The sequence below is a fragment of the Pithys albifrons genome, chromosome 3 (genome assembly GCF_047495875.1).
Source record: "Pithys albifrons albifrons isolate INPA30051 chromosome 3, PitAlb_v1, whole genome shotgun sequence".
NCBI classification, from domain to species: Eukaryota; Metazoa; Chordata; class Aves; order Passeriformes; family Thamnophilidae; genus Pithys; species Pithys albifrons.
In genome coordinates, this window is record NC_092460.1 from 54,898,315 (window position 1) to 55,142,107 (window position 243,793).

Sequence of the window (243,793 nt, forward strand, 5' to 3'; positions counted from 1 at the left end):
CCTGCACCAACAGGTTTTTCTTTTCCTTTTGCTCTGGACTTGGGGGAGCCACAGGGGTCTCAGCACAAGGGCAAACAAACCCCCTTGGGTTTGTGCCCCAGGACACTGGGTTATACTGCTGGGGTATTGTGAGTTGAAAGCAATTTCCCTTGTGTGTCAGTGTTGTTATAATAATATTATTATTAAATTTTAGCTCTGACTTATAATCTCTCGTGGTGAGTTCATTTTCCCTTGCTGGTTCACCTTCAAACCAGCACAAGTGCCAAACTCTAAAGATGAAATGTGAGCTTTCAAGGTTCTAATATAACAGTAATTTATTTTTTTTCCTGTGAATGTGAAAGCTCACAAAAAGGTTTTCTCAATTTCCTTTCATCATTAGGGCAATATTCTTAGGCATAGAGTTGAATCTCAGCTGACTTGCAGAAAATGTGTTATCTGGGAGAAGCAATCTTGTTCAGTTGAATCCCCACACATGCACACAAAGAAAGTGTAGGAGTGTGTAATATTTGTGTGAACAATCTGTGAGATTTGACTCACCCACTCGGGTTGTATTGTAATGCATTGAGTGGGTTAACCAGTCACCGCGGAGGGAGATGCAGCAGGATTTTTATATAGCTGCCTGAGTTTGTCAGAGATTTAAACTGAAACATAACAGATTCACAGATCTGCTTTATGGACTTAAGTACCAAAGGTAGCAGTTGGATATATCAAAGTTCATTAGTGACTTTCCAAAAATGGAAATATTTCTTCAATGAGAGAGCTTGCCTACAGTTTATGTTATTTTCTGTATTTGTTTAAGATACACTTTATTCCAGTTTATGAGTAAATTTTACTCAAGTACACATCAATTAATATAGTTTCTTTTGTAAAGACTTCCAGGAACTTGCAAATATCTTGTCTAAGGATGCACTAATTTCAGTTCACTAGACAGACCATGGAGGAAAGTTCTTGTCTCATTCAAAGATCTTGCCTTAAATCTCAGGAAACTGTAGGCGTTCTTCTAATGAAAAAGCTATGCCTAAAGTTAGTTAGAGCAATAGTAAAGAAGTCTTGTGCAAAACCCCTTCCAATAGTGACAAAGGTGAAAGTCTGAACAAGATTTTTATTGATGTGCATGGAAGCTGCATCTTAGAAAACCAGGAAAATAGTGGAACACAGCTATCTGTAGACAAACCTAGAGAGAAGCCTGAGCTAAAGACAACATCCAATTTATTGAGCACAGAGACAGGCAAGATAATTTCTATGGAATGTGAACAAAGAAGTAGCAGAGATGGACAGTGGAAATTATTTCTATTTTAAGCTAGGTAGGTATCCACTAGTTAGATTAGATTTTGGAAAAAATGTGGTGATATGTTTTGTTTAAAATGAATTTTCCTCATTTCATAAATATTCTAAAGACAGACTTTAAATGAGAAGAAGTAGAGCCTATTGCAAGAAATAAATTAGTTCTAAAGATCTTCTCAAATTCTCTTGAAGCCAAGTATGACTGTGCATTTTTATTCATGTTCTCCTGACGCACATTTGCTGTTTATAATTCTGAGCTCTAAATGCTGTAGATAAAAATCATCTTGGGAAATAACACTTATTGTTTGTGTATATAACTCCTGAGTAGCCAAATGCATCCTTATCATAACACTTTCTCTGTTGTGCATTTGGTCTGGGAGCATTCACAGGATCAAAATAGACTCTTCTAGGAATTATCTATTGGCAACAAACAAAGGGTCACCTAAAATAACCTGGTGATGCCCTCCACTATTTTTAGATCAACACGTTTCTGTTTAGGCCATTTCTTACTGTGTCACAGTATGAATTTTGAAACTTTTTGTCATCATTGCTTCCATTTTCCATTCTTACTAGTTTTGCACTCACTTGCAAGAATATTTCACTCCAAGGTCAAAGTATCTGCTGATTGAGGATTTTTCAAGCAGCTGACAGAAATTGTTTGGGGCAATAGACTGACCTTGAACTAGGAGATTTAGCAGCCTGGAAGTCAGCAGTAGAAAATGACACAAAGTGGAAGAGTAGCTATTTGTTGATTATTAAGCATTGCTTATTTGAGGAAGTAGAAAAAATACCTTTGTTTTCACATAGTTATTTTGTATTTTTCAATAATACTTCATTTTTGTAATATTCTATGTAATTATATTTTCTAGTTTGTTCTTTCTAGTAATATAAACCATTCTGAGCTTTTGATATATATTATTTCTAATAATTATATATGTAATTACATAATTGTGAGCTTTTATCTTAATATTTTAGAATTTTAGAAAATAAATGTTTAAGAACAAGTAATTGTTTTGCATTCTACATACAAGTGAAAAGATTAAATAAAAATGAAATTGTAAGCTTTACCCTTTTCTCCCTCAAATTTCAAATTAGCAAAATTGAACTATTGCCTTTTCTCTACATGATGACACTTCAGGAAAAACAGAAATTGCTATCAGCACTTCACCATGTTTAATTGAAGCAATAATAAAAAGTAGTTAGACATTGGCCTCACAAATATAAATTTTGGTAGCCAGTTTTGAAAATTTTGCTAAAATGCTTGACATATGGCTCTTTCTCTATTAGATATGGATATATTGATTTTTTTTAACTCAGTAGATCTACTTCATATACTCCAGCATAGTTATTACATTTAGAGACAAAATCACGGTATTTACCTTTGTAGAATCCAAGAAATTGAGCTTCTTCTGTATTGTTAGCAATGGAATTGCTTAATAAATTATCCTTAAAGAAGTAAATTTTGTTATGTTGTACCTGTGCAATTCCATTATAAGACTGACAGAATGGTTCCTTAAAGATGGCAGACAGAGCTTCCCTGAAGTAAAGTATTATACATCCATCCGAGTTAGCATAAAGGTAAATTAAGGATAATTTTTACATCAGAAACATAATCAGTAGGTATCAAACATGAATTAAAAAATCCATGATAATTTGTGAGTCTGAGATTGCACCTACATTAGCAATTTGGTTGGGATCAGGAGTGTACTTTAGAAGTATCCCCAGTTCTGCATTTATATGTTGCAGAATGATCTTGACTGCAGGAGTTGGAGTCCCTCTGAGTGGACCTAAGCCAAAATGTGCACTCCATGAGCACATCCAATATCCCCTAACAGGTACTGGAGATTCAGTCTCTAGGAACAGACTGAAATAAGTTCAAAGTAAAACCCCAAAAATGTGCATTATGTGAACATTTGGTTGCTGAGACTAGTTGTTTCACAGTACAGATCTGCTCTGAATACACTGTTTTCCTTGTTAATATAGCCTTAGACTACTTTGCTAGACTACTTTGAGAAACAAAATTTTTTTGAAGCAGGATGAAAAACCATCATGCCATTTTGGGAGAGTTGTTTTTAAAAATATCTCTACTTGAAAACAGCCGTCTAAGACACCACTGCTACCTCCACTTTTCTTTGCAGAGAGTAGAGGGGAATGCTTACAAACTTTATGACACAAGTTAAGCATTTTGTACTTGTCACAGACCTACATCTTCTATCTGTCTTAAAGAGGTAAAGAGAAGATTTTCAGGGTCTTCTCAGTGCCATTAACACAGAGGACAACACTACAGTGATTATAAATACCTAACTAAACATGTCAGTGCATTGTGTATGGTATCGTATCAGTTTCAAGGTTAAAGTTTACAAATAGGGCCTATGTCCCTGGTCTGTAGATGGTTTTTGACTTAGTTAAGAAAAAAGGATCATTTCATGAAACTCTGCTACAGAAAGTGCTCTCCCAGCTCCTTTTCTTTATATCTTTGGTTTATTTCCTTAAAATACCACACAATGCATCATGCCCTTTCCTAGGAGCCTCCATTTTCTCCAGGCTACTCTCCATAGGCCATCTACATACAAATGCTGTCCATAAGCCAGAGACTACTGTGTCTGGGCAGCTCAGAGGGTAGGCAGCAGATCAGTCTCAGACTGTAAGACTCAGTGTGACAGCTCTGTTTTGCTACTATCATTTGCGGGGACTGAGAGAATAGAGAGCCTGCCCTTACCATGCTGCAGGTATGCATGGTTCCTCCAGAGAACCCATAATAATTTCCTTAAAACACTTACTAAGAAGCATGTCTGAGGATAATGTTTATTCTACTGTAATAGTGCTCCTGCTGTTGATTCAGCTATCCCAACAATACGCACTCAGCCACATGCACACTCCAAGGAATGTGCTTCTCCTCTGTGATTTTCAGCATTTATAGTTTGCAGGAGCCTAATCATTCAGAGTGAAAATTGGCATGTTTTCAGGCAAGTGTAAGAAGGAAATGAGGGGACCAGTGCCATAATGCCAAATCCCCATTTCTGTGAGAGGTCAGATGACTCTGTTGCCAGTTCAGATCTGACATCACATGCAGTATCTGAGCCAGCTCTAATCAGGCTTAGCCACTTGGCATAGTGCTGAACTGTGTGGAAATACCAAAACAATGTAATTACAGCAGAAGGACATACCAGAACAGTCTGTCTCTGAAGTCAGTGTAGCTGGGATCATGTTGTGTAGTTCTGCTGGAGTGCTACTTTGCATAGTTTGGGTGCATATTTAATGGCCAGTATTCATAGTACCACAGGTGCACAAAGTGACGGATCTGATAACATAAAAGTATGGAGACGACAAGATGGGAGAGGCCTGATAATGGGATGCAGAAACTGTGATTTGACTTGGAAAACTCAAGGCCTCTGTAAGGTGCAGCATCTGGCATACAGGGAGAAGTGCAGTAGATGGTAGTACAATTTCTGTTATAGTTTTACAGGATGGAAAAGAGCATGTCAGTGGTAGTCTCTTTTGAGGGAGAAGAGGAGAGAGCCCAGAGGGAATATAGGTATTCACAGAAAGCACTGGACAAGAACACAAAACAAAGGGATGAAGGGGAGAAATCATAAGGAACAGTAGAGGAAAGGAAAATGGTCTGCAGCACCCTAAGTGCCTATGATGTTTAAGAGCAGGGACCCCAGGAGGACAGTCTTCCATTAAGAGAAAAGAAATCATGCCTTGAACACTGCTGGAAGTATGTCTCTCAACTACAGCTCCAGAGGCTGCTCAGGAGAATAGTGAGAGACAGTCTGGACAGAAGAATTACATGAAAAAGAAAAAAATACCTTCTTCAGAATCCTTCCTGAAAGAGATACTTTCACTTTCATCTATGTTTGCTGTGGTCAGGGGTTTGGGCAAAGAACAGGATGAATTTAGCTGTGGCAGTCCCTAGCCTCTATTTCTCAGATCTAAAACTGGGCAAACTTCCCTTTGATAACAGCAACACTGGCTACTATCTAGCTTCAGCTCCATGTGTGACAGTGATGCTGGCTACCTTCAGGCATTAAAAGGGGAAAAGGGGAAGTTCCATGCACATTTTATGGGGGAAAGGATCTTAATTTCTGAGGCGGGTTTGGGGTTTTTTGTTTGCCTTTCTTTTTGATTGGTTCATTTGTTGAGGTTTTTCATTTATTTTGGTTTGGGTTTGGGGTTTTTTTGTTGTTGTGTTTATTTGTTTTTTAAAGCTTTTGCACTGTTTAAAAATAAAAATTAAGATTTCTAGCAGAGGCAAAGCTGAGGCCTACAGTTTCCATTATCTGAGGTGTTCTTTGGAGAATCAGCTGGAGTAGAAGTCAGAAAGTGGGAGTGCTGAATGGGAAGATGAGGGGGTCTGGCAGATCCCCAAAGAACCGGTAGAGCTCCCTCAAGCCTCTGACTTACATTTTGAGAGTCAGAAAATTCAGGGTTGATGGTGCCAATTATGTATGCTGGATACAGCAGAGATCTGAGATAAAAAGATAATGGTCTTTATAGCAAGAGAAAGGCTGTGGCTGAGAGCAATAGAAGAAGAAAGCAGGAAGAAAGGAAAAACATTTAGTGGGAGTAGGTCAAGGCATATGTTTTAGCAATGGTGATGGAACTTCAGGTCTTTAAACCTCTTCAACAGGTGATACTTCCTCTCTAGGGCTCTGTAGCTATGAATATGGAAGCGAGACATGAAAATGTAGAGAGACAGTCTGGCGCTTAGTCCCTGGGAAGTTTGCAGACAGGGAGCCAGCTGTGGGAAATGTCCTCAAGGAAACATGTTTTGCCCTGAGGTTACAAATGGTGGAACATAATTTCAGCATTGCCTAGGTCTGAACCTAGGGAGATCCTCTCTCCATCAGTGAGCTGTAAGAGGTCCCACTGTGTTTGGGAGAGCTTGAAGATGTTGCTGTTCATAAGTGTCATGAGATGACTTTTCAGGTTTACCCTGTTGTAGCCTGAATGATTTCATAATGCCTACACTACATGTCCCTTACAGTCTGGGGATGTCAGGATGTCTCTGTACTTCATTAACTGTCTTGGTAATACATTTGTTACCCAGCTTTGGTCTGGTGACTGCATTTTGTATCCTTTATTTATTTAATTTCATTTTATTTTACTCTTTTTTTTTAATATTTCCATCTAGTGTAAGGTGATTACTGCACTTTAATAACTGAAATTACTGCAGCATTTTGGAAGTAAACAGTTGATCAGTAGTTAGGCTGAATCCAATTCTCTTTAAAAGGAGAGTTAACCAATGACAGGTCACCTCTGAAGTTAAGAGTATCAACAGCAGCCTGAAGCTATTCTATACTCTACTATTCACTGAGTAGATAAATTTGTTAGATTTCAATACTAATAGTTCCTCAGGCATCATTACTATATATGAATTTATCCCTCTTTCTTTTTTTTCTTCTGTTCTGTGCATTTCTATAGCACTTCTATTATCATACATTAGTACATCTCTATCATTTCTTTTGACTGTTATTTTCAATAGATAATACCTCAAAAGTAGACACAATTAGATTACTGAATAATGCAAACCACAAGAGACATTTACAGAGAGAAAAAAGAAAATGCAAGCTAATGGCTAGCTCAACTCTCATTTAATACAAAATGTAACATTTATGGTAAGGTTTCCAAATTCGTTAAGAGCCCTATATAGCCTAAGGCCTTTGTTTCAACCCTAGACCTGTGCAGCCCTTCCATTTAATGTGCACAATAACTGTTCAGGGGAAAGGAGATTTTTGCATTTGCAGATGCACATGCATTCAGTAAAACAGTCTTCAGCAATTGGTGAGTACAGTTCTCCAGATCATTTCTACCTCAGTAGGACCTGCAGGACTTAGAAACACACTGATTTCTGAGTCCTCGTCTGAAAGTCACTCTGATGGCAGAGACGTTTTTATTTTATCCTAACTCAGTTTATCCTGGTCAGCACCTCAGGCATCTTCTCTGTTGCAGTTATTTGACATCCATCATCCGTGCACACTACCAGGATGTTCAATTGCAAAACAGTAAAATCATCATGGTGAATGCTTGTCTCCCCCTCTGGAAGACATTATAATTTAAAAAAACTCACAGTGCAAGCCACATGAGTATGTTTTAACAGGATAAATTGAAGCAAAACAAATATCTTAATTTTACTTCTCTAGTTTTTGAGAGAAACAGGAAATACAAAAGGAAATTAATACATCCAGCACCCTTGGGTAATAATTATAGGCATTTGAAAAGCAGTCACACAGAGAAGAATATGTGCAGAGTCAGAGATTGCAGTGACCTCCCACACTGCAAAGTTCTTTAGAATTACTGAAATTATAAACAAAGAAAAAGCTCTTCTTTCCAAACAGCCGCCTCGATGTCACTCGTTTCCACATTCCTGCTTCTGTTGCTGCATCCCACACTCTCTCTGTTGCTAAGTGCTTTAGGCTTCTGCAATATGTTCCAGCAGCTCCCTGTTTCTCTCAGATCTCAAAATGTGCTATCATCTGAGACCAGAATGTCTAGGTTTATCTGACATGGTAAGAAAAAAAGATTAAACTGTACCAATTACAGTTTCCTAAAGAATACTAGATTTTTCCATATGAAAAATGTCTTTGTAATCTTGCATGTCCTTTCATAACATTTTGTTAGAACATGTTTTCAATTCAGAGTAGGATCTGTGAGGGACTGGAGCATGTTATGGCTCCTGGGAGTAGCTGTAACTAAATATTTACAGTGACAATAGCAGCACAGAGCACCAGGTACACACAGAAGCTTAGATTAGTGCTGCCACTGAGCTAGGCAAGTAAGATAGCTCACAAATAAATGAAAATAATGGGAAAAGTGAAAAAAAGAAAAATACAACAGTTAAGAATTTACATAATTTTGTAATAGTAAATACAGACTGTTACATCTATTCATCATCCTGACTTAACCAATTGTTTGGTTCCTTCTGCCCTCGTAGCAGGCACAATAGTAGCTTCCATGTAAGAGAATGTTGCCCCAGTTATTCACCCAGCTATGTCTGCCTATTTTTTCTTGGTGAGTAGGCATCTTACCCAGTGCAGTTTTCAGCCTGTATCCCATCCTGGGGTACAATTCACAGCTCTCCTTGTATCCTTTGTGACAGCACCAGCATATCTACTATTGTGATTGCTGGCAGGTTTTGCTGTATCTTTTCTATTCAATTAAAGATGAGCAACATCAGCTCTTTAATACTGATTAAAGAGCTGGTTTTAGTGATTAAAGAGCCTACATATGTAATTAAACTGTGTGGGCATCCCACCATCAGATATAAGAAACATTTTAGGTACATTTTTAGGTTAGACTTGGCATTTCCCAAAGCCATCTCAAGGTACAGGCAAAGTAGGAAACATTTTCACGAGAAAGTAATTAAGCACATAAGGAATGGATAGGTAGAACAAAACAGTTGATACTAAGGCACCTCATTTTCCATGATATGTGTTTTGGGGCTTTATTCTGGATTATATTTAGCCTGGTCACCAGAGCCAAACACCTCCACTACATGTGTTTCAAAGCTTTCTGAGAAGAAGTGTTAGGTATGTGCTAGAGGACCTTGTGATGATGCAGCTCACATGCTATTTTGGAGCCTCTTGTCCCCATTAGCACTAGGGTGCATGTGAAGCAGATTTGAAGCAGAGTTTCTCTTTTCATTTCCTCCTTAAAGAATTTAGTTTGTATGCACCAAACCCACTTTGAGAAGTGAAACACCACATGGCAAGTTAAGACAATGCACTATTGCTTTGAAACAATTGCTAATGTAGACTTAACCTTTCACAGCTGCTGAGGGAGCAATCTGCTGGTTCTGCTAGGGCCTAGTAGAGGAGATCAGCTGCTTTAGGCTGAATCTCTTCTCTCTGTATAGACCACCTTTAAAAATCACTGCAGGCTTTCCTGTTCTTCTGTTGGTGCTCTGCCTTATTCCTTTTCCCACATCCATTCTCACTGCCTGCCCCATCTGAGTGGAAGGTAAAGGAAGAGAACTGTGGCTGCTGAAAGGTGGTGCAGGCTGTAGACTGAGGACCAACAGCTGCATGAGACCTAAGCATAAGAAATGCCACAGCCAAAGAGAACTAAGAGAAGAGTGTCTCTTATTCTGAAATAGCTCAGTCGCTATTGCTGCAAATTTAGATTAAGTACACAAATACAAAATTTTTTAAACCATGTTTCAGCAAGATACTTTCTCTCTTCCTCTTTCTCCCTACATGACTGATAAGAAAATTTCTTGTTAAATCTGTCTAGTTTCTCCTGGTTCCTGAGCCTCTTCTTTGCCTCCAGATATGTTCTTTTAATAACTGTGTGCTGAGATTAGACATATTTTGCCTCTGTCTTCATTCCTGCAGTTAGCCTGAGTCTGAGACCAAAGCTCACTCTTTCCTTAATCAAAACCCATGATGAGATGTTCTGTTGCTTGACATCTTAAAAGCTTCTGTGGAGGGCTAGGATTGGCACCCTCTGCCTTACCCTAGTGTTAAACAGCCTGGGCTATTCTGAAGCAGAGAAGAATACCAGCCAAGGCAGGCAATATGCATCAAATAACAACTACAATGCAGTGTAAGAATCAGCTGAAAAGCATGTTTCATCCCTTTCTACCTGGACAAAGTAACGGCATGGTACATATAAGAGGGACATGTAAGGGATACATATGCCCTGCACCACTCTACTTTCTGCTTCTTCTCCCTTGAAGCACTGGTTAACCTAAGTAGATTTTACAGTGTAGACATATGCCCAACTTGCTAATAATCAGTTGAGTGTAAATATCGACACAGTGCTACAGAGAAGCCCAAATGTCATTGTAACCATTCCCTTGGATCACTTCAGTGTGGGGAGGAACAGAGAGAACAAAGATGCCAGAGAACAAACAGGATTTCTACAGCAAGCATGAAAAAGCAAAGAGGAGAGAGGCCAAGCTGTGACAGAGCTGGTAAAGCTAGGGTCATCTGGAGTCACCCAGCTGGATATGGTGGAAAAGTAATGCCCTACAGAGCAACTACAGATCTGCAAGAGGTGACAGCAGCAACACAATTTTCAAGATTTTCTAAGTAGAAAGATTGGGATAAAAAAAAATCAGGGGCATAGTCAAAACAGTTTTTAATTCAGCAGACAAGGGCCAAAAGCAGTAAGTGTTTATGTAGTTCACCAGCTTGCACCCTTAAAATAAAACTAAAAAATAAAATGCCAGCTGTAAGGGACAGCAATTTCACATCTTTGCTGATATGCTCCTGTGAAGGGCAAGGAATAATGTGTGTAGAATGGCACGTATCTCATGCATAAGATCAACTTAAGAAGCACTGTGACATTGTATTGCAGTGCTGTGCCTGCTACAATTGCAGAAAGACAACTCTCCTATTCTCTTATAACAACTATAAATGTCTCTTTTAGGGCAGTATACACAAACACAGTGTATTCCCTGAACTCTATCTTGGTATGTTACTAAGATACGCCTGTTTCTATGGAGTGCTTATTGGTGGGCAAAATAAACTGTTTTGATGAATTATGAAAAAGGTAAATTAATTTTTCAAAGGAAAATATTGCATGAGAATGCTAATGATATGAAATCACACTAATACAGAATTTCACACACATAGTTGCCTCCTCTACTATTTTTCTTTTTAATTTCTAGTAGACATTTATCCCAAATTCTGTATAGTCTATAAACTGATATAAATTACTATCTGTCCTGCAAAATAGCTAACTAACTGTAAGAGCCACCTACGTAGTGGCTACAAAAGCTCCAACTGAATATTTCTTTGTTTTTAAAAGGTAAGTATAGTTGTACAGCAATTTACTGTGGATTATAAGTATCTGCACAACCATGAATATGCCATGTTAAGAAGTGAAAAAAAAAGAGCTTTGAAATATGAACTGTAAAAGCAAAGAAGGAGAGTACAAATAACTATGTTAAATAAAGCTCAGCATTTAATTTTAACATGCTTCTCTGGTAACAGCTAGACTCTGCAGATGACAAGTAATAGATACGTGGGGGTTTGTGGCATTCCTGCTTCGTTTTTGTTTATAGCTCTAATTATTTTATTCTGTCCTGAAACAGACCTTGAAAGACGCTTTTCTTGACTTAAAGCACAGTTTAGTTGATCTATCAACAACTTGGCAGAGTAAGAAGCTACATAAAAAGAAATCAGTGAGAAATTTCACAATTAAATCAATTGAATTTTATGAGTGACCTCTTTATTATCTTTATATCGGTAGAAATTATTCATCTCATTTTAAGGTGCACTTTGGTATTTTCAGTGTCAGAAACATTCTATAGATTACATATTAGTTTAATCAATTGTCTTATTCAACCTTAAATGCATATGTAGATATGTAATTTATCACTGGCACCTAAGAAGAAGCATTTCTTTCCATAAGCAGATAGAAGCTGCCATCTATATCCTTCTGGTTTTATGCCAATCTTTTTTCTCTCTCACTTGGTTGGAGTCTTCCAAATCTAGCACCAACACATGAATATACACATGGCTGCCTAAAGCAGCAGGATTTATAAGACAGTAAAAATTAGTTAAGAGAAGCCTGACTGATCTGGCTGTGCTGATTTAAAAAAATTACAGACCTCACTGCTTTGTCCCTCCCATGTGCCAGAGGGTACCATCCCTGTAGGGGGTGTGGCAGAAGAAACTACAGGCATCTGACTCACCTGCCTCAGTGTCCTCATCGGTGGTTAAAGCTAATTGCCACACTACACAGGGAAATAGGTTCGGCTCTGTCTCCGCTCCCTGAGGGTGTAACAGCTGGCAGCAGAAGGGTAGGGCAACTAGTTGGGGCAGTAACACATTAAAAAGTAACATCTTAGTTCTGCCTATCTCCCCTGCATAACCAGTGTTTGTAAGACAGTAAAAGCCTTTGGCCTGGAATGCCAGATGAAGCCCTACATCTACTTACCTCCTAATTTCCTGCATCCCTTTGCCATATTTTCTCTCTTGCATTCTGTTTCATCCATCTCACCTCTCTTCCTATTCCCCTTCTCTTACCTTAGTGCTTGTTTTGCAAAGGCTATTTCCCACTGACATCTCAAAAGCTACCGTTATAAATTTGAAAGCAGTCTGACAGCCAGCTGCCCGTGCACAAAAAACTCCAAAATGTAGTTGATTTGAGAATGCACAGGGATCTCTAGACTATATAAGGAATTCTCTGCACATCTACAATATATTGTATACCCTTGACTTGTGGCACACAAAACAATGTGCAGTACTCAGTCCTCAGTGAATTAGCCTGTGTTTCCCTCAGCCCTCTTCATTCTGTCCCAAGATTTTTCTGCACCTCGTTTTATCTCCAACATTTACTATGCACACTGGTTCCATTTTCATGTACCTTTTTCATATTCTTCATGTTCTCTCCATCATATTTTAGTTCCAGTCCCACTTCTTTTTCTTCCATGTCTCTCTACACCCTTCTGTCCAGCCTAAAAAAGATAAATCTGAGAATGATCTGGTTTCATCTTTGCTGGAACAGATACCATCTTTGCTTCAACAAACAGGTTTTATGTCGCAGCATTACAGGGAATTAACCAGCTGTCATGACTGAAAGCAATTTCACTTAACTCCTAAAACGCTCTGGACAGAACAACCATTACAATAAGGAAAAACCAAGAAGTTTCACACGTATAGTCTTGTAACTGCAAGAGTCTCTGTGTATTTTGTACTTTAATTTCAAATTCACTAGGTACTTTGAATTGGCAATGGTACAAATGTTCTGAGACTCACTGATGCCATTTCTAATCAATTCAGTGAATAATGACTGCAAATTTCTATGAAGCAATTTACTTGCAATGAAGAAGAAAAAGAGATGCTTGCTATTCTGTCTAAGACACTGAACCTGCATAGAGGACCAGAGGAGAATAGGAGTCTCTTCCCCTGCCATTTCAGATTTCTGTTTCATAAAGGGAAAAGTGTATCCATGAATGGTACTTGAAAAAGAGAAGCAGCAAAGGTGTGCATTCACAAGTGACCAGTTTTCATTACCTACAGATCTTCATTGCTTTGCTCAAATTCTTTCACCAGTTTTAGTCTGCAACACAAAATGTAAACAAAATACATATTAAAAAATCTTCTTTCACTAAGCTAGAGTTTTACAATGACCTACCGTCTGTTGCACAAACCTCATTTACAGACAATCTACAGAAAGTACTAAACCACTTCCTGTCTGAGTATGATAATTGCACTGGGTTGAGGTAGGACTAATACCTTTTGTTTTGAAAAGCAGGATGTCCTGCCTTTCAGAGCAGTAGTAGAGAAAAAAAGGAGTGCCTAGTGTTTGTTTGCAAACCCAGGTAGAACTGTACAAGAAGTCTCTCTCCGTGCTATTAACTTCCTTCTACAAGGATTAAGCTGACTCTTGCTGAATTCAATAGAAAGACTTCATTTGCATTAGCTGGAGGAATCTCAAACTGGAGAAAAAAATAATCAAGAAAAAGCAAGAAATGAAACTAGACTTTCCACTAAAGCAATGCTCCAGATCCAAAAAATATGCACAACTGGTAAACATTTTGTAAGTTCAAGTCCCAGAAATGCCAGATATAAATAAAAGCATCCAGTCAGTTATTGTAAAGATTATTATCTACAAGATTGATAAATACTCTTCAAAATTTAAAGATACAAGGTATAAAGAAATGAGAAACAATATTTAAGAAGCATTCTGATAGGATAGTGTGAAGTTACATATGGGAGCTAAAGGTTAAGTAACATAAAGGAAGAAAACAGTGACAACGATAAGTTCTATGTATGTCATGTCATGGATTACAAATATTTCTATGCTAATAAATGACAAAATAGAGATGGGTATAAGCATAGGATGACACAGACCTTCCAATAACAGTAATTTCTCCAGCAGATGATCAGTCTCCAAACACCTGTATTGCTACATAAATTAAAATCTCAAGTGTAGATAAAGAATACCCCACCATTTGCACTTTAAGAACTCTTTCCTGCTTGCCCAAAAGCAAGGTTTACAACAACAAATAGTAACTTTCCCTGTTTCTATGTGAAATATACAGTGCAACTAAGTTAAAGTCCTAATAAGAGTTATCAGTTACTGAAATCATGGTAGAAATGGTTACAGCTCTTGTTAACAGAAGAAATATACCTCTTTTTTTCTTGCAAGGGTGACCTTCTTCTTGTGGCTACTGCCTGCTTCCATTCAATCAAAGGGAAAGGGGTTTGGTCTTCCACTGAGGAAGAGAATTTTACTTTTTTTAGCCTAGAGGTTCTGTACCAAACTCAACCTGGAAAACTCTGTATGAATACCAACTTGCTATAAGAAAGCAAGAAACTATCTTAATTTGATTATTTTAAATGGATTGGAGTTTTGTGTAGGTGGAAGACAATCATTACAGAAAGGAGTGCTATACTAATATAAAAATAGCTCCTGCTGTGAGGAGAACAATAGCTCTGTTTCTTTTCTCAGAGAACAGACACAATTAGTTAGAGGATATTGCATTTTTCAGAAATTTTTGGCATCCAATAGAAAAAAACAATTGCATTTCAAAACAGAATACTGTATTTGACAATCATTTCCTCTTTTAATAACCTGCCAAGACTTTCAGTTTTTCCCCTGCAAATTAACACATCCCTTGTAGTTTGGCACAATGCTTTCCCACACTGCTTGCTGATTGCGAGGTTCCTGACTCCTGATGCTGTGACACAGAATCCTGAGCTTGGCTCTTGGCAGGAAAGTAGCTGCTTTCCACATAGATTGTGTTAAAGATGCATACGTTTCTCTAAGATTTCCATCTACCACTATGTGAACTCCCCTGATTTAACTCCTATGCTTTTACTGACACAGAAAAATTATGTACTTTTGTTCAATAAACGCAGAGGCAAAGCCAGTATGTTCATTTTCAAAGCAGGAAATCTCAGTCCCCTGACAACACTGTATTCCTACTGCTGGATTTATATTCTAATGGCTGATGTAGATTTCATCAGATTGTCCAGTGGCAATAATTCATTCCATGGAACCTGGGTGTATTCCATTCTTGCTGGCTTAGAGAGCAGACCTATTGCACTCACCAGCCAATCCATCTTAAAACTACTTTAAAATATTAATAATCTTGGTTAGCTAGATGGAAATATGATTGATTGCTACATAATCCACTAAATAATAAAACAAATCAATAGATATAGTTATAAAACCAGACCCATGAGAAAAATGAATCAAAATCAGTGCCTACATTTCAAATTTATGTCTGTCACTCTGTCTCGCTTTTGTACTGTCTTTTGCCCAGATGTGAAAATCTTTGTCTGAGGGCATGAAGCAGTGGCAGATACAATGGCCAAATGTATATCCAGTGTTATGCTGTTACAAACTCTTCCCTCTTAACAACTCACTGTTCTCCCCGTTACAAGTGGAAAACCTTAAAATACTCTTGTTACACTGCAATCAGTGTTGACCCCTTATTTGTCGGGTGACTCATCCTAACTGCTCATTTTTTTGGTTTCTTCTTTTGTTTGCCATAATTACTTTTCCTGTCATAACAGAAGTATCAACAGCAGACATGAATATGTATCAAGTAAAGCAAGCATATTTTACTGATATTTTTGACACTTAAAAACATGGCTTCATAAACTTCCAGCTTCTCTTTGTACCTCATATATGGAACAGCATTTACTTGGATGTGCTGCAATAAATGCACTCATTGCTGTGCCGTCTCAAGAACTTGTTTAACAAATCATGTATATACTAACAAACTTGAACACTATGATTTACATTACTTACCCAAAATAGCCTTCAAATTGAATAAGATAAAACAAAACACACATCATGTTAGCATTCAAAGATTAAGAGAACTGGTAGGTCTGGCTAGAACTGGTAGGTCCTGCACTTTAAAGGAGCTCCAGAAGTGGTATCTTTGCATTACCAGGAAGTTCAAAGCTTTAAGTGTCTGCTTTCCCTGTGTTATTACAAATCCCACAAGTTTTGCAAATGTAAGGTAGCTATCCAGCATTTTGAAAACATTCAAAAATACCTCAGTAATCAAGTTTTGTCTGTATAAACAGCAAGTCATGTTTACTATTTTATTATTCTAAACCAACTTCACTAGAGGTCTACATCAGTATGAGCAAAGCGAATTTCTGTGCATGTGAAAAGTGGTTTCATGCTTGCACTCCTTTTTTAGGCAAGGGCAAATGACTTCTGTCTACTGGGAAACATATTCATCTGTGTTCTGGTTTGCTTGTGCTACGGGAAGGGTCAGTGGAGCTGGAAGCAGGGGAATTTTCAGTTGGCACTGCTTCTGTAAAGGCAGCTCCCACTTGGCCCTATTGTGGAGAAGGACTGGCTAGAATAAGCTGCACATGAAGTTTCTTTAGATCAGGAGCTTGTTAGTGCTGCTGCAAATTAATATATCTGCTGTTCTCCACCCAGACACAATGTAGTGCAGATCTGCCTGCAAAATGAAGGAGCTTTGGCCTCCCTCAGCATTCACAGCAGTGTGGTGAAGCAAAGACCTGTAAGAGCTGTGAGTTCAGAATCTGTGACAGGACCTGGCATATTGAGTGTATTCAGCATATTCAGTCAGTAACGCTGCTCTGCACTAGGGTGGCAAAGGCCCTGGGACACTCAGCTTGAGCTGACAGAAGGCAGGCAGCAAGGATCAGCAGATTTCCAAATGGAAAAAAAAATTGCCAAATTCTAGCCCAAATGTAATTCAAGTGCAAACCCAAGTCACTGAAATCCCTTCAGAATTGGCCTAACAGATCTTGCTCTTTGTGTGGTGGGAATGTGAAAACAACATATAGTGCAGAATAGCTGGCTCTCAAGAATAGCTTTTAGGTGTTGTTCTCTCTGTTGACAGAGCCGAAGAAATTTAGGGGTGAAAAGGGATGAGAAGTGAGGAAATACAAATTGGATCACTGTGAGAGGAAAAAGATTCTAAGCATAGGAAGACAGCACGGTTGGTGCTGGCACAGCCATCATCAGGATAAGAGGGAGGGTATGGGGACCGTACATGCAGGAGACAAAGGAAAGAAATTACAAGAATAAATATGGAAAATACGAGTTAGAAATGCATTTAAAAAGCCACAGCTTCCCTTAACTTCAGTTACTGGTGTGTGAGCCGTGGGGAGGGTGGAGCAGGGGGATGCCTCAGAGATGAGCTAAATCGCCCCATAAAACCAAGAGGAAACGCTGCCAGACACCGGAAAAATTGAAGTGAGCAAAGGCCTCTTTCCCACCCTGCTCTCCTTGGAACCGCTCGGGGGGACCCCTCGGAAGGCCAGCAGCGGGCAGGGCCTCGGGGAGCCTCCCGGGCGCCAGCGCCGAGGAGCCCCATTTCCTGCCGCAGAGCCGCTGAGAGCAGGGAGCAGCAGCAGCGCCCCCCTCGGCTCGGCTCTGCCCGGCCCGGCTGGGCTCGCCTAGGCTCGGCTCGGCTCGGCTCGGCTCAGCCCGGCCCCGCTCGGCTCGGCCGGGCTAACCCGCAGCGAGGGACGGCCCCCGGCAGCTCTGCGGCTGCAGCAGCCCCCGCTCTGCGCTCCCGCCCGCGGCGCTCCCCGCGCTCCGCCCCGTCCCCGCCGCTCCCCGCCCCGCGCCGGCCCAGCCGGGGCCGCCGCCGCCGCCTTCGCCGCCAGGTGTCGCCGGCGCCCGGGCGTCCCCGCGGCCCCTCCTGCGCCCGGAGCCGGCGGGGCTGGCTCAGAGCGAGCGGGCGGAGGCGTCAGCCCGCAGCGGGGACGCGCAGCCCAGCCCGGCTCGGCTCGCCCTTTCCTCGCACACCCCCGCGGCCCGGCGCTGCTGACGCTCTCGGCACAGGCAGGGCCGGCCGAGCGGCTCCCGAGCACGGCCTGCGGCCGCTTTCCGGCGGCGGGGGAGCCGCGGCGAGGCGAAGGCGCTGCGGCGGCGGGGGGAGCAGCCATGTTGGAGCGGGGAATAAAGTGACTTTCCTCGGGGAAGGAGCGCGGCCGGCGCAGGCGAAGGCTCTCGGGGCAGGCAGGGGACGGAGGGGCTCGGCTCCCGGCGGCCAGATACCGCTTGGGCGGAGAGGAACCGCCCCCGGACCCGCGGAGCTCCGGCGCTGCTGGTGAGTTGTGGCCGCTCATTGTCTCCCGGCCCCGGGGTGCGGGTCCGGCTCGGGGGGTGTCGGCTTTGGGCCTGCGGTGCGTGGGACGTGGCGCGGGGCGAGGTGACAGCGCGGCCCCGCAGGAGGGGGCGGCGGCGGGGTTGGTGGGGCAGCGCCCCGCGGGAGGGCCGGGGGCGGCCCGGGGAGCCCCCGGGGCCGGGCAGGGCCGCTCGGCTCCCCCGGGCAGCGTCGGGCCGGGCCGTGGGGGATTTCCGTTGCTGGGAGCGGCTCCGCGGGGCTGCGGGGCGGCCGGAGCGCTCGGAGAGGGGAGCCCAGAGGGGCCTGGCCGGAGGGTGAGCAGGGGCTGCCGGCCCTTGAGCACCGCCGGGATTTTTTGGTGAGCCTGCGTTCGTCACCGTCCTTTCTCCACCGCCTCCACCTCTTCAAGCGAGGCAGCGCTCTCCTGACAGCTCTACTTCTCGCAGCCTCCGCACGTATGACACATTCGCTCCTATTGCAGGTCTTCCCCCCACACGCACACCCAAAATATGTAGGTTTCAGTGCGTGGTATAGGAGCTTTTGTGCCCAGAGCTTTGAGTTCGAAAATGACAGGATACGTGAACACTGGCTGACCCTGAACTTCTGTGGACTCCTCCCTCCCCTTCCTCTCTCAGATATGTCGTGGGTTGAGACCAGTGAGAGCAAAATGGTTCTCTCGAAAGGACGGGGGAAAATTAGGTGGAATTATGTGTATTTTATAATTCATGGAAATTTTTTACGCCCGCCAATGCCCGTGCCATATTCGTAGGAATGGATTAGCTGTTGCGTTAGAAGAATGCTGACCTTGATCCCCTTCGTCTCTCCTGCAACAATTTTGGTAGCTGGCTGGAGTTGTGTTAAACTCATTGCCGTATTTGGCACTTTACTGGTGGTGGTTAACAGTGGTACGGTGTTAGAAGCAAAATGGGGATGAGTTCCATTATAATTCAAAGTCAGTAATTTAAAAAGAATCCATTTCCTTTTTTTTAAGTTTTGGTGAATAATTTATATTCTTTTTGTAATTTAATAGAAGATCAGTAGCAACTTTCTTGTAGCTATCATGGCATGGATATGAGGAGAAGCCTGATTGAAGGTTCTTCCATTTCTTCTCTCCACCTCCCTCTCCACTTAATTGTATTAATTGAACTGGAAACTAGATCACCAAAGGTTAAATTCTGGGAAGATGCGGGGCAGAAAAAAATATATATGAAATTAGACTTAGTACCAAAGTCAGGTTTGTTCTGTTAATAAAACAGAGTAAAAGTGAAATAGGGGATTGGTTATTTTTTGTACTTGCGATGTTAAAGGAATTGTCATATTGCTTTGTTGTAACAATTCTGTATGCTGATACACAGGTCTTGTTATTTATATCTGCCCTTCAGTAAGTGACATGAGAAAGGCTCGTTTTGTATAATTAACACAAAAGTAACAGATATGAAAACATAAAATGGCATATTTGAAATGCATACTGAAAAATTTCCTTAAAAATCACTTGTGCTTGAAAAAAAGAATTGAATTTACTTCTGCAAGATAGATAAGCCATTATAATGTTAACTTGGCATTAAAGGGGACACAAAAATTGGAAAGATGAAGCTTTTTTTATTTGTTGGCATTATTTAAATACTGCTTTGACAACAGTGAGTCTGACTTAGAAAAATCTTTAGGAAGGATAACAGAGTGAGGGTCATACCTTGTATTTTTGCATATTGTGTGTTGTAATCCTATGTTTACCCAGGATAGAGCTCTACACAAATCAGGAGATGGGTTCTGCCTACATCCATACCAAAGAGTTTGCAAATTAGAGCCCATGTTGTCTGAAGCAAATTATGGTTTGAAAGTGGCGAGTCATTTAGTTTAAGCTTGGCTAAGGATGTGCATTAATTGATCTTTTTAATATGTAAAATGCCACTAACATGTAGTGAAATATTTTTGATCTGTAATTCCAAATATAATTCAGATTGAGAAACAGATCAGGGCTGTGTATTTCCCCTGAATTACTCTGGCTTCAATTTTTGCCTGACACTGCAGTGTGAAAATAGGATACAGCTTGTGACAGAGATGTTAAGATGTTCTGTGTGCCTGTGTTGCTGGTACGATGTGGAGCTCTTACAGTAAGACTCTGCAGAATTTTCTGAACGGCCTACTAACATAGAAAATCTTCAGATTTCTCAAGTGACTGCCTGCTGCTAGGGGGAAAAGCAGAATGCTTCACTCCTCCTAATAAGTATTGGTTCAGGACAGTATCTTTGAGTAAGTACACCTAAAAAGTACAATCGGGAAAGGCTTTGTTGGAGTCCAGTGAACAGTGTGAATTTTCTCTTTACTGTCTTTTCATGTTTAATGGTAGCTGTTGATATTTCACCTACTAAACAGGTTTTATTTGCTATCCAAGAAAGCTAATCAGCTGTATTTAAAAAGTGCATATATACTACTTGTGTCCTGAATGAATTCATTATCTGGTATGATGTGAAAACAGACGAGATCATGTCTAACAATCAAGCTCAATAATAATAAAGCTTTTCTAGCATAAATTCACTAAATGTTGCTTACAGTTCTTAAGTTAGGGATATCTTGTTAGCTACATGCTTTTTAGTCCTTACTTTTTTTTAATTTTTGCCACAAGCTCTGAATAGCTGTTGAGGCAGCTGGACAGCGCTGTGATCAGTGGCACATCAGAATTTGATGTAATACAATACTCCACACCTTAAGCATGTAAAAATGCTTTTAAAATGCCAAATATTTACTCTGCAGTTATGCTTCACATCTAAAGATCAAACTAAGCCAGTCATTTGCCAGCAATCACTGTCTTGTTTTGCAATGCACATAATCATAGCAGTGGCTTTTTCCTTCTGAGAACTGGATTTTATTTTGTGCCTGTTCACATATTGATACAGAGACTTGGATGTTAGAGCATTTTGTATTTCAATATTTTGATCACTGGACAGTCATTTTACTTTTAAAAAAATAGGTCTAGGCCTAGGGGGCTTTTTAATAAACTTTCTATGTATTTTACATCCTCTATGTATACCTTTTGGGTCTTTGTAACATTTTTCACCATGAAGCAAGAAAGGCTGCCTCCAGAAATACCTGCTAATGGTGGGGGATATTTTCTTCTGTATATTTAGTGAAGAGTCATGATGCACTTCTGACAGGTTACATCTGACGAATTTCAGGACAATTTTCTGCTAGCTTATTTCAGTAATACCTTGAAAATGCAGTAAGCTGAAAGGCAGTTGTATTCTAGGTTTTGGGTTGGACCATTTTTCCTTATTTTTTTATTTATCTTCTCTGGAGCAACTTGTGCATGTATTAGGGCGATTCAGGGCTATGTTACTGTACCAGAACAAAGAAATGGTGTGTCTTCCAGTTGCACTCTTAGCTACAGTTCTTGCCTGTCTTTGATTTTAGATTGCACTTGTTAGATATCTTGCATAAATGAATGTTACTCTGTGCCCTTTCATCATATTTCATTTAATTATAATCTGTACCTTGTAACTGTACTCCTTTCTCTGTCTCCTCTTGTTTTCAAAGGTTTGGTACAATTGCATGATAGTCTGATTTTTGACATGTGCATTTTGTTAGCTTCACAAAGGATACTTGCATGCTTTCAGTTTGTGTTAAAGTTGTCAGAATCATGGCATTTTCTTCTTTGCTTGGTATATTGGAGCATTTTGCAGGCATGTAGCTGTGCTGATACAGAAATATTGCAGTCAACTGCCATAACCTGCATAGTCTTGCAGAAATTTCTCTTCTCAAGTATTTCTGACTTCCTATTCTTAACTTACTGATATGGAAGTATCTTTGCATGTTGTTCAGGTACGTGCAAGATGTCTTTATACAGCAGTCATTAAAGTTAACATTTAATGGGATTTACAGTAGTGAGTATTAATTAATGTTCACTGAAATAAATAGCTTTGTGAAATATGAGTAACTGAGAATTATCAAAGAACATTCATCATCAGCAAAGCCATTGTCCTGTAATTGAGAGAAAGGTGTTTCAGTTGAAAGGTGACAGTGGCCTATAGGTTAGTTTACAAAAAACGTAAAGAAGCCAGTTTACAAAAATGTGAAGAAGTCGATATCAATTAATATGATTGATAAGAGAGCCCAAAGGCTGCGATGAGGAAAACCCATGCTATTGCCAGTTATGATAATAAGACAAGGTGAATTTTAGGAGGAAATTGAATTCTAGCACAGCCATTAGTCTTTTAGAAATGCTAAAGAAAATGTTAGCATTTGTTGTTCTTAGAATAAGTTGATGTTCATTAAATACTGCTGTATTCATAAGTAAACCAGCTGATAGTCATACGCAATTTTCTGAGACTTCCTTAGAGAACCTGAAGGTTTTAAACAGCTGTTACTGAAATTGTGTGATAAGAATTGTAAAAGTTGATAAGATGCTTTCTGGAATGGTACAGCTTGTCACATTTTTCAGTATGTCTCAGAGCACAGAGAAATTATGTCATTTTAGCACAAAGTAAGATTTCTTTCAGTGGGTTTAGAAGTTAGTAATATGCATAGTAATGGATATTGACAGAGCAGGAGTTCAAGTAAAGAAAATAGCTGTTGCTCAACATTTGTAGAGGACCAATCCTGTGACGTTAACTTCTGGTTCTCTTGATAAGATTAAAAAATTTGTGTGGTATGTTGTTGATATGGCAGCCAGACTTCTCTGAAACTTCTGACTTGGCTGTTAAATGGCATTTGGAGTATAAGGAACTCAAATGATATATCGAGTGACTACATAGGAAATGGTTTAAAACCTGGTGGATAATGTGAATCAAGTGGTTAACTATAAATAGTTGCTGTTACATAACTGCGTGTGATGAGGGCTCCTCTTCACCAAAGTACGTTCATGAAGGAGCGCTGGGAAACGTTCAGTGCTGGCTGTTGGGCATTGCCACTGGAAAGGAAAGCCAGTGAAAATTGCTGATGGTTTTTGTAGGTCGCAGAAAACTGAGAAAACAAAAGATACTGCAGGACGGGTCATTAGCGCAGGGTGGCTGCTTGGAAAAATGGCAGTTTCCTGATTGGTTACTTGATGTGGTATTTTATATCAGGCTTTAAGAGACTGAATGTAGCCTGTTAACTTTTAAAGTAAGTTAGTTATATTTTGTGATTGAATCATATATAAGCAGTTACTAATATCAGCTTTAGTTTGAGAATTTATTTTTTAAAGGTTTAGAATAGTTTCTCATGTATAATACAGAACAGATATTAGGTGTTGATATGCCTTCAGTATGTGGGTTTAAGGGAAAGTTTTCTATTTTGAAAATATGGTAATAATATAATTAATTATTTGCAAGAGGAGGAAAAACAGTTATTAAATAATAGATTATGTTTCATATTTCCATCAGTTTTCTGTATGACTTGGAGCAAAGTTAAATTTTGAATGTAGAATTTGTAAATGTTCTGCATAGGCCAGAAAAGATGTGGCCCTATATATGTTTAACTGGGGAAAATTAAAAGCCTTTTTTTTCAGTCTGCCCATAGTTTATTGCCAGTGCAGCTTCCTCTGTTCTTTCTCTCTTTGTCAGAATCTGATTGTCATAAACACCAGTAGAGTATTTACATATGGAGGGGCTCGTTTCCTTCGTAACCACTATTCAGTCTTAAAACTGTGTCATAAATACGTTATTGAGTTGTTTAAGCTTCTGCTTGTGAAGCGTGAAACTGTTTGATAATTCACTTTATTTATGTTTGCTCTGAAAGCAAAATGTAAAACTAAAGTCTTTGTATATGATTATTGGAGACTGAGCTTGGTCTGTGAATGACTTTCTTGCTCCAGGAACAGTTCAGCCTGAAATAACTTGGGCCCTGTTGCTCGAAGCCGCGGTGGTTTCCCCCTTCGCTGGCTCCTGCTCTCATCACCGCTCTCCTGCTTTGGTACCAGCAGGTGTCTTGTGACTCTCAGCAATGATGGAGATTACAATAAGTATTCGGGTTCAACTTTACTTTTATCTTTACATGTAAATAATAGTCACTTTCTGCAGTATCAATGGAAAAACAGCAGTTTGTAGTTATTTATTTTTTAAATATCCTGAGCAGATGGGAGGGGAAACTTCCTGTGTACAGAGAGGAAAGGAGGTGCTCAGCTGCTAAATATATCATATGTGCTGTACTAAAGTCTTTTAAAAATTATGTGTAATACAGCAGCTCCAAAACTTACTTTGGTAATGATAAGGGACAGTGGGGAAATAATTGCTGATAAATCTTACAAGATATTCTTTTTTTTTAATGTGAGTGCATCTTTGAGGTGAAAGTTATGAAAGAAAATACAATTTCTGGTGTGCAAATAGTTAAGAGTTGGTGGTAAGAAATCTAAGGGATTTCTAAATTATATTTAGAATTCTTTCTAATAATTTTATGTAATAATTTCTAAATAATGTAGAAATCTAAGGGATTTCTGAATTATATTTATTCTTGCAAACAATATTTTAAAACTGAGTTGCATAAATTGAAATTGAGCTACAGAAGGAGTTTGAAAAATTTTGGAACACGCAACAATAAAAACAATAACTATAGTATTCATATTTTAAAGGGGCCCAGTAGTAGAGCTGTGCAAGGTCCTTGGTTTTTTTCCTGAAGTATTGATCACCTCTGGAGAGACCATATGAGGTCTTTAGCTTCATTGAAGCTACAGTTTGGATTTAGATCACTGAAATTTGAATGGATGTTCTTAAATAATGTCCTATACAATACTAAGCTAAAGCTATTTCAGAGGAAATTCCAAAAATGTAGGATTCTCCATAATGTTTCATCACTTTTGTCTATGTGATTCAGTAGGTTATGGCAAAGAAACAAAATATTTTGAAGCTTATGGTATTTACCTTCGGGATTAAACAAGCTAAACAGCTTAGAGTGTTCCCATTTGCACAAGTCACAGTATTTTTAAACCTGCTGCTTGTAATTCTGGGTTGTTTATCAGGGAATACAGTTAACCTAAATGTTTTTGGAGGCTTGGTTCTGATACATCTCAGTATAATTCTCCAAAACAAAGTGCTTGATCCATAAGCCAAAACAAAAAGCTTTAAAATGTATTTAGGCAAAAGGCAGTCTTTGGTCATTTAGTAATTTAGGAGCAATAGAAACTAGATTGTGAGTTCTGAAGGTATGAATTTGCTGTGCTTTCGGAGTGAGCTGAGTTACTGCATTTTAAAACAGTTTGGGTTAGTTTGTATATCAAGTATGAAATGTTGAGTGCCGTTAACTAAGGGTTCTGAACCTTCTTCCTTTAAAATGGGCTTCTTTTTTTTTTTTCCTGGGAGTTTTACACAATATGAGTTTTGGTTTCCTGTATTTGTGAATGTTTCTGGTAGTGGAAGAGGTAGACATTACTTGAAGGATTTAAATCGTTAGTTGTTTGTGGTTGTTATTTTGGGGATAGGCAGTGATCATTTTCACCTGTAGCTGCATTTTAACAGAACACCTGTACCTGTATTCTTCTTAATCATCTGTTCCTAGGAGTGGGTAGATATAACCTGGATTTTTTTTTACATGTATATCTCTATAATCACTAGAGAGAAATGGATTCAGAGGGTAAACCAAAGATCTTAATATAAAGCTGCCTCTCTTTCCACATTTACTTGTGAGGGAGCCCATCACAGCCATTGTTTTTGTATTATAGCATTAAAGTTTGACCTGAATTATGTGCTTACTTCAGAATAATTTTTGTTGCATCAGTAAATGGAAGAGGTTTCCACTACTATCTGCGAAGTACTGGAGGGAAGAGAGAGGGCAGGCATTGCACAGTGGATGGGGAAGGAGGAAGAGGGGGTGACTGGGGAATGGAGCCAGGCATTTTCTTTCTAGTGGTGGGAAACTGTAAACTGATTCCAGAAATGGTATGAAACTTTGTCCTAAGTGCCTCAGGTGCCTAATGATGAATAGTGTCCCACTGCCCTGCAATTTATGCATTTTTGTCTTCTAACATGTAAGCAATAAAACATGTAGATTTTCTTTCTTCTTTACATCCGCTTGCAAGTACTTAGCATGAATTAAAATTCTAGTCATGTGAGTAGCAGTGATTAGTATATTTTAATATATAGGTTCCTGAATGATTTGTGTTTGTTTTATGTCTTGTGGCAGTTTCAAAAACCAGGGCTGCAAAATAAAAATTACCTGTTTTTTTGTAGTATGAGAACCTGATTCTTAGAGTATTTGTGCTCTGTGATGAAGGAAGCCTAGTGAAGATTTGAGTGTATCCCCTGCAGTTGATGTTAGTTACTGACTTTTTAACAATATTGTGCTGCGTTAAGATAATGGTAAATTTATATCTTTAGATTATTAGATGGTCTTATCTGCTCTTGGTAACTGAAATTTTATCTTAATTCAGAGGGTTTTTTTTGGTTTTGCTTGGATGATAGGATGTGAAATCCGTATTTTACTTGTATATTGAGAGTTACTTTCTTGAGTTGGTTGACATTATTTGCCAGGTTCTATGCTAGTTTAGGTAACCTGTTGAAGATGTTATTTCAGGATATAACTGCAGCAGGTTTTGTGTAGGGACATTGGCCAGTTCTTATGAAAAGAAGTATATCACTACCTAAAGAAGTACGTAGGAGTGGATTATGTCAATTTTTGGTGGCTTAACTTGAGGCTTTTTTAGGATATTGATCTTAAGGGTGCGAGCATTGAGGATGTTTTGAAAACCAGCCCAAACAGGGTTGTCTGCAGAGGCCTGTCAGCAGAAATGATACCCTGACAGTGTCTGAGAACTTTGTCAATTCCAATAAATATTTATAAGAAACAACTGAAGGAGAAGCAAAGATTGTGTATTTATAAAATACTCATGAGCCACCTTTATACTAACAAAATAGACTGGCTTTTCCTTTTTCTGTGACTAGGTGTTGTTTTGCTCTGTCTTTTTATACCAATGTAAATGAATCTAACGTGGATTATTCAATCTACGTTAATGGTTTGTGTCTCAGTGTAATTAATTGCACAGGATCTCTTCAGTTGTATGTCAGATAGAACTAACACATCTGTAACTTCACTGCTTCCATCCAGTCCGAAATACTGGCCTGGAAAGCAGCCTTGTTGAGTGTCCTCTATAGGGAGTATTCTGTCTTAACAGCATTAGGTATACAGAGCTTCCAGTGGTAGACTGGTAAAAAAACCTCCACAAAGGTCTTTGTCACTGAAGGAGGAAAAAGGCCTCAAACGTCTGAGAAAGCACAGGAAGCAAAATTGTTGACAGAGAAAATTCCTTTTCTGTATAGTCACTTTTATGAGAAAAGCCACACCCCAAAGGTAATATCCACTGTTAGTGGATCCTCGTGGCATAAAATATTTTTTCTCTTCTATTCAGAGGTTTAAAGGGGATAAAGAAAATTTTGTGGCTTAATACCCTTGCAAAATTATTTGTGATAGTTGCCACATTATTTGTGATATGATCTAATTTATAGATGTTCACCTCTCTATGATTGTAAGAGGCTTTAGAAAAATAGCATGTTCTGTTTAGTGCAGAAGTGAGAGACCTTTATGATGGTCCTTTCATCTCGTTTAACTCCTGTTAAAGCTCCTTCCACAGTGTGTACGTGCCTTGCTTTTTCTGCTGAGTATTAATATTCCAATTGGATTGAGTTATCGTGGCTCTTGATCATAAAGTCTAGGAAGCTTTTTGATCAAGCAGTCTGAAATACAGAGAAGCTGCACTCTTATTTACAGCATAGAGATGCATTTTTATTTTTAATAATGGCCCTTTCTCCTCTTTGTATGAGCAGCTCTGCTGTGTTTTTGAACCAAACCTTTGGGTCAGCAGTGGTTTTATTGGGTAACAGGGGACAGATCGGTGTCAGAAACGAGAAGAGGGTGCATAACCAGGGGCAAACGAGAGCTCTACAGGTAGGGCATGGTGTTCCTGCACACTCACCCAGAACTGGATATTACTGGAGCATGTTCTTGGGAAATGCTGGGAATCTCCTCGGGTGAGGGCTTGGCGGGCAGGGAGGGGCTGGTAAGTTTTGGGGGGGGGGGAGTTGTTGTTTCTTGGAGCAGGAGGTTGGGGTTTTTTTGAGGTGGTGGGCTGGTGGTTGTTGATCTTGTTTTTAAGGCAGAGGAAGACCTAGGGGTTGTCTAAAGCTTTGCTGTCTGTGTTATCAACAGTATTTAGATCTAAAAAGACAGGTATCGATGTGTATCTAGTGAAACACAACATATGTAAATCTACCCTTGGATCCTTGCAGGTTTTCTTTGAGAGGTGATGCATACAGTGTTGATCAGGCCAATTATATATTCTAAGGATAATTAAATGTTTTGAACTCTAGTAGGCCATAGGGATGTATCCAGATGTTCCTTTTTCTTTTTTTTTTTTAATTCCAGTCATGAAACCCTGTAAATTGAATAATACAATGTTGTAAAAAAGCTAGAAATTATTACTGAATGGTGGCATTGATTGATGTCAAACCCATGCTCTGCTGCATCTAAATTTTTATGACAGAAAGATTGAATTGAGAGCTAAGAAATGTTTTACATGTCCTAATGCATTGTCTTGTAGTGATACCAGTTTAATCTCATCCATGGTTCTGCCACAATTTTTCATTGACCAACCCTTTAGCTGTTCACTTCTGCACCTCTGTACCCATGAATGGAGTGCTGGACTCACAACTCTCCTATGAAATGCCTTGTACTGCTTTTCTTTTTAGTTCCTTGAAGCTTTAAGTGTATGAAAGTTAAATTCTGAGAATTCTGTTAGTAAAGTTTAAACTTCTACAACATAAAAAGCCTTTCTCCTTAATTTCTAGTATAGTTTTTTAATCTTTTTTCTATGCATTAGTATTTTGGGAAATGCTGTGCCTCATTAAAATGTCACTTGGGAACATCAGAATAGGCATGCTGTGCTGTTGTGGAGACTTTTTCATACCTAAATCTTTGTAGCTTATTCTTTTTTAACATTGTCTTTTTTTAGTAATTCAGCTGCTATTTGAAATTACTAATATTTGAATTTGAATTTTAGATGTTTGATTTTAGATGTTTTTAAGAGCACATAGAATATTTTTTGTCTGCTGTGTTGATCAGGTGTCAAATCTGAAATTTTTGGTGTTACTTCAAGCATCTAAGACCACTGAGAGGCAAAGTTATTCACAGAATCTTATTCTCAGCCCAGGTTTTTCCTGTTCTCTTCTGGTTTTTTCCTACATATGTTATGCTGAAATTTATTTACTCAAATAGTTCCATGAGATTAGCTGTAAAAATTTGTATTGTAGTAGAGATGGAAACTTGTAGCTTCAGATCTGGAAAAGCTATGTTTGAAAACAGTGGAAGATTGTAGAATTAGTTAGTTCTTTGTGATTTTGAGGCACTGCTTAGAGACTGCCTTTCTATTACATTGTAGGAATTTTTTATGTTGAATTTTTGTTTTAAAAATCGTGTGCCATTTAACTCTTAAATTCAAACAGGTAAAAAGAGAAAAAATGATCTATATTAAATAAATTAATGGAAAAGAGAAAAGCAGCTGATGGATAGAAGGACATTCTGACCTTACAGAGAACAGAGGGTATTTAGGATTATAATAAGCATTTAGTAGGCCTTTGTATATTTTGCTTAAGGGGTCTGAAAGTAGATTCAACAAATGTGACCGACCTCTTTTTAGATTTTGGTCTTTTGAAAATCCTGCTTATGATGTATTTGGAACTGTTTCTTCTTGAAAGACGCAACAAAAGTTTCAAGTATTTATATAGTGAAACATTTACATATATTGAGAGAAGGAGATTAAAACTGAAATTTTATGCCTGGGTGAAATTCGTATAGAGCAGGTGAGATGTAAAGAAAGGCAGCCACAGTTTTGTTGCACACTTCATGATTAGTTAATGCACATTGGGCATGTTATAAATGCATGTCTGGCATATCAGAATATGATTTATACTGTGTAAATCATAAATACTTTATTCAGTATTTTCACTGCTCATTACACAGAATTGTCAAGCAGCACTTGGGAGAGTAAATGAATTCTCTTAAGACCTAAACGCTGTCATCAGCAATATCTACGTGTTTACATTCCCAACTGCATGGACTGCTCTTTGAAATAATCCACTGTGTGAATAAAGACTATTTGAGTCTTTGTCATTCAAATCTGGAAGTTTGATACAAGCACTAAATAAATTAAATAAAATACTGTTCTTTTTTGATTGTGAAACTGTCTCAAATTTAGACATCTAATCTCAAAACAGCAGTATTAGTCATTTAGTTGGGTTAAAGAGATAGTTGCTTTTAAATACTTCTTTGTAATTATTCAAAGCTAATTGTTTATTTTAGAAGGGGAGGTGAACTTTCTTTTCTAAAATTAACCTGATCTGTGCCATGTTATGTACTGTTTATCATAATGATGCACTGTAACTTAGGATTGTTTAATGAAAATAGCAGTGTCTTCAAGGTGGTTTTTTTGATATCCAATAAGATCAACATAAATATTACGAATTTTAAAAAAAATTTAAGTTGTTTTTTTCTGTTAGTCATTATGCCTCTGTCGGTGTTCAGGTATCTGGGAGTGAATGGCATTCCTGTCTGGGAAGGTGTTAGGCTGAGTGGGGGTCAGGGCATGGTGGGAAACAGACTCCTCGTAGCCTGGCTGTGCCATGGAGAATAACATGGACACCATCACTTTCCTCTGGGGGCTTTGGTGGGTGCATTCTTTAATTATAAAACCAGCTTGCTACTTTAAAGCTCAGAAGAGCATTTAAATTGTTGCACCAGTCTTTTCTACCAGTGATATTTGGTAATTTCCTGAGTTCTTGTTCTGTCAGTATTCTCACTAACTTTGTCATTTGGTCTTCCCAGCTGGCAGACAACCTTGAAGTTAAAACTTAATGTTGGTACCAAGGTTTCTGTCTCTAGGAAAGAGACTGGGCTGAGAGTAGCGTGAGCTACAGGGGAATGAACATCCATTTGCAGGATATTCACCTGTTTGCATCATACTTGTTTTGAGGATAGGTTGAAGAGTAGAAAAGCTTTGAAATGAGTATTTACTGTCACCTCCAAAAATCTTTACTGACAGGATTATACCAATATGAACAGGATCCTGTTATGGTAAAATACTTTCTTAGTTAACTCTATCTGTCCATACAAAAGCTAGTAATCTGTGTGTTTCTCTGATTTATGGATTTAGTTCATAAAGCTGTAATGTGAGGCACAAACAAAACTTTGCTGGGATACTGTAAAAGAGCTCTTGAACTGAGGATTTGTGCCTGGCATTATTCTCTGCTGTTCTACAGATCCAGCAGAAAAAGTAGTTGTAAGCCTGCTTTGGTGGCACTAGTAAATGTCTTTATATATAATAAAGTCTGGATGGGAAGAGGTGTGTGTTTGTTTCTTAGTACGAGGCTGAACTAAGTTAATTCTTTTTTTCCCCTGCTGTGCTGTGCATGAGATTGAAAATAAAGGTGAAGGAAGTGTTGAAGAAGTTAATTGTTAATGGCCACAGATGGCCATAACTCCTCTTGCTTTAGCCGTGTCCCCACACTGTTTTCCATGATTGTGATGGTCATAAGACTGGAGTAGAAAGATGGCCTTTTCCATTGTTTGATGCTCCAGGGCAGCTTTCCTGCCCTGCAGACTTCCCCCAAGGAAGGATTCCCGTGACAGTGTGGTAAATACACAGTGGTTTTCTCTCCCTGGGTGGCAGCTTAATTTAATGCCATGTAGAGGAGTTCATGGTTACCCATCTCTTAGGTCAGTTATTTGCTGTGAAGCTCCCTGCTGTACATGCTCATTGACCTGAGCATTCGTGTGATAACTGCTGTTAATCAGACATGTACATTCCAAAATGTGCACATTTGCAATTTGTCCTCCGAGATGCTCTGCAAAGTGTTTGTAGTGTCCTACATGGTGGAGGGAAATGGTTGGGTCTTTCAGATTAGGTAATTCTCACAGAGGATACTTTTGACACTGGTCATAAATCAAGTGGTCACATGAAACCACATTATAAGCCTAATTAATGAGAAACATTTATTCTATACTTACACCTCCTGCATAACCTCATCTTGTTTTACTAAATGTCACCTAATATAATACATAGTTAAAATATTTTGAACCATTTCTCAAGTATCATAATAAATTGTGAAAGAAATTTTGTCCATGCTGTCAGTCATATCAAAGCAAGATGCTTTATGAGCTTATTGTGCTGTCACAGTGAGAATTTTTGCTTGTGGTTTGCAAAACATGAACTGCAGTGGAAAATAAGTTTCAGAAGTATGTTGAGCTGTAGATACAATAAATCTCTTTTGATAGTAGTAGAAAGACTCTGATCTTTGTTCTAGCTTTTTATTGTGACTACTCAGTGTTTGAGTAAAAGGGGTTCAGCATGGTATTTACAACTGGATGTGTGTTTGTTGTTCCTGAGAATGAAAAGTTTAGGTGTCTTGCTGGTGTGAAAGTCAGTGTGTGTTTCAATTCTTTGCCCTCCCTACCTTTTTCTTTGTTTTGTTTTTTTAAATGTTCACTTTGCTATGTGTTGCTGTGAAGAAAATACAATAACATGTGTTTTAAAGAGTTGATACAAGATGCAGAGTGTATTTGAAGTGTTTATAAAACATCAGATTTGGCTTAAAAATGTACTTGGTCTCTGTGTGTACCAACTGTGTTGGAATGCCATGTGTATGCAGCTTAGTTTAATGATCTTTATATTCCAGGTTGAGATTTTTTACCTAAAAAGTTGTGTTGCATTTACCAAGTGTTTAGTTTGTCCTACTGTATTTTCATGTTGTCTATCTTACTGGGATACCCGTGAGCCCTCAAAATTTTAGTTTTCTTTATGTTGGACTATCTAATCAACTGGAAGTGTTTTCTGCTGGACTTTTGTACTGGTCTCTGACTCTTGTCATGTTTCAATGGTAAGCAAGAGATAATCTAGTCTGGAAAGAAGCAGGATACCTGGTTTATGTAGCTCTGATGTAACAGATTTCCACAACATGAAGAGTATGTGTAGCAAGATTAGGCTTAAAAAGAGTTGGTCCCAGTCTTTCTTTGCTTTATAAATAAGATTTGAATGTTTAACATGCAAATTTAATGATTAACATACATTTGAAAAACAAATCAGTGGTAATTTTATTAACCCTGTAGATGGGAGATTCTTTACTGGAATGTTACAGATTTTTATTTTGAAGTCTTGTTAGAGCGATCAGGGAGTGTGGAACATCGATGAGGAAGAAAGGGCAGCTCTTACAGGTTAGTCAGTCTCATTCCAAGGGAACCCAGACTGCATGTGTGTACCTTGCTGACATTCACCAGGTAAGCTCTGCAGTTTATTTTCCTCTGATGTCTAGTTTGGGACAAGTAGTAAATTTCATGCTAATTTTCAGTTCTTCCAAATTCAGAATTTAGAGCTTTTTCAGACAGGGTGTCAGATAGTTGTGTGTTTAGTTACTTCAGCTCAGAAGTTACCTGTGCAAATACGTTCATTTGTTCCCTGTTGAAGGGAGAAGGTGCTCTTCGGGCATTGTTTTATCAGGTGCAGTAGAACTGTATCGGCACGAGTCCTGCTCTCTATGTGAGTGTAAGATTTTGTCTCTGTGTAGGCACGCCAGCTGCAGACTTCGGTTTGCATGTTTGGGAGGGGGATTTCCTAGTCCCTAATTCTTAATGAAGTTCTTCACGCTTGTTACAGGTACATATTAATTCTTTGGAAGCTACTTGATCTGTACCTACTGAATTTATCTGTACCTACTGAATTCATGTGGGAAGCATATTATCCTTATTAAGAACCTGATCAGAGTTCATGGAAGCATGTAATGGGGAATTAGGTGTTGGGGAAAGAGTTACCTCTATGCTTGGTTTGTCTCAGATTTGCATTGGCAATGTTTGACTGTATTTACTTTTTGCTGTCAGAATGTCATTATTTGGATCTTTCCCAATGTTTTTATTCAAGTGATAGGAAACAGAAGGGAAGGAACTAATTGGTATGAGTCTGGAAAACATGCTCTGAATACACGTACACCATTTGTGCTTTCTTACCCAGATTTCCAGCCTGTGAGAGATGTGATGGCAGAAGCATCACTGAAAATGTAGTTACAGCTCATGGGGAGTCCAGAATGTATTTTTATCCTTCCTGCCACTAAAGCAAAGTGTATTTCTCTCCTTATTGAGGTTCTCCTAAATTCTTGCTTTATAATGAGAAGCTAATCTTGCTAGTTCATTAGTAATGGCTGTGTCCTACCATCTCTTTTGTCAGCGGGGGTAGGAATTCTTCCTACACCCAGGAAAAAAAGAGAAAATCAGATCGTGATAGAAGCTAAAATTAAAATGAATGGGAGTAGAAATAGGCCACATTAATCACTCATTCTGTAAGACAGCAGTTTGTTCTTTAGATTGTAGATAAGTGATATCTTTAGGGGGCCAGGCAACACAGATGTTGCTGTACAAAGGATATTTCCCCTTAGGTCATCTGGACTTGGGCTCGCTTGCGTGTGTTGATGTTACACATTTGATTAAGGCATAGTGGAAAGCTGCGTGCAATTGGGAAGCACCTGGTACCTTGATTGCTTCACCACAAGAGGCCAAGGCACTTCTAAAACTCACTGAAATCCTAAACTGTGAAGTTTATAATTGTTTGTGCTTCAGCATATTGTGAGGGCAGTGTGGGTGGCAACGCTAAACAGAAGCATGAGAGGAAATAGTTTGTGGTGGTGTCTTCTGTCTGTGCTGCAGCCACAGCAGCAGCAATGTCTGAGCTGGCTATAAGGTAATCAGTTTGCATATTGCTGCTGATGGGAGCCTTTTATTGGAATGGGTTGCAAAAAATGTCATAAAACTTTCTATGAAGTCACCTCCCTCCAAAACTTGAAGGTTTTTATTCCCTGCAGGTTAAAAAACGTTTCCATGTTCCATTTAGCTTCAGCATTTGGGAACCAGAGTCAGTGTTGTTTGAAAGTTAATCTTTTTCTGGATCTGGGACAGCAAGTGATCAGTGAATATTTATTTCCCCCTCACCCTAAGAATTTGCTATACAGTTTGAAAGTACAATCTATTATGACATGTCGTGGTGAAGTTGAGATGTTTGCTGAGGCTATGCAAAGCAAGAGCATGTTTGGAAACTGTGTATTTTTGTGGATCATCATCACCTGCTGTCATATTATAGATCTTTGAATCTAAAAGGAAACTGTTCCGCTGTTGGTACTGAAATACGCAATATCAAAATGTTACATGAGAAATCATATTTGACAATCCTTCTGATATTCTTTTCCCTCTGTTGTTGTCATGTTGTTAGTTTTTTTTTCTTGTGGGGATAGACAGCTTAAAACATCCTTTTGTGTTCAGAGAAGTGTGTAAGTGGCCATGAGCTTAAATGGTCATGATCTCCACTTGAATCATCAATATGAGTTATGTCACAAAACAGGTTGTGTGACATTGCTGACACTTTATTCTACTGAATGAGAAAATGGCCTTTAACTTCTTACCTGTAGACCAAGCCTTCTTTTTTCCTTTCCACATCTGGAATGTCAGGTAATTGGTTTCCAGGAAGTCACTTTTGCCTTTTTTCTCCTTATTTGTTTAATACCTTGATTATTTTTCCTTTCTCTGGACAACAGATGTCCACAAGCATAATGTCTGTCAGCATTATTTGACTTTCATATTGTCAGTCTGATGGCAAAACTGAGATACAAGTTCATACAGAAAAGACAAATAATACTTATCAAAAAGAGAGAGGGAAGAAAAAGTAATCTGTTTTTAAGTGTGAAGAGTATGCAGTGTATCTTTTCAAATTCAGAGGACTCTTACTATTTTTAAGGCTATGGTGTAACATTTCTGTTGATTTTCCAGTTTATAGGATGAATAATTATTGGTTGTTGGGGATCAGTACTTGGGCTGAATATTTTAATGGCTGATAAAACATTTGATTCAGTATTTCAGATTTGTTGGCAGTGTGCAAGTTACAGATTTTAGCCAGAAAAGCTAAACCAAATGTCATCTTTATTTTTTTTAAAGGACTTGACTGCATATATCTTTACTGTGTTCCCTGTTCATTTCTTCAGCTTTTCTTCACAATAACTTCCTTGACTCAAGTGGGGAAACTGGGAATAATGGTGTGATTTCTTATGTATTTCTTACATACCCTGAAAAGGGTAGGATTTCCAACGTAATTCACTTGGCATCTCTCAACATTAAAAATAGATCTGTGAAATTCTTTCCATTTTTTGGCAATTTCTCATTGTAATGTGCAATTTGGAATATTTTTATTTATAGGAAAAGCTGTAGCTGATGTTTAAACAAACTTTAGGCTAGCTTGAAAGTGAAATTTTTTAAAATCAGATCTAGAAAAGGGAAAAAAATCACTATGAGAACTATTTGTCAAGATTTTAGCCTTAGAGTAGCTCATTTCTGACAGGTTCAGTAGAAGCCTCTGTCACAGATTACTGTTTTGTTCTTCAGATTCCGAATCTTCATTGTAGCTTTATTTGAATACATTTATTTCATTACATCCAGAAAAGTTACCTGCAGCAGTACAGGGAAATTTAATCCCTCATCTGCCTGGTGCAATCAGAAATAAGCTTTGACACACAAGAAGGAGTAAGGTGAAGAGCAGAAAAGCATAATAAAGTACTCTTACATAAGGAGTGTATTTTTAAGTGATGCTGGCTTGGTGGTGTGGATTTGGTAAAGGCACTCTCATGGTCTTGTAAACACATGTAGTTAAAAAGCAAGACTGTCTTAAGCATGAGAATTTTGATTCTGTAGAGATCTTGAAGGGTTGAAAGAGGGCTAAATCCATTATCAGTGTTCTTTCTCGTTTCACTTGAAGGGTTTGAGGGTCATTTACTGGGGGGTTTTGTTGTAGTTTTTCCTTCAGAGCCAGGTTCAACTTGCATGCAGTTCATAAGAGCCTTCACAATTTCCTTTTTTAATGCTTTTATTAAACAAGATAAAAAAGGAGAGAAAAAGATAAACACACAAGAAAATTCTCCTACCTCCAGGGCATACTCGGGATTCTGAAAATGCTTTTCCAAGTGGTGTCCATCATAATGGAATCTGGATCAGACCGGAAGCAACTGTAAAATGCATTTACTTTCTTCCATTGTTAGAACAGCAAGATGTGAATGTCAGCCATACCCTGGACTGCATCAGAGCAGTGTGGGCAGCAGGTCAAGGGAGGTGGCTCTGCCCCACTCTGGTGAGACCCCACCTGCAGTGCTGCATCCAGCTCTGGGGGCCCCAGCACAGGAAGGACATTGACCTGTTGGAGCAACTCCAGAGTAGGGCCACCAAGATGATCAGAGGGATGGAGCACCTCTGCAGTGAGGAGAGGCTAGGAAATTGGAATTGTTCAGCCTGGAAAAAGTGAGGCTTCATGGTGACCTAATTGTGACCTTCCAGTACCTGAAGGGAGAGGAAATGGAAGGTGGAAAGAGACTTTTTACAGGGGCATGTAGTGACAGGACAAGGGGGAATGGATTCAAACTGAAAGAGTAGGTTTGGATTAGGTATTAGGAAGAAATTCTTTACAGTGAGGATGGTGAGGCACCGGAACAGGTTGCTCAGAAAAGTGGCTGCCCCATCTCTGGAAGCGTCCAAGGCCAGGTTGGAAGGAGTTGTGAGCAGACTGGTGTAGTGGAAGGCTCCCTGCCCACTGCAGAGGGTGTGGAAGTAGCTTATCTTTAAGGTCCCTTCTCACCCAAGCCATTGTATGATTCACTGAATCATAGAATGGCCTGTTCTCTAATTCTAAATATGGTTTTAATATTTGTTTATGCTATGACATAAGATAAAATAATCATAGCTACCATAATGAGGGGAAACATGGAAAAATGTATTCTAAAACAACATTCGTATTTTAGGCTTTGATACCAGGCTAGTAGCTGAACTTGTAGCAAGGTGAACAGTCCTGAAATTTGTCAGGAAAAATGGAGATGTTTCTGTAGTATTGACTTACTGACCACTTTATACTATTCTTTGTTTGACTTTGATGCACAACTATTCTGAACATGTTTCAGTTCCTTGAAAACTTCATCCTAACATTGAGTCTCAGTTTGTGTACTGTGTGACTTAAATGAGCCCTGTGGAAAACTGAAGATTGCTACATAGATTTGTCTAGAGCACATCTTTCTTTGAAGATTAGTATGTAGATTCATTGTTTATATTATTTTCTTTCCAGAAATGCTGGTTTTGGTTGCATAAGTGGCCATGCAACTACAGTTAAAGAAGTTACGATTTTTTTTTGTGTGTTTTCCTTGTTAAATTAATTCACATGTGGCAGAATGGTGAGACTATTCACTTCCAGTGAGGAAAGCATCAAGTAGTTGTTTAAGTGTCTGTATTGTCGTGTATTTTTTCCTTCTGTTGTTTGGCCATACCCTGCTCTTACATATATCAAACACTGCAAGTGTTTTGAGTAACTTTTCCTTCAGTAATGATGCATTTCCAAGCAGTCTTGTTGCTGTTTGCTGAAGTTAGAATAGTTTTATAAAATGTGAAGCATTGAAAAAATGAACAGAGAAATCAACAGTGATGGCCATATAGCCTTTAGCTGTACTGTGTTACTTTTCATAGGCAAGGAGAATCTTTTCTGCTCCCAAGAAATCAATTCCATCATTAGTATTTAGGTGTAAATAATGTGCTATTGTACAACTGTTAGTGTAGCCATCCTATTTTATGGATTCAAACAAAAATTTATTGCTGGTTAACAGCTTATAGTGTTGGAGATTTGAATTGTAATTGCTTCAAAACCAGATAAAAATATGTATGGTGACAATGCTGAATTATGTAAGATATCAAACATTTCTGTCAAATTGGCTGAGTCACATACATTTCTCTGAACGTCTTCAAATTTAAGGAACTGTTGTGCAGGGTACAAGATAATTAGAAGTAATAACACACTTCAGTATTTTTACTTGAATAGTTTCAGCTGAATAAAATTTAAATTGGCCATATATCTAAGGGGCTGAACACAGATGGCAGAGTAATGGCTGACTAGTGAGCTGCTTCATAGTTGAAAGAAGTGCTTTAGTTTTACAGACAAGAAAGTCTAGTCTTAAAAACCAACTACAACAATTATTTTTTTGGAGCAAACAATTTAAGAGCAGTAGAATACATGCTATTAGAGCTGAATAACTTATAAGTGCTTTGCCTTTACTTTAAAATAAATCTGATTTAACAAACCAATAAATTTATTTGCAGCACACGCTGAAAATTTTATCTAGACACCGAAGTAAGAGGTTTGTGTGCTGCTCTGTTTCTTATTCTGTGTAAGAGTTGTCAATTGTTCTTGTTCTACCATCCTCACATAAATCACAGAATCTGTTTCTCTGAAAAAGGAAGAAGTTCTTACTGGTTTACCTGGAAGGGTATGAGTTACAATTCTGTTAAAGAGCCATTTTCAATATTACCTTATTTCTGAATAAAACAAAATTCCTTTTTGTGTTTTGAGGACTTTTGATAAATTTATTCTGAGACTTTATTCTTTACTTCTTTTTCTTGTGGCCTGACTTCTGATTTCATCACTTTTTTGGTCTTTCCACCATTTTTGAGGATGGGTAAGTGAAGAGGGTACCAAAATAGAGCTTGCATAATACATTTGTGTCTCGGAGGAATAAATCAATTTTTGTGGTATCAGTGGTCATTGTGCTTTTGAATAAATGTTCAAATGATTTTTAGACAGTAACACTACGTTGACTTGAGGCTTTCTGCGTACAGTAAAGGAAACCAGAGATCTTTGAAGCTCTGGAGATCTTGTGTCTCATTCTCTTTTTAAGATTAAAACCTGCCATAGGCACTTAAGGGTTCAGTAACTGCATGTGGCAAATCATTGACATATGTTGTAATAAAATAAGAGTCATGATCTGTCTTCAACCTTGCTTGCATTATTTTTGTAAGATGACTGCACAACTACAAAGTAGCCCAAACTTTGTCCTTTTTTTGTGTGTGCGCTCCTGAGGAGTATTTCTGAAGGAACAACCCCTTGAGACAAGACACTTTATAGATATCTGACTAATTTGCAGAGTTAAGTAAAAAGTAAAAATCATGACCTTGAGCAAAGAGGAGAATGGTGTCTTAACACCTCGATTCTTGTTCCTGTGCAAGATAGAGCCTTGGTTTCAAGGTGGTCTTGACAGTTAAACACAGAAGCAGTTCTTGAACTTTTTTCTTGAAAACATGTAAGAATTGGGAAAGTGAAGGTTTGGAAAACAGAAAATGTCATACTTTGCTGTAAACCTTCTTCAGCTGACATAAATTTTTGAAAACTTCCATGCACAAATGAAATCTAAATCAAGGCTTTTAGTCTCTGATGTGTCTTATGTTGGCCTAATGGTTCTTCTGGATGGTGGTAGGAGTTCTGATGTCTTCAGTGGCAGAGTAATTAGATCAATGACAGGAAAAAAAAAAGAGGAAAATTTTACTCGACAAAGTAATGGTGGAAAAGATTTTTTTTTAATAAAATATTAGGTAAGAAGGGCAGCCTGTGGTTTAAAGGAGAGCACTCTTGGCTCTGAATCCCAAGGTCCTGAGTTCGACTCTCAGTGGGGACTGTCCTCTGGCAGTTCAATGCCTCCGTGCCGTGCCATCCCATCCCATCAGATCTTGGATGCTCAGCAGGGTCAGCCCCGGTTAGTACCGGGTGCTGTGACAGTCCCGAGGACTTCCCTGTCACTGTCCAAGCTCGCTCGGCCGTGGCAGATGGACCTTGGGACTGAAACGGCGGGACCGGTTCTGCAAATGCTGTGCCTCACCTAAAAAATCCACTGTGCAGGCTCGAAGGGCACACCCACATGGGGAGAGCCCTGCCCAAATCTGTGTTTGCGAAGTCTGGCCATACTAGCTAAGAACATTAACCTGTAATTGGACTTCTTGGAAACCCTTGTTTCTTGCTGTTTGGAATAGGATTGCTGAGGGGGATGTTTTGATTGCTGTTCTGCTCTGGAAAACTGTCAGTACAGCTGTCTCTGTGCAGGTTCCTGTACCTCAGATCACAGCTGCACCTTTAGCAATAGTGAATTTGTTCATTACTCTCACTGCAGGATCACCCATCAGTACAAACTTGATCCAGATCAAGTGTAAGCAAATAATAACACTTCTGTTGACTTGATCAAAACATTTAACAATGCTGCTTTTCAGCTTTCTGCTGGCTGTGGTAGGACAGTTGATCCTCTGTTCATTGTGGGTTTGGAATAGTTATACTTACAGTGTTTTGAATAGGTTTGTACAGAAAAGCTGGAGAACTCTGCTGCTCTGCATTGTGTGAATGTGTGGGCTTTTGATCTAGTAATGAGGTAGCATGATATTCAGTTTAGTGTCTTGAAATCTAGCTCAAATCTCTGTCATAGTCTTCCCTTTTTATTGGTGAGACAACTGGTTGCATACACCTTACTCCAGTCCTTTCTCTCACTTCTTTTCAATGCCTTGTGAGTCTCCTCTCTTCTTCAGTTTCTCCCCTCTTGTAATACCATAGATTGTGCCTGTCATTCATTGTCCATTGCAGTTTCTTACTCAAGCTTCATTCTCTAGTGGCTCTAGTTTCTTTCTCATGGAATACATTTTCTATGTGTGTTTAACCTAAAAACTTGTTTTGTGGCACCTTTTTAAATTGTAGATTCCAGTGTAACTGGGCTAACAAGAGTAAACTTGTATGTATGCTTCACAATCTTTTTGTAACAGATACTTAAATATTGGTAGGACACTAACAATTAAAATAGCTGATTCTTGGTTCTTTTCCCTAAAACTGCATGGTGATTGGATATACTTTTTCTTCGGTAGCTTATATGGTTTTGTGTAATTGAAGACTGATAAGCTGAACAGTCAGTTGAAATAGCTTTTATATAAATTACAAGTAGACAGCAAAGTAGAGGTTGAGCTATTAAAGTGAAGATCACAGCAAGGTTATGAATGTGTTTTGATCATAATCTATGCAGTTCTTGTATGTTTACCTGGTTGGTTGCCACCCTCAAAGATTTTTCTGTGAGGTTTTGCTTTCAGTTTCTTCTGTCTGGTTTCAGTAATTGTATACCAAGATAATACACAATTTCACCTGTTATTTCTCCGATTTTTTTTTAAACAAACTCTCTTTAACTTACCAAATTTAGTCTTGATTCTTGGAAACCACCTTTGCTTTCATTAACTTGAGTATGTTTTATATTTTTTGCATAAAGGAAAAGTGAGTATGCTTCTACTACAGTATTAGTCAGACGGAAACACTTCATGCCTACTGCTTTTGCTTCCATCACCAAGTTTCTCCAACAGCTCTTTTTTCAATAATGATAGTCAATTCAGAAGGGAAACATTTCATAACCACATAACAATTTGTTTCTGGTTTATCTTTCCTCATGATAAATAGCTCCATTTTGGACCATAAATAGCTCGATTTTGGACCCTGCTTCCAGCAGTAGAGATAGCTGTGCTGTGAAGATCCAAAGCTATAGGATCATAAAATAGTATGAGTTGGAAGGGACCTTAAAGATTGTCTCATTCCAATGCCCCTGCCATGGTCAGGAACACCTTCCACTTGACCAGATTGCTCAGGACCCATCCACCCTGGCCTTAAACCCTTCCTGGAGTGGGAGTCTGCAGCTCCTCTGGGCAACCTGTTCCAGTGCCTCACCACCCTCATAGTAAAGAATTGCTTCCTAATACCTGATCTAGATCTACCTTCCTTCAGCTGTAAGGCCATTTCCCCTTGTCCTATTGCTACCTGCCTTTGTAAAAAGCTCTCTTGTGGGCCCACTTTATGTACTTGGAAGGTGCTGTAAGGACTTCTTGGAGCCTTCTCTTCTCCAGACTGAACAGCTGTCTTTGTAGGAGAGTTGCTCCAGCCCTCTGATCATCTTGGTGGCCTCCTTTGAACTTGTTCCAACATGTCCACATATTTCTTGTGCTGGGACCCCCGGGGCTGGATGCAGCACTCCAGGTGGGGTCTCACAAGAGCAGAGCAGAGGGGAAAAATTCCCTCCCTTGGACCTGCTGCCAGGCTGCTTTGGGTGCATCTCAGCACACACTCTGGGCTGCAAGTGCACATTGATGAGTCCCTCTCCTCAGGGCTGCTCTCAAAATAATTTTTCTGAATTTCTGAAACTATTTTGGTAAACATTCATTATCTTATGGTGTTTACATTATTTTAGTTACGTGGTGGGTTGTGCTTTCAACTGAATTGGGAAAACCTGAAAGAAATGTCCGGAGCAATTCATGTGCACATTATGCAGAAGGCAAGTTTATGCATACCTGTCCAGGTAAAGGAAAGAGTGTCAACCTATAGTCCTTCTTTGTCAAGGAATCTTACAGTCTGTGGTCACTGTAGCATTATAGTGAAAGAACCTGAACTGTAGAGACAACAAAATAATTTTGAAGACCTGGGAACTCCGCAACTTATATCAACAGTGCTTATTTAAATACCCTGGTAAAAATCCCTTCAAAAAGTGCTCCTTTTAACCTCTGCTGGGGACATGCAGGGTTCAGAGCTGGACAGCAGAGTAACTTTGTCATAAGTTTCACCAACTGTGTAGAATAAAAGATACAAATATCCAAAAAACCTGTTGGAGCAGTTAGATGGTCCCAAATGTTGGAAGTGACAATAATGTAAAAAAGTCTGTGAGATTAATCCAGTCAACTGATACCTACTGTAGTATTTTTTTGGTGAAATATCTAATATTTTTTAAAATAGAAAGATCTGGAAATAGGACCTCAGATATGCTCTCAATTCTAGTAAATTTAGTCTAATGGTATGGATTGTTGTAGTTACTCAATTCTGATGCAAGACATGGTAATACCTAGAGGATCGCTGTTAGTAGCGATATAACATGTATCATGTTGGGAAGGAAAAGCTACAAGTTTATTTTGCTATATGAGTATACAATATACCTTTAGATGGGATGTCGGCTGAACTGCACTCTGTATTTCATATGATTAAAATCAGAAGTGGCAGAAATGAGAGTGCATGTCAACAGTTCAGCAGAAGGAAGCAAGCACAGTTCAGTAGACAAGCATGGCTGTTGTAACCAGGCCTTCTTTAAAACTACTGTTTCTTTTTAACTAGCAATGTTTGCTTATTGTTACTGAACACAGGCATAAAGTTATCTAATTGGGTATATGTATCTTGTCTCTGTGTCAAGTAAACCTATAGTTTACTGCAGTAGGTAGTAATAGTGAAAGCCTCTGCCATTCTGGTTTACTATTTAGCTGATGAGAAATTTAATCCTCAAGTCTTGTTATAAAGCTGTACTAAAAACACAGAGACCAGGGAGATAAAAACCACGGCAACAGTCTGGCAGGTTCTTATTCTGAAATTTTCATAGCAATGTAAGAGTGAAATAGTTGTGTACGGATAATCTTAAAAATAGTTTGGGGTTGTAAGGTATCTTATTTTAAAAAAACTTTCTCTAAAAACTGGTGTATTTTGTTTTTCATACTAAAAGCAATCTATCAGCTCATTTTTTTTTTTACTTCAAAAATAGATCCGGTTATGAGAGTTGTGCTGAAACTACATTCAAGATGCACAACGTAAATTTCAGTGTAGTAGTACTTGATTATTTTGTGCTTCTATAAATTACTGATGAGACATAGATGTCTGGTCCTTTTGAAGGTATTCTCTTGAGTTCTCTTATTCAACCAAACTGTAGACTAATTTTAAAGAAAGGCAAGCTACAAATCTGAATTACAAATAATGCAAGTGAAAACTAGAAGCTTTGTGGACCGCTTAGTTTCAGGCTTATGGATCCTCGTTACCAAAAGGAAATAAACTGCAGTGGGAGGATTCTTATGGTTACTCTTCAGCATACTTGGGTGTGTCAAAAGGCAGCATACCTGGGTGGTAAAACAAATACAAACTTCCCTTAGAGTGTATGTAATATTATTTTAAAGAATATTTTGGCAAAAGGATACTGTTTTTCAAGGCTGTTGAGCTGTGTAATTCAAGATCAGCTGAAGTATTTGACATAGAAACAGTTTGGTGAAAGAGTAGCATACTCTAAAATTTTAAGGAAATATGCCTTGTGTTATATCAGTCAAACAGTTTACTCTGTGAGGTGACACATGACATCAGTTGGACTTTGTAAATCAAAGGTTGAATACAGGGAAGAAAAACAACGAAGGTTTTCCAAAGGAGGTCAAGAAACAAAGAACCAAATAGCTGAGAAAAAAAAATTATTTACTAAGATAACATCTTAGTAGTTGCCCTTAAACTTGGCATATGAGTTTTGAATGTTAGTGCTGCTTTATCACAAATTTTTTTCCATGTGTCTCTTCATCCCAGCACACAGATTCCGGAAGAAAAAAGCACTATGGGAACAAAGTTACCAAAAGAATGCAGTAGAGGAGGAAGGAAGCATGAGAATAGAGGAGTTTGGGTGTCTCCTGTTTTAGAAGAACAGCAGTCCCACATGTCCTTGAGCAATTCAGTTTGGCCTCCTGCAATAAGACAAGGGGTAATAGTTCTAAGCTAAAAACAAGTAGATTCAGACTAGATAAAAGGAAGAAATTCTTTACTGAGACTGATAAAACGCTGGAACAGTTTGCCCAGGGAGGAGGTAGATGCCTCATGCCTGGAAACATGGACAGTCAGACTGGACAGGACTCTGAGCAGCCTGGTCTGGTTGAAGATGGCTATTGCAGGGAGGTTGGACTGGATGACCTTTGAGAGCCCTCTCCAGCCCACACCATTCCATGATTCTAGCTCAGCTTGACTATTTTGAGAGTTACCTCATCTGGTGACATTACAGTAATAGGGAGGGAGGGCTCTTGTTTTTCTCCCCTGGAGTTTTAAGGCAAAACTGCTTTCAGTACTTCTCCAAGTGCAAAACTTGTGATCTAATACACATCTGTATTGAAAATTGCATTAAATGGTACTGAAGTAAGAGTCTCTAGAGAATTTGAGTCTCTGTAGAGGCAGCAGTTTAAATTTACCTTTTCATAAAGCATTTTCTGTTTATTAAACCAATCTTACAGTTTTGCAACTTTGTCCAAGTCATTGACAGGAATTAGCAATATCAGCTGTGGAATGGGTATCTGTTTGCTTTGGAAGGGTTTGGCCCACTGTTAGCTCTTGCCAGGATGAGACTTTGTAAGCATTAGGCTTGAACAGCAGAAGAATGGTGGTGTTTATAAATCAGAAGAAATTCTTTTGAAGACAAATACAAAATGTCACTGCTTTTCTTCTTGGTCAAAGAACAAGAGAAAGCAAATGAGTCTGCCCAGCACAAATACATATTTGGAACCAGTACTCCGTACATACTGTGTGATCCTTTCACTGCTTTTTTACAGAGATTTTGTAATAAAATGTCTGGCTGTCCTTACTGAGTCTTTACACTGTAGATTACAGGATCCTAGAGAAATTCTGCCTTGCCATGTGTGGGGCCCCGCTTTTGTTGACAGTGTCAGTGTTGATTGCCTGGTATTAGTCACAGTTCTTTTACCTTTTTAACATTCTGTTAAAAAGAAATCTAGAGACTGCTTGTCCTTCAGGTTTTGTTTGCCAATTCTTCCTGTCTGGTTTAATGTTATTGACTGATGTTAGCAGTTGCTACTTTCTGAGGTTTTCTATATACTAATTCTGTCTTACTGATCTGACATTTGCTTACAGATAGATATTTTTCCATTTTTTACTCGTTCCCATTTGTCTCCTCTTTACTGAGTCAAGCTGAAGTCTTGTCACTATCTCAGTTCCGTATAACCTGTTGTTGTTTTTTCTTAGTCTTAACTCTGTTCAAGGTCTGGAAAACTTGCTTGGATACCTTCAGGTGGAGAATTGTTTACAGTCAAAGAAGGTAAGGTGAAGTTTGAGTGAGTGTCCTTTGATGTGCTTAGACTGTTTGCTCAGTCTGGGAGGGAAGTGGCCTCTCAAACTGATTAACCGGAGTTGCCCAGATTACGTAGTTGTAATTTAGTTGTTCTGCTTGGTTTCAGAATCTGGGAACCCTTGTCTGACTGGCCTCAGTTCCCTGAAGGGAGACCACTATGTAAGATTGTGTGTGAAAGACACACAGAGAAGAATTATCTGCACAGCCAAGGAGCATCAAGTGATACAAAAAGATCTTTAGTCTCTCTGTCTGTTAGTCTACATGTAGGTTTCTTGTTTTTGAGTCAGCAGTGATAGTTGTGACAGCTTGGTGCATGGCAGTTGCCTTATTTTGTATGTGTAAATGAAGATGCAATTTTTTTTTCCTTCTGGCTCCTTGAACCCTGAGAAACATCTGTTGGGAGTCTGTCACCTGTTGAGACTTAATTTGAGAGCAGGATGTTGAGGCAGGAGATGTATAGAGACAGAAAAAGAGGTGTTTTGCATGTAGTTATTGTGTGGTGGGCATCATACTGGGCTGAACCTGTTTCGGAGGATAAAAGCACTTGTGCTTTACTCTATTTCATACCCGTTTGTCCTTGTTTTCCCATGTCATCTTTCCTTAACAGCATTTGCTGTTGTCCTTTATTTTGTTCACAGCTTGGTTTTATTTCAGATCTCAGTTTTTGCTTAGCTAAGCTAAATAAGCTTAAGGCAAAACTGCTCTCCTGGTACACAGCAGTTCTGCCATTAATGCTCCCTGTAAGAACAGTCCTACCTTGGATCTGGTGGGTGCTGGCGTTCAGTGCTCTGCTTCATGGAGGTATTAAAATGGCTTAAGCAGGTTCGCACTTTCCTCTGCCTTGTAGGGCATATTGCTGCCACCTTTTTGTTGCCAGCATAGCTGCTTGCAAAGCCACTTGGTAAGCATATGTTAAAACTCTTCTTTCTTTCCCAGGTTGTCAGTTAGATAATAATTTGCATTAGGAATAGTGTCTTACGTGTTTAGTATCCTTGGCAGTGGATGCTGAAATGATTCATGTGTGCATATTCAGTTGACCATTAAATGGCAGCGTGAACACTTCAGACAGATGTAGCAACATTCTGTCTGAATGTTGTAACAGAATAAATTGGTGCCATGCTGGGATATCTTTGTTATGTAAAAATTAATACACAAAAAAAATTGTAATTGACTTACTGTTCAGAGATTTTCTGTTACTGAGGAATCTCTGGAGTTGTACCTATTACTGAATTGGATAAGGGAAGAAAAGACAATAATTTGCAATATTAAATCAGAACAGTTCATGAGCTTTTAGATAAAAGGTATTCATGAATTTGAACAAATTTTTGAACCACAGTTCAAAGATTGTTTATTGCAAGAATGAGTTTACTGCTTCTTTGGAACTACCTTTGAATTATCTCAGTTGGAGGTATTAAACATGCTCAGCCTGACTGTAAGAAACTTTTCTAGGCTGTGGTTTCTGTCAGCAGTTGCTTTCTCTTAATAGTAACCAAGGTATTCTGTCTATCTGTTATTTCAGGAATAGTAATTGTACCATGGACAATATTGTTATAATCAGAAATGTCTGGAAAAAATTGAGAAGACAGAAGAGACTGATACATCTTACACATTAAATGTCTCCCAAGTGTCAGTTTTACCGTGCCATTTTTTTCGTAATATCTTGTTTTGTGTCTCTGTGTAATGCCTTCAGTGCATCAGATCTTGCATGTGGCCTGTTATTTGTTTGATAAATATACATATACATCATCAGTACTGCAGAACACGATCTGTACCGTGCTGCTTATTGGTCTCTTAAGTCAGTAATTGAAAATTCTTCCAGTCTTGTTATATTGTCTATTCAAAAAAAAAAAATCTGTCAATTACTGTGAGACAACTTTGTTTCTCCTGGTTTTTTTTGTTGAAGTTTTTTGTATCTTCTGCATGTAAATAGAAGTGTAATAGAAATGCATCCAAAGCTGTCTGTTTGTAAACCATTCATGGCTCTTTGATGTTGCTCCTGGGCACAGACATGTGCATACAATGATTACAGAAGGGTTTGGTTTTACATTTGCTTTGTGGGCTTCAATGTCAGGCCTTTCAAAAAAGCTTGATGGGGCTTTCGTGTTCACACCTTACAGAATATGTATGGAGGTTGAACAAGTAATAAACCCAAAAAATTGACATTGGGAGAAAAAATTGTGAGCTATAATTTACAATGGTTGTACCCATTAACCACAGAAAACTAATTTTTATGACTGTCTTCATTTGGTCTGCAGTCTTTACAGTTACAAAGCTTTTTTTCCTGGGATGAGCTCTCACTTGGTCCTTAATTTTCAGGCAGGCCATCATACAGTCTCCTGAGCAGCTTCTCCACTGGCATTAATTTCTCTTTTAAGAGAAAAAGGTCAAGCTTGTTTTTAATCTTGTTTAGAAATTTGTGCCCCTGTTCTTTGTTTATCCACATTAGGCGTGTCGTTAGTTTTTACCTTGGTTTATATTGCTCTGATGTCTTTGTTGTGTCTCTTGGTGATTGATTCAAGAATATTGAAGTAAGCTGAAAGCTTTCAGTGGCTGAGGGTTTCACGTTCTATATAAAACTTACTTGTTAGCACAAAAAGAAGCAAATGTTGAAGACTCTGATTATGGGAGTTCAGGTGCTTGTGGGGGCGGGTGGTGCTGGGCTGAGAGCTACTGGAGTTTGGGAGAGGGTTCTTTGTAATGAGATTCTTCGATTTGGTGCCTGAATTGTGATGGGGAAAAAAAGCAAGCCTTGAAAACCATACCTTTTATTGACAAAATTGCTTAGCCTCACAAGAGATTGCAGATGCTTTTCAGTCTTAGAACCAACACTGTTTTCTAGAACCTAGAAGAGCTTTTCCAAGAACTTGCTCATTTGCACTACTAGGGAAAATTGTCCCAGAAGTTATGACTGCAACATTGTAAATCTGTTACTGAAATAATCTCAGTATTAGGGAGCAGCAAGCTTTGTGTGCAGAACTTTTTTTTTTAATGTTGTTTTCCGGAATGGTGTAGTAAGGCTTTATATTTATTAGTCAAAGCTCATAAAGTTACAGACATTGCTTTTGGTTTCCATCGCTCATTATATCTTCTGACATCTAAAGTTCTGTGGCTCTCTCATGCAACATCCATGTAACCTTTTAGTTTTGCTGTTCCCTTAAGAGAAAAAAGACTTTCAGTTTATGGGTCTGACAGCAAGTGCAAGAAGCTTTGCCAGTCATCTCATTTGTTTTGTTGGCTTAAATGTCAGCCAATTTAACCAGACTCATACAGTTTTTTCACTTGGCAGTTGAGAGAATGGAGCCTTTGATAATTAGCATGGAGTTATTAATCAGTACAATCTATCTTACCTAGGGAGATCTATCAGATAGTGTGTTTCTGTTGATTTTGCTATTTGATATTGCTTGAACCCATATGGGAGAGAACACATGTCTGCATTGTGAAGAATGTACACTCGATATGATTACCTGAGTAAAGTTTTTGGAATCCAGAGAAAGAAGCATTTGATGTGAAAAAAGGACTGCAAGATTTAACCCTTTCGGCAGAGTTGGTGTTTCTGGTGATTTTTTTCACTCTCTTAAATTCTGTAGCAGTAGAGTAATTAAATATGCCTGTGGTCATGAGAAGTATGTTTTTTAGCTTAAAGGATTAAATCTATTATTTTCTGTCCTTCATTGCTCTTTAAAGGCAAAGGGGTTGAGTGGGGGGATGAAGATAAGGAAAAGTATTCACAGTCTAAATTAAATTAGAACAGGGTGGTTTCCATATATTTCCTCCATTTGCAGTGGTTCTTCCAGTTGATGATCTAGATCAAGAGCTGAATATAGATGCTCTCATTCACTTTGGGAGGAGCCTCTTTACCTACATTAACTAGTAAACTGTCCTCAGATAAGAAGTTATCCTTTGTGAGTACCTTTCTACCTCCAGTTTTGAGTAAGTGTTTGGCTATGATTCTACAGGTACATAAAAAGGGGCTTCACCTCAAAAGTTTGGTTCCATTTAGCATATTGTTTTATTCATAAGGAAAGGGCTCTGAGGGTCCTTTTGCCCATTTTGCTCTTGGAAAGTCAAACTTAGCTGTGGTATTTGACTTCACAGTTGTTATTCTTTCATCAGTAACAAAGGCCTTGTTTGTTGGATGTTACTCAGATCTGTACAGTGTCAGTTCTTTGACCCAATGCAGCATAAAGCTAAAAACTTTTTAAGTAGGTGTGTTCCTGACAAGAGAGTCTGGTTGGTGAGTCTCATGTTGTTTCTAAAGACCAAGCTTGGAAAAATGCAGTAGAAAATTTTTTTTACTAATGTGAACAAATAGGAGTTGAAACAAATACAAAGAACAGATGGAATGACTAAGATGCTGTATTTATAATCCATTCTTGTAGAGCAGAATTGTGATTGTAAGGAAGTGCATTTGTACTATATGTAAATTTTATGAGTGCTTAAACTGATGGTTTGTGATCTTGGGTAAATTATTTATATACTTCTCGTTAGTTTAATTAATAGTTTGGTCTGTATTTGATGTGCAACATGTTGATGTGATCAATAGTGTTGTATTTTTAATTCAGGTCAATTGAGAACAGTTTAAGAAATAGAAACATGATGGAAAGCTGATTTTCTTAGGATAAGGAGGCAATATTCTTGACAGGTGTTTCCTGTTTCTGTTTTTAATTAATATGGTTTTCAACACTCTTAAGCCTTTCAGACCTCTCTTTCTGACACAAGGAGATCCTGTGGAGTGCTGTTACTTGCTTTGCTGCGTCGCGCTTGTGGCTTTAGTTTGTTAACCTGTCCTTAAGGGCCGTGCTGTGTCCCTGCTATTGCTCGTGCTGTCAGGCAGCGTTTCTGATCCTCTCCTTTCCTCCCACTGTAGCTCTGTCCTACAGGTGAGTTTTCCAGAACAAGAACTGCTTTTAGATGTTTGGAAAGTATCTATTGCCTTGTAAAGCAGCTTGCAAAAACAGTGAAATAGCAACTTCAGTAAATATCTAAATGGAAAAATAATTTTAAAATGCTTAATCTTCATGTAGCTGGATCTTAATGCAATATAACTTCTGGAAACAGAAGAGTCAGCACTTAGACTGATCCAAAGCTTATTGAAGTTGAAGGACAGGTTCCCTTTGGCTTCAGAGGGCTTTGAATCAGCAAAACCATAGTAAGCTTTTGGTACTTATTACCCTCCCAAAATAAACTGACTAAAATTTAAGCTTTTAAATAGCTTAATTAATTTTGAGAATTTTATCTGGGCTTTTTTTTAAACTTACAAGGGTTAAGCACATGTGTTAATTGCATATGGAGATCTTACGTGTTCTTTTTTCACTCTCAAGGTACCAAAGGACTGAGAGAAGTGGTGGGGTTTTTTTTAGAATTTTAGCCCTCGGCAGTGTACGACCTCTGATTTTTTTGTGACTATGTGAGTGCAGAATCTGGTTGAGTTACTGCTTCTGGAATCAAAATGATGTCTGACTGGCATATAGCCTGGGTGTTGTGAACATGAGATTAGCTCAGCTGGTTAAAACTTGGTTGTAATAATGCCAAGATCATGGGTTCAATCCCCTGTGTGGGCCATTGACTTGAGCTGGACTCGGTGATCCTTGTGGGTCCCTTCCAGCTCACAATGTTCTGGATTCTGGGATTCTGTGTCCTAAATCATAGAATCATAGAATCGATTGGGTTGGAAAAGACCTCCCAAGATCATCAAGTTCAACCCTTGGTCCAACTCCAGTCCATTTACCAGATCATGGCACTCAGTGCCACGGCCAATCTCAGTTTAAAAATCTCCAGGGATGAGAAATCCACCACTTCTCCTGGCAGCCCATTCCAATGCCTGATTACTCTCTCTGGAAAGAATTTTTTTCTGATCTCCAGCTTAAATTTCCCCTGGCAGAGCTTGAGCCTGTGCCTCTTTGTCCTATTGCTGAGTGCCTGGGAGAAGAGACCAGCCTCCACCTGGCTATAACTTCCCTTCAGGTAGTTCTAGACAGTGATGAGGTCACCTCTGAGCCTTCTCTTCTCCAGGCTAAACACCCCCAGCTCCCTCAGCCTCTCCCCATAGGACTTGTGCTCCAGTCCCTTCACCAGCCTTGTTGCTCTTCTCTGGACCCGCTTCAGCCCCTCAATATCTTTCCTGAACTGAGGGGCCCAGAACTGAACACAATACTCAAGGTGTGGCCTCACCAGTGCAGAGTACAGGGGAAGGATCACTGCCCTGGTCCTGCTGGCCAGACTATTTTTGATACAGATGAAGTGCTGCACTATAGACATTGTGGGAAGGTTTGGTCTGATTTAGAGAAAGTGAGCCAGAACTCACTTGTTTAAATCTGATTCTACCTGAATGCTTTGAAAACTGGAGTTTGTTTTCAGAACTGTATTGTAAAGATCACTTGTTAAAGACTCTGAGGTCAAGACAGGGGTTTAGGACTATTGAAGGAACTGAGTTAGTGACAGTGTTGGAAAACAGAAAAGGTAAATTTTAGCATTGTTTTAACTTATGTTGCTTTTAAAGACCAGAAAGACCAATTTTTCAGGGTGAAACTGCCGATGGTTTGTAAGAAGCAGCAGTTCCTTTAGTACATTGTCTGTCCTTTATTTCATACCAGCATGAGGATTGAACAGGGATGTCTCTGCCAGCTTTTGTGGGTTGTATTAGATAGTGTCCTATCAGGTTGCTTGTCCTCATTCTGTCTGCAGAAGATTAAAATTTGCATTAGTTGCATTCAAGTGTATACACCTATCAGCTGTGACATTTAAAATATTTGATTTGGGTATGATTTATTCCGAGTAGATAAATATACAGAACAGAATAGTCAAGTGGTGAGTTGTGTTTTAGAACTAAATATAAAAATAACTATATTCTTCTCACAATTTTTAAGAATTTGGGGAAACATTGAGTCTTACTACATTTAATCATTGCTATTACATGTCTATTAATAATCAAGTGACTCCATTTTGGATTTAAATTAGGTTTACTGTTAAAAGCAGATAAATATTCATATGCTATGAATTGGTGAAAATGAGTGTCAGAAAATTTCCCTTCAGTTTGGTAAATTCAATTAAAATGGTCTTTTCTGTGAAATCGCTGTTATTTTAGAGAACCAATGCCAGATTTGGATTGGATAGATGATATTTTCACAGCTCTGTTCACTGATGTCTTGTCTCAAACTACCACGATTTAGCAAGTTCTGCAACTTTGGCCATGGGAATAAAGAAATGAAAGATAGGGCATTTCCAAGTGCTAGATACTAGTCACTCCTTTTTTGTTTGTTTTGTTTTCTCTTCTTTACAAATCTGAACTAGCAAGAAAAATGGTGCTTTAAGGGAGGAAATTTTGATTTCATGTCAATGAGCCTCTTTAACAAAAAAGAATTACATTTTAATAGAAGAGTGCATTTCCTCACATATACATTCTCACTCCTCATTTCTTTTTGCTGTTAAATTCTTGGAAAATGAAGACATGAACTTAATTTAGAATCTTAGGAAAAATGTTACTTCATTGTTCCATGAAACCTTCCTTTAAACAGGAGAAATGTTGTAACTGTAGTTAACAAAACACTTGCTTTTATATTAGCTTGAGATTTAGAATGCCACTTGGATTTTTTAATCTGTTAATTTATATGTAATATTCTTCAATAATAGACATTGTTTTTGATTAAAAAATTGTATAAGCTTAAATATTTGCAGGATCCAAAGCCAGGAACAGCCTGTTTCCCATAAAGGCACCTGATTTTTCAGTTACTGCCCAAATGGAAAATTGGAAAGAAATTGTGCTGTCGTGTAGCTTTAGGGCATTACATAGGTAAGAATTGCGTGTATCCTTTTTGAGAATAATATACGTAGGAAGATGCAGGTTTCAAAGACCGTTTGGAAGAATTGGGAAAACTACACATAAATGATGTGTCCTTTCAATTTTTTTGCTAAATTGGGCTTTTAAGAGAAACAGGGGCCATTGTTTTGGAAAAGTTAAATGCAGAAATAAAATGGTTTCAAGTCAAGTCTTTAAAGCTGGTCCTGAACAGGAGAAGTAAATGTTACCCTTGGAATGTTTTCTGAATGCAGTTTCTTAACAATAACAATATCCTCCTTTGGAGCGAGAGAGGGCAAAATTATTTATATTAAGGTGTGGCTTTATTGCACATACAGCAATGCTTTTAAAGGGCACTTTAGAAACTGCTGATTTAACTGTATCTCCAGCAGTGTACTTTTTTTCCTATGTGCACCCAGCTATGGTTGTTACCCTGTTCTGTAATCCACCTCTTTCCCCTGGATGCAGCTGTTGCTTTGCCAGTGATTTTACTGTTCATCTCAGACATCCCAAAGGTTTTCTTTTATCCATCCCTAACGTGTTACTTGCTGTTCTGAGCAATCTGGTCCGTGCATGCATTCTCCTGCCACCAGCAGCCAGTTCCAGGTTTGTTCCACCAATTTGTTCTCCTTTTTATTATGGAGCATCTAAACAAAGAAAAAGTTCCGCAGTTGAAATGTGTACACTTAAGGGGATGTTGTCAATATAATAAATGTAGTTTTTCAGTCTACTGCTTCTTGCATTTCTCTGTTTAAAGAGGACATTGAGGAAAATATGATTTTTGTATGTGAATTCTGCATTTTGGAGTGCAAAGGAGCTGAAGGGGTGGAAAAATATTTGAGCAGCTCAGACTTAAAAGTATGTTGTACTTGTGTTGGACGCTGCATATGTGATTGTTGGAGGCTGTGAGCAGATGAGTAAGTCACTGTGAAATAACATTAAGCCTGAATTGTCCATGTGGACTAAGGAAAGCCTCGTGCCTCTTGTCATGCAAGGGCAAACATACAGCACACCACAGAGTTCATTTACCAGCCTAGACTTGTGGCAACGTGTTTATTGCCCTGGACTTTTGTTACTACAGCTTGTTTGCTTACTGCTTTTCTGTGGAGAAAAGTGCTGTCTGCTTTGTGCCCAGTTCAGTCTTACTGCTCAGCCCTAGAGAAACACCTGTTTTAGTCACTATTATCAGGCCGTGGCTATCTTATTTCCCGAGGTGGTACTGGTTTTGACAATTGCTTTTGTGTTTAAGGCTTTCAGTGTTGTCTTTCCTTCTTTTGTGATAAAGGACAAAATACAGAGCAGTTCAGTAAATTATCATCATGAACAAATGGGCTGAAAAAGAAGGTTAAGCCTCCTCCTGCTCACCGGGTTTGGTGAAGGGGACTGTGGAGAAGGCCCCAGAGGTCACGCTCACCAATTGTTCAGATGGCTGTTTGTTTTATTATCAGATTGTAATATTAGCAATCAAATTAGCTGGCTTTTGTTGTTTTTTTTCCCAAAAAACTCAAAGATTCTCATTTTTCCAAGGAGAAATAAAAATTGCAAAAGTGTGTGGGCATCTACCTCTCAAGACATTCTTCTTCCGTCCAATAGACCTACCTTGCTTTAAGGGTATCATTTTAAGGATAATTTGCATATTGCATAAATTTTCTGTAAGCCTTTCTGCAATGTCAGTCAATTAAATTTCATTTTCTGCTTAACTAATTTTTTCTCACTTTTTGTTGTTTACTTTTGGTTTTAGGCTTCCTTAAGCCAGACTTAATATCAATAGAATGAAAAAATTTAAGAGGAGACTTTCCTTAACCTTGCGAGGAAGCCAGACCATTGATGAGTCACTGTCTGAGCTGGCAGAACAAATGACAATTGAAGAAAACAGCAGCAAAGATAATGGTAAGTGTATCTTTCACTTTGTGGAAAATGTAAGAATTTTGTCAGGCCCCACTCAAGTGAGCATTACTGGGGGTTTATTTCACTTTTCACAGCTGCAGGTGCTTCCTCACTAACATTTTCTTTTGATTTATCTAATATTCAATGGCCCTGATTATTTCAACAGTTGAGATGCTGTTATATATTGGTTTGCTTTGCTTTAGTATTGAACTGTTATACAGCTATTTATCAAAAGCAACCTAAATTTGTCTTTTAATGTCTTATGCAGCAACGCTCATAATGCTCTTTCAGTAAATAAACCCATTGTATGAATTTAGTTGGTCTCACATCAGCTTCATATGGCTTCAAATTGAGTCTTTTCTCAAAATCACTATATAGTAACATGATTGATACTAATTACTTAAGTATTATAAATGAAACTGTTTACCTTCCCATTGGTGAATGCAGTGCACTAGTCTGAATTCTGACATCTCTTCATGTCTCTCAGTAATATGTCTTTTCATCAATTTGAAGGTGACTAGAGACATTGAGGATAACCAGCTTGCCTGTGTATTCTTACATAAGTCTTTGGCTGATCCCATAAACATACTGACTGCTGTAAAGTCCACATTAATGATGATGCAGCTTTTGAGTGCAATCTGCAGTATTAATGACTGGAAGTGGTTTTGTTGCTTGTTCTGTTTCTTGGGCTGAAGCATTAAGTCATATTTCATCTTCAATGCTGATTAATGTTATTTTTCACTCTGCTGATGTCTAAGTTTTTTCTCAGTTATGAAGTGATCTGAATTTTATTTTTCCCCCTCTTCACACCAATAAATAATTCTGAATTTTCCCCCTGAAAACTGACAGGAAAATTTGAGCAGAGGTCGAGGCAGTGGAATTTGCCTTGCAGACTTTTAAAACTCCATTCAAGATAAGTTGCATACCCAGGTTTTGGAAGCTGAATTTACCTTCGGCAAAACAAAGCTATTGATGTTTTTCATTTTTAGCCTTAATCCCTGGTATATTCATTGCTATTGTCCTATTTTTGTCATGGGCCATGCCCAGTATTTTGGGAAACAAGGTGTATTACAACTTGTTACGTGTTGATACATCACGTCTGCTCTGAAGCCACAATTGTAGTATTTTTCCACTGTCAGAAGTCCTTTCTGAGACAAGAGTTGTCCCACGTGATTTCACTTGTATTCACCATTGTTACTGATGCATATTCTCTTCAGACCTGTATATACTTCTGTAAGATCGATTTAATTATGTAAATATTATTTTCCACTAACAAATGAGCATGAAAAATTGTTACCAGCATCAGAGAATGTAGTGGACTGGGTTGCTGAGTTGATTCATTGGAGAACTGAATCCAGGAAGAATAGAAGCATTTTGCTTCACGCTAGACCATGTCCTGGCTGCCAGCTCAAGGGCAGAGAATACAATAACTTGTTTACAGAAGCATATTCTTATGCCATCTTAAACCATGTGTGAATCCATTTGCGACTTGTCATATTTATCTGAGTATTACCCCAACTGTACTTAGATGTCTTCTGCATGTTTGTCGCCAAACCGTGACAAGCTGAACTTCTCAGTAGATACTTAAAGTGATAAAAATACAATTCAAGACAAGATTTCTAATTGCAAGATTGCAAGTTTATTTAGCTTTTAGTGCACCTTTTATTTTGCCTTCCATGTTATTTCATTGGCCAGAAGGAACCTCGACTGCTAATACTATGATACATTATATGCTATGCTTATACATACAGAGTGTTATTGGTGCCTTAGTAGGGTCTTTTTGGATGCATTTGTGCTGGTGTTGGTCCTCTTGAAAAAAGAGGAAAAGAAATATAAACTGCACTTTTGCTATGTGTAATCTTTACTCATCATTTTCTGTCATTAAAAGAAGCTTTACTGGCACTTGCTACCTTTTTCAGATTTTTCCAGAATGCAGTTATTAGTATCTGTCCTATCTTTGATCTTGCAGAGATGAACAGGATACTACATTGTAGATTTTTATTTTGTTTTTCCTTTCCAACTCTACCTTTCTAAGAAAGTACGGTTGGAAAATGCTTGCTAGTCCTGCTTTTCTAGAGAAAGCTTCAACTCTCCCACAGATGAAGATATTCTGGAAAGAGTAGTTTTTAGACAGACCATAGGAATCAGGGTTTGGGCAACAAGAATTTCTGAAAAAAACAGCAAGGTAATGAGTTCTCTCTTCTGGTGAAAGGCAGATTTGGTAGAGAACATGGCCTGGAAAAAATCCTTCCATGGGCATTTAAAAAAATTGCTTACAAAGGAGTGCTTAAATGAGAAAGGTTTGCATTGGCATCTTATAAAATCAGAGTGCTAAGAAGCCTTTACTAACTGTAAATATCCAGCTGGGACACATGAGAGAATGTGGTCTCTTGAAGAGTATTTTATAAAGTGATAACTGCATTAACATCTTGAAAGCAGATCCTTTACTGCGACAGTGCTGATCTCAGGAGGCAGAAGTAACCGTCCCCTTAGTTCTGCTCTTAGAACAAACAGCGCCTTTACCCTGTGGAACAGAGAAACACAAATGTGCCCAGTTTACAGGCTTTGACTCTGTTCTTAAAGAAACTTAAAAAGCACAGTCTAGTAAATCAAAGGCATGTCAATATCTTGATCTACAGAGAATCAAAGTCAGGGATGCAAATAACCTCCAGAAAGTGGTTCTTGATATATGCTTTATGTTGAAGCATTAGTGCATCATCATCTTGAGAATGAGAGCTGAAGGACATTGCAAATGTCCATTTCATGGCGGAAGTCAAGGCTAGACCCCTGAACACTGAAGGCCTTTACAGCAGCATTTTCTTCCCAGTGTTGCTGTCCAATTGTTTTGTTTCATTTTTAATTTCTATCAGATTGCTCATCTTGTCTCCTGTCATTCCATGCTGATGGCTGTGTTCACTGAAGGTTATAATTTCATACATGGTAGCTTTTTAGCTTTGTAGGAAACAGCTATGTTAATGGACTGTGGAGATTGTAGACACTATGCCCATTCAAAACCACATCAGTGCTGACATAAAATCCACACTCATCTCCATGTCCTGTAAAATGTTTGTAGTAACGTCCTAATACAGTGCTGCCATTACAGGCGGAGATCACTTGTACATAGTACTGGCGACCTTTCCTCATAATCACCCTTTTGCAATAGCCTGTGTTGTTCAGCCCACTGTCAAATGTTTCTTCTCCAAGAACAACTGCTTGTGATTTCAAATAACTGTTGCTCCCGTCCAGAGGCCCACCTTGTCATTAGCTCCAGCTTTGAGTGGGTTGTTTCAAGATTGAAAGAACAGTACTGATAATGCAGAACAAATTGTCCCATTTGTAGTTCGCAGACATAAAAATAGATACATAACTTTTGATTTCTTTGCAGTGCATTGATACCACTGAATCAGCTAACCTTTTATATGCAATCTCATTTCATACACAGCCTGCTTCATCTGTGAAGTCAGTACAATCTCAGTATGCATCACTCATCTGTGAGCAGCAAAATGGGATTAGCTGGGATCAATCCATATGGTTCAGTGCAGTAGCACTGAATGTAGAATAACCATTTGGTTTGGTTTTCTTGGAACACCAGCAAATTATTTAATGACCATAAACCTGTATATAATTAAATCTTCCATACAAATCACGTTGAGGAAGCATTGCCAAATCAGATGCATAAACCATAAAAACAGAGTGACCGGTGAAATGCCTAATGGTACATCTGAAGCCTTATGAACTGTGGACTGTTTGAAGTGTACTTTGGGCTAGTCTTTTATCTAAGTACAAGCTTTTCGTGGTCTCTGATATTTCAACATATAAAATAAATTAGGTGGATTTGTCGTTTATTTTCCATTCTGCCATATTTTCATTTGGCATACTAATAACGTGCCTGCTTGCCTTTTTAATTCTAGGCTCTACCTTAATGTATGTGCTCAGATTAATATTAACAATATTAAATGGTAATTTGTAGGAGTTGATGACTAAATTTGCTCATGAAATTTTTCTTTGCCAGTGACATACTAATGAAATTTGTCTAGAAGTAACATCCAAGTGATGCATATTTTAAGCCCACTTAAATGTAAAATTTACGTGATTACTTTAAATACATATGTTCTCTAATGAAAGCAAAAAACGTGGCTGTATTGTCTAATATTATGAAATGCATTATCGTGGGCTCCAAGCATGCTTTTAATAATAATTGCAAGACGTGTTCCAAAATATATCCACAGCTCTTACATTAATACATAAGTAACTTAGAAAGCATTCTATTTTGTCAAGTTTTGGTTTTATATATAGATAAATATACACACACATAGTAACCCGAAACAGGTGGGGTTCAGATAGGAGTGGCTACATGAATTTGTAGAATAATATTTATCTCCATTTAGTCTGTTTTAGCTCAGTGATGTGATCATAAGATCCAGTCTCTTGAACAGTTGCATAATTTTTTTGTAATTTTACAGGTGTGAGTAATAATGGAAGGATCAGCTACGGTAAAGTGCGTAAGTGTTTTTTAGGTTTAAGGCATTAATTACTAGTTTATACTCTCATAAGAGGGGTGAATGTTTGTGAAAATTGACACATTGCAATACTGTCCCAGAACATCCAAATGCCTCTGTAGCTGTAATCATGTCATATCATCTGTAACAGAGCTGAGAAACTCCCATTCCATCTGCTTTGTGTGATTCCTTGAGTGTGGAAGGAAAACAGTGTGTTGCATTTTCAAGGCAATGTTCTTGAATTGGAAATATGAACACAGAAATGCTTACTGGTAATAAATCCGTAAAATTTCTCTGTTGGTGTTGAAGGAAAGTATCAGTATAAAAATGTATGGAGAGAAGGGGAAGAAATCCCCAGAATTGCTCGAGCTCACTCTAGAGCTGCAGATTACTGTAGGTCACTGGCAGTTGTCACAGCTAAACACTGTACCTTGTACTGTCCCTTACAGCATACTGACAGTGGTTTTAGTACAGTCTATGTACCCTTCTGTGCTGTGGTGTACATCCATTTTTATTACTACTATTCAGTAGAGTTTCTCCATCCCATGTGCGTGGCATAACACAGTGTTATTTCTTCCCTTGTGTTTTAATTTGTGTCTTCCCACAAAACGTAAAGGCTCTGTTTATATGTGGAAGTGCCTGTAAAGTGAAAAGAGCAGGAAAATTCAGTGCCTGAAAGCAGCTGCAGAGACCCTTAATCTTGGAGAGCTGCGTGGGGATCTTGTCCACTCATAAGTGTTTTCCTTCATGAGTAGAATACAGGTTTGGCAGGAGAACACAATGCTTAGATGCAGAAGTGGACTCCCTGAATACACCAAATTTCTGTTAGCATAGGCTCACTAATGGGTATGTAGAGATTTGTTCTCAAATGATGTTCAGATGAAGTTGAAAAGTACAGAAGAGTAAAATACACGGAACTAGCCAACACAATTTATTTCTGAAAGCAGGGCAGAAAGGAGCCAGATCCTCTTTTTTCCTTGTTTGATTGGCAGTGTCATCTCACAGATGTTTGTGTAGGGATGCAAGGATAGAGGCCAGGGACACTTGTGTCTTGGCTATGATGTTGACTCATATTAATTTAAATTGTAGATAAAACAGTTTTCTGAAGGATTTGATGTAGTGTGATGCCTTTCTACAGTTATGATTTTAAACTGATGGTTTGTTATTCTTACATGATTGAGGTTCAGAACTACCATGCCTGTGTTGCAGTGCAGATTCTGATGACCAAAAATGCTGTCTGAGAATTATCGTCTAAACACAATGAAATACCTATCTCAAAGGCAGGATTTTTACTTTGAGTATATTTCACTCAATGGGGTTTTTTTGTCTTGGTATCCAGACTGAAGGCAAAACCTCACTACATGTGAAGTCAACTTTGACAGACTTTTTTAGTGTTTTTTAATTGTCTTGATTTCGTTCTTTGCCTTGTGTATCCTCCCTTGTTTTTGTAGTTTAAACGGATGCCTTGGAAAAATTTCTTTTTTGTCGCAAATTAAAAAAAAAGTGTACAGGACATTACAGTACCATTTTAATAATTGAGGTACTTAATTTCTCAGAGAATGTTGAAGACTATGTTTCTGTAGATTTCTGTCAGCATATTTCTTCAAATATGCTGCCAATATTTCTTGCCCTGTGTCATCCAAGTGAAGAACATTTGCTCTGGCAAGACTGCTGTACTCAAATGGATTAATTTGAGCAATGGGAGGACTCCCTTGAGGTTCTGCTAAGTTTTTAATACTGTAATAGTCAATAGTTTGGTGGTTACAACTTACTGTTTAATGAATAAGTACTGTTTTAAGTGGTATTGAGTGGTTTGTCTGTTTTTAAAGTTTCCTCGGTATCACATAATGGAGTCCAAGGAAACAACCCCATGAAATAATGTACAAATACAAAATGTTTTGTAGTGTTACTCATCCAGCTCCTTGAGAGTTCATATATAGGAAACATATTGCTGCTTTGGGTTATTTAAATCTATCTCCCAGGGGAGCTGTCACCTGCAATGAACTAACTTTACTGAGTGGGTCTGACTGCCTTACAGCAGTGTGATTAAATGTTGTGCACCACAACATGCCAGATCTAAAATGTTAGAAATTCACCTGCTCACGTTCTACACTTTATGAAGAAATAAAGAGCTTCTTGACAACAGCTTCTTCAGCAGTCTGTTCAAAATACTTTGTATTTCAAGTTTAAAAAATCAGGGTTTTTTGCCAATAGACTTGTAAAAACTGAGTAATTATTAACAGAGCATACATTCAGATCAGTTAAATGAATGCATAGCAGATGATGCCACAATATGATTAAGCTGTATGATAGTGGCATTTGAGAAGCCTAAGTAAATAATCTTAAAAGGTTGTCACGATGCATCATAAGCTTCATGAATGGAAGGCTGTTTAGAGAATGAATATTTGGTTTCACAAATGCAGATTTTTGACACTTTCATTCTTTATTAAAATGGAAAATTAAAAAAAAATAACCTTGGAAGTTTTCTGGAGCAAGGATGAGGGGAAGGCGGGTGGAAAAGAAACTACATCGAATCCTCTCCTATAAAAACTGGTAGTGAATTCTTGGGACATTTAGTCAGATTCAGTTATAGTCGAGCCTGTTGAAAGTCAAGTTGCAGCTAAAAGTGGTGACTGAGGTTCTGCCTCCCCCCTTCCGCCAGCAGCCACTCTGTGTACCCCCTGGTAATCTAGTTCTAAAACGTAAATCAAAATTACACTTCTTTTCTGTGGAGGAGGACCTTGAGCAACAGTTTTGGTAGCAGCAGTGAATTGTGGCAGGCTTGCTGTTGCACAAAAGTTTATTTTTACTTAGAATATGGAACATGCCTGGGTTCATTTCTATACCCAGATCAGCAATCATAAATTCCATGTCTCCAGTATCTCTTATTTTGATTAGAAAAATCTCCACTTGTGTATTTTATTTGTGTGAAGTTAAAATACATACTTACGTGCTTTTATGGCTTCCATGTCCAGAATGGATAACTTTTATGAAATAATAACATTTTTTTGCAGACTTATTCAACTCTGTCAGAGAGGTTTGATTTAGGGGAAAATTTCACACTGTATGGCAGGTGATTTTGATTCTTTATTAAAGCTAGCTGAAGCAATTATCATTCCAAAATTTAGGCAGAGAATCTGAAAACCAGCTTGTTCTTTTTGTCACATAATAGAGTTGCTCATGGGACATAAAAAAAGAAAGAGGTAATTGAGTATGTGATACTATATATTCATAAAATGTGTTTTAAAATGCATTTACATTACTAATGAAAGCACTTTCTTTCTTTAATCCACCGTCTGACTGATGTGTGACAGTATGTTAGTTGCTGAGGCCTTGCAAAGAAATGCCAGGCAATTCTTCAGGCTCTCTGGAGCTCAGATTAAGTAAATCCAGTTAAGTAAATCCAGCAAAGGAAAGAAAGTGGTAGTGTAGGTCTTTGTTATTATGGATGGACAAGAAAAAGAATAGAATGGATTGATTGAAAAATTGCTTAACTCAGGAGTAATTTCAGGTCAGGGTTTGTGGTGAATTTAAATGGCAGTTAAAGGGAAAATTTTTATAAAATAATTGGGTTTAGCTGATACCTCAGACAGGCTTCTTGGTTATATACACCAATATTTTACTTAACTCTGGCAGTTCTCATAATTATGAAGTGAAAGAAAAAGCAGTTCCACTTAACATTTTAACATAAATTCATGTAACTTCACAATTGAAAGATTCCAGTGTGTCTCATTTGAGTTGTTGTCTAGTTTTGTATGTTTGTGAGCATTAGTGTTGGCATTATTTCAAACCTAGGAAAGCATCAGTGCCTTACTGGATACTGTATTTTTGGAAAGTATGTGTATGTATTCTAAAACAGATCAGTAACATGGTCTAACAACTCTTACAGCCTTAGTAAGCCAGGCTGGTTGTATTTTAAACAGTGTTTTCTTTGAGTAGTGCTGTTGTATTTATTTTGGGTCATACCAATAGTAATGGAATTTGAGTGACAGAATGTGAGAAATACAAGAAAATTATCCAAATTAAATAAATAGTCACATCAGCATTTGCCAGACTTGAAAACTGAGTGATACAACAGTACACAGTGACCATGCATTGCCCAATCCTAAAACTTGCTGAAGATGCACACTTAGACTGGGTACAACACGGATGTGGCATTAAAAAAGGGGGGTGGTGTATATATCTGTTTCTGTAGATATAAAATTAATGTGTTTGTATAGATGTAAAATACTTTTATTAAAAGTACATCTATTGCAAAAGTGTTTATGGACTTTTAAAAGAAATCTGTATGGTCATCCTGTACATCACTATAGTATTTATGATTTATGTTCTCACTGAGAATGTTAGTTAACTTCTTTCGCACTTAAAGACTAGATTTGCATGATAGCTTAATTGGCTGCATAACAAATGTAAGAGTTGAAATGGCATTCCTTGAAGGAGGAGGCAAAGATTGCAATGATGTTTTAGCCAAACTAAGAAGAGACTACAATGGCAATTGACAAAATACAGTTTACAGAGAACCACTGGGAAGTCACTGCTTCAGCTTGGTTTTCACATCAGTTTGGAATTACAGATTACAGGGCAGGGTGAGGAAGGAGACCTAGAGATAAATAATTAACAAGACCCTTGCTGAAATGGTTGTGCCAGCATGAGCCAACATGAGTGAACTGCCCAAGTGCTGCAGAAGTCTTGTGCTGTAAGGACATCTGGAGTTCTGCCTGTTGTTCTCCAGTCTCTGAGGATGATATTTGAGGGCAAATCTAAGATTATATCCCAAAATATAACATCATTTCCCCAGAGAACTGTACTGGTTTCTAGTTCAGGACTTCCTGAACTAGGCAAGTCTCTGTGCGGTTAGTAACTGTGAGCAGATTCCTCATTCAGTCTCCCCTTGAGCCTTGTGGGTTCTAATAGTTGTAGCATCCTGTGGTGAGGAGGCGCTTAGTGCTCCATGTGCAGCCTGCCATGGGAGACTCTCACTGACCAGCCCTCTTGTGCTGCAGGAGGTGGGGGGTGCAGCTGATTCTGAGGTGCCTCTGCAGCCCCTCCGCCAAGTCTGTGGGTTGTGTCATACTTCGCTGGTTTAATCTGTGTGACAGAGGAATACCAGAACCGTGCATGATATTAAAATGCAGTAGATCCATACACTTCCATTGTGAATTTTCTGGTGGTTTCTTTACTCCCCTTTTAATGTCCATCATTCATTTTGGCTGTGGCTGAATATTAAACTGATAGCAGCATGAAAATACCTACAGTGCTCCTGGAGGCACCTCCATGATGTCAGCTGAGCCTTTGAGTGGTTACTAAGTTGTGTTTACCAAGGACACTGACACTAAGGACAGGAATGTTGGTGAGTTGTATATAGGGAAACATTTTTTTAAAGACAAATCAAACCTAGAATCACAGAGATAAAAGTATAAGAAGCAGTTTATAGATATATGGAGTAAAGACATTTAACTGTCACAGTTAAGGCTCATTTTATTCAAGACTAGACAGTGTCACTAAATTCACATCTTAAAAACTGCAATGTTATACCTTAAATGTAGTGATTTCAACATATTAATAATCCTGAATAAAATGAAGTGATTAAATGAAACTATAACTTCAAAGAAGTATTTGAGGGGCCTTGGACAGAGAGAGTCAAGTAGTTTTTTCAAAAGCAATCTCTTTAACCCTTGTATCTCATAAATGCATGAAAATACTAAATTAGTTGTAAGCTAATTTCCAGCAAGAGTTTGCTTGATCATTTTCAATATTTGGTTCAGCTCTTGGCTGTTCTTGTCGCATTTGCAGGGAGGAGGCAACAGAGTACAGAATTCATGCAACCATTTCTTTAGAAGCTTCTAGCATGCAACAATGCAAACTTAATTGTATAGAACAAAATACTTTTCCAGCCCATAAGCCTGCATGTTATACCGTCATATGCCATATGATCTCTCCTTTTTTTGTAAATTAATGTATATTAGGATTTTAAACCCCCATTTGTAAGGAAGTAGTATTAATACTTAGAATTAGTGTTGTGTTACCGTTCTTGTAACCTTCACTTCATTGTAGTTAAGCATGTCCTACTACATGACCTAAATTATTGTTGCTAAATTTTATGATGGGCTGCACAGTACATAGGCAGCAGGAAAGTAAAAGCTGCCTATGATGACAAAAGTTATTTCTGTATAATTGAAAGTTACTACATCAACCATTTGCCTTTTATGTTTATGTAAATTTATTGTGTGCTTATTAATATGATCAGTCTTTATCCTTGTATTTGAGCTCAACTTTAAATATGTTAGGGTATTTCAGTAATTTTGTTTTAAATTGTTAAATACAGACAAATTTACCAGTGCCATGAGGTAAACAAATTTTTTTAAACAGTCATCTCTCTCATCACACTGTTGTTTTAGTAGTGAACATAAAACTGCGTCTCTGTGCAGCCATTCAGTGTATTCATAAATTTTGGCCTCTTTTACATGCTGCAGAGTTCCTAGAGATAGATGACTTTTAGCATGAGTAGACAAGGGAAATTATTGCCTCTGTGCTCTGTGAATGCACCTACAGCCCACACTCTGGTGTGGCTAATGGAACTAGAATCCTCAGCAACTGTGATTGAATAGAGGAGTGTATGGGTGGCCAGGATGGCTGAAGAATGAACTGTCACATTCAGTTTTGCTTCAGCTGCAGGGCCCCTGTTCTCTCTTGTGCTGCCTTTGGTGCTTCTCCGGTCTTTGTTGAGATGTATCCTAGCATCTTCAGTTTCTCATTAGGGTGAGAAAGGTAATGTTTACTTCAGTCCAAAAGTTAACATTTCTGTGAGACAGTCATCACGGAGATACACTGTCAACTACAGGGCATCGGTCTGTCTCAACAGTTTGGTCAGGGTTTAAGTGAGTTTCCAAAGTGTAAGGCTATTGACACTAGTGGCAGAGCTAAAGGACCTGAGTGATTTTTAGCAGTACACTTCCATACTGACAACAAAAATCTGTTCATTTTCTTTCCAGGTTAATTGTTAGGGCTTTAAAATAAAACAAAATTAAATTTTAGGTACTTGGTTGAAGGGAGAAGGGTTTTGTTTCCCAGAGCTTTCCAGAAAAGATTCATCTCTGAGTTGTCTCTCTTATTTTCATAGAAACTTAGTTTTAGAAACAATGAAAATTAAGAAGTACATGCTTAATATGTAGAATTTATTGCTTATATGAGGAGTAGAAATGAAGAAAGTAACTTTGAACTTACGCAAACTAACTGCTTAAACCCACTGAGCATCCAAATTATAACTGATGTTGACTGTCTCAGCAAAACAAACAGCAGATGTTTGGGTTTTCAGTGTTACCATTCATTTGTTCACCACTACGTGTAACTCCGTGTGACATTTTTAGACTTGATCAAATTCAAATCATATTGGTAAGAAAGTTGGTAAGCAGCAAGCAAATTTTAATTTATCCAAAGCAGTATATGAGCTGCAATGCATTTCATTAAAATATTGGTAAGGAATTTGCTGCCTGCTGCACTAGCATAAGTCTGCTGTTGAAGGCATACAAGGAAGTTGGTACCACTCAAGTCAAAAGGGATGATGCAAAGTATTAGAAACAGAAATAAGCATTTCAGACAGAGATGTGCAGAGTTTTGAAGACCCTGATAACATTTCATGAACATATACATGGATGTAAGGTGAATTTGTCCTTATGTTCACCCACTTTGAAGTTGTGTTTATGAAGGATGCTAACTGAAGGATGCAGGCAGGTTTGTGACAGTGCTGACATGACCTTTCACATTCTGTTTTCTGCCTGCAGCATAGTTTTTTCCCAGGATTTTTTTTTCTGCAGCAACTGAGTTAAAGTATTTTCTTGTTTTTTCAGTGTTTTTGGTTTTTTGGTGTTTTTTTGGTTGTCTCACCATGTTATTTGTGTTTATAAGCAAAAATTCCTTACATAATTTCTTCAAGTCACTGACCTGTCCTTGAGTAGTTCTGTGTACTGCTGTCTCTGTGCCTCAGACTAGTCATAGTAATATATCCAGAACGTTTTTGTGTATGTGGCAAGGGAGTGGGTTCCTGCCAGGATCCTGTTTTCCTTAGGTTATTAGGTATTTCTTGCTGTTATTTTCCGTCACCATTGAAATTCTGCTTTTCATACAGTATTTTCTCCTCGCTCTATTATTATTCTGCTTACCTTATTTTGGAAGGGAAGGCGAAATTTTGGGGGTCCTGCATGTGGGAATATAAGGTGGGGTGATGAAATGGCATCCCAGACCGTTCCTTGTGCCAGCAGGCATGAGTGGAGCCCTGGGCAGATCCTGTCTGTGCTACACCCTGGGAGCAGTGGCTCCAGGAACACTTTGGTGGGTGCTGCTCCATTCAGTAGCACTCGCACTGTGGTTGCTCAGTGTGTGACTGCTGCCTTTTCTGTTTCCCGAATAATACCAAACACCAGTCTGTAATGTTAATAAGAATCAAACGATGGAAAAGTAAAATTACTTGAATCTCAAGTATTCTTTGAGTGTATCTTCTGGTCTTTTTTCCTAGTACAGGAACAGTGCTTGCATGTAGCTGCCAAATGACTCTGATCTTGTTTTCTGAAGTGAGAGTATTTCTTCTTTATTTTCTTACATGATTGACTTCACTGTCAGTTCTGATAAGCCCAATTTTGTGACAGTCAGTGCAAGCTGACATCTGTTCTGCTTCTTCTTGGGGTCTTTTTAAAGTTAGCCAGCTTCTAGTACCACATCCGTCCTGTGAGTGCGAGTCCATGTGTGCAGTCGGGTTGCTGAGAGAACATGAACACTCATTTTCTGTGCACACTTGTAAATAGGATTTAAAATTTATAACATTTGATCTTTTTTAAAACTGTTTATCAATAATAATAACAACAACAACTTGTTTTAAAAAAGTCTCAGAGTCCTGTTTTTAACTCTTATATACTGTGAACTGTCTGAAACACAATCCAGCAGAAAGCCAAAATAACAAATCACACACTTAATTTTTCTGATACCCTGTAAGTTAATAAGCTTAATTATGATAGGACAGCTGTAGTAGGTATAGACAGGTATGTTTACTTCTAAGGATGCCCAATAGCAAGACCTTACTACTAGTGGCCCACAAGAATTTTCAGAGGGAGAATTTTTCAAAGGCATAATTTGAATTTGCTCATCATAGTTGATCTAACAGCTGTTCTGTTTAAATTTTATAGTAAAGATGAAACATTGTGTGATAAGACAGAAGAAAATAATTACAGTATTCTCATTTTATCAAAGTTCTAAGACTATATATTTAGATCATTTACTCATCCAGCAGCAGAGTGACAGAATTTAATAAAATTAAATTTGGGTAATACTTAATTCCATGTTTTGTACTCATTTGTTTATTAATAGAGAAATGGCAATAGTACAATGGTCTACTGTTAGCATAAAAGATAATCTTACCAGACTGGTGATTTCCTGTTTAATAACTGGTTTTTCTCTTTTTCTTTTTGTTCTGACATGTTCCTGACACTCCTATTTGCTTGTGGCAATGAATATTTCGATCCTTGCAAACTGTAGAGCCCATTGTGAAGAATGGCAGGCCTCCCACGTCTCACAGCATGCATTCCTTTCTCCATCAGTACACGGGATCCTTCAAGAAGCCCCCTTTGCGGAGACCGCACAGCGTCATAGGGGGCAGCCTCGGCTCTTTCATGGCAATGCCCAGAAATGGGAGCAGACTAGGTAATTTCCTACTTTGTTGAAATTATTTTTTCTGTGAAAAATAATGTTTATTTGATTCTTAACAAGAGACCTGGTTATTCAAATGCTTTACTAAATCTCAGGATATGCAGAAGTTTTTTCTGGAGTTTTCTGAGAATTTTGGTTTTGAGGCACTGAATGTCTTCTAAGATTTTCAGGAAGAAAGCAATTAGAATAATGCACAGAAATGACCCATAAAGTGGGTTGCAACTTGCAACATTACAAAAGATACAAAATATTATTTTTAAATACTTTTCCAGGAACCTATGTGTCTGTCTCAGTTATTAAGCATTGGCGAGAAGTAAAAGAAACGTAATGTGATACAAACAGAGAATAATCACCCTATATGTGGAATTTTAAAAGAACTGGTGTATTACTTATCATTATTAGAAGAACAAAAATGTGTTTTTTCAGTGACAAATTAAGGCCATTCAACCATAATTATCTTTTTGTTGTGGTCCTGGGCTATATTTGTGCTTCTGTGAAGCCACTGAGTTATGAAATATTTTTTCTTCTACAAGTAACTTGTCATGTTGCTGCCTCCAGCCACCATTAATATTTTACTCTGCTTTTATGTTATTTTAAATTATGCTTAATTGATACTAGAAAATGAGAGCAAGTCACAGATTAATTAGAATTTTGTGATTTTTTCAATCTTCTGCCCTCCTTTAGAAGTGTGTGATAAACCGATCTTCAAGATTAAGCTACAAACCTTCAAAATAATAGTCAAAGCACTTATATCCTCGTGTGCTGTCATATCACTCATCATGTTCAAAACAATGTCTTTTTACTGCTTGTACTGCCAGTCAAACTGAAAAAAGACTGATGTCCCCTTGAATTGTCTATATCAGCTGTTGTTATCACAGAAGAAAATGGGGTTTAGTGTGCATGGTTTGACTACTGTATCAATTCCTGATTTCACTCAGGTCTTGTACACAGTATTTGTTTTTTCATTTTTGCCAAGCCAATCTTTAGTTAAGTTGCCAAGAGTCTGAACAGGAAGACCAAGTTTAAAAAAATTAGTGTGTACTTAAAGAAATCTGTGTTCAGAAATATTTAGTCTCTTATAGGTTATTTGTTAAACTAGATAGATGTAAACTGCAGACGTGTTCTTGAGTGCAGAGATGCCTGTGCTCTTGTACTTGCATATTGACTTTAACAACATTCTATAGCATTTTGAAATGTTAATTTGCCAGTGACTTTACTCCTCTTCAGAATCTCACTATGAACTTGAAAATGAGTTTTGCAAAAGGAAAAATCACACACAGAGGATCACAGAATGTTCTGATTTTGAAGAGACCCACAAGCATCACCACCAAGTCCAGCTCTTAAGTGAATGGCCCATAACACAGTTGTTATTTTCTTTTAATGATTCTTCAGTTTTCTCAAAAGCTTTATTTTTCACCTGAAAAATACACTACTGTGTAAGTAATGTGGAAGAATGCCATTAGTTTTATTATTCTCAGGTGATCACATTTTAAGGGTGGCCCATTGTTTAAATAGCATGCACCATTTGAATATGTTCATTTGTACAAAGTGTTATAATAACATGTTTTAAATAGCTACAGATTCCTGTACAATTTGTAATTTTGTTGAAGTAGTATGTAATAGATACACAGAGTATACCAGAGAATCACTGAATGGTTTGGGTTGGAAGGGGCCTCAAAGATCATCTAATTCCAGCCTCCCTGGAGGTTGCCATGGGCAGGGACACCTTCCACTGCACCAGGTTGCTCTGTGTGGGTAGGTTAAACACCTCTTCTTGTTTTGGATATGATGATGCTGTTTTTTCACTCCTTATTTGATGAAAATGTAAGCTATTTGAACATGTTTTCTAGGGGTAGAAAACACAAGTACGAATACACACAAACATGATTGCTCTTTCTGCTCCCTCTTCCCGTCATTCCTGCTTTTGTTCCTGCTATGTGAGAACGGTTATTACTCAGCAGGAAGCTGAGGTGTGTGGGACAATCACATCAGAAATGAAACAGTCAAATATGCTACACTACATGAGACTTTTATTTTATTGGTTTACTTCATCCATCCCCTTTTCATTACAGTTTTTCCTCTATTTCATAGGTAGTAAAATGTGATCAGAGAGGTATCCTTGAAATATCACAAAATTCTGGCAGTTAAAGGATGATTATTTGGTTAAAAAAAACAGATGAAACTGAGACCTGCCACAAGTGCATCTTCATGCTGCTTGTTTTCAAATGAGATTATTGACATTAAAATTCATTGAGAAATTAGGGAGGGGTTTGGAGTTTTGTTTGCCTTTTGAGCACTGTACTTGAGTTCCTGCAGTTGTGGTAACATGTAAAATCCCAAAATAGGTTAAAAATAATTTCTTCTTTGAAATGCTCTGTTTGTTAGCTTTAGGTTTTGTAAAATGCTGTGTGAAGTAAAAAATTTTGAACTGTACCTTTGTTCGAAATTTCTTAGTGTTTTTTTAATTTAGTATTCGGTTATCGGGATGATTTTAGATAACATAGATGATTCTCAGGCCAAATTGTGAAACCAGTGAATGAGGGTCTAACTGAGAGATTTCTTTAGTTCACTTGTATCACTACATCTTCTACAGTCTTGTACTTTTAAAAATGTTTAAATGCTGCAGTCCATGATGAAGCTAGATCTAATAAACCCTTTTTGGTCCAGACCTGGCTGAAGGCAGAGCAAACCTAATTATCCTTGTTCCATACTTATATTAATGGCACCTCTGGAGAGGCTCCTGGAATGTGCAGAGCCACCTGAAGCTGACCCTCCAGGTGAACTGTAGTAACAGCCAGGAGAGAGTTTATCCCTGGTTTGCCAGTTGTGTTGATATAGTTAGGGAAATGGGTTTTTTCATTGTCATAATTATTAATTGAAAGGAATGATGTTTCGATACAGCTTTCATAGAATCATAGATGTTAACAGCAAAGGCAGTTTCTTGTTATGGTCTTCCTTAATTTGAATCATATTATTACTGAAACTAATCATAAAATGCAGCCACTTCGTAGAAAAGTAAGCTTTGGAAAAGTGTGCCTTGGAAGGAATCCACTATGCAAGTCATGTGATTATTTTTGTAATAATTTGCAGAAAGGTGAAGAGATCGTGCTCAGTACTGACTCAGTACTAAGTAGCAGCTTTGCTGATGGCTCACCTGGAGGAGTTCTCATTTGCTGCACTGTAGGTTCCCTGGATCAGTTCTGTGGTGTGTTCCTCAGAGCTGAAATGAGGATAGCCCTTTCCTTTAAAAGTACTTCCATAGTTTATCTGTTACGTTGTAGTCATCTACAGCTCTTCATGACATGGCCATACTGGACATGTAGAGTACATTGAAATAAACATCTAAGTCAGAGAATGGCTTGGGTGGGTATTCAGAGAAAGCAAGTCAATACATTATTGAACATTTACAATGTCAGAAGGCCATGCAAGCAGACTTTGATGCACGTGGACTTGTCTTTAGGAAAGCTTAGTGAAATTAAAGAAATACTTGCATGATTGTCATTATTGCTTAATCAAATGTCATCATACACCTGTATAAAAAATTATGAAAGTGTCTAGATTGATGCCTTAGTCTGGGGTTTATGCTATTAAAGTCATGAACACAGGGCTCTGCTAATGCCTTTTTAATTCAATAAAATAAAAGGGTGCATTTATATTGGATGATAGCACAGTCAAGATATTTTTAAAAAGCTTAAAATTATATCTATTTAGAAAATAATTAAAACATCTGCAAACCCTTGTAGATAGGAGCAGTTGGCTATTTAGCCCATTGGAAATTCAGATATGTGGTTAATGATTCATTTTTGGATGCTACAACCAGTATCCTGCTTAAACCCTCTTGGTTATGGGTATGTAGCTTATCCAGACGTACCAGAATTAATCAAATGGCAGCAGTATTTAAAATCATCATCTTATGTAAGTCTGAAATTTTGCATTTTTAGACTTGTGTGGTACAGGCCACTTTGTCGTCACATGCCCAATTTATAGAGAACAGAATCTCCTTGCAGCTACATTATATGTCCCAAATGTATGGATTTGTGTTACTGCATCTTCAAATAGTCCTTAGTTGTGTGTCATTACATAGCTAATCTTCTTAGAAGAAGAATTACCTTTTTCAAATAGTGTTCTTTGTAGTTCTGAGCATTGTGTTTCAAACTGTCTGGTTTTTATACTAGTGACTTCATAATACAGGTGGTTTTGTGAACTAAACATGAAAAGCATGACAGTATCAATCCCATAATTAATAAGTGTCAGTCTTTTTAAAAAAGAAATTATGTAATTGCTCCATGGCTTAAATTACAGTACTTCTTTAATTTTGTTATTTTTATTTTGTGAGATTGCTGAGTTAACTGTGTCTTACCTACCTTCCATGAACAAAATAGACTTTGGGGCCCAGTCAATGAGCTTGTACTAACACGAGGATAATTAATTGGGAAACAACTGTCAGTAGCTGTTACACTTCATTTTACAAACAGAATCTCGAGAGCTGTAATTGCTACCACAGATTACATGACCTCTCAGAAAAGTATTTTAAAAGGGCATCTTTATTAGGTAACTGATTCCATGAATGTGCTATTTACCAGGTACAACAGCGCTGTAGTGTTTTCAGTAATAATTGTATATTACTGAAAATAATACCCCACAGTTTGTTTGATACTTTTAAAAAGACAGCTGTCAAGTCACTACAGAGGATGAGAGATATCTTAGACATTTAGCAAAAGAGAGTCACATTTTGTCTGCTTAGCTTAAAGTTAAGGCTGATTGTCAGGAACCACTTTCTGAAAATCTTTTCCTGTGGTTCAAACTACAATGCCTTTATAGAGGCATTGATGAGTATTTACCTTGTTTGAAACCAGAAAATTCCTTCATATTATGTAAGGAGTGCAGGTTAATTTTTCATACTCATGTCAAATCTGAGCATGACTTGCATGGAAAATTCTAATGCACTGTGGGTTTTTAATCAAAATCCAGTATAAATCCACATCACTGCTGGAAAATATGCTTTGTGCTTAGTTTTGTGTTTAATTACAGTATTTTGAGTTTAAATTCATGCTGCCATTAGCTCGTGAGTTAATTTTTTTATTTCTATTTTCAATAAAAGGAAATTCTTTGTACTGAAGAAGAATTTGTTTCTTTGAAGTCTACGTGATTCTGTGTGAGACAAACTAGACAAATACTTAGAAGATAACAAAATGTTGGCCTAATGGCGCTTTTTTCCCCTAGAAAATCCATTTTTCTTGCTTATTGATAGTGAAAAAATGGGCAGTTTATCTTTTGGGTTGTTTGGGGGTTTTTTTAATGCTTTGCAAATGTTAAATATTTCCAGGTGTGTTGGTGGTAAAGGCTGAATCGATCTCTGCGTGTTTTGCCAATACTGGCATTTTTGAGGGATAGAGTTTTGAGACTTTTAGTTCCTCACGTTCTCTTTTACCTTGTACAAGGTAATGCTTCATATCAAGGATCAGGAGAGGGCAGGGAAATTTGTGGGTTTTGAAGCACTTAGTATTTAATCACTAGAGTAATTTGGAGTTCAAGTATTTCAGAAGCAATAATGGAGCATTACTCATAGTGAGTTACTTGTATGACCAATTTCCCACGTATGTCCTTTTGCAGTCATTTGGGTCTTTATGCTATTAATGACACCACCTTGATTTTCTCTTGTTAGTTACAGAGTATTCCAAAGTCTGGAAAATTATTTGGTGCTTAAAAATAATGTATATGTATATACATAATACGCATAAATTCTTGTGGATCAATCTAAAGGATTGTTTAAAAAGTACTTGTTTCAACTGCAACATCATGTAACTCAGGTATCACATAAATTCCTCCATAAGGTCACTTAATTGCTCTTAAATGTCAGGTCCTCCACTGAAAGCACTTGTACATTGTGGGCCTCTGTTTAGATGATCATAATATATCCCATTCCTGTACCCGTGGACACCAGAGCATTTTATATCTGAAGTTTCCGTATTTGTAGTTTCTGAAAAGGCAGTTAAATGCCTCCCTGACACCCGATCCTGTCAGATCTCAGAAGCTCAGCAGGGTCAGCCCCGGTTAGTACTTGAATGGGAGACCTCCTGGCAATACCGGGGGCTGTAGGTTCTAGTCCTGAGGACTTCACTGTCACTGTCCAAGCTCGCTTGGCCGTGGCAGATGAACCTCAGGAGTTAACGTGTGGGGCCAGTTCTGTGCACGCTGAGCCTCACCTAAAAAATCCACTGTGCAGGCTGGAAGGGCACACCCATGTGGGGAGAGCCCTGCCCAAATCTTAGCATTGCGAAGCCTAGCCATACAGTTTCTGAAAGTAATACTTACATGTCTCCACTTTGGGTTTTTTTAAGCTTTCTGAAGATACATTTAGGTTATTAACATCAGGTATTCTGATTTGAAAATGTTAAATATTCTCAGTAATGGTGTGTATCCAAGAGCAGCTAAAACAGAAGAGGTACTGAATCATAGAATCATGGAATCGATTGGGTTGTAAAAGACCTCCAAGATTATCAAGTCCAACCCTTGGTCCAACTCCAGTCCATTTACTAGATCATGGCACTCAGTGCCACGTCCAATCTCAGTTTAAAAACCTCCAGGGATGGTGAATCCACCACCTCTCTGGGCAGCCCATTCCAATTCCTGATTACTCTCTCTGGAAAGAATTTTTTTTCTGATTTCCAACTTCCATTTCCCCTGGCAGAGCTTAAGCCTGTGCCCCCTTGTCCTATTGCTGAGTGCCTGGGAGAAGAGACCAACCCCCACCTGGCTAGAACTTCCCTTCAGGTAGTTCTAGACAGTGATGAGGTCACCTCTGAGCCTCCTCTTCTCCAGACTAAACAACCCCAGCTCCCTCAGCCTCTCCTACTGAGGGAGTCTAGCTGCAAGGGGAAGGTGGCTTTTGGAAATTAAAATTGGGATTGCAATATTTGTCTTTTGTTTGGAAAAACTAGTTGTGCTGCAATCCAAGTAAGAGAAAGAATTATAAAGTCTGCATATCGATCCCGTGAAGTATTCTTGTTTGTTTTGTGGTTATTCCTGAGCCATATAAAGTATTTATGAAGGCTGCCATGGCTGTGATAAGTCTTTGACTCTGCCGTGTAACCCAATGCACAGTAGTGATAGATTTGTTTCCATCTGTCCAAAAGGGCTGATTAACTGTTTTCAATTCTTTGGATTATTTTTAAGATATTGTTCATGAAAATCTGAAAATGGGGTCAGATGGGGAAAGTGACCAGGCTTCTGGAACGTCATCTGATGAAGTTCAGTCTCCCACAGGTGTTTGTCTCAGAAACCGGATACACAGACGAATCTCAATGGAGGTAATTTACTTTTCATATAAGGATCATTTAAATTGACAAGAGAGTTGGGGGTTGCTTTAATTGTTTGTTACAACTGGTTGTCTTCTCAATTAACTGTAATTGTTCTGACATATATTTCGTGCATAATTTAGACCACTTAAATTTGGCTCCATTTGTCGCACAGAAAAATGCTTACATTGCACTGTTTATGAGCTGTTAATTTTGAAAGTCTGAATACGTTTTGAAACTTGGATTTCTGGGAGGACTTCCTTAAGTGTAGCATTTGAATAGCTTTCTATCACATTCTGTGCAATTCACTGAATGTATTCAAGAAGATACAGATTTTTTTTACTTACCATGGATTTCTAGTCCTTGCAAAACAAATGCTACAGCAGCGATAGTCTTGACTGCTTCAGCCTTTTCCTCTCTTCCTGTTTTTTTTCATGAACGGAATTTTACAGGATGGTAAACAAAAGGAGGAAAAGTACCTTATGAATAACTGTGCACATAATTTCCTTTATTTATGAGTCTCATTATGAATACTAGCCACCCTTGTGCTTGCTTTGTTGTCATTTCCTTTTGCAGACTAAAACAGAACACTTCCTTTTTTTCAGTGTATAAAAGTTACGCTTATAATGATGTCTTTGTTACAGAAGCATGTAAAATTTTCTAGTTGCTGCTTTATAGCATACAAAGCAATAGGCATAGTTTGTAAGATTTTAAATCTTCGTTCAAAGCCTCATATCAAATACTGGATTGGGAAACAGATTTCAGTAAGTTACAGTAGGGTGTACATGCCAAATTTTTTTTTATTTGTGGGATGTTCTGTTATGTTTGGAATTCCAAGACTCCAAGCATGTAATGCAGTTATGAATCCAAGAATGTGTGCATTAGCTGTATTGATTGTTTATATCATTTCTTTCACCTGAAAGGTTTTGTCTTCAAAATCCTAAATTTGCATGTTAATCTCGGGTTTGATGTAAAGGCTTCATTCTCCTAAATTTGCTTGCTGGAGTTTTCTTGGGAGAACTAAGACAGATCCATTGGTTTATGCAGGATACTTAAATTAAGGAAAAAAAGTCATTGTAAAAACTTGCTTATCAAAATGTATCCTGGAGAAACTAAAAATCAAGGAAATTATTTAAAAGCATTATTTGCTTTTTGTTCATTGTCTGTTTCCTCTACATTTTGAAATGCACATTTAGAACAGGAAAGAAATAAGGAAATTAATGGTACATAATGAAATTAGCAAACTGAAATGGAAATCTGCCAATTCTTGCAGAGAGGGCTAAGAACCATTTAAAGGATTCTCTTTTATATTAGAATTCAAGAACTCTAAAAAGAAAATACAAAATAACTCTGAAATAGTAAAGTGCAGGAATTTTTTCTGTGGTTTTTCATAAGGTGTCTAATAAAAGCCTGTTTTCACTGGCCTCCTTGATTGTAATAATAATTTAATTGTAATAATAACTCCTGTTTAATGGAAGCTTTGGGGTTTTGTTTATGCAATGCTAATTTTCTCATTTTCCTCCAAATTCCAAATGCTTGTTTCTGACTCTTGAAGTTAACATTACGAATTTTTCTGGGGAACTATTCATGTATATTCTGTGAGAATTGTAATGTTTCCCTTATTTCATATCACTTAAGTATTGATATGGTGACTTTTCCCATGAGATTTCACGCTAATGTCTGCCAACAGACTCAGTTCTGAATTTTTAGAATGTTGCCATTGAAAGATATTTTTGGTGGACTTAGGTTTGCATCTTAGAAGTGCTTTGTAGGAGAGTAGGTGGGACTTTTACCTGTTCGTGCATTCAGAGGTAGAAAACCATAACAATCTTTGTGGCTTTGGTTAAAATACTTCTCTAATTATAATCTTTTCAGTCAACTTTTTCATTTCCTAAGTGAAAAGGCCTTAAGTGATTACGTTGTCTGCCTGTCTTTCCCTCCTCCTATTTATCCCATGGGTCATTTTCTGTCAGCTTTGATAGATGGATAGAAATCTTAGATGCTAATTTTCTGTTAATTTCTGTTAAAAGAAAGCTCTGCGTCGGGAGACATTGCTCATGTATCCACTGCTAGCAAAGATGCAGACTTTATTAATAAACACCACAATATCCACATACGAGTCGGGTTTCACGATACAAGTCCATAGAAAACCTTGATTTTCTGTTTGTGGAATGGGAGCACTTGCATCCTTAGCCTTTGAGGGAACCAGAGAGAAGTTATCTTGCAAAAAGTCATACATGCATGCCTTGTGTGATTTGTGCCACGGAGCTGGCTGGTTCAGTAGTAGCAATGTGATTATATAGAGAAAGAAAGAAATAACCTTTGCTGTGAGGTAAGTTTCTATTATTTCACTGTTATCTTCAGGGCTTGTGGGGATCTGTCATCTCTAGACATCACTGGTTAGCCTGAGAACACGCTCCCTTTATAGCCATTTAGGATGAGTTACAGCTGTATGGATACATACAGGTTGGAATAAACTAGGATATATGTGATAGTATGTTTTTGCTGTAGTCTGCTGAAATCATTAGTTCCACTTGAAACACATTGTAGAATATATTTGATTAAATACACCCAGTTGGGTAAAACCTTGATAAAGCAGTATACCTTATCCCTACATGTTTAGATGAATGTGCCTGTTCACACTGTGGTTGGGTGCTTATTTTTGTGTTTGGTTTTCCAATATTCACTGTATTTATAACATTTTAGTACATAATTTCTTTGTTATATATGTTTGTTTCTCTCTGCTGATTTGACAGAAGTCCTGATTTGTTTTAAAGGTAGCTCATCAGGTACAGTGGAAGCCTTAGAACAGTCCTTTTTACTTGTAAGAACTTTGTGTATGTAACCACATATTTCTTGCTTAGCTTGACCTTCCTACAGAATTCTGAAAATTATCAACCCATCAAAGAAAAACTCAACCAGTTCTTTTAAAATGCTGGCTAAAAACATGCATACTGTACTCAGAGTGCCAATTAGCAAAACTGAATATTAATATTCCTGACATGTTTTGTCCATTAGAATACACATTTGGATTTTTAGTGCCCATCCCCACTGCAATTAAATAATGCAGAGTTACAAATAAAAAGCTGTTGAAGATCAGACATATGCTCTGCTGCCGAGTATGTGAAAGATTCTGTTGGGAAATAAAACTTGATCTTTCTAAAATTTTCATACAGAGATATCTTGAAAGATAGAGAAATGCAAAATAGACAGTGAAGAGAGAAACGGAAAATGTGTTTGTTTTAACAGAATCTCCTTCACGATAAAAAGCTGAAATTTCATAACCTTAAATTGCCCTCCTTTAGACAGGAAATCATCATATTGCAATGTAACCTATATATGAAACATTTAGGTAGAAGTGGTGATAGTGCAGTTAAGAATCCTGCTCTGCAGTGAGAGATTTGCTGGGGTGAACACTTTCCATCCCTGGAGACAGCAACTTCCAATCTGCCCTGCCCGCCCCCTGCCCCTCTGTGATGCAGAGCCCAGGCCAGTGTGACAGAGAGTCAACCACGTTTGCTTCTGAATTGGACAGCGCTGCAATTGTGGTTCTAGATTTTTATTTTTATTTTAATGATCCGTTTCTTGATGCCATGTGCTTAGAAAACAAAGAGAACATTCCAGAATCCCTTTGTGTTGCCTAGATAAAGTTTATTTTGCCTGTAATCCACAGGCTACAAATTGTCAGGATAGCAGCTGCCTTTTTTTTTTCTCCTTCCTTCCACTCATTCAAGCAGGAACCATGCTGACAGTAGGTGAGAGCATATATTGTGTGAGGAGGTTGGCTTCTAACAGCTGTTAGGTTTCAATTAAAATGTCTACTATTCTCATGCTAATATTAATGTTTACATCAGTAAAATTGTTTATCAAAATCGTTGTATGGAATAATTTTTTCAAGTGTCAGAAGCAATGCAGTTTAAGAATGACTACATGTGTATCTCTATTTTAAGTGCACATGCATTCATCATGTAAAGAGAATCACTGCTCTAGATCATGGAGCCATTACTTAAAGCATTTTTCACTTTGATTTTGCTGAAAACGAAGATATGGGTAGTAATGCATTAGTATAAATTCATGTTTCAAGCTGTGAGTGTTCACTGGGGGCCCTGTGCCCATGCACTGGATAGTGAGTACATCATTAAGAGCTGTGGTGGATAAAAAATAAGGAGAAACAGTCTGTGCAAATTGAAACATCTGTTTCCCTTTCCCAGAAGTCCAAGGTCTGTAAGCTATCTTAGCATGTGAACTGGCGGAGGGCCATAACCCACTGTTCACCAGCCTGTTTCCCAGATATTTTATCCTCAGAAACAGTTCTTATCCATCCAACTGTCACATTAGTGCCAGAAGTGTGTTGCAGATCAGACTGCTCCTACCACACTGCTATAGGGTGTAATTCTCCCCTGGGAGGATTAGCTGCAGGATTAGTGCTTTTAGCTGAACAGAAAGAAATGCAGAGGCTGTGAATTGATGCTGTAAACAGGTGTGCATTGTGCTGGTCACCTTCTGAAAGAAGGCACGTAGATGAGAAATAAGGTTTTGGTGAGCTTCACTCTTTACCAGTGGTGTGAGTGGTTCGGGAGTCTTTGACATGGAGTACTCAATCTGGTGTTGGTCGAGCTGGGCAAGTGTACCTTCTCCTGAGGAAAAACCCACACAATTAACTGGTGTTTCAGCTGACATGGTGTTAAGATTCTGTTTGTAGGCTTCAGGTTAGAATGTGGTTTGTAGGTCCCCATTCAGTGCTAATAGGGCACTCTTGGCTCTGCTCAGTGGTTTCAGTGCTCGAACAGCAGACTGGAGGCAGCTCTGACACAGCCTTTTTGGTCGGGTGCAGCACGGTATTTTCTCCTTCCATTAGTTTTGGAAGCAGGAAAGCACTGTATCCAAGACAGCCTGAGCACTCAACCCTACACACCTTGCCACTCAGGAGACTCCCTTGGATCCTGTGTATACTACATGGTGCCTTCTCTGATCAAAGTTTCTTCCTTCCTTCTGTGCCTGGGAGCTGCAGAACTCTTTCTGCTTTATGTACTGAGCTATATCTGATTTCCTTCCCTCCACCCCCCTGAGAATGCATTGCAGTTTCTCCAGTCATCTCTTCTGTGAATCTAAGCATGTGATCACCTATCAGAAGATTTCCGAACTAGACAGAAAAAACCTGAAGCTGAATATAATCAAGACTTTTTTTGATTTCCAATAGTCATTGTATTATGTCCATTTGGTCATACTTGGCATCTGTTTCAGCCTTTTTCAAGGTTACACTAGTAATTGTGTTACCATTTTTGTAAACTCCTGCTTTCAAGTTCACATGAATCTTGGTGATTTCAAAATTCCTCTTCTAAAAACACGCATGTATGTTCTAAATTACTAGTATGGTTTTGTTGAAACTGATAGGCCTCCTTTTGATCTGTTTGATTAGCAGACTTTCTTCTGCAAAAGAAAACTGACACTGCAACAAGGAAACTAATTCCAGCTTGGGTAACTGGACTATAAACTGGCTTTTGCTAGTTATTTTTAGAGAGTAACTGTCTTAGTTGTAAGCAATTGATGCTTTTTTGCCCTTCTGTTAGGAACCCTTGTAATCCTGGTGCTGAAGTTCTTGCATTTCACTTGGAAATGCTCCTTCCTTTAGAAAAACTACTGCATTAGGCAGTACTCTTTTTTTTAAAGAGGGAATATGTGCTTTTTTGGTTTTGCATTTTCATAACTTGGATTTCCTTTAAAGTAAGTTCCATTCAGGACTAGCCTGGTATCACATTGGATGTGTTCAACCATCTAAGAAACACATGTCTAGTAATCCCTGGAATGCATCAGGTGAGAAGTCAGTAATTGGTTGCAGTTTCATACCCTGCACTCCAGCCACACTTCTGTCCAGGAAGGTCAGATTTCCCATTTGCTTATTCTAGAAGTTGGTTTATTTTGAATTAGCTGCTTTCTTCATAGGACTTCCCATTTGGTACTTGAAACTTTGTTGACGATGTGAATGTTGTTGGTGGTAATTAATATTACACAGATTTGTTTTAAAGGTCCAAGTTTGCATTTTTGCAGTGGTATTTTCTGTTTTCTTTCCCATGGTATTTTTGGTTCCTCTTTACATTGTTTATCTTGTAAGCTAATAAACATGTACTGCCTTTTTTCTTTTGGGACAGTTTTTCCTACTACTGTGTTAGGGACTCTGATGGAAACATACAGAAATCTATGTTTAAAAATCAGGAGGATGTAGTAATAAATGAGGCAGAGATTGCTTTATTGGCTTCTGGTACTGCCCAACACCTGCTACTGAGTCAGCCAACCATCAGACCCTGGATTTGAGCAAGGTTTGTGTTGGAGTTAATGCCGCAAGAGTGGTATCTTGATAGGTGATAATTTAGCCAAACAAACAAAATCAGACATGATCTTTTCATGGGTTTTACTATGATTTTTCATATTCTTCCTTACATTCTCTAAGTTCACTTCTGTACAAGCCCTCTGAGATGCAATAAAATAATAACAAAACAAAATTTAAAAAAAAGAACAAGAATTTTTAAGTGTTTCTTGCATAATCTGTCACAAATTTCCTTTGTAATTAGACGCTTGATGAAAAGAAAGTTAATGTCTCACATTTCAGTTTCATTTCTCCCCTCTCAGATTTTTCAAAACTGGTTTTACCACATATGTGTTTGCTTTGGTTTGGTTTCATTGGTTGTGAATAGAAGCTCCCAGAGTGCCATTTCTGAATACTGAGTATGTGCTGAAAAGTTTGTGCCTTTCCCTCTAAAACTGCTGGGAGATACGAAGTAAATAAAAAAACAGGCTGTGTTTTTTTAAAAAAAATAAGAAAAGAGTAGGTTTTATTCAGCTAGTCATTAGTCCAAGAAGCATATCCATGAAATGAAAAGTCCCGCTAAAAGTATTTTGAAAAAGCAAGTGTTTGGAGTTTGTATTTTTGACTGGTGGCAAAACAGCCTATTTTGTGACTTCAGAAGTACTAATTGTTGCAAATACTACTAAAAAGATACTTAGCACATTTCATAAGTGTTTCAAAAGTAAATGAAAACAAAGATAGCTGCTTATAATTTTGGTTTCTGTAATTTTTAAATTATTGATACTTATTTTATATTTTTGATAGGCCATAGCTACTGCAGATATTGGCAATAACTTTATTCTACAACTGGCAGTAAAGTCCTTGCTTTGTTGGTGATAGTAGGTGTGCTGGGACAATCTAGTCACAAAATAGAGATTAAACCTTAGAATTTCTAATAATAATGTTTCACTGATTACACTTGGCTGCTTCTCTTTTCTGGCACCTCAACATCAAATCTGACAAACTGTGTTTATGTTGGGGAGGAGGCAGAGAAAGCACATGCATTGTCTGTGGTCAGTGGTATTTCTTCTGAGTCTGAAATAGCCTGTGGATTCAATCTCGTGACAAAATACTGGAAAAAAATTATTGATTCATGAATGAATTCCATATTTGGGTCAATTCTGTCCCAAATATAAAAAGCCACTTGATTTAGTGCTCAGAATTGGTCCTTTCTTAAATTGTGTCGCATTTCAATAGACTGGCTCAAAACCAGCATGGATTTATGGTGTGAGAAGTAGCAGTGATCCTTTGTAGGTGGAATTCAAGATTTTATTTTCATTATTGCTGCTAACAGAAGAAAAGATGACCCTTTCCTCAAATTTAACAGAATGGCAATGGTAACTGATCAATTGTGACTTACTGTTTTCAGTGAAATAATGACAACAACATTTAAGTATAAAGAAAAAATACGGTATTCAGATATTAATCACTCTGCTGAGGGCAGGAAAAAAAATGCGCTTCACGCATCCAATGACATTACAGCTAAACCTGTCTGTTGCATAGGGGAATGATGATGGGTTTATACGCATATGAGGAAAACCAGTGTAGATAACTCATCCTGGCTGTTAAAATAGTTTTTCTGGTTACAGTAATCGAGGCCTATTTATAAAGATGTTAAAATAACATGCTGCAAGGATAAGCTGTACGTTTCTTTTGATGTGTGTGTATACTGGTGCTTTGCTTCAAGACTTTAGAGGTCTACAGAGCTGTAACCAAGCAACACAGTTCTTAACAAATATGTTCTGTGATTCAAGGTTGGGTTTTTTTCTATTTACTTTCACCTCTAGCAGTCTTGTTGTATGTCATAATTTTGTAGAGAATCCAGTTGGCCTCAACTGTGCTGTCGTTTGACAAAAATGCACTGTAATTTGATAAGGCAACTTTCAGAAAAAACTCCACATGCAATATTTGATGCTAAAGTATTGCAATAAGTACATCCTTATAAGGCTGTGTATTAGAATGTTTAAATTCTCACTGGTGTAAGCAAATGTCCTAAAATTAATTTGTTTGCTTTATGTATCATGAAGTAGCACATAATACACATTTTTAGTTAAAACAAGCAAGGAAAGAATAGAGAGGAAAAGTTTGATGTTCGGGTTTTTGTACAGTAAGCATGTCACAGAGTTGAACTGCTTTGCTTAGAGGGTTATATGATGCAGCACTGTAGATGTCATTAAGCATTCTCCAGTGAACAAAAGCCCTGTGACTTGCTACTGAACGGCGTGTGGTTGCTGCTGACACATCTCGCTGGTCCTCACTGAAACTGGTGAGACGGCTGATTCAGACCGATGCTCACACAAGAGAGCATTTTCATTTGACCCACAGTGTATTGTTTGCGCTGTCACACTGATGTCTGTATACTTAGAAGAATAAGTTTTTTTCTTTGTGAGGCTGTAACAAAATTTTACAGATTATATTTAGCAATATTAACTCTTAAACTAAAATTTAAGGGAGAGGTGGGCAGCAAGTTGTCTGCTGCCTTATAGTAAGTGATGACTGATCTGGAAATGTAACTTATCAATGAACTGAAGAGCCAAAGCAATAAGGATTGGTACATAATGATGTTGCTTGGCAATACGGGTTGTCATCCACTGGCAGAGACAGCTTCCTTATCCTCCTGGCTACTAAACTCGTATCAGTGGGTAATTACTCACTCTGTTTCGAAGGGGTGGTTATCTGACAGGTGAGTGTCTTACATCACCTTAGAGCCCTTTCTCCTCCAAAACCATCTGGCCATAGACAATGAAATACTGGGTTTGGAGGTACTCACTCAGCTGTTAAGTTTGCTAATTGAGACATTCAAGTAAGTCAATTGTGGCTGATGTTACCATGCCTTTCCCTTCCAGTTTTTCTGACAAGTCGTTCAGTACTATAGAATTGCCTTTCTTTTTTTTTTATTTTTCTTTTTTTTTTATCCTACTTCACTGGCAGAGACAGGAATCTTTCTTCTCTTGCTGCAGTTGCAGTTGTGAGTTCAGTGGCATTTGTACCCCAGTAGATTTAAGAGAGACTTACTATTGCAGCAAGGAAGAAGTAATCTGCAAAGTGACACATTTGTGAACAGATAAAAATTAAAATAACCTCAGGTTTTCTGCTTTTTCTAGTGTTGTAAAAACTAGGCTCAGGAAGACCTCAAAGAATCCTTCCCTGAGGCAATTTTCTGGTTATGTATTTTATTTTTGATTAGTTTTTCTGTTTTGTGAATCATATTAGTGTTTATTTTGGAAATGTGCTATATAAGTCAAAGACGTAATGAACCCTATTGGCTCAAGTTGTCAGAAGACAGACTAAAGAGTGTGAATGTTTCAAATTACTTCTTTTTATAGCAGTTTTAACATGTAGAGTTCAGACATCCTTTATACTGAGGTAGAATCATCTTTCACTTCAGTGAAATGTAGTGAAGGGAGTAGCACATCTTGGCAAAAAAAAATAGTCAAGGAAATCCAGAAGTTTTTCATTATAATATCTTATTTAAAGTGAGAAAAGTTAACAGTGTTCTTTTCACAAATAAAAATAGGTTTATCCTGTGGGAAAATGTGCTTTTTTAACAGGGTTTAAGATAAGTGAAAATTGATCTCTTGATCTCAAATGAGACTTTCTGAAAAGTCACACTGTGACACTAAAGAATATTATATGAGTCATGTCATAAAACTATGAAGAGGAATAGTTGGTAAGTTTGTATTCTGGAGAACAGGAGATGAGAAGAGGGATAGGTAGAAAAGGAAAAGTTTGACGTCAGGTTTGAAAAGCAGAATGTGATAACAAAATTCTAGTACGTAACTTTTGTGAATGGTTTACTATGGATGGCAAGTCAAGAAACTGTTATTTGCGTGAGTACTTTAGACTGTCCAAAGAGGACCATAAGTAATGAAATAAAATAATGTTAGGAGTTTTTTTTTTACTCTAAAAGTATGTGTGAAAAGCAGGCTAAATTTGTGGGAGGGGGTGTTGGTTTTTGGTTTGTTTTTAATTTAGAAGACATGTTTGTTTTCTTTATAATGTTAAATTCCGCAGCTCATGGGACTTGTGGGGTTTAAGTTGAAATACCTGCCTCCTTTTCTTGTGCCCAAGTGTAAGTAGTCAGTGATAGACAGAACATGCACATCAAGTTACAGCAGCACAGTTGGATTCTAGCCAGGTGAAAGAAAAGGCTTGAGAATGTGTAGCTCTTCTCAGAGCATTTGCTGTAGCGGCATTAGAAATAGATGGTAAAGATAAGCACGAGTAAGAGTAGTTATCTCCACAGAAAACAAAGTGATGTTGGTGTCACAAGTGCTTGCATGTTTGTCTGCCATCAGGCAGAGTAGGACAAATGTGATTCTCATTTCAGACAAATTATAAAAATAGATTGCATTTCTCTGCCAGTAATACCAGTAGTAAAGCAAAACTGAGAATAAGCATTGCATATGAGGATAGAAAATGTGTTTTTAAGTTGTAGAAGGAGTGGGAAAATGCCACAAGCATTCTGGTTTCCCTAGCAAATCAAACGATGCCTGAATATGTTCTCCAGAGTATAGTCTGGAACTGGATCAAAAAATAGCTCATTAAGTAACATGCAGTTAACCGTAGGCATTTGGGCATTTACAGTACCACATTTATTAAACACTGATATATTTTGTTGTAAGTTGACCCTTAAGATAACTATAAAAGAATTAACTAGAAAATGCTATGAATTAGCAAAAGCTTTTTCATAAATGTAAGGCGTCATTTTGAAAAATATATCTCAAGCAACATGCAAGAAAGTAATATTTTAACTTTTTAAAGGTTAGTTTGTTTTCCCTGACATGCTTTGTTGTCACTAAAAGCTAAGGTTCTGCATTCCAGTAAACTTTTGCTTCTTTAGAGTTAGAAAAGAATGTACCCACATTTCCTCTGCATAGTTGAGGGTCTGTGTACACCATTAACGCACCCGTTATGTTTACGAAAGGATATATAAAATAACATGGGGAATTGCTCTATTTTACTAACTTTAAAAATTAAAAATTTAGAATATTTATATAGGTATGCAAAATTAGTGTTAAAAATGGACATGTAACTCTGTAGTGTTGACAGTTTCAAAATCTTAAGTATCTAAAGTTAAGAAGCATAGGAAAATTCAGCCCAGACATTAATTTTTCATGCTTCCTTATTACTTCTTTAAACAGCATTGTGGCAAGATCATCTAATGACCTGCATTTTAAACTGCCTGCTAGTAGTTTCCACTATAAAAGCTTTCTTGGTTTTAGTTTGGTTTATTTTCTTCTTTTTAAAAAATGCTAACAGATAAGTGCATTCAGTTGGTCCTTGAAATCAGTGTGGATAAAGTCCTCTGTCCAGAAAGTCTCTTTTTCATTGTTTAACGGAATTCCACAGAGATTTAAAGAGAATTAGAAATTCTTACAAGTCATTGTTTCCTACTGTTGCTGGCACTCCAGCCTGGTGAAGCACCAAAAAAGCAGCAAGCTGTGGGGTTTGCAAGGGCAGGTTTTGCTGCTGGCACAGCACAGGATTGCAGTGGGATGGCTGCCCAAGCAGTGGGAGGGAGCAGAGGTGCAGATTTGCATCCAATGTGCAGCTCCGGGCTTCATAAGCCAAGGCCAACCTCTCCATAAAGGCTGTTCAGCACCCCTGGGCTCCGCAGCCAACCCAAACTGACCAAAGGGTTTCCATGTGGCATGGTCCTTGGCAATGGAAGCTGGGAATAGGAGGGAGGAAGGGGGGACATTTGCAGCTATGGCATTTGTCTTCCACTTTGCAAGCCACTGCTGTGCATGCTGAGGCCCAGCTTTCTGGGAAGCAGATGGACACCTGTATGCTGGTGGGAGGCTGTGAGTCAGTGCCTTTTTCCACACTGCTTAGGGACACACAGCTTTTGCTTCCCTGATGAGCTGTCATTACCTACACCCACAAGCTCCTCACCATCCTTCTGTTCTCTGAATGGGAGCAGGGAGTGAGTGCCCTCCCAGTGCAAGCTTGAATGTTCACCAGGGGTAGCTCACAGTGGGGCTTGTGCTGCCATCAAATGACCAGGTTGCCCAAGTGTCAGCAGCCTGCCTGGTCTTGAACACTTAGGGCTCAAAATCAGTACGTGTGTGGTTGGATTCTTGCTCTTCTTTCAACATTATCTCAGTTAAATTAACTGGGTTTTTCAACTGTGTCAGACTGATGTGATTTCAGTTTCCAGTTGTTCTATTTAGCCGCTAGGAAACGTTGTGCTTATTTCTGTCATGCACATCTAATGAATTCCCTTTCATGTTACTGTAGAGCATTTAATTATAATTGCTTGCTTTTCCCAAGAGGTGGTTGCTTCAATTATTGCAAACACTGGGAGGAATTGAGGTGGTACAGGCAAACAAGACACAGTAATTTCCATTTTTCAGATATTTGGGGTTGTAGTCTAAAGTACTTTCTTTAATTTTGTCTATTTCAGGCAGTTAGGTAAAGGATAATTGTAATACAAAGAAGACTTCTTATATATGACTCTGTGGTCGTTCGGATATTGGTGTCATAAAAGGTTTCTGGCTGTGGCTGGTAGGTAACAATTCTAATATATGGTTTTTAAAAAAGAAGTTCAGACTTGGTTGACATTTCAACACAGCCAAATATGCGTGAGTGTTGCAAGTAAAGTAGTATTGAAAATCGTTAGGAGGAAAAAATCTGGGAAGTACCTGCTGCAGTTTCCATGAAATTGTTATGGATATGTCACAGAAAAGAAACCTTTCTTCAGCTCAAAGGAGTTAAGGAGAAAAAATAGTGTTTTGATTTTATTTACAACATGAGAAAAATTTAGGCTTCCAGCACTCAATACTCTTTTTTTCGAAGGGAAAAATAATTGGACTGCTTACACTTCTCCAGTATACTACAAGTGTAAGTAGAGAAATTTTATTAAAATCATGTATTGCAATTCTGAAAAAAAATTCCTTTTTCCCTCACTTTGCGGTGTGTTTGGTTTTTTTTTTTAAAGACAGACATTGCAGGGGCTGGGGATGAGGGTGGTGGTTGTGTGGTTAAAGTAAGTAGTCTGTTGTTTGTGGGGGTTTTACCCAAATCGGAATAGATTTTGGCCTTTGCAGTAGTCAGTATTTACATTCAGACAGTATTACCTGCTGTGGAGCACCAAATAAAAGTTTAAGCTTAAGCTCAGTTCAGAACTGAGAGTGTCACATGGATCTCTGAAGTAGGTCATGGGGGCTTTTGCAATTACCTGTTGCAAAAATGGCATAGGCAGAGGTTTTGGGAATGAAGGAATGGGAATTATGGAATAGGTTTACAAATACCTCCGATTGTAGTATTTTCTGGTACCTTAAATATTGTTCTCTCCAGGTCTTTTTTTATGGTAGCTGGGCTTAAAAGTGATGCATTCTTAGCACCTGTAAAGAATCTTAGACTTGTTTTGTTACCCTTCCTCTCCATCTGAAAAGTCATGTGTTGTTTACTGATGGCAGGTGCTGTGCATAGTTACTGGCACAGTTTTCAGTTGGCTGTCACAGCTTAAAGGTTACCTTTGCTTACTTCTTCCTGTATACCCATCAACTCTCTATGCTTGGAAATGCTTCCTGGAGGCTGTGGAGCTGGGTTTGAAGCACCGCTTTGGCTGCACCAAGGATTAGTGCAGTGAGAGGAGAGAACATGCTCTTGGAAAGCTTTGGGGTACAATCAACTCTATTTCATGAGGCCTTTGAGTTGTGGTCCATGATTTCAGTATCCCTATAAGCATTCTCTGTTAAAATCCCTGTAAACAAACTGTTTAAATACATATTGTCACTCAGACACTATGGGACAGTGACAAGAGAACACTACAGCAGGTTTCTGTGCCAGAAGAGGTAATAGGTAAGAGTAGGAGAAAGCTATTTTGCCACAGGGGATATAGGATAATGTTGATACCTACTCTCTTCAGGGAGTTTTGTTGAAAAACTCACCTCAGCGCTCTTTTCTTCTGCTGTCTTGGTATTTGTCAAGTTGTTCTTGAGTCCTCAGAAAACCAAGATATTGGCCCAGTGGTGATCTGGGATTACAGTAGGAATGTGGAGTAGAGACTGATGCTGGTTCTTTTCCTACCATCCCTGTCTTGTTCCAGCAATTTTATGGTTTTGCTCTGCAGTGAGGTGTCAGAGCTGCTTGCTTTAAGTCAACATGGTACGCCTTCCTTTGTGCTTAACTGTTTTGAAGAGCTACTAGAATTTTCTGAAAAATGCAGTAAATTCTAGGGTGAAATTATGTATTTTTCATGATCTGAAGCCCTCCTTAGTAGGAGAGAGACATTTCTCTTTTCAGGTGACTCTTCAGCTTCGCTGAATTTTAGTTGCCTATTACAAAAATGGCATTAGCAGAGCCTGGCAGAAAGAAAGAAAATACTGTAGTGGAAAATACAAAATACCAGTTTTCTGCAGGGAATACTTCTAGCTCTTGTTACAGTTCGCTAGTTCCAGCACTCTTCCGAAAACCACACAGCAAGTTTTACAATTGCCAGTGTTCTGAAAACTTTGATATACCTAAGCTGAAAATGAGTTAATAAACTTAAACTAGAAGCTACCAAAGCTGAGCCATACTTCTTGTTTTTTTTAATTTCAAAATGTTGGTCAAAGCCGTAATTCTATAAACAGCACTGTTATATTTAAAGTAAATTAAAGTATTCTGTACCAAATGAGAAATAGATACTGATTTCTTTAAATTGTGCAAAGAAGCTGGTGTTGGGCAGCAGTGCAGAAGCTGACAGACTTTGTGCACTGTACCTAAGGAGGTATGAGAAGTGAAAGGAAAAAAAGAGGATCAGCTGCCAGAAGATGGAACTTTGCTGGCATCTCTAAAAATTTCTGCCTGTATCCAGTGGCCATAGTGAATAGCATGTGTAAATCATCCAGAGGGTATATATTAGCACTTCAGTCTTACCTGAGAATCAACTAACTGCCAAATTATATAGGTTTTTTTCAAACTATATACCTTTAATTGATTTTTTTTTTTTGCTTAGCTTTTGCTCCAGGTAGGTGCACAGGTCATGCATATACATGGTTGAAATACGCTGTCATCACTGAAAGCTTAGCAAGGTTCTTCTCCAAGATCTCAAGTCTTGAACAGTCTGATGATCCAGTTCTTTGTCAGCCTAAGCCAATTTGGCTGCTGGCTTCGCAGGCTTGCCCTGCTGTGCCTCTCCTGCCCTGTGTTCAGGCTGTGAGCTTGTGTGACCTTACACTGAACCTGTTTGGAGCTGGCAGGAAGCTTTTGCTCTTCGCCTGAGATAGTTTCTCGATGATTTAGCATGCTGAAATAGTTCAAAGCTGCTGCAAAGACATGAGTAAAAGCACATGGTCAAGCCTGAGGGGAACTGAACTGAGATGTAGCTGCCAATGTTTAGGTTGGCGCTCAGGATGCCCATCTGGAGGTGAGAGGTAAGATAGAACAGGGTAACTTCCAGAACACCTTACTGCCCTGAGGTCAGTGCTGATTAAATCTGAGCTCCACCTGAAATCTGCAGTTCATCTCATGTGCTGGAGGAAAGCATAAAAGCAGTGGTGGTTCCAGAAATGCCATCTTAATTTCAGGGTAGAATTTCTGAGAGTGGATTGTATACTTGTGATGTTGAGCATGATTTTCTTTACTTGGATAAACTACCTTCACCAGTAAACAATTCCTGCTGGTTTGGGAATTACTTCCTGCTTTTTCTGAGTCTGGATATGCTGCCTTCTTAACTCTGTGATGGTGACTGGCCATTTTAAGACAATATTTGATATTTTGTTTTCTGGCATGTTGGAAATTAAAGCCAAACTACAAATAAAAACAGTAAGAATGTGCAGTCACCTAAAGAAATCTTCCCCTGCCTCCCATTTGCTGAATGGTGAAGTGATTTTGTTTCCCTCTTGTTTTAGAAATAATACATGTTGTTGTTGAAAAAATTTACTGGTGAAAACCAGAACCTGATTCAGGGAAAATAATGGCATTTTCATTTTCTACAGATCCTATATTAAAGAGTTTTAAAATAGAAAAAAATGTAATAATACTTGTAATATTTGGTTCTAATAATGAAGTGATTCTGTTTTATAAGACTGGAAAAACTGGAGTGAAGGTATAACTTTCAGTAGTGAAGAGAAAGAGAGGGTGATACATTTTGAATCGTGGAGATCTCTTGTTATTCAAATGTAATTGCTATATGAAAAGAAATGTATTTACAAGTCTGTGACTTCTCAGTCTCTGGTATTCAAGGTATGTGTAAGTATCCAAGTAAACTCAATACATTTATCCACAATGTAATTAACTGTATTTTAATATTTCATTCCTTCTGTTAGAGTAATGAGTTTGCACAGTGTTTTTTAACCTGTTACCTAAGCAAGTTGAACTATTGTTAGAAGAGAATATGTTCTTAAAGCAATTTCTGTGAGATTACTTTTCGTTGTATAAATATTTCAGTTTTAAATAGTAACAATGGAAAAACAGTAACACTACAAGTGTTAAAAGATGTTTTTTAGAAAATGCTGAATTGTTTTTGACCCTTCTTTTTTCAACATTCTTTGCTGCAGGATTTGAACAAGCGCTTGTCCCTGCCCGCCGACATCAGGATACCCGATGTCTATCTTGAAAAGTTGCAGATTAACAGCCCACCCTTTGATCAGCCAATGAGTCGACGTTCTCGTAGAGCATCACTAGTAAGTGTATTGCATCTGCCATTCTAAACCAGCCCTTCAGGTCTTCAGAATCCACTTAAAGCACATGCTTGTATTCCATGAGTATGTTTCAGCTTCATTTGTAACTTGGCTTTTATGTCCTGAACATCAGCATGCACATGTCAAATTCCAAGCAAGAACTTCACCCTTTCTTTGATTTTTCTCCTGCAAACTCTGTCCTGTCATTTCTCATGGGAGGTCTTGGACCCATGGAAATCAGTGGCTAAACTCAACTCCCGGAGTATGTAGTTAAACCGTTTTGCTTTTTAGAGCAGGGGTGATCTGTTTGAGCAAATAGGCCACACAGTCTTAGGTCAAGGCTGGGGCCCTCACGTGACTTAGTAGGAAGGCCCTAAAGCAGCACAGTATGAAGGCAGGTCCTCCTCATTGTTCTTTCTGTATTTGATAACAATTTTCTTAGAATCGCTGTTGAGATGATAGTGGGTGTTTTAGGTTTGTGTTGTTATTGTTGTTTTAAAGCACCTGTGATTTCCTAAAGAAACAAATGAATAAATTCATATATGCCTTTTTAGACTATTGGGTTACTTTAAAAAATAAGTTTTTTCCTTGGAGGTGGCAGAATGAGTATTCCTATATTGTAATTTGAGTATAAGTCCTAGAAATATTGGATACTTGTGCATATAAAATATGTACATGCCTGAAACAATAAAAACCCACCATTATTGCATTATTTTTATAAAAATTTCTACATTTCACTTATAATTTGATCTGTCAGTTTTCTTAATGTTAATTGAGGTTTCAAAGAGTTGTTAAACTATTACTGACTTCCTGAGCAAATTCTTTGGTGAGAAATTCTTCACAGAGAAAAACTGAATAGGTTTATGATATGCACATTGCCATTTTCGTGATTTAATGGCTTATTGCTGAAAAATACTTATAAAAGTATGTGTAGTGAAATAGTCTTATTAACTGTTAAAATATCTTTATTCATAATGAATAATATCTATAACAAAGCAGTGGTTGAGATTTACCATGTATTTTTGCCCTAAAAAACATACAATTTAGTGTACTAGACTAATAAAACTCAATTTGCTTGTCACCTTTTACAAGAAAAATATTGGAAGAAAAAAAGATTGGAGTAGTAGCTCTGGAAGTAGTAATAAATAGCAAGCTTAAATATTTTTGCCAAAATTTTGTAGCCCATTCAACCCCTTTGTTACTAATGCGACATTGAACTGAGGATCAGACTTCCCCAAAACCTCTCTTCAGATGCTGGCAAAATACCTTTTCAGTAGAACCTTTTCAGTGAAATCCACTATTTGGGGGCTAGGGGAATTCTCCTGTGTGTTGAAGTCCCCTTGTTCATTTAACATTGAGCCCTGAGAGCAGCTCAAGTGCTCTTTGCCTCCTGGAAGGCTGACAGAAAAACAGTGCCCTCTAATGAACATGGTGTATGTGTGGAATCAAGGTCTTGTCACAAGGTTGTTTGGTTTCATCTTTTAAAAATACTTTCATTCTTAAAGGGCTTAAAAGTCCAAAATGAAACCTTGCCAGCAGTGGTGTGGAATGCAGGCAGGCATTTGCTGCATTGTCCTGTCATGATTTCAAACTAAGCTTTAAGAAAGAGAAATTCAAAGACTCATTATTCCAAAATTGTCATTGAAAGCTGCTAGCAGACTGTTAATTACAATATATCATCAGTGTTGTACTCAGCTTCAAAGGCATTTCTCTTTTCAAGACTTAATAGGAATCAAAGGAAAAAGGCTATAAAAAGTACCAAGTGAGGCCTTATTATACTTTAGGTCTGGTGTTTTTCTTTGAAATATAAGAAGAAAATCTAGATATTACAGTAGCTGCGTTTTGTGTACACATGTGCATTATGTATTGCACAGTGGCATAGGTGTAACTTCTGCACCAGTCATTGGAAGTACAAGACCATAAGTACAGTGCATCAGTGTTTCTGTGCTAAGTCAAGGTAGATTAATATTTCAGAAAAAATGAAATAGTTTGGAAATTATTTTGAAGGAAAAATGAAATTGATCTTAGTTTGAGGAACGTAAAACTTTGTTTTCCTTAGGAGTGACAAGCAACCAAAATGTGATCAAAAATTTAAATACATAGAAAAGCAGGTCAAGAAGAATATCTGTTTCCCTTAGTGGGAAATATTGTATGATTTTATTGTATAAAAAAGAGACTAAGTTTATTTACTCTTGATGAAATCATTGAGATTCCTTAGAAATTAAGCTTTTAAACTGCATTTCAGGCTGTCTGATGGTAACAAGACCACATCGGTTCTCCTTTGGTTTCTCCTGTAAACTAAGGAGCCTATCTTTTTAATTCTAATACCATCTACTACTCATTTCAAGATATGTTTGTTTAAGTAGGTCAAAATGCACTTTGGAAACACAATATTTATTTTGCTAACATTGTACCTGTATCAGTGGTATGTTATAAATCTCACTGGAGCTATAATCGCTCTGGAGTTACAAGGATTGCCAAATAATAACTTTGCTTGTATTTTGAGATAAACAGCTTGTCTTTGACAAGCTCCTAAATATGTGTGATGCTAAAGTATCACTGCTTAGGCAGTTCTGAAATATTTAATTTCTAACACTAATTTAATAAAGCAGAATTACTCTTAATGCTATATAAACATAATTACATGCCCATTCTTTGTCTTAGATATATCAAATACGTTTACATACAAGATCTTACACTTACTTCATATGTATTTTCATGCGTATGTTCTGAAAATTAATCGCTTTTCTTACCTTCATATTATATTGTTGTCAAATCTTAATTCAGTCAGCAGTATTTATGTTACACTGTGTTACCATGGACTAATATAAAACTTTAATATCCATCAGATTTTTAGGAGCAAATCAGTGTGTTCTGATACGTGGATGTAGGTGCTGAAGCCAGTCCAGGGTCAAAGGATTGTTCCTTGGAAATAAATAGCAGTGCAGGGTTATGTTTGGAAGTGAAAGGAGGAGGTGATGCTAGGGGAGAAAACTTGTCTTCTTTTTTATCTTAGTGTATGTTCTGTTGTCAGTAAAGCATGAAGGTGCTGCATTTTGGGTTTTGACAGGGCTAGATGCATTTTGTAAATTGGCTTAAAAATGTACATCGGTACATGTTTATTTTCAGCATTCTTTACGCTGCAAGAACAATAAAAAGCTTTGGTGTAATTGATCGTGGTCTTACATGAAAATAACCGTTGGAGACAACCCCATTAAATGTGAGAGTAGCAGTGAATTTGAACAGGAAAAGATAAATGATCTTAGAGGCTTCAAAATACAGGTCGTGTATAGGTAGGCAAAGCCTTCTGGCTTGCATTGTAGAGCTAAGCTGGTGAAAAAAAAAAGAGAAGGTGAATAGATCCAAGTAAAATATACAAAGATTTGGAGTTATGAGGTAAGAAATGTAAATTGTTGAGACAAAGCTGAAGCTTGTGGAGGAATTATGTTTAGGGATTTTTTCCTAGCAAAGTTTTAGTCTGAAAAGTATTGAGAGGTCAGAATGGGAGAGGAAATTTGGAGCTGAGATCTTGAACATAGCAAATAAATCAAGTTAGTTGAAAGAAGCAGCAGCATATGGTTATGCTGAGCAAGAGAAAGGATGGACTAGTTCGAGGTGCCTTCTGTGCTTTGAGCTATAACAACCTCATTAGTAGTAATCAGATCAGAAGACTTAAGTAGGAGGCAAAAAGAAGTGAGGTTTTGGTCTAATTGTAACTCAGTAGATAGTCCTTCCAGGATACACTGTAGACTGGTCAACAAGCTGAGCATTACTTGGATTCTGGGATTCATTTATATCATAACATGCTTAATTGTTTTTAAAATACTGGAGTTGTGTGGTGTTCAGTCACCAGTTTAATATCAGGTGATTTTCTGAAATGAAGTTTAGCTTGCTCGTTAAATGATATATAAATGAAGTGTTCAGTTTTAGTCATTAATTTTCCATATATTTCATTGCAGTCAGAAATTGGATTTGGAAAAATGGAAACTTATATCAAGTTAGAAAAGCTTGGAGAGGTATGTATAACTTTATTTTGGAATGGTTACTGCTTTGATGACAATGTTGTATGTAAAATTTTACAGAAATATTACCTGAACTACTTCATATCCCTCAGAATAGCCATTGAATTTATCTTCTCAATAAATCAAACATATGCAACACACATAACAATGCCACAACCACACAAATGTTCTATGCATATATAATAAGCAATAAAGGAAGGGGGAAAAAGCAGGAAAACTGTCATAGAGCTGAGGAAGAGCAAGACTCCATTAGCAAACGAGCTGTGACCTTCTTACATAGGCTGGCTTTTGGAGCAGAAAAAATTGCTTGCAAGGAGCAGGCAGTAGCTATGCATGCTCTGGTAAAGAAGCCTGCATACCTTAGCTGGGCAGCCCTCCAGGTGCTGCCAAGTGGAGCACATTACACTTTGATTTTGCCTTTCCAACAGTACAGCTTTGCACTTCCACTCAACGTCTGACTTCCAGAGAAACTATAGAATTTGGGTGGGGCAAAGTGTCAGTCCTGTACCAATGGGATCAAAAATGGGCAAGGTGTGCTGGAAAGGGATGCACTGAACACTGCAGGAGGAGGCAGGGCAGGTCAGCATCTCTGCTGTGAATGTTGCAGTCAGTCCTCCATTTGCAACATTCTAATTTCCAAGCATTTATTTTGCTATTTTGCCTCTAGTACATGTTAGATGGATCACTAGAGATGACGTAACAATGCTCATCTCTGGAGGAACATTAATTTAGCAGTGATCCAGTTATAGTTGTGGGTGTACATAGTCTCACTTGCTAAAAAATATAATGGATAGCAGTTTTGTAGAATCATAGAATTGTTTAGGTTGGAAAAGTCCTTTACGATCATCAAGTCCACCTGTTAACCAGCACTGCCAAGTTAACCAGTAAACCAGGTCCCCAAGTCTTTTATCTGTAATCTGCACATCATTTAAATAACTGTAGGTGTGGTGACTTAGCCACTTCTCTGGGCAGCCTGTTCAATGCTTGACAAGCCTTTCAGTGAAGAAACTTTTCCTGTTTTCCAATCTAAACCACCCCCTCACCCTCCTTTTCTCCAGGCTAAACAATGCCAGCTCGCCCAGTTCCTCCTCATCAGACTTTTGCTCCAGACCCTTCACCATCTCTGTTGCCTTTTCTGGACACGCTCCAGACCCTCAGTATCTTTCTTGTAGTGAATGGCCCAGAACCGGACACAGCACTTGAGGTGTGGCCTCACCAGTGCCGAGTACGGGGGGACAATCTAGTCCTGCTGGCCACACTATTTCTGATACAAGCCAGGACACCTTTGGCCTTCTTGGCCACCTGGCCACACTGCTGGCCTATGCTCTACCAGCACCCCCAGGTCCTTTTCCAGGGGTCAGTGTTCCAGCCACTGTGCCCCCAGCCTGTAGCACTGTCTGGGCTTGGTACCCAAGTGCAGGACCTCGCGCTTTGCTTTGTTGAGTCACCTCATAAAATTGTCCTTAGCCCATGGATCCAGCTTGTCCAAATCTCTCTTCACAGGAACATATTGTAATCTAGACAGTGTCTGTAACTTTTTTTGCAGCTTCTATGCATTTATGGGGATTAGTTTTGCCTACTTGTTTTGTCAGAATTTTTTGTCTTCATGTAACATGCCTTGAGAATTTTGAATCTCTTGCTATCTAAAAATACATAACAAAAACAAGAAGCTATTGTTCATTTAGGTTGTGGAAGAGTATGGAGTCATAACTGCAGCACAGTACAGAGATACCTGAGCTAGGTATTAGTAGTGAAATAGAGACTTTCAGGTGTGTAAATGAGCCCAGCAGTGAACTTAGTGAACTTAATGCTACCTGATCTGTCTTCTTTGGTAGCTCTGTGTTATATAGGTTTCCATGTAATTTCCAGAGCTGTTAAGCACACATCCCTTGGGTCTTCTGTGAGTTCAGTGCATTGCTTAAAACATACTTCTTTTACATGTGTCAAAAGAATATAATGTAAAAGCTATCCATATCCAAAACGAAACCTCTTAGAACCTCAGACAGAAGTTTATATTTTTTTATTTAACTAATGTTTCAATGAAGGAACAACTTGTAAAAGTTTCCTTCTTTCTCCTTTTTATAGGGTACTTATGCAACAGTTTATAAAGGGAGAAGTAAATTGACAGAGAACCTGGTAGCTCTCAAAGAAATTCGCCTGGAACATGAAGAGGGAGCACCATGCACAGCCATAAGAGAAGGTGGTAACTTTAATTCTTTGAATATCAGATACTTCTGGATTTGTGTTTTGACCAAACTATCATCAGTACTTGGAAATGCATAGGCTGTGTGGGAGATTAGTGAAATTGGTATTAGTATTGATGAGGAAGATCTTAGTCCAAATATCTAAGAGTTTCTGTTTCAAATTTTTACCGTATGGAGTGTGATTGTGGTCTCAAATGTAGTGTTATGAGTGGGTGATTTGATACTAAGTTAGACTGCTATTACTGAGTAACTTTTAGGGACTCGGAATACATTTTTAACAAATGACTTCTGTCTGAAATTTAGGAAAAACTTACAGTTTGTTATTCAAGCGTGTGTTTGGTGCTTTGATTAAATATACTTCTTATCAGCTTAATCTGTGAGAGTACTATGTTCCTAAAAATAGCTTTTTAAGTAAAAAATCCCAATAGCTATGTGAAAGAACTTGCTAGAAATGCGTTTACTGCTCATGTGTTCTGCGCTGACTTATTTTTTACTTACTGTTGTCTCTTGCAGTGTCATTATTAAAAGATCTGAAGCATGCAAATATTGTTACATTACACGATATTGTGCATACAGACAAGTCTTTGACTCTTGTTTTTGAATACCTGGTAAGTGCTTAAAACAATTATCAAGCTTTCCTTTCAATTTAGTATTTCAAAGAAACAAAAACATAACAAAATTCTGTACTCATTTTAAAAATACTGGTACTATTCTAGTTTTCTCCTGCATCATTCAGCTGAAAATGATAAAAGTATTCAGTTCTTAAATTGCTGTAAATTACTAAATACTGTTGTGATCATTTCAGAGTTTCACTAATAGCAGGTAGTGTTGGTCTATCTGAGCAAACAGTCTACTTGTCCAAAATCATTAACTGTATAAAAGGTTAATCACACTGCTATGATATCCTATGATATTTTTGTGTTATGATGTACCTTACTTCCAGTGTAATTGGATAATATACCACTTTTATAAAATACTGTGCCACGCATAGATGGAGGAGAAGGCAGTAGCAAATAATGTTGCCTGAGCAGATGCAGCTTGCTGAAAAACATGGATGTTTATATTCTGTGGAAAGCTAGAGTTTTCTGTGACCAGGCTTTTGGGTTTTTTATCATTGAATATCTTTTGCAGAAAACTCATTTTTCTGATGAATTAATTCAGTTCTAACAACCAATAATATTCATGCAATCTGTTTTCCACAACTTTACTGAACAATGATGATGGTTTTTTGATAGGACAAGGATCTGAAGCAGTACATGGATGACTGTGGTAACATCATGAGTATGCACAATGTAAAGGTGAGTGTCTCCAGTGAGTGACTTCAGGAGCTATGTGGTTTAGGCTTCTTAAAAATAAAATAAAGAAACAACTTTTTGACCTTTTGGCCTGGCTTAGCTACATTTGACATCAGATGAAGTCTTTTTGGTTTTGATGGCTTTTAAGTTTTTAAAGCATTAAAAAGAGAGATTATGAAAATCCTTATGTTTTCACTCTCTTTGAAGTTATATATCTAAAATTTTAAAATTCCTAAAAAATAATACATTCATAACTCTTGACCTCTTCTTGTCCTTCCATTATTTTACACTCATTTATTAATACTGTAGTGTGATATATCCTCAAATAAAATTTAGATATGCACACTGAGAAAAATGTAGCCTCGATTGTGAATGTGGTTTTGGGTGCCACTGCCTTCAACACAAATAAGAAATTAAGAATACATATTTCAGAACAAGTGATGTTCATCCTTCCGTTAGTCAGAAAATGGAAGTAATTTTCTTCAAGGCTTAATGTCTGTTTCTTTTAACTCTGGCTGTGGCCAGGTCAGGTGACTCAGTTTCGAATCTGACCTGCTGAAGTTAATTCAAGTTCCAACTGTTACCTCTGTCGTAACAAGCAGGTTTTGTATCGGAAGACTCAAATACCTCTGTGTGTTCTTTAATACTCTGGGCTTTATAAACAAGGTTACAAACAGAGAGCAGTGCTATCTTGAAAGGAGTGAAGTGAGTTGCCATTCAGTCTAGATAAGGGTTACTCTTTAGTTAGCATTCTCTTTTATTCTATTGTCACATTACAGTATCCCTGTGGAAGGACCTTTACCTATTCTGTTGCTTCCTTCAAGAGTCTGCAAAGAGAAATTCTTTCTGTTGTTTCTACTTCAGAGAGACAACAAAACCCCATAACTACATTTGTGTTTTTAATTATCTGCAAGTTAATAAGCTTAAAAAATAAGGGAAAGCTCTAAGTGGGAACCTGACTCCTATAATAAGGGCAGTTAAAGAAGAAGCAGAATCTGCTTGTGGTAATCCAAGCTAAGCAGAGGAACTGTTTTTCCTTGTTTGCCTATGGTTTAAGCTGTGTTCGAAGAGCACATTTATATGGTCACTACCTTTGGCACTGGGAAAACAAAACAGCGGCTTAACTGTGGTAGCTGTAGGTGCTTGCCCTGCAATAACTGCAGGGGTTAGAGTCATCATTAACATTTGAGAGACCTCCTTGTTGTCACTCCCCTCACGTTCCTCAGCTAAGTTTAGTGGTTTGTGTTTTGACAACATGAAGATAATGTAAGATCTCTGCAGGTATTAGTTTCAACCAAAATTTTGAGCTAATACATGGCGTTCCAAAAGGATCCCTGCCAATTTCTGTAGAACAATCTGCTTTGCATTCTTTACTAACCCTTGCAGTCCCAGTGTACACTAGAGATGGCGACTGATTTCCACAGCAGTCCTGCTCATATAGCTTGGGACTGACTACCCCTGCAACAGTATGGACATGAGTAGATGGAACAAAACTTGTTGCCCTCATCTGCTGTTAAAGAAAACAAAAAAAGAAATCAATCTCAATTCCTATTTTTCTAGAACAGATAAATCCCACATCAGCAGACGGAGAACAGATGGATATAACTACACCTGCTGTGTATTTGTCCAGTTTATTAAAAGGAATTTGATAGTGTCACTTGGTACAAAAAAACCCTGATGTGTTAGAAAACAGTCATATAAAAGTATTCCAGTGTTTTCCTTCCAAGGTGCTGTTACATGATGAATTTGTCACATTGGTTAACGTTGCTTTCAGTAATGCTCTGTATTTTTTCTTTCTGTATTTGATCACTTATGCTGACTGAGGGCTGTGCTGTGGTAAATGACAGTACAATGGTTACCCAGAAGTTACATTCAGGATCAGATCCTTTATATAGAGAGAAACTGCAGAGTAATAGCTCTTAATGTAATGATATCGTAAATTTGCTTGGCTGGCAAGCCTTTTCACCCCTTACTACTTTTATATCTGTGAATGTGCAGTATTAATAGCCATGACTGAAGTTGCTTGCTCGACTTGCTGTTGCAAAGGACTAAAATAAACCTGTGTGTCTCAAGGTGAGGGGATGAATGTAAATGACTGAGGCAGTTGGGCTGTGTTAGTAATCCTCATTTCCCCATCTCTCCATGAGCTTGTGAATCTAAGTGTATTTTTCCAGTCGCACCAAAATGTTCTTTACATAGTTTAGCACAGTTGGATAAAAAGGATGCTGAGCTGCATTTTCAAAAGGGATTTTGTGACAGAAGGGAACTTGAGTATAGTCAGAGACTTTAAAGACATTACTGTGTGGAAGAGCAGTAGTAAATGCTTACTTTAAACAGGCCTGTGGTTCTCTTCAGTTAAACAGAACAAATTGCTCTTAAAAGACATTGTTGTAAAGTATGGTGCTAAAGCACTGCATTAGCATAAAAGGATTTTAAACTCTGAATAATAATGATGGTGTTCAGAATGTGTTAATATGGAAGAGTAACTCACTTTTTGAAAAGTGTTTTTGTCCTACTTACAGTAAGTACAGAGTCTTAACTCTCCAGTACCCAGATGGGCTGTTACAGTCATGTAATCTGTAGACTAATAGTCTAGTTCTTTGTCTAATTTATATAAATGTTGTCTTTTGTAGCTATTTTTATATCAGATTCTTCGTGGTTTGGCATACTGTCATAGGAGGAAGGTGTTACATCGAGATTTGAAGCCGCAAAATCTACTAATTAACGAGAAAGGAGAACTGAAGCTTGCAGACTTTGGTATGGCCTCAAATTACTCTGTAACAAATATTTTTTTCTCTCAGCAAAAGAAACAGTTTTTTCCTTGTAAAGAAGAAATGTGTACATTGGGACTGTTGTGGATGTGGGTGTTCTCAAATGGAAAATGAAAGTCAGTCTTCTGGAGGAGATTAGTAATCAAAGTAATACCTGTGTAGGTAGTACTGTTGTTTGACTTGTGGTTTGAAAGTAGTCTTACAGCTTCCTTTGAAACTGATACTTAGGCAAATCCTTAAGGCAGAGCTCAAGTCCCCAGTCAACTCTAAAGCAGGGTAACCATGAGGTGAGAGAGAAGGGGTTTGTTCATATGCTAAACTGTCAGGTGTTGCTCCATCACTTGAAACACCAAGGTCCTTGGGGATTTACAGAACATGAGGCAGTCACATTTTCCTGTTACCTTCCCTGTCTGGAAGATCCTTCAAAAGTTATGGTACCACTGATTGTTTCCCTTGTGTATGAATGAAAGTTGCTCAGAAGATGCACCTAACGTGATAGATAGGAATTTTATTGAAGATATTACTGACAAATTGACAATGCTAGGATGGAAGTACCTTGCTGATCCAACGCTGTTTTGCTCTCTGTTTCTACCACTTCATTCTTTGTTTGTTGCCTTCTGCCTTTTGCAGTGTAATTTTCAAACAGAAATAGTGCAAAAGGGTTTTTGCAGTGGGGAGGTGTCATATTGATCTAATGCTTTGTTGATTTACTGAAATGTATAGGATTAGTCCAGGATTTGATCTGTTTACCTGTCTTCTGTGCTTAAAAATGCTGACCCATGAGAATACCAAAAAGCAAATCACAAGTTGTAGAAATGTATTTATTAGGGCCTTTAAACAAACATTGAGGGAAGGTATTTAGCAAGTATAATAAGGATGATTAAGCTCTTAAAAAATACTTTGTCAATTTCATGCAAAAAGGATTTCAGCAAGCTGCATATGACTCTTCATTTCTCTTTTTTATCAAGGATTGGCAAGAGCAAAGTCTGTTCCTACAAAGACCTATTCCAATGAAGTTGTCACATTATGGTACAGACCACCCGATGTTCTCCTCGGATCTTCAGAGTACTCAACTCAAATCGACATGTGGTTTGTATAGCTTTGTCTAATTTAAATTTTTGTTCTAAGTGAAGTTGAAAAAATGTGAACTCTGCTATTGTATAGTAACATTCAAATACTCATCCTTTGAATTTTTGTAGGCTACAACTGAATTAGATGCGTAGAGAAAGGATTGGTAGACTAGGAAGACACTACTGTTTCTCTCTGAAAATGCAGAGTACCTGCTCAGCTCAGAGTAAGCAAGCATTAGGCCTACAGGGAAAAACCAAACCTTGTTCTCCTAATGACATGATAACATGGTATTTTACTGTGAACTTCAATACAGTTGATTAACTTGACATCTGAAGGAAGAGGATATAATATAGCAATGACACAGGGTTTGTTTAGTCTTTGACAGCTCTTCTGTTGCTACACATCTTTCTGAACAATATTTTTAATAGAAATGTGTGGCCAACAACTAATTTAATAATTTTTTTTTAATTGAAGAGGAAATTGCAGAAGTCTTTAAGAGCTGAAATTTTAGGATAATTTCTGCTTTATCTTTTTTCTGTTTTTATAAAGGGGCGTCGGATGCATATTTTTTGAAATGGCATCAGGAAGGCCTCTTTTTCCTGGTTCGACTGTTGAAGATGAACTGCACTTAATTTTCAGACTTCTTGGTAAATGGATAGTTTTAGCAGTATTGTTGATGCTTTATGTTTGAATGTGAACTGTGGATCTTTATAGACAACGATATTTTATATTGCATTGTAATCAAGGTGATGAAAAATGATTCAGCTGAGTGTACAGCTGAGTTTGCAGAACACAGACTTATTGAATGATTTTTTCTTTATTTTTTTTCAATTGCAAGATAAATGCTTATTTACGTCAAAGCTGTTTGTTTACATTTTTAAGCTGAATTTGTTGGTGCTCTTAAATGCAGGAACTCCATGTCAAGAAACATGGCCAGGAATTTCTTCCAGTGATGAATTTAGAAACTACAACTTTCCCAAGTATAAACCACAACCTCTCATCAATCATGCACCAAGGTACTTTGTGTTCTATTAACAGAAAATATGCATCCCTGTGGCTTTCCATATTCATAAATAGGAACATGTTTACAAGTACAGTCTGCCACTGAATTCTGTAAAAGTACACATCACTTGTGTTATTGTGGGCAGTTGCTAATGTAAAGCAGAATCCTGGTACTATGTCATTACTTTGTCTGATTTCGTTTTAGGAACCACAGTTCCTTAATGACCTATAGAACTATAAACCCCAATTAATAGTGTCTTTATAGTAGGAGTATTGACACAGCATTCCCAAATTCTCTGATGGTAAATATTATTACAGCCCAGGGCATTTGTTAAAATGGCCATGTTTCCTTGGGCAGTTCCTTGAGGTCATTTTAAAACCATAATGAGGGAGTTGAAGGGTCTGTACAGTTAATGCAAATAAACTTCATAATAGAGAAATAAACTTCATAATAGGGACTACTACATTTTTTGTTGACTTTGAAGAAAAATATTATGTCCTTCTAAGTAAGTGAGTAGTATTAAGCTTTAAAAAATAATAAAAAATTTTCAAACAAATAATCCAGGTCAACCTAATGAATCACAGCCAAGGCTTGGGATTTATCTATCTCCAGTGTTCTTCAAATAGTCTTGTTCTGACATATTAGTACTCATATGCATACACATTAACATACATAAATGTTGTTTTGGTGAAAGCATTTCCATGTTTAAATTTAATTTTCAGGTTTTATACAATTTAATTTAGTTCCTCAGCAGTTTTACTTTTGTAAATATAGTTCCATAACTATTTTAATTTTTTACAATATTTTTATTTCTAGGCTAGACACGGAAGGAATTGAATTGATAGCGAAGTTCCTTCAAGTAAGATGTGTTTTGTGGCTTTATAAAAGTGCAAGTTTAGAGTTTTAATATATTATTTGCAAAATGTATTAGAAGCAATAGTATCTGGTAGATTTACCTGAATATGGTATGTGTAGCTTAGTCTGTAGTGGATGACAGATGTGAGAAGAATGAGTTTTGGGCAGCCAGTGTACTATGAGAATTAAAAACCTGATACTTACTTTTTTTTTCCTCAGAACTATTTTTTTCTTCTACTACTTTTTGTAAGAATAGAATTTTCTAAGTTAACAATACCCTGCAAAAGCTGCATCTCCTGTGAAATACGGCATTAAACCAGAACTTTTTAAATACAAATACTAAATTTCCATAATGATGAACTGAGTTTATTACTAGAGGAGTTGCTAAGGTGTAACACTACTCTTTGATTTGCAAACTGTATTCAAATGGTGAAGTGGCATGTGGATTTAATCTTTTAATCTGTATTAAGAATGAGCCAGAAGCAAGACAGAAGACCATTCCTAAGTCTTTGAGTAGATGCAGCACTGTGACTTCACAATGTTAAAAATTCTTATTTCTTAAGGTGGAGTGCACTTACTCTGCTTTGCTGCAGCCTGTGATTTAAATTCTCCATCAGGTCATCTTCTATTTACACATTGTGTCAGAACAGCACTCGCAGTCCAAACCAGGACTTTGTTCTTATTTGTATACAGGCTTTTAAGTGTCTGCATTGTTGTCCAGCATTGCATGTATGCCAAGCAGGTGATACCTAAGCATTGTAACATCTGTAAATAAAGATGAAGTATATTTTTTCCTTGCATCCATTTACAGAAATTATTTTGACTGTTTTAGCAATCTTGTTATCTGTTGGCAGTACTGATTCAGATAACGTTAGATTTTCATGTGTAAAATATTAGTAATGAAAACAAATTTGTCCTACTGAGTTATGGGAAATACTGAGCAAATTGAACTCTGTTTCTCCCTTTGATTAAATCACTTGATGCAAAGATATTTTTAATGGAAACCAACTCACTTCTACACTTTTATATTAATAGTATGAATCAAAGAAGAGAATTTCAGCAGAAGAGGCCATGAAACACGCATATTTCAGAAGTCTTGGAACAAGAGTGCACACTCTGCCTGAAAGTAAGAGGAATAGTAAAGAAGCAGAGTATTGTTAAGATAGTACATTAAAGCTAAGTATGTTGCAATAAGGAAAAACTCTATTAAAAAAGTCTGATTTATATTGACTTAAATATTTGTTAATAGGAAGCTCTTTTTATCTAAACTATATAATTAAAAATTTAATTTTGTTTACTAAAACATAGTTATGTTTGAAAATTAATTAATTTCTTCATTATGTTCCAGGTGTTTCAATATTCAGTCTAAAAGAGATTCAATTGCAAAAAGACCCTGGCTTTCGAAATTCCACTTACCCAGAGACAGGTACAGAAAGCTTGGTATTTTTCAAATCTCTTAAAAGAATGCTGTGCCAGAGGCATTTGTAATGGAAAAATGCTTTGATAAATTTATTTGTGTGAATGTACTCAAGTACATATCCAGAATGTTCTGCTGAGATTCCTGTGGAGACATATAAGCTAAAGGCACAGAAAAAAGTGAGTTATACCTAGGGGTGGACTGAGGGACTTGTTAATCTGATGCGTTTCAAAGCATTGGTGTGAATGTGGCAAAGTGGGGGGAAAAATGCAGTAAGTGCAGTTAAAAGGAAGATGCTGATAGTGGTTTAAGCACAAAGGATGTTCTCTTGAAACAGAATGAAGATCTTGATAAGAACTTAGTACTGTCCTGTGCAAATGCCTCCATTTCTCACCACGTTCATGTTGTGTTGCAGGACATGGGAAGAACAGAAGGCAGAGCATGCTTTTCTAAAGCGGGCAGTGCAGAGTCGAGCCCCTGCCTACCCATCCTGTTGATCGAGGGCTGGGATCCGAAGGCAGTGCTTTCTCTTGGTGGACTTGGAATCGCAGTTTGTCTACACTGTCCTCTTCACAGTGGAGTCTTTTTATTTCCAACCTGCAAATTATGTTTTTATATTTGTTGTCACAGTGTGACAATTTTTTGTACAGTTGGTTTTAAGGTCTCCTCTGCCACTAGAGCCAGTAGGTTACAGCTGTTGATGTAACTGTAGCTGCAATTTTTGTGCAGGACTGAGAAACACAGTGCATTATTTATTGCGGAATCATTGCTGCTAAATAACTACTGTCTGTATAGTTAACACAACAGTTCCATGCCTGAAGAAGTTGCAATGGCTTTATAATATGTGAATGCATCTGTTTCTCTTGATAAAATGTTCTACTGCTGCGGGGTTTTTTTTGTATTTCTTAAACTGCAGTGTTTCCTGGAATGTAAACATAGCTTTGCTTGGCTATAGGTGAGCCATCTTTAATGCTCTGAGTTCTTGGCACTTAATTCCTTATTTAACATTGGAAGTATGTGTTGAAATAGTTGAAAAATTATAATGCATATTATGTTTTTGAAAAGCATATGGTGTGAAAATTGATTCCAACAAGTGAACAGTAACTATGACTTGCTCTCAGATCCTGTGTTAGTTCTTGATAAATTAAAGCATGGAGGCTGGATGATAAATTTTGTCAAGCTGACTCCAGCATAAAATATTTGCACATTGTTGTGCATATGGGGCCTGCAGAAACAATGACTTTTTTACCTTGTTTTTAACTTAAAAATACAGGTAGTAAAAAGACAATTCATATGCATTGGACCCTGGCTTACTTTTTATTACAGAGGAACAGGACAACTAATTACAAGAACATGGGAATAATGTCACACTTTTCCCACCTTGTTGCTCTGCCACTTGTGCATTATTCAATTGAAACCAATTGGAAAGATGCAAGTTTGTACTTGATAAGAACTCACTATGCTAAAGAGCTTTTACAGTGGGAACTTGGAGAGTTTTTCAGATCTTAGATGTTACCTGTTTTCCAGAGATAGTAAACATATTACTCCTATGCTTATGCATCTCAGTGAGTATCATAAGTACACCTTGGTGATGGTTACAGTATTTTTAAGCATTTGTGTTCACCTTTATGAACTTATTTGTTTAGTGCATCTTAAAGAGACTGTAAATCTTTATTGGTATATTTTGAAATGTTCATGTAAATCTTTGGCTGATATATCATGAAAATAGTCATAGGTAACTTAATTTTTCCTGACATTCACTGTAAAACGTTCAGGGGTCCTACCATTTCTGTTCAGGAAATCTTGTAGTTTATTGTTATTTAACAGTATTAAGTGAATTTTTGTATATTTCATTTTAACTTTATTTGTGAATAGTGATTGTGGCATGTTTGGGGGTGTTTTATTAATATTTCATTGATACTGGTAAATTTGAATTGGGATTTTTTTTTTTATTTTCTGGAAGAGAGAAATTCATGTGTAATGGTGACTATTGGACCACTACTGCTTTTCAGCATTTGTAAACCGGTTTTACGTTAAATCTTGTAGACCTAACAAACTGCTGTTATTTCTAACTGACCGAATTGTATTAATATTGTACTTTTGAAAGTATAAATATTATGTGGAATTCTTCGGTTTTGCTTTGAAATTTATAATAACAAAACCCCTGTGTTGTTAAAAATGCAGACTAAGTGAAATTGCGTTTCTTGGGGCATTGTTGGAAATGGTTAGCTAGATCCAGATCCCTGTGTTGTGGGAACCACCAGCTTTAGCTTTGGCTGCTTCTTTAATTCATGCAGTGCAGAAATAGCGGCAGTGAAAAGTAACATGGCTCATCCATGACTGAGGCCATTCAGGATGTTTCCAGAAGCATGGCCCACAGTCTAATTATTGGGGAGAAGTCCTGCATGTCCCACGGTAGCAGAAGTCTTGCCTAGGTCTGGGAGCATAATCTGTGTCTTGGATACGTGCATGGGGCTCTCCCACTGATTCAAGTGGGAGTGTTATGTGTGTGTCAGAGGCAGATGTGGCACTGATGAAAAACCTTGTCCTGAAATAGTTGTTATATATTTTTTTATAGTTGCTATGGATCTGATCTAGATTTTATACTGATTAACTTTGTAGGAAATACATTGTAGACGTGATGGTGTTGAAGAAAGAAGTATCAGAAAAACATCTCCTTTTTTTACAAAAGTGGTGAAGATAGAGAGTAAATGTTCACTGTGGATAAATGTGGGATTTAGCATTCTAGAACAGTAATATTTTATAGATCATGAAAGAACAAGTAATAATGTGACACTAATGAGTAAAGGACTTAAAGGTTTAACTGGTAAAATGAAGTGCATTAATAAATTTAGAAAGGGATCAGTTGCAGCTAACAAAAGGATATTCCATTTTAAGTAGGCATTCAGGTTTTGTTACAGATGAAAAGATCTTCTGTGAAATTAAAGCACTCTGTTTATAAAAGAGATTTTTTTGAAGGACCTACAAGTGAATCTGTTTTCTTCATTAGGAGGTAGCTTTAAGGAATGTATTTCTTAAAAAAACTTGGCATCTGTGGTCAAGCCAGTTTGGTTTGGGCTTTTTTAATTCTATAATTGAAATTCCTGCATGAGCAGAGACAGTTCTGTGGCAGCTGCCTGTCTGGGGCAGTAGTCAGCAAGTCTGAGGTTGCTGGGCACTTCTCTGACATCCTTTTTGTGCAGTTCAGTGTTCTGCCTCCTGTCTGGCAGAATCAGGTACTACAGGCTTGGTTTCACTGGCCCAAGAACTGTAGGGAGTGCTGGCCTTTGAGATAAAAGCCCATGCATAACAAAAAACAAGCAGAGAGTTACTAGAAGCTTTCGGTATTTGGTATGACTGCCTTTGCTGGAGGACAAGTGATCAGTTCATGAGAAATGGCCAGCAAGCCATGGCTGATTGTAAGTAGTTCTCAGAAGGTCCCTGGTGTGTCCCACCTGCCCCAGGGTAGGAATGCCAGGGAGCCAGGTGCAGGTGCGTGCCAGAGTGAGGTGGGCTCAGAGACAGGACAGAGGCAGGTGGTGGTGATGGGGGTGGGTGCACACGCAGGTGGAGCTTGAAGGGGAGAGAGGGTGGGTGAAGGCTGGGGATTGACAGGGCAGGGGGGGGGAGATGGAAGGGGCAAACCAGCTGCTCAGCAATGCTCTAGTGGAACATGCATCTCAACATGGCTGTGTTGTTTTTGTGCTGCTTTACCACAGCGTTAAGTAGCCAGAGTGTATCCCTAAATTGGGCAATAAAGGTTAAAATAAACAATTATTAAAGAATCAACATACTTTGTATTTGCAAATCATTTGAAAAAACTGTGAGGTAGCATTCTTTGCACTGCTTGCTGGTTGGTTGTGCATGAGTTTGTTCAGTGTAATAAAGGTACATTGTTTTTGTTTTGCAATGTTAAGATGGAATTAAGGTTAGGAATACATTCAGTTATTGAGGACAAAATATATGAAAGGTACGTTGTACATATCCCCAAGCTAAGTATTATAAACTCAGGAAATACTTGGAATTAAGGTCAGATTTGAAAGAAATCCAAACAAATCAGGGTATGGAGATGCGCAGCTGTAGCACATGGTGACACTGAACAAAAATCAGAACTTGTCTTGTTTGTGACGACATGATCATTTTGTCTGGTCACTAATGAGCAGAGGTGAAGTGATACATGCACCTTACTAGCACATTTCAGTACCCTTTTTTACTTCAAGAAATTCTGGGTTTAAAATGAATGTAACATTTCTATGAAATGCCTTGATTTTGGGAAGAAACTTGAATGCTTACTTTATACAGTTTGTGGGTTTTATTTATTTTCAGAGATTGGACTGTTAAGAGATTCAGTGCTCCTCCCATTTTGTCTTTGTGTTGTTCAGCAACATCTGTGTACCTCACCAGCATCCATGTCACACCAATTTAGGAGACAGGCAAGATAACAAGTACAAATTATAAAACATAAAGGAAGCACCATGAAAATGTGTAGCATTGTAAATAAGCTCTGGCTGTACAGGTGGGATGATTATGAAGAATATAAAAACCAAGCAGATACATGGGCTTTGTAATTCCTACCATGCACCCATTTCATCTTTGGAGTTCAGTTGCACAAAACTGAAATCGGTGTTTTCAGAACTGGGGTGAGAGTTCAGGTATTCTAGATTGGTTTTTTAATCTTTTGTGTGTGATTTTCAGTGGGCAGTACTGTGCTGCTTTTGTTAACTGACAGAAAAAGATTCATGTCAGTGGAAAACATGTACAATTTTCTATTATTTTGCATGTTTTCAAAAATCCTTTAACTCATTTAAGTTCTGTAATTTTTGAGCCAACCTAAACTGTGAATGCACACATGCACATGCTGCTGTGGTAAATGACTTCTTAATTTATTGTCCTGGCTGCATCCTCCAAACTCACTCAAGACGCAGACCTGCCTGAGCGTATTGCTTTTATGGTCTTCCTAATGAAATGTGAGTCTTCCTTGGCTCAGTTGCCCTGCCTTGAAACACGTTCTTCCCCAGAGAGCTATGAAGCTCCTTCATTTCTTGCAGTGCGATCTTTTTGCTGATGGAATTACCATTGCTGCAGATTGCAAACCAGGGAGAGAGAATGCTCTTCCCTGTCTTCTCTCTGACATGCTCTTGCGGAACACCTCCCTCCAGGCCCTGCGTCTGCACTGCCACCTGCCCCTCCTCTTTCACACCCTGAGCTTGTTTTTCAAAGGCTGTTTTTCTTCCCCATCTTTTTACTTAATTTGCAGGAGGAGGTAGCTGGCCTGGAGCCATGTTAGGAATAATTAAGGTTACATTTATCCATTTGTGCTTCTTGCTGAGTGAACATGAGCTAATGGGAATCTTTCATGGAAAAAATCAACATATCCTAAAATCTCTGTTCTAGGATGCTTTTTTTATAAATACCACCCCCCACCCAAGGCAGGCCATGATACTGATTACTCCAGAGTCCTTGCTTGACCTTCATTCTTTTCATTTAAATAAATTTATACTGCTCCTCACTAGTGCTGTCAATCTCTGCCCTCAAGAAATAGGTTTGCACTCCCATCTGTGTTGGCAGAGTGCTCACACATTAATTGGTAAGAGCAGCTACAGTTTGGGGCTAAGGGATTTCAGAAGTTGTTTTCTGAGGGTTCTGTAGGGGTATGCTAAAATCTGAGGGACCTGTTTGTGTGTCCTACAGCAAACAGAGACAGTTTCAAGATCAGAACAGAACAGTGATGCTCTTATATAAAAGACTACCTGTACTTATTGTGCCTTTTCTAAATTTGTTTTCATGTCTTGATGGCCTCTGAGGATTCTTCCTGTAGGCATGAGATCACACAGCCTCTTAATGCAGAGAATTGTTCTGTTAAAATTAAATGCTATAGTCTGTTTTAAAGGACCATCTCCCCTTTAAACAGTCATCTTGTTGACATTTCTTCACTTCTTTGGTAGATATTTCCAGATGGGTACCTGCCTGTCTGATGAGACTAATTTTATTCAGATAAAACAAAATGTTCTTTGTTGACATAATGGATTTGTGTCAGATCTTTTTCTATAGTTTGTTATCATCCATTACTGTTTTCCTCACCTTTACAGTTTTTTTTAGAACTGAAGCCACTTACCCGTGCCAGGGCAGAAGATGTGCAGAGTCTCTTGGCAAAGCTCCATTGTAGCCATGGCCCTACTGCTGGAGATTTGGCTTTTCTGAAAAAACAATGTACAGGTAAGCCAAAACCAGCCTAATCATGCACCCAGCCTATGTAACACTGAACATTTTGTGTATTCATGAAGCATGAATAAAGTGTAAACCTTAAAACGAATCCCTCAAGTCTGATCAAATGGCAATTACTAGCAAGAATACTGAAGAGAGAAAAACTCCCTTTTTGTTCTGCAGGATTGTTGGCTTGGAGCTTTCCATGACACTAGAAATACTTGACACTTTCACAGTATTTATTTTAAAAACATTTATTTGATTTTTCTCTACAGTTAAAAAGATACCTGCTAATAAAATTCAGTAGAAGATTACCAAGAGAGTATTTTCTTCAAAGCATAAGGCATAACCATTTAGTGTTTTATGTAAGTGTTAGACTTGAGAGGCTGGACTTTATTTGTATGAATTCTTCTCAATAGAAAATTTTTTTCCACATTATTGACCAGTTTAGGAAGCAGAAGCAGATTTCATTTTGACAACTTGTTTTATTGAATTGAAAAGTCTATTAGCAGAAGATGTGTTCTTTTCTTATTTTTATTCTCTCAAAGATGAGAAGACAGCACTGCTTCCCAGTTTCTGCCATGAAGTTTTACTGGATTCTCTTACATCCTTTAATTTGTTTCAATAGGATTTTGTCCCAGAACTGCTGTTACTTGCTATATTTTAAAAAAATCCAAAAGCACTCAACGGGCAGGAGAGTAGGAGGGAAGGTGTGGGTGTGTTGAGCCTTTTGAAAAGAATCTGCCTTCTTAATAGTAAAACCTTAGAAGAAATAAAATCATGAGAATCTTTTAATAATCTTTTTTGTCACATACTCCCTCCTCTCCTGTTTATCTGGTATTTTTTGCAGGGTGATACTCAGTTTTTAAGACTATATTGTCAGGAGTATCTACCTTTACTTTTTAAACTTCATGTCTGTGCCATGTTCTCCCATTGGCTGTATTGGCGGGTACAAGACAGGACTCCACTGCTGCTCAAGCCTTAGAGGTATAACTAGCTATTCATGCTTCTTTAAAAGTGAGGTGAGAGCTGGCTCTAGAGTGTGAAGTACTTGTCTCCCTGTAACTTGGTTATTGCAAAATATTCCGTGTACCTGGGAGGAATGCATTGGAAGAGAAATGTTTGATCTGTGAGCCGTAGTGATTTATCTCCACCAGCCTAGTCAATCCCATCAGTTTCATTCTGCGCTTTCTTCAACCTCTTCTGATTTTACTTAGTGTAAAATTTGCCTCTGCTCATGAACTTTGCACAGGTTCATCTCCTGGTTTTACCCTGTGGTTTGGTACATTGTGGAGCTCTTAAAACGCTGCATCAAGTAAACGACTTCCCAAGTGTTTCATTTGTTCTCCTCATGTCTTGTATCTAATTGTTCTGTTTATCAGCTGCTACTTTGTCGAGATACAGCAGGTTTTTATCCTGTTTAATTACTCCAGGTGGAACTGAGGAGTCATTTTTGGTTGTGCAATCCAGGAGCCTGAGGAAAATTCCTGCTGTCTTTTGTCAGACCACCTCTGCCCCAAAAATGGCTTTTCAACATCAGAACTGCATTACTGAAATGTTTATTTAGCACCTTTCAGGCTGAAGGATCCAAAAGCACTTTACAAATAACTACACACATCATCACTGAAATGCATCCAAGCAGAAAATCGGCAGACAACTCACTGCATACATTTCAAAAAGAACGGACTTTTGGCCAGAAAGCAAAGTCAAGGCTCTAATGACCTGTTGTAAACAGGATTCTGATTTTGGTTTGGTTTTTGAAGGTCTCATCTGAAAAACCTAGAGGGTAAAGCTGCATTCAACCCAATTTAGCCACCTCTGAAAAACGGAGATTTGCATCAACCCTGCCAAGATTAGAATCTGTGGTGCCAGGGAGTCTGGCCTAATCCTAACCTGACATTTAGATGACTAAACCATCACCTCAAGGCAGAGAACATACCCAGTAAGTTCAAGTTGCCAGTATATAGTAATACAGTGCTGGTTTTTCATCCAGAATTCAGCTGTTTATACATAAACATCCCACATACACAGTCTCTGCCTCTCTGCAAGCACCAGGCATTAATCTCCAAACCTGTAACTTTTCCAGTTTCAGGGGAAGGGGAAATGGGACCTTCTGAGCTTGAGTAGCTGCTATAGTCTTTCCAGGGAAGTAGTAGAAGGCACTTGGCATGGCTGAACAAAGCATCTGGAAATTCTCTATCAGGAATGATCCTCATGCCCTGGAAGGACAGGGATTACCTGCAGTCTTTCCAGCTGTAATGTTGACAGTTCGTAAGATGTACAGACCACATAAATTTCTTTTCAACAGAAGTATTCTCAAATACTGGAAATGTCTCCGCCACACACAGCTCAGTTCCTCCCTGTGCAACTCACCAGAAGAACTTGGGCACACATGTGTATATGTGGCTTTGTCACTCCTAACTACATCTCCTGACTGTAACATGGATTACGTTTTTCATGTCTTCAGCAAACAAAAATTACAAGGCTATTTTTATACAATTTGAAAGCACTTAATACAAAGTTACATTAATACACTGCATCATATGGCCTATCCCTGGAGAAAATACTGCAATACTACCATCGGGTTGTTCAATACTAGTCTTTTTTCTTTCAACTTTTTGTCTTAATACTAGAAAATATATAAATCATTTACATGACTTTATGCAAAAGAAGGCACAGCCGGTTATAGTTTACACAAGCACAATGCATAATACGCAGAAAAAGGGATTAAGAAGAAGCTTCACATCCCTATTAGATACATTGTTGCAAACCATTAAGAAAAGGACTTCATCAACAACAGAAGTGTTCAACACTTGAGAGCTATGATATAAAAAAATTATAATTCATTTAATGCATAACAGATTTATATATACTTTTATATATAAACACTGTTGAAAAATGCTAACATAATAAAAGTAGACTATCCATGTAATGAAAAGTGCAAACCAAAGTAATAAAGGGTTTTCACAATGTCCTTCTCATAACACAGGAAAAACTAGCCCATAGGAATGAAGTGTTATATCCACCAATACATCCTTGGCATGATGAGGCATCATCAGGATTTCTGAGCGTTTGGAGAAAGCAGTACTGGTGAGGAGGCTCTGTCCAGACTGGGCAGTGGCACTGGTATGTGACCATTTAGCAGAGTTGGAAACTGTAAGAGGCCAAAAGGTAAAAATTACTCTTTATCTCAAAACATTCAGCCCAGAAGCACATGGATGTAGCATTAGCAGCTGGCTCCAGATGGTTTCAAGACCTGTGATGTCTCTACAATAAAATACATACCAAATGACTGCATCATCCATTAGGAATGCAAAATAGAGGACAAAACCCAGATAATCTGTAAATGTACAGGGCTATAAAAATCCACTATTGGCTATATTTTATATAAAAGTTCACATAATACATTTATCATCACCCTGGGGAAGTGAACACTAGAGAAATCTTTGCCATCCATACTGTTTCCAAAAATGTTTTTCAGCCTACCATCTATCAATTACAATACATCCTTTTTGTCTCCCCTTGATTAAAGCTATACAGAAAAGAGCTTTGCAAAAGTCTAAGTCGATGCAGTTTTAGGGCAGAAAAAGTACAGTTGGGAATACAAAGTATGGGGAAAATTACTCCCAAGTAATTACAATTTCTCTTTGTATTCACTAAGAAACTATAGCTATGCCAAATGAAGCAGAATATATTATTATATTAACCTGCTGCTTCTGAAATACCATGCACAAAATACTTACTCAACACAGAAGCCATATATTCCTAGTTCATGACAGCATCCTGACTATAATTTGCCTGCAGTGATGTGTATTGACTAGTTCTTAATATCTGACCTGAGAAAAAGTAAGGCAAGTAGGTGGAAAAAACTTGCTGCAGCAGGAGGCAACAATTATCCCAGTGAGAGATACTGATCTGGCCTCAAGGCCCAGCTCCATGAGCTGCACTGTTGGCTTGAGAGAGGCAGAGCTGAACAACAGAGCTCTCAGCCTCAAACATCTGGTATATTTTCACCCCTTACAAGATGAGTCCTTCGAGAGCCAGCTCTGGTGTAATCATTTTCTGTGCATGCACATAATCTGCTTGTAACAAGTTTCCTCTTCCACTAAGATGTCAGCTAATGATCCCTGTCTTCCACCATTCCATTGAAAATCAGGCCAAGCAGTGCACGCTCAGCAGCAAGTGAGAAGGGGCTGGCACCACCCTCCTGGTGTGCCCAGGACTGCCCGATCCCTTTCTTAACCAAACTTCAGGAAATGTTTCCCTGACTGCTGCCAAGATTCACTAAAACAGATCTTGATTACAAGCTCTTCGCTGACTAGTTGGTTGGAGTGTGGGCTGGCTTGTGCAGGCAGCCTGAGGAGAGCTCTGCCCTGACGCCCACACTGGCTGACCCATCAGTTCTCAGTGGGGTTGGCCAGGCTTCAGGCTGTGGTTTTCATTTCCTATTTGCTGTTAAAATAAAGCTCTGTGCTCTACAACTTGTCTGTGTGGACTTTGCCTGAATCAAACATCATTTATAAGGCCCTTTGGGTCTCTCAGAAGGGAAAGCCAAGGCCACTCCTCACTTCAGTTCCCACAGGAGATGGCCAGCGTGTGTCCATACAAGCTCATTTCAGGCCTTGCCACAGGCATTTCTCTCTCAGATGAAATGTTTGGCTCTTCTTAACACATGCAAAACTAATGTCCAATAGGAATTAATGAGTTTATCTGAAACACAAATAAGGAGCCCTGAGCTCCATGTGCAGCTGTCCCACTGGAGGCAGAAGGGCTTACCACCCCAAAGAGGCTGTACCTGAGCAGGGCACTTGAGCTGAAGCCCAGCCTTGGATCTGGGCTGTCAGTTTCCCTAGAGGTTCAGAGACTAACACAGGGTCCCTGTCTTAACAGTAGACTCCTCTGTTAGTGCTGCCCGCCCCACCCCAGCAGCCAAGGTGTTCATTCCAGAGGTGTCCCTGCATTCTTTAGCTGGACAGATGGCCTTTGGGTTCCTGTGCTTCTTGACCATCAGCAGAACATGATTTCTTCTGTGACTTAATGAATCAGCTGTTTGGCAGCAGCTACAGCTGGAGCTGCTAATACCTTCCCCACCATCTTCTTCCTAAGCCTCAAGCAAATGGTGCAGCCAAGTGCTGTGGCCATCACGGGTCAATTAATAACTTTTGTATTTACCACATCTTTATAAAACCTTGAGATTTTTACTCTGTCAATACCTCAGACAGTGGACACAATGCTGCCTTTCAGCTGGTACAGAGAGGTCATGCTCAGAGGTATGTCCTCAGTTAAGGACTCATGGATAACTTGCAGAACTGGAAACGGAGCCTTCAGGTTCAGAGTGTCCTTATTGTAAATACAACTGCGTCTTTCTGAGTGAGAAGTGGCTCATTAAGACAAAAGGATAAACCTACACCCACCTTACTGTGTGAAACCCAAACTGCTCTTGGTTTTCCCAGAGCCATGTTCCACCCCTCTCCTGGCTGGTCCCTGACTGGTTTGCACTCTCTAAGAGAAGCTCTGAGAGCTCAGTTACCTGCTCTTTCTGGGGTCCAGCATGTATTTCTGTTTCCTTCACACAGAATGTGTGTGCTTGCTGCAGTGGACTCTGCCCTGTAGGTTTTGACTGCGCTGCCAAGGATTTAAAGAAGGTAAAAGTAAGTAAGCCTCTCTATAAATAAAGTGCCTGTTAACTCCTGTACTTTCTTCATCAGTTTGAAAGGCTCCAGACCCAAGTGAGGAGATGTTCCCCTGATGTCTCTTCCACATATACACCTTTACCAATGAAACCTGTGCATTGGAAAGACCTACCTGGAACAGAGTGTTTGGTCCCTGCAGCCTGGCAGGACTCAGAGGAGCAACAGGACTGAGGCTGCTCCAGAAATGAATGCTAGACAGCAGCGGGCTGGGGGTCAGCAATAATCCACTGGGGGTCTGCAAGACAAAAAGCCACTCCATGACACACGGCTCAGGAGTTACAGCTCCATACAGCAGTCACCACCCCTACAGTCCTACACATTGTCTACTGGCTCTATTTCCCCGTAAATTCAGACATACAGCATGGTTGGCAGCAGCGGCCCATCCAGCCCTGCCACCTGACTCTCCACTGGTCAACACTGGATACCTGCATATGTAATATTCCTTCATATGCAAATTGATTTATGTTTGCTTAAGGAAAAGTAGTTATTGTTTATGTGAACCATGCTCATGCAACTGTGTAGAATAATACCGTATGTGCCCCAATGTCTGCCAACTCTGCCCAGTCTCCTTCAGAATCAGTTTTTACCTTTTGAAGGGCAGCAATTGCTTAACCTGACTGCAGATGTTGAGCTATTAATGTAATCGTGTGTGGAGCCAGAAGAGTCACTCTGAAGTTCACTCCCTGATGGCACCTTGTCATACTGGAAGAGGCTTCAGGAAACTGGCAGTGCACAGGTTGACACGAGGAGAGACAGGTGACGGGCTGGGTGCCCAGAGGGACAGCAGAGAGCAAAGCTGATTGTTTGAAAAGAACCAAAACATCCAGAACCAAGAATCCAAGGCCCTTCCTAAATCAGAGGTGTCTCCTTCCAGTGCCATGGTGCGCAAAAATTGCTAGGAATGCTCTTAGCATTTCTAAAGCACAACTGGATGAGAGGTAGACTTAAAGCACATGCAAATCTTGATTCAAATGAAGAATCACTGGAATTATTCTGTACCCAGAAGTAACTTCTATTGTTTCAAAAAGGAACACAGAAGTGATGTGACAGTTTTGAATAAAGTATTTGGCAGGAGTTAATCTCACCAGTAATCTTCATGCCATTTATCAAAAGCAGTTCTGTTTCCCAAAGCACTTAATGCATTTGAGTATACAGTGAGCAAGTAAGCATGTGCTTTGCTGTATAAGACAAGTGCCTCAGAGCTCTGTTGAACTGGGATATCCATTTGTTCACACTTTAAAGTATGTAAAGAGAAGACGGAAGATAGGGAGTACTTCAGTACATACTGGTCCCTGCTAGATTCCCACCAGGACAGAAATATATGCTCCACATGTGGCAATTGCAACTGGGGGTTTCACTTACCAGCTGCCCACACTGCCATTCACACCCCGTTGCCAGGACTCTGCAGTGAGCAGGCTCATACAGGCAGGCACCACAGGTCATGTGGATTTCCAAATACAACAGACATGAATTGCAAAAGCAGTACCTGAGGGATCAGCTGTGGTGTTTGAGGCTTTGTGCAAACACACAGGAATACAGACCTGCTGTGACCTGCTTGCGCTGGAGTTCACAACAGGGTCAAACAATTAGTTTAACGCCAGCAGAAGAGATGGGATAGAGAAGAAACAGCAAACATTGAAGTCCTCCCAGTGACTCAGGTGTTTGATAGGCTGTTTAATACAAAGAGCTTAGCTGTTCTTGAAAGGATGGTTTATCTAAGGACTCTCAGAAGAAGCAAGGTTTGTGGAGAAATGTACAGGGAAAGGACACTGCCACCTTCCTTATGCTGAAGGTGGTGGATCAGAAATACCAAACCACCACAATGATGTCCCAAGGACTAATAAACCTGTGGTATCACTGGGAAAGCAGAAGGTGTTGAAAAAATCAGTAGTAAATCGGCAGTAAATCAACAGGTGTGATGGTCACAGGAGTACCAGTGAAGTCAGGATTAGGACATATTTGCGTGACAACAAAAGAGGGGCTGGCAAGGAGAAGACTTCTGTCTTGATGTCACCAAATGACAGCTCTTGTCAAGAAAGCTGAAAAAACAAACCTGACCAGCAGGCACTTGCGAACAGCTCCCTTAAAAACACTCTCTTCCCAGAACAATGGTGCTTCGTGGGGCAGGAAATCAGCAGCACCAGTGAGAGCCCCTTCCCGGTGCTGTATTACAGGTTGATGCTCCACTGGCAGGCGACTGTTGACGGAGATTTACGAGACTGACAACCTACTGAATTAGGTCAGGATAAATACTCAGATCTACTTACAGAAGAGCCTACTAACCTTAAAACCAGAGATGTAAGCAGCAAGACCCAACAACATTCAACTAAGGACACAGTATTGTGCCAATAGTACTAAGAGCTCCAGTGAGCAGACTTCGTTCTTAATTTGTGCTCTAAGAAGCTGCAGATATCCAGAACTGAAAATGCACTTCCGGAGAAGGTCTTTTGACAATAATAAGGAAAAATTGGACGTGTTTATTCCTACCTAGATACAGCCAGAGCAAGTCTTCAGAGAGGAGATTTGAAATTGAGTTGCCCTCCATTCATCTCTGGAAGCATGCTAGCATGCCTAACAACAGTACAAAGCAAAAGCTCATGTCCTCTGGTGAGCAGAGCACTGATGTCTGCAAGTTCTGCCAAAGACAAGAGCCAGCCAAAGCAAGCCTCCAAATCTGTTTAATATATAATGCAAAAAGGGCACAGGGCCTCCCAGGCTTGTTCTCAGTATCACCCCATCAGCCAATCATCAAAACCACCAGAGAAAACATAAGTGTAAACAACACCACAGGACAGGCTATCCCTAAATTACATGTGGAAATTGATGTGTCACTTCATTTTCTGCCATCATGCAGCTGTACATCTGGTATTAGATGTGGAAACCATTCCGAAGTTCCTACTTAAAAACCATCATTATAATCCAAGCATAGGAACAGTTTAAATAAAAATAATTCATTGCAAGAGAGGATTATTTTAAGCAACAATGCTCATGGCTCCTGACTTCTGACAAACAATGTGTGTAAGTACAATCTTGTCACTTCTAGCTGTTAGATAACAGATAAGTGCTGTCACACAAACATTACTTCCCAGGTCATTAGGCACGTGCTGGAGCCTGGATGGTGTCTGAGGATACAATAGGGAGCATGCATGTGCTGGCTGCAGGCATGCTACTTTGCCCCTAAGGAAAACAGCGTGTTGTAAATTTAACAAATGTTAAAGCAGAGGCCTGAAGAAAAAGTGTGCATCAAAATTATATATCCACATTGGCCATGGGAGAGCCAACAAAAGTAACAAAGTAACAAGTGTAAGTAATCTGCAAAAGAAGCAAGTGCTGAACAAAATCTCAATATCTCTCTTTGAAGCTAACCAAATAGAAAGCTGATATTTCTCTACCAAAGTATGGTGCTGTATGCTCTCACATCTTCAAACCCATCTTTCTGTTCTGAAATTGCTTGTGTGTTCATGTGCCCTTTCACAGGGCTCCACCCAAGAGTATTCCTCAGGACCAGCAGGTAAAGTGGAAAGTCATCTGAAATATGCTCTCAGGCAACAGCACCTTCTCTGAACCTGCATCACTTCTGGAGCAGACATCCTGTTCTGCACTTGCCCCATGGCAGCAGGTGTCTCCTACTGGGATCTGATAAACCAGAGAACATTTGATATGATGCATGTTCTTCCTTAGATAATGGGATTAACAGCAGATTTCCAATCTAAATTACGGCTTCAGTTATTCTGCATCATGGTATTACACTCATCAGGGCCTTTGCTAGTCATCCTGCTAAAGGAGTGCCACAATCCTCTATATAATTCCCTTCTACATCTCTTGGGGAAGTAAGTACACCAGTTTATAGACGAATGAGACAACTGATTGTTCAAAGAAATAATTACAAAATGAGGAGATAAATCTCTGTTCATACTGTGTTTTGGGGCAGCAGTAGATAAAAGCTGCTTTGTAATAACTCATGCTGTCATTGTGTCTGGTTGGCATCTGATGTGATTTGTCAGATTTTCTCCCTACAAGCAAAATACTATGGCTATACCACAGAGGTTACAAAAGTTTGTCAATGCACCTCAATTTTGGTTTTCCGCACTTCTCTTCTTCCTGCCAAACATACCTTCGCTCAAAGGCTTTGTCATGTCAAAAATACAGGTGACAGCCCACAAAATCCTCATTGTTGGTGAGACAAATTTTAGCTCAGTGGCTGACAGGTGAGTCTGAACTGCACAAACTTGCTCTGCAGCCAGCTGAAAAGCTCTGAAAGAGTGAGTGCAGTGCTGGCTGTGAGCCCTTGCCGACACTCACTGCTGCCAGGCCTTTGTGCCACGTGGGCATACAATGCTGCCAGCACCCAACACCTCTAACACTCCGAGCAGGGAAGAGGCAGTGGGATTCTGGATACATATGTCTCTTAGACACTCTGACGTGAGCGACTGCTTGTAACACAACTTTGTATTTATTTTTTTACTGTTCAGTTTGGTACTTTCAATGCTAGCATTTGCATCAACTGTTATTTCGTGGCTGGGGATCTTATTGGGATAATCCCATATTGGGATAATTTTACTCTTGGATTTTTTTATTTAATTTTGCAGTGGTACTGTAAGACATAACCCACCAATGACTGCACTCAGTCATAACTGTGATTTTCTTCTTCTGCTCTGAACTCCTAAATTATTTTTTCATAGACTTGTTTGAAAATGAGAACTTGCTTTTGACATTACCACAAATAAGTGATTAAAAAGAATCTGGTTATTCAGTAGGAATGTGCTGAAGGGAAGCTCTGGCAAGGACTCTGTGGATCTGTACAACTTTGGAAATCGAAACTGGCTTCAGCCTTAGAAACCACATAATTTGCTCTGTATTCAAAAATTGATAAAAAGGTCACAATATTTCCATGGATACAACATCTAGTAGAGGAATCTAACCAATCATCCCATAATGCCCATGCTCAAGTTGTGATCTACAAAACCCCTGTGGTTTTGGTTTTGCCTTTTAACTGCTTGTTTCACAAACCTGGAGGCTTGTTTGAGCCGATAAACAGTGCACTAACAGCTGCCCATCTCCTTATCCTTTCAGGCAGTCTGTGAGCTTTTCCCACACTCATGGAGGAACAAACCCCAGGAGGAACCTACTTTCCACCCCTTGTTCAGAACACTTTCCCCTATGGTTTTTTTTTCCTATCAGATGATGACAGCCCCACAAGAGCTTACACTCTTGGCCACATGGAGGAATACCTGGAGACAGGCAGGTCTCACCTGTGCAGTGAAGAAAGCTGGAGTCAGGGATCCCGAAGGAAGCGCAGGGCTGTTCAGGGCAATGGAACCAATGTCGGTGCTGGAGAGAACCATGGGTGGGGCAGAGATTTCCAAGCCTTTGGGTTTTTTAGCCTTTGGGGGAAGAGATGGAGATTTTGCCTTGGAGCCTGAGGAGAGGTTCAGAGGCTCAAGGGAATCTGAGTCGTGGCAGCTGGACTCAAAGAAGAAGCTCCTCTGTTCTGTAGGGAAGGGTGAGGTGGGAGACAGAGAAGGCGACCTGGAGGAAGATGATGATGGAGATGAAATGCTGGCACTGTTGGGTAGCATTAAGGAAGATATTTTAGCTGATACTGAAGAGCTGAGGAAAGCAGAGGCAGCTGCTGTTTCAGAAGTAGAAGGCAATGACACTACAGGTCTCGTAACTTGTTTATCTGTTTTGTTTGTCACAAATCTGATAACAGTCCGAACTTCTTCAACTGGTGTGTTTCCTTCTGACTTCTCCTCCAGTTTTTCTGTTTTGATTGGCTTGTAAGGGTCTGGCTGGTTCTGCAAGGAGTTGATGGTGAAAGAGGAGTACAGGCCAGAGTGGATATATTCATTACGGCTTGTGCATTTCAGTGCTGACAAGCTGTGCTTGTGCTGATCCCTGCTCTCAGAAGGCATTTTACAGTCGCTGTCCTGCAGCAAAAGACTCTCTCTGCTGATTTCCACAGCATGCGGATCCATTTTTAAAATCTCAGGAAAGGAGACAAACTTGTATACAAACTTTTGTCCAATCACTTTCTTGATGATGTTCTGTAAATACAAAAGAAGGTGCTAGAAAGATCAGCATCTCAGAGGCACTCGGTACAGCAAAAACAAGGGTCCCCTTTATGGAAAGAACCAATTCCCTTTGGGATCTTTTCTAACACAATGCCCAATATCCCCAAGGATGTGTGAGCTACTCCACAGAGGCACTTTACGGCACCAGGCCCAGGAAAAGTGACTGTGTCATTTCATTTACCACCCTAAGACAAGTGCTGTGGAACAAAAGAAGCAATATGTCCTGACATTTCCATGCTAATTTCTCTCTTCTTGAAGCCCCTGGTGGAGAGTTTGTCTTTAAGTCACCTCTGAAAAAAAAATAGAATGAATACAAACATACTCCCTATTTATATATGGACAGTACATAGTGTAGTGCCTGCTCCACTACACCTTATTGTGCCACAAAAGCAAAGCTCGTTTTGTGAAAGGATCTGCACTTGGGCATCAGAACCTCGTCTTTTAGCTGAGCTGCTGCATTCTGTTATTCATCTGTCTGACTGTCCTGGCATTTCATTCAGGCACCTTCTTGAATACAAAACTAATCCTACAAAGAGCCCTGGGATGTAGCTTTGCATTACAGGTCAGGAACTGTGGCACAAATGGATAAAGTTGTTTCCCAAGTTAATAACAGGGAACTGTAGCAAGGAGGAGAATTAAATTCAGGAAGCTCAAACTAAAGGCACAAAGCTGCCCTCTTCCATGCTGAATTGTACACACATCTACCCACCTGGTAGATGCTGCAATGACTTTTTTTTCCCTCCAAAGGTTCAGAACAAATAGTCAGCCCACAGGATCTCAGTCTGCATGAGCTTTAATTCCTATGGCTTTGGACTCAACCTAATTAGGTGAAACATTGGATGGATGCACTTTTTCTGCACTCTTATTATTGCATTCCTTTTCAAAAAAGGAAAAACCTCCAAACTAGTCACGTAGGAAGGAAACACCCCAACAGGACTTTACTTTTTCTAATATATATATTTTAATTTAAAATAATACGTCTCCTCTGCTCCTGGCAGCTTTGAGTTATTGTTACATGAAGCACTGACAAGGGAGAGCCTCCTTGGAAAATGTGACTCCCAGCAGAAAAAGATTAAACGTGTTTCAAGGTGGCACTTCTACACTGATGCAGGCCTGAAACAGGGAAACACTGCTATAAAAAGCAACTGAATGGGCTGGATGAGTTTATACTTCCTTTGTTATTATTAAATATAGTTATATTTTAAGAAGCTCACAGTGCTGCTCCTCTGACTCTGCCAGCCCGCAGCAGAGGCCCACTTAACCATGGCTGGAGATGAAAAGATTCAAGTGCAGATTCCTCAAGCACCTTGCCGGTTTCTCTTAATGTGTAGCCTGAGGAAATCTCCACCAGTGTGTAAGAGAAAACAGGGACAAAAATTAATGAAATGCCTCTGAAATGCCCCTGACTTTTCTGTATTTTTTTGACAACTAATTGAAGTGAAGGTAAAAAGCAGCTTCGTTCTACCATCACCTCAGTGATCTGTCAGATTCATTCTGAGCTGTGACGCTTCAAACCACAGAAGACTGTGACAGGCATCATGACAAGTAGGGGGTTTTCCTCCCTCAATTTGAAAGGGCAAGGAATGCTTCCTTATACTAAGGATTGCATTTGCAGGAAGACTAGACTACTTGCTTGGTAGCAGGACAGTAAGTATATGTGCACATTTAGCCCTATTTTTGTTGTTGTTTGAATTTCTAGGTAAATTCCCTCCTCAGCGAGCTTGCAGTGAGTGCCAGCAGGTGCCAGGCAGGGCTGCAGAGAGCCAGGGAGGGCTGAGCCTGTGCAGCTGCTGGGGAGGAGAAATGGGCAGGGGCTCCAGTCGAACAGCTTAAAAAAATCTCATCAAGAGACAGCACTCTTGGACAAGCAGAGAGGGGGCAGTGAGCAGGTAAAACCCCTCTGGTCTTGGCTTTTTGACTGTTCCTCACTTGAACACTTTACACTTCCCCTTATCTGTCCCCCAGTCTACAAAACAGTGATTACAGCAAACATGACCACTCCACCCCCTGAAAAGTGCTTTGAAAGCTGGTGATGCAAACTGGGTAGAGCCCTGCCTGCTGTCTGCTGCAGCTGGAGGGATAGGTTTCTGCCCTGTCCTTCTCCACAGAGCAGCTGGCTGAGCTGGATGCCAAAGGCTCAGTGGCATGCTCAGCCTGCAGCTTAAACCAGACTATGCTGTGGCTGGGCACGGGGTTGTGTCAATGCATATGGCTTTTGGAAACTCCTCTGAAATCTATCATGTGTTTCTGGTTTATTTTCATCAGCTCTGACTCCTACTCCCTGTTTGAGCCATTTAGAGCAAAGGCATAACCATACTACCAGCATGACTGAAGGATTTCAGTGGCTTGGCTCAAACCTCTTAGCTAGCACATTAGCTGCCTGCAGGAGCCACTCAGGAGACAGCTGGGAAATGGGATCCACTTCCTAGTTGAAATTTAGAGGGGTCTCAGGAGCAGGAAGACCAGACTTTTTTCCTCCTTCCAGGAAGTGACATATAAACAGGGTGCCCGAGATCTCAAAATTTATGGCAGAGTAGGATGAACTTGTCTGTATGTCCTAAACATCCCTGCTGAAGGAAGAAGAAAGACGACACCTGTAGCTGCAGCTCATACCTCATAACATGGATGTGTTCCAAGGTCCCTAGCTCCAAGAGTACCAAGGGATGCAAGACGTGTAGGGACACTTCGGCTACAAATTCCTCACATGACTCTATGCAGGCTGCCTCCAGCTATTGGGATCCCTATCCAGAGAGAGGGCTGCTCACACTCCAGTGCTTGAAGTACTGCAAGCTGGCAGAAGGTACCTGTAGCTGCACGGTTTGCTCTGAAAGATGGGGGTATGTCCACATCAGCCTGTGCAGATAGGCAGAGTCTGCTAACATCATAGATTATGCAGTTATGCTTATTATACCATGCGTGTAGAAGCTAGATTTTGTGAAATTCTTGTTGGAGGCACAGGTGCTACTACAACTGTGCACCTGTACTAACCTCTGGAAGATCAAGGCTCTCATTTAGCTGTATTTCAATCTTTCTTCACCCACCTCTATCTAGAAGACAAAGGCCCTTTCTCTGGCTGGCACCTTTGGCCATGTTCTCTGATCTCTCTGCTGCAGTTCACTGGATATCCCTTTCTTCTCACATGAAACACAAACCATTTTATGACTCTTTTTGAGGCAGGGGCTCTTGGGTTTTCTCTTCTACCCATCACCTCTTACTGAGTTTCAAATTCTTTACTCTTTACTCCTATCTTTCCATACAGACAGCACTATATAACTACTTTTATGCTATTTCAGTCAAGCATTTTCTTCACTTCCATACATCACTCTCAAAAGAGGCTCTTTCCAGTTTTCTAAAAAGGTATTTTCTAATGCTTCTTCAAGTATTTCCTTTTAACACCTCTGACCTGTGTCTCTACCAAACGAACAGCCAATACTCTAGCACCATCACACTGCTACTGTTTCTTTGTAAGATTCTATTTCCCCTGAGTTATCTTAGGTGAAGACCTTCCCAAAAGCAAAATAGTAGTTTCCATTACCACTTTATATCCTGAAGTTCTGTAAGCAGATAAGAAAGGGACCCTCTTCCCAAAACAATTTTTCCATGCTGCCACCCACACTTGGGCCTTAAAAATAGGAACTAGTAACCAGAGCACTGTGTTTGACCTGTTATGGGAGGGGAGCGAACGCCTCGGACAACTCTGTATGCTGAGAGCACCTGAGGAGCTCTGTTCCCTGTACCACCACAAAGCAGCCACACTATTTATATATGATACATCATACTGCCAACCCATCTGAACAAGTGGGCAGCCATTAACTGAAACTAAAAATGACACAGACTGAATAGCACTCATTGAGTAAAGCCTGCGGCCACATACTGTTCAGAGAGGATGCAAAAATATTGAATAGCTGTTCATCACCACAGTATGTGACTGTGTAATTAAAGATGCAGCATAACTCATGCAAGCATTAAGGTTACCCAGGGAACTGTCATTCTTTTATTTCCTAACTTCTGAGGACTTGACTTCTATAACTGCTACATCCCATTAAAGTTGGTATCTGCCTGTCATTTTCTGGATTCACCCTCCTCCCCTCAATAAAAAACCCTCATGGGAAAAACTCACTAGCTTCCCTCTTGTGTTGTCATCTTGAAATATTCATAGGGACTTTCAGGAGCCTTGAAACCCATAAAGACTTCCAAAGGTTATCTGCCATTACAGCTATCAGAAAAACAAAGTAACTGGGCAATTTGAACAAAAAGAAACTTATTAACCCTACTTATAAAGATATTGTACTTCTACACATCGAGCTAAAGTGCTTTGCATGGAAATGGCACTGAAAGGTTTCCTTGCCTGAAAGCACTACGATAGATTTCTGACCAGCAGAAGTGTGTGATATGATGGACACAAGCTGTAGGTAGAGAGTGCAGGCAGCCTTTCCTCAGTGCTGTCATCTGTTCTGCTGCTCTGTTGAGGCAACAGGGGAAATGCATTAAACAGAAATAAGGTGTGGGGTGGGGGGCAGAATTTAGGTAACACATGAAACAGGAAATGGAATCTTCAGATTATCTACAAACCTTTAGCAACCATAATCATGGTAGCTAATTACAATCAAGACATGCCATACTCTACATTTCCTGGGGTGCTTTTGATGTGAATTTAGCATAAATCTAGCCATCAGCCTCAACAGTATGTCATGCTTGCTTTCGAAGCCAGGCTAAGGAACTTGTCCTAATTGTGTTATTTTTCTCCAGTACTGGAATTAATTTACTTTTAAGTTCAGATGAATCAGATGATGAATTTTAACAAGCCGGTGTTTCCTTCAAGCGAAATGCAGGTTCATAAACCCCCATTTAGCCAGTGATCCGTTTTTATTTCTCCATGGTGAATAATTTCAAAGACAGACCATGAGGCATTAGCTCAGCGTCAGCTGTATGCAGTAGGAGCAGAGGGCAGCCAAGAATGTAAGACCCAGCCCATGGGCCCTGCACAGACAGCTTGTGTCCATCATTTCTGAAAAATCACTGCCCCTTCTCTCAAACTCACATGCTGCCAGACAACTTGGGTTATAGGTCAAGATGTCCTTGTTGATAATTCCACATGGCAAATGAAGTCTTGCCTGGAGTTCTGCCTCTTGTCCTTCCTGCTGCCACTCCCCTGTCTGCAACAGTGTTTATCCCATTTGCTCACTGTGCATTCCATTTACCCCAGCACATCCAGGTGCCAACACATCCATCACTGTCAACAGCTAAGGAGAGAACAAGGATCTCAGATGGCTCCTTAAGGCTACCTAAGAGTCTAGACTACTCTTGGTTTATCCCACAGATTGGTGAATTGTCCTGGGGAGAAGAGTGTGAAAGTCTGAGAGAGAATCTGTCACCTCACCGGCCTTTCGCCTTTTGTTCTGCAAAGAGGAAAAAAGAATGTCAAGGAGCTTTTCCCCTCCCTTCCTGACTTCCCTTCTATGCTATGCAGTATAGACTGAACTGAAGGCAGAGGAAGTGTTTAGGACTGAAACCAAGGTTGAGCACTCCCTGCCAGACTACTAGGACTCATTACTATCTTATGCCACTATCTCTCACACTTCAAAATCTGCAGAAGTTGCCCTGTCCCTCTGCACTCTCCCAATAATTCACCTTTCTCCACTGTCTGGGAACCTACAGGACACAACACACTATATCCACACAGAGTGAGAAGCTCCCACTGTTTTCTGCTAAAGGAGGTAGCCCTTCAATGGAAACAGCAATAGCCATAGGTTTAGTTTGGGGTTCAAACCCTAATCACAATACATGGGGAAGACAGTGCTTATCCCTCTTTCCCTCTAGGAGCTGTACCTCCAAGGGGCTGCAAAATTTCTGGAAAAAATGACCAAAATCCTTGTGCAACATTCAGATAAAACTGTCAAAGAGAAGAGAGGGCACAGTCCAGGAAAGCAGCCGTAAGAACAGCAAGAATTGCCTCTGCCAGAGCCCTAATGAAGACCCTGTACAGCCCACTCTGGCAGGTGCTGCATGAGCAGAGACAATACAGATGTCAAAGGTGCATGTGTGCTGGTGGGGGGAACTGAAAACAAAACAGGGGTTAAAGAAAAGGTTAAGGCCTAAAAGAAGCAAGGGAATCTTCAGTAAGGAGCCATTATATTCCATTAATTCGACAAGATTGGAGAGATCTCAAAGGAAAAGTGCTACAAATATCTCATCCTTTGTTTTAAAGCAATGTCTGTTCAGTCACTAACTGTGCATTTGGGCTCTGCCTGGCTATGCTGTTCATGCCTCAGCAGGCACTCTGTCTCCCCTGATCCCAGTCAAGTTTATAATCAGAGGGGATGGAGTAATATAATGAAGTGAGCCTCCTCATGCTGAGCAGAAGCCTTTTGAGCACTTAGTGAAGGGGAATTCATCACACCAACTGCTCAGAGAGCCACTGCTCTGTCCTTGTGGAATCCTTTTGTGCTTTCTCAGTCAAGCCCCTTTTGAAACATGTTAAGTGGGAAAATCTGACTTCTAGTGGACAACACACTAACAGCTCTGAATCTGAAACCAAAAAATTCTTACAGGAGAAGGAGTCCTTGCAACTAATGAAAAGTTTGATCATCAAATTGTTCATAGTTAATTTGCAGTACTCTGAGCTCAGTCCAGAAAAAATATCTAGTTTCCTCTGCCTTTTGCAGGCAGCAATCATGCCATAACTGTGTCAAACACTGGTGTTCCTCACTGTGTAATCTCATTTCTCTGCCTTTTCTGACAACCAAGATAAGCACTGACCACTAAGCATGGCTATGAACTTTTCCTTTTTAATATACAAAATCTACAAAAGTCTTTAATCTTCAAGAATATCAGAAATAGTAAAATCAAGTAATTCAGAATTTAGTTACATTATTAAAAAATATGCATTTAAGGCAAACTAATCCTCAACAAAATTTATTTTGGATTAGTAAAAACAACATAATGGTCATTCAAAAAAGCTGGAGAAACAATTTGGAAACTCCTTGAATTCACTCGAGTCTAAAATTGAGAAAAGTGAATATGAAAGATTTGTGTTCTACAAGATTTGTGTACTTGTGTTCTACAATTTTTTTTCAGTATCTTGACACATCTGAGAGATTTCCTTTCAATATCTTTCTGTTACAGCAATCAAATACTCATCCTGGTTACTCCCTGTTCTTACTTTTGCATTCTCTGTTGGACTGTTGCCACCTTGCTTCATGCAGAAGAATAATACCAAGGACTAAGTATCAGTGTGAAGGACAGTTTCCTGAGAGTGACAGTGATCTTATGAACTCCTACTATACTGCAGAAATATTATTTTCATAGATTCTAGCTACCAGTAACCTCTACTGACCTCTACTAAATTGTGGGCATGCTCATAATGTCCAAAATTCAGAAGCAAATAAAGAGATCTAGGTAATTTCAGATTACTATGTTCAATATGTTATTATTTCAGATTTCAGTTTTAAATAAACTGGTTGAAAGTGGAGCTGCCAGTAGCCAGCAGCTCTGCATTCAGTGCAGGCCTATGCTATGTACCTGTGAGAGCTTCTGAGAGTGCACAAAGAAACACAGCCTGCCAGTCAGAAGGTTACTGCCTGACCTGCACTGACTGCACGGGTCTTACTAGTTCTACCAAACTAGTTCTACTCAACACACATATCTGTGGAGGAAGCCCAAAATCCACTACATCTAACAAGGAACTAAAACTGGAGAAACCCACTACTTAAACTTGAGATACCCAGAAGATAAGTTCCCAAGTGAGAGTAAATTTAACATTCTACAGCAAATACAGTCTTCAGCTGAGATAAGCTCAGCATCAGACTACTACTCTGACAAGCAAACCCAAACATATCTCTGCTCTGACACCCACTATCTGACCAGCCACTTCTCCCTGCTTCCCACGCTTATTCTGCACCTTCATCCAGTAAGGCATCATATTAGTGCTCCCTCACACATATTATATTGCTGCTAATTAAATGATAGAAACATGGAATTAGACTAGTGCTGAAGCTAAGTCAGATTTTGTCCTAAAATGACATAGTAGAAAATTTCTAAACTCTTAGAAACACTGAGCATTTCCAGAGGAATAGTTACAGTGAGATCCTGCCGGGGAAATACTGCACTGTCACAACTGTAGAAGTGTTTCAGCATTGTATTTCCAGCTAAAGAATTACAATTGCAGAAAAGATATACCAGAAAGCTCAGACAAGACCAGCTAAAACACTGGCCAACAGGTTCTAAGGTCCAAAAGATGTGTTCCACAAAAACTCAACCCTGCCCTCCATGCTGTTCAGTTGTCCATTTGTTTTATTCTTGTTTCCCACTCAGGCAATACTTGCCTGGTAAAGCTGCCACTCTGCCTGCTGCACTGCAGACTCACTGCTCTCTATGACATCCCTCCATTCCAGAAGACCCTATGCAGGCTCTAATAATCAAACAGTTCTCTGTTATCAACAGTTATTTTATTGTTGTCAAAAGCTACAGAAAATATTGGGCAGCCACATGCATAAACACATAAAAGCAGCAGTAAGTGTAAACCCAGGTCAAAACTCCCACCTCAGGAAATGGGATGTGTAGTGTTTTCCCATGCATCTTTTAGCCTTTTATGTCCACTGTGATCACATTCAATACTGTTGTCTGCTGTAAAGACTAGTTAGAGAAACTTCTGAATAGCTTCCACAGAGAGGAGAAAGATTAACTGGTAGTGTATCTATTTTCTTAGTTTGCATGAGAATAACAAAATTTACCTTGTCATAATAGTATCTGAGCGCTCGGCTCAGCTTGTCATAATTCATATTAGTTTTGTTTTTTCTGAGTCCCCACAGCTTAGCCACTTCTTCTGCCTTGAGTAGCTTGAATTCGCCATCATTAGATGTCCAGCAAATCAGGTGCTCATGTTTCTGGTCTAGCAGCAACTGCAAAAGGAACTGCCACAGTGTGATTGCACTCTCCATACCTACAAGGGACAAAGGAGAGCAACAGTGTGAAAAACAATAGGGCGCACGTGTTCCACCCAACACTTACTTCAGTAATAAGCTCTGTGTAGGAGTCATTCTATGTAATTGAGAAAAGGGAAGCTACTAAATAATTTACAACCAAACATCCACAAGATCTACAGGTCTTCCACTCCTCTTTCAGTCCTTTTTCCCACTGCTACTTTCTGAAGGGATGCATAATATAGAGGAAGTATTTAGAAAAGCATTGCCCACATAGTTCACATGGTCCAAGGTTATCTCCAGCTGGTGTCTTCCATGGAGTGTACACAACCACCCTTCAGTGGAAGACACAGGAGGAGTGGTGGTGCGGAAAGGAGTTGATGTAATTATGCACTGAAACGGGTTTCAAACCCTGCTGTTTACTGTCATGGGGAGTACACTGAACTCATTTGGATATGAGTTCAGTGAAAAAGGTGTGGAAGAGGGAAGACCAGAGCAGTTGCCTTTGATTAGAGGATCTGAAATCACACTCCTTTCCCCTCCCACCACACACACTTAACTTTCCAGTATCATATAGCCTTTGCCTATTTTGGGTTTTAACATGGCCTGAAAATACTCTTGTTGCTTGTTTGCCAATTTGAATAGCTCAAAATGAATAGCTCAAAAGTTTTGGGTTTTTTTTCAGAAATGGTGAAAGTTCAGTACACTCAGACACAGTAAAGTGATGTTTACCATGAACCTCCTCTAACAGGGACCTTTCCTTTCATTATATACAACTAAGAACTAGGAATATTTTTAACAGTGCCTGAGCCTCACATCTAAGGTTGTTTGATTTTTTTTTCTCTGCTAACTGCCTGTGCTACTGAGCCCTCCCTAGAATAAACCTTTTGTTCAGGCACTGCAACAGAATGATAAACTGAAGACTGACTATTCCAACTTAGCAACAGGCATATAAGCAACTTAAAATTGGGGAGCCCTATCACTGACAACAATTTATCATTTTAATGAAGATGCAGCTAAAATTGACCTTTTAACCTAGAGAAGCACAAAATGAGGTTTTCACCCACTTTCAACATTCTCAGCCTTTGCATTTTAACATTGGATCAATTAATTTTATTCTTGACCTCTTCTGATTCTTCCCTTGGACATTTTACATTGCACAGATTTATTGCTGGGTTAATTGACTATGGTGCTAATGGAGCTAATTATTGCCTAGCCTCTGCATGAAACAAGGGGTATTTCTGTCTTTTTCTAGACAAGCTCATGATTTTTAATGCCCTTGCTCATTTTGTTTACCAATATATTGCTGTTTTGTGCCCTAACAGATAACAGGGACAGGATGCCAGGCTTGTTGCCTGACTCTTCCCTGGATGTGAGGACCACAAGAGGGCACAAGACTTCCAACTATCCACCACAGGGAACAAAACAGCGGGCGGCTAAGGGAACAGCTGGCTCTGCAGGTCTGCCTCAGCACAAAGGAAATCACGGTGCGTAAGGTTCACAAGTGTAAAGAAAAATAAACAGCATAAACTTCACTAGTTTAAAACAAGTTAATGATACCAGAGAACGCTGTCAATATTTTACAGAAAAACAGGATTTGGAGCTCTGTTTGGGTCCAAATAATTTCTAAGCACACTGGCCAAGTAAAGGTTTGCAGAATTAATGACGGTTTTGCTATTCTTGAAAAATCCTTAGTTCTCTAAATAACTGAGAATCCTGTCTGACTGACAAGGACAAAAACACCTATCCCTGACGCCCAGCTCTATGATGCAGTAACTACGCAGCATCTTCAAGGGTCACCAGAGGCTCCGAGGACTGTTAGGGACCATTGGAACAGAACTGCCTATGTGGACGGTCAGGCACTTTCAAAGGTTTGCATTTGATTCATTGCAATTTCATACAAATATTTTTCCACAAAGTGTAAGGCAATAAAAAAATGTACTGCTAGAATTAAATTACCTGCAAGTTACTCGCTTTACAGTTTTTAAAAGTTCCTTTAAACTACACCATCTGAGCAAGTATTAACCACTTTTAACAGATTATTTTCTATAGCTTCATACATCACAAAGTGTTCCTATTAATCTAGTATCATATATACACAGCTAAACATCATATATACATGCTTTGTAGTATTTATAAATTTTGCAATTCACTTGGCTAAAAAAGTGTAGTTATATACAACCATATTCCTTCAAAATAATCCTAGTTTTACATATTATGCAGTGATACCCTGCAAAATTTCAGCTTGTATTTATTTCTGAAGAATAAATCACAACCAGAACTGGAAAATCATAAGTAATTTATAAATATCTTTCTTCAAACCTTTATTAAAATGTGTACAGGTGTCCCACACTACAAACACCTGTCAGTAGAACTTCAGCTGAGCAAAATAAAGATGGAAGAAAATTACAGAAGCACCAATACAAATTTATCACCATATGTATAGCCAAAGCAGTATAATACACCTCAGAGACACAACTCTCTCATCCTGACCTTAAATTACACTTCTTTCAGGTGATCAGCAATTGTGGCTCTTCAGAGAGTTTAGGTGGAACTGAGCTCAAACTGAAGAGCATTTTGCTGCAGTCTCCTCAACCCAGTTCACCTCTGCCCAAGAGCACTTATGGTGTAACTACAACTAATGTTTTACTACACTTTCCATTATGAGCCTGTTTACTGATACTTATCATTTGTAAAATGTAAACAGTTTGAGATTCCATTTTATCTACTGATTATAGGCCTCACAGTGACTCAGCCATAGCCATAATGCATGAACAGCACCAGCCTGGGCGAGAGCATCCTACAGGAGTACTCTCTCCACCAACCACCTGTCCTGGTGAGTAAGGACAGGTGACAACCATCAGGTTAATACATAAAAGGTTACTGGTTACTGCCACCTTTTTCTAAGTGCTTCACTTCTTTAACCAGTTTTGATGCACTAGTAATCTCTGGGGTCACTTCAGGTGCTGGATCCAGGGCAGATGGCTGTGGCGGGATTAGGTTTAGGCAGCTCCTCACCACCCTGCTTGCCTTACCATCAGCTCTGCCAAGTGAGTGACTCTGAACAGGGTTTATAAAGGACCTGTATCCCTCTGATTTCAGCATGGATGTGCTTAGTTGGTATATGCATAAATCTTCTACTGGGTATGACCCAAGTCTGCCCCTACAGAAATGAGATTAAAACAGCTCAGTGCTGCATTGTGCTTCATCCCTCCATCTGCCACCGAGTTCCTGCATAAAGCTTCCCATATTGCTGGTATAGCAACTGCATGTATGATTCCTACCTGAGGCAAACCATGCTAATTACATTTTCAGCTGATCATTAATTGTGTGGTCCTTCTCTTCTAAGCACCACACTTGAGGCGTTCAGGTCTGGGTTGCACTGAATAGTCACAGCTGTATAACCACCTTTAACACAAGCCTTGTGCTAAACTGTATGGTGAGATAAATCTCAAATTCCTTAAATTCGGTAACCTGGTATAATCTTTGCATCTCGTTTCCATTCTGTAAAATGTGATTTGCAGGAGAACAGTTGTAGCAGGACACTCTGCCTGGAATGGGGTAAAACAACTCAAACAATGCTCTATTTGCAAAGCTGTCAGTGGTGGATGGAGAAGGGGGCTTCATGCTGCTTTTGGTGTTCAATAATGCTGAAACCAGCTGTATCATCAACCCCAAAGTTAAACATCCTAATAGTGAGATGGGTGAAGATGCGGCAAAGTACCCGATAAAGGAACAAACAAGTGATTCTATTGATAACTTACCTAAAGTTGCTGAGCTGTCACAACTGGCCTGGAAACATCTGACTGACAGTCAATCACTTTATACTAGAAGACCCCAGTCCCACTTTTTAACAGCAAGGTTTCCTAACATATCCTTCCTTTCTTGGGGCGTGTGTCCCTTGAGTGGGGGGATGCTCCTCAAGGTCACTCCTTGAGGCAGAGCAAAAGAGATTTGCCCACATCTGTTGGTATGGGTGAGTATCACCAATCTGTACTTAATAATTGGTTTTGCTAGCTTTAATATAACTGTTTTAATAGAATAATTTCAATATTGTTTCAAAATAGTGCACTATACTAGTAGTTATACCTTCTATATTGTGTGGTAAATAATTCTGATTAAGATCTTTCTGTCTAATTGGTATCAAAATATATATATTTTTTAATATATCTGGTTTACCATCGTAATCCTGTGGGACAAAGTAGTATAAAGGTTTATTTATATCTATATACTCCTTTAGAAATAAACTGTTGACAAAGTCTGGGGCTGAGACTGGATCCAGCTGGACTCTTCTCTGAGGACTTTAGAAAGCAAGGGGGTCCTTTCTGCACCCTGTGACCCAATGAGGGCTTCTCTCATAAACTTTGCCTGAAGCTCCCATTCTGTCCACGACAAATGCCCATTCTGCCTGCGGCAACAGAAAGAATTTAAGATCCTGCAGTGACAGGATTTTTTGACTTCTGTAAAGTATTTTATTTCCAATCAGGTCAATAAAAGTATTACCCTGTCTTTCTCTGTGGGCAGCATTTTGGGTTCCACAATGTATTAACTATCCTCTTGGGAGGACAATGTGGACACACAGTGTACTAAGCCTTAACTTGTGCCCCATTTGGGTGGTGAAGCAAAAGAATCACATGACAGATGTATTAGAAGACATGTCACTTAACCAAAAATCTGGTACCTGTATTAAAAGTTATTATACATTATGATTGGGAGGAGCCAGAAACCCTCAGAAAACATTATATTTAATTTCTGTATTTTCTAATTCTTTTGAATTTTTACTGAGTCAAAGGGAATTCAGTGTCTTGCCTTAGTTTGACAGAAAGGGGTGTTAGGATGTGATGACTTTCCACAGTGACCACATTTCATTCAACTTATTAAATAACAATAATATATATTCCTGTTACTTCTGTGCTCACTACAAGATTTAAAGGTTGGGCAATAAACAATACATGGAATCACCCACTGAAATACATGGATTAGAAGAAAAACAGTTTAAAAAAAAACCCCTTACTTAGATAGTGACACCCATCAATAGTACAGAATGAGAAAGCCAACTATGTTAGAAACATATATTCTGTGTCATGGAAAGCCTAATCAAAATTCATATAGACAAGAGTGGATTTTTTAATCCATTAACTTTGTAAGACTGCAAAATCAGGTGAGTCAATTTTCAAAATATTTATTCATTGTATTTGGCAGCCAAAGATGTTTGTTCTAAGCCATGTAACAAAATTTGCTAGTTTGCCCTGGCCTAATTTTACTCTGCAATCGGTTCCACTACCGCTGGTGCGAATAATCACAGGCATGGCTAGAAGGAATTATATTTGGAAATGCTGTGCTAGACAGCAAAACAATACTGCAGGACTGAGTTTTCTGAAAATCCATTTCTCTGGCAGCTGTGACAGGTAACTGCACTAACGCCACCTGCATTAACAATTTACATTCTTTCCAGTGTGCTCCCACCCATACAAAGCCTACCAAGTGCCTGATCAGCGTGACACTACCTGCTCCCAGGACTGATCCCAGAAGGAGACAAGTATCTGTTCTGATAATACTGCCCCTATTCATTTCAACCCAATTGAGGGAGTAACAGAAATGCCTAAACTTGGAGCTGCAGTAGAGTCAACACCCAAGTTCCACCTGAAGAGCATAATAGAAAAGGACAGAGACATCCACAGAGCAAAGTGTCCCATCTGAGAAGATTTTCCTGTAAAGGAGGTAACCAAATTGCCCACCTAGGCAAGGGGCCTACTTGCCAAACACTGTCTCTCTCTTTAGTGTATGGAGTCTGCCTTCTACCAACATGAACAAACATTATGCAAGTTACACTAGAAGTAGTTAAGACACAAGAATACATGTGCTGATGAGCTGCATTATTTTTTTTACCAAGACAATACATATGAAATTCCATGTGAAAAAACATCAGTCAGTAAAGTGGCATTAAGGTCCAAAAATACAGTCATTAACCTGCCGTGCAAAGTAAAGCAAATAAGCAAGCCACCTTAAATACAGGCAGTGAAAAACAAGGAGGTTCAGAGACAATTCTAGATAAATAAAAAGCTCAGGAAGATTTATGGCATGAACTGTGAGATAAGCAGCATAGTGTTTGAGGCATTAAGTTTTGTAGGACTCTTACATGGGAAAAGCTAGATGAAAAGGCAAAAAGCTGGAAAGCAGCTCTGTAGCATTCAAGACTTCTGCAGAGGTCCTTAGCTTCCACACAACTGTTACAGCTGTAACAGTTCTGTTCTCCCATGTAATCCAGGTTTCCTATTGGATTCTTTCTCCTACTCTATGTTAGCTCCCCCATAGCCCTTCTCAAATAAAGAGATATACTGCTGAGCCTGAACAATCAACACAACAATCTGAAGGCTAAAACTCGTAATCCCCCCAAGCATTAGGATCAAAACCAGCCCCTTTTGCTTTAGAGGGTCTGCAGAGGAACAACATCTGGGAGTCTAAGCTATAAACCAGGTCGTGGGGCTTGGGGCACAGGAGGGACAGCTGAGGGAGACAGACTCTCTGAGGAGCCCAGAGGCTGAAAACAAACTGCTGGAGATCAATTAAATCAGGAAGACATAAAAGGTGTTAGCCAGCAATATGCCCTATAGGTAGTCACTGTGAGATGGTGATCAGACATGTACATGAAAAGGATTAAGAGGCTGAGTCAGGGCAGGAAAATTAATTTCCCTTAGCATATGAAGAAACTGCTGATTACTCCTGTAGCCAAAGCAGCTGCAAAACACTCAGCTCCTTCTTATGTGCCCCATCACCTCCACTCACACCTCCCCTACAGGCACGCGTGTGCTTTTGTGAGCACACAGCATTTCTCACTAACAAATACCTTTTTTTTACCATTTCAATTACTCTGGAAAACGTATGTGGAATTTTTGTACATCCATGTACTGCTTTTGCATCCTGATTCTGTCCCGCACGTTTCTCCAAGCCAGCGTGACATGGGGCATTGTTAAGTTTCTCATTCACGTTAGCATTTGGCTTCCTTTATTTCTGCAGGTTGCAGCCAGGAAACTGGAAAACGGGCCACAGGAAACCTGGCCTCCTACATCTGTCCCAGTTTGCAATAGCAGCTCTGGTTTTATTTTTCTAAGTGTCTCAGGTTTATTTTAACCCTTGAGAGGACTACTGCAGTAAAATGTGCAAAATATGATTGATTTGCCATCATTTTTTTAACTATCATTTCTCAATACTAGAAACAGATTTTCCTTAACTAAATGCATTTTAAATTATATTAATAATAAACAGTTATGTGAGTTTTTTTAAAAACTCATGGTGGAAATTACTAAAACAATTCCATTCCATAATAAGTATCAAAGAGTATACCTAGAGAAAAATATGGAATCAGGCACTCTCTATATACATTCTAAACATAGTTCTAGAGTGAATGTCTGTATGAAAAGCTGAACTGCTTATAAATTCTGTAGGACAATTTTTCTCTTTTACATTTCACTTTTTATAAAAAAATTGAAGTGCACGTGTTTTGCATTTAATTACAGAAGAGTACTGATAAAGAAAAGTAACTTTCCTAAAATAATTAAAAGATTGGTCAGCTATAACATTTTTCACTGAAAATTCATCTGTATAACAATGACTGTATCATGAGATGTTAAAGACAATTGCCAAATCTGCCTAAATGTTTGCTCATAACCCTTTGAAAGAACAGGGCAAAAGGCTGAGTCAGTCCTAACACTTCATTTCTCAACAGAGATGCTTCAAGGGTGATAAATAGGATGTGGTTGGTGAAGAGTTAGTGATTCTGCCAGAAAGGCAGAAAAACAAATATCAATTTGTTTACTCAGAAAGTTTTCAAATACTCATCAAAGGAGATCTTCCTGCTAATTTAACTGGGGTTGAAAAAATAAGCTCTCAGCTAAGTGTGTAAATATCCCTGCTTTCATTTGATGCCGAACTTTCTCTGGTAAAAGCAGTAAATCAAACTAGTGGTGCAATCCATACCCAGGACACTTTAGGGAACTCACTATGTGCATGATACAGAATGCTGGTAATTTTTCCACATCCAGCAACCAGGACATTTCCTGTCAGAGCATCCTCAGAGTCCTTCCATTGTGTTGAAACTGCAAAAACTTTCTAAATCAGGACTTCCTCCTATTATATTTTAGAGGCATCTTTCTGGGAAATGCAGATTCAAGTGAAAAAAAATAAAAATAAAAGGAATTCCTGCAGCACCACCCAGTGGAAACACTGGAAAAAGCTACAGGGGTGCCCCAGCACACAAGCTCCAATTTACTGCAAAATTACAGTAATATTGCCACACAAACCCAGACTGGTTTAAGGATGTGCCAAAAAAAGCAGAGAGGACTTTGCTGGCTGATGTACTTAACAGAGTCACACGAGGTATGCCTACTCTGTCACTCCTGCATATTAATTTTCTCTTAACTTTAAATTCTAATTTAAAAGATTATTTACAGTAAAAATTTACAAGGTCTCCTTCTCAAGCAAGAATACCCAGTGTTATGGCCCAGCACATTAAAAAAATAAACAGACTCCTGAGGTTAAGAGCAACACAAAAGAGACAGCAGCAAGATTTAGCAAAATATTAAGGAATAACATCAAGTTCCACTGCAGAAAAGAAAGCATTCACACACATGTCCAGTAATGCTTTCAGTAGGTACATTTGGTAATAAAATGTTTGCAGTTTTTCATTTTTTAACCAAGTCAAAGAAAGGCAGAGGCAGATGTCCAAAGGAAGAAAGTTCTGCAACCTCCAAATTAATACAACAAAGGACTGGTTGCCTGCCAAGCAGAGGTGTGATGACACCGCCTTTGAAACACAAGTGTTTTCCCATTCTCTGTAAGGATGTCCTTCAAGAAACAGTTTTAATCCCACTGGAGTGAAAGCCCTTAGCAGGAGGGAATACGGCTACTTGCTTCCCTGTGAAAGGCTTAAAAACAAAACCTGCTCAATTATTTCTAAAGCTAGCCGTAAACGAAACTACATAAATCCGTAATGGCTCCAACTGCTTACCTTGGGACAGACATTAAATGAATGCAGACTCCTCACACTGCTTTTTGTCTGCTCATGTGGTGCACATCTGTGGCACACTGGCAACACACTACGCTGCAATCCAAGGGACTCCTGCTTTCAAAGTCAGCCCTATATGTTTATTTATCCCATAAGACTTTGTCTTATACTTTTGTCAGCAACAGTAGGACACACATCATGATTACTTGACCACTCTGTATAAAATTTCTGATGGTCCCAGAGCTAAAGGTAGAGGTTACAACCTCCAGGAACAGTAAAAGTTTATTTCAAATATCAAGCAATTACTCCCAAGTGTAAATGCTTTTTCCTTATCTGTACTTCCTTTTTTAACTGAAGTATTAAAATTTTCAATTTCGTGACAGCAGACTGAATGCTTTGTAATTTATGCTAGTGGCTCTAATTTAAATGGTGTATTAACACTATCTGCTGTATCAAATGCTGCTTTAATACATTTCATATTCAGATGTTTAAACTAATCTTCCCCTTGCCACTGATTTTTCCTAAACTAAAACTTAGATAAACAAGCAGGTCTTTTTTATTCTGTGAACAGAAATGAACCTCTCCAGAAGGACAGGAAACAGTCCTCTAAGTTCTGCTCAGACAAATCAAGGTGGCCAGCAATTGTCATGAGACCTGAAGTACAGCAAGATCATCACAGCTTAGACGGCAGTCAGAGCTTGCCTTATGATGCACGCTGAATTTTCAGAATTTGCTGGATTAGCAAAATGAGCCATTAAACTATTAAATAACATACAGGCTTACCTGTATATTGTCACGTTGTAAGATGAATCAGTCATAGCATTATACAGAAAAAGGAGTAACACAGTTCAGCAGGTGGTAACTTACACATACAGAGTCATTTTACCTAGACAGTTCGTTCCCAGGGCTAATCGAAGTTCTGGTATGTGTGGTTATTGTGCACTAAGCTAAAGCAAAACCCAGTTGAAAGATTCTTACCTTCTGACCTTATTCGCTTGCCTACTACACCTACAAGAACCTGCAGGTCACACCTACACATTTCCCCTAACATGGTTCAATAAACACTGGAATACCCAACAATGCATTAGAGAATAGGTGAGATTTCAGCCAACAGAAGATCTGGCTGCTACTCTCCTGTACTGTCTGTGTCCTGTGTGCTCAAGCTAATTCCCACGGCTGCTGCAAACTGTGGATGCTGCAAACTGTGGATGAGAGACAAATAGGACACTATTTCAATGATTACAGCAAACTTTGCTGTATACAAAATGCTCAGATCACATATGCTTAGAAGTGACACCAATACACTGTTTTGTTAGTATCTCTGCTGCTCAGATACCTAACAGCCACTATTTTTATTTGTATGCTGAATTCTGTATAAGATTACACGTTTAAATAAAATGTAGATTCTCCTCAACTTGGATGAGACTGCACAGTCAGTACTATTGTGCCCTACTCACAGGGAATCAATCCATCCTTGATATTGCTCTATTTGGGAGAGGTTTCATCACAGCTTCAGCACTGAAGCCGCAGTACTGAAGGAGTATAGGGTTTTATACCAGCCCTATTCTACACTCACAGTTTGCTGACCGAAACCACGCATGCCGGTTGCTCTGAGTCTGCTCTGAGTCACCAGACTTCACATAGGTCTGTATCAAGAAGCTGAACACACATTCCCATGTCAGCTGTATTAGTCTAGCATGGAAGAAATTCTCTGAAGGTAATCAACATTCTCCAGGTTTCACTAACTGAGCTGCAATAAGAATTTGTTCCTACTTTCTAAACGCTTTTTAAAGATTGCTTCTCCTCATGAACTGCTGCTAATTGCTGGGAAGAGATAATGGTGGTACTTCAGTCTGCAAACTTTTTGTTTGTGCTGTATTGTGACTTGATACAGCAAAGGCCTCTCAACACTACCACAATATAAACATTTAAAAACAAAAACAGTCATTAGCATCCTTTTCAAACAGCTTTACCTGAAATACATCTGATCAATTTTCATCTACAAAACCCCAAAACAACAATAACAAAAAAGAAGAAATATACAGAGATGCAGTAAAGAGGGACTGTCACCACATTAGAGGCAAATGGATGTGGAATGGAAATCTGTTTTCCAGATGAATTATCAGCTGTGTTTCAAAATGAGGATTGGAAACTTATAGGAGGACATTTGATTAAAAACATTTAGATAGATGGAGTATATAATCCCAGTCTACTCATTTTTGTACAACTGTGAAAGCATGTTTTATACAAACACTTTTGCTTGTTCACTAGTATTTTCAGAAAAAGACCCATCTTGTAAAATTGCATTAATGGGACTTAAGATTAAGGTTAGTGCCCAGAAAGATTTTACTTATTTTGAATGATCGGTAAGAATCGTAAAAATTGTAAATGATTCATTACATAATTTAATCACAGCTAAAAGTAAAGATAATGTGTAAGATGCAAGTTTTCCTCTCACAGTACTTTAAATGATCTTCAAGTTAGGATCCACATGATAAGAAAATTTTATACTTTAAAGCTCAAGAAACTAAGACAGGGTTGTTTGCATGGGAGCCAAAATACATTAACGTAGAAAATTGGTATTTGCAAAGATCATCCAAATTATATTCTGAATCTTCAGATAATGTGTAGTAAATTGGCAAGCAGAGACACAGATGTGTGAAATGCCTCTCTGAAATGGATCTGGGGGAAGCCATAGAATTAGAAGTATTGTTCACACAGCACATCCTGACACTGCAAAATTTAGAGCAAAAGCCATGAAGACGAGGAGGACCCTTGCACAGCGCAAGCATGAGCTACTCCGATGCCTCAGTCACAGTCAGCAGGTAGTCAGTGTCAGTGCATTAACAGGAGTGCCAACACACTCAAGAGTAAATACATGCCTGTGCTTTAAAAGATGAAAACAAAGTAAGTTTGCAACTTCCCACAGAAATTCTTCTGAAGATCCTGAGCTGTATCTAACTGCTCAGATGCATATAGATGCCATGCTATAGTCTTCAGAAACCTTTCTTTAAATTGACTTTGATTGACTATTATCTTAGAAGTTCATAGGTGTCATCATACAGGCTGAGCAGTTTTCAACACATGGCCCATGCACACAGGGGTCAATGGACCTTCCTCCTGAAGGCGAGGCAGAAGCACCACAGCACCACCACTATGGTTGGCACAACTGCTCAGAAATAATGATAGATCCACAGATATAAAAAAGGACAAACCCCACTGCTCTAGATAATCACAACAATGCTACTTAAGCAGCCCAAATCACAGTGCTGGGAACTCCAGAAGAGTAAAAAAAGTATCATTTCCATCTGAGTTGTACCTGCCCAAGGCATAGCAAAATTTGGCCTCTGATGCTCTTAACTGCAATATAACTTTAAAATTTACTTAAATATTTAGTAGTTCAGCACAATATGAGACACTGTCCATGACTTATACTCATTAAGCAAATCAACAGCTCCAGGGTACTGTTTTGGTACTGCAAAAAACTGCCACAGTATTCATACAATCTTAGAAATGCAGAAAGACTATACAGTTATTAACTGGCAGGTAGTGCCTTCATGATGTTTTCATAACAATGCTTATGGCAGGTGTTTTCTGTAGTCCTTGCTTTTAGAAAAGCAGCAAGTCTCCTTCAAAGAGCTTTTCAATTAAAATCCACTGTAACAGCAAACCCTCAAGAACCTGAATTCTGATATAATTACTGGCATATAAAACCACAATGAGTAAAAGAAAGTTTTAAGGACAAAGATGAATTTCTCCTTGTGAAGTGCACAGATGAGAGGTACTTTGTGCTCCATCTGCTTTGTTTCCCTCCATGCAGCCTCGTATGTTGAGGTGCGGTGAGTTGGACTTCCTCTGCCTACACCTTGACATTCTCCCCCAAATCATGACTAAAACTTTAATCATTCATTATTCAACAAAATACTTCAACATGAGAACAGACATATTCGGTCTTTCAAGAGCTCCCAACAGCCTCCAGAGTACTTGTTGATTCATTTAACAAGCCACAGATGAAGTAAACCTCTGCCTCATGATTCAAGACTGAGATTCCCTATTGTGGGAAACACTGAGGAGAAAGCCACGGTGAATCAATCCAGGGATACACAGCACAACATGACTTTCACAGGCCCGTCAGTGACAGTCTGTGGCATGAACCATTGGGTGTGGTTACCAAAGATAGACGCAGCTCAAAACCAACAGCACTCTGAAACTGGCCCAGGAACTGTCCTATAATCAGTGCCACGGCTCCAAATGGATTCCAGCAGCAGCATCCAGGCACGCTGCACATTGGAGCCACCTCCACCGGAAGAAAACCAGGGACTGACAAATTGCCTCAATTGCACAAATTAGTCTAACCTGCCATACCTTTATGGCAAGTAGTAGATAGTTTATCAGTTCTTCACTGTCTTAGATTATTTAGCACTACAACAGAGAACCACTCACAGAGATAACAGTAACTACATGAGCTTACAAATTTTATATGATGTCATCAAGACACATTAGCTAAAACTTTTTTATAAACATATGCTTCACAAATAACCATGTGTAGGTGCTCCCACTCTTATCCCATGCTCCCTTTATCTTTAGAAGCCAAATGTCTGTTTATTTTGGCACCTATTTCTTTCTTCTGAAGCAATATGTTATTGTGTGATAGCACTTGCAAGGCTAAGATTTGCATTTTCTATACAGGTGATGGACATCCATGTCCATTTTATATATACCTACCTTCCTACCTTTAAACATAAGAGCCTCAGAGTAAGCAACAAGTTCCACGCACCTTGGTGAACCTGCAAATTGACTTTCATTCTGTGCTAAGTCCTTCAGAATCAGTTTTTGATCAGTATTTGTGATCACTTGATTAATCATACCTGCCCCTAAAAATACTTCTGTTAAAAGAATGCCTCCATCCCAAGAGGAGCATTACAACAAGAAAGCAAAGCTTACATAACTGGACTTTCTACAGAGCAAAGGAGGAACACTTCAGTCTTCGGAGTGAAAAACCTGATTTCTTTTCATGATTTAAGTTTAATGAAATAACATTAAGTAACAGGAGCAAAGAACCACTGTGAATCAGTAAGCACTGAGAACTGCTAATGAACTGCTTTCTACATATAAAAGCGTCCATGTGCACAGTGCTATAAACAGGTATGAGGAAGGCTGTAGCTGAGTTTCCCCTGAAACTGTGTTGCTTATTTCAACTGTTGCATCCAGGTGGGGTCAGTGATATCAGAAAGGATATAAACCTGTAGGTTTTTTCTTTTTAGGAACAACTGACATGGGTGATTTGAAAAATCAAGATGTAAACAATGATGACAGTATCTCAACACTTAGCAGACAATATATACACTTTTTCTCACATACTTTAATATTTTGTAAATTAAAAGACTTAAATAATAAAATCATACTTACAGGAAAAACACATTTAATAGCTTTTTTATTATTTCAGTGGAAACTATCATGCATTATATGATAGTTGGATTTTTCCTTCTATTCCAAACAGAACTGTTGGTTTTTTAACACATCTGTGGATTAGTTCTTTTTCAGTCTTTCAAATTTACAGAACACACAATACGTACACCACTACTACATCTGTTTTTCTACAGGACATCAAGATGCTTTCTACTTCTGTTGAGCAAAAAAAATATATTAAATGTATATAGTGTGGATAGACTACATATACATACATGTGTGTATGAATGTGTGTTTCATCTACACTGATTCTGTAGATGGCACACTGAAGTTCCAGCAATATTTAATGCCATAAGTGGACAATTAAATATCCATATTTCAAAGAGAGATAAAAAGAGCTAGGAAACACTCATTAGGAAGAGTTCTGGTGTTTTACACCACACTAACTGTTCCATAACACACTCAACAAATTTTTGAACATTATGCCCAATAATGCATCTCCTTCTCTAAAAATTAGAATTTTACAAAAGAAATAAACCTCCAAAACTGGAACAAATCTCTTACGTCATGATGACTGCATTTGATTGAAACAGATTAGGCATTTTCTGGTTTGTATACTATTTTAAAAATTCTTCCCTGCCTGGCTAGAAAATCCAGAGGCATCTGTGTCTGGAGATTGTGTCACTAATCCACAAATAAAAGTCCTCTGTAAAGTGATGTTAATGAAGAACTTTTCTGTGTGGACATAGGAAGTACAGGAAACACTGAAAATCTTCAAAGGTAAACACGTGGTATACTGCAAGTACTACTTTTTTGCATAATATTTGCTAGTTTAATGCTATCTCATGATAATTCAAGTAAGTAGCTAAGTGTTATTGCCTATTACACACCATTTTATTCACATTTATTGACATTTCCTTTAGCTAAAACCCTCTTGCAAGCAAGAATCCATTTTCTTTGTTTGCTCCAGGCTTTTTTTTTTCTGCAAAAAGTTGTACTTCTAATTTAAATTAAAGATTGGTGGGGCATGGCAAAAATCTTTCTAATTCTGAACACAGACTTCTTTCATGACTGCTATGAAAATAAATCATCATGAAATAATTACCCAAACCACTAAATTAAAAGTGGTACGTACAAAATCACTTGAAAATTAGATATGTAAAGCACAGATACAGGAAGGCTACATGAGTGAATATACTTTTCAAATATGCCCATCACCTCAGTATCTTGGCTCAAAAGTCTTTTAATCTTGCAATTACATACAGCTGACACAGATGCAAAGAACATGTTTATCATAACACAGCCTTCTGCGTACCCCATTTATGGGCTTCACCCTATGGAAATATTTATGGATAAATTACATTAATCTGAAATAACTGAAAAGTCTGTATGAGCAAAATACGAGATGAACCACGACTTTCTGCTTGAAATGAAATGTAACCACGGACTTTTGAAGTTGGAGTCCTCATGAGCGAAAAGATGCTGCATTGTATAAAATTATCTCAGCACTACAACCCTAAGTAAATAAAGATGTAACTTGTCTCCCTTTCAACTGCAACGTTAGAAAGGCTGACAGGGCTTCACAAAACCCTCCTGTGTTAGGGAACGGAAACTCCTAATGAGATTAGTTGGTGTGTGTGCAGACATTACTTAGCCATGACTAAATGGGCTCTCTTCCTGCAGCCAGTGGAAAATTCAGGGAACTTTTTCCCCCTGCAGCATCAGAGTCCCTCTAACATTCAGCAAAGCCAGATCCAACAACAACTCTCCACTTTCTCTCGCTTTCTCTCTGTCTTTTTTTTTAACTTCCCTTACAAACATTTTTTGTGTTTTTTCTTTCCAGTTGGTTGTGGAAACTATCCACGTCGGCCAAGGGGGTCTCGGGGCAGGGGGTGGCCAAGGAAGGCGGGGGGCAGGGCCGGGGAGAAGGCAGAAGACTACAAAGGAAACTGTAAAAAGGAGCAAATACATAAACCTGAGAGGGAGAAAACCACAGAGTTTCTTTGTGAGCTGCAGTGACTCATTTTCAAGATGTTGTCTGCTGCCAGTTTCAAACCGGAAGCGCATGGCAATTAGTCTTGCTGTTTCCAGACAAGCCAGAAACTCTCCCGACACGTTTTTTTTTTTCCTTTTTAAAGCCCCTTCTGCAGTTTCTGCAGGAGCCTTCCCTTCCCTGCCCCCAAGCCCTGCCCGGCCCCGCTCGGCCCCGCAGCGCTGCCGTGCCCGGCCCCGGGCGGCCCCCGCGCCCTGCCCGGGACGGGGCAGCCCCGCCGGGAGGGGCACGACGTGACCGGCACCGCCGAGGGGCTGCGCGGGGTCCCGGGCCCCCCTCCCGGCCCTGCCCGGCCCCACAGCCCGGCCCCTTCTCCGGCGCCCCCCGGGACGCTCCGTCCCCTCACCTGCACCCGCAGCTCCCGGGGGACGGCGGCGCCGCCGGGGAACCCTCCGCTGACCGGGGCGGGGGGCCCTGAGGCGGCGGGCCCTCCCCCGGCGTCCCGCCCCCCCGACCGCCGCCCCCTGTCCCGGTACCGCCGCGCTGGCCGGCCCGACCCCCGGCAGGACCTCCGGGCTCCCCGGCCCGTGCGGGGCTCCGCGCCCCCTCCCCGCGCTGCCCCCGACCCCGCGCTGGCTGCCCCCGCGCTGTGCCCGCGGACCGAGCGGTGCTCCCCTCCAGCCCCTCTTCCCTCCCGCACCCCCAAACTTTGCGGGAGCGGGGCGGGCGCGGCAGCGCCTGTACCTACCCAGCGGCTGAGGCACTTCTCCGCTCTCTCCTGGTAGTTTAGAGGGAGCTGGGTAAAATCCCCCGGTTCTCCATGCTGAGTCTTCTGCAGACTCTCAGTTTCTCTAGTAATGAAATCCTGATTTTTTTCCCCTTTTTTTTTTCCCTTGGGCCGGTGCGTGTGCTGTGTGTGTGTGTGTGTGTGTGTGTGTGTGTGTGTGTGTGTGTGTGTGTGTGTGTGTGTGTGTGTGAGTGTGCGAGCGCCTGCCCGTGCGAGGGAGCAGCAGGAAGCCGGGGCAGGCAGACAGCGGCCCCGCTCACTTCCTCTCCCGCACTATTCCCCGGGCGGTTTGCAGTCTGTGTAAACAGCCTTTTCCTCCCCGCGCCCCTCGCTCTGGCCGCCGATGTGCAGCATGGCTGTAACACAAGACACACGCATAGTAACACGGCAGCGGCACCTCCGCCGGCTCGCAGGGAGCTCCGCGGCTGCCCCGACCGCCACCCCTTCCTGTGCTGCACCGCGGGGAGGAGCCTCCCGCCGGCCGCCCCCGCCGCGTGGGACTGACCAGACACGCAGTGCCCCGGGAGACACCGGAGGGATGCCGAGAAGCCCCTTAGGGAGGGCGCCTCGCCATCCCGCAGGGCCCTGGAGGGGCGGCCGGCTGTGTCCCGGCGTGCTGGGCTGAGGTCGCGCCGGAGGGAGGCGTGGGCGCCTCTAGTTGGGATCACTGCAGACTGAGGGGCTCGTGGAGTGCAGGAGCTCACTGGGTGCTGGCACCTTCCCGACCCGGACTTCACACAGGCAGCGAAGTGCAGGAGTGGTGCAGCGTGGCCGACACCTTAAATTGAGGGAAATAACATATTAAAAGTCAAAGGCCACTCAAATCATAAAATCATAGAATAGTTGGAGTTGGAAGGGACTTTCAAAGGTCATCCTGTCCAACCCCGTTGCAGAGAGCAGCAATATATTCTACTGGATCAGGTTGCTCAGAGCCTTGTCCAACCTGAACTTCAATGTTTCCAGGGATGGGTATCTATGACCTTGCTGGGCACCCTGTGCCAGTGCCTCATCACTGTCACTGTAAAAAATGCCTTCCTTATATCTAATCTGAAACTATCCTTAGTTTAAAACTTATCCTATCACGCACCATAAAATCCAAGCTGGATCTTCCAGCTCTGCACCATATCTCAAGAAACAGACCAGTGGTAGTTTGCTGATTGAGATTTAGGTTTTGACCCTCAAGCTGTAGACCTCAGATCTAAACTGTTGGTTTGGATTTATTAAAAGGGACATATTTTCAGTATTTAGTTTACATCAGTTTTGTTTTTTCTTGTGTCTCATATATCTGCATTGTACTATTTCTAACTTTATTTCAAAATTCTCCAGATGAGTGACATTATCTTCTGTCTGCCTAGTGAATCAGTGATGTTCATTCAATGTATAATACTTCAAAATCAATACTGCTATTTCTATTAATAGTCATGACATTTATCATCCCAGTGCAATGACCGCGGTTCAGAATGTTTCGACATGCAATGACACTGAAGCCATGATTATTTTTTATCACTCTGTTGGGTTCTTGCTTACAATGTCACTAGGAAGAAAAGTATGTTTTCATGAAGTTAAAGAGATTGTCACAGTTGTCCACAAAGCATCAGTCAATGGCATCTGAACAGGTGGACATAAGCAAATTCACGATCTTGTGGAAGTAATTTAGGTTTCTTCTTTCTTGTCTTCTAATATGCAGTGGGGGAGGAAAAATAACATGGTACCAGCATACCAAATATTGTAATTTTGGTTTTTTTCTTAAGTAATTCCCTTTTAGAAGTCATTCTGAATTTTAGAATGAAGATGTGAGGTCTGCTTAATCCTCTTTTTGTGTTTCCCAAATAAAGAAGCATTAAAATGTTGAATGTGAGACAGTACATTTCCTGGATTAAAATGTACAGTGGATGGAGTCCTTGCTATAAGCCTTAGTTTAAGTCAGTAGGATGCAGGAATCAATCTTGTTTGTGAACTTTTTCCCTTTTTAATTTTTTCCTTTTTGTTTTTTTTTTTCCCAAAGGCAGGGCAGTTGGATAAGCTTTTACAGTACTGAAACGCAATGTTGGACTGACAACTGGGGGTACCGGTACTCATCTTCTATATTTATCTTTCACTTGACCAAGAGGCAAAACAGAGATATTCCAGAGTTTCCTTGACCAGTTACGGGTGTGGAGATCTGAGAGAACAAAGTCTAAAAAACAGTACAACTTATTTTCTTTCACAAAAAAAAGTAAATAACATTCTGCCTTTAAAAATGTTAAAACTTAAAATTTTTCTTTAATTTCCTGTCCTATACCTTGGTTTATAGCACTAGATTTTTTTTACAGTAGCATTTCTTTTTTTTTTTTTGTCTATATAGTGATGTAGAAACCTAAACAAAGCTGCCATGCTGGATGACCACTGGGTGAGGTCTCTTTGTGCTACCCTACAAATGCTGGAGTAAAAAGTGTAGAACTTGTTCAATGGAATGAAGCCACCAGGATGTGTTGCAAACACAAGCAATTCAGAAAGCTTTCAGGAGTGGAAGAAAATGGGAACTTTCATCAGGGCTACTGATCTAGCACTATGGATGTCATTGGGAAAATATTTTTGGAAACTGTCTTGATAGAAACGCTGTGCTTTACAGAATGATTGCTGAAACTCTCTCATCTACAATATCCACCTGGTTCAATTAATCTACACTTAAAGTTATTCCTAAGGTTTATCTGATGTAAGAGTACAAGATGGTGAATGAGGAAAACTACATGTTTGTGTTGTGTAGGAGCTTCTTTCTTCTGCAAAAGCAATTCCACTCAGAAAACCTTTTTGTTGACATAGTCATAAAAATGGCAGTTATGTTTTTTGTAGAGTCACTGTGTCTCAATTCACATCCATTCATCAGCACATATAATCATAACAATTGTTAACTGTAAAGCCTTAGCTCTGTCCTCAAGCTCTGAAGATCTGGGGGTTTAGCTTTGGAAATTGTTGTTCCTTGCTCAGTGTTGGTCCAGACGACAGCTGTTGCACTCATAAAGGACTAAGCGTAACTAAGACAGCTCTCCTTTGACCAGTAAGGCAGGTTACTGCTGCTGAAAGATCTAATCTGGTAGGTTCAGGGAATCCTTGAACAAACAGGCACCCAGGATGTCTCTGTGTCCTGTTTACCTAGGGACAGTGCAGTTTATAGAAGAGCCTGTATTTATAAACCTCTCCTTCTGCTACAAATATTGCCCCAAAGCATTCCTAAGAATAGTGGCTATAATTCTGCCTCATTTTTATTAGATTACATCAATTAAGAAACCAGGCTTTGTCTGTCTTTTCAGATTGTTTCTACTGCATTTTTAAAGTGTTCATAAATCTCATGTGCTGCTCTAATTAAAAAATCTAAAAGGAGGAAACAGAAAAATAAAGGTAGATTTGCTCTCCTTCAGGTCTCTGTTTAAAGCTCTTCAGGCTGAGACATATCTATGTATGTCTAGGTTTTAGTATAATTTCACTCTGAGCCTTGAGTGTCTCTGTAATTAAATTATCAAATTAAATTATATAATTGTAATGTCACTTTGCAGGATACAATTTTCCTTAAATATACATAGATGCTTATAATCATGTGTAATTATCAAGAACAAAGTTGGAAACAGTTGGAAATAATTGTTGTTTCATTTAACATTATAATTGTGAATATATTTAATGAATGTGTACATTTTCTCCTCCGTAAGCATTTTTTATTACTTTCTAGATTACAGTCCCTACAGTGAAGAGGCTTCAGATTCGTGTCTGCCTTTATGACGACTAACACAATGGGTTCTGTGAGATAATCACTTGTAACCATTCTTCTCTTATTCCTAGAAATTCTAGCTTGAATAACCACGTAACAGATTAGAGTAGGGTTTCTAGGGAATTTTGGAAACTGGGTAAATATCAACTAATTACCTGAGTTGGCATGACAGCCTAATTCATGTAGGATTCTTGGTTTTCCTTCACAACAAATTATTTAAATGTCTTGCAAATGTTGTGTCAATACTGATGAATGTTCTTCTAGCAGGTTTGGCTTTTCTCTTTCACACTTTCCTGTACCTGGACATTCATGGGCTTTACAGCCAACAACTTCAGTATTGCAAAAAGTCCTGGGAGATCCATACCACTCAAAAAGTGGCCAGTTACTCAGTTTTATCTCATCTCACAGGCAGCTTCACTGGCAAGAAAAGTGCTGTGTGCAATACTGTACAGCACTACCTCCAGGGTATAACACTGACTATAAATCTCAAGGGATCAGACTGCCCAGTGTTTCCCACAAGCATTATTTGTTCCTGGACTTTTTGCTGAGCTATCTAGAGTAAAATTGTGAGGTTTAGAAGAGGTGATGGCAGACAGTAACAGAACTGTGTTTGCTCTTGAGAAACCTCTTGTTTGAAGTTGATTCAGATTAGTGGGAAAAACAATTACATGCCATCATCAAAAGGTTCAAAACCTCATACCACATTTTCTGGAACAAAGAAATTCTGCAAATTTTAATCTAAAATGTTTCCTGTCCCAGGCAGAAGGGCTAAGTGTTTCTTTACACTGTGAAACAAGTATAGTGTGCAGATGGTAGGAGCTTAGCAAGGAAGCAGGAGCCTCTTCTGTCTTGCCTGGGACCTTTTTTCCCCTCAGGGAGCATGTTCTATTTCCTCGTGACAGTCAGTGAATGAGAATTACTTCTGGGTTGCAGTTAGAAATCTGCCTTCAGACTTAAGAGAATGTTTCAGAGATCCCAAGGTTTTCCTCTTCTCCCCTATCCACCCCCGGAAGGCTGTGGTGCTTGATCAGGAAGGATTGTTGGGGGGAAATGACTACCTTTACACTCCTCTTCCTCTGGCACATTTTGCTTTCCTGTTTCTTTTGCTTTCCCTGTATGTTGTGGAAGAAAGCACATGACCCAACAAGTAAAAGCATCAATGTGTGTACACTTTCATTGGGTTGGCCTTCTTAGTGAAAGATTTGTAAGGAATTACATCCTGTGTGCAGTGTGATTGCCTATGATTTTTTGTCATTTAAGGAATGTTGTGTCACTGTGTTGAAGGACCCTAAAGCACTTAAATGAGCAACCCATGAAAACAAGGATAGAGGATTCCAACAACCTTTGAATAATAATGAAGTCTAATCTAACTGCAAAGATTAACTATTTCAGAGGTCACCAGGCTTCTCTTGAGTCCTTCAATCTGTTCTACTGCAATTTCTTTTCCAGGCTAATTAATTAAAGGTCTGAGCTAAAAATTTAGTTGCATTTTATCGGGTTTTTTGAGGGGGGTTGGGACTTTTTTGCCCCTGTCTTCCATCTGTCTATTTTATCATAACCTAACCTCTACATGTAATGGATCCAAGGTAATTCTACTGCCAAATATCATCATAGCATCTGAACATAATTAAACTTCTTTTACTGTTCTCAAATGATTTTGGTCAATTAGAGTGCTACTGACTGCCACTTCTGTTCAGCCCACACTAATTCTAAGATTTTTAAATGTTGAATGAAATTGCACAGATTTTGTCTTCAACATGGGGCCTTATAGTTTATATGCTTCCCAGTATGACATACATTTTGGGACACAGTTCTACTAGCAATTTTCAGATAGGTGCAAGTGACAATTTTTATTAATTACTGTGTATTTGATTATGATGTTCCAGTTATTGTATTTTTGTGTTTGTATTTCAAAGTTAATTATGCATGTTCTTGATGATGTGCATTTTCTAATAAAATAATGGATATTTTCTTAAAGCCCTTCCTGTTCTCATACTTCATAGCCCTAATTATAAACCTCAGATAAAAGACATTGGAAAAGCAAATGTTCAAAATCTCTTTGGTTTTTTGAAGTCAAAACTGACCTCTTAACCTGTCATTGGTGCAAACTATAGAGTACACAGGTTATGTGTTTCTTATGGGAAATGACTGCTATTAGCATAATTTTACCTGCCTTCTGCTTGCTAGAAAATCCTTTTTCTAAGTCACATTACACAAAAAAAATTTAAAAATTATTGCATCTTAATACCTTTACCTTATACATGCATGTGCACTCATCTTTCTTGAATGGTAGTGAAGAGAGATTTCAGAAAACAATTCAAGGCATGTAAGTTAAGACACTGATGTGAATGAGCCAGAGGTGATTGCTTGTCCCTGATGACTACGCAGGGATCCTGGGAAGCCTCTCCAGCTAACCCAGCCACTCTAATTAGGTGCTTAGAGTTAGAAGACATGGATACCTCTTTGATACGTATTCTGCCCTCTGTAGAGCTGAAATGTGGAATCATTTTTTAGCTGTCTCTAAGGAGATTTTATTCAGATTTTATTTACAAGTATGTAACGTTTTCAGTGTAGATGTACATCCAAGTCATATAAATGTGACAGCATTTTGAGATTTCAAAAAACTCAAGTAATGTAAGCTTGCAATGCAAATTCGATCTTGTTCCATAAAAAAATTCCCAGTTCATACATCTCTTGTTTACTGACTTTCTGTATATTAGATTGTGACAGTTGTCCTGCCTGTACCTCAACTATACATGTTGAAAAGCTGATAGGTGCTAGCCTGTCTGGTATCCTTTCATCACATACTAGTTGTAGTTGCAGTTCTAAGAGAAGTGATGATATGCAGCCAAAACTACCATTGTATGAACATTGCCTTGGAGTTGTGTGTTCCTGACTGGGTATTATAAAGAGATGCCACATTTCCATGGAAGGCTTTCTTGGCACAAACCATAGGCTCCTTCACAACCAGACTTAGGAAAAGGCCATAAACACAAGTCCACACTTACTAAACAAATTCTTAAGAGCCAGCCATGTATTCTAGTGTTGCACTTATCACAAAATGTATTGAAGCAATCCCATGTTGAGGAATCCATGCAGTGCAGTTAGCTCGGGGTGCGGCTGCAGTGGGAGAATCTTGGAATCATAGAGTCAACTGGGTTGGAAGAAACCTCTGAGATCAAGTCCAACCCTTGATACAACACCACTGTGATTACTAGATCATGGCACTAAGTGCCACATCCAGTCTCTCAGCTGCAGGTTGAGCTCCGGGTCGTCAGAGCCCCGGGCAAGGGACCTCGAACTGCGGACCCTTTCCGTAACAAGGGGCCCGGGGACCTGCAGGGCGGCCAGGGGAGCAGGCACTGAGAGACATGGCAGGAGCCAATGACCCCTAGATTTTCCTGCATTTAGACTGTAAGGGGATAAAAACCCATAGTTCCTTTGTTCAGAATCCCATCTCAGAGGCACCAGGTCGAGCTGCTATTTTGTTTATTTAGTTATTGCAACACAATTAAGTTCTTTTAAGGATCAGGATGTCCGAGAAACCTGGATGTCTATGGGAAACCTGGGATCGAGCCAGTAAGGTAAACTGGTCTGACTGTGTAAATGTAGGGGTGTAGCTGCGAAGGGGCCTCGCTCCCAGCTCTCATGATACAGGTGTGAATGCCAGAGAGGCTCCTGGATGACCAGACAGGGAAGTTTCTTTTACATACAAACTTATGGGAACAGCTAACACGGATGTATCCCACCATCCACTGGAGCATGGCTGCTCCAGGTGAGAGGACAAGTCTTCGGCTATAAAGCTCTCAGGCTCATTTTAGCTGCCTGCAACATCAGATTTAAGCACTTTCTTAAGCTTTGCTGAAGCAAGATATTACATCCTCGTGTAAAAGGTGACGAGGTTATGTCAAATTTCTTTTGACTTTGGTGGGTTCCAGTCAGAAGTCTGTTGTGGAACTGATCTTCGGGGGAACTTTGGTTAAATACCAAGGTTCTTCGAAGTCCTACACAGATCATAGTATTAACTTGTTAGTCCAACACTGGCTCATTCTGTTAAAAAAGGACAGTGCTGTACCAAATAGATTATGGCATACATTGTTCTTACATAGCATGCACAATCCAGGTTAAAAATTGCTTTAAGATATTATTGCAAGAGAAATTATAAAAACACATACACATAGAAATGTGTAGTAAACTATGCTGTAATGTAGCTTTATTTAAACATTTAAAGAGAAAAAGGAAATATTATAAAGTGTTGGTAAATTTTTTGGATGCTGTTTATGTTTGAACTTTTCTCTGTTTTCCTGTAGAAACTTCCGTATCCTCTTCCTGTGTCCCTACGAAGTTTTGTACAATGCAGAACAAGAAATGCTACAGGGATTGTGCTCCACCTTTCTCCTTCCTGCTGGGATATCCTTTCTGTAAAGAAATATAAAGTATGTAATATTCAAGTGAAAATGTTATATTATTCTTTACTTCGGTAATTTTCTGTAATCTACAACATACCAAGCTGAGTGTACATTGGTTGCAGAAGTGCACTGCTATTTTTACATTTTTATGGCATATGACTTTGTCAGCCAAAGGTAGCTAAAATCTATTGCAAAGTTTCTTGTTTTCCAGAGTCTTATCAAGGGTTCATGTCTAAGCCAAACAAGACAAGAGTGGGTTGGGTTTTTCTCTTCATTGTTTTGACTGAATTAACAGGAAGGGGGGAGTGCTTTACCTGTCTGACACTGGAGCAATATTCATTAGCTCCCACTTTTCACTTGTCTGTCTGTCCAGACTGTCTGCATCCTTGTGGGAATTGTACGTGAATTTCCTAACTCCCAGTAACAAATAAGGAAATTAGTAAAGGCCTTTGACCTGGGTTCCAGTCTTAATTCATTCTAAAAGTCAATACTTACAGTAAAATAAAGTAGCAGGACTTTCAAATCTTATTTAATGTTAATGGAGCACGTTTCTGACCAGTCAGGGTAGGCTTTTACCATTGTTCTGTTCCTCTGTATGTTGGAAGCCTGTTTTATAACTCTACATACATATAAATGCAGATGTATAGATGTATGTTTCTCATTTGGATCATGTAGCAGTTCTTCCCTAGCAATAGCAAAAGGCATGATGGTGGTTATGATGGAAGAGAATTATTCTGGAGTCTGGTAGACAGGGAAGATCAGGAAACAAACTGATTATTCATTTTAACTGAAGTTTGTGCATGTAAAATAATAAAGGATCCATAGGGTTGCCAAGCTAAAAGCAACATAAAAAGGCAGAAACTTTTAAAAATATGCAGGAGTTTCAGACGATTTGCTGAAATACAGAGCAGACAGTAAGTAGATGTTTTCAAGTTTACCTTTAAAATAATACAGAACAAAACTGCTACTTCTGCGTGGAAGAGATCTGCTGAGTTAAGTTTCCTATAGTTATCAGTCTTTTATTTTCTCTCCACCTTTCCTGTTAATGTATATATATTTTATGGGCTTGGTTATCTTTCTCTTTGTGCTAAATAGAAAAAGAAAACAGAATAAATTTGACTCATAGGAAATAATTAGCATGAAGAACAAAATAAGGATGTAGCCAGCAAAATTTGTGCCCTCAATGATAACCAAACTGATTAAGAAGTATACATTAATTTAACCTTTATTTATCATACCTATTTATATTATAATGTTCTTGCCTGGCCCTTATTTCTATAAAAATTATGTCTTTAATAATAAGGAATTAGCACAAGGCTAACATAGCAAGGAATAGTCCCTAAAAAAACCCCATCTTTAAAACTGATACAATGACACTGTAAATTAGCAAGTGAGGTGTTTTTTTTTTTGAAATTGCAAGATTGCAGTTAACAGTAGGAACTATAATTGCACATGTGGCAAACATTTATGATTGTGTTAGAGCATTCTGCTTTTGTGGTTAATGGATTTGATTCCAATCCCTTTTCTGCTCAGGCTCTCTTATGTCTAAATTAACAGTACACTATTGGAATCATTGGAGTTACTCTGAATTTTCATTGGGCTAATTATGAACAATTTCAGAGCCTTGTTGGTGTTTCAGAAGTAAATATTGGCTTTCCAATCCCAAAGAGACGGAAAAAGCTTAAACCAATTTTTTTTAAAAAATAGTCTTTTGTGATGACACACTGTGGGAGTGCAAGTGAGAGAGCCTATGTCTGTGTGGCTGTAGATTTGCACACTGATGTGTTTGCATGTCTGTCAGTTCTCCCTGGTAGCAGTTAACACAAGTTTCCCATTTCAGCCAAACTGATAGAAATGGTTGCAAGGTCAACATTAGAATCACAGAATAATGGAATGGTTTGGGTTGCAAGGGACCTTAAAGATCATTTAGTTCCAACCCCCCTGCCATGGACAGGGACATCTCCCACTAGATTGGGTTGCCTAAAGCCCCATTCAACCTGGCCTTAAACACTTCCAGCAACCAGGCATGGATAATTTCTCTGGGCAACCTGCTCCAGTGCCTCACCACTCTCACAGTAAAGAACTTCTTCCTAACATCTAAATCTAAACTTACTCTCTTCAGTTTGAAGTCATTCCCCTCATCCTGTTACTACAGTTCCTCATGAAGAATCCCTCTCTAGCTTCCCTGTAGGCCCCCTTCAGATACTGGAATGTTGCTATGCAACCTTCTTTTCTCCAGGCTGAACAGCCCCAAATTTCTCAGCCCGTCTTCATAGGGATGGTGTTCCAGTATCCTTACCAATTCGTGGACCTCCTCTGGATTTACTCAAACAATTCCATGTCCTTCTTACTCTAGGGGCACCAGAGCTGCATGCACTACGTCAGCTGAGGTTTCACCAGAGCGGAGTAGAGGGGAATTTTACATTACAATATAAATTCCTCTCTTCTTGTCTAACCTATGCTAGAGCCTACTGGGAAAGACTGGGCTGTCTTGGGGGTCAGAGTAATGCCAGTTGAACATAGATTACTTAACAGTCTTTAGGCAGTTAAATGCCTCCCTGACATCCAATCCCGTCAGATCTCGGAAGCTAAGCAGGGTCAGCCCCGGATTAGTACTTGGATGGGAGACCTCCTGGGAAATGCCGGGTGCTGTAGGTTCTAGTCCTGAGGACTTCACTGGCACTGTCCAAGCTCGCTCGGCTGTGGCAGATGAACCTCAGGACTGAAACGGTGAGGCCAGTTCTGCTCACGCTGAGCCTCACCTAAAACCCACTGCGCAGGGTGGAAGGGCACACCCATGTGGGGACAGCCCTTCCCAAATCTTTGTTCGCGAAGCCGAGCCACACACACACACTTAACAGTCTTTAATCTGCTTCTTCTTTATTGTGTCTTTTTACTTTGATCTTTCTGGTCGTTTTGATAATCTTGGTTTCAGAGCCTCATGAAACCGTATTTCAGAAGGCTCAGGGAACTCTATTCTGCTGTCTGGAATAACCTCAAAAGCAGTACAAACTGTTCAATACCTTCCCCTAGAGGTTGTAGGAGTCTTCTTTCCTTGAGGGCATCAGTGTAAAATTATGTCATCTTAACAAGAAAAACTTTTATTAAAAAATAAGTTTCTGATCAGCTATATTAGATAAGACAGTTTCAGCTGAGTTTATAGAGGGAAAAAAACATGTAAACAAGTAGCTTGGTGAACAGCTTGTTTGAGTCTCCAGAGGCTTCTCCTGTTGCACAGCCAGACAGAAATGGTGAACAAGTGTTTCTGAACTAATTTTCCACTTATCTGTATGCATAAGGCTGTAAACTCTGCTTCCTCTAGGACAAGTGGAAACCCTTATGTGTGCAAACCAGCATTAGTAAAAGTGTAGTTATGAGACACATAAGTGGTTGGTTCCATGTGATGCTTGTGTTGGCAGATTTTTATCATATTAGTGCTTGGTAGTATCACAAGGGGGACCTGGGCTCTGTGGAAGTGGACAGAGGCTGCTCTAGTGAAAGACTTTTTACCAAAGGTAAAGAACAGGCCCTTGGATGTTTAACAGCTATTTCAAAGCCTGCACTTTCAGGTTGGTTGGTTTGTTTAAACCTAATTATAAGCAATTCCAAACAATTATTTCTTCACCCCAGAAAAACTGTTTCGTAATTTGATTAAATTAAAAAAAATAAGGTATGTGTTTCTCTGAGGATTTTATTGAGGTAAAGACACATTAAAAAGATGAGTGCTCTGTGTGATTCTGAAAAGAGTGAAGTCAGAATTATGACTTGTGTCTCCTGTGGGAGGTAACTGTGTTGGGCATTTACTATGATGCTGATAGGGTTTCCTTCCTCTTCCCTGTGCTTCCCCAATTAGCATGGGTCTGCAAGACCTCCATACACTTAACTGCCACATCATTAAATCACGGGTCTAAGTCATATTTAGAGGAGGACTGCATCTGCCTCTTCAAGTTCCACAGTCTCCACTTCCATTTCTCTCCCATAGCAAAAACCTTCCTTCGGGGCCTGATATTTTCCCTAGTTGAGCAGAACAGCTGTCAAGGGAGTTTATGTTTGTGAAGAAACAAAAATGAGTCACAGGCAGAAGATTAATTTAATAATCTAGAAACAGATGCCCTCAAGCATGTGTAGTATAGTAGAGGAAACAGCAACTTCTATGATGCCTGTCTTTCTCCCAGCAAGAATCACCTCTGTCTTTCCTCACTGCAGCTTTGCCAGTGTCTTTTAAGGTAGGTCTGCCAATTTAGAGATGTCTAAGTGTAAGGCAAATCTGGCATTATAGCATTTTGGTCCTTTTTAATGAGGTTTTCTGCTCACAAAGCTGTTTCATTTTCATGGAACCATAGGGAAATAGAGATGGTGTCTTTTTTCCAAGATGCTTATTGTTTCATCACTTCTCTTCAAGGCTCTGCATAACTGTTAAGTGGGTGAAACAGGGAACTGAGATGTTCTGGGTCTTGTGGCAAGGGTTCCGGGAAGTGATAACCAGTTATTGATAATGGTCTTTTGCTTCAGGAATGGAGAACTTGTTTAACTGTTTTAAGATCTTCGCTGAACTCTGAGAGTATTTTATATATATTTTAGGGAATATTATCTTGAAGTGATTTTCACTGTCAGCCTTCTTGGATCTGGACAAAAATGGAGGTTGTCTGTCTGGAAAATATATATTTGAGAATGTGGAGCCCTGGTTGCTGAAGCTACAGCTTCTGGCATTATTTGTTTTTTTCAAAGAAATTGCTTAGAAAGGGGTAGGCAAACTCTGCAGGTAAGATATCAATCACACTGTCACTCTATAACAGGTATTTGCTATTTGAGTGAATTCAAGTAAGACTTCACACTGAGTCATCCATCTTGAGATGACAAGAAGTCATCTGTCTGTGAGATGAGGATGGGATTCTTCCAGAGTATAGAAGAGGAAAATATCAAAGATGAAAAGGATACGAAAGACGTTTCATGTGATATCTCCAGCTTCTCTGAATGCAGCATGAAAATTGTCTACTCTGAAGAGCTGTAAAGCAAACAGCACATTCAAGGAGCAGAGAGAAGAGAAGAGAAGAGAAGAGAAGAGAAGAGAAGAGAAGAGAAGAGAAGAGAAGAGAAGAGAAGAGAAGAGAAGAGAAGAGAAGAGAAGAGAAGAGAAGAGAAGAGAAGAGAAGAGAGAGAAGAAAGAGAAGAGAAGAGAAGAGAAGAGAAGAGAGAGAAGAGAGAGAAGAGGAGAGGAGAGGAGAGGAGAGGAGAGGAGAGGAGAGGAGAGGAGAGGAGAGGAGAGAGGAGAGGAGAGGAGAGGAGAGGAGAGGAGAGGAGAGGAGAGGAGAGGAGAGGAGAGGAGAGGAGAGGAGAGGAGAGAGAGGAGAGGAGAGGAGAGGAGAGGAGAGGAGAGGAGAGGAGAGGAAGAGGGAGGAGAGGAGAGGAGAGGAGAGGAGAGGAGAGGGAGGAGAGGAGAGGAGAGGAGAGGAGAGGAGAGGAGAGGAGGGAGAGGAGAGGAGAGGGAGGAGAGGAGAGGAGAGGATTTAAACTGTGTTCACCTATATCTAATGGCTCACACTACATATACAAGTATCTTCAATCAGGAGTTATACCCTCAAATGTAGCTTTATGGGCTTATACACCCAATATGGCAGTTAAATGCCTCCTGGCATCCGATCCCGTCAGATCTCAGAAGCTAAGCAGGGTCAGCCCCGGATTAGTACTTGGATGGGAGACCTCCTGGGAAATGCTGGGTGCTGTAGGTTCTAGTCCTGAGGACTTCACTGGCACCGTCCAAGCTCACTTGGCCGTGACAGATGAACCTCAGGACTTAAAAACGGTGGGGCCAGTTCTGCGCACGCTGAGCCTCACCTAAAATCCACTGCGCAGGCTGGAAGGGCACACCCACGTGGCCCTTCCCAAATCTTCGTTGGCGAAGCCGAGACACACACACACACCCAATGGATATTCTGTGTGTTCACTAACATTGTTGTTATGTACAAGTTGCTCTGTACTGATTGTGCTACTATATGAGATTACAGTGCATTACTGAGTCCAGCATTAGGGGTTGCTAAAAATTGTTGGTCTGTAAGATATGAACTGAAAAAGTTTAGAACTATCTGTTTTGGGCTGTCATCATTGCTTAAGAAGATCTTAAGCATCAGTGCATAAAGATCTTGCACTGATGTCCTTTTTTGTTTTTTAGTTAATGACATTAATGAAATTTCTGCAAATGAAAACTGTTGTCACATTTTCTTTCCAATATTTTGGCAGTTGACATCTTGCATACTGTAAGTCCACGGCACTGAAGAGTCAGAATCTGTACCTGCTTGTGTAACATCTTACATGTCTTAAAATTGTGAAGAAGAAAATCAGGTAACAACCAAACCCCTGACTTCTGTCAAATACATACTTGGGACTTTTGACTGAGCCTGTATTTTGAGCATCAAAATTACTGAGAATGAGGATTAATTTGCTAGAAGAAGTAGCTCTTTGTGCTAAGTGTTCAACAGATAAGGATAAAGCCTCTAACCCCACAGTTTTTGTGTGTGGGTTTTCAGGTGTGTCTTTTATTATGCTCTTCCTCAAAATAGTGAGAAAGCCCCCACAGTTTATACTATTTATGTTAAATTGATTAACTTCTATAATTTATAGGGATGAATTTTATATTTAGCAGTTCACTTGTACATTTTTCTAAACCTTTCAGCCTGGAAACAACCCTCACACTGCAAAGGAGTATATGTTGTGTTACGGCCTGGAAACTTCAAAGTGCCTTAATCTTTAATTTACAGAAAATAAACAAACATCCTTTTAAGTAGCTTGATGATTAGCTGCAGAAGTTATTGACTATTATTTACTATTTATTTTTACTATGTGTTTAGGGTCAGAATTGAGCAAGGAAATTCTTGACAATGATAACAGATCATCTTTCAAATTCTATTTTTCAGTCATGATGCAGAGACTACTTTTTCCTGGTTAGAATTATTTTATTTCCTCTCTTCAAGTCCTGTCAGCACTTTTTTGGCTTCTGCAAATTCTCACTCACTTTGTTCTTTTTATTGATTTTTTTCAGGCCTATGATTCCGTATTTTCACTTTATTTTTCACTTTTCTAGGTATGTTGTTTCCTTATTTTAAGGATATATCAAAAAATCTGACTTTTTTTTTAAAAAAAAGGGTTTACAGATCTGGATTTTATTTTATGTTCACATTTAGATTTTTTTCACATCTGTTTCTTTTTTTGCAAGTATTCTGAGGGAACCACTTTGCTTGATTTTTTTTTTCCTTTATAAAAGACATTAAATTTTGTTCCTATTTATTTTAAATGTTTTCATGCTCACTTATCTGCAAAATAAAATTATTCTTCAGCTCATTCTTGTTTCAAAATGAAGAAGATGATGGTTTAGAATGCAGACAGGAAGTGATGCCCTTTTGACCCAAAGAGCTGAGAGGAAGGTTGGGAGGAAGATGATAAAGAAAAAGCAAAGGAGGATACAATTTGTATGCACTGGTCGTAGATCTTAAAATTTTTAAATTATCCCAGTAGGAGGTATTTGGAGAGCAATCCCAGGCAGAATGTGGATGAATGCTGTAGTGCATTATGCTGTATTGACTTTTTCTCCTTGTCCTCTAGAACTGTAACTTGGATATAGTTATTCCAGTGCATTTATTACAAGACTAGGTTTCTGTGATCCTTTCAACAGGTTATGTGTGATATTAGGTTTTCTCAAGACAAGATGCTCCTGCATAGTTTTGTCAATCTAGGGCTTGCACATTACTGTGGAAGTGGAAGCCTCAGTTATGCAAATACTTGGACTCATGATTTCTTTTTTGTACCTTCCTCTTTTTACTCTTTTTCATTTCATACTCCCCCCCCTTAAATATTTATATTTATCCTTTTTTATATATCCTAGGCCATGTCAGAATCTTCCAGTGCCTGTGAGAAAGGAAAATGGGGCAAAGCTTATCTGTTTCTATTCTGAAGATGAAAATCCAGAGGTTGCATGTGGAGAGATTCGGAAAGATAGAGGAAGGAGTGCTATTACTATGGGAGACTTTGCTTCCTCTTTTCAGCAGGAGCTTATCCTTGGAGAGTCCTGCAGGATCCTGGGGACTCAGGACAGGAAAGGGCTCTGAAACTCTTGCCAGAAATAGCAAACAGGTAACTTGATCCTCCTTTTATCCCGCAGGAACTTGAGGATGAATGGGCATGCCCAGCAAGTGTGTGAGCAAGGCAAGAAATTAGAGGAGTCTAAAAAAAAGAATGGGCAGCAGGACTGCACTTTTTGCATATTCTTGGCATGTGGAAGGACAGGGAAAGGCAAGAAATGGTGCTAACCCCCTACTGCATAATCCAAAAGGTACTGCTGGATGGTGAGATAAGTTACACTCACAGCCAATCGGATGAGTTTCACTGTCAGCATGTCCCAGAGCTCCTCCTGGCCTGGGACAGCTGAATGCAGAGTCCTCCTTAGACCTTGGATCAGGCAGAAGGACCCAGCTAGTAAAGCAAAGTGACAAATGTGAATGGACATTTCTTGTAAACTTAGCAAGATTTTAAAAGTCTATGTCATGACATTTTATACCTTGCCGTGGATAGGTGTCAAACACCTTGTACAAGCAAATCATTAGCTGCTGAAGTGCACAGACCTTGTCTTTAATTAAAACTTCTTCCATGCATCTTGGAGATTTAAATTTGTGACCCTTACATTTATTACACCAAATTTCCATCCAACTGTTGGATTGAAGTGTTGTTGGAGATTATGTTTTTCAGGCACTTACACCAGTCAAATATGAGCTTAATAAATGTCTGAAGACTATGATGTAACTGTGTTAGAGAAGAATTTGGTCCAGTCTTTTCAGAATCAGGAAATCTATAGCCAAGTATAATAACCCTACTTCATATATTCATGGATAGATGCATGAATTTCTCATAAACTCAATGACTTCATTGTTGTTGATTATATTTGACAACTTTTACAAATACTTGTCAACTTAATATCTTCCCAATGCATCTAACAATGAATAAGATGTTAAGTTGCTGATAAGCTGAATTGCGTGTTTTCACTTAAATATGCATTCCTTTTTGCGTTCTTTTGTTGCTTTTGTTTAGAAATGTCCCAGTATTTCGCCTACCACATTTGCAGTATACCTGCATTTAATGTTTTCATTGCCTTTGTCTAGCAGCTAGGCTGTTCTAGTGTTTTATCCCAGCGTCCTGTCCTCCTCCTGCTTTTTATACAACCTTTCACACTGCACAGAATGCATTACTATTGTAAGAACCACGGGTATGTCTCTTACAAAATTTCAAGAAACCCATGCCCTGTTTTAAAGTAGATGGGATTCACAAATGACAAACCATAATCCTTCCAAATCCTTTTCATTCAAAAGCAACTCTGAAAGTTTGCTAATTAGACCCACTAAACAAAAACACTCCAGCAATAACACTGTGCAGATGCAAAGAAGAAAACATCATTATCACTGTTTTATTTACCATTTCACTTCGTAAGCACAGGAACCATAACCAGGGCACAACTATCTTGTGTCAGGTACTGTACACAATAAAAAGCAGTTTCTGCTTCAGGAAAGGTGAAATTTGTGAATATATTTACAGCCAGGTTTCTGGCCCTCTGTTAATTCATTTTGTGATTACCTCTACAAACACTAATGTAGGCACCCAGAAATATCAGTTCCAGGACACAACCACCTGTGATTTTCTCCAGACTGAAGCCCAGTACAGTTTCACCTCCATAATAATAGCATCTTATTGTAAATGGAGAGGAGTAAGACCTAAGACACTTTGTGTTCTTTAAATTAAAGGCACTTTATACATGCTTACTGAAAGGTCTTTCAAAGAGGCATAATTATGCAGGCATCTCTGTTATCCACCTGGGTCAATGCTAATATTCGGAAGTACTTAATGTGTGGGTCAGATGTGCTGCTGCACTGTGCAGCCCCTGGCCTGCCTGTCCATAATAAATCACTCTACAGAAGAACTAAACTAACCTGTATCTGTCTTGTCTTTTTTAATTGCAGACTACAAACACTGATAGAACCTAAAATGTTTGCTCAGTCTAGACTGAGCAAAGAAACAGAGAAACACACTGAATTTGCCTTTAAGGGAGCACCTTGGCTCTTGTAGAGGAGGCAAAATCTATTCACGGCACCAGAAATGTCAGACTGTGTACAAAAGGCACAAATGCTGTTCAATGGTTCTTTAAAATAATTTAGAATAATACAAAATAATCTGTTTTGTACATGTGCTGTTAGAATTTGGGAGTGTGTTTAGCATCTATGGAAAATGCTGGCTAGACTGTCCACCCACAAATAGGAACAGTGGGTGAGACACTGCTACCTCCCTTGTCCAGTCCTAGAGGGGACAGGAGCTTTCCTTGCTGAAAAGGAAACAAGTGCTTTCTTTGCTGAGAAGCTGCAAAGGCTGACATGGGAGACATGGCAAGTCATTCTGCCTCCAGTGCCCCTTGCAGCACCTCCAGCTCCTGTCCAGGCAAGCATGTAGGAAAAGCCACCCCAGCTGGCTGCCCAACAGAGGTGAAACTGGCAGTCTGTGATCACATCACTGCCATGAGGTGTCTTCCTGCAGAGAGGCAGGGATGCAAGACCCCTCATCCACAGAGCAAGGCGAGAAGGTCCAAATGAGCTGTGGTGGATCAGGGCTGTTGCGGCTACTGCCTTCCTTCTGTTGGGAAACTGGGTGATCCATTTTACTGGAGCTACATTAAAAATGGCAGCCAAGGCCAAGTGCTGGGGTATTTCCAAGGCAAAACCCCCTTGGAGCCTGAGAGCACTTGGCTTTGGGTGGCAGGAAGGGACATGCTGGGCTGTGAGTCAGCCTCTCTCCTCAGTAAGGCCATGGCCACTGCTTGAGGGAGACAGTTTCCACCTTGAACTGCAGTGCAGGCAGTGGGTGGTTTGGTCTCACCCTCTCGCTGCCTGCCTGCAACTGAAGTGCTTGTCTCAGCAGCTCAGCTCTTCCTGGTGCAAATGGCACCTTCCATTGGAAGCAAAAAGTCACTTTCTAGTTCTGACAGGGCCAGAAAAAACGTGACTAAGAGACTCAGAAGCCAGAAGGCATTTAAAACCAACTTCAATTGCCATTGTTATTTTGACTTTTCTCCCCCCAAACTCTCCATGTCAAAGAAGGCACGTCCATGGTTTCCCCAAAGGAGGGGTGCCAGTAGCATGAGGCAGCATGGCTTTCACCTTCCCTGGGGTGAAATGCTGCTGACAGAGAGACAGGCAGTGGAAGGTGTGCTGCCTTGATGGAGCTCAGGAGTGCTCAGAGCCAAGGTTGCTCATGGGTTTGTGTGGCATCCATCTTGGGCAAATGTGGGCATGAAGTCACACCTCCAGCCCCAGCTGTCCCTTTTCCTGTGATTTCCACCCAGAGGACCCTGCAGACTTTTCTAAGAGTCCTCAAAGCAGTTGTTTAAGTGCAGTGCCAGCAACTGTGTGAAAGTGCCTTGATGGGAGCATTCTACCCTGAAACAGCATCCTCACAGCCCTGATGTTCCATCTGTGGCAGCTGCCAGCACAGGCCATTGTGAGGGTCCCTCATGCTGCAGCGGAGCTGGAAGCCAATGGCAGGAATTCCTGACTTTGCTGACCTGGATCCAAAAATCTGAGATTCAGAGTGAAAAAAGAAGTGAATATAAAAGTAGTTTATTCTTCTCAATGCAGTAAATAATTGATGCATTTCCCAGGCTTACCTCATCTGTCTGAGAACAGAAAGTAATGTTACTGAAAAACTTCCAGACACAATTTTCACATGTTGCCTTGGCCCGTGAGGGTCATAGAAACAGCCTTCCACCTGGAATAACCCAGAGCTGCTCAGCAAGTAGAAACACAAGCAGCCAAGTCCCCCACATCCCTCCCCAGTGCCCAGGATCAATAGGCATCCATCTGGGGAAGGCTTTAAAGGGTTACAGAGCTGTGAGAGGGAAGGGTGGGGAGCGGAAGGCATGGGGAGGTGGAGGGGTGAGTGGGAAGGGGGTGGTGGAACCACAATTCTCTTACAATCATCAGATCAAGTCACAGGGTGGAGGAGGATTTTCCAGATCCTCTGACCTTAAGGTTGGGGAGTGAAAGGAAGAGGAAGCACATTTGCACAGATCCTCTGTCAGGGCTTCCTCAGGGAGGGGCTCGGCCCTTCTGGCCCTTTGCTACATGCAGGGCCATGCACACACATACCCACAGCTAAATAAACATGGGAATGAAGTTCAAAGTAGTCCCACAAGAGAAAACCTAATCTATAGGAACCTGTAATTAACCCTTGTGTTCACCAGCTCCTCATATCTTAAACATTGTGTTTAACCACATATAAAGGAGCATACTTGCTGGGTAGCAGGGAAATCTTGTTGTCCTATAGCACTTTCTAGGATCTTTCAATTACCTTTTGAGGCATTAAGCCTCATTATGTCTTTGGGCAGGAACTTTAGCAGACTTAGGAAAGTAGGGAAACTGAGGCCTAAAACATAAACTACTTGGTGGGGTCACTAGGGAATCCTGTGGTGGAGGTGGACAGGGAGCAGTGACCCTGTAGTTTTGCATCCCTTACTTTGTGCCTGATTCAAAGCCCATTGAAAACCAGGAGAATTTATTGATTTTAATAGGTTTTCTGCCACAAAGACATCATTGTTTGTGCTTTATAGAACATCTGTCGTGCAGAAGAGATATCTGAATCCTCAGCATAGGTTTCTGAGACGGTAAGACATATTAAACATAGGCATGAGAGAATCTTTTTTTACTCAAAAAATTATCACCAGAAATATAATTCAAAGGTTCATTAATGATACAACGAGATCACTCCTATGGTTTTCTCCTTCTTCCTTCTTTCTTCCTGTGGTCATGTTTTTTTTCCCTTCCTCACTTTGTTTTCAAGTTCCAGGAAGTGTTAGCATAGACCATTTCAGATTAGACACAGCATTCAGTGTGTGAGAACCTCCTTACAGTAGATTTCAAAGAACAATATGACTGTGAAGAGCACTCAGACCTGAAAAATTGATCAGCAGTTTATATTTCCTAATACTGAATAATTCCCCTCCTGAAAAACAGTAAAAATAATAACATAGCATACAAGGAATTCAACTCCTTACAGTGACAGAACTGCCCCAGACAAAGTGTCAAATTCAGTAAGAGCTCTTTTCAACAAGCATTTTTTTCTGTTACATACATCATAATTGTGTGTGTGAGCATCTGCAGCAGTGTGGTCTCCTGCTGGGTGAGCCAGCTGAAGGTAACGGAAACAGTATTTCCAGGGTCATTAGGGTAAGTTGTCAAGGGTAGCATCTGTGTTGGCATCTCCACTGGCTCTGTGGAGGGACAGTGGTTCAGTCTCCTCAACTGTTGGTCTGATTGCTTCTTGGCAGTCTTTTTTTGACATGTGTAAGCCATTTTCTTTTCTATCCACCTGTACTCCTACATCTCTTCTTTTTATTGCTCCCATGGTGCTGATACAAGGAAATGATAAAACTCTTCAAGTGACTGTGTATTTTAATCTTTTGACATGGGATGACATTTACACAATGTTCTGTTCACTATAACAGGGAAGAAATAGACTCTTTAAAAACTGATTTACAAACTCTTCAGTTTGACATTTTCATATCAGAGAACCACTGGTTCTGACAAATGAGCCAACGCATCTGAACATTGGTACATTCTGGGTTTTTAAATGTTTCTTTTTTTTTTTTTCAGTCATCAACTTTGGTTTAATCTACGGACATATTCCTCTTACTTTTGAGTACTTTACTCCTGTGAAAAAGATAATGATATTTATTGGCTATTACCTTCTGTAAGTCTAAATTTTATTTCAACAGGCTAACAAAGATGGCAATAGGCCACTTATGATTAGATATCATCTCTGCCCATTGGAAAAAAATGTACAATTTGCACAGAAAAAGGGACCTAGACAGAATGAGAGCATTGAATGCTGTCTCCTTCAGCAACAACTAAAGTTTCTTGCTTTTCTGTTTTGCAGTTACCAGTGAAAGAGCTTTGCCATCAAGAAGCTACCAGAAGCAAACCCCTGGCTCCAGCGCATCCTGCTCACTGCTGGATTTCTCTGAGCCAGAGCATGGTGCAGATGCAGCACTTGTAGCACTGGTGAGTGGCCTCTTCCAGGCCACCTCCGTCCAGCCCCATTCTGCAGGAAGTCTCCAAAGTGTACAGTACAGATCTTCTTCAAGAGGTTCCAGGGTGAGGGCAAATGGCAGGGTTTGGCTATCTTAGACTGAACTCAATGCATGAGTGGTGGCAATCACTGAATCTTTCTGGAATATGTAGCACAAAAATTCAGCCTCATCTCCCAATTCTTGATAATACCTGTCATTACTCAATGCCATCTTGATAAATGTTGTGCATATGACCTAAATACCTATTGAGTTTTGACCAATTTAATCTTCTAGATACTTCTAAATAACCCCATATTCAAAATTTTGCCTTCATTTTGTAGTTGCTGAGAAAATTGCAACCCTGTAATAACCTGCTGTCTGGACTTCTGGACACAGTGTCAGAATATCTTTAGCATTAGCAATTCATCCAGTAGCTGTGATTGTTGTAGGTACCTGTACTCATACACTGGGAAAAATCTCCCTTCAGTTCACAGTTGACTTGCTCAGTTCTCTGGTTGCTGACTGAGGCAAGTACAGCCACATCAAACCAGTCACCAACGTGTGCCAAGTCCAACTCCAGGTCTCCAGATAGGAAAGTCCTTCATGAGCAGGTCATTCCTTTCTGTCCATGAAAGCACCTGACTTTAACATTTGCATCCTCTTGGAGCAGCTGTGTTATCACCAATAGGAGGAAATCACCAGGACTAGATTAAACCATACCCTTTACTACGTAAGAGACAGGAACAACTGCAGGGTTTGCAGGTGGAAACCAAAGGCAATATCTAATTTCTTCAACTCAGCATTCCATTAGTAGCATTGTGGGCATATGCCAGGGAATTTCAAGCAGTGACATCTCATTGTGTATTCCAAAGCTTAATCCTACAGTGAGGGGAGGAGGAGCACAGATAAATCATTTTTCCTGAGGCTGCTATTCCTCCTGCCTTATCTTGGAGAGGCCTTCCTGGATGTGGTGTCACAGGGTCTCCCATCAGTATCCTCTGCAATGACACTGGTGACAGCTTCCTCTGCCATCTCCAGAAACATCTGGAATGGGACACTCCTTGATGGAGTTCCCACAGGAGGACTTTGTGATGTGAACGACCTATTGTGAAAACTGAAAACCACTAAAAGGAGCTTGGTGCTCCCTCCCCAAGGTCAGGAAGAAAAGCTTTCAAGTTGTCAGTTGTGTGTTTTTGCTCTGTGTTGTGTGGACAGAGTATTCATATTTGTCTTGCTTCAAGGCTCCCAAGAGAGGCCAAAACTAAATTACAACAGATTTTCATGTTTCAGCAAGGACATATTGTGGTCTTGCAAGGAAAAGAGGAAACAGTGCTGTTCTTCAGATCTTGAGCCACCACCGGAGCAACATGGTGACATTTTTTTCACAAAACCTGTCTTTACTTGCTAACTGGACCAGTACTCTCACATGAAGTCATACAGCTTGTGCGTTGTGCTCTGTGAAGCTTGCACAACTATCCCATCTTGTCACCTGCAACAAGCACTCCAGCAGCTTTGGTCATGGTTCCTCTGCATGGGGTTCTCTACTTTCTGCCAGTTTATGAGACTTTTAATGCTATACAGGCATAAATTCGAGGCAAAATCCCAGATCACATTTTAGAAATATTTTGTTTGCAATTCCAATTCAGATACCTACTGCTAGCTGAGCATTTCGAGTTACAAAAAGCAGTGGACATTGCTTAGAGGGCTTATGTTCTTAAACAATTTGCAAAAAACTATTATGGCATTGAATTAATTTTTGAAATGCTTTCTGTTTTCTGCTTGATTCCCGTATGACCACCCTTACAAGGGTTAAAGGGCAGTCTTCGAATAGTGAGGTCAAAATCTAATAGTATGGTCAAATCTTCTTATAGTCCCAGCTCTGAGATAGTGGTCTACAATCAATTATAGCTGCCAAATACCTGGAAAGCAAAGATAAACCATAAAATTTATTTGGGCATAATTTATAAGAAGAGGGAAATGTCTGTAGAAATCCCTCTGTATGAATCCCTATTCCTCCTAATTTTCTATTCTTGTAATAAAAAATATTGTGAGCCAGACTTTGTTAAAACATTCGTTTTCTAATTTCCAATCCTAGTAGAACACCTGGCTAGCTGCTGACTTCTCAGGAGTGCGTTGAAGCATTTAAAGCTCTTTCTGATGGGGAAGCAGGGCTTGGCACCCATGAGGAGGGTAGAACAGGCTGGGGTGTTGCCAGCAGGAGTGCAGATGAGGGACACGCCAGCACTGCTGCTCAGGCACAGTGCTGAGTGGACTTGCACTGAGGCAGGAGAAGGCAGCAACAGCCCCAAACTGGGAATGTGCTGGCCGACTGCCTTCCTCCCCAAGTGCTGGAAGGGTGGATATGACCAAGCCAAATGTCCTGTCCAATAAAATCACTAGTACAGCTTTTGCAGAGTGAAGGTCATCTTGAACTCCAGCTGGAGGGTGTTTGGATGTGATGGATTTGTTTAGCTTGTCACAGGAATGGAGGCTAGTGTTAAAATATGTAGTGTACTGTTCTCTGCAAGCATTTCATGTTTTAGCTTGTGATTTCCATTAAAAGTATATTTCATCCTCTTATTGTTGAGTTGTTTATTTTTTTAGTAGATAAGAACACTTGGATACTGACATTCAAGAGGGAATTATCCTGTACCAGGAGCCAATAATGAATGAATTGATGAATTTGTCTTCGGGAGAGGAGGGAACAGAGGGTAGGGAGAGAGGGAGGGAAGTGCTAAATGTTCAATTAATCAAATGAACTAGCAGGCTCAACTTTGGGGAGTGTTTTATATGATATATTACTGTGCAATTAAATGGCAGTATGGTATTATGATTTACATCAAATTCCATTTATTTTCCCATAAGGTCACATGATAAAAATTCAGGAGAAAGCTGACTCTAACCTAATGCACAGCTCTTCAGTAGACCATTAGGATAGTTACATGAATGTCATCTGGACTTAAACACTGTGAGAGAACGATTTGCTCATGTAAATGACTTCACTGCATACCTCCTGGGGCATATTCAGGACGTCATCTTAGTGAATGCACAGTGTGTAAAGCTTACTGTGTGACACTAAATTTTTTGATTTGCTTTTTTTTTTCTTTCAGTATTGCCATAGTCCATGATGATGACTAATATTTTTCCCAGCGCAGAAATGAGTCAGATTTTAAAGTGGTTGAAAACTTAAGATTGCTGTGATATGTGTGTGTGTGTGTGCTTGAATTTAGTACTGCAGTCTTAAACAGGGTCATTTTACCACCTTGTATCAGTCTTCAATCGCTAACACACCCTTCATCTGACGACCAAATCCTACAATCACGTTCACCTAAAGCATAAACAATCAATAGAGCTATTTGAATGAGAGGAGGTAAACTAACATAGGAATGCATTGCAAAGAAGGTATGTAGCTAATTAGATTCTTAAATGCTCAAAGCTTTAATGAAATTCTTGGTTGTTGGCCAGTTACTACAGTGCTGAAGTATATTATTTCATATTCCTCTCATTACAAGGAACCTGACTGGGTCTGCTAGCCTTAAATTGCAAAGTATGTAGTTCTTCAGTTCTCTTAGCACCTGCAGCTTCTGTGGTGCAACACCAGTGTCAGTCTTGAAAGGAGTGTAACCTGGAGAAAGGAAGGAGCACAGCAGGTCAGGACCAAGATGAGAAGAGCTGTGACAAAGACTTTTGAGATACACTGGCACCATGTTAGCTCCTACTTACTGATGTTAATTTGTAATTTTCATGAGCACTGTGATTAAATAAATTCACAAAAACATAATCCAGATTGCTGGGGCAGAGGTACACTGAACACAGGGCTGCTCTAACATCCTGTGTATTATTGGCCCAGAGCCATTGCCAGCTGCAACATTTTTCTGTTTAGAGACATGAAATTGCTGCACCTGAATGCACACAAATGTTTTAACAACCAAGACAATATGGATATAAGGATAAAGAAATAAACCAGCCTTTTGGCGATATATATCTTGTTGAGAGAGCAACAGCCTGGTGAATCCCATCTAACTTTCAGTAGAGCCTTAGCTCTAATGCTGGCCTCTGCCAAAACATCTGTGTATAGGTTTGATAGTAATGCCAGCAGCTTGGATCTTGGTTTTCCTTTCACTCAGCTATTATTAACACAGCACATATTTGATGTGACTTTTCCACTTCTTCTGAGACCTGCCAAATAAAAATTATCATTTATTTACACTTAGTAATAGCTATTAATAATTTGCATTTACAGCACCATCTCTTGAAAACTGAAAGCACTTCATAAATATGAGGATCAGAGACCTTTAATACCTCTGAGAGGCAGTGCACTATTTTCGTTATTCAAAACTACAAAAGCTGTTGGAGAGAAGGTATCATATTCAGTGTTATGGCTGAAAGAGAAAGGCAGAGCCTTGAGGAGACTTCAAACACCTTGAGTTTTTTTGCCACAAAACCACCCAGCAGTAAATGAGAAAAGTGCATGCACCATAAAAAGAATAGTCACACTGAATGAAGTCAGTAGCTGTACCTCTGAAATACTAAGCCATTTTAGAGTAAAAGAATCTTTATGACACCTCTTCATTTGAAGTATTTCCTGTAAGGCATTTTGAGTCAGATTCAAGCTGGTAAACAAAGAAGAAAAGTGCTAAATCACATTAAGGGAAAGGTCAAAGCTACCCTGACTAGCAAATGTGGGAATAAAACAGGCTGTCTGAATGCTGATAACTGGAGATCCCAGTACTCCCTCCCACACTGCGTGCCTCAGCAGACTCCTGCTGACTTGATGCTCCTTGCAGAGGCAAAGATCTTCTTGCACAAAGGCACTTTATGACACTGTAGTGTTCAGAAGGCTCCCTCTTCTGCATGGTGAGGATGGAGTGAGCTGGGCTGATATGAAGCGGGATGTGTGCTGTCTCAGTGCCTTGTGACAGGAACTACAGCAATATGTTGCCTAGTAATGATCTTTCTAGGAGCTCAAAAAGCTTTATAAATTTTTAATGCTCCAAATTCATTTTCCGATAGCCTTAATACAGGTTTATGATTTCAGTCTTTGAAACAACAGCTGGTGCACAATCCCAGTTATTAAGGATTTACTTTTTTTTCTTTTAATTTTCAGTAGTGTCTCAGTTTTGTGAGGTCACTTTTTTACCAAGAGACACATCAAGTTTCATCAGTCTCAGCTCACTATTCTATGCTGACCACAAGACAGGATGATTCAGGTCACATGAAAATCAGTTTTAGACTGGGTTTAACTTCCTGAGCTCCCTGTGCAGTGACTCCTCCTTTACACCAGGATAAGGGCAGGTTAAGGATCGGGCTACTGCAATTTGCAACTTCTCTTCCCAAGGATCTCTACATCAGAGTCTACCTCTGTGGTATGGGTAGTGAACTTATCTGTTCTGCTCTACTTCCAGGCATTCATTTCCTGTAATATAATTTTTAGGGTAGTTAAGTGGAAAGAGAGATTTTCTTTTCTCCTTAATATCTCTTAAAGCCCTATTACCACTTTTAATTACTCTCGTTTAATTTTTGAGGACTAAAATTCTGTGAGACTTGAGCTGCTTGAGTCTCAAGTTTAGCAGGGTTGGTGTCAGTTGCATGCCTAACACAGAAGAGGGCAGCAGAGGCAGAGACTGTGCATCTACCCATTTGTGTCCCTTTGTAGCATGCTTGTACCTGTTCTTTGATTACTTTGTCCTTTGTCTTGTGTCATGGACACATTGATACCATAGGTTTGCAGGGCCAAGATAGTCTTTGCTTCTGCTTGTGGCATGTCAAGACCCCAGGTCCCCAACACGGCCACCTGTGCTCCTCACACTACCATGGTCATCAGCACAGCTCAGTTATCCTGCCCCTTCTGGATGGTAAAGAAACCAGGGTGTCTCCTGTCCTATCTCTGAGTGGGACTGGTTATGCTTACAATGCCTAGTCTGGGCACTGGGGCTGACCCAGTCCAGGCTGTGGTTGTTCCAGCCATCTCATGACCCTGATGGACAGGGGATCAAGTGAGAACAGAGTACACAGCAAGAAGAGACAAAGGCAAAAAAAGGGTGAGACTTCACTCTGCCTGTCTGCAGCCATCTGCGAAGCAGGTGACAACACTGGGAGAGCATTGTGTGCAACACAGTAGGTTTGCTCCCGCCTCCTACACAAATCATGTGTTGACAGCTTGCCCACTGTCACTAACAATCTCTGATCATCATGGATACAACCTCCTTTCGTTTCCCAAGGTGGTTGGCCTGTCGTGTGTTGTCCTGTTTGAAGTGTATGGATAGGGGTACCCTGCCTACAGCTTTCCCCTTCCTTTACACTTCTTCCTTTCTCCTCTTAAGAAAACTTTAAAGAGAGAAATGTATGTTTGAAACAATTGCTCACTTTTCCCAGTGCTTCTTGAAGAGCTCACGATTCCGAGTTATTTGTGTCAAAAAGAACGTGATACTGGAGTTGCATTTGAATGGAGAGAACAAAATAAGTAATGGTATCATGTGTTAGGTAACTTTCCTCTTGAAGACATAATGAGGCTGTTTACTGCTGGATCATTCTTTCCTGCAAACTCTGTTGTAAAATCTCTTACTGCCACCATCAGGACATCAAAATATAAAATACTTTTTTTATGCAGAGCACAGCATCAAATAAGTCAGTACAACCAATACAAATGTGACTAGAACACAGATCTTTTGGAAGTACACAGCAATATGTGCTGGATTGGAAATTTAATAGTGTGTCTCTCCAGAGAAATGTCTTTAACGAAAAGAGTGTGTGTGCAGGGGGTATGTCTAATTTCTGTAATTGTCATGTAGCAGAGACAAATCTAAGTAAAATAACTTGCATTGCACATATTCATGGACACAAATTAAAGGGACATCTAATAATAGATCCCATTAAGGATATTTTTGCCTGTGCTTCAGTACAGGATGTATGGCTCATTGAATACTGTCTTCTTTCCACATAGATACCAACTGGATTCATGAATTCACTGACTGCTTTTGTGTAGAACCCGGAAACCTAAATTCTAAAAACATTCTTTCTGCTGCTTTGCAAACTGAGTCACATTTTTCTCTGAAATATTCAACTACCTAAGACTAAATATAGCCAGGAAGTACCACATCTGCATTACTTGATCATCATCAAGAAGTCTTGGTTGAGCCTGGAGATGGAAGTGATCTCCTACTAACATGACTTATATTAGCAGAGAAACTGGTTTTCTCTGTAAAGTTTTGTGTACTAACTTTGTGTAGCCCAAATAAAGAATCACTATTACAACAATAATTAATAGAAGCATTTCAAAGTATATTGCAATGCAATGTACCAGTTTGCTTTTACAACCAAGCATGTCAGGACAGCATGTGCTCTACTGGCCCATCTGCATTAAATGTTTGTTTACTCTTAGTCAGCAATAAATTTTATCTCATTTCAGGTGAGCATGGTTTGTATGTTTTTAATTAAAATTATATCAGCCTTAAATCCAACTATCTTCCTTAAAGAAATTAAGCTACCCTCCACTAATAAAGGCACTTTCTCCCTCAATAAAGGCACTAGTAGGAATTTTCTTCCCTTCCCAATAACTTATTTTCATTTAATTATACTGAGTGTCATTTCTTCATCTCACAGTAGCTGGTGTGAGTGTAGTTGGTTATTACCCCCTGCTTGTGACTATTCTCAGGCACACTGTGAGTGATTCCGTTTTGTAGGTGCTCACCTCCAAACCAAACAAACCTGTCTGCCTGCACCAGCACGCTGACCACCTGCTAGCCTTCCGGCAAAGAACTAGAAGAAGTCAATATTAGAAGAAGCCTGTATTCCTGACACAGCAGAGTAAGAGATCTATAAGTGGGTGTTTGTGACCCTCGAGGGATGCTCTGTGCAGGAAAAGTACTCAAATAATCAAAGTACTACTCAGCTCTGGAAGACACATTGGGGTCATACTGAGAATAAGGCTGCAGGAAACTGCTATTCACTGAGAACAACCTGAAACAAAATTTAAGTGGGAACAGCCGCTCTTGTTTTGTGCTTTCCAGAACCAGAGGCAAAAAGACCTTTTTTTTTAAGGCACTGGATATGTGGATGGTTTCTTCTGCTCTCTTTCCACATTTCGAGTAAGTTTGCATATTGTTTTATAATTATCTGCAAATGGATTTTATAGGGACATATTCTAATCCTGAATATTTAAGTGATCAGTCTGGATTGATGTATCTCTTTGTACAGAGACTAGATTCTCTTTGTTCCCATACAAAGGCATGGAAAGGCCATGGGGGAAGGTAAAGGGGAATGTGGGAAAGGCATGGAAAGATGAGGAAAAAGGCACCTGGAAAGGGCAAAGGGAAATGAAGAGCGCTTCACACACAAGCCTTCTTTGGCTCATGAATTTAACATGTGTGTAATGTTTCTTATGAGAAGACATGTGAGCAATTTAAACTAGCCCCTAGGTAAGTCTAATCTGAACAAGCTGCTCTGAGACAAGCTACAAATTGCAGAATTTAATAAAAAGGGCCAGCAGAGCAGAGGATAACGAGGGAGGGGAAAAGGCTAGTCTAGTATCACAACTTGAAATGTAGTCTCCATGAGCAGGTCATAAAAATACATTATACTGAGGTTGCTAAGGCTGAAAAGGAGATATTGCATCAAAATTCTGCACAGTTCAGGGTGTAAATTGCATAAGATATCCTGACATTGACTTCCTATCCATGAAGAGTGACACAGTTCTTTTATCTCATTTGTACCCCTGGTGTGTCCATGTCTTGCATTGCGTCTCTACCATTAGGTGTCACCACTCCACTGCAGAAAATTTCTGAGGAGCTAAATCTAGAAACTCTTGTCTAATATGGCAGATGCCATATTCTTAAGGATTTCCAGTCTACTCCTACTGAAGGATTTTCCTGGGTAACAAGCTAAGCTACTGCAGCAGACAGCATGAATGGCACTGGATGAGACTAAAGAGATCCTGAAAGCCCCAGGCATTGTTGGAACGGTTTGATTTCAGCCTCTTAATATTGAGGTTCAGCTTCTGTGTAGATTCAGCCTCAGCACTGCAAAGCCTCTCACCTTGTTTCTTGGCCTATTCTCATTGGCCAATGAGCTAAGGACTCGTTTGGCTGGGACAAGCTGGGATGGTGGCTTTGCCACTACACCTGCATGTGGTGCTGTTTGGCTTCACGTTATCCATGCTTTTCTGACAGACCACTGTCTCTGGGTTCACTGGGCCCAAAGTGGTGATGGGGCTAACAATGCTGGGTTTGATGAATGAGGAAATGTGTTCCCTCTTCTCTCTCATGCACCACACTGCTCTACAGCTTCCCCATGAGATGGAACTGTACTACAGGGGATTAAACACTGGAACAACACTACTCCTGGGATACACAAATATCACTTGCTTGGCAAAACAGATTTTGGAAATTATGGCAATTTGTTAACTGGTCACATTACAAGGATGGCCAGCAATCCTCACAGCAGTTTTCATGGAGTTAAATAACTCCATACACGGAAGTTTTCATCATAAACTATAAACAATGGCTGAATGTCTACATCCACCAGTTTAGGTCTGTGCAAGCTTGGCTTCCAAACAAAACCTTAAGCAGAGCCAGTAAGTAATCAGCACCTGGTGTTGCTGTCTGACCGCACTCCCTAAAAACTGGGAGAGCTCCAGATCCCTAAGCACAGAGGCCAGGGCAGGGGAATGAATTGCCACACTAACCAGCAACGTTTTCCCAATTAATTCAATACCTTCAAAAAACCAAGAATCCTTTGGAAATTCAAGGTTCATTTTCCTCCTGTAACTGATACTTACATAATGACGTGACTAAAGGAGAAAATGTGAGTCACAATGTGAAATTAAAAATATTTGTAGCTTTTGATGATGGACGAGTGCTCTGTCACACCAACTACTGCTGACGAGCTCATTTTGGCCTGAGACTGTGCAGACAATTCTCAGAAGTGACCACCTCCTCTCTACAGTTGGGAGAGTAATTCTGACCTAGCAAAGAGTGAGGACCTCAGTGTAATAGTTTTCTCTTCCTACCTTTCACCCTCCTCCCATCAGGTGAGGAAGCTAGAGGGATTTCTTTCCTTTCCATGTTCTCCTGCTTCTTAAATTAGCTGTATCCAAAGAGATTGCAGAGATTGTCCATATGCCTTCCCCACGAAGCTTTGTAGTCAAAATCACAAGATAGACAAAAGGAGAAATTACTTGCATTCAGCAAAACTTTCAAAATGAGTCACACAAAGAGTCTGTGGCAGAGCCCAGACATGCATGATGTTCTCTGAAATCCCTGTCAGTGTCTGCAATGAGCACACTGAGCAGACCTGTATCCTTCCAGCCAGACAATACACTTCTGAGTCTGAAGGAGCACCTTGTGGGATATCTGGCCTGTCAGGGACAAAACCAGTATACCTAATTAGGAATACAATCAATTAAGAGACTCCAGAAGCAGGCCAAACCAAGGGCCCACTTCACTTGGTATCTTCTCCCTCTTTAAGGAGAACTGTGAAAAATGAAGTATGGAGCCATTTTTTCCCCTGGCTAACCCATAACCTCCATAAGTCCCCATAATCTCCCAGGTTCCAGAAATCTGCAATTTATAGATTTCAGGAGTTGAAAGCTGCATCCATTCAAAAATATTTTAAAGCCACTGTTAAATCTAGACTTCACAACTGGTTAACTCTTTTGGATCTCTTTATAGCCACAGTGTCCACAACATCCTATGAGTTTTATAATTTAAATGGCTGCATTTAACATATCTGCATGAAAAACTTCCTTTTTCATGCCTTTTTGCCAAAAATTTCACTGTGAGCCTCTTAGTTCTCCTTTTATGAGGAACAATAAATAACCATTCTTAGTTCATCTTCTCCAGACCACTTGTCATTTTATAGAAATTTACTTTAAACCATGTTTTAAAGTACAATCCCTGAGCTTTCATCAATGTCTTCATAGAGATATACAACCTGTTTCATATTACTTGGGTTGAAGCCTGCCATGGCTATTGTCCAGTTACGTATTTTAGCAATGAAAGAAAATATGTCCAGCTGAACTTGTGCATAATTTTGTGTATTTTTCTGGCAATATTGCTTCCTTCTTTTTAGGGCTTCATGGGAAGTATTTATTTAAAAGCAAGACTGGATGAACACTTTCCTCAGTGGACTGTCTCAGACACTCAAGGGTACTCCAGAGGATAACTGTGGGAAAATCAGTGACACAGGGGGAAACCTCCTGAATATTGGCAGTGGGAGAAGAACTACATTGCCTGTGAGCTGGACTTATGGCTGGAAAATCTGACCTGTTGGTGGGTACGAGTTTCTGAAGGATTTAACTTCCAGCACCTCTCTTTGTGCACAAGGATTTGGCCCATGATTTGAGGTCTGCTGCCAACTGGGAATAGGCACTGAGTGCAGTTACAGATTAAATGCAAACTGAAGTCAAAACTGGGTGTAGCTGCTTACTGCTTACTTCTAACAAACTTTGGGAGAAAGGTTGTGCAGTCTCTCCCGTCATTTTTTCATTTCTTTGAAGTGGTTGGCAGAGTTTTGGCCTCCTTCTGGCAGCCCATAGATTGGTATCAAATTTTGCCTGTCAGGGTTGCTGGTAAGTTAATGAGGGGAACTAGACAGGAAACAAAACAAAACAACAAAAAACAAGCAATCAAACAAAAAAAACCTCCACTGAGAAGAGAAATCTCTTGATTCCCAGTAGAAATGGTGCTTTTAATATTCTGGGAGTGGAATGATATTGAGAAGGCTTTATGCTGTGCTTGTAAAAAGCAGGACAGAAGGGATACTGGTGAAGATTTAAGCTTTTACACCCGCATAAGACCAGATGGGGTCTATCTGCACTGCTTTGGAGAATCACATCAGCTGGGGATGGCCAGTTCTTAGTGGGTGCCCGAGCTCCTTGGAAGGTGACTGGGTTATCCCTTGCAGGGTCCAGTCCCACATGGTGCTCTCTGAGGCCCAGCCCTTGCTAACAGGGCTGCAGGAGGGTGAAAGGTGTCAGTCTGTGGAGCCAGGGTGCATGCTGTATTCCTCACAGAAACATAAATCCTTCATTGCTGACTGTTTGCTCTTCTGGCTTACATTGGGTACGGGTGAAGGAAGTTCTTGCCACTGGTCCTGCCCCATTCAAATTCCCAGATCTACAAGGGGGATGTAGCCCTCTTGGCCACGCTGGAGTGCCTGAAACCAGTTCCCAGACAGCTAAATGGGCTCCCTGGGACTTCAGGGTCAGACTTCAGGCCAGAGGTCAGGCCCTTGCAAAATAAATATATTGAACCAAGTCTTCTGAAGAGGTCTTTCAGACTTACTACTTCCCCTTAGTGAGAGTATTTAAGCGAAAATGACATCCACTTCTGCTAAAGAGAGCCATCTATGCTATTTCATCAGTCCAGGCTGTGCAGCATCTGCCCAAGCGTCCTGGTGCATGCTCAGGGCAAGAGGAGCCCATTCCTCAGAGGATCCCAACAGTTACAAGCAGTATTTCTTAACACGCCTGAGGCCCTGCCTGTACCCTGATGCTATTCTTGTTCAGCCAAAGTTTTCAGTTCTGATCTCTTGGATTTTCTTGAACCTTTTTATCTGCTGTAGATGGTCCTAAACAATGCAGCAAAGACTTTCCTTCAGGTCATGTGCCAAGTACAGTGAAAAAAGCATCTCAGTCCACCCTTGGTCATCTGAACTGAACCAGACTCAGGAGCAAGGATGCAGCCCCAAGATTTTCCCTCAAGCTGGGGCTGTTCCCCACATATTTCAGCATGGATACCAAAGGGGAGGGGGGGAAAAGGCTGCCGTTCATGGCCCAGAATGATTCTATATAAAACCTGCACAGGACTCCTTTCCTCTTGGTGTGTGGCCTTTCCCAAGAAGGTCCTGTTTCACAGTTTCAGAACTCTCCATGCACAGAAAGGGCAGGACTACAGACATCCTGCTGTAGCAACATCACTTGGCTGAAGTTATGCATGGTGGGCCAACAGAAAGAGATCAGTGTCTCCATTGAGGGCACTGCATGTGTGAAAACCTGGATGGATAGGATGCTCTACAGGTTTTTTGTGAAGGGAGGGCCACCTGGATAGCATATTTAACCAGTTTGTGTGTTATGTTGCATGTTATGCAATAAGTTGGGGGGAAGTAGGAAGGCACTTCTGGTTTATGAAATATCCATGACAAAAATTACTATCTGTGTTGTGGAAAGCTGTGGCAAGCATCTACAGTTCTTGTCAGACTTGGGGCATCTCCACAGACAAAGGGGAAAGTCTGATAGTGGTCTGTTTAGGAAGTCTTCACTTTATGGCTGGAACACTGTGGGCTTTGTGGGTATTCCTGCAAAGGAGCTGAGGTCTCTGGGGCAAAGGAATAGCAGAGACAACTAATGAATAACCTTGCAGGGAGCAACTCATCACTGCAAGCAGTGGAACTTGTTGACCAGGAGCTTAAATGAGGATAAGGAAAGACATACCTGGGCAGCAAACTGCAAACAAGAAATTGCTGTTCACAGCCTTACAGCCCTTCACTCAGAAGTGATGAAAACTCACATTATCATTCAGTGATTTTGGAGAAAGCAGTTCTCTAACTCTTTTGAAAACTCTTTTGCATCCTTTCTCTCCTTTTCCCCCTTCTGGTCTATAATATTGTTTGATAAAACATCTTTCATTGCTTATTGTGAAAAAGCAGAATATGTTAAGTACTGGCATAGAATAACTCCATTTTTCCAGCATGGCCTCTACAAGTTGAAGCCAATCCTGCTGGCAGGAAAAACCTAGCAGAAGAGTCACAGAGGCAAATCCAGATTTAAAAATATGAGATTCTTATGTGCCAGAAACAAAGTCTTTGAAAATGGACAGCCTGGTAACATCACATAAGCATGTGGGGTAATATAAACATTGCTATTATGAGTAGTCTTCAGATCACACTCCAAGTCTATGCATAAGAGGGGGCAGAAATGCAATATCAAATGGTTTGGAAAAATGTCCATGGGTTGGTGCTGCATTAACAGCAGAATGCTGCAGATGATGTGACTGCGGTACACCAGGCAGAAGAAATAAGTAATGCCTCTGCAGCCTCAAAAATTATAGATACTATCATGCTGACTGAAAAGAGGAAAGCACATGACTAAGTTTTTCTTCCAAAATTGTAATAGAAGCTTTTGCTCTTTAGTAAATATTTCTCCTCTGCTGCTACTCTTGAGTAAAGACATCTGTAGCTGAAATGTATGAGACTTCTGTTTTTTGATGAAGTCTGTGGGTAATATAGTAACTTTCAGCGCAATTATTTTGTTTCTACTTGTGTTCTTGCTCTGATTTCATTTCTGCTCTGAATTTGGACAGGAGGGACAAATATCCAGATAATTACCTGCAACAGCACTGCACCATCTCTCTGAAGAATCAAAAAAAAGGCTCCAAGAAGCCAATCTGAGTGCAAAAAATGCCCAAGGTTAGCTAAAGGAAGTCCAGCCTACTGACCTACAGATGTAGGCTCGATAATGAGCTCAAAAGCAGCCCAATTACTGCATGTTACACTGGCCAGAAGCCATGGCCTGATGCAGAAGCAGGAAATGATGGATGTCTTCCTGTGCATCTGTTGGTGAAATTGAGCACCAGATCTAGGTGCAATTCAATAGCACTCCTGTTAAATGAGGAGCTGCTGCCCAAGCATTCTTGCACCATTCAAGGAGTAACACACACACACACACACACACACACACACACACACACACACACACACACACACACACACCGTCCGAGACTTCACCTGCTGGGACTGGAGTCCCTTTGCAGTGAGCCAAGAGTACCCCTTTTGACTCCTTGTTCACACACACACACACTCACGCTCGTTCACTTCCTCCTCATTCTGGGTCAACCACAGGTTTCTCATAGAAAAGTCTCAGCCATCAGATTTATAAAATAAATTACTTAATAGGGTGGTACTGCAGCAGGTCAGCTTGAGCTGGATGACTTCAGAGAGGAACCTGAACAAAGAAAGCCCTGGGCAATTATACCTGCACAACTTACACACCTACTCCTCACAATCTCGTCACACGCCCTTCTTGGTCCAATGGTGATTTTTGGTCTGAGGTCTTCTAACACCTATTGAATTCTTTCTCTGTGTCCATGCAGGCAGGCTCTTCACCACTCTTATCTTGTCAAGTTGCAGCTTCTGCTGACAGTTGTAGCCTCCTTATCTTCTGGTTTGCACTTCTGGTGCACCTGCTCACGAGTAGAGCATGGGAAACCAAAAGAGCCCTACACTCAGGGTAAACATTACTTAGCAACAACCAAAAGATCAGTGTGTTATCAATGTTCTCCTCCTGCTAGAGTCAGAACGCAACACTGAAACAGCTACCAGTAAAAATACTGAGAACATTATCTACAACTAGTATTTCTCAACACTCCTAGCCCTAAAACAATACCCTGAGTTTATCCAGAGGCCAGTTTGTATTATCTCCAGCGAAAAAGTCTCTTAAAGCTGAATCCTATGAAAACAAACATGAAACCTCATCTTGGAAACCTTTAGATATTAAACATCAGAAACAAACATCCCTTTTTGTATCATGGAGTTTAATCTTTATTCTGCAAGAAGCTGAGGATCTGCACTCTATTCAAGTGCAGTGCTTATGAACATGCTTTCTGTGAAACATAGATACTGTCCCTTTTGTTTCAATGTTAATTCTTGGATGCTTAAAAGTTAGGTATGAGCTTGTTTGTTTGGTGCATCATGGAACAGAAAGGACCCAATCACCCAGAAGCAGATGTTTTTAAAATTGATAACTGAGAAGACTATGAAGCTAATAACAGCCATACATACATAGAAAACGTAGCTGATTTCTTCATAGACAACAATTTTGTCTATATAATAAATTTTGTGCACACTAGGGTTCTCAGATGGAGAAGTATGCTGTAAAGCACTGCTGATAAATGTGAGTAACATGATCAAAAAAGGGAGGTGTTGTCAGCCAGGGGGTTTAAAAACATTTAACAAAATAAAAACCTGAGAAAAAGCAAAATGCTGAGTAGGCTAAGTATTGTAGTAGATCTTCAGCATCAATCACATTAACACAAAAGTTAACTGTGCGTCTTCTAGGTTTTTGGTTTTGAGGCAGGAATTATCTTTACCTGACCCATCATGATGACACCCTGACATACAGTTAAAAAACATCCTCTGGAGAAGAAAACACATTGCACACCTTGAAGTCATGAAAAGGAATTGTGTCATAACTGTAGAAATACAAATGTGGTTCATTCAAGTGGCAATCTTGAAGTTAGTTACTTAAGTTGCAAGTTAAGATTTTCATATGTGTATTATGACTTTTAGGTGCTTTACTTTTGAAATAATATGAGTGACTCAGAACACCAGGTCTCTATAGTACCTCAAACACAGCCTAAAAATCACCCTAAAAGCTGAGGCTAATTGTCCTGATGGTGTAAGCTGTGTGCACACCCAGCAACATGGAAGTTAAAAAAAAAAAGGGAAGACTGCCTATGCAAAAGTATTTTAAAAATCAGAAGAAAGGAGGAACTGAAAAAAATACAAAGCTGGCTCCCTCCAAATGAAAAGAAGGATGATGGAAACATATTTAACAGACCGTCTGACAGGTAGAAATACAGCTATATGAAGTGATTGTTGGCTTCTTCAGGGAAGACAGGACTGAGAAACTGTCTTGCTCAGGAAAAGAATGAAATAGATATTCTAAAGCTGTTAAAAAATAAATGCAGGATAAACTACCAATAAGATATTACTTTAAAATATTTTCCACCCTGTATGTCCCTGGAAACTGAATCCACTAATGGTCACTCCTGCACTAAACTGAGCAGTTCCTTGTAAATCATTATGCTGAAGTATTAAGTGCTTAAGATGTTAAGAGCTACTGGAGAAAAAGTGGACATCTAATTTACCCTTATTGTAAGATACTGTGGAAAGATGCCAGGCTAGTCTGGAGAAGTCATAAAACTTCTGCATGCATTGGGATCGAATGACTGATGGTGGCCTGGGTATTTTCTAATCCATCTGGTTTATATTAGTGTTGTTCCACTGACCCAAGTGGAGCTGCAGCAACACGCAGGACCTGAAGACCCAGAGCTGCGTAAAGACATAGGAGGTTTTCAATGAAAGGATTCAATCCCCCACTCCTTGTTGGCACACTCTGTTCACAGACTCACATCCTGCTCTGCGACTGTAGGTGTGCCTGGGAGCTGCAGGGCTGGGCTGCAGGGCAAGATTTCTGCTATCCATATAGGACTGTTTGCTCCTCCAGATTTCATTAGTGTGGGCCTTCATTCAAACTTCCCTTCTGCAAAGACTGCAGAAAGCTTGCTGACAGTGATTTCTCACCTTGTGCCTCCTGTGGACTTTGCCACGCTGGGGAACCCAATACAGATCACACCAGGATGCTCAGGGAGGTCTGAAGCAGTGTGGGCAGCTGTGTCTGGGCTTGCTGGCACTCCAGCTGTGCTGGCTTCATGCTGCTGGGTGGATTTGGTACCACAGGAGAGGGGAAAAAGGTTGGGTTGAGCTGACCTGGGTGACTTAGGTGAGAACAAAGTACCCTGCAGGTGGAGAAAGGCTGACCTTGTAAAACCCTGCTCGATGCCATGAGCTCTTTGTTCTCTTCCTTTCACCTTTGCCCAGGTTCAAATGAGAATGACTTCCTAGGACTTTAGAATCTATATGACTGTAACAAAACTTTGCCTCTTGGGTAGTTGCTTGTGCCCTGTGAAAGCTAAATCTGAAAACAAGAACCACGACTAAGCAGGTATGGAATTGCTTGCAAGTCTCTTCTTTTTATGACTACAAAACACTGTCAGCATATTTCTGTTTTGAATTAATTGCTTTTCTAATCCCTTATTGTTTTATGACAGTTGAAATTGCCTGACTGGATGCCAACACATAGGAACTACTAAATGGTTTTTACATCTTATTTTATGGTCTTACCTCTGTTTTGAAATAAACTGCCTACTAAACAAAATAAGTTTCCTTGTTTTTCTCATGACATGTATATGTGGATTTTGAGAAAAGGAAGTGGGCATGGCAGTAAATTCAGAAATCACAAAAGGAAATATGTGTGGGGTATTTTTCTTTCTATAATACACACACCAATAGACCTACTGAAGCTCCTTTCCTCTCCTAACTTAGTTTATCTGGGCTTGTCTACATGTGGCTCTAGTCTAGCCAGTTTATGCAAAGCTCTAGGGTGTCACTGTGAATGATGGTCCATGTCAAATCCCCTCATTTTCATGTGCTTCTCCCATTCCTATCTCAGATTCCCATCCAGATGGTACAACTAGAGCGGTGGGATGCTCTTGAGAGGCCGATGGGCTTTGCCATCAGCTGGTGAGCCTACAGAAAGCACCTCTTGGTCTTGCACTATACCTCAAGCCTTGCATCCCTCCTGTGTCTGCCACTTCCCACAGTTCCTGTTGCAGTGCTCCTGTGTCTGTGCGTGCAGAGGATGAGGATGTGCTGCTTCAGGAACCAATCTCTAAGGGTGACAGAGGTCAGGTTCTGCATTTGCCATTACATGCCCATGGTTTCTGGCAATGTTTTTGTCAAGAGTAATTTCCTTTTGTTGCCAAACTTGGCTGTCAAATTGGCTCTTCACTGTTATTACACAGAGATAATTATTTTGGTGCATGTCCTCACTTGAGTGTTTGCTGCTGTGTTACTGTGGCTGATGGAAGGTCACCCATGGTACAGAACAATTTGCTTTCAGTATCCAACTCAGGGCATCAAATTAATTTTGTTGAAAGTGTCTGAGTGCACAAACCCAGGGCCAGAGCAGGGCCAACCAGACTCCTACTCTGACCACCAGGCACACACTTGCCTGCACCCCTTGCAGCTGGGGGACTTGGCCTCATGTCTCAAGTCCTAATTCATAGAATCATAGAACCAGTTGGGTTGGAAGAAACCTCTGAGATCATCAAGTCCAACCCTTAATCCAACCCCACTCTGATTGCTAGATCATGACACTAAGTGCCATGTCCAGTCTCACCTTAGAAACCTCCAGGGTCGGAGAATCCACCAGCACCCTGGGCAGGCCACTCCAATGTCTGACCACTCTCTCTGTAAAGAACTTCTTCCTGATCTCCAACCTAAACCTCCCCTGCCAGAGCTTAAGCCCATGCCCTCTTGTCCTACTGTTGGTTGCCTGAGAGAAGAGACCAATCCCCACCTCTTTTATGTGTGATCATCCATGGTGCTCTTTCCTGACTTGGAGAAAGAGAAATTTGGGCCATTACATTTACTGCTTGGTGTCTGCTGACTTCCCATAGACAGAAGGATATCTCTTTTAGTACCCTTCTGTTGAACTGTGAATAAATAAATAAATACGTTGGGCAAAAACATTATAAAAAAGGGGGTGCAATTTCAGTGATATTAAGTAAAGGCAACTAGGAATAATGGAGTCTTACCTAGTGCTCTTACCTAGTGCAGCAGATGGCACTGACCCACTGTCTGGACACACAGGCTTGGCACAGGTTCTGGTGGAGCCTCAGAGCTTTCTGGTCACCAAAGGTCTCACTTAGAGAATTAAAATGATGGGCTGTGGCAACGCAGCCCAGGAGACAACCTCTGGTCTTCCACCTTCCCTCTGCTGCCGTGCCCCTTTCATAGAATCATAGAATCATAGAACCGATTGGGTTGGAAAAGACCTCCAAGATCATCGAGTCCAACCCTTGGTCCAACTCTAGCTCATTTACTAGATCATGGCACCCAGCGCCACGTCCAATCTGCATTTAAAGATCTCTAGGGATGGTGAATCCACCACCTCTCCGGGCAGCCCATTCCAATGCCTGATTACTCTCTCTGTAAAAAATTTTTTTCTGATATCCAACTTAAATTTCCCCTGGCAGAGCTTAAGCCCATGCCCCCTTGTTCTATTGCTGAGTGCCTGGGAGAAGAGACCAGCCCCCACCTGGCTATAACTTCCCTTCAGGTAGTTATAGACAGTGATGAGGTCACCTCTGAGCCTCCTCTTCTCCAGGCTAAACAACCCCAGCTCCCTCAGCCTCTCCCCATAGGACTTGTGCTCCAGTCCCTTCACCAGCCTTGTTGCTCTTCTCTGGACCCGCTCCAGCATCTCAATATCCTTTCTGAACTGAGGGGCCCAGAACTGAACACAGTACTCAAGGTGTGGCCTCACCAATGCAGAGTACAGGGGAAGGATCACTTCCCTGGTCCTGCTGGCCACGCTATTTTTGATACAGGACAGGATCCCATTGGCCTTCTTGGCCACCTGGGCACACTGTTGACTCATGTTGAGCTTCCTGTCAATTAGTACTCCAAGGTCCTTTTCTGCCTGGCTGCTCTCCAGCCACTCTGTGCCCAGCCTGTAGCGCTGCAGGGGGTTGTTGTGGCCAAAGTGCAGGACCCGGCACTTGGCCTTGTTGAACTTCATCCCATTGGAATCAGCCCATCTCTCAAGTCTATCCAGATCCCTCTGCAGAGCCCTCCTGCCTTCCAGCAGGTCGACACTCCCTCCCAACTTGGTGTCATCAGCAAATTTGCTGATGATGGACTCAATCCCCTCATCTAAATCATCAATAAAGATGTTAAACAGGACTGGACCCAACACAGACCCCTGGGGAACACCACTGGTGACTGGCCGCCAGCTGGATGCAGCTCCGTTCACCAGCACTCTCTGGGCCCGACCCTCCAGCCAGCTCTTAATCCAGGAGAGGCTACACTTGTCTAAGCCATGGGCTACCAGCTTTTTCAGGAGTATATTATGGGAGACGGTATCAAAGGCCTTGCTGAAGTCCAGATAGACCACATCCACAGCCTTCCCCTCATCCACCAGGTGGGTCACCTGATCGTAGAAAGAGATCAGGTTGGTCAGACAGGACCTGCCCCTCCTAAACCCATGCTGGCTGGGTCTAATCCCTTGTCCACCCTGAAGGTGCTGTGTGATTGCACTCAGGATGAACTGCTCCATAACCCTGCCAGGCACAGAGGTCAGGCTGACAGGCCTGTAGTTGCCAGGATCCTGCTTGCAGCCCTTTTTGTGGATTGGGGTGACATTCGCCAACCTCCAATCATCTGGGACCTCCCCAGAGAGCCAGGACTGTTGGAAGATGATGGAGAGCGGTTTGGCAAGCTCTTCTGCCAGCTCCTTCATCACCCTGGGATGGATCCCATCTGGTCCCATAGACTTGTTAGGATCCAGCTGGCTCAGTAAGTCGGTCACTATTTCCTCCTGGAATACAGGAGGGGTATTCAGCTCCCTCTCCCTGTCTACCAGCTCCAGAGGCCAGTTGTCTTGAGGGCCACCTGTCTTACTGGTGAAAACTGAGGCAAAGTAGGTGTTAAGTACCTCAGCCTTCTCCTCATCTTCCTTAACTATATTTCCCTCCAAGTCCAACAGAGAATGGAGGTTTTCCTTGCCCCTCTTTTTGTTATTAATGTATTTATAAAAGGACTTTTTGTTATCCCTAACTGAAATAGCCAAATTTACTTCAAATTCCACTTTTCTTTCCCTAATTTTTTTCCTGCATGACCTAGCTCTATCTGTAAATTCTTCATAAGTAGCCAGCCCTTTTTTCCATAGTCTGTAAACTTTCTTTTTATCCCTGATTTCTTGCAGAATCTCCCTATTTAACCAAGCTGGCCGTCTTCCCCTCCGGCTGGCCTTTCGGCACACTGGGACAGCCTGTTGCTGTGCATTCAAAATCTCCCTCTTAAAACATGTCCATCCCTCCTGGACCCCCTTACCTTTAAGGGTTGTTTCCCAGGGTATGCTCTGAATCAGTTCTTTGAATAGGCCAAAATCTGCTCTCCGAAAGTCCAAGGTAGAGGTTTTAATGGTGACTCTCCTTACATCCCTGAGGACTGAAAATTCTATTATTTCATGGTCACTATGCCCCAGGCGGCCTCCAACCACTACATCATCTACCAGCCCCTCTCTGTTTGTAAATAGTAGGTCTAGCAGGGCCTTCCCCCTGGTAGGCTCATTTACCAGTTGATGAAGGAAATTGTCCTCTATACACTCCAGGAACCTCCTTGACTGCCTCTTCTCTGCAGTATGAAGCTCCCAGCAGATATCTGGCAGGTTAAAGTCACCCACAAGAACAAGGGCTGGAGATTTTGAGACATCTGCCAGCTGCTTGTAGAATAATTCATCCCCTTCATCATCCTGGTTTGATCCGCCTTCCCTCTCCCCAGTGTTTCTGCCTCAGGTGAGGCTGGGTTTGTCTTTTTTCCATTTGGGTGTAAGAAAAAGGGTGAATGTTTTTGAACGATTTAACCTCCTTGCTCAGCTGTTCGAGCCAATTAAATATGAAAAGACTTTCCCTGCGCTTGCTCTCAGTTCAGCAGCTGCACATGGGAGGCTCTGCTTCCACCTCAGTCCCGGTGTAGGCAAAGAGCCCAGACCGCATGGGTTTTGCTCGGTTCTTCTAGGTTTGGAGTCACGGTGGTCCTTCAACAGCTGAAAGAAATTTTTTCACTAAAAATGAAAGCTTCTTGCCTTCGGTGTATAGTAAAGAGAAACAGAAAAAGTAGTTTATACTCCCCGTCGGGGAATCGAACCCCGGTCTCCCGCGTGACAGGCGGGGATACTCACCACTATACTAACGAGGAGCTGTATGAGTATCATTCTTTCAGCAGTGCAGATGTTGTGCTAATGGCTTGCAGCCGGCAGAGGGCCGGCCCCGCCCCCTCGGGCCACCCACGCTGCCCGGCAGACCCGCCTCATGCCTTCCGCAATGCACCACGGGAGTTGTAGTTCGACACAAGGAGCCTCGCCCCGGCCGCGCGGAGGGCAGCACTACACGTCCCAGGGGCCTGCGCGCGGGCCGCCCCCCGCCCCTGCCGCCCCGCGGCGGGGCGGGCGCTGGGTGCGGGCGGATGCGTGGCCGCGCGGGGCAGAGCAGAGCGGAGCAGAGCAGAGCGGAGCGGGAGCGATGGCGGACCCGAGCTCGTTCGCGTCCCCCGCGTGCTGCCTCACGCGGCACCTCCACCTGCGCTGCCGCGCGGACTTCGGCGCGCAGACGCTGCGGGGCACGGCCGCGCTCACGGCGCGCGCTGAGCGCGAGGCGCTGCGCTGCCTGGTAACGGCGGGGCGGGAGAGGCGCGCGGGGGAGGCGCGGGCGCGCGGGGACACCCCGCGGAGCGCGCGCGGGGCCGCCGGCCCTCACCTGTCCCCGCGGCCCTTCCCCGCCGCCCGGGCCGTGCCTTCCTTCCTTGCCTTCTCCCCTCTCGCCGCTTCGCCCTCCCCAGACCCTCGGGCTCGGCACCTGGCAGCGCCCCGCATGCCCCGGTTCCCGCTCGCCTCCCAGAGCCGGCGCGCTGGGCAAGGGAAAGACAGAAATGTGTCTTTTCCCGTTAAAACAGCCAAGAGCCTGTTGCGGAAAGGCTGGGAATAGATCACTGGAAGACTACTCTTTTACCGGGGTGTTTCGTTATGCTAGCTGCTTTCTCGGTTATCTGTGCAAATAAGCTCTTCTTTATACGCGAAGTTTTGGATTTGGAGGCTTTTCTCATGCTGAATCCATAAAATTCTTCTGTGGTTGGCTTTTATTGTTTTAGGGAAAAAAGCCCAATCCTGTAAGTAAGAAAACGTAACGCTTCACTCCAGCTACAAATGGGAGTGCCATACTAATAATTCATCTTCTCTTGAGTGAAAATCTGGACTCACAGTGGCATGTTCCAGGATAGAAGCCTTGGCAGGCGCTTTTATATAGTTCTGCTCACTTCGCTGTGGTACTGTGAAGTCTGCTGCCTTTGTAGTTCACTTAGTAAACTCCTGTTTCTGCCTCCGTGGTTTTAAGTTGTTTTTTTGCCTCTTTCCCCTCCCGTTTTCCCAGTTCAGTGCTGCTCTGTCAAAATGCTGGTTCCCGGGGGTCCGTTTTTCTGGTTTTACTTAGTAAATACTTTCTCCTTCAGAGAGACTTGTGTTCAAGATTTCATAAATGCTACATTTATTACACTATTAACAGGTATTTAATAATTTCCTCATCCCAGATCTTGGATACGAGGGATGTACAGGTATTTAAAGTGACCGTCAATGGACAGGATGCACAATTTACTTTTGGAGAAAAGCACAGTTTCAAGGGGACACCCCTGGAAATCACATTTCCTAAGGAACTAAGAAGGTACGCACTTTTGCTGGTTCCTTTTATGTGGTTTCCAAAATGTACTGTATAAGCTACTTGCCTGCCTGTAGAGTTGTTGTGAAGAGCTTGAAAAGGGACTTAAATTACGGTGTTGCATTCATTTGATATGATCTTGGAGATTAATTTCATATTTGGCTTTCATTAGACAAAACTTTTGGAGTCTTTTTGCCTGTTCCCAGATCATATATCATATACAAAATGACTTGCTAAACTGAGTAGCAAAACGATGTGTAATGTATCAAAATTTTTCCAGTGCTTCTCGTTTGTAGTAGTATATCTGCTTCAACTGCCTGAATTTTGTCTTCTCAGAATTGCTACAGTGTAGTACATACAGAGTTACAGCCTGCTTGCCATTCCTTTATGCACGGGTTGACTCTGCCTTTCTGTAGAACTTCGGGTTATCACTGTGATTGTATAGAAGCATGTTTTCAAATAATTATAGTTCTATTGTGTTGACTGTGCTAAGTCCCTGAAAACTGGGACTTGAGTTTTTGCAGCATGACAGATAATGAACTAACCCTAGTCTACCTCTTAAATTGCATGAATTAAAAAATTGTTGCCAAATTACAAGATGCTTTTGGTAGTTTGCTTTGCAGTTTTTAACTCCGTGGTATCTTACCCCTCCCTGATGCCAAAGCAGTGATTGTATAAGGAAGTTCCCTTGTTTAAATACAGTTGTATACTAAGTAACTTCTTATTGTTTGAATTTCACAACTGCTTATTACCTCTAAAAACTATGAACTGGTTTCTAATTTTTTTGTCAATGTTATACTCTGGATCAGCACAGTTTAGAAACACACATAAAAAGAATGTCGGACAATAGCTGTCCCTTCTGAAAAACACTCCCAATCTGACAGGAAACTGTTCAAGTTAAGTACTTGAGCAAACAGGCCACAGCGGGAGCCAAGGCTTGTTTCTTTTGTTTGACTTTGAGATGCCTCTTTTTCCAATTTATAATCTTATGTGCAATATAGTCCTGCATGTAAGTATCAACAAAAAAATGATAGGAAAGGGTAGGAGTTACAGCTGACAGTCTGACTGTTCAGAAAACAATGTCCCTTATAAATACCAAGTATTTTTTTCTTGTTGAATATGTACTTTGGAATACTGCTTATAAACCAGATATGTATACCTGGTCAGCTTATCTGATATCCAACTCCTCTGATTAGCTGAAGTTTGTTCTGGTTTATGGTTGGGTTGTTTATTCCAGAGAGTTACATGTATAATCTGGAACTTTCTGAGACACAATCAAGTACTTCTGTGTGCTTTTGGTGTCAGTGGTGTGTAAGATATGTTTTTAAAAAATAAGAGTATGAACGTGTCAGGTTTGTGTGTGTTCTCTTGTTAGCAAGCTAATACCTGTCTTACACAGAACCATTAGGTTTTACTTTACACCAGTTCTGACACCCTGAATAAAAATTTGAACATTTTTTATTTTTCTTGTTAACCCTAGTATTAATAGGAATTTTCAGTAATTACAGAAAGTTTTCACATTTTATTTTTTCTCTGCTTAAGGATCATATTTACAGAACATTAACATCAGTTGCAGAATCTAAATTTTTTTTTATTTACAGAATACACATTCTATGTTAGTCAGTCATGTATATTCTTATGTAGGGTTCTGCACTTTTTTGTTTGAGTATTGCAGTGGGGTTTTCATATGTCTGTGTGAAATGTCAGCTAGTTGTGAAAAAACTATATCTATGTAGCTGGTCCAAATGGTTTAAAGAAAAAGTGCATAATCTCCTTGAAGAAAGGAAAAGCTTCTGGTTAGTGAAAACAATAATAGAAGTGTCTTGACATTAAAGTTGAAATAAACTATCTTTTTTACTATCATAATTTAAAGGGAAAGGTTGTTTTTACTGTGCTATTTGTTCTCAGTTTTAATGTTTTTGAGGCAGTACTGCAGACCTAGTTTCCAGAAATCTTTGTAGAGGTGTTACAGTGTGATCAGGATTTGTGTCAAACAATCTATGTTCTTTATTACACAGAGGACAAGAAGCAATTGTTGAAATCTCTTTTGAAAGCTCTCCGAAGTCTTCAGCTCTCCAGTGGTTTACTCCAGAGCAAACTTCTGGAAAGAAACACCCATTTCTCTTCAGCCAGTGTCAGGTTGAATTCATTTTTTTTTATGCTTCTTTATATACCTCTGTGATTTCCCCTGGTTTCTAAAGAGCTGGAGAGGAAGTCTGGTAGGGGAAAGTACAGCAGCCCATAACTTCTAACTGTGCATTGCAAAGGTCTTAAATGAAAACACTTAGTGTCAGGACACTGATGAAATTTGATTATATTTTTGTAGTTTAAGAATTCTGTAAGTGCTTTACCCTCTCCAGTGTTCTTGAAGAACATACAGTACTTTGTAATCAATACATGTGGTTATTGTCTGTCTTACCTACCATTATTTCTTTTACAAAAGCCTTAACTATGAAACCTACTGTAAGCTATAAGTGATAGAAGTATGAGTTTGTAGATAATGAATTCTCTGAAGGAACTGTATAGATTTCCACTATAATAAATTAGTTGATTTATTTCTAGTCTTCTGCATTGGAAAGACTGTTATGTTCTAACTTTTTTCTTTTCTCTCTCTCTCTAGGCTACCCACTGCAGAGCCATCTTTCCATGCCAAGACACACCTGCCGTGAAACTGACCTATTATGCAGAGGTAGATGAAGCTCAGTCAGTGTGTGTCATAACTAAAGACAACTGCATCAATGGGGGAATTCTTCCTGGGGGTTTTTGTAGCTGCCACCATGTGGCCTAAAATAAAAACAGAGAAAGTTGACTTTTAGCTCAAGTAAGAGCCAAGAACTGTGTATCTTCCCCATAGCACTTCTCTAGCTTTTCCGTTTCCTGTTATATATGTCAACTCTTTTTTTTCATTCACACTTATCTATTTCCAAAGAAAAAACTGTGCAGTAGAAAGAAAGAAATACGTTCTAAAATTAGGAAAAAGGGACAGTAAGACAACAAAGAGTGCTGTAGTGTAAAAACTTGAAATGACTCTTATGTATTCCTCTAAGTGATATATTCTGCTACAACAGGCAGTTAAATGCCTCCCTGACATCCGATCCTGTCAGATCTCGGAAGCTAAGCAGGGTCAGCCCCGGATTAGTACTTGGATGGGAGACCTCCTGGGAAATGCTGGGTGCTGTAGGTTCTAGTCCTGAGGACTTCACTGTCACTGTCCAAGCTCGCTCGGCCATGGCAGATGAACCTCAGGACTTAAACGGTGGGGCCAGTTCTGCGCACGCTGAGCCTCACCTAAAACCCACTTCGCAGGCTGGAAGGGCACACCCACGTGGGGAGAGCCCTTCCCAAATCTTCGTTCGCGAAGCCGAGCCACACACATATTCTGCTGCATAGCTAGGGGATCTTTGCAGTTCAATAGTTTGATTGTTTTAAGGAAGCTAAAAGCAAGATGTGCAATATGACATTATAATTCAGTTGTCTGAAGAAAGTGAAACTATTAACTTCTAGTGGAGGTAATCCTGGTTAATTAAATATTGCCAGTCTTCAGGACAGAATTTTCCACATGCCTTATGTTCTACTTGATGGAGATGACTTAACAACAGAATAAATCAGGGCTACTCTTTGTTATCACTGCTTCTTGTATATTGTGTAATCTTGTGTGCCGACTGCAATGCTTAGTTGAGTAACCTTTCAGATATCCGTTCCCAAAGAGCTGGTGGCTCTCATGAGCGCCAATCGTGACAGGGAGATGCCTGACCCGGAGGACAGCAGTCAGAAGATCTACTGTTTCAGCCAGAATGTAAGTGCTCCAGGTAGTAAATGGATGCCCACAGTCTTATTCCGAACTCGTGCAGTTCATGTTACTTCAGAGATGGTTTTATTGTCATCAGTAAATCACGTAACTCATGATGGGTCTTTGCTATTGTAGAAATATGAGGTATTACGAATCTCCAATTCTGAGAAGACAACCAGTAAATCTTGGTGGTGTTTACTGGTCTTTTTTAGCACTCCCAGAAAAGCCAAATTGGAGTTTTGAAAATGTTTAGTATACTCAAAGCTAGTCCAGTCAAAACTTTGTCTGCTCTGATTCTTTGAAAATAATGCAGATAACATGGGAGAAAGTTTTGGAAAACAGACCCTGCAAATTTTAAGCTCAGCAAGGACTTAGCATTGAAGCTCAGCATTGGAACCAATTTTTATCTTGAAGTTAGGCAAATTTTGACAACAAAGATCCTTAATTTTTTTTCTTTTTTAATGTGAAAACTTCGCCTTCTATGGAAAGTAGCTTCAGAGAATTAAGTATTACTGTTCCCTGGATTAAGTTTTATTAAGTGATGCAAGTAGTTTTATGATTCCACTGTTCATAAAGTGGCAGTCTTGATTTACTCTTCTGACATTTTTGTTCTCAGAAGTTTTTGGGTTACAGTTCTGATGTTTATGGGATCTCTTGATGATCGTAGTTCATTTTGCTGAACAAGCAGATGAAACTAACATAAGTTCAAAATGTAAATTGTTTTTATAGAAGACCTGGGCTGTTGAGCGACTGAATGACTGCAAGGAGGGATGGAATTGTGTGATTGGAGGAGAGGAGGGGAACCTACTCTTAACTTCAGCTGGTGTTGGGTTTGATTGGCTGCTTCTTGAAACCTGAGGGGGAGGCAAGAGGGCAGAGAGGGACAAAAATAGTTACCTTATCTGAGAGCTCATCAATATGCAGTGTTTTACCTTCTCTGTGGAGCCAGAACATTTGCCACTCTGTCTAGTACCTAAGGCCTCTATGTTGTGTGCTACCCAGAGTTGTATGTTATCTTAGAAGCACATTGTTGATAAGCTTGGTGAACCTGTACAAGGAATAACATTTAGGCTAATTGAAATTACTACACTTTCTAATATAGAAAACCATTATTTTTTAGAAGAGACGTGTTTTTCTTGCAATAAAAAGTGTATTAATCACAAAATATATAAATGAAAAAGGTCAGTTTTGTTTTCTGAGATGAAAGAAGCAAATACATCGAGCTTTTGGGTATGTATGTGTGCTGAGCTTACCTAAAACTACTTTTTTTGCTCCTGCTTGGCCAAGCTGGTTAGAAGTGTAGTGGAGAGCAGCCTCTGTAAAAACGAATTTACAACCCAAGAGCCATTGACACTTGCAAAATATTGAAATAGCAAATTGGATATAAAAATGTAGGGATATATTGAGAGTCTTTTAATAACTTGTCTATTACATAAGTCAATGGACTTCATTCTTTTCAAGATTATATTCTGTGGGTTCGTAGGTAAAATTAAAACACGCATAATGGTATGGGTATTTTAATAAATGATATTTAAATGGTTTAGGGATAATGATACAGTAAAATTTTCTGAAATGTTCCCTCCAACTAATTATAATTTGAAGTATTACTTATTTATCAATGTTAATCAGATAAAGTGGAACTCCTTCAGGGATGGATGCATTATCCCCTTTTCTTTCCAGAGTACTAGGAGAAAACATTTCTCCATCAAGATTCTCCAGTTTGGAGATTTTTCATGAAAATAGCAAATACTCAGAGTTTATATTAATTCCAAACATGGAAATCAAATAGATGTTTCGATTTTTCCTTTTGTATCCATAAATATTGTTTACTTTGTTAAAACTCTTCCTCCATCTTTCTGTGTGATAAAACTGCCCTTTTTCTGAGCAGTATGTCCTAACTTCTCCTTCCATAGAATTTAATGGAACTGAAATGAATATGGAAAACTGACACAAACTAAACCAGCAGCAATTTTTGTTCATATTTTTTCAAACAGAGATGACACATACAGTTTTGTGGCTTTTGCATGAGTCAGTTGTGAAACAAGTACATCCTGTAGATAAAGGAATATCATTTGGGGGAAAAAAAGCAGTGCCTTTAAGGCAGTGGAGGAAAACATTTATTTACATACTTTTGTTCTTCCCTGAATCAGTGGTTCGATAACTCACATTAGAAATAAGATTTCTTTTTTTTTTTCCTCATGTTCTCTACTAGGTTCCCGTACCTTGCTACTTGTTTGCTTTAGTGGTTGGAGCTTTAGAAAGCAGGTGAGTGAATCTGTACAATGTATAAATATTAATAACCATAATAAATCTTCAGAGTTAGGTCTTTAAAAATTTTGATTCTTGGTCTTATTTCTAATTTTAAAAGGTCTTAGAGGTTCAAGTAGCCTGTTTGTTTGTATTGAACTGCATGTACCTTGATTTGCTCTTACATAATTCTGTAACTTTTGCTGTAAGTTAAAGAAATAGCATGAAGTGTTTGGAACTGAAAAAGCCCTTAGGGGCTACAGTTTAGCAAAATTAGATGTTTTTCAGGTAACACATAAGACTTGTCATGTATCAAAGGCAGATAAGTATAGCTTCAGCCTAATTTCTCATCTGCACAAGGTTGTGTTAATCTAGGCCACAATAATGCTTTTACATTAGGGTTTAAAGCATTTAAAAATCTGTAAGTGATTTTTCTGTTTTTTGTGCTGAACAGTGGATGTGTGGTGTTTGTTTTCTTTTCTAAGGATTTACTTCAGCAGTGGAGAGATAAAACAAAGACTCTCTAATGAGTTTCTTCTGCAACAGTGGCTACTCAAGAGCAGAGTTAAACACATGCTCTCTGTATTAGTTTCCCATATGATTATTTCTGGTTCATAGCGTCTTAGTCGCATGTATTTTTACTTTGAACAGGAAGATTGGCCCAAGGACACTGGTGTGGGCTGAAAAGGAGCTAGTGGATAAATCAGCCTATGAATTTTCTGAGGTGGGTAATTAAGAACAACAAGACCAAGAAGTTTTGTAAACTAACTCTTTCATATAGTATTGGAAAACGAACAGACTGGGGTTCACTGTTCTGTTCATCTTTAGCTCTCCTTGCTCTACCTCTCACCCCAAAAATGTTTGCAGCACAAAATTATTACTGAATATACATATTGATAGAGTCTCGATCATTTTGCATGTGGGACTCACCAAGGTGACAGAGAATGAAATAGGGGATCCATAGCTGACTATTTGTTCAGTGTTTGCAGTCAGAAGTCATCTTAGAAATCAATGTGGATTCTTCTTTCAGGCTGAAGCTATGCTGAAAACAGCAGAAGATTTAGCAGGACCTTACGTATGGGGACAGTATGATTTGTTAGTCTTGCCACCTTCTTTTCCTTATGGTGGTATGGAGAATCCTTGTCTGACTTTTGTAACTCCAACACTATTGGTAAGTATAACAGTGATAAGCAAGCCCTAAGAAAAAAGCTGACTTTTATCCACCAAGTGGTGGATATTAATGTTCAAATTGAGTTAATCTTAGGAAGACCTTTTCCTGCCTCCTTTGAAGCTAGGGATCATAAAAGAAACTGCATTAAGTAGTCTGAGATTTACTTGAATTGACAACTAACTTGCCTTTTTCTTTTTTTTAAGGCAGGTGATCGATCTCTATCAAATGTAAGTCCAAAAGAGGTTCATGTCTTCAAGTAGAACACAACATGAAATTATATCTTAGCTTCCTGTGTAACAGATACCTGGAAAGGTGGTCTCTTTTTCATTGGGGAAATTAAAAGTTAAGGCAGTAACTCAAGAAGTCTTGCAAAGTGAACTGTCATTCTAAGTAAATTCTAGAAAAGTGGAGACATACGTATTGCGTATGATGGACAGATGGTGCCTGTGTGCACAGGGGGCTGACTGAGGTTAGCTGCTCTGTAGCTCTGTTAAACCACAACACCTATGTATAGATGTGTCTAAAAACCACAGCTGAATTGGCCTCATCAAAATTGTTTGTAGGGAACTTCTTCCTCTATATGTGTGTCTATGCACTAGAACTCATATTATGTACAGTTTTCTTTAAAGTGGAAATAAGGAGTACAGTTTGAGTAAATTTTTTTTTCTGAAAAGTTGAGTACTCTGAATATTGTTTTATTGCATATGTCTTTCTATTAGAGTGATGTACTGCTAAAGAAAAAAAGAATGTTGTCTCATGCAAAGAATACTGAAATATTTTACATGGATACTTTTTAATGTATCATGCATCATTAGGTTTCCCAGGGTGTTTGATACTTTGGAAAATCCAAGCACTGCAGAAGTTGCTTAGGTAGGAACGTAGTGCTAGTCCATCACTTGGTATTCTGTGTTCTGAAATGTGATTTCATAAACAAGTTACCTACACCAAGCTACCAGAGTTTGATATCGGTGTGACTCCATGACTTGCAAGCTGGGCATTCAAAACTATTTCTGTAGAAGGTTCATTTAGGGTAGTTAGTCCTCTCCATGAACTGTGAATGCTACCTGGCTTTGGGAACGTAATGTAGTAAATAAGGTCCCATCAGGTTTTTATTTTTTCTGTTGGGATTTGATGTTCCTTTTCCAGAGGAGTCTAAATAGTAGATCTGTTTTCTGTGTTTTAGGTTATTGCTCATGAAATCTCTCATAGCTGGACAGGAAACTTGGTAACCAACAAAACATGGGAGCATTTTTGGTAGGTGTGATATTCAGTGCAATGCATGTCGTATTTTAAATTTAATCTGTAAAGAGACTGACTAAATTCATTTTGCCATCCTACCAGTGCTGACTTTACCTCTGTCTTTCCAGGCTGAACGAGGGTCATACTGTGTACTTGGAACGCAGGATTGGTGGTCAATTGTTTGGTGAGCAGTTCAGGCACTTTCAAGCCCTTGGAGGTTGGAGAGAACTGCAGAATACGGTAAATATTTTTAAAGTTATCATAACTTTATGCTCAAGCTTATACCTAAATTTTAAAAACCTGTTTTCATGTGTTTCCTACAAATAAAATTTGTTAAGTCAGCTTTCCTAGTGCTTTCTTATTAGATGATGAACAACTTTGATTCCAAGGTTTATGATTGCTTCCCAAGTTTAATATACACAGATTAGGTGAAGATTTTTGAACTGTTTTAAGCTGTTCTGTAAGGATTAGCACCTTTACAGAACCTCCTGGTTATTCTGGGTTTGGCTGAATTGCAATGTGACCTGTTACCATACTTGTAAACAGCTGAGAGCTTGTCAAAATTATCTGCAGGCATCACCACCCAAATTTCCAGTGCCTCACATAAGTAACTAGTTTCTTTTTTCTCCTGTGTGCTGCATTATAACTGAGCACATTCCAAATCTGTTACTGTCTGAGAGGGTTGTTTAGTTTTGTTTTTAGGAAGCATAATCAAACTTTAGTTTTCAGGTTTTCAGTCTGTGATATTTCCAGCCCTCTCATTCAGTTTGGTGATGCAGTTTACCTGGTTTACTGTGAATATTTCCTGCTTTTATTTTTTCTTCATATTAATTCAGGTAGTTTAAATAGTATATTAATAAAAGGATAAATATAGATAGTTTATTAGCTGCCTATGGTTATGACAGGCATGACAGTCATTAACTGTTTCGACACAGCTGGAGCACAAGGTGATTGATTCGAACGTCTTTCTGTTCATTATGCAATCAGGCACTGATAAATGAGAAAAAATTTAGTCAAACTGTTTTGTGCAGTTTCAGAACTTCAGGAAAAAGAATGAGAAAGAATGCTTTGAAATGAAGCTGTCATAGTTTTGGATGGTTTATACCTTTATAGATAGAATTAGTAGTAGTGATTTGCTGTAGTGCTGGTTTTCCTAGATGAATATTTTTTTTTGTCTTTGACACAGATAAATACTCTTGGAGATAAAAATCCTGTAACTAACCTTGTCCTTAATCTGGATGAAGTAGATCCTGATGTTGCCTATTCGTCTGTTCCATATGAGAAAGGCTTTGCTTTACTTTTTTACCTTGAACAACTTCTTGGAGGACCAGGTAAGTGTTAATCAGACTTTATATATTACTGGTTTCCATTTTAATTTCAAACACTGAAACAGTTTGTTTTTTAACTGTTAGATGTCTTCATTGGCTTCTTGAAGGCTTATGTTCAGCAGTTTGCTTATAAGAGCATAGTAACAGAGGACTGGAAGATGTTCTTGTACTCCTACTTCAAGGATAAGGTTGAGTAGTATTTAAAATTAATTGCTTGAAACTTTTTAATTATGTGAAATAACTGCATAGCTCATGTTTTATTTAAAGATCAGTTCTTTATCTTTCTTTTCTTTATTTCAAGATCTTAGTATGATGTAGTCTGGTATTTTATAAAGATAGGTTTCCATTATGACGCCTTTTTTTTTCCTTTCCATAGAAGGGAATGTTTTGTTTTGAAGTAATCTGTTTAGGATTTTCCAGGGTAAATGGAGCAATATTAACTAAACAAAACCCCCTAGATTTCACAGGGTATACTTTTCTCAAAAAACAAAACCAACCAAACAGAAAAAACAAACAACAAAACCAAAAATTACATTTAAAATTTAATAAGTTTTTGTGTTGCTTTGTAGGTAGATGTTCTTGATAAAGTTGATTGGAACTCATGGTTTCATGCTCCAGGAATGCCACCAGTGAAGCCTACGTAAGCTGTGTTCTATAGTTCATCTTTTCCTTCTTCAGATTGCATGGGATTTTCCAAACAGTCACGAAGCAGTTTTTAAACAGGGTGAAATTCTTCTTACAAACGTTTTATTAGAAAGTGCCCTAGTGTTATGTAGGAAAAAAAAATCACTGTTAGCATTTTCAGTCTTTAATTTCAGTGGAAATTAATTTTGCTTTGAAAGTTGCCAGGAAATACTGGGGGTTTTGGCAGTTTGTTACAACAGTACTCTCTTTTCAGCCATAAGCTATAATCTATGTATGAGTGTATATGCTTATAGGTATGGATCATTTTAGGAATCTGTGGGATCAAGGGATGGTGTCACCTATGTACAGAGTGCTTGTAACTAAAACTGAAATATATTTTGTTATATCTTTTGTAAATTGTGTTGCAGTATTGAGTTGGAGGATACAATGAGCAAATGTGGAGCCACTTGAGAAAAATTTTCTTGTGAAAAATATTATAGGAGGTTTTCATGTTTCCAAAGTGTGATCCTCTCTTTTTAATATTTGACAGGTATGATGTGACACTGGCAAATGCTTGCGTTGCCTTGAGCCAAAGATGGATTGAAGTGAGTGGTTAAAGAACTCTGATGTGTCTGTGTCTTGAAAAGCTTTGTTATACAAAGTGAGCTGTTCTTTTCCAAAATCTACTGTTTGCTGAGAGTGTAGTACATATTTTAACAATGCACACAGCCAGCTTCCTGTTAAACATAAGTAGTAACCAAACTGAGAATATTCTTTTTGAAGCCCTGATATTATGACTTGATTTAAAAACAAATGCCAAGGGATCTCTGCATCACTGATTATATTGTATCAGCAATAGTTGCCCTACATTATACTGGTGTTACGCATTTCCCATCAAAAACTGAAATACATAAATTATAATAAGGAACTAGTACCACATAATTTGCACCTAATTTTAACAATAAAAATCATACAACTAATAGGGAATTCAGTATGCCTTCCTTTCGTTAGCTCTGGGGCTTTTCACTGTACTTGGACGCTGTCTTTTAATTTTCTTCTTAATGTCACTTTTTATAAAAGAAGTATTTGATTTTTCACTTAACTAACAGATAGACAGTGGAGATAAAAAGATCAGTGGAGAGAAAATAAGTGAAGTGAAGAATGCAAACACCAGACAGCAGCTTAAATCCCTCCCTTCCCCTTATTTTAATATCCTGCACAGATACAAATCAGTATCTTCTTTACATGAAATGGCTCAACAGTAAGTGCAGATGTCAAAACAGAAAATTACACCTGATTGTACTTTTAAATACCTATTAAAAATGAAGTAACCATTCTCTTTTAGGCAAAAGAAAGTGATTTGGACTCATTCAGCTCAGCAGATCTGAAAGAAATGTCATCTCATCAGTTAATTGAGTTCCTGGCACTGTTGCTTCTGGAGGTAAGTGCACACCTGAAGTGACTTGATTCCATATCACAAAAGCAGACACAGAAGCCCTGCTGTGCTTTGGAATTAAGTTGTTCTTTTAAGTTTTGATAAATTAATCTGCTCTCACTATACATAGTTATTAAAACCTTATTAAAACCTTGCCTCCCTGATTTGTGTCTGGCTCTACAGCTAACGAGAAACATACAGAGTATTTTGGATTGAAAGGTAAAAACAAAACTACGAGGTGCTTGAATTCGTCTGTATTTGGTGTTACTGCAAATAAGCTATAAATCAAATAGAATGCCAATACCTCATTTTGAATGTTTGGATAGTACTGGATGTGGGAATTAGCTGACATTTATTCTTTGCCCCTTCCCTAATACTTTGGAAAGGTGAAAGGAACAAATAATGTTTGTCATTATAAGATTTTGGTTTCTTTGTAGCATCAATCTTCTTGATTACCCTGTTTATTTTTGAAGTATCTGGCTTGAAGTGTTCTTTGGCTTATTCTGATCATGCAATTTCTTTTTCAGGCACCTCTTCCATTGTCACATGTCCAGCGCATGCAGGAAGTGTACAACTTCAATGCTATACACAACTCTGAAATAAGATTCAGGTTTGTTCTAATATGGACACTATTCTAATCTTAAATGCTTTCATAAAACAAAGTGTCCTCCCTCATGAATGGTCTGAGACATCCTTTGTATGGAACTGATACGGTGTTTTTGTTGTTGTGGTGCCTTTTTTTTTGTAAGTACAAGTGTGAACATGCTTACCAGAGTGGTACTCTGTTACTTAAAATTGGGCAGATACAGTCTAGTGGAAGAACTCAAAGTGGACGGTGGGTTCGCTGTGCTTTTTTTAAATCTGTTGGGCTAGCAAAGGAACCTGACCACCTGATAACTTACTTTGGAGGTGGTATTGAATAAAATAATAGTGCTCCTCTCTGTGAATAATCTTTCCAATATTTAGGTAGCATCTGGTCTTCAGGACTTGACCTAATCTGTTCTTCTGCTGATGTGCCAGTGTTTTTTTTCAACACAACTTGAAAACTTTGTCACATTTTAATGCTTACTATTACAAAGATTGTCTCATAAAAAAAAGCAAATATCAAAAGGGAAAATTCTGAACAGGCAAGGAGTGCTAAATTGATTTTTGTGCCATCCTAATTTCTTCTATTTTGTATTTATATATTGTGTTTACACATGTGGCTTGTTAGAAAAATGTATCACCTAGGACATAAGTAATCTTTACAAGTATCTTAAAGTATTGCCTACTTTGTTGCTGTTACCTACTTGGATGCATTTAAAGTAGTCATTACTGTTCTCCCTTAAATAACTTGGTATTCTTTGTTTCTTATTAAAAACAAACTAAGTCTTTTAAACATAAGGTATAGTTTCTACTGCTTATACCATGATCGATATCTTCTTATTTTTGAACAAAACAAGCACATGCCAGTAGCTTGTGCCATTTGATTTGTGGGATTTTCGATTTGTTTTGATTTTTCTTTTTTAATCATTTGGTCAAATACAGCAAGTGCTGTGTAATTCAGCTCTAATTATTGTGATATAAAATACTACATAGCCACAGAAAATAATCAGAACCTTTTGAAGGAACCTGGCTTCAATTTTTTCCTATTTTACAGAAAAGTTCACCTTTGTAATGTGCTAGTCAAACACTAGATATTTTATGTTAGCTTAGCTAGAATCTCATTCCCGTGATGACTAATCAGTGCCCAGAGTGTTTATGGAAACAGAATCTTAAGATAACCAACCACCACAAATGAAAGTTGAAGTGCAAATTTTTTCTTCCCTTCCCCCATCTCCAGATGGTTGCGTCTCTGCATCAGGTCCAAGTGGGAAAAAGCTATTCCTCTGGCTCTAAAAATGGCAACAGATCAGGGCAGGATGAAGTTTACTCGACCCTTGTTCAGGTAAAAGGAATCTCCAAATCCTTGTAGGAGCTCATGCTGTTGACATTTTTAGTATAATGGAATTTATAATTGAAAGACATTTATGGTACACATTGAAGTGGTATAATACAGAATTTTCTGTGTACTGTGAACAAGCTTATCTTCAGAGTCACATTCAGCTTGCTAACTTCTTTTCATAAAAGAAAGCTTAGTCCCAGTATACACCCTAAGGCAAGATTTTCAAGATAAATGTAAAACCTTGAGAAAATCCCTGTTGTGTTACTTTCCTAGATTTTTATAATGTTTTTCCCCTTCCCCCTTCTTCTTTTACAGGGACCTTTACAATTTTGACAAAAGTCGAGATCTGGCTGTCAAGACATATCTGGAGCATAGAGCCTCTATGCACCCAGTCACTTCAATGCTTGTGGGCAAAGACTTGAAGCAGGACCAGTGACAAATTTACTGATTTCTTTGAAACTTTCTTGTTGCTGAAAGAAGAGAGTCATTGCCCAAACTGTTGATATGCGTGCTTGATTATGCCAAAAAATGCTCTGCTGCTTTGGTACTAATGTAGCTTAAAATTAATTTTCCAAATCAAGTTCAGTACTTTCTATATTACATTTCCAAGTAAAGCAGCAAAATTGCTACCTACATCTCTGGAATTGGGAGAATGTTTTTGTTACAAGCAATTTTTAGAACACATGAAAACTGTTCTGAGGTGTAGTCATTTTTCAGTAATAGAATTGAAACACATGGAAAATTAATTGGTGAATGGTAGACTCTTCATGCACAGCATTCTTTTCCATAGCACAATAATTGAAACTTCAGGAATCTAAAGACTAAAAAATAAATCTTTTCATTCCCTACTTGCCTGTGTATTGATCTGTACAAAAAGTTTTGATTTAGTATTTCTGTTTTATTTATTGTTTTGTGGGAGAAATTTTTGAGTCCAAGAGGACTATGAAGACCAAAACAGTTTTCAACAAACTCACTATATATTTTCAAAACTTATTATTGGAGGGGGACGAAAGCTCAAGTCTTTCCTTACACAGTTTGATACTTTTAATATTTGTATTTTTAACTGGTCCTGGGAACTACCCCTTACGCTAATATAACAACTTAGAGATAAGTTTAAAAACAATGGGAAAGCTGGTTTTCCTGTATTTGTTACAGCACTGCAGTTCAAGGTGATGGCTTAGGTGATGCTGTGGGGAATGCTGCCATCTCTCGGCTGGGTTTTGCAAGTTCAGTAAGGACTGCTTTCCCTGGACGTGATCTGTTCACATAAATCAAATCTGTTGCCATGGGGATAGCCCCATATCAAGGGAGTAACAAACATAATCAGTAAGTGCTGGTTTAGGGGAGGAGGATACCAAATATAGGTCATGGCAAATGCTTGGATTTAGGAATAGCACTTAGGAGGGGAGAGCCTGTCAATTGATTAATTTCTGTTCTGAGTTTTGATCATTGTAAGCTTTCAGCTTGTCATGGCTTAACCCCAGCCAGCAACTACTGCCCATGCAGCTGCTCACTCACTCCCCACAGCGGGATGAGGGAGAGAATTGGACAAGTAAAACTCATGGATTGAGATAAAGGTCGTTTAATAGGTAAAACAAAAGCTGTGCACGCAAGCATAGGCAAACAAGGAATTTATTCACTCTTTCCTGTGGGCAGGCAGATGTTCAGCCATCTCCAGAAAAGCAGGGCTCCATCACACGTAACAGTGACTTGGGAAGACAAACACCATCATTCTGAACATCTCTCTTCCTGCTTCTTCCCCAAGCTTTATATAATGCCATATGATATGGAGTGTCCCTGTGGTCAGTGGGATCAGCTGTCCCAGCTGTGTCCCCTCCCAGCTTCCTGTGCACCCCCAGCTTCCTCACTAGTGGGGTGGGATGAGAAGCAAAAAAGGCCTTGAGTCTGTGTGAGCACTTCTCAGAAATAACAGAAACATCTTGTGTTACCAACACTGTTTCTAGCACAAATCCAAAACATAGCTCCATACCCGCTACTCCAAAGAAAATTAACTCTACCCCAGCCAAAACCAGCAGGCAAGTAGATGAAATTGTATTCTTCAGCAGGAAACTCATCTTTTCATGGAGGCAGCTCTAATACAAATTAAGGTGTGAACATATCTTGTTGGGTTTTATTCATTCAAGGCATCCTGCGTGCTTTTATTCAACTGTAACGTACATACATCTAAGTAGTTTAAATAAACATTATAGAAAAATTAACTCCCGGGTTATTGAGGCTTCAAAGATCAGTTCAAAATCTTTCTATGAATGTTGTGACAGCTTTTATGAAACAGAATACAACACTAGCTTTGAGGAACAAAAATAGCATGATTTCCTCATGCATGAAGAACTTACAGACTTTCTTGTGTTAAGGACATAATGAGCCATTCACTCTCTTGCTGTTCCCTTGAATAAGTTCTGCTGGAGAACTCACTGAAAAGAATTTTTCTATATTTCAGCTTAGAAATTTGTGCAGTTCCTTTCATTTACTCCCAAAATCTGATTAGGCTTCTGCTACAGCATCACATGAATGAATGAATGGGGATTCTCTTGAGCAAAGCTCTGGTCAGAGAGGAGGGTATCTGGTATTATCAGGCTATGGTTTGAGCTATCAGATTGCAGTGAAAACTGTCCTTTGTTTTAAGAATGCTTTATGTCAGTTTTGGGGTAGCATTTTGTTTTAAAAGCCCATGTAGCATATATAGTGCAGCTGGCATTCATACTGCCAGATAATCCTTGTTTCTTACTCTCGGAGCCAGAAAGAGGAAAATTGTGTCAGGCATGGCTTTCAGTACTCTCGTTACCCTTTCTGCTGGGACAGTGTCTCCCACATAGAGACTGCACTCATGGGTTCCAAGTTAACATTACCTACAATAATTAACCCTAAGTAGTCCCTTTATCTGGGAGCCTTAGCATGCATAGCATGGACTATGAGTGGTGTTACTGTTTTGCCTTTAAAGACAAAGGTATTTTCAAATTTTGTGTGGACATTGTTATTGCTAAACTTTATTTTGGCACCATCGTGACAGGTACCTCCACATCTTTTCCTCTTTGCATCTGCCTGCAAAGGAGGCATGACATAGTGTGTGGGTGTGACATAGTATTTGTTGCTACTTGTTCGAGTAACTTCTTCCAAAACATAACAGAAAGGGTAATGGAAATTAATTAATCTTTTCCTCACCTACAGCAAAAAATTGTCTTTTTAAATTTGAGCATGGGACTGAGCAAAGCAGGCTTGCTTCCTCTACTGCCTGCTTTTATCCTGCTCTGATGTAAAAGTATAATCCAATCCTCTTTCAATCCTAGTGGTCATGAGGAGCCTGTAATCTCAGGGTGACTCTTTTGCAGCCCTGTCCCTCGTGGAGGTTTTTGTTAGTGTGATTTACTGCTAGGTGATAACTGTTAATTCTTGTTAAACCCTTACATTTTTAGAACAATTGCACTGCATCTTAGTCCAATTTACCTAATCTTAGTACACAGCTCCAGCTCCTGGATTTTCATTTCCATATTCTCAATGTAATCTTTGGAAAAAAATCCTGTGGCAATAGCTGGGGGGGTTGTGCCTTTCCATGAAAAGGATGTGTTCCCTGGGTTTGGTTTGATTGGATGAAGCCAGCCAAATATGTCTATCTCGCTTATTTACAAAGGCGGGGATTTTGAGGGTGGATTTGTACCTCTCTCCGATTGCAACACTTGATTCCAGACAGGCACTGTGGTCATTGTGTGGTCAGTGTGAGGCTGCTGCACACTGCAACCTTTCTGGGTGGAGGAATCATCTTTGGAGAGAAAGCATGCCGAGATACACAGTGCACGTCCGAGGAGAATGGCTGGCGGTGCCGTGCCTGGGCTCCACGAACACCATTGAGTGGCTGGGAAAGGAAGCTGTGAGGCGATATATGAAAAACAAACCTGACAATGGGGGATTTGCCTCAGTGGAAGAAGTAAAGTTTTACATGCGAAGGTGCAAGGGACTTGGCTTGTTGGATCTTGATGATACAGTGGGAGATGCTCTAGAGGACAATGAATTTGTTGAAGTTGGTAAGCAAAACCTTAAACAACGCATTGCAGAGTGACTGTTGACATCTGAGTCAGCAAACTGTGGCTTTATCTAGGTTCATCTAAAATTGTGCCTAAGAGATTGTCACAGTTTTAATGGGAAAATGCCCAGTGATTTAAGAATATTTAGGTTTTAGGAGCAGAGCTAAATAAGGTTTAGAAAGTACAGGATTCTATATGCATCATCTGTATTTGCTGTCATATATAGTGTAAGCTGTTCTGGTTTTGCCTTTGGACTACCTTAAATAAATACATACTTGTTATTTTCCCAGAGGGATACAAATATGTTCAGGGCTGATAACTGCAAATTACAATTCTTACTACTATGTATTGTAAGGAATAACAAATTAATTTATAAGAAGAATGCAATTTAATCCTGTTTGTGTTTGTTTTGCATATTTCTTCTAGTTATAGAAGGAGATATAATGTCTCCAGATTTCATACCATCTCAGCCAGAAGGAGTACATTTGTATCCTTTTTTGAGTGCTTTGTGAACTTTTTGCAATTCCAGATTTATAATTCTCTAGATTCCTCTTTTTTTTTAAGAGTTCCTTCCTTCTTAAAACACATTTCCAACTGTGATCGAGTGATTTTTATCCATGAAATCCTGTCTGCCCTTGTTCCTTTACAGAACTTTCAGATACAGCAAATACCGAGAACCAGAACAGGTAGGAATCACCAATGATTTTATAACTTGGTAGAGAATCCTTCTACTTACCAGAACATGCTGAGATTTGAGCCACTATAGCGTTCACAAGAGCAGGGGCTGTTAGATTGGCTGGGTCTAGGAAACTAAATTATAACGTGTTTAATATGTTACTGAGTTCCTGTCTTATGAATGGGCTTGCAGAAATTTCCTGTAATTACTGAGTTTTGACTGTGTTTTTTTATTTATTCTGATTATTAAGCAACTTTATATGTGTCCATATCCCAAACTAAAAGGTGTTTCTTTGGTATAGTATATTTCTTTAGATGGCAACAGCTTAACAACGGAGGACTTGGTCAACTTAGGAAAGGGGCTCTACAAGATAAAGGTATAGATTCTGAACAAATGCAAGGAAAAATTACCTGTTTACTTTTCTACAACTAAATAATGATAAATAAACTACTATTTAAACTACTTACGTTTTAGCTCACACCTGAAGCTGAAGCTAAAGTCAAACAATCACGAGAAGTGATTGAAAGAATCGTAAAGGAACAGACGGGTAAATATTTTTACTTCTGACTATTAATTGTTTAGAAAACTTCATCACTTAACCATCAGTGTACATTTCTTGCAGTTGTTTATGGAATCACCACGGGGTTTGGGAAGTTTGCCAGGACTGTCATCCCAAATAGTAAGCTGAGGTAAGTTGTGTGTGCAGCTTTCGCTCTTTTCAGGAAAGGAGGAATAGGGAGCAGTTTGACCCTGTACTTTTATATTCTGGGGTTAAATGAGAGACCTGCTTCAGTATTTCCTTCTGGTTTGAGCAAAATAAGACCTGATGAGACTTTTGGGGGTTTTAACATATGGTTTTCTTCTGTAGGGAGCTTCAAGTGAACTTGGTTCGTTCGCATTCTGCAGGTAATGGGAGATTGGCTTGATGTTTCCCTTTTCTGCCTCTGTTGGTAGTTGGGTTAGTAACTGAGAGAATTACTGTTTCAGGTGTGGGAAAACCTTTGACACCAGAGAGATCGCGCATGCTATTGGCACTGAGAATCAATGTCCTAGCCAAAGGATACAGTGGAATATCCCTAGAAACCCTTGAGCAAGTTATTGAAGCATTTAATGGTAAAAAGATGTTTAAAGATAATCCTGCTTTCCTTTTTTCCCCTTTTAACTGTTTTGCTAAAGGATGTAGTTCAGTGGGTCAAGCTACAGATGTTGATCTTTCCACTTGGTGGTTGTGAGAGATCAGGGCCAGGGCTTAGCTGTACAAGTTTACAACTGGTGACCATTTCTCTGTTGAAGGGTGTGGGGTATGAGATGAACTGACAGGAAAGGCTGAGAAAAAGGGATGCAACCGACAAAAGTTTGGGAAATGAGCCTCTGAGAGGTCAGACAATTAGTTCAAGACTAAGCTTGACTTAGAACGTGGCTCTGGGCAAGTACTTTTACAAAGGCTCAAGTCTTTCACTTCTGTCCTGTCAGGTGCTAATGTGTGTGACACCATCTTCAGGAATACTGGGATTTGGGGAGAGGGGGCTACTACCATATAGAAAACTGCATGTGACACTGTTTGTCAAGCAGACCTGCTTAAGCAGCACCTGGTTTTGTGAGTAGACCCCCTGAGACCTACGGAGATGTTTGTGAACAAGGGCTATAAGGCAGCCACACAGAAGCACATGGCTAGTCAGCAGGTCACACGGCCACAACTGCCACAGCAGTTTCAGCTGGGTGGCTGTCCCTCACTTGCCAGGTGATGTGGTCAAGAAACTGGAGGGGGTGGGTATACTATTCGTTATCTGATGATCATTGTGGTCCCTCTGGTGAGCCATGTTCATTTATGTGAGCCTCAAAGAATACAATCTTTGCGCTGCCCTCTGTTATATCCTCCTCCTCCTCCTGCAGCAGATGAAGGAGTTGCCATTCTGTGTTTAGCTCTGCAAAAGAAGAGGAACAGACTGGTTCCTTCCCAGCTTTTTCTCTAGTTTCCCAGGCTCCATTTCTTCATTTCTGCAGGTTTCAGTGCCCGGAGGACTAGGATGGGGGGAAGAGGGCTCAAAAATGGTTTCTAAGAGTAACCCAGTGTTTAGTGAAATGAGAAATTAAGAGATAGCTTTGTCCACACCAGGTGATCACCCTATGATGGAGAGCTCAGAGGAGTGAAGTTTTATCTGCCTGGTTCTGTAGCTGTAGATGCAATCACCCTGGGCTGTGGTCCCCCAGACTGCAATGGTAGTAGTCCTGTTGTTGCCATTATGCATGATTGCAGGATGTTACTGTGACCACATTTATGAACTGGCTTCTCTGTTTTCCAAGAAGAAGGGCTTTCAAGGGGAAACTCTAACAGGAGTAATTTTTGTTTTCTTTCTAGCATCCTGCCTGCCTTATATCCCAGAGAAAGGGACAGTTGGAGCCAGTGGAGACTTGGCCCCCCTCTCTCATCTTGCTCTGGGATTAATCGGAGAGGGAAAGATGTGGTCCCCAAAGAGTGGCTGGGCTGATGCTAAATATGTAAGATTCATGCAACTGATTGTTTGTTGGTTTGGTTTTTTCTGCTTAGTGACTCATTTTCCAAATTGCATGTAGCTTTGACAGAAAGAGAGCTTTCACTCAGATTAATACCATGTAAAAGTCTAAAGTCTTCAGACTTTCTGTACCATTTTGAGCTGAGATTAGGTCGCCTTTAGTAACTCATCCTCTGCCTTGAGGAATGTGGATCCATGAGAATACAATAATTGACTCATATGTCACTGGAGCAGATAGAAATAAGCAGCACCTTATTAAGTCTCAAAGAAATATCATGCCATAGTATTGCCATATAAAATGCCACAGTGACATCATTTATAAACTGGAGAGAGAGATAGGAGATGATACCAGCTATGAAAGAACTATTACTGTGTCTTCAGCTCCATGAACATCAATGCTTTTCTAAAAAATCCAAGACCACCTCTCAAATTCAAAACATCAAACACTAAGAGTACCTGGAGATTTATTGGAAGCAGGAACTTAGCAGTAAAATTTCTACTGATTTTGTAATGGCTTAAAGTAAATACACAGGTTTGGATATTTCATTTTTGATAAATTAATTAGGGTTACAAGGAGCCTTTATATCATCCTCCTTCACAAGATGGAAGTGTTACAATGAAATTAATTTTTAATTGATTCTTATTCTCTCACTAATACATCAGTGGATTTATCTTGTGTTGAGTATCTCAAAGTCAGGCCTCTCCAACGTCTTCCATGGTAGTTTGTGCCACTACACCTATCACTCCTATCCATGAATATTTGAATACCAGACCTATTCATGGATTCATAGCTGTACATGACTATAGACTGGAGAAGTATTGAGAACTACACAGGGAAAGGAGTAGGGAGGAAGCAGACCAGTGTGTCCTGGACCTCCAGGACCAGTAGCTACAGTTGTACACCTCTGAGATGTATTACCTCTTCAGTTGGAGAGGTTGAGAGGATTCTAATCAGAAACAAGATTATGCTGTTTATCCATGTCCCACGAGAATAATTACCCTATAGAATAGACATGTATAGAATAAACTGAGTAGGACAACTCCTACCACTAGAGATTTTCTACAGAAAAGATTACGGGATCATTTATAAAGGAATAATTTAGGCCAGGTCGAAACTGCCACGAGGCAGGGTGTAGGCAGAACTGCCTTTCCAAGAGGTTTCCAGCCTTCTTTCCTGTTACCCTCTTCCATAATTTAAAACATGCAAGATGTTAATGGGGTGTGACAGTATCTCACTTCAGTGCTCCAACTACCTGCTTTTACTAGTACTGGGAAATGACGTGCTAATTGGGAACCCCAAAAATGCTGTCCTTTATTCAGCCCAGCAGAAAAAAGTACAGTAAATGTTCGTGATATAAAGCTCTTTTCCCCCCAACAATTAAGGAATTTGTTAATATTTCCATTCATGGAAACATTTAAGATTTAAAAGTTTTAATGACTGAACTACTGAAAAGTGTTTTTCATTAAATTACCTTGCCATTAAACTCCTTCACAGGTCCTGGAAGCCCATGGACTGAAACCGATTACCTTGAAACCAAAAGAGGTAATAAAGTATAATGATACCAGCTGATGGAAAACTAGTACAATCAATCACTAGTTGCTTTATGGGTACAATAAAAGCGTTAAGTGATTAACAATCATTTTAAATCAGTCTTCAGAAGGATATTAATCAGGAGTGGGATTCACCTCTCCTAATGTCACCCTACTTGACCTGAAATGTCACATCCCAACTTAGTGTTTAGATTTGCTCTTTGGTCAGTGGAGAAAGACAGACCTCTTTAGAAAGCACTTTATATTACCCTGAAACAGCTGTCTAAGAAGCATCTTCATGGTACCTATCTGCCCTTTGGCCATAACAGCAGCCCAGATGAATTGAACAAGGTGTTTTACTTGCTTGGACCTACTGCAGCTCCAAGGGTGTCTACTGTGACTTAGTGGCATCATGAGCATTGACTATTTATGTAGCAAAAGTGCAAGTCAAGCTGTGCATTTTGTGATTTCAGGGTGGTCCAGGAAGCTGAGTAAAGGTCTTGAATTTATTCATATGAGAAACAGAATTATCACAGAGATGGGGAATTGTCACAGAGTGTGGAATAACTGCAATGAATTTGCTTAACATTTGCTCTCTCTTTGAAGGGTCTGGCCCTCATCAACGGAACACAAATGATCACCTCACTGGGATGTGAGGCAGTTGAAAGAGCCGGGGCTATAGCAAGGCAGGCTGACATAATTGCTGCCCTTACACTCGAAGTCTTAAAGGGTACAACAAGGGCCTTTGACACTGGTGGGTATTGGGCCTTCCCTATCTGTTTGCTTAACAGCTCTTGACAAGAGAGGCCAAACCTAATGGTGTAACTTGTTTTACTAGACATCCATGCAGTGCGCCCACATCGAGGGCAGGCAGAGGTGGCATTTCGGTTCAGGTCCCTTCTAGATTCTGACCATCATCCATCAGAAATAGCAGGTGAACAACCTTAACCTTCACCCTCTAGGGTTACCAGGACAGGCTGGGTCCTTCAGCAGGACACAATCCTTTTGTGTAAGGGCTATTTCTCTTTTGCCTATCTTGTTCCTTCTAGAGAGCCACAGATTCTGTGACCGAGTTCAGGACGCATACACAATGCGCTGCTGCCCCCAGGTAAAAACTGGCTTTTATTTCCTTTCAGAACAACAGATAAATGACAGTGAAGTTTCCAGAAATACTATCAGTTATGTGCTGTCTGACTCTGTTAGAGGAAGCAGGTTTATTTTGCTTCTTCTTCGCTTCAAAGTTAGTATTAATGGAGAGATGTAATTTGTTGATCCCGTGCATGCACCCATCAGGCAGTGTCTAACAAAGCTGAGTTCAGATCTGGAGGATCCCAGGTGTCAGAAGCAGAGGGAAGGTGCTGGTTTCCATGCTTGCAGGTTTTGTAGGACATTTCTTTTGCATTGGTGTTAAGACTGTGAACTGGGTGTTTCCAAAAGCAGAGTGTAGTCTCTCAAATATATTGGAAGAACTCAACCCTGTGAGTTTTAGCAGGAGCAAAGCTATTAAAACAGTGGAATTAGGGGAAGTTAATTAATTAATGAGAAGTTTTGTTATCTGTGGGGTCCTTGAATGGTTACTTCTCCCCTAACAACAAACAATTCTGCCACTGAAGAAATATCTTAGCTTCCATTTAGGGTAAACCAACACAAACAAGTAAAGAATGTCATATTCAGATTACTCTTTTGGCAAAACTGCCGTAATAATAGTAAATATAGTCTTTCAAGTGTCCAGGATGGGCAGTGTTCCACAGTGATGCTCCGCCTTTTAAAAGCAAATCCAAGACAATCTTCATGTGTGCATGTAGAGTGAGATTATGGGAAAGAGGGTCCCTGCAGCTCAGTCAGCATCCTGAAGATAAACTAAGTGCAGATACTAAGCTCAGATACTGATGTCTTTTGTCCTAGGTCCATGGAGTTGTAAATGATACAATTGCTTTCGTGAAGGACATAATGACAACTGAAATCAATAGCGCCACAGACAACCCTGTATCTTTTTGATAGCTTTATTACTATATAAACTTCCGCTTGGCCTTTTTTATCCTTTTCTTCTGTATCATTACTTGCACAGAAGGCAAAAAAGTCACAACTGGCCTTGGTCAATAACTGCCACTGGCTGCAACAGCAGCCTGTCTTCCTTTCCCCATGACCACATTGGAGGTATGCAAGTGTGTATTGGGGCAAGGAAACCATGTATGCATATTCTTTGGTGCATGTTAAATATTTCCTAGATGAGAGTCTATATGCTTCTATTGAATACGTAGGATAGATGGGACTTAGCAACCAAATGGAAGTAGATGGATGGTGGCTTTGTGTGTGAAACATCTGTTAGTGCAGCATGAGTGAAACATGAATGTGCTGGTTTAAAGGTGAACCAGCAGGGAAAATGAACTCACCACGAGAGAGATTATAAGTCAGAGGCTAAAATTTAATAATAATATTATAATAAATACAGTGACACAAAGAGAAATTACTTTCCACTCACAAAACCTAGCAGTATAACCCAGTGCCCTGGGGCACAAACCCAAAGGGGTTTGTTAGCCCTGGTGCTGAGACCCACCTGGTTGCCCCCAAGTCCAAAGCAAAAAGAAGTGAGAAACCTGTTGGTGCAGATGATGGCTATGGTCTGGTAGAGAGCGGTGATCTCCTCCTGTTGAGGTCCTGCTGCTCCTCTGGATCTGACGAGAAGTTCTCAAGGTCTTCTTACCCACTACTTATGTACCCTCAGGGAGCACCCATTCCCTCCCCCTGGGCGGGGACTCACACAATGGGTGATTGACTCTGGGAGCCAGGGGGGTATTGAACTGTTGATGGCCCATTAGCAGCTCCGCCCCCTCAGGCTGGGTGTGAAGGTGATAATGGCTCCCTGGGCAGCTGCTGCTAATGGTCCATTGTCTTTGGGGAATGAATAGAGGGGGTAGAATACACAGCTTTGATCACCCCACACGCAGTGTTAACTGTTCACTCCTGCTGAACTAGGACAATGAACTATAGAGCAAGATTAGCACTTGGTCAGGGAAGGTAGATGGGTGTGTGACTGGTAAGCACCATGGTGGCTCAGCCTGGTAAACTCTGTGCACAGTTCTTGCACTGGCACTGAGCAAGGCTGCATTTCTGTCAGCAGTGTAATGATGCTGTACATAACATCATATTGAATGCTGATAAGCATTATTTCTTGTAACCTGTCCAAAATTGTAACCATCATGAAGAGTCTAGGAAAGGAAAAACTACTCTAGGATCAAAACAGATGTGTTTCTTTGCACCCCTGCCGACCCTTGATCAAAGAACTCATTTTATGTAGCTTCTTTGAAAAAAATACATGTGAAAATTTTATCTACAAGCTTGGAAAACCGAGATTCGGTCTTCGTATCCTGAAAAGTGAAAGTGTGGATGTAATGCAATGTGCTTGCAAATGAAAACCTATTGGCACAAACATTCCTTCAGTTAAGGTATTCCAGTTAATGGCAGATATTGTTCATGTAAACTGTATTTCAGTCATGTACATGCCTTAACTTCTTCTTAAAGATGGTGTTTGCTGAAAGAGCAGAGACCATTTCTGGAGGAAATTTTCATGGGGAATATCCTGCAAAGGTAATTAATCATTTGGAGAAAGGAAAAAATATTTAGTTTCTGTTTTGGTGTGTTTGTTTCCATCATCCGGTTTAACGAGATCTTCTTTAGGCTCTGGACTATTTGGCAATTGGTGTGCATGAACTTGCTGCAATTAGTGAAAGAAGAATTGAGAGGCTCTGCAACCCCTCACTCAGCGAACTGCCTGCATTTTTAGTCACGGAAGGGGGGCTGAACTCAGGCTTCATGATTGCACACTGCACAGCAGCTGCCCTGGGTGAGTGCTTGACCAATATCAAGACAGCAACCTAGAACGGTCAATTTCATCAAGGCAGATGTAATCTAATAGTACATACAAAGGTATCACACTCTTGGTTTTAATCTTCTCAATACGTTTTGTGCTGTTTAGGTGCAAAGTTTGAGCACTGAGAGCAGCTGCAATTATTTCAGCTCAGGCTTCTTCCTTGTTCTGCACGGGCTCTGGGGCATGTTAAGCTCTCTGAGCATGCAAACCCTTAAGTGGACTTTGATGGCAAGGCTTGTTTCAAAGTTGGGCCTGAAGCCCTCAGCGTCTCTTTGACAGCCAGGTCTGTACATCAGAATCAGACCCCATAGTCCTCAGAAGACCAGAGTTCCCAGGGCTAGTTATCAGAGGAGCACACTGAAATTAAACATTGGTTTGGTTTTTCCGATAGTGCTCATGACTAAGGCAACAAGAAGCCTGCTGGCTGCTGAGATATTACAGTTCATAAGTTCAGAAAAGCATGAGCCTATATAAACATCCTATGAGGAGAGTAAATCTTAAAAGATGCAGACGAAGGAAGAGAGGATGTCAGGTAGATAAATCTGTAGATAGATATCCTGCAGAAAAAAGAGTGAGTTAACTAAATCGATGTACTAAAGCAACAGTACCTGGAGGCTGTTTTGGGAAGTGGATCTGGAAAAGGACTTGAAGTGCTTGACCACTTGTTTTGAGGGCTGGAAACTTTACTTTTTGGCTGGGTAGAGTTTAGGATGGCTCCAGGACTCAGCTGTTGCTCAGCTTCAGGTTTCACAGCACACTTCTGCAACCTGACAAACTCTGGGGTGTTTGTGGTCTCTGATGGCACCAGAAGCCCATAGGTCTAAACAACCTTTTCCTTGTCAAAACAGCCAGGATTTTATCTAAACTGAAGTTTGAGTTCCTTTTTTTTTAAACAAGGTACTACTAATATTTTTAAAGTCACTTTGCCAGTTTCTAGGTGTTTGTGTACCAGCTAATGTTGTTCAGCTCCAGGGTTTATAGATAAAGCTGCAAAAGAATTGCAGATGTTTTGCAATGCGGGTGGATGTGTCTCTTTGCGTCCTCTCCAACAGCCCTGCCTGCTGGACTGAGCTGTTTGCAGTGGCCACAAGCAGCCTCTCTGTGACCTGCTGTTGCCTGCTAGAATGTGCCAGCTGGGCTCTGGTCCTGGACTGTCTCACTACAGCCTATTTGCAATTGTGTCACCACCTCTCGGTTGCTCTTGTTGCTTTTCTGAAGCCACTAATTTGGCAAGAGCATTACACAACATCCTGCTGGGCTTCAAAAGGATAAGGCCTGAGTGCAGACAGAGCACTGTGAATGCAGACTTCTTTTTTTTCTCTTCTAAAGAGCAATTCTCAACCTCAGTTGTCATCGAATGGTGCCCAAAACTCTTCCTGCAGCCAAATTCCCCTCACTTTTGAGTGCAGCTTGAGAGACTTACTCCAGGGCTCACACCTGGCTTTCAAAGCTGGCATGCTGTCACCTCAAGGGTGTAGACAGCCTTGTGAGGTGAGAGCAGGAGACGATTTGTAGTACACTCCTGCATCTTTTCAGAGGAAATTCTGCCAGTGCCTCAGCTCCGATAAGGAGACCAAATGCTGATCTCTAACTGTTTTCTTGAAAGCAAGGGAGGCGGTGGTATCTGTGACCAAAACCAGAGAAAACCAATGACCTTTACAGAGAGTGGCCTTGGAGCAACAGGCAAGACCAGGCTTGTGTTTCAGTTATGCTGTCTGGTTTTTTTCTTTAGTTTCCATTGGGCCTTTGAGCCAGAGCAACTCAAGGCTGAAGATGGAGAGGGAAGAATGAGCAGTCTGTCTATATTTGGCTAATATTTGCATCTGAACACTGATTTTGGTTACTGTTTTCAGAGACAATGCTAGTTTTCAAGGTAGTTATTACAAATTATTCAGTTCAGGTAAAATAGTGATGGCATCCTCATAAGCTGGACCTTAAGGTGGACAGGCTCTTTGCTTCAGGTTGGCCATTACTTCTGCTATCTTCTGCCCATTCCCTCCTACATTCACTGTGCTGGATTTTTTGCAGTTTCTGAGAACAAAGCCTTGTGCCACCCCTCTTCTGTGGATTCTCTCTCAACCAGTGCTGCTACAGAGGATCATGTGTCCATGGGAGGATGGGCTGCAAGAAAAGCTTTGAGAGTAATTGAACACGTGGAACAAGGTAAAGTTAAAATGCTGATTTCCAGACAGACCTCTGGTATGCAACCAAGTGAAGACAGTAATGACATTCATTTTAGGTATATTTTAAGAAGTTAACACTCTAAAAATACTATATTAAGTACTTACTAAGTACAAGCATTTAGATCTTTCTAATGGAAATGAGGTAAAAGCTCTCTTGCTTTTGATTTATGTATTTATTTGGCAGTTGGTATGTAGAGATACAGATGTCAGTTGTTAGTAGGAGAACAGAGTAATATGCAGTACACAAATGCTGAACTCACTTGCCCACTTCAGTTTATACATTTGAGTGCTCTGAATACTTACTTCTCCCTTTTGCTGTTCTGATTTCCTAGTTCTGGCTATTGAGCTTCTTGCTGCCTGCCAGGGCATTGAATTCCTACGCCCTCTGAGGACTACAACCCCATTGGAGAAGGTGTATGACCTTGTGCGCTCCGTGGTGAGGTAAGATCAGATAAATGCGTCCCCCAGAGGTTGTCTGCCTGGGGAGCAGCTGCTGCTGGTGGTGGTTAATGTTTGGCCAATGTTCACAATATCTCGTTCCAGGCCTTGGATGAAGGATCGCTTCATGGCCCCTGACATTGAAGCAGCCCACAGGCTGCTCGTGGAGCAGAAGGTGAGTGTTGGCTTTTGGTAGGCTTGTCCCAGGGAGCTGCCTGCAGCTCTGCTGTGGGAACACCCTTTCATGTATGCCCTGGATGGCCTCACTAAAGGCATTCCTCTGCCTGGGTCAATCTCACCAGGTTTTTTGAGATTTGTTTTTCCTTAATTTTAGTGGGATGGATTTAGAAATCACGTCCTAAACTTGCCCTGTGTAAAAAATATCTTACACTTTTAAATCTGTCAAAGTCCAGACATAGGTCCAACTTTGAATTGTTTGAGGGCAGGGTCCCATAACCCCACAGGTGATCCTCATTCCTGGGCCACTGAGTTCCCTAGCCTTGAGGTTTTTGTGCATGGTCTCAAAGCAATAAGATGACATGGAGAAGGGAATACCCATGGTGAAATGTGTTAACCTGGGCCAAGTGTACAGCTGTGGGAATTGAGGAGAATAGGCAAATGGGAGAAGAAAATCTCCACCCCTTTTTTTTCCCTTGTGTTACAGGAGGAGAGATAAAGGGAACTGTAGAACATTTTTTGCCAGCAATCATCCCTCACCTTTTTTTCGTCCATGCCAGTTGCTGTTTAGCTTCCCCTTTCCATTCATGATCAAGGGGTTTTGTTGGAAGTGGCAGTGATTCTCTCCCAATTATTGCACACAGAGCATTAACCTGGTAACAAGACAAGACGAAGGGTTTTTGCCTTGAATCCTTTCACCTTGTTCCCTTGGAGCTGTATCCTTTCCCATCCCCTGTCAACTCCATCCATATGCTCTTCCTTAAAACTCACTCTGACTGCCTCTGTGCTTCTGCTGAACACATACAGTGTATCTACGTAGGTCTGCCTCCTACCAGTAACTACCTCCACCCCAATAATTTTCTACAGGGTTTCCTGAACTTGTGCTTTGATGTTTTAGGTGACATTTTGTTTTGCCTCTGACTGCTGTTTCACGTTCTTGTTTCACAGGTGTGGGAAGTAGCTAAACCTTACATTGAAAAGTACAGGAGGGAACACATCCCTGAATCAAGACCCATTTCACCTACAGCTTTCTCCCTGGGATCGCTGAGAATGAATGCAGATGTTAGTCATGACCACAGGCATCAGGATGAACTTTAAGAGTTGCAATCATATCATCTGATAGAAGGCAGATCTTTTCCATAAGCTTACCTGAGGGTGGCCTTTCTACTCAAGCTCGCTGTGGTTTCTCCAGGTGACCCAGAGGACCTGACTAGCTCAGGAGCACAAATAGATACGAAAGAAATGGCTTACTGCTTTCCTCATGTGTGAAAGACAACTTTGTCCTGATAGTGGGGTTTTGACTGAATTTCCTGAACTTCTGAACACAGATCATTCAGACTTCTGCTGAAACCAGTGGATGTTTTATTCAGGCCCACTGTATTTGTTTTGTCAGACCTTTGCTTGTTTTCTCTTCATCTGGGCCAATGTTTGATATTTTTGTAGTTTTTTTCCCCTTTGGGTAACTGCTGTGATCTGCTTCATTTTGCCACAAGCAAAATTATCTTTACACTTAATCCTCCTTTCTTTTGCAGATCATATGTGAAGTACAGGTTCTTGTATTTTTAGAGCAGGTGCTTCCCAAGTCAGAAAAGCTGTGTGCATAAGAATGTGCTATGGAGATTATTGCTCCAGAACAAATATCTTGTATTCTGGTGATGAACTACACTTAATGCAACTTTCCAAAAGCTATGGGCTCACACCTGCAATCAATAAACTGAGGCTTCACAAAGAGCCACAGCAATCTATTTCCCTGTCATGTGTGATGATGAAAATGTAAACCAAAAACTTAATTTGGAAATAAGGAGGACAGGTGAAACAGAGGCCAGGAAAAGTGGAGGAGGAGGAGGTGTAGGAGTGGTGGATGTGAACCAGTGCTGAGGCAATAGCACCAAGACCTACACTCACATGGCTCAGGAGGTATTTGCCTTGCAGTCAAGAGCCCCATCCCGACAGACGAGTTCATGACATGGTGTGCTCTGTGTTACAGCACTGACCTCTGGCCTAGGCTTTATTTTTCAAGGGATCAGACAGGACATAGACTTCACATTGCAGTGCAGTGATGACATGGCACTACTAACCTTGCTGTGGGGCATTCAGCCTGAGCTGGAAATCTCCCCAGGCTATTTGTTATGCTGCAAGGGGCAGCCAAAGCACTAGTATGGGACTGCCTTTGGTTGTCTGAGACCTGCCATGTTAAATGTGCCCTGAGGAGTGGGTCCATGCCTGTTGGCAAGCTAGCAGGAAACACCTAACCTGGCCAGAAGACCTGGGAACTAGGGCACCCATGACACATGAGCTTTCAGTTCAGCTCCTTTCTTTTGCACCTGATGTCCATCTTTATCTCTTCCTCATGTGCCAAGAAGGTCTCTACTCTTTCAGCTTGAGGCTCTCTGTAGCAGGCTTATCTCAGTCTCCTCCTGAAGCTGTTCCATTTTGTATAGGATCAGGTATTAATTAAAAAAAAGTGTGAGAATGAACAGCCAGGCTCATATCTTATAGGATCAACTATACATCCTCAGCCTTGCATTAAGGGCAGGGGTTGCTCCAGCAGCAAAGCTGGCAAAAGTTCCTATGTCCATGTTACCTGTGTCCTGCTCCCAGCTGCTGTGGGAGCCAGCACTGTGGTTGTCATCACTGAAGTGAGCCACGTTACAAACAAAAATCTTCCCTCATTCCAGAGGGGTGTGCCTTCCCTGGCAGCTGCACAGCCACAGTGGTCCCAGTGCCGTAAACTGCAGGACCACACAGCTGTTGTCAGGATCCACTCAAGCCAGCTGTGCCACTGAAGGATAACCATATGCCCTAACTGCAAACTGCCACTAATTGCAGTGTTGGGTTAAACTCCCGAATGGCTGCTGGATTCAGGTGAGCTGGTTGGGCAAGTATGTGGTCTGACATTGCCATCAGATCTTCTGCATGAGAGCCAAATCCCCTCACTTCAGTAGTTTCAGGCCATGAATCCCTGTTCCTGTCCAGAAAGAGACTATTTGAGGTTTTCCTTATGCAATCTCAGATTCCAAATGCCTTAGGCCCAGGTTCTGGGCCTTGCTTCCCAGTCGCCTCTGCTTTTGGCTGCCTGGGACCGAGGGACCACCAGCACACTCTGCAGCGTGGTGGCCTCAGCTTTGCATCATGTGCATGCACAACTGAGAGGCACTTGTCCGGCACCACACTGCATTTCAGAAATGCCTGCACTCCTTCCCTGACAGCCTTACCAAATCCCTGGATAAATGTTATTTATGAAGGCTGTCTTGGGCAGAATGGAACATGTGATTGCATACTTCAGATGTTCTTTCAAGCTTTATAAAAACAAAGGTCCACACCCACATCTGGTGCAACATCTGCTCACAGGAAAACACGTCAGGTGGCAGGAATGCCATTACATTGTTTTAAAAACTGATTTAGTTGGCTAGCCTGGCTCAAATAAAACATGAACAAAGATATTTTACATGGGATGGTTTACATATTTTGGGTGCTAAAAGATGTGGCCACGGCTCAGGGAGATCAGAAGGTCATAATAAAGCTCATACATATTTGTGAAGACTTTCAAATACCTGTTAATCAGAACGAGACTCTCATCCTTCCCCTATGGTCTGGTTCACAAAAACGCTCTGCTCTGTATCACAGGTTATGTCACCCGCTTATATAATAGTAATTTTTGATGTGAAATTCCTCATGCTTGTCAGGTGTAGTTTTATTACTTCACCTTGAGAAAGCAAATCCTTTTTGTTTCTGCAGCCCCATCCATTTGAAAATCTGAAGACTCAGTCCATGTATTCAGAGACTCTCCTTACCAGAGATGCTCTGCTTAAATACTGCAAATGCTTAAACTCTCCAGAGCTGTATCATCCTTTTTTCTACATACTGCATCCCCAAATTATGGTACAAACTCTGTTAAAAAAAGTAGTATCCGAAGGAAAAGAAAGCTTTGAAAAAAAACATGGCTCTGAGTGGGGGTTGTCGTATTTAACTTGTCAGAATCAATCACATTCAAACTTCCACAAGCAAATATATCTCATGTTATTTCCGATTCAGCTTAGAATAACTGAGTATCTGTATGACATTACATGTGATCTTCTGTTAAATTTCAAGGTAATTGGAAATTTGAGAGGTTGGTTGTACTCTTCAGACCTCACTGGGCTAACAGTCTCTAAGTAAACTGTAGGCTTTTGGCATCACTAATTGCCAACAGTAGGCCTGGCTCAACCTCTAACTTACAGTGCACCCCAACTTTCAACAGCCCAGAGATTGGTGTACCTGATTGCTTTCTCATCTCCTCCTTTTGCTCCTAAAGCCCCAAAGGAGCCATGAGATTCTCAGCAAAGGATGATGTTGCGAAGCAGCTGAAAAACAGCACCTTGCTGGAGTTACAGCTACTGACTCCCACTGATTCAAGGCTACAGAACCAGAGGACTTGGTATTTTGGAGGTGTAAGATACTGTGTTTCCCACCACAGCTGTGGTTCCTGATATCTGCCGAGTTTGAGGCTGAGCAGACTTGGGAGCTGTGAACGTTGCCTTGGCATGGTGTGGCCTCCCATCACAGCCAAAGGCCATTCCAAATGTACATGCCTGAGCCCCTGGCCTTCTGTCACACTTTCACATTTACCAGTAAATCTTAGCTGGATCCAAGCTTTGTTTATTCATCGCTGGTTTGTTTGTGTCATTTTCAAATATAATGATTCTATAGATCAATTGTATAAAAAACCATTTTTGGAAACTATCTTATTTCAAATGGATACAATTAGAAATTATTTTATTGCAGTAGAGAGAAGGACAATGGACATGAAGATGCACCAAATGGGTAATGCTTGGTGAAGTTTATTTGTATAAGAGAAAGGTGAACAGGAAAACAATTTACTGGTAAATACAAACCTGATTTGTCTGTTGCTTTGAAATAATCTATGCTAATTTGATTTTAGTAGCTCACTAAATTACTGTCTTCTCTCAGTAACTGCTCATTGTCTCACACCTCTCATTTTGATAGACGACTTTTCCTTTAACTATAACATAGTTGATCAATGTGTCATGTCCGCCAAACTGGTAAATCAAATGCTTCCACCTAAAAGGACAAGATGTTTAAGGATATACAAACTTGCATAAAAGCAGGTCACATACCCAATATATCTGGGAATTTTAAAAGGTTTGCTTGAAAATGGGAGAACACTATTCCATGTGTACGTGTTGATGCTTGCTGCAGTGAGTTGATACATAAATCAGTAAAGAGTTCCTTCCACAAAATAAATAGGTATTATCTTTAGATAATTTGTAATTAGGCATGGATTATTTGTAAGAACAGTCCCAAAAATCTTAGGCTTTATTTTCCACTCGAATGATTCAGAAGAATGAAAGTGGGTCTGAAATGCTAGCAGTGTCCCTTTTTTGGGGTGAAGGTAACTTCTCCACTATCCAAACATGATGAAACACACAGTCCCTAATGTTAAAGCACATTAAAAATGGCAATGGAAGAACAAACCTTGATGCATTTATGACAAGAAGATCTCCTTGCTTGCCAACTTCTAAGGAGCCATGTGTGTCTGATTTCCCCAGAGCATAAGCTGCATTAATGGTGGCAGCTGCCAGTGCTTCATTCATTGACATCTTCATGTTTACACAGGCCAGATGCATCACCATAGGCTATTAGGCAAGGAAGAGGAAAATGGGAGTTACCAGAAACACACAGTTGTTTATGCTGCAAATCCCTAAGCACTTTCCTTCTTCCTTGCAAAACAGTTGTTCTACATAATGTAAATCTTGTCAACTCCAAAATAAGAGCTCTGGAGTCAGGAACTTTGAGAGGTTTTTTTATGATCCTCACAGTGTACATGAAGAATGGAACCCATTCTATTTTTAAGAATTTCTGGCAAAAACTACCAACACACACAAACAAGCATGAGCAGCTGCCCATGTGGGGCATACAGCTCTCTTTGTGGATATGAAGACCATTTTTAGAGTGCAAGATCTGTAATAAATTGTAAGAATTTCATAATTTTGTGGTGTCATAAGTACAGGGAGTATCTTACCATTGAAAAACAGTATGCATTAGGATTAAAGTCACTGCCAAGAGCAACTATAACTCCTTCTTCCAACATTTTTCTAGCTTGAGGTTGCTTCAGTCTAGTGGAAAAAAGACATTCATTGGTTTCCTTATTTATCATACAGAGATTTACAAAAGCAAAAGTCATCTCTCAGTTTGGCTACATTCATGCATTCAGTTTTGGAGATGAAAGCCCAAATTCTCCTCTTGCATCCCTACCTATCACCCTATGGACAAAGTAAATGGGCAGTGTGATCCACTGCATTTGCAGTAGCAGCATGTAGCAGCAGCCAGTATCAACCACCAGGCTTCAGGCCACTGAAATTCTGGTATTTATCGAGACCTCATCCACTTAAGTTTTTACAAGGTGAAAATCTTCATTTCTCAAAAAAACCAAATATAAGGCTCCAAAATATAAGCATGCAATGTGATAGTCCCTTCCGAATTACTGAGTCTGTGAATTTAACCTGCACACCTTAGAGGATCTTCTCACTCAGCGATTATAATGCAAAATATATTTTCAATAACTTCAATATCTGGAATAGCCATTTCAAAACTGTTCAGCCACTGGATTAATCTGGGTAAGTGTTTGCAAGGGTAGGCACTAGGAAAGGAACTCTGTTCAAAGTTTTAGCCATAGTCACTTTAAAGCCATTCCAAATGTACTGTGTGACTTCTGAGAAGTCTCACAGTGATTGTCAGTGACTGTCTTCACTGATCCACAGTGATCCTTAAGGCATTAAAACACCCTAAAACCACAAACATGGGTTTGCTGGTACAGAAGTTTTCCTTCTATCTAGTGGCCTCACCTGAGCATGTAGGCAGTTGTCGGTAAAAGGACAGCAGCACACTTAGCTCTTGCCATGGCCCTGATACCTTCATCACTAACTTCTTCCAGGTGGCTGATAGCTCGGGCTCCTAGTTCTGCTCCAAGCTAAGCAAATTTGCAAGAAAATTACTCATCATTCTCAATTAATTCAGTAAAAAAAAAGTTGCTTCCAAACAGCTAGAGGAGATTATTCACTATTAATGTGAAATTTACTAGAGAAGAAATAATAAAGAATGCATTACAGAACAAGCAGAATACAGAGACAAAATATTTGTTAATTTACTGCAGGAAGAGTTGATCACTTTAGCCACCCATGGAGTGGAAGCAGTGGTTCAGTGGTGTTTTTAACAGCCTAGCATACAAACTATGGGAGACCCATAGATAAAAACATTATCAACTTCTCTTCATAAAGGATCCATCAGAAAATGGTTCCCAAAACTGATACTGGTTGCAGAACTAAAAGTCCAATGTCTGCTTGCAAAGTGGAAGCCAAAAAGGCTTTATGATAAATCAAGTTTTTATTTTGGGTTTGGTTTTTTTTTAAATGCAGCAGAGAATAACTTGAGCAGAACCATGTTCTCAAAGTGACTTTCTTTTTTAAGATATTTGGGAACCTCATCTGGACTAAACTATCCCTGTGAGTGTGCTCAGAAATACTGATATCTGAGTAGTAAGACTGCTGAGTGAGCCCGCTGCATACTTGACTTGTTGCTGCTAATGAGGCATTTAGCAAAAACCTATTTGTCAAGTTGCATAGAAACCAAGTTTTTGTCATTCTTGGGTTCATGGATATCCACCTTCCCCATCTGTATCCCATGTGGAAGATAAGCAAAGTCAATGTTTGATTAGCCAGTGCACGTTAGTCCCAGAGGTCAAGGTTTCCTCCCATGTCCTTAACTCCAAAGCTGCACAAGGGCTGCTCCTCCTATCATCTGATAGAAATAGATGTCTATGAATGGTTCTATTATATAAAGTCTTTGAAAAGAAAACCTCAGTTTTGAAAACTGCAATTCTTTCACAGATTCAGCTCTCACAAGAGCAAAAACAGCTTAACTGGATGCTAAGAAAGACATACCTCAGCAGATTTCATCGGATGGAGTTCATCACCATGGAAGTTAATCTGCAACCCTATATCTTTTCCAGCTTGAAGAATTCTCCTTGTAGACTCCAGATCAAAGACTCCCTTCTCACAGAACACATCTATATTGTTAACATGTATCTCACCACTTAGTTTGAGTTCTTTCAGTTTAGGGAGATGGTTATTGATAATGTCATCTGTGGCTTCAGTAGCAGTTTTCCCTCTAATGAAAAGAAAATGTTACCGAGCTATATGAGTAACATCTTTGAAGTCTGGCACACGCTCAAGATATACATGCAATTATTAGATTAATTAGGAAATTACGTAAATATGAATCACTTAAAAAAATTCAGATTAAAAAATGTAAATCCACTGTAATTCACGTATTCTTAAACATGAGTTACTTTCCACTCAAAGAATATTAGATTGTATTAGTGTGTATTTTTTATAAGGTTGGCATCTTGGATGCTAACCAAGATATGGGATATTTTAAACAAATTCTGCTTTCCTATTCATATATTCTGAGCACCTTATACTTGAGTCTAAACCATAACTATTTGAAATATGTAAATGAGTATTTAAATATGTTAAATAGTATTCATGCAATATTTCTATGCAAATATCAAAGCTCAAAGGGGATGTGCAGTATTAGTAATTATTTTTAATTTATCCCTCCTCCTTTTATACCATTCAGAGTGGTGGATAGATAACTGCTTCTAAATCAGAGAGGCCTCCCAGGGTTTGAATTACCAAAGTCAGAACCATTTATGAATCTTCTGTTACACAAAGATAACCCAGGAGAGATCAGTAAGTGCCTTTGAAAGAGCAAATAATCTCAAAATATGCAGTTGGGTTAGTATTTTGCAATTTTAGTATCTAAAGAAAAGACAGGTACAGCAGCTAAATGTCTGAGATCTCAACCCTCATTTCAGGCACTGTAAAACATGAAGAGATAGGAACTGTAGATTGCCCACATGACTGAATTGGGAGTTATGCAGTGGCAATAAATTCAATTCTACTTGAATTTATAAACGAGGATGTGTGGTTATAAAGCAGAGCAGAACAACGCTTATGGCCCTTCTTTCATTCACCCCTCACCGAAACAGTCACTGGGCTTGCTCAGGTTTGGCCATGCCAAGCCTTCTCCCTTTTCTTTTTCACTCAGCAGCCTTTGGAGGAATTTGGACTGAAAGATTAGGGCCAGAGCCAAGACAAAACAACGGGAAACATTAAGTCTTGGTTTCACTTTTTGAGAGATCTAATGCCCAAAAACGCAAACGAAAACTGATGGTGTTTTAATGCAAGAGCCTTGCACTCAGGAAACCACTTTGAAATGTCTTGCTAAATATGAAAAAGGCCCAATAAATCCCTGCCAACTGAAAAAAAAATAAATCAGACATTCCCAACACCTCAAATTTGATTCAAAATGATGACTACATGGACCAGGGAAGAACTGTAGAATTCCTCCTGGTCAAACCTCATGGTCAAAATGAAAAACAGAGAAAAAGTTTGAGGGGTAGCATAAAATTCAAGCAAACTATTCCAGATACAAACATTTGATTGTAAAGAGAAGTGAATTTAACAAGGCCCAAACAGGAAAATACAGATAATTCAGTATATCCTTCAGGAAATTTCCTCAAATCCCCAACTGCCTTTTCTCCTTGTTTAAAATATGTATCCTTACTACCTATATTTTTTTATGCTTGCTGTGCATCAGTGGGGACAGAAGCATGCAGAGTGTGAGGAGGTATACCTGTCTTTCTAACACATGAGAGTTATTTGTTTGTAAAGACACTGGAATTTATTTAATTAGTTTGTAGAAATGCTTAAAGTATTTTGGTGGGTAAGACTATTTATCAGGATTTTGACTGGGATCTTCCCAAGCCTTTTAGGGAAGGAAGAAACGAAGGACTAAGAAATATATATAGTTTGGGGTAAAACCTCAATTTCATTTTACCATTAAGTCCTCCAAATTCTAGTGGCGCTTCTTGAAAGAAGCAGTTGATATTTCCAGCTTCTTCCAGTAACTGAAGATGATACAGGATTCATTTTCAATAGTTAAATTTATGAAAAATAATTTCCTATCCTGCCCCAAATACACAATAATTGTATTGAAAATAAATGTCTAGGTCATGTTTTCTTAAATGAGAAGTAGAGGGTTTTTTGGAGTATGAATTTTCTCTTTTAATGAACACCTCTTAAATATTGCCATATAATAGGCCTGCCTCCCTCTCACATGCCTTGTCTTGCAGCAGCCTACTGCTTAGTATGTCAAAATACATTTTCACATACACCTACCTAGCTAAAACTCCTCATTAATTCTTCCATACACTGAAATTTGGCAACCTGAAGATGTTATTTTCGTAATAGGAAAAAAAGTCCAAGTGAGAAAGGGTTTTTACGATGTCTACTCGAGCCATCAGAATAATTGTGATTAAACACATTTAGTTTAATCTTCTACTCATCTCAGCTATAAGATGTATGCATGTCTTCATTGCATGGAAGCATAATTAAACTTTGTTTACTGAGGTATATAAGGATTAAATACAGTATTTTTTGTTATTAGCTGGCCAAAATAAAATCTCATGGCAGAGACTAAGCTTGAAGGATAGCAGCGAATGCAAGAAAAACAACTTCCTGTACAGAAAACTCAGTAATCTGTGTTCCATCCTGTGTGAGCACCAGCAGAAGGCAGGAGTTCTATGCTAAGCTTATGTTGGTGTTTAGGAGGCATCAAATAGTATTCCCCCACCTTCCTTCAAATTAAAACATAGGAGAGCCTTCTGGAAACATTGGCTGTTGTTTCAAATACGTTGTATTTTATGAGTGGGGCAGAGGAAACCTTCCTGAAAATAACCACCAATTTTCAATGCAAAGCAGTAATCCCCAACAAGAGCAATTAAAACCAACCACATTACTTTGGCACAGAATGAGCTCCGCAATACGTTGAGGATATGCTAATATCCATGGATTGCTTAGCGCGTTCAATCACCCTGAGCATTTTGAGCTCTGTTTCCAAGTTTAAGCCATATCCACTCTTGCACTCAACCAGTGTAGATCCTGCCCGGAGCATGCGTTCCAGGCGGTGTTTGAAAGTGCTGAACAGCTCTTCTTCCGTGGCCTTCTGGGTGTGTTCCACGGTAAAATGGATTCCTCCCCCAGCTTGGTGGATCTCCATATAGGATGCACCTGCCAGCTTAGGGGAAAAAAAATGAAAACAAAAAACAACACCCCCATAGAATTAGCTATGAATTGTACATTTTCTAGGCAAGAGAGTCTGAAAAGTGTTTTGAGGTCTCTTTGCACTGAAAGTGATAAAGAGGAGAGAAAAAGATCTCCATTAATTCTTCCTCCCTCTCCCTCCTTTTCTCTCTCCCTTTGACTTAAGTGAAGAAATGATGTAAAAAGTGACACAAAAAGAATTACTCTGAAGATTTGCTTCCCCCTGAATCCAAGGCAAAAACCAATCCCTAGCTCAAAAGTCATTTATGTGTGAAAAAAAGGGGGGGGGACAGAAATCAATATCCAGATGGTAATAGAAGGCAGCACTTTTATGCTGCTTCAATTAATGCAAAAAATATACCAAGGCTGGCTTCGAAGGATGCAGTTACACTTCTCTATCAGCCTACCACTATTCAAAATCATCCTTCCTCCCTCAGATTATCTGACAGACATTACATATTTTTCTGTAAGAGAAAGATGGAAGTCACCAGAAAGTAGAAATAGTTGTATATTAAAAAAAAATCCAGCTGTGCAATTTATGCCATTACCTTCATTGCAAACTCATGAACCCTGTCACCAGCCCACACTGGATGGGTATGTGCATCTACCAGGCCTAAAGAAAACAAAATAAATGTACACTGGAGTTACTTCGCTGTGTAACAGAAAATACTATGTACATGCAAGCAAAATAAATGGACAGCAGAAGCTCCCCTACAATGTCTCTATTGGATAGAGAAAAAAAAATCCAACCAGCAAAATATCCAGGATTTTCTTCAGAGGATATTAATTTTCTTTCAATTTTTTTTAGGTCTGACACCTTATTCAAAATGACTCCAGGTAAATGCTTCAGTTGCTGAGTTTTTCATGTTATTTTGTGACTTTTCAAACTGCAGAAGAAATGATAAAAGACAAACTTTGAAAGAGTTCATTACACTTTTAGCATTGAAAGAGTTAATTAGATTTTAAGCCTCTCTTCTTTAAAATAGGCAAACTGCTTAGGCTGGGCTTAGCACACTCTAGCAACAGTCCACTTACTACAGAGGGAGCTCTTTCTATAAGCTGTGAAACTAACAGGACTGAGGCCCAAGGCCATTGTGAAAGTAACAGCAGCTCATGTACTAACAGCACTTGCATAGTTTAACATGCAATAGGCTTGCCCAGGTTTGGGGTTTTGATCAGGTAAAGTTGCAGAATATCTGACTTAAAATCCCTTTTGCCGCTAACAGGCTATGGGCAGGCTGGAGAAACAGCTTTGTGCCTGAATGGCTGATGAGCTGAAAAAGGACAGAAAAGAATCTGAAAAGTCACTTGGTGGGCCAGCTATGTTATTGTTGTGATCTGTGACACAGAGGAACTGATACAAAGAGGAAAAAGAAGAGACAGAGCTCCACTACAAAGCCCTAACCACCTCTAGTGCTGCAATCTTCTTGCAGCACACCTGATGGGAATAGTAGGATACTCTGTCTCCAGCCCAAGATTTTATCAATATGAATATAGAAGAAAAAAAGATGGAGTGACATTTAACATGCATGTTCCTGTTTCTAAACACTTGTCACTGCCTGGTATTCATGGAATCACAGAATGGGTAAAGTTGTAAGGGATCACAGTGGATCATCTAGTTCAACCCCCCTGTGCTCAAGCACATTGCATAGGATTACATCCAGATGGTTCTTGAATACCTCCAGAGGAGACTCCATGACTCCTCTGGGCAATCTGTTACCTGCACAGTAAAGAAGTTCTTCCTCATATTCAGGTGGAACTTCCTGTGCTCCAGTTTCTGTCAGTTGCCTCTTGGTACCACCAAGAAGAGCCTGGCTCCATCAGCAACAACCTCCCTTCAATACTCCTATATACTAATGAGGTCCCCTCTCAATTGTATCCTCCACACTGCATAGACCCAACTCTCTCAGCCTTTCCTCATAAGAAGAGGGTCTAGTCCCTTAATCATCTTTAATGGCCTCCACTTGACCCATTCCAGGAGCTTCATGTCTCTCTAGTCCAGCAAACTAGCCCAGAACTGGGGACAGTACTCTGGATGTGGCCATACCAGGGCTGAGAGGTCAGAATCACTTCCCTTGACCTGCTGGCAATGCTCTTCCTAAATATTATTGGGAGCAAATACACCTACCTGGTAACACACACTTTCCAGAACAGTCAATTATCCTTTCAAATGTTGCTTCTGAAAACTGATTGCGAATAACATCTGCCTGGCCCACAGCTTTGATGCAACCATCCCTGCAAACCACAGACAACAAAGAACAAGTGAGTCTGTTGAAAAGTCAAGTGCTCAATAACGGAGCTCCTGCAACAACAGGGGCAGGACCTTCAGCAAAAGATGCACATGGGAAGGTGGTTTGCTCGTTTTACAGATGCAATTTAAACATCGGTAAGACCATGTGTTTCAAGCTGTTTGCCATAATGTTTGTCATGTCCTCTGCTTAGATTCCTCTGGATGCCAACTTTGTACTCTTCTGTTCTAACTCCTGTTGAACACTATTTTCCTCCTGTGGGTCAGCAAACATACAGCATTCCCCCAGCAGGTATCTATCCGCAGGGCACTCTTCCCCTCAGGGAAATCAAACTGTCATTGCCTGGATCTGGATCCTGCCCCGAGCCCTGGGAAGCCAAACGGATCAGCCTCTTTGGGGCTGATCTTTGGTTGAGCAGCAACGCTCTCCCGGTGGGGTTTGAGGATTGGTATCGGTAACTCCGGACTGCACTTGGGGGATCCCTTCCACCCTTCCAGGGAGCTTCTCCTCACCGCCACCGGTGGTCTGAGGCAGCAGCCGGGCAGAAGCTGCCCTGGGGGCGAGGGCAGCCCGCAGCCACCCGTTCCCGCAGCCAGCCCCGCCGCGCCCGCCCCGCACTCACAGCCCCACCACCAGGCTGGCGCCCCGCAGCACACTCAGGCTGGCGGCGTCGTCCCGCCGCAGGTACGGCTCTCCCCGGCCGCAGACGAGCACCAGCTGCTGCGCGTTCTCTAGCAGCAGCCTGTGCCGCTCCCGGCCCGCCATGGCCGCAGCTCCGAGTGGCGGGGTCGCCGCTCGGCTCAAAGTCCCGCGGGGCGGGCGGGACAGAGCCCCTCCTGCCCCCCGCCCCGTCCCACCTCGGGCCGCGCTCGGCCCGACCCCGGCTCCGGACCCGGCCTTGGCCCCGCCCGGCTGGGTCTTTCCTAACTTTGCAGCAGCCTGCATCAGGCAGGGGATACTTGATTGACTCGCCCCAGGATAACGGGACAACAAACACCCGTGCGTCGCGCTGGGACATCATCTCCGAAGC

General features: G+C 39.8%; 5 protein-coding genes and 1 non-coding gene across 7 annotated transcripts; 3 read left to right on the top strand and 3 right to left on the bottom strand.

Annotated features, from left to right (window-relative positions):
• Positions 1 to 17,881: 17,881 nt before the first annotated feature.
• On the top strand, positions 17,882 to 113,580 carry CDK17 (cyclin dependent kinase 17). Of its 2 annotated transcripts, XM_071552039.1 has the most exons (18): positions 17,882 to 18,298; positions 56,559 to 56,707; positions 61,168 to 61,206; positions 70,729 to 70,893; positions 78,076 to 78,209; positions 95,031 to 95,156; positions 99,113 to 99,169; positions 101,261 to 101,375; positions 101,893 to 101,987; positions 102,615 to 102,677; positions 105,308 to 105,431; positions 106,414 to 106,534; positions 107,066 to 107,163; positions 107,427 to 107,532; positions 108,336 to 108,378; positions 109,410 to 109,500; positions 109,723 to 109,800; positions 110,207 to 113,580. In XM_071552039.1, exons 2-18 carry the CDS (start codon positions 56,590 to 56,592, stop codon positions 110,242 to 110,244), a joined length of 1,611 nt encoding a protein of 536 aa, XP_071408140.1. In that variant the 5' UTR covers positions 17,882 to 18,298; positions 56,559 to 56,589; the 3' UTR covers positions 110,245 to 113,580. The 2 variants fall into 2 exon arrangements, with proteins under 2 accessions (XP_071408140.1, XP_071408141.1); XM_071552040.1 differs by lacking the exon at positions 61,168 to 61,206 and having other exon boundaries at positions 17,883 to 18,298.
• A 3,958-nt stretch (positions 113,581 to 117,538) lies between these two features.
• ELK3 (ETS transcription factor ELK3) lies at positions 117,539 to 154,314 on the bottom strand. The gene is made up of 5 exons (XM_071552041.1): positions 153,838 to 154,314; positions 136,495 to 136,703; positions 126,941 to 127,735; positions 121,801 to 121,923; positions 117,539 to 119,149 (listed from the first exon to the last, which is right to left on the bottom strand). The coding sequence occupies exons 2-5, from the start codon at positions 136,699 to 136,701 to the stop codon at positions 119,051 to 119,053; spliced, it is 1,224 nt and encodes a 407-aa protein (XP_071408142.1). The 5' UTR covers positions 136,702 to 136,703; positions 153,838 to 154,314; the 3' UTR covers positions 117,539 to 119,050.
• Positions 154,315 to 198,586: 44,272 nt separating this feature from the next.
• Positions 198,587 to 198,658, bottom strand: TRNAD-GUC (transfer RNA aspartic acid (anticodon GUC)). Its single transcript has one exon. It is a non-coding gene; the product is annotated as a tRNA-Asp (tRNA).
• A 227-nt stretch (positions 198,659 to 198,885) lies between these two features.
• LTA4H (leukotriene A4 hydrolase) lies at positions 198,886 to 214,772 on the top strand. The gene is made up of 19 exons (XM_071549932.1): positions 198,886 to 199,128; positions 200,042 to 200,172; positions 202,185 to 202,305; positions 202,787 to 202,855; positions 203,858 to 203,962; positions 206,169 to 206,221; positions 206,855 to 206,927; positions 207,234 to 207,374; positions 207,578 to 207,601; positions 208,558 to 208,628; positions 208,742 to 208,853; positions 209,800 to 209,944; positions 210,026 to 210,129; positions 210,511 to 210,581; positions 211,116 to 211,170; positions 211,911 to 212,006; positions 212,528 to 212,610; positions 213,823 to 213,927; positions 214,240 to 214,772. Exons 1-19 carry the CDS (start codon positions 198,982 to 198,984, stop codon positions 214,358 to 214,360), a joined length of 1,827 nt encoding a protein of 608 aa, XP_071406033.1. The 5' UTR covers positions 198,886 to 198,981; the 3' UTR covers positions 214,361 to 214,772.
• A 2,825-nt stretch (positions 214,773 to 217,597) lies between these two features.
• HAL (histidine ammonia-lyase) lies at positions 217,598 to 231,094 on the top strand. Its single transcript, XM_071552042.1, has 20 exons — positions 217,598 to 217,961; positions 218,388 to 218,448; positions 218,620 to 218,647; positions 218,939 to 219,013; positions 219,112 to 219,184; positions 219,260 to 219,326; positions 219,506 to 219,543; positions 219,625 to 219,750; positions 220,997 to 221,136; positions 222,646 to 222,693; positions 223,287 to 223,434; positions 223,519 to 223,614; positions 223,730 to 223,788; positions 224,586 to 224,666; positions 226,203 to 226,268; positions 226,359 to 226,524; positions 228,580 to 228,714; positions 229,067 to 229,175; positions 229,278 to 229,347; positions 230,298 to 231,094. The coding sequence occupies exons 1-20, from the start codon at positions 217,715 to 217,717 to the stop codon at positions 230,445 to 230,447; spliced, it is 1,983 nt and encodes a 660-aa protein (XP_071408143.1). The 5' UTR covers positions 217,598 to 217,714; the 3' UTR covers positions 230,448 to 231,094.
• A 3,055-nt stretch (positions 231,095 to 234,149) lies between these two features.
• On the bottom strand, positions 234,150 to 243,569 carry AMDHD1 (amidohydrolase domain containing 1). The gene is made up of 9 exons (XM_071552043.1): positions 243,386 to 243,569; positions 242,643 to 242,749; positions 241,063 to 241,127; positions 240,211 to 240,488; positions 237,290 to 237,515; positions 236,195 to 236,319; positions 235,372 to 235,465; positions 234,825 to 234,985; positions 234,150 to 234,410 (listed from the first exon to the last, which is right to left on the bottom strand). The coding sequence occupies exons 1-9, from the start codon at positions 243,526 to 243,528 to the stop codon at positions 234,296 to 234,298; spliced, it is 1,314 nt and encodes a 437-aa protein (XP_071408144.1). The 5' UTR covers positions 243,529 to 243,569; the 3' UTR covers positions 234,150 to 234,295.
• Positions 243,570 to 243,793: the final 224 nt, after the last annotated feature.

Bases quoted from the DNA above. Each gene is read 5' to 3' on its own strand.
- CDK17 (XM_071552039.1), top strand. From the start codon at position 56,590: ATGAAAAAATTTAAGAGGAGACTTTCCTTAACCTTGCGAGGAAGCCAG. The intron at 56,708-61,167 runs GTAAGTGTATCT...GTAATTTTACAG, and splicing joins AAACAGCAGCAAAGATAATG to GTGTGAGTAATAATGGAAGG. The intron at 101,988-102,614 runs GTAAGTGCTTAA...GTTTTTTGATAG, and splicing joins CTCTTGTTTTTGAATACCTG to GACAAGGATCTGAAGCAGTA.
- ELK3 (XM_071552041.1), bottom strand. From the start codon at position 136,701: ATGGAGAGTGCAATCACACTGTGGCAGTTCCTTTTGCAGTTGCTGCTA. The intron at 127,736-136,494 runs GTAAATTTTGTT...TTGTATTTACAG, and splicing joins TCAGATACTATTATGACAAG to AACATCATCAAGAAAGTGAT. The intron at 119,150-121,800 runs GTAGGTCTTTCC...GGCCTCTTACAG, and splicing joins GACCAAACACTCTGTTCCAG to TTTCCAACTCTGCTAAATGG.
- LTA4H (XM_071549932.1), top strand. From the start codon at position 198,982: ATGGCGGACCCGAGCTCGTTCGCGTCCCCCGCGTGCTGCCTCACGCGG. The intron at 210,582-211,115 runs GTAAGCTGTGTT...AATATTTGACAG, and splicing joins ATGCCACCAGTGAAGCCTAC to GTATGATGTGACACTGGCAA. The intron at 212,007-212,527 runs GTAAGTGCACAC...TTTCTTTTTCAG, and splicing joins TGGCACTGTTGCTTCTGGAG to GCACCTCTTCCATTGTCACA.
- HAL (XM_071552042.1), top strand. From the start codon at position 217,715: ATGCCGAGATACACAGTGCACGTCCGAGGAGAATGGCTGGCGGTGCCG. The intron at 223,615-223,729 runs GTGAACAACCTT...TGTTCCTTCTAG, and splicing joins TCATCCATCAGAAATAGCAG to AGAGCCACAGATTCTGTGAC. The intron at 228,715-229,066 runs GTAAAGTTAAAA...CTGATTTCCTAG, and splicing joins AATTGAACACGTGGAACAAG to TTCTGGCTATTGAGCTTCTT.
- AMDHD1 (XM_071552043.1), bottom strand. From the start codon at position 243,528: ATGGCGGGCCGGGAGCGGCACAGGCTGCTGCTAGAGAACGCGCAGCAG. The intron at 236,320-237,289 runs GTATGTCTTTCT...AAATTTGCTTAG, and splicing joins ATCCGATGAAATCTGCTGAG to CTTGGAGCAGAACTAGGAGC. The intron at 235,466-236,194 runs GTGAGGCCACTA...TTTTTCCACTAG, and splicing joins ACAACTGCCTACATGCTCAG to ACTGAAGCAACCTCAAGCTA.